Raw genomic sequence first — 288,358 nt, 5'->3', positions numbered from 1 at the left:
CCACCCCAACTGGGACCCTGGATCGGAGAAGAGCAGAAGGGACTGCCAGCCGGCGTGGGATGGCGGCCCTGCAAGCAGAACCGGCATATGATCCGAGCAGCCTTAGCCCTCAGGATCGCTCCAGAGATTCCTCGCCGGCAAAAAATGAGGACAGCCTTCTGTGAGAGAGCCGGCACAGAGGGCACCCTCGGAAGAAACCAAACCAGCTCCGAGTAGGGTGAGTGACCAGGGGAAAATGCTGCTGCTGCCTATTGTGTTGCAGAACCCCCACGGAGGGGAACCTGTGGCTGTCGTTGCTATCCTGGACTCCGGGTGTTCCCGGACCTTGATTGATCAGGCTGTAGTGGAACGCCTGAAGGTCGGGACTCGAGAACTGGACCAGCCCTTGCATTTCCATCAAATGGATGGGAGTGATCTGCAGGGGGGCCCGGTCCACTTGCGCTCTCGCAAGGTGTTGTTGGGGGTGGGAGACCACTGGGAACAGATCCACTTCACGGTAGTGCCTAAGATCTCCTACCCGGTGGTTTTCGGTAGCAACTGGCTGGTGGGACACAACCCGAGCATCGACTGGGAACAGAAGCGGGTTGTGTTTGGGACTCCCCAATGTGAGAGACACGGCCGGGATTACATGCCCGGAGGCGAAGGGGGGGATGCCACTACGATTGAGGCGCACACGCTGCCCCCAGAGTATAGTGACTTTGCAGAAGTGTTTGAGGGGACGGACTGTGACTTGTTACCTCCTCACCGCACGACGGACTGTGCTATATAACTGCTTAAGGACATCAAGCCATCCAAAGCCCGAGTTTATCCCATGAGCCCCCAAGAGAAAGCGGTGCTGCGAGAATTCCTTGACAAGAACTTGGCGCGGGGGTTCATACGGCCGTCCAAAGCTGCATTCTCTTCTCCCTGCTTCTTTGTGAAGAAAAAGGGGACCTCTGATCTCAGACTGTGTGTAGACTATAGGGGGCTTAACGCAATTACTGAGACTAATGCCTATCCCATTCCCTTAATCCTGGATCTCCTGAGTGCTCTCCAGGAGGGCTGTGTGTTCTCGAAACTTGACCTGGCGGAAGCTTACTAACGGGTCCGGATTAAGGAGGGGGATGAAGCAAAGACGGCCTTTTCTTGTTGTTATGGGTTATTTGAATTTATGATCATGCCGTTCAGTCTATCTGGGGCACCGTCATGCTTCATGCAACTAATTAATGAGATCCTACATGATCTACTGTTTAAAGGGGTGATCGTTTATCTGGACAATATTCTGATCTACTCCAGGGACCCCAAGGATTTGGTGCGGGAGGTTTTGCGTCATTTAAGGGACAACCAATTGTATGCCAAGCTGTCAAAATGTGCATTCAACCAGAGCCAGTTGTCCTTTCTCGGATATGTTGTATCCCCCCACGGTTTGATTATGGACCCCAAGAAGGTTCAGGTGGTCTAGGAGTGGGAACCCCCCAGAACTCGCAAGCAGGTTCAGCAGTTCTTGGGGTTCACAAATTTTTATAGAGGTTTTATCCAGGACTTTGCTAAAATAGCCTTTCCAATCACCGATCTGCTTAAAACCAAGGGGAAGGGGCAGGAGGCTACCTTTGTGCAATACCGAATACCTTGGACTGACCGGTGTCAGGCGGCATTTGAGACTCTGAAGAGGCGCTTTACCTCCAAGCCTGTTCTGGCTCACCCAGATTGTTCTAAGCCATTCACCCTCCAAGTAGATGCCTCGGAGAAGGCAATGGGAGGTGCGCTCCTTCAGAGGGATGACTAAGGGGTGCTTAGACCCTGTGCCTATTTTTCTAAGAAATTCTCCGGCCCGGAGCTAAACTGGCCAATTGGGGAAAAGGAAACCATGGCTATTAAGCATGCCCTTACGGTCTGGTGGCAGTTCCTGGAGGGGGCGGCTGAACCTTTTGAGGTCTGGACTGACCACCGGAATCTTGAGGCTATATTGGGTCAGCGGAAGCTATCGGCTAAACAGCTGCACTGGGCAGATTTTTTTTCCAAGTTCCGTTTCAACATTAAACACATGCCCAGGAAGGAAAACTGCCTGGCTGACAGGCTGTCCTGGATGCCACAATATGAATGTAGAGTCGAACGGCTGGTGGGATCCCTCTTTACCCGGGAACACCTGGGCGTAACTCCAGAGGGGAGTAGCACAGGAGTTCTAACCAGAGCCCAAACCAGCGCAGTGGTGAGAGAGTTAGTCCCAGACTCCTCTCAGGTGAGGGCTGCCCCTGCCCCCCATCCCCAGCGGTCCCAGGGGATTCTCTGGGCGCAGTCACAGTGGAGGGGAGGGAGTCCTCTCAAGCGAGAGCAGGGAGATAGGGCGGAGGAGCCGGTCCCAATCTCCCCTCAGGAGTCGGTTGCCTCTACTTCCCGATCCGTGGCAGTCCCAGAGGACCTCCCAGAGGACGGCAAACAAAGGTGGGGGGAGGCTCTTCAGCAGGAGCGGGGTGATAAGTCTCTCCCATCCCAGATAATGGATGGGAATGGTGCCCACAAGGATAAACACTACGTCCCCCTGGAGCTGCGGCGGGAGGTGTTGGAACGGAGCCACAGTTCCAAAATGGGGGGGGGGGCATTTCAGATTCGTGAAGACCTTGCACCTAGCAAGAAGGCGGTGGCCGGGAATGCGCCAGGACATCGATGTGTTCATTAAATCTTGTCCCGTGTGTGCAACGAGCAAGCGCTTAATGGGGAAGTCTCCTGGATTGTTAAAGCCCCTAGAGACCACAGAAGCACCCTGGTGGGTAATCGGGATGGATTTCATAACTGACCTCCCATCTAGCCAGGGGAAGACAGTTCTGTGGGTGATCACGGATCTCTTCTCGAAACAAGTTCATCTCGTTCCTTGCGAAGGAATGCCCTCTGCACACAAACTGGCTCGCTTGTTTGTGCACCAGGTCTTCAGATTACATGGCTTCCCATGGAAGATTGTGAGTGACAGGGGGTCCGTTTTCGTGTCAAAGTTTTGGAAAGCATTTTTAGGACTTGTAGGTGTGCAACAAGGCTTGTCTTCGGTCTATCACCCGCAGACAGATGGGCAGACCGAAAGGGTTAACGCTGTAGTCAAATGTTACATGCGCTGTTTTGTGAATTACCACCAGGACAATTGGGTCGACCTGCTGCCTTTGGCGGAATATGCCTATAATAACTCAGTACACTCTGCTACTGGTATAAGCCCTTTCAAAGCGGTCTACGGAATGGAATTTGGGCCCTTGGGGGCCGTACCCCTCCCGCTGGGCGGTGACCCCCCCCCCCAAGGTGTCAGTGTGGGCAATACAGTGAGGAACACTTGGCCCTGGCTTATAAAAAATTTGGAGCAGGCAAAGGAGAGATAGAAGGCGCAGGCAGACAAACACAGGGTGCCCCAATGGGAATTAAAGATAGGAGGGAAGGTTTACCTCGCCACCAAGAATCTCAGGTCTTTACGTCCGTGCAAGAAATTGAGTCAAAAATTTGTGGGGCCATTCCCAATCTCCCGGGTCATCAATGAGGTTACGGTGGAGTTGGAACTGCCGAAAACCTTACAGGGGGTGCACCCGGTATTCCATGTGAGTCTGTTAAAACCCTTTATACTGGCACCTGAATGGCACCCTGAACCCGCAGCTGCGACCCCAATTATGGTGCAAGGGGAACAGCACTTTGAGATCTCCAAGGTGTTAGATTCTCGGGTGCAGATGGGCCAGCTGGAGTATCTCGTGCATTGGAGACACCTGAACTCCAGCCACGATGAGTGGGTGGCTGCTGTGCACGTACAGGCCCCCACCCTGGTAGCGGAATTTCATCGGCACTACCCCGCCAAACCGAGAAAACCCAGGGAGGGGTCTTTGGGGAGGCGGAGTGTCAGCGAGGGCACCCAGTCGGGCCCCGGATAAGCAAGCTCCGTGTTCTTCCCTCCCTTCCCGGTCTCGTGGGAAAGTCTCTTCAGTTTGCGAGGATGGTGCAAATGCCAGAAGCACTAATACTTCCAAAGCACGGCTTCCTACTGTAATTCAACTATCTGTTCTCAAGGTGTCAATTCTGCCAGAGACCTGGCACCTCTAGTAGCTTGAAAGAACCCTGATGTTTTGCATTTCAAAGATTACGTGTAATCAATTCTAGTGTGTGTCCCCTATAAAGATAGCCTGTATTTTCCCCATCTGTATTCTGACCTTAAGTTTGTATAGACCCACTGAACCCGTTTGCTTTCTTAATAAATCTTTAAACTCTCTGCAATGTCTGGAGTGAAGTTTACTATTGCTGAGATGCAACGAGGTACTGAAGTCTGACACATATGCATATATGCATATGTCTGCCTCTTTGCTCCAATCCATCAGGTCAGGCAGAATGTTCAGACAACTCTGCATAACTCATGTGGCTGTGTGGTTGTCTGATTATAAATATATCTTGGGTCGGTTTAAGAACCATGGCTGTTCTCTGAGATATCCTGCTAAGAATAAGTAGAATCACTGGAGAGTGGTACTGTAGGCATTTGCTGGCCCTACAGTCTTGTCAGCATATTGTTGTTGTTGTTAATTGAAATTATACCCCACCCTCTCCAGCATTGCTGGGCTCAGAGTGGCTTCCAACTAGATAAAACATATTTTTGGAAGAGGCATTCACCCTTCTCTCACACATAGGAAGGGATGCCTCTTTTGAAGGGATTCCTTCTTGAAACAGCATTCCCTTCTCTTGCATAAAGGAGGGAATACCTGTTTGAAAGTAGTACCTTCTTGGAAGAACCGTTTACCCTTCTCTTGTACACAAGAAGGAATGTCTCTTCTGAGAAGATGTCTTCTCGGAACAGGCATCCCTCTTCTCTCCCCTTCTCTCCCCTTCTCTATCATGGTCAATGGAGTTAAACTCTGCTGAAAGATCAGATAAGATTAACAGGACATTTACACCAGTTGCAAGATACTGGTTGCAAACTAGGGCTGTAAGAATAATCTCAGTTCCTTACCCATCATATTTGAAAGTATATTTACATGGCTTCATGCAGACTTGTGAGCTGACCACCCATTCTTCATTCTTTCAGTAGATTAATTGCTTTGAGATATACAGGGACTATAAAACTGCAAATTTAAGTTTTAAGGCACCATGCCTTACCAATTAGCTGAGGACCAATTAGCTGTGTGCTTCATCTGATCTTCATCAGCTAGCATGGGCATGGGTTACAGTTAGAAATAGCCTGCCATGTTTTCTAAAGCCAACTCACTACACTGTCAGCCTCATTTCTGGAAAAGGAAACTCCTAGATGTCCCACGTAATTTTTTACACTTTGCCACCAAACAACTGGGATCTGAATCATACAAAATAGAAACCATAATAAAATTGTTGTGGAAGACAGATTAGTATTCAGTGGTCCATCAAGGACCATGTTTCAATTTTCTACTCTTTTGCAGCAGGCTCACAGAGGTGCTCTTGAAATAAAAGTTTTTAATCCCCCCCCCCATATTAAAAGATCAAATCAAGCCTGAACTGACCCTAGAAGCTAAAATGACTAAACTGAGGCTGTCGTATTTTGGTCACGTCATGAGACGACAAGAGTCACTGGAAAAGACAGTCATGCTAGGAAAAGTTGAGGGCAGCAGGAAAAGAGGAAGACCCAACAAGAGATGGATTGACTCAATAAAGGAAGCCACAGCCTTCAATTTGCAAGATCTGAGCAAGGCTGTCAAAGATAGGACATTTTGGAGGACGTTGATTCATAGGGTCGCCATGAGTCGGAAGCGACTTGACGGCACTTAACACACACACACACATATTAAAACATCATCTGACTCCTTCCCCCCTTAGCATTGTGAAACAGAGTTCACAGCATTGCTCTGTTTAATTCCCATGGAACCCTGCCCTTTATTTTAGGGGTGAATAATTAGATCATTATGTTTAGTGTTATTATGCAACCTGACAGTGATGAGGACATTATCACTTACAAAAAGGTCACCCTACTAAGACTAGTGCAACACTGAGTCCTTATTTTCTCTTGGGAATAGCTGAAAGGGTGGTGTCACTTAAGTGTGTGACTTTTCTTTCAGCATTTAACAAGACTCACAGTAGACAACAGGTTGTATTGTAAAACCAGGCTTTGATTTTGCAAAGTCATGCACACACGAACAAGCACACACATACACAGGCTTTAAGAATAAGTCCACTCCTTTTTGCTTCAGGATAAACTGTTGACAAAGCAAAATCAACATTGCCCTGAAGGAATTTCCCACTACAATAAAATCAGATTTTAAAAATATGAACCCAAACAACTTTTACGCCTAGAGATTAATTTTGCAATCCTAAGCATACTTATTATACCATTCTAAACCCATTTACTTCAGTGGACTTGGAAGGATATAACTCTGTTTAGGATTGCACTGTTAATGACTCTAGTTGCTGCAACGCATCACAGAAACATTTCACAGTTCACAAATCCAGAGAAATGTTTTTATTAGCTTAGTGCATTCAGGTGGCTTTTTCTTCAAACATCTTAACACTGCCTTAAATTGTATCTGTCCGTTCATCTTTCTAGCTCAGTACTGGATTCTCTGATTGGAAGCAGTGTTTCAAGGCCTCAGGCAAAGATTCTTTGGAGAAACCAGGGGTGAAACCTGGGGCCGTATGTATGCAAAACATGTTATAACCTTTCTCAATGAAGTTAATGGGAATGTGATCTTTAAGCCACTTCTGGGGATCCATACAAAATGGATGGGAGGTAATTTTATTAAAACCAATTTTATGTGCCCTGTTCAAATATACTGCACCAGAGGCATATACAGTAAAGCAAAGATATACTTTCCCTGAGATGGTTTGCTTAAAGTTTTCAGTTGAGGAGTTTGGTAAGCCCCAGTTTCTTGGTATCTACACTTTGAATCCAAGTCAGTTCATAAAGGTTATTGGTGCTTGTTGTGTTTTCAGATATGAATGTATCAAGGTTTTTATTCAATATGCACATATGCATCGGTAAATTACTGGGACCAAAAGAACCTTGATGAATAGTATGTACAATCACATCAAGACTACTGTTTTGTAGTGCTATGTGAGTGCATATTTATATATTGGTAATGAGGAAGAATGAGAAAGAGAGAACCAAAAAATATAATGAACAGGGTGTGCACAGTGTTCTACAGAAAATTTGGAAATAAAAAGGAAATAAATGAGGGTCCCTAATTAGTTCTAGGGCAGAAATGAGACTAGGTTGTCACAAATCTAAAACCTTGTGAAAAGATTAGATAGGTGGGAACATCCCTATCTCAAATAACAATAAGTCTTCCATTTTTAAAGATTGTAAGAGATATATTCAGTTTGTCTAATGTGATTTATCTCAATTATGCATATTTTTATAGTTGTTACCTCCCCATCTACCATGTTCAGCTGCTGGACACTTTCTAGATTTATCAAAGTATAGAAGGCATTTGAAACCTCTTCTTTGGGAAAAATTTTTTTTTTGGGGGGAGGGAGGTCGTGTGTGGGTGTTTCTATCACACTTTGTGAAGAACTTACTGTTCTAGCAATTGGGTTCTCATCAGTTCAGTTCAGACTTCAGAGTGGTCAGGAATTTATTTAATAGATCAGTTTGAGTAGCTGTTGTAGAATGGGTGTTGCTTCCCTAGTATGATGTACTGAAGGAGATAACTATGGTTTAATGACTATGTAAAAACATGCCATGCAAGAGTTTATTTTTGCTGTGGTCATGCTGATAGGGAAGGCACCATTCAAGGTAAGGTGATGCACCTGCCTTTTCCTGTGTGTGTGTTAAGTGCCGTCAAGTCGCTTCCGATTCACGGCAACCCTATGAATCAATGTCCTCCAAAATATCCTGTCTTTGACAGCCTTGCTCAATAAAGGGCCAGGGCTTCCTTTATTGAGTCAATCCATCTCATATTGGGTCTTCCTCTTTTCCTGCTGCCCTCAACTTTTCCTAGCATGACTGTCTTTTCTAGTGACTCTTTTTCCTACATAGAGATTATTTATATACTGTAAAAATGTCAGCGATAAAGCAACACTAGGTTTTTAAGGACTAGAGTCTTTCTTGGGCACTGCATTACAGTTTCCTGTTTCTGAACTTGACATGGGAGAGGGTTGATATGCTGTACATACATCTTAATGTGCATCCAGAACTTTATCCAGTGCTTTAATAGCACTTTTTACATTAAAAAAATCACAGCTGAAACACTTCTGCTCAATTTAAAAAGCAGGATGTCTTTTTGGCAGAGGAAAATAATGAATGGCTTTTTTGATATATATTTCTGTGTATAATTTCCCCTGACGTGCACCTCACATGATGACACAGATTAACTGTAGGAATGCTTATGAGTGTTCTATGTACATCCAGTTACAAATTTAGCAGTGGCTATGCTGTCTCAACCTAATATTGTCACTGTTAAGTAGATAAGATGCTAATATCACAATAGGCATGGAGCAGGATAATGGTGAAAATTTGCATTGGGTTTGCTGCTCTGCAGATGCAGTTTTCTGATCCAAATTCTCAAAACTCTATGCATGGGGGCTTTTTGCCTCGAAGCAATTCCAGGAGTACTCATGATCAATTATGCATCCCCACTGAAATTTGGAGCTTCTGAGTCCCTCCCCCTGTGGTGTATTTTTTGAAATATGTCACCAGCCCCTGCCAGCCCAGCAGCAGGATTATTTCATTTGTAATTAACCAAGTGGCTCTGATGTCTGAAAACTCCCGCTGTGTAACTGAAGGGGGGGGGGAAATGCTTGCTCCCGGGCACATTTACTCAAGTCCCACTAAATCCCACAGGGCTTACTCCCAAGTAAGCATGCACAGGATTCCAGCCTTAACCCGGTTAGGTTAGATTGGTGGGACTGGTTGGCACTCGCCCCACTTGCTGGCTGGCGAGCGCCTTCCAGGCCAGTCCACTCTCGGGCCCTGCGGTGGCACCAGATGGTGGACAAATCTTGCAATCTGGCTTGACTTGCCGATGGCAGAGTCTCCAGGTCAGATCACTCCCCACATCGCCACATCGTGTCTGAATAAAATAGAAATTTTATTATAGTCAATGACCAGTACAACATCATGTCTGAAAGCACCTCCCCTGAGGTTTTGTTTTCCAATGGAATTTTAGCGATAAAACTCTAAAATAGTAAATATAAATGAAGAGTAGCAGAGAAAAAGATTTGGTGCTCCCTCCCCTACTTGGGCAATTTACCACTGAATTGCCCTAAACTGCATCAATTTGCAGTGATTTGGGCTCAGAGCAGACTTTAAATTCATGTAAAAATGCATCCTGAAACCCGGGGAAAGCACGAGGCAGGAAGAAGGTGACTTCTGAAGGTTGGAACAATCATGCATAACTCCAGCAAAGCCCTGAAGCAGTCCAGTGGAGAAGCGAGGCAAAGTGCTCATGTATAAATGGCCTTTGTTAAGCAGAATAATGATCTACAACTACATAAACATTGTGGCACCCATGGAGATATGCTTCTAAAATCCAAATTAGGGCTGGAATCCTAGGCACATTCAACTCAGTTCGACGTGCTCTATTGGAATAGGATTGGGCTTCCAGTATTGCTTCTTGTCTACATGTGCATTCAAAGGATTGATATGTATGTGGGGATAAATGATCGGAAAGGTGTAGCTTATTATAGAATTCATTTAATTAGACTTTTGATTGTTCAGCTGGAAAAAAAATCCCTGCCTACTCAATAGTTTAACTTGAGGCAAGAAAGAAGTGATGCCCTTGTATCCTTCATGTTTCTGCTAACTGACCCCCCATTCCATACGCTGTTAACCTCAAAAAGGGTAAAAATGTGAATCTCTTCACTTTGCCTATCTTTCCCTTCTTTATAAAACCAATAACAGTGTTTAAAACTGGGGGACGGGGTACAAAGGTTATACTCCCTCTCCCATATACCATGGCCCAATATAAACAAGGGCTTCTTGGAGCAGCTATTAGCTTTAAAAAATGTTGGGAAGATCCAGTCACAGACAGTTTTGGCCCTCTGTGTAATAAACTTGCCCACAAAGTACAGATGGGTAATCATTCTTGATAGCTGCTCTCTTTTATGGAGCTGTCTTTTCACCAGAGCCAAGCCTGGAAGCACAGTAAGAACTTTGTGGGCAAACATATGCTGGGTGGCTACAATTATGGGTAAGTTTATTCAAATGCATTGGGTTTTTTAAAAAATTAACGTTCTGTTTCCACTGTAGGGTGTGACATAAGCCTGAGTATGAATTGGCAAACAATTGGATTGTGAAACTCCTAATAAAATTATTGCACTGATGCTTTCAATGGCTGTTGGTAGCTCATTTTTTTGTATTACTTTTGTAAATTTGTTTTTGCTTATTTTGGCATTATTTTGGCATTTGAAAATGCCTTGCTTATTTTGGCATTATGGAAAAATGAATGGTAGATAGCACACACCCCTCCCCTCTGCCCAGGACTCAGTAGTGGCCTGCAGAACTTTTCCCAAAAGGATGGTAAAAGTCCCTGCGTTATAAGCCAGGTTGTAGAAGCTAGAAGAGCTATATTAGGTAAATAGGAGTTGAAAAATCATGCTTTAACTGTTGAAGTGTGTCTAACGGTTAAGAAACTGGGCCATATAGAGCTGAGGGTGTAACTTGAGAGATTCAAATGGAGTTTGAAAAGAATTGGACTCTCTCTCTGTGTGTGTGTGTGTACGAGAATTGACGTAAACTTCCTATAAGAACTCTGTGTTCAGTGGCCAGGCTTTGCTGAGTAACAGAGAAAGGAGTCAGAGCTGTGATTATTTGCACTGACCAGAGCTTGTCTGGCCTGGCTGCGCTGTCTCCGCACAGTTGGACTAGATCACGCTTGACACAGTTAGAGAGGGAGAGAGTAACTTGTGGCTCCAGCATGTCGGGCCCACTAGGCAGGTTGATGAATGGTCTGAGCTTTAAGAGCTTGCCACCCAGGCCAGGCCAACCCATCCACAATGAGTTACAGTTTCCCAGTTCCCCTCCTCGGCCTCCTCCCCCTTCTTCCCCTCTCCACCACGACTGCTCTCCACATAAACACTGCTACTCTATCTTCAAAGCCCAGCCATCATGTCACTGTGTCAGTTCGGAGCAGTCTGGGATCACCCTGCTGGAAAGCATGTCTGCTGTTGGCTGAGCTTCTTCAAATAAACATAATTAGACAAGAGAGGGTTCTTTCTGTTTTCTAGAGTACAGATGCTGTTTTTTTTTTTTTAAGGGGGGAAATAATGCAGGACAATGCAGATTTGCTGTGAAAGGCTTTGCTTGAGATTGTTACACCCCCCTTATGTTTCTTCCCAGAGGTTATGTCCCACCTCATCCTGAGAACCTTTCCATGGGGGAGAGGTCTGTTTGTGGGAAGCTTTGAGGAATTACACAAGGCTGTCATCTCCTAGAGAAAATGTGCTTCAGTTCAGCATTGTTCCCACCAGCATCTTTTGCATTCCGTGCATCTGTTTTCATTTTCTTCACAAGTACAGTTTAAAGATATTTTCTTGTCTCTTCATGTCTTCCCTTGACCCCTCCTGCAACCCCTCCAAAAAAAGATGAATTTCATCTGTGCCTTAAAACAGGGAAAAAAACACAATAAAAATTATAGGTGCCAAGGGAAAACTTTACTGTGAGCCACTACTAATTCTGTAAATCTCTTCTGCAAATAATTAACTTTTAAAATTTACTCTTTTTAAAACATTCTAACACATGAAAACTCTGTATCACACTAAAATAATGGATTAACCTAGGATATAGCTTTTAAATTGTGAGAGACAAAGGTTGTATTTTTTTACTTGTGTATTCATTTAGTTTAGTAGATTATCTTCATTATATATTTAGTGATACTAGTGACCATATGAGTGATTTGTAGGGTTGTCAGAGGGAGGGATGGTGGCATGGTATAGTCCAATCTCATCAGATCTCAGAAGCTACACAGGGTCAGTACTTGGAAGGGAGACCATCAAGGAAGGGTCTACAGAGGAAGGCAATGGCAAACCACCTCTGCTTCTCACTTGCTTTGAAAGCCCCTTGCTGGGGTCGCCATAAGTCGGCTGCGACTTGTCAGCATTTCACACACACACAGGGTTGCCAGATCCAGGCTGAGAAACTCCTGGAGATTTGGGGATGGAGCTTTGCGGGGGGACAGGGACCTCAGTGGGGTAAAATGCCATAGAATCTAATCTCCAAAGCATCCATTTTCTCCAGGGGAACAGATCTATGTAGTCTGGAGATGAACTGTAATTCTGGGGGATCCCCAGGTCCCACCTGGAAGCTGATATCTCTGGTGATTTGTGATTAGTGATTCCTGGTAATATATTTACCAGAAGATTAAACATATTGTGCATAATACCCTTGATCGAAGAGCGGTACAGTCCTTCTATCTGGGATGGTCATCCTCTTCCACCGAGCGTGCAGCTTTGGGAGGGACCCACATGGAGGGGTGAGGGAGGTAACGGACACCTGCCTAGCCAGCCAGATCAGCTGAATCAACCCTGGCGATCAATGGGGTGACAGATGTTGCAGCCAGATTGCCCTCACATAATTTGATTGTAACAGCCTTTGGCTATATACAGTAAATCTGTACCTGTACCTATATTGTGCATAATATGCCATGTGACAGTATTTTTAGTATGAAAATGAAAATTAGTATATCTGTTTACGTGCCAAGTAAGAATACAAAAGCCTGTGTGACCACAGAATTGTCCTGCTGGTATTAGATCTGACCTAAGGCTAAAATTTACTTTCCAGCAGGTCTCCTTAGTGATTAGTTTTATTGTCCCTACTGGGGTTCCTTTCTTTACTAAGTAATGAACAGGGATAGTTGCTCTGGGTAAAACCAGCCATAAAAAACTACTATCTAATTAACCCCTGTTTTTTCCCCTTGGAGTGGGTGGGGAGAAAGAGAACATTGTAAAAGATGTGAGAGCATTAGCTGGCCAGGAAAATAAAAAAAAAGATTATATTCAACCAATAGGACGTTCTTTTGTGTTTCGGTGCTGCTTTGAAGATGTTTTTATGTCACCCCAATAAACTGCTGGATATTTTAGGCACCAGGAATTATTTATTTAAGCTTAAAATGGCCAGCATTGTCGGGAAGGATACAGCTGTGGTTTGAAAACACCTGCTCACACTGACATGCAAAGACAAGTTGCTTTCCATCATGTCCACGTCTGTTTTCCAGCAGCTGCAACAGGTAAAAACTGGCATAATTCCTTGGCATGACTTACAAGTTGAATCGTTCTTCTGGCTGATACCTATTCTGAAGTGATTCCAAATAGGTTTCTTCTAAACCCTGGAATAATCAGCTAGACTACAAACAGTTTTTGGCTGTTTGCGAGCCTGACTGTGTCCAAATGACTCAGTGTGTTGAGGCTCTACAGCATTGTGCTGTCTGAACCATAACAGGTGTATTTGGAGGCTGTTCTCACCACCTGGAAAGAATGCCCTGGGGGGAATTAAGGCTAGTTTAAGCAATCTGGTTTGCATGAGCAGTGCTGGTTGGAAGGGCAATTGATGGGGATTTCCAAAAGGTGTCTGAAGGTCTATATTCTTGCTCAAGCGATTGCACCCAAACATCTGAATCTGTAAAAGTTCATTTTTATCAGGTACATTTTAGTTAAGTTAAATACCGTAGAAGTCACATTGATTGCAGAGTGAGAGAGCTTAAACATGTGCTCAACCTTCCTTTTCAAATAAGAATCACGTTAAAGTGCCTCACTTTGATTACTCAAGAACAGATAAATCTGTCTCTCCATGCTCAACAATTTAGGCCTCTGGTTGTATAGCAGTTAACAAGGATACATCATTATCTTTTATTTTAATCTAGCTGTACGTTTATTGAAAAGAGCTTTCAGGCCAGCAGTTGAGTGATGGCGAATCTTTTGAGGTCAAGGACTAGATAGTGCCACACCCTTAGTGACTGCAAAGGAGTAGCCATGTTAGGCTGTTTCAGCAAACTAAAAGTCCAGTGGGTCCTTACAACATTTATTTCTATATGAGTTTTCATGAGTCAGTACTCTGTTCTTCAGATATGTATGGAAATAAAATTGAAAATCCTTCTTATGGGGCAGGTTACAAGGAGGGGAGGAGTTAAGGTAGAGGGTTGATTCCTTCATGAGTCTTTCACATGAACACATGAAGCTGCCTTATACTGAATCAGGCCTTTAGTCCATCAAAGTCAGTTTTATCTACTCAGACTGACAGCATCTCTCCAGGGTCTCAGGCAGAGGTCTTTTAACATCATCTACTGCCTGATCCTTTAACTGGAGATATCAGGGATTGAACCTGGGACCTTCTGCATGCCCAGCAGATGCTCTACCATTGAGCCCCAGCCCCTCCCCTAGATGTAGAGGCACTATGTGGGGAAAGAGGAGAGGTATGGCTTCCATCATAAAATTTCAAAGTGTGACCTCTCTGCATGACTGAAACAAAATTAGCAACTACATATAATGGTTGATGAGAAAAATCAGAGGATTGAACAGATAAGTAAAGCCATAAATTTAAGTGAAAATTAATTGATACTGATATACGGTTATAGTCTGTAAAACATGCCAAGAGCAGCCAATCAAAACTTCTGTAAGGTGGGTCATACAGAGTTGTTAGAGACTCAGTGAGTAAGAAAATTCAAGTCTCTGTTTAAGCCAGGATAACATGTAGTGTTTAATTCTTTGATGATTTCTAATTCGGCACTTTCACATTGTATATTCCCTCGTAGAACAGTGACTTTAACATCTGTAATAGTATGTCCAGGGAGATTAAAATGTTCCTCCACTAGTTTATGGATGTTGTGATTTGTAATATCTGATTTGGGCTTTTAGTGCCTTGCTGTTGTTTTCAGTAGCCCAGTTTTCTAAATCTGTCTGACAATTCAAGATGTCAGTTTCATGCTAATCAGTCATGCAAATCTTTCGCTGCTGCTTTCACTGTTGTGCATATATAAGAAGAACCTTTTTGTGAAAGGGAAAAATTTAAAGGATGCCCATAATGTGTTTTGATGACTTTTCAACAAGGAAAACCCTACACTGAGTTTTTCACTTGTGAATCTCAAATATAAACTGTGCACTATCAACCATACCATACTAGCACCCACAGAGATACAGCAATGACAATGAATGTTTTGATTTAAAGCCTCCCTCTTCCTCTCTGTCAGCAAATTCCTGCTATTTGTTTGCTGCAGTTAAACTTCATAAAAGTACAATTCTTAGCAGAGATCACATTGTTTATTTTTAAAAAATACATGAAGTATCCCACGTTTCCTCTAAGGAGCTCACATGTGGATGTCCCAGGATATCTTCACAGTAACCTTATAAGGAGGTTTGGCTGATAGATCGTGACTATCATTTAACCTTCCTTCTCACTGTGTTTTTCTGCTCTTTGTATAAATATATAGAAATTAGTGAAACCAACCAGTGTCTTACTGCACTTAGGAAGCTGCTTTATGGCAGTTTTGCAGCAGTTTGCAATACTGTAATAGCCCATTCCTGAAAATTTGGGCTGAAAGTCTTTAGGGTGCGGCGTGACCCCACCGCCAGTGTAAGTGCGTGTAAAACCATGATTACACGCACTTACACTGGCAGCTGAAGAAAATATACCACTAAGTTTCCAGTTCTTCTCTACAACCTTGATCATTAATGCCTTGTTCTTATTTAAAAAAAAAAAAAGAGAAGGAGGAGGAAACTGAAATGTTCAAGATTGAGCAATCTGCTCAATCTGAGTTTTGCTCATGGTTGTACAGATTTCTCAGCTGCCTGCCCTAAAGCCTACTGTTGATCCATGTGAGGGAATGTTGAAGGAAATGTTGAGTAATTGTCCTCTATGAAGTCCTGAAAAGGCAGTTAAAAAACAAGTCCAAATGAAAGGCATGTTTTTAGTTTAGATTCTTGCTGCCTCAGGCATTCCTGGAAATCCTGTTTCTGATAGCCTTTAGTAGGGATATGAAAAAGCCACCTCTACTTTTGTGCAGAGTTGCACGTTAAAACCACATGAATTCCTTACCTCACAGTAGACATGGTTTGTAACCTCAGAAACTATAGCTGCTTTTTGCATGAATTACTCCCCCCCTCACTCATTTCCCACTCTCTTTGCAACAATAATTGCAGAATTGTTATTATATTTGGCCTAACAAACACTGTTGGAAATGCAACTCCAAGAGGAAGTGTTTCCAGTTCCACATCTCTTTCAAGACTTATTTTCCCATGTAGTTTCTGGAAACTTTTCAGGAAACCACATTCCCTTTCTTGTCCCTGTCCAGCAGTCTGATTTTTCCCCACTCTGAGTAATTCCCAGACCTCATCATCACAAGAAATGACTGGGAAAGGGAAGGAAAACCGAAATGAAGGGATTATTTCTTTGCAGGTGATATTTAAGAAAAAAAATCTGAATTGAAGTTAATGGTCTAGTTTTTTCATTGTTGGGTGACGTTTACTTGTTCTGTTAAGTTTTTAGTACTTTTACTCACGTCCTTGAACAAATGTTTCTTGTAGCTCAAGTCAAGTTGACCATAGGCAAAGAATGAGCATAAGTTACTTTTTCATTCCTTTTGAATCCATCTATTTCCAATAATACAACTGGCCAGTATTCTTGTTAGTTTTATGAAGTTCTTCAATGTTTAAGGTGTGTGTTTTACCCATACAGCCATCTGTTTTTCAGATATTTTATATGTAGTTCGCTTGATAGTTGGTTGTGATAATGTACATAATATTTAACATTTAGAATGTTTGTCTTTGTTTATGTATTTTGTAATGCATATCTATTACATAACTTCCCTGCGGCTGTCTGTACTGTTTCGTAGTAATGATGAGTAGTTTGGTGAATACCATATTATTAATCCCTCAGTGCGCATGCATCTGTGTGGGCATTTTATCTGTTCAACAAAACGGAATAACATTGGCCTGTGTATTATTGTGGGCAAGCATTCATGCCTCTGACTACATATTGTTATTCCAAGTACTATCCAAGAGGAGATCCCACTTGTTCTTTTACTATTCCTATTGATTTATCGACACAAAACAGGACACACAATATAGGATCTGGCACATGCATCTATGAATGCATGATTCATTTATTCATTTATTGTTTCAATTTAATACCCCACTCTCCCCGGCCGAGACCGGGCTCAATAAATGGTGGGGGAGTGAAATCGACATACAGTACTAAATCAGTTCTGACTCTATTGGAAATCAGTAATGGGGAAACCCTCCTCAGTTTGATTTGGAAATGGACTGGGCAAACTAAGCTATATTCCCCCACCCCACATGGGAAAATAGCTCCCCTCCCCAAGTTCAGTTCTGAAATCTGGAGATGTCATCATGAACTCGATGGGATCTGAATGCATCCCCCAACCCACAAACAACCCCTGCCCTGCCTTTCATAAACAGTGCCTCCCTCAATTGCCCCAGAAACCCCCAGTGAAGACACAAGACAACAGCATTGGGTTTAACTAGGGCTAACCATGGCTACTGGTCAAAATGAATACTAGAAGAAGAAGAGTTGGTTTTTGTATGCCAACTTTCTCTACCACTTAAGGAAGAATCAAACCAGTTTACAATCATCTTCCCTTCCCCTCTCCACAACAAACACCCTGTGAGGTAGGTGGGGCTGAGAGAGCTCTAAGAGAGCTGTGACTAGCCCAAGGTCACCCAGCTGGCCTTATGTGTAGGAGTGGGGAAACCAACCCAGTTCACCAGATTAACCTCTGCCGCTCATGTTGAGGAGTGGGGAATCAAACCTGGTTCTCCAGATTAGAGTCCACCACTCCAAACCACTGCTCTTAATCACTACACTATACTGGCTCTCCACTAATCATGATGCATACCTGTTGTCTACAGTATCAGAGAAGCATGGTCATTATATTAGGTGCTGTGAAGCACAGGCAGGATGCTGCAGTCATCTTGTTTGTAGCCTTCCTAGAGGCACCTGGTTGGCCACTGTGTGAACAATCTGTTGGACTTGATGGGCTTTGGTTTTTCTTATGTTCTTATGTTCAGATCTATGTCATAACATTAAATATGCTAACATAGTTAAATAGGTGGACTGTGCTAGGCAGCCAGGCAATGGCTGCCTTTGTTGGGCAGACCCACCTTGACTCCAAACTTGGCCTGCATCTTCCCACTGGCCTTGTGTCATCACTTGCACACAAGGTGCTGAAAGGCGCCCAGTACCAATTCCTTTCCCTGATGCACCGCACAGCCACTACCAGGTTCAGAAAGATGTTACTCAGCACTGAGGGTACTCCTTCCCAGTCGCACCTTGCCACACTGCAAGTGATGTGCTGTTCCGGACATGTCCTCCATCACTGCTGATGCCTCAGGGTGCTTGCCGATCACCCCTACCTATAGTGATCAGTCCTGCCCTATCCCTAAGGTTGTGAGCTCTGGGTTGGGAAATACCTGGAGATTTTGGGGGTGGGTTCTGAGGTGGGCAGGGTTTGGAGAGGGGAGGGACTTCAATGCCATAGAATCCAATTACCAGAGTGGCCATTTTCTCCAAGGGAACTGATTTCTATTGCCTGGAGATCAATTGTAATAGCATGAGATCTCCAGCCACCACCTGGAGATTGGCAACCCGACCTATCCTTGCCACACTAAGGGGTTTGGCCAGCTTAACACCCCTTGCACCACCTGCTGGTTACAACATTTTGCAGGCCCTGGTGTAGCTCTGCCAAACAGATGGTGTACCTTTCTGGAGAAAGATTGTGGAACTCCCTGCCCAGGATGTGGTGATGGCTGCCTTCTGATTGACTATTGGAGAATTGCAGAGCTTGAGAACGTGCATAAAAGGGCAACCCAAATGATCAGGGAACTAGAGCAACTGCCATATGAGGAGCGGTTAAAACACTTAGGGCTGTTTAGCTTGGAAGGCGGTTAAGGGGAGACATGATAGAGGTCTATAAAATTATGCATGGTGTGGACAGGAAGAAGCCTTTTTCCCTCTCTCATAATACTAGAACGCGGGGTCATCTGCTGAAACTTGTGGGTGAGATAATTAAAACAGGTAAAAGGAAGTATTTCTTCACACAACGCATAGTTAAATTGTAGAACTCCCTGCCCCAGGATGTGGTGATGGCTGCCAACTTGGAAGGCTTTAAGAGGGGAGTGGACATGTTCATGGAGGAGAGGGCTATTCATGGCTATTAGTAAAAATGGATGTTAGTCATGATGCATACCTATTCTCTCCAAGATCTACTTACTGGAGACCTAGGGTTGCCAAGTGCCCGGTTGTGGTGGGTAAAATCCCACCAATCCATCGGGCTGCCCACCGACCAGCTGAGGGCTGGCAGGCAGTGTGGGCTTCCCGGAAGCGACACGGATGCTCTGGCAACCTCGGCTAAAACACTATGGAAACCATAGTGTTTTGGCTGAGATCACTAGAGCTTCCACGTCGCTTCTGGGTAAACCTGGAAGTGACATAGGCGCATCGTGCGGGGTGTGTGTGCGTGCTGCGCCAGGCACGTGCACACATCGTGGACCCACAAAGCTCCTGTCGGTGGAGCTACGGGGCCTGGCAAGCCTATGGAGACCTCTCTTCCTGACACCTTGTATACTGCTACAGAAATGTCTTAAGGACCAGGGGGCCTGGGAAAAGTAGTTTTCCAGGGGGTCTGTCAGTTTGTCTTATCAGGTACCAAGGAAACTACATGTCATAGGGCTCATCACACCTACCATGCTGCATCTGAAGACTAGGCAAACCTGGATCTTGTAGGTTCCAGGCTGCTTAGCATCCATGCTATTAGGCATCCTGAGAAACTACTGTTGTAGGATCCTTGGGACACCTGTAGAGTTCATGGTGCAAGGAGGAATGGAGGCCTCATACGGAAACCTCCAGTGAAACCTTCCTATCACTGTTGCAGCCAAGTAAATGGAAGGGAAAGGAGAGGCTGAATTTGCGATGGGGAGTGATGACAACAGAGGAGTTTCTCATTAATTGGGACAAGACCTTAAATTATATATTGAGAGGTTGGATATCCTGTGTCACATATAGTTTGGTCTTTAGATAAGGTACACTGATGACTGTATGGAACTTCAGAGATCAGGTAATGGATTGTTATTAGGATGGTTTCTGGATTGAATTCCTCCCTAGTTTAGGAGACCAGATATTTTGTGTCCTTTGACTTACTGCATGAATAAGCAGAAGCTGCTTGGGACTTATGCACCTTCTTGGTTTGGCTTCCATGTCTGAATATTTAAAACACTTACGTGCTACCTTGGCACTTGAAAGTCTTCCAAGACTTTGGGGCAAAGAATTGTAAATCACGATCTCCAGCCTAATAATTCAAAAATTCGAACCACAGATTAATGGAACTTTCTGTAAGAAGGAAATACATGGTTTATGTTGTAACATACAACGATAACACCAAAAGCAAAATAAGTGAAGCAAAGAGGGTACACATGAATAGCCAAGAGGATGACATGATGTAACAGGCTCAGAAAATTGAACTTTTAAAACTTACTATGTGAGAGTCTCTAGGGAAACATATTGTCATTTTAATGAAAACTATTCTGATCAGTGCTTCTGGGACTGCACCAGCCCGTCTAGTTCTGGGAAAGAGCCAGTTGCTTTCCATTAAATGAGAAAACAGGATGTTTCAGCCAAGTATGTTAATTTGTGCAGAGTTTGGTTATTGGGCAACACTTGCTATAACAAAGAACTGTTGCTTGACAGCTTCTGTGCCATAGGGACAGTTAAGCTTTTCAAGATGAGTTTGCAGCTACAGCTATTGCTCTTGGGATGATTCTGGCTCTTTGGATTGGGTTTTCATTGTGCTGGGCATGGGAGATGAGAATTACATGAGTAAATCCTTCCACCGCAGCTTCCTCATGGCAAATCCAGTCAGAGTTTATGGGCCGTAAAATGTCAGTATTATTAATTGCCTCAGATGAAAGAGAAATGGGTGTACAAGATATCCATGGATATAGGTTAGTAGGCTTTTGTTTGTTTAAAATTTAAATTGTAAGGCATGTTTCCTTCTGCCTCTAAAATTATATCAGGAATATGAAGACTGAGAATCTTCCCAGTCTGCCAGTACATTATTAAAACCATATTTGCCATGTAAATATGTCACCTATAAAAATGTGAGTGCCAGGATTCCCAGCCATGTCGAATTGCTGGGCATTTCAGGAATTTTGTAAATAAGTAGCAGTTGCCTTTGGTGGCGCTCACTATGGGGATGGCATGGCTACCATGGGGCTGAGGCAAATCATAAAATGTTGAATGGATCGAAGACAAGCATCCCCTTATGATGGTGGCAGCTGTTTTTTTTTTTTTTGAATGGGTGCCCTGGAAAGACACAAAAGTAATATCTGCTAGGCTCTTCAGAGCACTTCTAGATCCAGTGAGACAGAGGAAAGTCTGAGTTGGCTTTTTGCTTTGTGGGAGAGATGCTGTGGGGAAGAGGCACCTGGGCACCGGGAAGCAGATTGTGCCATGTTGTGCTCACTGTGCTAGGTTCATCGAATTCAGCCACAGAAACATATACCACAGCATTTGACAGTAGGGTTTGCACGTCCTTTTTTCACATGCAAGGTATTAAAGGGAAGTTTTTTTTAAAAAACCAGGGCCCACCATTCCATGAAACATTATGGCTAGGGTTGCCAGGTCCCTCTTTGCCATCAGAAGGAGGTTTTGGGGGTGGAGCCTGAGGAGGGTGGGGTTTGGGGAGGGGAGGGACGTCAATGCCATAGAGTCCAATTGCCAAAGCAGCCATTTTCTCCAGGGGAACTGATCTCTATTGGCTGGAGTTTAATTGTAATAGCAGGAGATCTCCAGCTAGTACCTGGAGGTTGGAACTCAAAGTAAAGACTAGTTCCAAACCCTATTTTTTGGCGTCCGTGAAAGGATCTTCTTACACTCGGAGAACCTTGAGTTTTAAGAAATGATGAGCCAATCCGGCATTGTATAATTTGTACAATTTGCTGTTGTTATAAGCTGTATTCAGAGAGTGTTATAATTGCTGTTATTACAAACTGTACCTAGAAAGTACTATATTCAGATGTTACATGATTGTTGCAGTCTGATAACATATGTTCAAGTAATGATTAACTAAAAATTGATTATGCATCAGTATATGCCATAAGTGCTGTTTATTTCCATAAGCAGTACCTGGAGGTTGGCAACCCTAATTATGGCTGCAATCCTAAGAACACTTTCCTGAGAGTAAGTCCTATTGAATAAAATGGGACTTACTTCTGGGTAGAGCAGTTTAGGATTGCTCTCTATGAAACTATGATTCTAGTTATTGGGATGTTTTTTCACTTTATAATGGGGTTTAGCAAAAGATTGGGCTGGAAGGGCAATGCTCACAGCAAGGTTCAAAGACCCGAATTTAGATACATGCACATCGAGGTCTTTATGCCAGGAGCACCCCATGACCTGACATTATTAGGCTACTGAGCCTGCCAAAAGCAGCCAATGATGTGCAGTGAAATGGGGGAAATTGGGGAGAGAGGAACTTGACATGGGATACCTTTCCCCCCCAGCAGCCCATGTTACTTATGACATATAGTTGCCATTATTTTTTTTGGCTGGGTTTTAAATGGAATATGAGCATGCCACCTGGTACCCATTTGGCTCATTAGCTGGCATGGGACTCCCAGTTTTCTTTCTTTTCTGTCTTTTTTAAACAAGTCTTTAGGTCTTCTAGATCCTGAGATAGAAGGCAAAATGTGCAAATAGTTTTCTGCCTGATTTATACACAGGAAACGGGCCCATTCCACCTCCTTTTTGTTCTCATCAGTGCAGGGAAGTCACACAGCTATGACTGCCAGGCTTTGCTTCCCTGTTTCCATGATCTGCTTCTCCGTGCCTTAGGCCAGCAACTGGCAAGTTCTGTTTCTGTTTTTGGCTTCTTAGCCTTTAACAGACTTCTAAAAGCAAGTAATTTTAAGGGAAAGTATCTCATGCCTTCTTGTGATTTCCCCAGTTATTTGAAAAGAAAATAATATAATAAAAATTGATTTTCTCTTTCCAAAATATAAAAGGGCAGTATTTATTAATTTATTAATTCCCTAAAATTATCTGTAAGGATGAGAGCAACAGAAGGCAAACTGATCTTTATATTTTCAAAACTGGAACATAATTTTAGATGGTACAATAGAAAATCAAAACGTGTCACATTGGATGACAATACCTAGTGCAGGGGTCGGCAAACTCATTAGTCAAAAGAGCCAAATATCAACAGTACAACTATTGAGATTTCTTTTGAGAGCCAAATTTCTTAAACTTAAACTATATAGGTAGGTACACAGTTTATTAACTTAATAAACTTTAATTAAAGTTTTAAGTCTTAATTAAACTATAGATACACTGAATAAAACTTGATATCATACTTAATAGTGATCATATTTATTGATAAAAATTAAATTGTAAGTCCCTGCCATTTCCCCTTCCCCGTCTGGTGTCCTCGTCTGGAGGCCTGGTCTACCGCCATAAAAGCCTATTGGTAGACCTGGCCTCCGGCTGAGTCCCATTGGGTGGCCAGGTCTACCCACTGGCTTTCTTGGCAGTAGACCTGGCCTCCGGAGGCCCATAGAAGCCAATTGGTAGACCTGGCCTCTGAAGGGGGACTTTTCCCCTCCTCGGAGTCCAGGTCTACCACCAAGAAAGCCAGTGGGTAGACATGGCCTCCCAATGGGACTCCGCCGGAGGCCAGGTCTACCAAAGGAAGCCCGCCCGCACAACAGCTGATAGGCGGGCAGGGGGGAAGGCACCGCCGAGCCACCCGCCCAGCAATCGTGCGGCTAGAGGGCAGGGGAGGCTTTAGCCTCCCAACCATTGAGGGCAAGGGAAAGGGGGACCTGGCCATTCTCCACGGTGGGGGGGGGAAGAGACAGCGCGCCCGCTCACCTGCTCTCTCTCTCTCTCTCACTCTCTCTCAGGCGCGCCGGCTCCGCAGCCCGGCTGCCAGCGCGAGCGGGCGCGAGAGCAGGGGCTCCGAACCAAGTTCGGAGAGCCGCACTCAATGGGCCAAAGAGCCGCATGCGGCTCGGGAGCCGCAGTTTGCAGACCCCTGACCTAGTGGATGGAGGGCATGTTATTAGCAGTCTTTCACGTGCCTGAGGCCATACCTCCCCCCTTATGGAAAAATATCCTTTTGTGACTTGCAAGGCTTCTTTGTGAGTGTATATTTTTACCTTTGTGGTGTTGGTTAGCTCTATTCAACAATTGTGAAATCAAAATGAGTAGTATTTTTTTGGCGTTGAGTCCCAAGACAAACACACACTGTGTAAAAAGGGCCAAGGCTGAAATGCACTAGAAATCCTGATTCCTAATCCCAAGATTGTAGATAAGTTTGCCAATTCCAGTTTGGGAAATTCCTGGAGATTTTGGGGATGGAGACTGGGAAATGAGGAGTTTGAGGAGGGGATGGACCTCAGCAGGATATAATGACATAGAGTCCACCTTCCAAAGCAGCCATTTTCTTCAGAGGAACATTTTCACTAGTTGGAAACACTATTTTTTGGGATAACACATATTTGGAGAATCTATTTCTTACAATCATTTGTCCCCAACTTTTCCTCTGATGGTGATGCCAAGCAACTAGTAAAAGCACAAAAATTAATGTGATGGATTACCTCCTTCCTGTAATTTCCTATTTACACAGTATGCATAGTAGGTCACCCATATTTGGGAAATTGGAATATGGTAACCCTACATATAGGTCATTTCATAAGACAAAGAGCCACTTTCCATTCCTTCTCAGAATGGTGTCCTTATTGCTTCCTGCAACTTTCCCATATTGGCTGCTTTCATGTGTGTGTTTGCATGTGTGCCATCCAGTCACAGCTGACTTAGGCGACCCACAGGGTTTTCAAGGCAAGAGACACTTGGAGGTGGCTTGCCATTGCAAGCCTCCGTGTGGGCTGAGAGAGTTCTGAGAGAACTGTGACTGGCTCAAGGTCCCCCAGCAGGCTTCATGTGGAGTGTGGGGAATCAAACTAGTTCTCCAGATTAGAGTCTGCCGCTCTTATCCAGTACACCAGGACCCAAAAATGTGCCCCACTAATACAGCAACGGCAGGTTACATCAAAGTGGACAGAAACGGCATCCACATGGCCCATCCTCACTATACTCAATGCTGCTGCTGTCCCTTGCTCTTCTCTTTCCCCCTCTGTTGTGAATGAGGATCGTGCCAGCCTAGAAAACTTCCCTTCCTTCTCAACTGAGCTGTGGTGCAAAGCTGCACCTTGACTAAGCTGTGAAAAAAATGTTAAATGGCTAAAAGGTGGAGGGGGGAGGAAATGTGGAGCTTAGCACCGCCATTTTGACCCCACTGCATGGATGCTTCACCTGCAGCCACTCTGGATCAAAGGAGATTTCCCTTTGACCTGGTTCAACAGAGAAAGCCCTTGGCGGCCCATGAGTCATGCTTAGAAGGAGCACAATGTGTGTGGATGCTCCCTTTAAAAGCACAACCTATTGCTGTCCATTCAGGGAAAAAATCTTCGTGTGGAATCACCCATTGTTATCCACACTTGTAATGAAAGAGGTGGTGCAATAACTTTTTTACATTTCAGCCTGTGTGCCCATAAATTGGGTTTAAAGGTAGGATACCAATCCAATGCCCAGTTGGACTTGATTCATTTACACAGTTACAAATTATAGCATGCCGCAGCCTAGAACTGAGGCTGAATACCATAGAAAATTCCAGATAGCTAGAAAAGGTCAGACTATTTTATTGACTAATATTAATTAACACAGTAGTTGAGTGATTAATGATTGTCCTGGAATACTTTTGTCTTGTTATACATCCCAGTCTGTGTGTTTAACATAGTGTTGACTGAAGGCAAAGGAGCACAAGAAACAGATTATAACACGAGCAAGGTATTATTTTCCTTGTTAATTTGACACTATGTTTTGTTATGAAATTATGGCTGGAATTTTATATGCAATAATTTGGACATCCACTCAATTGATTTCAAAGGCAGTTCTGCATGGGTCACTGAGCACAGGATTTCAGTCTGTGTTATTACATATAGCCACTGGGCAGAAGCATAATATCAGTTCACAAGCGGGGACCTACGAGACTCGTGTGTGTGTGTGAGGAATCATTCTCCTTCCTGCTGGGCTGCTAACTGGCTGGCTAGCCTACTCACCAGCCTGCCCTGCTGTGTAGTGGCTGCTGCTTGGCTCATGCAGCCCAGTGGGGAGGCTACAGCTCCTTCACCTGCAGTGCTGCTGTATCCATCTGCCTGGTTCACGTGGCAATGGCAGCTCTGGCTCTCTCTCTCGCCAACCCAATTGAAGTGGCAGTGGTGCCTCCTGCTCCCGACACCCCATTATGTTGTCTGTATAAACATAGACTAATGTTCCACTCTTGGGAGGTGATTTAAATCCATTTGGAGGGGGTCAACCAGGTCTGCAGAAAAATACCTCCTATCTAATCCTGGTTCTATTCTGTGGAATTATTGATCCTCCTGGAGGCCAGGTTCAGCATTAGATCCAGGATAGTTCATCTGTTTATCTGTGGTAAGTATCAACACACCGCAGCAATCACACTTTTGAAGTTTTAAGGAAAGAAAATGTGCACCGAACAGGTGAAGGATGAGATTTGTGGTAAAGCCATTCCTATTCTTTTCGTCCCCATTAGAGCCAGCCAAATAAGATTAAGACATTCAATAGAAAAATAAATGCATTTTTATGATATCCAAATCGACTTCCTGGGACTGTACTCACAGTGCCTGGGAATTTGGCTGTTAAATGGCTTTATTTATTCCTTCTTGAACTGGTTAAACTGATTACACAGCACTTTCCTTTAATACTCTGCTTGTGAACAAAGAGATATGCAGACCTCACTGTCAGATGTTCCACATTAAACAGAACCATATTTCTTAAGAACTCAGGATTAATTCATGAAAGGTACATATCTTTGGCTCCCTCAAGAATTCCTGCCTGAAAACTCACTGTATTTTGGAGCGGACTGAAAGAAGATAATAGTTGAGAACAAGGGAACCTAGGACAGGATTTACCAAAAATTTCACTTATTAGCCCCAATGAAAGGAATGTCATGCCTTTTTACAATGAACTGTCCTTCACTCCAGCAGCTAATTAGAGATATGCTTAGCATTAGAACACAAATGGTTCTTTGACCTTTATTCTTCTGGCTGAATTGCAATTGTACAAAAGTTATTAAATATGAGATCCATCAACAATATCTTAATTATGAAAAAGTTAAGCCAAATATGTTGCTAGTTGCTTGAGATAAATATAAATATGCCTTTCCTCCTGATTCCTTGACTTTCCTACCCTCTTGGCTGATTAATCCACAGTGTCTGTGCTTCCCTAATGGAAAAACCCATTCACTGTGGGTACTGTTAAAAAAAAATCACTGAATTTATTAATATTGGCAATAAGGGCCAGTATGCACATATAACAATAATATTGACAGTATGCATTAATTCATAGTAGAAAACATGCAAATATCATACCAATTTATGTAATCCATTAATAGGTCCAACTTGTTACTTATATCCAATTCAAAATCTCTTGACTTTTTTCTCTAGGCTCTCTCTTATTCCAGTAAGAAAGAAAAAGAGACCATATGCACATAACGTTTTCCAGAGGCCAAACCTCCCCTCCTAAACCATTTTAAAGTTGTAATTTTATGCACTAGCATGGTGGTGGTGGTTTAAAATGCCATCAAGTTGCAGCCAACTTATGGAGACCTTCATAGGGTTTTCAAGGCAAGAGATATTCAGAGGTGCTTTGCCATTGCTTGCATCTGTGTATCTACCCTGGATTTCCTCAGTTGTCTCCCATACAAATATTAACCAGGACCAATGCTGCTTAGCTTCTGAGATATGATGAGACTGGGCTAGCATATAATTCTATAATTTTCTTTTTCTAGACAGATGCCGATGGAATTGGTACCTGCTTCCAAAATGTAGCTAGGATCATTCTTGCAGAAGTTAATATTATCCTAACTAAAACCTAATATTCTTATTTTTGTTGTTCTTCATTTCAGATACCTCAAGAAGAAAGTATCAAGAATTTTCTTACATTTCCAGCTGACATTAATAACATTTTTGTTTATTTCTGCCTACTGTTTGGCATATGATACCATCTATAGATTATTTACAAAGAATTTTCTCTTAGTCTAAGTTCTATACAAATTAAATCCTATTGCTTTCCTAGGATATCCATTGAAGGTCCATTCTCCATTTTATTTGATAGATAAATAAAATCCCTAAGCTCTAAAGTTATCAACCTTTTATTATATTAGCTACTAAGCTTATTCTAACATGTTCCTTTCATTACAGTTTGTCCGGGGCTCTTTGGGAGCCCCGACTCCCCTGCACCCCCCACTGCCCACTCCCACGCAGTAGAATGGACCAGAGACAAAGAGGTAAGGCAGAGAAGATGATGAAGGCAGTCAACCCCTCAGCAGAGGAAAGGAAGAGCCAAGGGATAGGCCACCCCCCTGACCCAGGCGGCCGGAGGAAACAGTGCCCCAAGCACCATGCAATGTGATGCCTGGTTTGGTTCCAGAGCAGCAGGCTTGATGTGGTGGGCTAATGCTGTGACGACAGGCTAGAGTTGCCAACCTCCAGGTACTAGCTGGAGATATCCTGCTATTACAACTTATCTCCAGCCGATAGAGAACAGTTCACCTGGAGAAAATGGCCACTTTGGCAATTGGACTCTATGGCGTTGAACTCCCGCCCCTCCCTGAACCCCACCCTCTTTAGGCTCCACCCCAAAAACCTCCCACCCGTGGCAAAGAGGGACCTGGCAACCCTAGGACAGGCCTACCAGCAGCCCAAAACAGTGACTGGACCCTCCTGGGAGGAACTACAAAGACAGCAGATTGGCCTTATTTTTAAATTTATACCCTGCTGTTCTCTTTGATCAGTGATACAAAGTGGCTTTTTGCATAGTTCACCCCTCCTCCACAATCCCCACGACAACAACCATGCGATGGTAGGTTGTTGGCCAATGCACCAAGGCCAGGCTGACACTGCAGGGGGTGGTGTGCAGTGTGGCAGGACAGGCGCATCTAGGTCAGAGGGAGGGTGGTGCGTAGGTGAGATCCCTTCCCCTCCCGCACCAACTGACAGGCCAGATGGAGGAACGCATGAGATGCGGAGGGAAGGTTGGGGCAACCCAGGCACACTGATAGGGGATTGGCACAAGGGTAACTGGAAGGAGGGGGAAGGACCCTTTAAAAGGGATGCACCCAGCTTGGCTGAGGAGGAGGACTGCTGCAGGGCTCCTGGTGGTCAACAAAGCCGGCCAGCCAGGGCAGAGAAGGATACCACTGTGGTTAATCTCATTCCCTGACCAAATCCGAGGTCTAAGAGTGTGACAGGTGGCAAGGGAGCACAACTGCAGAAGGGCAATGCACAGGACCTGGCAAGGTGGTGCCTCATTTAGTTTCTCAAAATCTGTGAGCTCCCCTAGGTTGAAAATCCATACATTCTGGTAACACACAGCTCCTCAATTGGGATATTGGGAAAAGGGGGAAATTCCCTCTTGTTTTACCTGGCATCCTCCCACTGCCCAGTTCAGTGGCAGTGGGCAGAGGTGGTGGGGGGGGGGGCAGGAGGTCTTTCCCCAAAGTAGAAATGTGATTACCCTGCACATAATTAGCTACCACATGACTTTGGTAACCTGGCTAGACTTTTCCCAAGGAGAGGCTGCCAGGGGGAGGGAAGGAGGGAAGGTCTGAGAGCCACTGTGGTGTAGTGCCTTGAGAGTCAGACTTGGATCTGGGAAACCCAGGTTCAAATCCCAACTCTGCCATAGAAGCGTGCTGGGTAACCTTGGGCCAGTCACAGTCTCAGCCTACCCTACCCCACAGGGGTGTTGTAAAGATAAAGCAAAGGGGAGGAAAATGATGTAAGCTGCTTTTTGTTTTTATAAATATTATTATAAATAATAAAGCTGAAGGCTGTGGGGGTGCAGATAATATAACGGTTGATTGATGAGTGGAAAGGAGAAAAGGAAGTAGTGAAAGGAGAGGGGATAAAGGCTGCCAGGAGGAGAGAGAGATGAAACAGTGTGGGGAATAGGGTACAGGGGACATGAAGTATCCTCCTGCATGTCCTTGGGGGTCCTTATTTGCCATCAATATATCTAATTCTCAACATGGCCAAATCTGTGGATACATGCAGCCATACATTGAAGCCATGAACAGACAAGACAGATCTTTCCATACCCCTGAAAAAAACCCAGGTTTGCAGTAAAGGGAAAAAAATTGTGGTTAACCCTGCCAATAATAGAAGCAGGGCCTGTAACTTTAAGAAACAAATGCCTTCTCAGTGGTCATTGTAGGGGCTCTTGGAAACTACAGCAGTATTGCCAAACTTCAAGCTTTGCTTTCTGTCAGTAAAAGACATGGGAGGGAGCAGAGATCCCCTTAGATAGGGATCCAGGATTGTTTTGGCCCTTGAAGAAGGACTCATTGGAACAAGGCCCAGCAGCAACCACTAGGCGCCTTGATACTACGTGACTTGCATGACACACCCAGGATGGCTACTTGTTACTGTTCAACAGTAGCCACCCCATAAAAGTCAGGGTGGTGTGGTGGTTAGAGTTTCAGACTAGGATCTGGGAGACCCAGGTTTGAACCCAGAATCTGATATGGAAGTTTGCTGGGTGATCTTGGGCCAGTCAAATGCTTTCAGCTTAAGGCACCTCTCAGGGTTGTTGCTGGGAGGATAAAATGGAGAACAATGTGAGCCACTTTGGATCCCCATCATGAAGAAAGGCAAGGTATAAATGATAAACATAGCCAAAGATTATGTTGGGAGGAGGTAAAAGGTAGGTTGGTTGGTGAGTGGGAAGGGGAAAAGGAAGTAGTGAGAGGTGAAGAAATGGGGAAGTAGTATGAAGAACGGGATACAGGGAAAAGGGAGGTGCCCCTGCCTGTGGCAGATCTACTATGAAACTAATGAAACAAGCTTCAGGGCCCCTAATCCCAGAGGGGCCTTGAAGCAACTTTTTTTTTAATGAGTGAATTTTTCACCAAAATTGATGGAGTTTTTAAAAGTGTTTATTAAATAAGGCTATTTTAGTGATAGAATCATGAGCCAATGGGTTGAAGTACTTAATATTGACCTTAGAATATGCTCTAATACCCATTTCATATGGTTTTAAAATGTCCCTGTAATTGGTCAAATTTTAAAGTCTTCTCGGGGGCTTGCAGCGCCCGAACCCCCAGGTGTATGGACTCACTGAGCTCACCAGAATCTATTCATAGCCTATATTTTGATAGCTGGATCCTCGAATCCATTGTTGGATTTAGCACGCTAAATAGTTCTATAGCTCAGCCCTTATGCTAGAGCCAATAAGAACCATAAAAAGACATCTGAATTCTCAATGCAAGCTACACTCATCTTGCTTATGCATTTTAACACAAAAAATCAGATTTTCACCTCTTTATCCTAACGAGCCCCCTCTGATGACCTTCTACCTCTCTATTAGAGATTGAACGAATACATCTGCCATAGAACAACCCCACTGAAGAAGATAACAGCTGTTACCCAGACCTCGTTGCTGGTGGGAAGGGGCTCACTGTATGGCCCATTTTCAAGGATTCCACCCCACCACCCTGTTATCCGCCATTTGGGCCTTGAGGTCCTTGCAAGGGCAGCAAGGCCCTGTGGACCTCGTTGGATATTGCTCTATTGTTGCTGGTTGCAAAGGGGCCCCCATAACAGTTCAAGCTTCAGAGTCCCAAAAATGTAAGTCCGCCACTGCCCCCTGCAAATCCTTGCAGTTTCCCACCATGCAGCAGGACCTGGCAGCCAGTGTCATGCAAGTGAGCCATGCCCGGCAGCCAGCACTGCATAACTTGGCCATAGTTTTCTGGGAAGAGGATGTCAAGGGGAGTGAGGGAGGGAAAACTGAAGATGGGGGAGGGCAGATAAAGGTGGGTTGGCTGATGTATGGGAAGGAGAGAAGGAAGTAGGAAAAGGGGAGAAGCTGTGGGGATTTTCAGGGAAGACAGGGAAGAAATACTGAGGGAGGGGAAATGAGATGCCCCGCACAAGTCCTTGTGGGTCCCGTACTTTTAAGGACCTAGTAATCATTTTATGCAAGTTTTTTTGATAGGTATAAAATTTCAGAACTGTACTCATGGCAATCACCTAGCGTGTTTTAAATTGAAAACTCTACATGTCTCACTAGGTCTTTTTGATGTTTCTGCTTATAAAATAAGACAAAGGTAACAGTGTGGGGCATTTTAACATACTCAGTAATGTAGACTATAGGGCATTACTCTGTAGTCCTCCAGAAGAGCAGACTGCACTCGTGATTGCCTTTTAAAGGAAGAAATCTTTTCAGTCTGTCAAAGGGACTGCTTTGTATTGTCTTTACAGAGGGGTCACATTGCTGGTCAGCCTCCCTCTGTGCTGAAGGAATTCCTCTACAGATCCTCTCAACAATACTCACATGATATATCAGGCCTCAGTGTGAAGGGTCATGGTATTTACAAGATCTCCTGTGGTTTCAGAGAGGTGACCAAAATGCAGAGTCTCGGCCCTTGGGCAGAACAAAAGCATAGGTCTGGCTGTCTGTGGAAAATACAATCCAGAAGGCACATCTAATTGATGGAGAGGGCTTCAATTGCTCTATGTAAACAGTGTTTTCTATAGAAGAGTTCTTTAGCTAATTAAGTATCTTGTGGAATAAGTTAATCAGCAAACAAGTGCAGAATTCCATCAATCTTTGCTGATCAATGCAAGCTGAAACTACCAAGAACTACAGAGTTGTGCGCAATAGGAAGACATTAGGCATAAATTTTGGGTTCCAGAATCCACATTAAGTTTTAAAAATTAATGACCTGATTTTTCAAAAGTATTTCACACAGTGAAACTCTTATGGAATTACTGCTCAGTACTGATAATATTGCCTAAGTTAGAAATTCTGAGTCTGTCCTAGGAAACATACAAATATCCATTTACAGTCACCAAAGTGGAGGCTGACCTCCCCCTGTATGAATAATTCTAATAATTAAATGGATTGTCTAGTTTTCCACTGTGACCTAACATTGTAAAGGCCATCTGGTGACATTATATATAAATATAGTACTGAATGCTCCATTGCTGAAATCAGTTGGGCTTGGAACCTATTTATGATTTTCCTATTGAATGCCCTAATTCCACAACCATCTAATTTCATGCTAGTCATTAAAATTATCCCAAAATGTGCATCTGCACCTATGGCTGTGATGCTGCTGCTGTGAAAAATCATCTTATGGCAACATGCTTCTATTTAAAGAACAATGACATAGGATAGTACTACTACCAGTGATTGTGACACAGAGCAAAGCTAGTAAAAAAAAATGCAGCACAGTATAGGTTGTTTGTATATAACCACTCATGTGCATGGTGCACATGGAGATGGATATTAACAGTCTGGAGCTCAACAGTTTTTGGAGTTCAACAGTTTTTGGAGCTCAACAGGTGCTCCTAGGGGAGCACCTCTCCTGTTACAACCCCCCCCCCCACACTTTCTTTAATCATCCTCTAGGGGCCTCTTGCAGGTGCCTGGCCCCTAGAGGATGGCTTGGATAGCTGTCAGCAGGAGAAGGGCCTTCTCAGTTGTGGCCCCTACACTGTGGAATGCACTCACAGATGACAGCTGTGCCCTGATGAACCTTTTTAATTTCAGCAGGGCCAAATTGTTTAGGTTGACTTTTGGAGTGTAATCCACAAGTTTAGGTGTTTTATTAGTGGAATGGTGCAAGATACATATTTTAATATTTTAATGTTAACATTTTATATTCATTAGCTGTTTTAAAGTTGTTTTTAACTAATTTATACTATTTTAATGTTGTAAGTCATCGTGAGACCCTTTGGGTGAGTGGCAACTAAAAAATATATCAAATAAATAAATAAATATTAGTATCTTTCTGATATGTAACCAACTTTTTAAGATACTTTTCCTTAGGTATGTTGTTGTTTGCATTGTCTTTAATTCTGTACTACTGCATTGTTCATTATGCTGTATAAGTACATATCGCTCCGGTCTCAGCCCAACTAAACCGGCTTCTAATCTGTTTCTGGGCCGAATTCAAGGTTCCGGTGTTGACCTTTACATCCCATCATGGCTTGAGACCAGCATCCTTGAAGAACCACCTACTCCCTTATGAATCTACCCAGACGCTGCAGTCATTTTCTGAGGTCTTACTTCGGGTGTCCCCACCACCTGAGATTAGGGAGGTAGCAGTCCAGAAAAGGGCTTTCTTGGATGTGGCAACAAAACTCTAGAGCTCCCTACCTAGAGACTCATTCTGTCACATTCTGTTTCTGTCTTCTGCCAGTGGGTGAGGACTTTCTGTTTTGTCTAGTGTTCTTTCAGTGATCCCTCCTTCCTGCCCTATGTTTTAATTGTTAGTTTTAATTGTTATATTTCTGTATGAATTGGATTGTTTTTATTTATCTGTATTTTATTGTATTGTATGTGTACTGGAAGCTGGTTTTAATCGTTTTTAAGCCATGTCTTTAATCTGTTAGCCACCTTGGTGGCCCTGATGAGGGCAGAAAGGTGGGGTATACATTTTCTAAACCAATAAGTAAAAATAAACCACATACCTTTATTATGTAACCTGCCTTGAGTCTCAGTGAGAAAGGCATGCTGTAAGCTAAAGAGATAAATATAACCAGTACATGGAGTAATGCCTGCAATAACACAGCATACACTTCAATTAGTTTAAAACCCACCTTCAGTTTTTTTAAATTGCCATCTATATATTAATAGGTCATGGGATTTTGAACATTTTATTTAAAACACACCTGTGACATATTGAGCAGCTCTACTCAGAATCTCACCAAAGTCTACTCAATGGGGTTTCTTCTCAGGAAAGTGCTTTTGGGACTCCACTGTAAATCTGTCCTAGTAATTAATTTTCTTGTCAGGAAGAAATTGTCAGCATTTCAGTAAATAGACTTAAATATTTTGTTTCCAAAACTGAATTTATAGTGATGGGTGTACAATACTCTCCTTGTCAAAAACATGCTTGCAGCAAAGCAGCCTGAAAACTGGAGATCGCTAAATGGACCCACCCATGCCTGGCACATCGTCAGCAACTCCTAATATTTTTAACTTCTTTTGTGTAAGATCACAAAGAGCTAGGCTGAACCAGCCGGATGTTTTGTAACTCGCTGTATTACTGAATACATTTGATACAGATTTCATTCCCTTAACTGCAGGTGTTGAGAGGATGTCACTGGATACTAGATAGCTATTAAGAATGGTCTGATTTGTGTATTCAGAGGAGACTTAGTAACAATGATTTAAGTTAGGTAATGCCTTGACTGGATGGCCCAGGCTAGCCTGATCTCATCAGATCTCAGAAGCTAAGCAGCGTCAGCCCTGCTCAGTATCTGGATGGGAGACCACCAAGGAAATCCGGGGTCACTATGGAGAGGTAGGCAGTGGCAAACCACCTCTGAATGTCTCTTGCCTTGAAAACACTACGGGGTCATCATAAATAAGCTGTGACTTGACCACACTTTCTACCACCACCACTAATTTAATTTTTTTTAATTTAAAATATTTATTTAAAATATTCTGGGATACAGAAAAGAAAGAAGGAAAGGGGGAGAAAAGTAAAAAGATTAACATCGCATCTTGATCCTTGTCTGGCACAACCACCACCCTCTGCCATATCCTAAAAAGTATATTGATCCTTAATTCCCCAGTGTTATTGGTTATAGTCTTAACATCACTTCCACATCATTTTAACTTATAGTTGTCTTGTTATCATATTCTGTCTTACATATCATATGTTTGTCTTGCTATTATATTCTACTACTTTTATCATCAATCTTAGTGGTTATTATCTCATCTAAATAATTAAAATCAGTTCATTGTCTATTTAAGCTACCTCTACCTGTTCAGTCTGCCATTAATACTTTTATTTTATACATTATATCACGCATATCTATCATAAAAAGTTGCCATCTTTGTTTATGTTCATCAGTCGACTTATTCTGTAACAAAGTTGATAGTCTTGACATAGATGCATACTCATGCATTTTTGTAATCCACGCTATTAATTGAGGTGTTACCAATTTAAATTTTGACCTCTAAATATCCTTGCAAATAAATCAGCAAAACAGTCACTTTTGCCTCATTTTTTTTCATTTGTGTGTACCTTGAACATATTCTTAGATGAAGAAAGAATGCTTGTGCTCCTTATTCAAACACCTCTTCAGATGTATTCACCAATATAGTGTGCTAGTTGCACAGTGGAAGAGACCTAATACAATCCATTTGGCCTAGGTGAAGGGAGTCAATAACAAGTGGTGTAGTGGTTAAAGTATCAAACTAGGATCTGGGAGATCTGGGTTCAAATCCTTATTCTGTCATGAGGTGGTTCACATGAAGCTGCCTTATACTCAATCAGACCCTTGGTCCATCTAAGTCAGTAATCTCTACTCAGACCGGCAGCGGCTCTCCAGGGTCTCAAGCAGGGGTCATTCACATCACCTACTTGCCTGGTCCCTTTAACTGGAGATGCTGGGGATTGAACCTGGGACCTTCTACTTGTCAAGCAGATGCTCTACCACTGAGCCACGGCTCCCTGTGTGACCTTGGCCCAGTTATTCTCTTTCAGCATATCCAACATCTCTGTGTTGCCGTGAGGATAAAATGGGGAAGGGAGAATTATATGCACTTCCCCGAGCTAAGAGACTAAGAAAAAAGCAGACAGATACCCCCCTGGGTCCACTGAAGCATCCTGGAGTACAAGATCTCTATTCCTCTCTGGGGATCTGATGTGGGTTAGAAAATCTGCTGCTTTATGTGGAACCCTCTTTGCCTCCATCTGTCCTCTGTACATTTGTAAATAAATCAAATATCACAAAAAAGCCATAAAATTGCAGTAAAACCTCCTCCATGGGAACTAAATCTGTAAGTGCTACTTAATGTCACTAGGAATGGAGGGAATAATATAACAATATTCTAGATATTTTACGGAGTTGTTTCTTCCTTCTTCCCTCCCCCCCAAACTTACCTGCAGTGAGAGGAGCTAGAATCCAGGTGTTTTAAAAATGATTTGTTGACAAAAAAGAACTGCTTCCCAAGGTACCTTTAAAGAATGGTGCAAAAGTGCATAAAGTACCATATACGGCTCTCATAATCTGATAAGTAAATTGTTGCTAATGAAATCTTATGCCACAAACATTTAAATGATTGCAGGGTTGCACCCTGACAGGTACACGGTAAGTTATTAAAAAAAAAAAACAGGAAAATAACGCGACTCTGTTCTTTAGGATGCCTATTGCTGCTTTGTTATAAAAGGCAAAAATGTACTAAATATAAATAAATAAAGAGGTCAAAATGACCATGGAAAAATGAAACTATGATAATCAAACCTTCCCCGACATAAGGAGTAATGGTAACTTTCTGGTTTCTAGGAATTATCACAGTTTCCCATATGTGTCCCTGCTAACTGTGTAACAAGGTATAGGTTTGATTTCTGTACATCTCCTTTTAGTGTAAAAAAAGATGAAAAGAAGAAATGGGTGGCTGGGGGGAAAACATTTGCACTTAGTTAAGCACATACTAGTGGGAAGAGGTCCTGTGATTTCCTAAACAGGCTCGATTCTAGCCACATCAAGCAGGAAACCCGTCGCTCCTGGGCTCATCCCCCAATGACTGCTTTTCAACACCACCTTCCCACTTCACACACTGACGCTGCCCCCTAGCTCTTAGATATGTTATTTGAGGTCATACAGATTTGGCTCCTGTCACCTCAGCATCTTGCCCAGCTCTCCTAAGACAGTTCATTATCAGTTTTGTGCTTCCTTGCTCTCCTTTGGCCTTTTTTTTTTTGGATAGGAAAGAACAAGCAGTTCCCTGTCTATGAATCGAAACTGGGTGGGAAATATCCTAACTTATCAAAGCAAAATAATTCATTAAATGTTTGACTTGTTCTCCTTGCATTCAGTATGCCAAACTTGACAGCTTTAGGTTTACATAATCTTCCCCACCATGCTTGCAATTGGCTATTACCTTCTTTTTTCTAAGTTCTGATTAATTGCAAATTGTCCAGAGCTCAGAACATTGTGTCTGTTCATATGAAAGCTAAAACTGGCTGTGGTGATATCTATATATCAATCATTATTTTTATCCCATTCGTCCTCTAAGGAGCCAGCATGATGTAGTGGTTAAGTGCAACAGACTCTAATCTGGAGAACTGGGTTTGATTCCCCACTCCTATACATGAACAACGGACTCTAATCTAGGGTTGCCAACCTCCAAGTACTAGCTGGAAATCTCCTGCTATTACCACTGATCTCCAGCCGCTAGAGATCAGCTCACCTGGAGAAAATGGCTACTTTGGCAATTGGACTCTATGGCACTGAAGTCCCTGCCCTCCTCAGGCTCCACCCTAAAAATCTCCCGCTGGTGCTGGGAGTTTCAGTACAATAAAGTGTCTTTATCAGCACCTTATCTCAGTCAGAGCTTTTGGCAGCGTAATTGTTTTTAAAATGCTCCGAGTAACTCCCCACAGAAGCTAGCAGGATGAAGGTAATTCTTTACAAGCTACTCCAATTAAGAATTTTTAAAATATCCCAGTCAATAGCATTTCTTTAGAGTGAATTAAGAAAAAAAACAGGAGCTTATCTGGAGCGTGCTTCCACCTTCCCCTGGCCGGAACCGGAACCCCCACTGGTGGTAAAGAGGGACCTGGCAACCCTACTCTAATCTGGTGAACTGGGTTTGTTTGCCCACTCCTACACATAAAGCCTTGGGTGACCTTGGGCCAGTCACAGTTCTCTCAGAACTCTCTCAGCCCCACCTACCTCACAAGGTTCCTGTTGTGGGGGGGGAGGTAATTGTAAGCTGCTCTGAGACTCCTTAAAGGTAGAGAAATGCACGGTATGAAAACCAACTCTTCTTCTTCGGGCAGTATGCATGTTTCCCCCTTCTAAAAATAACCCTGCCCTGGCCTGGATGGCCCAAGCTAGCCTGATTTCATCAGATCTCAAAAGCTAAGCAGGGTCGGCCTTGACTAGTACTTGGTTGGGAGAACCCCAAGGAATGCCAGAGTCGCTATGCAGAGGAAGGCAATGGGGAGGGGCTGTGGCTCAGTGGTAGAGCCTCTGCTTGGCATGCAGAAGGTCCCAGGTTCAATCCCCGGCATCTCCATGTAAAGGGACCAGGCGAGTAGGTGATGTGAAAGACCCCTGCCTGAGACCCTGGAGATTTGCAGCCGGTCTGAGTAGACAATACTGACTTTGATGGACCAAGGGTCTGATTCAGTACAAGGCAGCTTCATGTGTTCACCTCTGTTAATCTCTTGCCTTGAAAACCCTATGGGGTTGCCATAAGCCGGGTGCAACTTGACGGCGCTTTACACATTCACAAAAATAACCTCATAAGGTAGGTTAGACTGAGAGTGACGGGTCCAGTGAGCTTTATGGCTGAGTAGAGGTTTGAACCTATGTATCCTCAGTTCTAAACTGACACACTAACCATTGCATCATGCTGCTTCTTATGAAAATTATCATAAGTAGAGAAATGCCCAGGTGTAAGTATCAAAGCAGGCAAAATTCTTCCCATAATTTTTTTAAAAGCTAATTTGCAATCTTACATGTTTCTGATTCAGGTCAGATCATGGTGAGGGAAAAGGGGATTTAATTCTTCTAATCACACATGGTTTTGTTTATCAAACCTCCCTTCCCATGACGCTATTTAGTTGTTGGAGGTACACGTCTTTTTCTCTCCCATGACTAAAACCAGTTTGCAGAGCGTGGTTTTGACAGGTGAAACTGTGCAGGGTGGTAGGATTAAATGCTGTTCCCTCTCTGGTCTGAATCACATGCAATTACACATCTGCAATGTAAGTTTAAAAATCATTTGGAATATTCAGTCATGGATCTCCCATCATCTTATTCAGTTCAGTCCTTATTTTTGTGGAACAGAAAGAAAAGTGCTTGAATAAGTGCAGAGACAAAGGCAAGCAAAGCATAGTGTGGGAGCCCAGTTATTTTAATAAGGAATGGTTCAGGCTGCAATCCCGCAATCATTTAAATGTTTGTTTGTTATAATACTTTTGAGTAATTCAAAATTAAGTCTGTTTAAGGCTAATTAAGGCTTCCTTATAGCTCACGGGTTGATCATATTTGCTTGTTTTGAAGTAGAGGCTTTAGCAATTTACAGACTCAGTATTTGCATCCCTTGTGCATGTCCTTTTCACTTGTTGCTTTTATGCTTGTAGCCGATCCCAGTTCATTGACCCACTGTTCGTAAACAGGGAATGGCTCTCTGGTGAAATAAGGACATCCTATGTTATGACCACAAAAAAACAAAAAATAATTAAATCAGTTGCACGGTTCTTACAGCTAGCAATCAGGTATTGTGAATGGTGTGTATCTTTCCTTAATGGCTGATTTGGGATGGCTTTATCCAATTTTGTTTTATTTGTACTCAGTTTTACCCAAATGTATGTTCTTCCTTTTATATGCTAATAAAGGCTTGTGTTGTATTGTATCTAGACCGGTCTGAATTGCTATTTAAGCAGGTGTACACATGCAACAGAATAAAACAGGACAATTCTAAGGTCGCAGAACAGACTTCACAACTCTTCCCATAAAATCTCCCTGAAAATGGACATCAGGAAGCAAGGTTAGTTCAGCACATTGCTTGCTATATTGGTTTTCTTTTGGAGGGAGTTCTATCTTAAGGAGATATTAAAAATGTGACCCACAGCCTGTTGTCTGAAGTGATGCAGTTCTTCTTACCATGTGAGCATTCTACCTCCTCAATCAGATCAATTTGGTACTATAGTGTGGCTGCCTGGACTAAAATCTTCCAGGCTGCAGGTGAGGGAACACATGATGGATTGCTCCTCAGAAAAATAACATTCAGACAGAAAATTAGCATGTCAGAGAGAAAGATAATTAGCACACATCCCTGATTTTTAGTTTTTAAAGGCTTGACTATTTGTTTCATTGTCCTTGTAGCTCTCCCTTGTCCACTCAAGGGTTAGAGGGGGGAGGGAAGTTCATGTCTCGTTAATGTATGTGTGTAAAGTGCTGTCAAGTTGCAGCTGACTTGAGGTGACCCCTTATGGGGTTTTCAAGGCAAGAGTTTAACAGGTGGTTTGCCAGTGCCTTCTTCTGCATAGCAACTCTGGTATTCCTTGGTGTTCTCCCATCCAAATACTAACCAGGGCTGACCCTGCTTACCTTCCAAGATCTGATGAGATCGGGCTCTACAATACTGCCTTCCCTCCCATGACTCTTTAATAGAGGTAGCTAAATAGTGTGTTATTTACTAGGAGATGCTATTAAATGGACAGACATTGTTCTCCTGGTAGGGTTGCCAACCTCCAGGTACTAGCTGGAGATCTCCTGCTATTACAACTGATCTCCAGCCAATAGAGATTAGTTCACCTGGAGAAACTGGCCGCTTTGGCAATTGGACTCTAAGTCCCTCCCCTCTCCAAACCCCACCCTCCTCAGGCTCTGCCCCAAAAACCTCTTGCCAATGGCGAAGAGGGACCTGGCCTGTTGGCAATCCTAGTCTACCCCAGCTTCATTGACCAGACATGCATTGGGAGTTCTATGCTTAAGACTTAATTCCCAGGTGCATGTGGGCCCATTTCAGATTAGAACAACCCAATGTGGGAAGAGGATTAAGCCATTTTCTCAGCCTGAAACAAACCTGGGTGTTGCTGTTTGCCCCACTAGAGAAACGTGTGTCCTGAGGAGTTACTGCTAATAGGGCAAACAGCACTTCCTTGGGGCTATATCAGATAAGGGATCATACATTAGGCCACCCCACCCTGACATACGCTCAATATGCTTTGTGGCCAGATTCTTCATGTGTACAAACATCCATAATATTGTGAACTTTGACTGGTGAGTGCACAGAGCATATGTTTGTACATTAAGCTCTCAAAGTATAGAGGAAGTGCTTGGCTGTTGGTGGGGCCTATTGCTGTCATCCTGCTAGATGCAAGCATTCATTGCCCTTGTCATTTGAAACATACTCCAGGGGTGCGTGTGTATTTGCAGGTAAGTAAGGCATCCTCCTATGTCAATAAGCACAATCTAGCCCTGTGTCCAAGTCACATTAAATATACTTTTTCCCACTTAGCTATTATTTATCTTCATAATTAAATTGAAATATTAGTATAACATTAACATTAAGACCCATTTTCAGTAAACAGAGCTAATTTTACTTTAAAGATGATAGTTGTAAGTTTTTTAAAGTAAATTTTGTTACAGTGTAGACAAAGGAGAGTCAGAAACCAAGTATATCTTGGATGCTCACAGATTCGGATTTGGCTCCAAAGAGAATGACCATGTGTTGGAATATCAGAAGAATGTTTTGAAGGACATAGAAACATAAAGCTGGAAAGGACCTCAAGGACCATCTAGTACAACCCCCTGCACAACATAGGTAATTCACAACTGCCCCCACCCCCCCAGTGACCCCTGCTTTATGTCCAGAGGAAGGCAAAAAACCTCCAGGATCCCTGGGCTAATCTAACCTGGAGGAAAAATTCTTCCTGGCCCCAAAGTGGTGATCAGCATTACCCTGGGCATGTAAGAAACTGAACAAGGTACTCAAACTAAGGTCTAACCAGAGCAGAGCAAAGTGATACCATCTCTTAGCATCATCTGGACGCTATACTTCTGTTAACGCAGCCCAAAATCACATTTAACTTTTTAGCTACCACATCACATTGCTGACTCATGTTAAGTGTATGATCTACTAAAATTCCTAGATCATTTTTGCATGTACTACTGCCAATACTCTCCCATCCTATAATTATACATTTGATTTTTCCCACCTAAATGCAGAACTTTACATTTATCTCTGTTGAAATTCCTTTTGTTACTTGTAGTCCAATTTCCCATCCTGTCAAGATCATCCTGTATCTTGTTTCTGTCTTCTTCTCTATTTGCTACCCCTCCCAATTTAGTATCATCTGCAAATTTAATGAGCATTCACGGTATTCCTTCATCTAAGTCATTTTTATAAAGACGTTGAACAACACAGGGCCCAGGATAGATCCCTGAGACACTCCAGTTGTCACTCCTCTCCAAGAGGATGAGGAACCATTAACAAGCACTCTTTGGGTGCCATCTGGCAACCAGTTACAAATCCACCTAGCAGTAATAGGATCCAAAGCACATTTTACCAACTAGTCAACAAGAATATCATGTGGGACCTTATCAAAAGCTTTACTGGAGTCAATCCACAGCTGACTTCGACAGCACACTGTAATGAGTACAGAGCACCTTGCTTTTGCTGCTTAAACCGGTGACGCTAATGAAAGAGATTCATGTTAAACACACACATATACTTCAAACCTTGCCCTCTCATAGTTTTACATTCTAGATGTAATGACTAATTGGCTGCCTTTCCTGAGCTATTTTCTGTTCCTCTTGCTCTGATTACAAGTCACACTAAACCAGCCTCTCCGCAGAGACCTATAGACAGCCAACATTTCCAAATGCTATATAGCATTCCCTTTGCTGTCACCGTGTAAAACATTTACAAGTGAAATTGCAAATGTACCAAGAAGGATCACTTCCCAGGAGTGTTCTCCCCTCTCCTGTTGGGAACCAACCCCTCACCTTTCCCATATTGCCAGCTCTCCAGCCGCCCCCTCATCCACCCCCTCCTGCTTCGCTGCCTCCCTCTCCTTCACCAGTTAGCAACACAAATTTCTGTTTGTGCCAGTGGGACGGCCTGGCGAGACCACAATCGCTCTACTCCACAGATTGACGAGCCCTCAGATGCCGATTTACTGTACATGGCAGCCACGCTGGAGCCGAGGCACATCTGGAGTGGAGTAAGCTTACTGAGAAACAGGGGCCAGCTTTAACTGGAGCCAGTGGAACTGAGAGCAGCCGATGAAAGGCAGCTTTCCCGCCTTCCCCTTCCCCTCAATCCCTGGGTAGGTTTTCTAATGTAAACAGAGCTGATGGGGGAAGAACACAGTAACTCTTTGCAGAATGTTTGTTGCTTAATGTTCTTTATCTGCTTGGGGTCAAAATCGTGCCTTAGAAAAACAGGAACTTTGCTTTTCATCTAAACAGCTAAAAGCCTACATATTACTGTTTTTATTTTTTAAAAAAATACAAAGCGTGGGGAGGAGTTCCACTTTTGTATTTATTTGTTTCTTGTTATAATCACTTAGTGGCTAATTTAATTATCAGAAGCCCAATGAGAAACAAACTCTTGTCTGTGCCAAAGACCCCGACACTTTTGCAAATGCACAGAAGTATACTTTAAATCTCAAGCAGAGTGCGTTTCTGTTTACAGCTCTGTCATTTAATGCGACGACAAACGGGTTTTGAAATGTGACCTTTTCCTTTTCATATATATATAAAAATGAAAATGATCATGTCTAGATGCACTGTTTTGCTGAATAACAAATAGCTTGCTCATACTGGTGCCAACTGAAGCTCAGAGAATTCGTAACTTTATGTAGAAAAGAGGGAGGACAGGCTTATTTTAATCTAGATGGACTGATTTCTCAATGAAATTTATCTGAACCTTTGAGTCATATTATTTGCAAATGGATATGAATTATTTTATTGGTAGGTTTATGGGGAATGAGGAGTCGAGGTCTTATTTCATAGGTAAATAAAATGGAAGGCAGATAAGTAAAATGGAAGAGCTATGGCTAGAAGGGGGTGGGGAGAGAATGGTGGCAGGGGGTATCATATTACATTAGTAATCACCAAAATTAAAAGGATGGGTTTTTTAAAGCTTGCAGCGGACTTTTCCGATTTATGATAAACATAAGTTTTGTCAGAACAACATTCTGCTAGTCTTAGGAGCTAAATATGAAGTCTCAGACAAATGAACAAACTGCCACAAATGATATATGTGGCCTTTAGGTAAAGGTAAGGGTGCAAGCACCGGGTCATTCCTGACCCATGGGGTGACGTCACATCCCGACGTTTACTAGGCAGACTTTGTTTACGGGGTGGTTTGCCAGTGCCTTCCCCAGTCATCTTCCCTTTACCCCCAGCAAGCTGGGTACTCATTTCACCGACCTCGGAAGGATGGAAGGCTGAGTCAACCTTGAGCCCGCTACCTGAAACCAACTTCCGTTGGGATTGAACTCAGGTAGTGAGCAGAGTACTTGGACTGCAGTACTGCAGCTTACCACTCTGCGCCACGACCTTTACCTCACATTTTTAATATGGGGCTAAAAATATTGGCCTAGCTTGCAGGGCTGTGATGCCAAGAAGACTTATTTGTTTTATTTGACATCCCTTCGCTAACTCTTATTAGCCTTCTTTGTGTGTACTTTTATGCACGTATGGACTTATATCTTCTATTTAATTGTTTTAAATATATATGTCTTTTAAGTGTTTTTATTGTTTGAAATTTTATAATGTTTAAAATATATTAGCGTTTTAATGTTTGTTGCCTTGGAGACTCTGAATTGGTTGCAAAGGAGGTATATAATTTTTTAAAAATAAATAAAATAAAGAAGATTGTGTATGTGAAGCTTGTTGAACTCTGAAAGTATTATAAATATGTTAATTATTATTACAGTATAGATCTGCAGTGGGGTATGGTTGGGTGCCACAGCACTTGGTTCTGGGCCCAGTATTTTCAGTGTTTTTATAAATTATCTGGATGAGGGGGTGAAAAGATTATTCATAAAATTTGCAGATGACACCAAATTGGGAGGAGCAGCGAAAACATCAGAATTCAACGAGATCTGAACACACTGGAAAAGTGGGAGGACGTGAACAAGATGCAATTCAACAAGGATAAGTGCAGAATTCTACATCTGGGTAACAAAAATGAGAAACGATTACTGGATGGGTAGCAGTGTGTGTGAACAAGATCTTGGGTTATGGGTGGACTGTAAGCTAAATATGAGCAGCCAGTGTGATGTAGTGGCAAAAAAGGCTAATGCAATCTTAGGGTGTATTAACAGAAGCATAACATCCAAATCACAAGATGTCATAGTCCTGGTGTACAATGCATTGGTCAGGCCGCACCTGGAGTACTGTGTGCAGTTCTGGAGGCCTCACTTCAAAAAGGATGTGGACGGAATGGAGCGGGTGCAGAGGAGATTGAAGAAGGTGATCGGGGCCTGGAGACCTATCCTTATGATGAAAGGGAATGTTCCAAGACTTGGGAATGTTCAGTATGGAGAAGAGGAGGTTGAAGGGGGACATGATTGCTTTCTTTAACTATTTGAAGGTCTGGGAACTGTTCCTGTTGGCAGCAGAGGATAGGACTCACAATAATGGGTTTAAATTACAGATGGACCGGTACTGGCTAGATATTCGGATTTTTTCCCACCCAGTAAGAATAGTTCAGCAGTGGAATCACCTGCCTAGGGAGGTGGTGAGATCCCCCTCACTGGCTGTCTTCAAGCAGTGGTTGGACGAACAATTGTCAGGGATGCTTTAGGCCAGGGGTTGGGAACCTTTTTTCCTCCAAGAGCCATTTGGATATTTATAACATCATTCACGGGCCATACAAAATTATCAACTTAAAAATTAGCTGACCAAGCCCCAAGCAGGCAGCTGCCCCAGATGACCCCCTCGCGTGTGGGCAGGCAGGCATCCAACCGGTGGTGCACTTGCTCACCTGGTGTCACAGGATGGTCTGTTGCACCAGCCGGGCATAGCTGTCCACCCGCATGCCGGAGTTGCTCCTGCTCCACATGGTCGGAGCTGGATTCTACAGCCGTCTCCTGCTACCTCCACCTGCAGGGATGAAATGAGGACACACTGGCTAAAACTACCCCCCAGTGCATTCTTCCCCTGCCCCCTTTAACCCCTCCATTGTCGCCACTTCTGCCCCCAGCCCTCTTGTAGTACAGAGGGAATATGTTTCTCCATGGCCTGGGTGGGAAAGGGTCAATACAGTTTCTTGGGCAGTTCTAGCAGCTCCATAGCTAACGACTCTTCTGCAAGGGGGAAAAAGGTTCATTTTCTCGGCAAAACAAACTCACATCTGCTTTGAATATAGGCTATTCCTGTCTGCAGGAGGGTGCAGATCACCAGTCTTAGATCCTTCTGAGCTAGAGATCTGCCAGGACCCACAAAGGGCCAGACCAAATGATTCCATGGGCCTTAAACAGCCCCCGGGCCTGAGGTTTCCCACCGCTTCTTTAGGCTGATCCTACATTGAACAGGGGGTTGGACTAGATGGCCTGTATGGTCCCTCCAACTCTATGATTTCAGGGAACACAACAAGCTGCAGTGGTACAGGCATATAGAATCCCTTTTATTTTATGGCTATATTAGTAATGATGGTTTGGTAGACAGTTCTGTTTTACAGTAAAACATTGCAAAAATATATCTCATTTTTACCTATTTTTAAATAGCTTTCTCTCAATAAGTTGAAGTTCCATTAAAACCACCATTACTTGTAATCATAAGCACAGACTTTTTAGACTGCGCTAACATCTTTCCATACATATCTGCTTGCAGAAAAACTGTCAAACTACAGCTCTCTATAAAATATTCGCCCTTGCCAAATATTTTGTCTATACTCTATGAAAGATTGAAAAAGGAAGCAAGATTGAAAAGGAAGCAAGGATGAAAAGAGAATGAAAGGATCAAAAAAGGAAAAAAGGGGCTGAACAACAAGAAGTGAAGCAGGTAGGAGCAGAAATAATTGTACATTCTTTATTGTATTCCAGTTGAGGTTATTTGCAATAACAACTGTTTTTTATTGGTTATCACACAAACAGCAAGTTTGTATGACAATACATTTTGGAAAGGTCCTAGAATGAGTTACCATATTTTTCGCTCCATAAGACACAGCTGACCATAAGACGCACCAAGTTTTTAGCAGAAACTGTGCAGAGAAGGAAGGGGAGGGACGGAGGGAAAGAAGGAAGGAAGGAAAGAGAGAGAGGGAGAGAAAGAGAGAGAGGGGTTCCCAGCTTCTCCCTCTCACACACATGTGCAAACCTCCCCAGCTTCTGCCCCCCCCCCACACACTCATGCAAGCACAATGGGGAGAAACCTCCGTAGCTTCTCCCCTGCCCCTCCTAGCAACAAGCAAGCACCTGGCTGCACTAGCAACTGGGAGCGATTGGGAAGTCACCTCCGCAGCTTCTCCCCCACCCCACCCCCACCAAGCAAGGAAGCAAGGAAGCACCCGGCTGCACAAGCAGCCGGGCGCGATTGGGAAGTCTCCTCCGCGGCTTCCCCTCCCCCCCCAGCACACAAGGAAGCAAGCAGGGAAGGAAGCAAGCAAGCACCCAGCTGCACGAGCAGCCGGGCGCGATTGGGAAGTCACCTCTGCAGCTTCTCTCCCCCCCCCCCAGCAAGCAAGGAAGCAAGCAAGCACCCGGCTGCACTAGCAACCAGGCGCAATTGGAGTACCTCTCTGCAGCAGGGGGAAGCAGTGCTCTGCCGGACAGATCGCCGGACAGACACAGGAACCCCAGCACTTTCCTCTCGGCGATTTGGCTCCAGTTACAGTAACACACACACATTCACTCCATAAGACGCACAGACATTTCCCCTCACTTTTGAGGAGGAAAAAAGTGCGTCTTATGGAGCGCAAAATACAGTAATTAATTTCAAGGAAAAATATATAGTTTGTAAAAATAGATTATATAAGCATCTCAGTTTGATTTCTAATCAGAACAAATCTTTCCCTGGGTTCAGCTTTGCAACTGTCATTGCTACTTTCCATCCAAGATATTATTCTAACGTAGAATACATACTTCTGAAGTGGAAATAAATTTAATTATTTGGCTCCTGCTCTATGTGTGGAACTGAAACTTCATGGTATTGATTGATTTGCAGATGTCATGGTCTTTTTTTTTTTTAAATCACTTGAAAAGGCTTCCTCTTTCTAAAGCCCACACAGTATAGGGGGTCTAAATCTAGAGGACAAATATGTTTTTGTTCATAAATTACAGCCCATTTATTTCTTTGCTCTCTTGAGTTATATTAATAACATATTTCCAAACTTCAGCAGGAGTTTTATGCAAAGCCATGCTTCATCCACAAATACTTGTGTTACCTGCGTTTTCCTTGCCAGAAGATGACCTCTCCATATGAATGATGCTCGCGAAAGTTCTGGGGAATAGTTGCTGGAGTTGTGCCATTTGCATTCCCTTTTCTTGGGCAGGTATGCAGTTTTGAATTGATATAATGCATGTAACATAAAATACTGAGCAGGAAAACTGTAATACTAGTATAATGGAGTCAGACTACAGTAACAATTCCACAAAGGCCTGTAGAAGAGAAGTAGTCCTGAGAAGTTTGTGTTGGCCATTTGAGAACAGAGACAATATGGAAATACTGTGTTACTGCACACACCATTGGAGCTATAGTTTTGACAACGTACAAAAACTACTCTCTGAATCTGGTTTAAGGCTTAAAATCAGTGAAATGTGTAAACATGGTTTATGCCCTGCAAAGTATACAGAAACTCTGTACTTACTACTAAGTATAGATCTGACCCAAATATTAATGATATAAGCAAATTAATTATAGATCTGGAAAACTTTGAACATGGTTTTTTTTCCGGCACACGCGTACACATACTTTGTAAATACTACCTTCTATAAAAATAGATTCAGAATGTTACCATATGCTGAGATGAAGATGATTTTACATTTATAGCATCTTGATTGTATGGCTTCCTAGACTGCAGTGGTATAGATACACATGCACTGTGGTAGCTAGTATCTACTCCTCTGATTGTGAAGTGGGACCAAAGCAACTGGTTATATCTTATTCTACAGAACCTCTCATTTTCTCCTTTGTTGGCAGATGCATATTCATTCTGGCCTCAAAATGGAAAGTAGGCTCCCCTACTCCTAAAAGTTGTGTGAAGCCAACAGTATAGCACAGGGGTAAAAACCCCCCTCTAAATATGCTCTGCAGGGAGATCTCTAGACCATGAGGGGAGAGGCTGTGGCCCAGTGGTAGAGCACATACTTTCCATGCTGAAATCACACAGCAGGTGTGGTGTACTGGACAGTGTTGGACTGAAGGCCAAACTAGACATTTGTCTTTTTTTAAAAGAGTTTGGCCAGGTTTCCTGGCCCCAACTTAAGTTCACAGTGCCTGTTTGGGCCCAAAACACAGCTGCAGGAGGAGGAAGCATTCCTGCCTCCCTCCCAAGTCATCTTCCCATGCTGAAACAAATGGGGGAGTTATTTTCCCATTTTTTCTGTTTCATATGGACCTCCCCCATCACTGTTTTGGGGCAGGAAAATAGCTGGGGGGGGGGAGAGGAGCCCTTACTCATCCTGTGGCAGCATTCTGAGCCCAAACAAGCTCTGTTTATTTTTAAATAGATCTTTCCTACAGCTGCTGTGGCCCTGACCTGGATGGCCCAGGCTAGCCTGATCTCGTCAGATCTCAGAAGCTAAGCAGGGTCAGCCCTGGTTAGTATTTGGATGGGAGACCACCAAGGAATACCAGGGTTGCTGTGCAGAGGAAGGCACTGGCAAACCAGCTCTGTTAGTCTCTTGCCATGAAAACCCCAAAAAGGGATTGCCATAAGTCGGCTGTGACTCGAAGGCACTTTACACACACACACACACACACACACACACACACACACACACACACACACACACAGTTGCTGTGTGGCTACAGGGAACCTGATTTGGGTCTGTGGAACCCAGACCCAACTCTTTAAAAAAGCATACACCTAGTTTGGTGCTAAGATCCTGGGAGACGAGATTCAAACGCCTACTTTGCCATAGAAGCTGGCAGGGTGTCTTCGGGCCAGTCACACTCTCTCAGCCTTACCTACCTCACAGAGTTGTGAGAAAATGAAGAAGGCTAGAATGGCATTGTAAGTCTCTTTGGCTCTCCAGTGCCTGGATGTAGTTTTGGAGTGGATGTGACCAAACAACCTGAAGCTTAATTCTGAATAGACAGACGTGCTACTGGTGAGCGGAAGGTCTGGCCCAGGACTTAAGGTGTCACCTTTTCTGTATGGGGTTGCATTCCTCTTGAAGGAGAAGTTTCACAGTCTGGGGGTGCTCTTGGACCCAGGCCTACTGCTGGATAAGCAGGTGGCAGCTGTGGCCAGCAGTATCTTTTACCAGCTTTAGCTGGTTAGCCAGTGATGACCTTTCCCGGACAGAAAAGATCTAGCCACTGTGGCGCACTGTGTGGTGCAGTGTGTTGCATCCTCTGGTTGCATCTAGATTAGATGGCTGCAGTGCACTGTGTGTGGGGCTGCTTTGATAAGTGTTTGGAATCTTCAATTTGTGCAGAATTCTACAGTCAGTATGTTGACTGGAGTGGGTCATGGTGACCATACCATGGTAGTCTTGGCCCATCTACACTGGCTCCCAATCTGTTTCGGGGCACAATTCAAGGTTTGTTTACTGACCTTTAAAGCCCCATGTTGCTTAGGACCAGCATACCTGAAGGAGCACATACTCACTTACAGCCCTACCTAGGGTTGCCAACTGCCAGGTAGTGGAGATAAGCAGCACTTATGGCATATACTGACTCATAATCAATATTCCTTAAACATTTTTTATCAGACTGTAACATGCATGTAACATCTGAATAACATTCCTGCAATGCAACTCATGGCAAAAACAAGTTACACTTCAACTGTATAAATTGCCGGGTGGGCTCACAAATTTTTCATGTTTCAAAAGTTCTCCAAGTGTATGAAGATTCTTCCACAGGTGCCCAAAAATAGGTTTCCAAAAGGTAGTCCTATTTCGCAAGGCTTTTTCAATTTCGGCTGTCCCGCGATGTTAAGCTTGAAGCTTGAGCCGTTTGAAACATTTGTTCTAAAATTACATGATTTAAAGTAAAATAAACAATCACCCAGTTCATAATTCAAAGTGGCATGATTAATTCAAACATTTTACATAGCAGAAGGAAAAATTATACATACCAAAAACCGGCGGCATGTAGCCTCATTTTACAAACGGATGGCGATGCTGCATCATCTACCAAGCGCTCCTTCCTTGCTACATTTAAGGTCGAACTAACTTAATAATTAACACCTGTCATTGATGGTGAAATGGAAAGCCATACTATCAAAGGAAACGTACAGAAAACTAGACAATTCAAAGCTGGTGTTTAATCCATTTGGATGCAAAGAATCAAACAAAAATATAAAATGTGCCTCTTGATGTGCTAAGAGTCTATCCATGTTCTGAGTTTCATAAGGTTTACCCCTGTATTGCCAAACCACGAAAAAATGCATTTCGTGGGCCTCGTGTTTCATTTCTTTGTAATGCGCTGTTAAAGGCGCTTCTAAATTATTATTCCTAATTCTCGAACTGTGTTCACCAATTCTTAATTTGACTGGAAGTTTCATCTTCCCGACATAAATTAATCCACAGGGGCATCAAATTAAATAAATAACCCCCTTGCTGTTACAATTAGTGAATTGGGTAAGCTTAAATTTAAATCCGGTTCTGGTGTCCTGAAATTCTTTAACTGGTAATCATTGAGCACATGCTATGCAATCTCCGCATCGAAAATGGCCTGCTAGGTGGTTTTTGGACGGAGTTGATAATGCATCAGTATGAACAAGTTGATCCTTCAAAGAGCATGTGCGTCTTAATCCAATTAATGGTGGTCTTGTACAGCCAGGTAAGTTGGTCACCAGGTGCCAATGTTTGAAGATTATTTTCTGTATTTACCTGGAAAAAGGTGAGTGTTGCAAAGCTACTGTTAATGTATCTTGTTTGTTCATATTTTGTTTGTCCTGTAATAAATTTTCTCTTTGTGTAAGATCTGCTCTTCTGTGTGATGCATTAATAATTTCACTTGGGAAAACTCTAGCTCTTAAGGTCTTATGTAGAACAGCAGATTCTCGTTGGAAATCCTCCTCCCTAGCGGAGTTCCGTTTAAGACGTAAGAATTGTCCGTAAGGGAGATTTCTCTTAAGGTGGACTGGGTGGAATTATTGGAAATGCAGCAATGCACCTTTATCAGTAGGTTTTCTAAAGGGTTTAAAGGCAAATTGATTTTTGGAATTCACATATATGGTTACATCAAGAAAATTAATGGTGTTCATGTCCTGTGCGCTAGTGAATTTTATATGCTCATCTCGTGTGTTAATCCAAGTAAGGAAATCCTGAAATTTATCAGCTGGATGAAAAATAAGAAGGACATCATCTATAAAACGCTTCCAAAAAATAAGTTGGTGAGAAAAGGAGTTGCTGTTATTGTATATATAAAGATCTTCAAAATATGACATATAAATATTTGCTATAGAGGGCGCACAGGCGCTGCCCATTGCTACTCCGTGCTGCTGCAAATAAAGCTGATCCAGAAACCGGAAAAAAATTATTTTCACATATTAAGTCATACAGATCCAAAAGGAAATGAGTTGGTGGCTTGTGTTCATCTCGTGATTGTAAATGATCTTCTATTATAGTGTGTGTTATTTCTAGGGGCACATTGGTGTACAACGCTGTTACATCCAAAGTCACTAATAAAGCATTGTCTGGAATGGTTTTCCCTTCTAGGGTTTGGATGTTTGGTATCCCATATATAAACAAACTAAAACAAAGAACTTGAAAGAACCACTAGAAAAAGAATAAAAACAGAGGAGAGGAAACCACAAAAATGAAAAAAAAAATTACAGGCATTAAAAATATGCTGAGTAATCAGAGAAGGCAGTAAAGTACAAATAGGTGAGGAGAATGGAAGGAAACTACCACAGTGTTACTGTAAAATCCGAAAGTTATAATCTTTCTCAGCTGAGACAGATTTGGCTTGATAGTTCCATTGAGTGAGGTCAAGTATGAAGCAATAAAAATGTTGCTATGGTAAAGCAGGACTATCATTTAGGGGCAATAATGGAAAAATTAATTAATTGCATGAATGTGATCTGGATGAAGATTCTTACACATTTGACAAGCGGCCAAATCATGGCCATTTTGCTATGTTGTGACTGTCTCCAATGCACTTTTAAAATTCTTAACTAAGATTTAAAGCATGAGGAAAAGCAACATATAGTCTGAGGAAGGCATTGAAATGTCTATTCATTGTAATAAACTGTGAGGAACAGAGAGAGCCATTTTGATAGACATCTGCTAGCTTTTCATCTGAGAATCCACTTGTGAGAATTTTCTGAGTTATGGATTTTAAACCTTTACAAAACATACCATCTGGGATCTAAAGGACATACCCAAGTATTGGCACATATGTAGAAAGATTATAGATTTGTACCCTTTGCCTGCCAATAGCTCAACACTCTTTATACTGTTTTTATAACGAAAAAGTCCCCTAAATTTTTATGCAGACCTTTGACATTATTTTGCAAGAAACAATAGTGCATATCCCTGATGGAGATGCAATCCTAGTAGTAACGTTCTACAATTTTTTTAAAGCAGAAAAAGGAAGGGCATTTTTCAGAGTAAGAAGTTTATCTACCACAGAAAGTTGAAATTAAATATTATAGGCAACATGGAGCTGGTACTGATAATGGCACCCGAGGACTCAAGTTTTCTGTCTCTCCCCTGTAACTGAGTTGCCCCCCCTCCATTAGTTACAGCAAATGATAGGGATGGCAGTGGAAAACTTATATTCTGATGCTGGGGGGCGGGGATGTGGAGTGGGAAAAGCTAATGTGGAGATGCCTTTCTGGCAACAAATCTCTCATGTGTAACATGTAATTCCAGCTTGTGGTATATTATTGAATGAATCATGTCTACAGTTGGTTTCATAGCAAGAAGTTGTTAGCAGCTGTGAAGGTCCCAAAGTAAAATAAAAGAGACACAATCCACGTAATGCCTTTTATTTGGACCAACTAAATGACACATAACAGTCTCGAGTTCACTCGAACTTTAACCAGGCAGGATGTCACAAAAAGGAAGAAAGAAATGTGAAAAGCCATTACACAGGTATTTTTTTTCTAATCATTGTTGTTAAACAATACCATAAATGTTGATGCATGAAGAGAAGATACTTCTAGGTGCCTTGTTGTTGTAGCAGACTGCTCCAGACATTATGCTTGTGTATTACATTAATACGGTGTTGCTTCGTATGGGTAGCAACATCTTTCTTCCATGTCTCTGCAGCTCTAAATGTGTTTTCTCTACAGTGCAATAGGAAACAAACCATTGGGTGATTACTGAAAGTAGTCAGTAATTGTCTATAGATCTACCAGTTGCTGAGACTTATCAGATTGACAGAAACCAAAATTTGTGAAATATTCAGGTGTTCTGGAAGGTCTAAAATGCTATGTTTGTATTTTGTATTTATCAATCTCATTATGTTTACATATATAGAGTATTAAGGCACAGTGAACAGATACAAAGTTGTTGCTACTACACATGGAAAACAAACAATCAAACCTTGGTATTTGCTGCTGAATTTAAAAACTGTGGTAACATCTTCTTTTGCTCAGAGATGTGCACATAAATTTATTTACATTGCTTTGGGTTAGTTTAGTTCTTTAATATGTTGTAATCATTTACTTTATTGTATGAATTAAGCTGTTAAAATTACTTTATTCTGTTTGAAACATGTTTCTGATTGAAGCTGATGTAAAGAATCCAAACAGACTTCATTTTCTCAGTGTGTCATTTCTTTTAAAATTTACGACAGTATGATAGTAGAAAAAAAAGTTCCACTTTATTTCTATGGGTATGAAATATCAAGAAGGTAAAAATCAATACTGGAATACTGAATGGGGACCAAATCCATATTTCCATAATATTTTCATATTTTCATAATTATAATATTATATATTATAAGCACTCTTTCTGCAGTACAGAGCATTCACATACACCTGTGGGGATTGTGATGTTCCAACATCAGATGAGTTGGCTTTCTAATACAGATTGGAAAACAATATATCAGTCAGAACTAATCTCTTTGAACATCACTTACAATAGCTTGTGTAGAGAAATAACACACAATATTCCACCTTTTGGTATATGTCATAGTTTGTGGATATTAATGGCTAGTGAAATATTTTTCTTATGTTTTAAATTAAATTAAGATATGCCAGTTACAAAAATGAGAATAGTGATGACATCCAGCTCTGTATCTCTCTTTATCCATACCTCCAGGTGATGCAGTAGAGGTCTTGAGCCTCTGCCTGATTGCTGTGGTTAAATGGCTAAGAGAGAAGTAACTGAAACTGAATCCTGACAAGATTGAAGTAATGCTGGTTGAGAAGGAAGAGGACTTGAAGGATATGGTACTTCCGACTTCTGATGGGATTCAGCTAACCCTTGTTGACTCAGTTAAAAGCCTAGGGGGTTATCCTGGACCCAGCGCTACTGCTGAAGAAGCAAGTTAATGCAGTAGCAAAAACACTTTCTTCCAACTTCATCAGGCCTGAAAGATGCCCCCCTACCTTGACTTGGTCAATCTAGCCACCTGGATCCATACCACAGTAACATCAAAACTAGACTATTGTAATGGGTCTGACCTTGAAGTCAACTCAGAGATTCCAGCTGCTGCGTGGTTATTATCAGGAGCTAGACAGAGTATGCACATTACACTCATTATGCAGTCACTCCATTGGCTGCTCATCAGTTCAATATCAAAACCTTTAAGGTCATAAAATAAATATATACACATTTAGGTAAAAAAAGGTTTTAAAACTAAAGTGGGACTATTACTTAAAATCATAAATGTGGATGAGAGTAATTTAAAATAAGTCCCAGGAAACTGGAAACCCCTGCAGTAACCTGAGAGTGACTATAACTGAAGAGAAATCTGACTAGCTCCTTGTCAGTGCCGCCGGGGCTGTCTTTCAAGAGGGGTTCAATGATCTGTTTGCGAAAGGGTGCGCCATGCTCACAGTGTAGCAAAACATGGGCCACTGTTTCGGCTTGGCCATGAGCACAAGAACATAGTCTTTTTGCATGGGGGATCTTTGCATATCTGCCCCTGGTCCAGGTCGTGGGAAGGATATTTAAGCGGGTCTGCATAAAAAGGCGTCTGAGGGAGGGGGAGGTCAGAGTGTGGAAGTAACCAGGTAGAGAGCTCGGGGTCATGGATATACCATAGAGTAGAGACGAGCAAGAGCTTACGGCACTAGCAAGCAGAGACTGTTTCCCGATGTCTGTTATCCTTTGTTTTAGGATTCTAAAGGCTTGCGCCTCGGTTAAGGGAAGTAACGCCTCAAAGGAGATCCCTATGGATGTAATTTTATCCATGATGGTCCTGCTCCAGAGGGAGATTGAGCGGTCGGAAAGCATATGCCACGTCAGACACGATGGGGTGGCTCTATAGAGGAACCTCAACCAGAATTTAAAAATAATCAGCCAGACCGTGGTTTCTAAAAGGTCTATGCCTGTCTCTAAACAAAGAGGGGGTACAGGACACAATTGGGAATTCCAAGTAGTCGTCGTAAAAAGGAAGACTGGGCTGACTAGCTTTTGGTTGAGGGTAACCCCCCAGATGGGGATTCCTTAAAGTAGGATGGGAAGCAGCTTTGCTTTATATATTTTGAGAGCGGCTGGCATATGTTGACCACCTTTGGAGTAGAAAAATTTAGTGACAGCCCCAGACCGAAGTCTCATGGCATTGAATGCCAGGTTGGCCTGGTTATTCCAATTCAAGTTGCTCTGGAAATGAACACCTAGGTATTTGAACACCCAAACCTGCTCAATGTTATTTCCTTTCAGCACCCAAGACCACGTCTTGTGAGACTTTGAGAACACCAAGATTTTGGATTTATCAAAATTAATAAGCAAGGAGTTTTCATCGCAGAAGTCGGCGAAAGCCTGCAAGAGGCGGTTCAAGCCGACTCTCGTGCGGGATAAAAGGGCTGCATCATCAGCGTAGAGAAGCAGGGAGACAGCCTGGGCATTTAAAATGGGGGGATGACCATCAACCTTCCCCAAATAAGAGGCAAGGTCAGCAAGATATAAGTTAAAAAGGTGGGGAGCCAAAATACAACCCTGCTTGACTCCCTTATTAGAGTTTATGTGGGGAGTAAGTTGGCCAGATCTATTGTACCGAATTTGGCAGCTGTTGGAGGAGTATAGTTGTTGAATCAAAATGAGTAAACGAGGATCCATTCCCATATCGGCCAATTTGCGCCACAGGCGCTCTCTGGGAATGGAGTCAAACGCGCTCCTCAGGTCTAAGAAGGCCGCGTACAGTTACTAGGTTAAGTTCAGGGTATTGGCTTTAGACACTCATATCTGTAGGATCACCACTCTCCCACATTTTACTATGTCAGCTTCACTCATCTGTTCAGGGCCTTCTGCAGGTTCCACCCTGCAAATGGGAAAGATTACTAAATGCCTGTACATGTGTCTTCTCTGTTATGCCTCCCACCTTATGGAAGGTCTGTCTGAGTCAGTAAGGAAGGCTCCCACTCTTCTGACACTCTGCAATCTATTTAAAACAGAATTGTTCAGAATGAAATTCATATGAAAGTAACAGGGTTATACTGTAACAGAATGGTTCAGGAAGGGGCTTTATAAAGTGAAGTCGGTTTCAGGTAGCCGGCTCAAGGTTGACTCAGCCTTCCATCCCTCTGAAGTTGGTAAAATTAGTACCCAGCTTGCTGGGTGTAAAGTGTAGATGGCCGGGGAAGGCAATGGCAAACCATTCTCTAAACATTGTCTAGTAAACGTCATGATATGACATCACCCCATGGGTCATTAAGGGAACCATTTTTAATAGGGCTATACCGTAACAGCCCCTACTGATCTTACCACAAAGAATTGTTGCCTTTATTGTTCAACGAGGACACAACTGCTGAGAATTTAACTAAAAAATTAAAGCTATGTATTGGAATATTTTAATCAGTCACCTAGCATAATCTACCGTGTCTTTGAACAGCAATGAATTTGAATGAGTGTGGTAAATAATCCTACTGTTGCTGAATTTGGGTCGTTACTACAAGACAGTTTACTTGTCTTTTTCAGCATTTGGAAATGGTATTTCTCACCTCCTCCACACTAGCTTTTTCACCCTCTTGCCAAGTTTTTGAAAAGGAAAAATAACTTCATTTTGGTTTGAGGTGTTTCAAAAGTTATTTGAGGAGAAGCATAGCTGGCTCCTTGCAGGAACATTAGAAGTCAGCTATGTGGCTCACTTTTAAACACAGTTTGGGGCTAATTTGTATGAGCTCAGGGAATGATGGACTATGTACCGGCCACATTAGAAACTTGTTTTTCTTTAATTTAAAACAACTGATCTCCACACTACAGAGATCAGTTCCCTTGGGGGAAATGGCTGCCTTGGAGGGCGGACTCTGTGGCATTATACATTTCTGAGGTACCTCACCTCCCCAAACCTCCCCAAACCTCACCCTCTCCATGCTCCACCCCCAAAATCTCCAGGAATTTCCCAATTCCTGAAGTTGGCAACCCTAGGTTGGGAAGGTCAGGAAATGATGCTATTTATTAGTATCACATCAAGTGCCTAGGTGGTCAGAAACACTAGAGAATATGTCACAAACTGGTCAGACCATCTATCATGGGATGCTTATCTCTCTCTCTACATGGAAGAATAAAATCTGGAAATGTAAAGAGCTAGCCAGTAATTCTTTACATAAAGGTTTGTGAGGGTGGAAGCTACTGCCAAAATATTAACAGGGGAAGTATGTGTTCCTAGAGCAAGAATCCATGTACATGGAAGATGTTGTTAAGTCAGGTTGGTTTTTTTTAAAATGCACACTTACTTGTTCTTTGCACACATTACCTTTAAGAGCCCTCCCCGCCATAAATCACCACAGGCAACTTTAATTAACAGCAGGAGTAAGTAGCCAGTGGCAGTAAAATAAAGCAGACTTCACCTCATGCCCCTCTTTTTTTCTTGAAATGAGGAAGTCACTTGTTTTCCTCCAGTGCATTCCACTCCTTCCCTGGCTGGAATACATCGGGGTCTGCCGGTGAGTCTGGTAGTCACGGCGGTGGCTGCTGAATGGGAAGGGCGGGGGGGGGGGGGAAGAGAAGAAGGAGTAAAATAAGTGTCAAGGAATTCATTGTCTGTCCTCCACCTGTTGTTATTCTGGTCCCAATCAACCTGCTAGCCAGGCTGGAGCCAGTGGCCATCTGGAAACACTGCTCTGTTTATAAACTTGGCATGAAGCAGCACTCCCGGGCCCTGACCTCCCACACAAATCTGGAAACAATTAGAGCAAGATGATAGGCAGGCAGGGAGAGAGCGCAAGCCAGCCAGTGGGGCTGAGAGGAGGCTGCAGGGGAGAGAAGCTCTTCGGCTCCCAGACTGAGAAAGGATTGTGGCTGTTTCTGAGATCGAAATATTTATCCCCATCTTTGCTGCCAAAAGGTTCTCTGTGATTTAAAGATAACGACGGTTCTTCCTCTACTTTAAGCGTTCGCCCCTCCAGAATTTTTTGTTAAAAATGTATAAATTCTGGAGTTTTCATTGTAGCTGAGGAATAAGAGAGAAGTGGATTCAGACCGCAACCGCAGCTCAAGGCAATCCTCAAGCCCAGATCATATGATACAGTTCCCACTTGTTTTTTAGCGGCAGTAAAATCTGCCACCCAGCTAGCTCATATTTGTGTGCTTTCCGTAGGGGGGAAGGCTTCCTCATTCTGGCTTCTAGTAAAATGTAGGAGGTTTTGGGGTTCCCTGTAGCAAGACCAACTTGTAGCTTCAAGCCGTTCACTCTAAAGTCTGTGTTTTCTCACAATAAATCCAGGCCTTCATTCTTAGACCCAGCCCGGCTTCTGCCTGATGCTGAATCAATAGTCAGGGAGGCAGCTCGCCAGCCATGGATTGGATCCAGTGGAGCCTTGGAGGGAAGGAGGGAGGAGGAAGCCTTAAAAAGAACAAATCAGGCACTTCCCTTTCTAGAATAAATTGAACAAGCAGCTCTGTTCTTCCTAAGTCTGAGTAATTTTACCATGGCAAGGACAGATGCCAGCGTGTTATTTCATTTCTCACAGTTTGTCCATTTAGTGGAACTAAAAAAGGCTGCCAGATGAGATGAGTTTACAGTAATTCCTCTTGTATGATTGAAAGGAAATTACCCTTTGCTCACTTAGGAGGACTGTTGCCTCTCTGCCACTTTAGGAAGTGCCTGCCACTCATCTAACATTTAGGGGTATTGTTTGTCAACAGCATGCACTATTGCAGTAAATTCAATTTACTCTACAAATTAGAGGTGACCATACTATAGAGGCACACAGTCCAACTTCGTAGGGAAAGTTGAAACTGAAACATGGAACCAGAAGCAATTCCAGATGGCTCTGATGGGAGGAACAGGGAGTGCAATTTCAATTTGCCTGTTCCCTGGGATCTAAGCCTGCAGTGAATGTGCACGCTTGACTCTATGCTAGTCTGCATGTCTGTAAAGGATGTACTTGACACTTGTCAAGCTGAGCTCTGTTGTCTGCATGTCTGAGCGCACATGGTCAGCCTGCGAATGACACTGGTAAAAAGATATCTGCCTTTCCCAGAGGCGCTGCATTGTGCACACCAGAGAACAGGATGTCGCTTCCTAGATGTTTACTGAGAAACAGCTCCTATACCAGTATTTTCACTGTGATTGTGAGTTAATCTGCATATTCATGAAAAGCACAGGCATAACCCTTCGAGGACTGTTTCATTTCAGAATATGAATTTCTACTGAATTTCTACACATAGAAAACTAAGTAGTTGGGGGAAAGGCTTGACATTCTTCCTGGCATGGTGGCTTCCTGTCGGTTGGAATTTCAGATGTGATGGAATATTAAATCATGTTACTTCTTCAGTTGCAATCTGAAAGGATACAGTGTGTGTGTGGGTGATAAGGAGGACTGCACTGCATGCTTTTTTCTGAACGTGTAGTTTTGCCTTCAGTCACAAACAAGTGATTTTCAGAAACTCTTGCAGAAAATCCCAATGATACCAAACACAGTGAAATAATTGTTCAATGTAAGCTGCAGTTAAACTGATTGTACTACTAGTATGTGACATACATGCAATGCCACTCTGGACACATGAACGAGATAGTACCTGAAGATACAATGTTCTGCCTTTTTAAACGCAAAAGAACTGTTCATATGTTTGCAGTCACATTTATTAAGGGTTGGAGTATGTTTTGTTGTTAATAAGATATTTTAGTTTGAACTTATCCGCTCCCATTGTATTGTATAATGCTATTTCTTATTATGTAATTCAGTTTAACGTCTGAATTCATGCATCTGTCTTTACGTTTGAGAATAAAAGAGACAAACTAGGTGAAGTGGTATCTTACTGTGATTTCTTCAGTGGAGAAAGTGTGAATTTCAAACTTTTTTTGCAAATAGCACGAGTTTGGAAAAAAGTGCAAAAGAGCGAAGAATTTCATTGGAATTCTTTGAAATAGCTTTATGACTAGAACATTTCTTTGGGAATGTAAGTTTCACAGGGCTGTGAGATAAATGCAGGTTTTGCCAAAAAGAAAGAGGATTAGAGGAAGCTTGATAACTGAGAACCGGAACCTGTGAAGTGCCGAGTACAATATTTGAATCGTGAAAGCATGTAATTTTAAGGAATGTGTATGGAGCTCAGTGGGACTACTTCCAAGGTACCAGGGAAACATGTGCTCTCTTCAACTAGATTACATTACAAAATGTAGTGTGAAGTGCTGAAATGTATGTTGTTGTAGCCAAATAAAAAACAGGAGGCTCCACTGCTGTTAAAAGTTTGTTTGTGTGTGTGTGTATGTGTTAGGGTTGCCAGGTCCCCCTTCACCACTGGCGAGAGGTTTTTGGGGAGAAGCCTGAGGAGGGTGGGGTTTGGGGAAGGGATGGCCATCTAGCGTCTTCTTAAAAACCTCCAGGGAAGGAGAGCTTACCACCTCCCGAGGATGCCTGTTCCACTGAGGAACTGCTCTAATTGTTAGAAAATTCTTCCTAATGTCTAGATGGAAATTCTTTTGATTTAATTTCAACCCATTGGTTCTGGTCCGACCTTCTGGAGTAACGGTAAACAACTTGGCACTATCCTCTATATGACAGCCCTTCAAGTACTTGAAGATGGTTATCATATCCCCTCTGAGTCTTCTCTTCAGGCTAAACATACCCAGCTCCTTCAACCTTTCCTCATAGGACTTGGTCTCCAGACCCCTCACCATCTTTGTTGCCCTCCTCTGGACCCTTTCCAGCTTGCCTACATCTTTCTTAAATTGCGGTGCCCCAAACTGAACACAGTACTCTAGGTGAGGTCTAACCAGAACAGAGTAAAGCGATACCATCACTTCGTGTGATCTGAACACTATACTTCTGTTGATACAGCCCAAGATCGCATTTGCTTTTTTAGCTACCACATCACACAGCTGACTCATGTTCAGTATTTGGTCTACTAAAATCCCAAGATCCTTTTCGCACACACTACTGCTGAGACAAGTCTCCCCCATCCTATACTTATGCATTTGATTTTTCCTACCTAAATGCAGAACTTTACATTTGTCTTTGTTGAAGTGCATTTCATTAGTTTTAGCCCAATTCTCCAGCCTGTCAAGATCATCCTGTATCCTGGCTCTGGTCACAGCTGACTTATGGAGTCACAGCTGACTTATGGAGATCCCATAGGGTCTTCAAGGCAAGAGACATTCAGAAGTGGTTTGCCTTTGCCTGTCTCTGCGTCACACCCCTGGTATTCCTTGGAGGTCTCCCATCCAAATACTTGCCAGGGTTGAGGCTGAGAGTATCTGACTGGCCCAAGATCACCCAGCAAGTTTCCATGGCAGAATGCAGATTTGAACCTTGGTTTCCCAGATCCTAGTCTGACCCCTTAACCATTACACCACACTGGCTCTATAATGGTACTAATATTCTTTATAAATGTTCAATCTGCTAAACCAGTTTTTAGACTCTTAATCCAACTTTGTTGGAATAGGATTCATTTAAAATGCATTATAAAACACTGAATTTACTTAACCATTGTAAACTGATCTCATTTTTCTTTGTGAACGTGAGGGGCAGTTAAGTACCAACATTCCTTCCACAGTTAATAAAACGTCATATTTTTCTCTGTATTCTTAAATTTTAATTAAAAGACTTTAAAGAAACCTTTTGATTTAAAAACAAATAAATACCAAGCTTATGTTTTTCAACTAGTTGGTAATAGTCTGCTTACATACATTGCTCCATAACATAACCTAGGCATGAACTGACCAGCATCTGTTGCAAAATGCACTTTAAATCATTTTGGAGTTGTAGGCTGGGATCCAAAGAACTCAGCACACAACCAAAGCCTCAAGAGCAACATGCTGGGGCATAAGTGTTTTAAAGCAAATAAATAAAAGATCAATTATGGAAGGTACAGTATTTCAAGCAAACTCCATTTTGTGACGGACAGCACAAGAGCCCTAATTATTTCCCTGATAATCTGTCATTTGGTCATGACCCTAAAGAGGCAATCCATTTCTGTATTTTTTTTGTCAAGCACTTACCTAAGTAAATTTTACTTTTCTGCCAAAGGTTTTAAAAAGTAAGTTGTCCATTTGTTCCTGGATAAAGTTTTTCCCTCAAGAGATTTTGAGGAAGTATTCAAATCTGTATTGGGAAATGGGGAGAGAGCAATTAATCTGTTTTCTTTTACTCTGCTTTAAAAGTCAAAGTAGGGTTGCCAGGTCCCTCTTCGCCACCAGCGGGAGGTTTTTGGGGTGGAGCCTGAGAAGGGTGGGGTTTGGGGAGGAGAAAGACTTCAATGCCATAGAGTCCAATTGCCAAAGTGGCCATTTTCTCCAGTTGAGCTGATCTCTATCAGCTGGAGATCAGTTGTAATAGCAGGAGATCTCCAGCTAGTACCTGGAGGTTGGCAACCCTAAGTCAGAGATATGTGCCATTCCAATAATAAGACACTTTGGTTGGAATATTCCTTAATGAGAAGCTTTTACCAAAAACAAACAAACAAACTTTGATTTGAAAAGCAAACGATATGCCTTGATTTTTAATCCCCCAGTTGTCGTATTACTGAAAGCCTTTGACCACTGTACAAGGATTATTCTTAGCAACCACTATTATTCAATCACAGTTCTTTCCTTCTATTTTTCAGCTGTATAATATGAGACAAAGGCCAAGAGTTAATGTCAATCTGTGTGCAGCAGTTCTTGAATGAAGCCTGTTAGTTGATATTTTTGAAGTGGCAGAAAGGAAGCATCAGGGGCAGAGTCCTTCCCGGCTCTGGCTGGCTTCCTGTATGCTTCCGTGATGGAATGTTAGTCAGCAGGCGAGTGACAATTCAGAGTCAGTCTCTCCTGCCGTCATACTCCGGGCTTTGATCTTTTTCACTGCATGCTATCTGCTGGCCAGTCAGTTCTACTCTCTGACTAATGCATGAGAGTACAGGTGATAGAGGAAGGTAGTGATGGAAAATACCAAAGTGATTCAGATTATAATTTTGTTATTTCTAGCTCCTGCTAGAAATACACCTGTTTAGTAATGCTGTAGCAGACATGATTGCAGACTGCAGTCTTGCTACACTATTCAAAGGATCTTAGATATACCCATCGTGTTAACGGTTCACAAGCCTTACTTGGTGACTGGGCATGTTGCCAGGAACATCTCTCATATCCTTCATGAGGTCTTTCTAGACTTTTGGAATTCCCATGAACTTTATATTTAGGCTCTTTGGTTTCTCAACCTAAGTTCTGCATCATGCAGTAAACCAAAACCTACTGTAACATCTCTGTAACTTCTGCCCATGAATGGGGCAATTCTTTTTTTTTTTTTAATATAAATTTTATTGGGTTTTATGATAGAAATTTTCCATTGCATTAAACAACATCTATAACAATATCGAATTTCAATTCTAACCTAAAGTTGTTATAATTCCATATCATATAATAAAAAAGAGAAAAGAAAAAAGAAAAAAAGAAATGGAAAATTTTTTGACTTCCCCATCACCTCTATCTGCCTCTTAATAAAAAGTTCCTCCCGTCATAGGTAATCTAATCTTGATAAAATATCAATACCATATATAAAAACCCATAATCTGTTAGTAAATATAATTATGCTTATTCAATATAAAAAAAAAATCAAAAATAATCCTCTGGATCAGATTAGAAAATATTCTTCCATTCTTCCCAATTTTAACTCATATTCACAATAATGCATCCACACACCCCATTCCCCCAAAAACCGAGCGTCATTTTCTTCATTTAGAATAGCTGTGAGTTTTGCCATTTCTGCCACTTCAAACATTTTAACAATCCAGTCTTTTTTCTCTGGAGTTTCTAGCCCTTTCCATTTCGCTGCATAAAGCAGTCTCGCAGCTGTTGTGGCATATATCAGAAAAGTTCTTTGTGTTGCTAAGTCGTCTGGAATCATACTCAATAACATCATTTCTGGTGTTTTGGATATATTCTTTTGTAGTATTAATCTCAGTTCGTTATAAATCATGTCCCAGAAGTCTTTGGCTTTGTCACAGGTCCACCACATGTGATAAAAGGAACCAATTTCTTTGTTACATTTCCAACAAGTAGGGGACATCGTTTTATAAATCTTTGCAATTTTCTTGGGTGTTAGATACCATCTATACATCATTTTATAGATGTTTTCTCGCACTGACTGTGCTTTTATTCCTTTTAAATCTTTAGACCATAATCTTTCCCATTTATTTAAAACAATATCATGTCCCACATTTTGAGCCCAATCGATCATAGTTGGTTTAATCGTGTCCTGCTCACAGTATATTGTTAAAAGGAGATTATACATTTTAGAAATCAGCTTTGTATTATTGTCTAGTAGAATCCTTTGAAAAGGAGATTTTTCTTTAGAGAAACCTTTTTTTGCATCTTGTACAAAAACTGATTTGATTTGGTAGTATTGAAGCCATTGTAAATCATCCTTGAGCAGTTGAAAGTCTTTTAGTGAGCATTTCTTTCCTTCCCAATTAGTTAGATCTTGATAAGTAATAAATTTGTCTGGTCTAAGTGGGCGCAAAGTTAGCATTTCTTGGGGCGATATCCACATCGGTGTTTCTGGTTCCAAAATGTGTTTATATCTCATCCAAATACGAAGTAGAGAGGACCTGATTATATGATTACGGAATGTTGCTTGTAATTTAATTTTATCATACCACAAATAACCATGCCATCCACTTAAGTTATTATAACCTTCCAAGTCTAGCAAACGTACATTTGACAAATTCATCCAGTCTTTTAGCCATACTAAAGCTACCGCTTCAGCATAGAGTTGAAAGTTAGGCAGTGCTAAACCTCCTCTAGTTTTTAGATCCACCAAGTATTTATAAGCAGTCCTTGGTTTTTTTCCTTGCCAGATGAAGTTTGAAATGTCTTTCCTCCAAGTTTCAAAATATTTTGTTTGTGATATTATTGGTAAATTTTGGAATAAGAAGAGCATCCTCGGTAAGACATTCATTTGGATCGTTGAGATACGTCCCATTAATGACAATTTTTTGTTTGACCATATAATCATATCAGTTTTAATCTTACCCCATAACTTGAGGTAATTGTTGGTTAACAGATCTTTATTCTTTGCAGTGATCCAAATTCCCAGGTATTTAACTTTGTTAGCTTTCTCCCAGCCAGTATATGATATAAATTCCTGTTGTTGTATTTCCGATAAATTTTTAAATATTATCTTTGTTTTTTCTTGATTCACTTTAAAGCCAGATACTTTTCCAAAATCATCCAAAGTCTCCTGAAGTATATTCATTGACTGTGTTGGGTTTTCCAAAATTAGCAGTAGGTCATCCGCGAATGCTCTCAACTTAAATTCATGTTTTTTAATTCTTAGCCCGCGGATGTCCTCCATACTTCTTAGTTTCACACATAGCGGTTCCAACACCAACAAAAATAAAAGTGGAGACAAGGGACATCCCTGTCTGGTCCCTTTCGTGATTTGGCAGTTATCTGACATTGATTCATTAACCAAAATTTTAGCTTGTTGGGAGGTATAAATAGCCGATATACCTTTCTGAAAACGAACTCCAAAATTCAATTTATCCAAAATCCGTTTCAAAAAGTTCCAAGAGACCATATCAAAGGCTTTTTCTGCATCCAAAAATACAAAAGCCGCAGTTTGTTGAATATTATGGTCATAATATTCCAGTGAATCTAGTAAAATTCTTACATTGTCTTTTATTTGCCTTCCTGGTATAAAACCTGCTTGGTCCTCATGTATAAGATCCTTAATAAATTGCTTTATCCTACATGCCAAAACCGAAGCAAAAATTTTGTAATCCACATTTAAGAGCGATATAGGTCTGTAATTAGATGTTTTTTCTGGATCTCTTCCTTCTTTGGGTATCAGTGATATAAATGCGTGTGACCAAGTCTCCGGGGATGTTCCCTCGTCCAAAATTGCATTGTAAAGTGAACCAAAAAATCCAACTAAATTGTCACTAAACGTTCTATAAAATAGTGCAGTAATTCCATCTGGTCCAGGTGTTTTATCCGTTTTTTGTCTCAATATTGCTTCTTGTATTTCTTCCCTTGTTACTGGAGCTTCAATACATTCTCTCTGGGTCATTGACAAAGCTTTCATCTGTATTGAGTTTAGAAATTTGTCTATTTTCTGTTTTGGAGTATTTTCTTTCTGATATAACTTAGAGTAAAATGAAACAAATTCTTTCTGAATTTCTGAAGTTGAATAAACTGGTCCTTTAGCAGTTTGGATTTTTGTTATAATCTTCTTTTGAAATGAGTCCTTCAGTTGTGTTGCTAAAAAATTTTCCTGGTTTATTTGCATATTCAAAATACTTTTGTTTAGCAAGTTTCAGATTTTTATTCATTTCCTCCATTATTACCAAATTTAATTGGTGTTTAGATGCAGAAATCTGTATTTGAATTTCTCTTCTCTCCTCTTCCTGTGTTACCATTACCAATTTCTGCTCCAAATTTTGTAAATTCCAAAGTATGTTGTTTGTAAATTGCAATTGAGTCTTCTTCCAGGCCGAGTGTTTCTGTATCATAAAACCTCTCAGAACAGCTTTGAATGCGTCCCAAACTGTATTTAAAGAAGTTTCCCCATTAAGGTTAATTTCAAAAAAGACTTTCATTAAAACCTGTAATTCCTTTTGTATCTTGTTGTCTTTTAAAAGTTTATCGTTCATTCGCCATCTAAATGCTTGTTTATTGTTCCAATCAAAGGTAACAGGATTGTGATCAGAAAAAGTTCTAGGTAATATATGAATTTTACGTAGTTGCGTGAAAATTGATTTACTGGCCCATATCATATCGATTCTGGAGTGTGAATCGTGTCTTGCTGAATAAAAGGTGTATTCTTTAGCTGTTGTATTCATTGTTCTCCAAATGTCTTGTAATTCTAATTCTGAAGCCATGGCAAAGAAAGTTTTAGGCAAGCATCCATCATTGATATCTTTTGCTTTTGATTTTTTGTCCAGAGATGGGAGAACAATTCCATTGAATGGGGCAATTCTTTACCCACATAAATTCCATTGAATGGAAACTAGGGTTACTATGCAAAAGGACTAATGCATACATGAAAGACGTTTTGAAGTATGAGAGAAAAATGGAAAGTAACAAGAGTAATTTCAGAAAATTATTCCTATGCTGATCATAATTTAACACTAGATATTTGTATGTATATTTGCTCATAACTCAGTCCAGTTAGGGCACAAAGGTCCTTCTCCATAGAAAGAACGGCTTCAACTAAGCTGTACTGTTATCCCTTTATCATGTAACCATGTCTCTGCTGACCAGATGTTCCTTTCTTCCCTTGCTTACTATGCTGTCAGGTGTGCTTTAGTTCCTTAAGGTGATGGAGCAGTGCAGGGCCTCAGCTATATTAATGCCCCCCGTTGTGAACCGAATCCTTCATATGAATGCTCAACCACATAGAAGCCCAGTTTGTTCATACCATTTCCCTTCAGAGCATGTGTAAATCCTGTGACTCAGGCGCTTAAGTAGAGAGTACAGTTCATGCTAGAGGCTCTCTGCATGGTGGAAGCAAGGGACTCATGTCACTCCTTCATCATTCTATTTCAGTGCCACCCCAACTGAATCTATGAACTAAACTATGAGCCAGTAGAGAGAGTGGATTGTGTCATATTGCATTTGCAAAAAAAACCCCATAGGATAATATTGGTGGGAAAAGCTTGTTAGGTTTGACCCAGTTCTCATGGCTAGACGTGAGGTGAAGGAGAAAATGCATTGATTAGTTTTTTCCACCAATGTTATCCAATGGGCATTTTTTTTGCAAAGCTCCTGGGGGGCATTTTTGCAGTAGAGGTTCCAAATTTTCAAGGCAGCTTGAAGGGACTCTCCTTGCAAGAACCCCCAAGTTTGGTGAAGATTGGGTGAGGGGTTATGATTTTATGGGGCCTTGCATTGCTTTTCAATGGAGGAAGGGGGTGACCTCTTCCAGACCCCATAACTTTGGAACCCCTCACCCAATCTTAACCAAACCTGGGGATTCTTGCAAGGAGAGTCCCTTGCAGCTACGCTGCAAATTTGGGGGCTCTACCTGAAAAAAATGCCCTCCCAGGAGCTGCGAAAATCCATGAAAAGCTCCCATAGGGTTTAAATGGCCGAATTTTTCAGGAAACCCAAATTTAAAGCTGAATTCTTATGTTTACCGGTACAAGGAAATTCGGCATTCAGGTTTTCCCAAAAAAAGCCCAATAAACACGAACCTGAATTTTCCCGATCCCCCAACAGCCCTACTGCCGCGTATCTATCCCAACTAGAGATTTTCAGAAATAGGAAAGCATTTACCCTTGCTAGATGCCAAGTTCTTCCTTGGAGGTTCTGGACAGGAGATACAGAAAGGTTCCCTTGGTGGATAGGGTATGTCCCTGTGTTTTAAGGGAGAAACAACAGAGCACGTTCTACTGCACTGTCCATTATACCAAGAGGTTCGTTTTAAGCTTATCTCCCCTTGGTTTAGCAGCATCCCAACCATTCAGGTCCGGGGTATACTAAAATGTTGCTCATAGATGAAAACCCACAAGTTACAGCAGGAATGGCAAAGTTCTGTGCAGCAGCCTGTAGAATCTGTCAGACTCTGTTGAGAACGCCGGTATGCCAACAATTTTAATGTGTAGTATAACTAATTTACAATAACTGTGCAAATAACTAATTTATGTACCTGTGGTTAGAGTGTAAGACTAAGGGTTTCTGGTAGAAAATTAGAGCTGTGCTGGTCTACGACTTTTAAAAATAAAAATAAAGATTGATTGATACCCTCACTGCAGGAACATCTTATGTTCAAGTCATAATAACATAACTTTGAAAACATAAAGAACACAGGCTAAACAAACATAGAGTACTTTGCACATACAACAATTCAGCCCTGTAAGTTCAGCCACTATTATTCTCCCCATATTTCAGACAGGAAGTTGAAAACTCGTGGCTTGCCTAAGGTTGTTAAGAAGTTTGTAGATAAACTAAGGTTTGATCTAGGTAGGGTTGCCAGCTCTGGGATGAGAAATAACTGGAGATTTTGAAGGTGGAGCTTGAGGAGGGTGGGGTTTGGTGAGGGGAGGGACTTCAATGGGGTTTAATGCCATAGAGTTTAACTTGCAAAGTGGTCATTTTCTCCAGGGAAACTGATCTCTGTCGGCTGGAGATCAGTTTTAATAGTGGGAGATCTCCAGCCACCACCTGGAGACTGGCAACCATAGATCTATGTCATAAATACTTCCAACTCCTGGATCAGAAACAATTCTCTTATTGGTAGGGCTTTGTAACAGAACCTGTTTTAAGTGGAAAAAAATCTGGACGTTGTAAGCTTTTATTTTGTATTGTTTTGTTTGCAGTGGCATTACCAGCTTTTGACACCAGATATGATACGTGGATCGGGTTAGGGTAGAGATTGTGATGCATCAGGGAGTGAAGCTAACAGCAAAAGCTTTCTACTAGCTGCTGTGGGTGGTGTTAACAGTCATGGGATGCTGAGCTTGCAACTGGGTGCTAGTAAGGAAAGTGGATATGAGAGCAATCACTGCTGTCGCCATGCCACCAATTGACTGCTGCCAGTTCTTTCTTCTGGTCTTGGTTGCCAGAAGTTAGGATTTGAGGATAATGTGCTGGAGTTGGCAAAAATCCTTCCCATTTGGTAGCAGCTTAGATCTAGTCTGTTCCTGATATATATTATGCACTGGGAGTCAGCAATAAATGAGCAGTTGCCAAAGCAGGTCAAGCTTGGCCTGTATTAAACTGTTTATGTTCCATTTAGCCAGCACAGATGCAAATTATATGATAGTTGCTGTTTTAAAACTTTATTCATTTTTGTTTATGGATGTGTCTCCATAATTAAATCATATGTCCTGGTATTAATGGGACAGTCTTTGCCCATTGTACCCAATTTTGTGTTCTTGGAAGTTCTTTCAGGATGCATGCAACTGTTTCAGATTTCATTATACTAATAAAAACTTTTTAATGCTTGTCGAATATCCCAGAAATTTTGTTGGGTTTTAAGTGGAGTTTTGAGTCTAAACAGTATTTGAAGGGAAGAAAGAGTTGTTGGATGCGATTCTTAACAAAGACTGTGGACAGTTGTTCTTGTTCAGTGACTAATCAAAAACCATCAGAGTTAAATTGGCATAAGTTACTGTTTCCTTTTTTTAAAATAAGTACCAGAAGCTTCAGAAGCTGGTAGTAATAAGTTCTTCACACTCTTCCCCCCCCCAACATCACAAATATCTTTCTGTGATTCTTTCATCTTATGAAAAAAGCATTCTGCTTTTGCACACTCCCCCCAACACTCTAGGACTGCAGCTCCCCAGAATGATCTGGCCATCAGGAATCACTGCACACCTAGCCATTTAATTTCTTGCTGGCTGGCAGCTATGGGGTTAGGGAGGAGAAGCCTTCAGGTATTTGAAGGACTAAGGAGAAATCTCCACTCCAGATATGTAGATGGGGCCTCCTGAGGTTTTGGGCTTCGAGAATTTTCCAGGTCTTCCTCACTTTTAACAGGATGTAGTTATAGATGTTAATTTTCATTTCCCTTACCATTGTATTAAGCAGCAAATCAACAAGGCAACAAATCAACAAACAGCCACAACCAATTGCTCATAATTGTTTACAGTTATAGAAAGACATTTTATCTACACTTTTGATCCATTAGGCAGTGTCTAGTTCCCAAATGTCCTGAATGTTACCCATCCTTCAATATATAATATTTATTTTCTCACACACACACACACACACACACACACACACACACACACACACACACACACACACACACACGTATGTATGTATGTAACTGGAAATTTGCCCAGAGAGCCAACAAAACTAAACTTATCAAAATTGAAAGATTTGTTAAAAGAAAGGTTGAAAGGAAGGTCAGATTATTTGAATCTCCAAGACACTTGGAGATTATTTGAAACCCTGACAATAAATGCTCAGATAGAAAGCATACCCTATATTAAGAAAGGTACAAACATGTCTGAGAGGATATCATAGTTGGTTAAAATACAAAAAAGCTTCCATTAAAAGTACAAGTGCTGCCCTGACTCTGGCAAATGAATGTAACTTGATGATAAAGTAAGCAAAATTAGAGTTTGAGGAGCATATTACGAATACATAAAGACCAAAACTGCAGCTGAAACAGCTGGACAATTAGATGACAAAGTTGTGAAGGAAAGACCCCTGCAACTCTTCATAGAAATCTAAAACTGTTTGTTTGATACAACAAACTATTTCTTACATTCTTGGCTAGGAATGATAGCAAGGAATTAATACTTCATGATTATCTCTGATTAGTAGATGCAGGGGATTATACTGACTATAGTAAAGAATAATAAAGAAGACATGTTAATCAGAAATCTAGTTTTTATACTGAAATTTAATTAATTGATTATGTTTGAAATTCTGAAAATCATTAGAAATCAGGAGAATAAAATAAAAACTAATAAATTAAAACAAACCATTGATTTACAAGATCTTAGTTGACTTTATGGTGATGATTCTCCAGGGTTTTCTTGTTGCCACCACTGTTGGCATCTAAGTGCAGCAGCAGTAGAGGGGTGGGTTTCTCCACAGTGGGCTGGGTTTCTCCACCATGGGTGGTGTCCCCACATTTTCCCTATCCTGGTCCCCTGTGGTGGCCATCTTCTTCCCATGTCTGGGGGAGGCGCTTCCGGTTTTTAAAATCAGTAATTGACAAAGTACTATAATGTTATGCTGTAGTAATATATCAGTTACTGACTTAAAAAAAACCCCCCCAAAAAATGCCCTCTGGGGGACCACTCCAGAGGACTGGGAGAGAGGGAGAATGGCACTGATGTGGGTAGGACCAGGAAAACTCTAGACTTTCCTGTCTACAGGGCAGCCACCCCTTTCCAAAGCAGCAGCACTGCAAGTTTAAGAAAGATTGCAGGGAAACCACAGAAAAGCCAGAAGATACATGAGCACCACAATGCTCTGCAGAAGTGAGGAGGAAAAGAAAACTTTCCCATCAGCACCAAAGCTGAACAAACACCTGATGTGAAAGGGACTTTAGTCAATTAATATTTTGAGTTTAGTTGATTAACCGAGTGGCATTCTTTTTCAGTCTATGATGTGGCTCAGTTGGAATGCAAGGAGAAATACTACTGATCTTGTACTCTTTTTGGAAAATCACTGTAAGATTCCTCAAAAGAAGCCTCTTGGTGAAATGCGTAGGGAATTTTATCTGCACAATAAATTATATTTTTAACTTATTTTGCACCATCAGTTTTGGCCTTTAAAAAAAAAAAATCTCATTTGGAATGCTCAATCCAGTTCTGGATGCCTGTAGAACTTCTAAAGGTTCAGAAAAAGACAACCATAAATATCAATACAAAGAATATGATTGAGGTTTATAAAATACGATTGAGGCTTATAAAATAGATTCCCCCCTCCCACTTTTCTCTATATGCTACTGCCTGCCAGTGCTGACAACTGGAAGATATTTTCCACAAAATCTATCAGACATGTACTGCGGTCTCCTGCATATTAGTAGTCCTGTGGCAATATATTGGCAATTGTTTTCATGACAAAAAACCAAAATGTCAGATGCCATATGAGGGGAAAAAAGTAAACCATAAAGCTTTTTTGTGGGCCTTTTTGTTCATTAATGTTGCATTTCCAGTTCAGGAGGCAGAACATGTTTCCTGACCACTAAAGCCGGTTTTCCGCTTCATGTAAGTCAACACTTCCTCTTTGTGTGCAACACCAGAAAGAGTGAAATCAGACTAACACGGCTACCCACTGTGAATCAGCTCTACAAACACTGAGTTTTTGAACTTCACTGAGTCCCTAGTGCATAGATAATCAATGCATCATCAAGTTACATAGGACTTTGTGTTCAATATCACCCAGTTTCTTAAACCCTTAAAATAAAAGCTTTCTTTTTAATGGCGCACCTTTCTTTCTGTGTTACAGAGGTAGCTTGTTTGAAAATGCCCCCATGTTAAAACTGTGCCCCATGTCAGAGGGAGAGCTTGAAGAAAATATATATAAATGTATATAATCATATCACCTATATTACTGCTGAATATATTAGTTTTTTAACAAGAGTTTTCTCTTTAAAAACCCAGCTTCTCCTTGCTTGATATTATAATGAAGTCCTATAGTATTTATGATGCAGAAATCTCTTGCCAGCAAAAAAAGGTTGATATCACAAATCCACTAGGAGCAGAGGAAAGTGTTTCAGTAAAACAGACACTATGAACTTCAACCTAAATTGTAAACTTTAAAATAAATAAAAACACTATGATGTGTTTTAGATGCATATTGTCTTTCATGTTGTTTTAGGAGTTGCGAAGTTCTATTATGATTTTGCTCAGACTCTTTTCAGTCTTATTTTCTACACAGGTTGTAAGATGAATTACGTATTGAAGTTCCTTTGGTACCAAAAGCAACCCAGAATTGACAATGGGTAGCTCTAGGAATCACTGGGAACTCTATGGTAAAACTGGAAGTGACATATAGGCACAGAGGCCAGCACAGTTTTTATTTTTATTTTCCTCCCGCTACCACTCTGAATGGACAACAGCACCAATCAGTGGAAGGCCTCCCACCATAGCAACCTTATCTGGCTGCGAAATCCACATTTTAATCACTCATTGAGTAAAGTTGTATTTCCTTTATTTTCCTGAGAGCCAGTGTGGGGTAGTGGTTAAGAGCAATGGACTCTAATCTGGAGAACTGGGTTTGATTCCCCGCTTCTCCACATAAGTAGGGGACCCGGTGAACCGGGTTGGTTTCCCCACTCCTACACATGAAACCAGCTGGGTGACATTGGGCTAGTCACAGTTCTCTCTGAACTCTCTCAGCCTCACCTACCTCACAAGGTGTCTGTTGTGAGAAGGGGAAGGGAAGGTGATTGTAAGCCGGTTTGATTCTCCTTAAAAAACATAGAGAAAATCGGCATATACAAACTCTTCTTCTATTGTCCATCCTGAATCTACTGCTCATCAAATTCATAGGATGTCCTCAAGGTCTAGTATTTTTGAAGAGGTAGAAAAATTCTCTCTGTTCACTGTGCATAGTTTTATAAACCTTTATCATGTCCCACTTTAGTAATGTCTAGACTGAAAAATCCCAGACTTTTTGGTCTTCCCTCATAGAAAATGTGCTCCAGCCCCTAAATCATATTGGTTTCCCTCTTCTGGTTGCCCTCTTCTATATGTTCTCCAGTTTTGCAGTGTCCTTTTTGAGATACAGCAATCAGATCTGCACACAGTTTCCCATAGATCTATACAGGGCATTATATTATTAACTTTTAATTTCAATCCCTTTCCTAATAATCCCCAGCATAAATCCCCTTGCTACTTTAACCCTCAGTATAGTGTCTGTGCTTTTTCTCTGCTGGGGCATAAAACATCTCAAAGAAGACATTTGCAGTTGTGCAAACCCCCTTCCCAGTCAGGGCCCTGATCCATGTTACCCTGCCCATGAGGAATAAATAATATGTCTGGTGTTCTGGTCATGTTGTCAGAATTCGGCAATATTTATGTGAAGGAAGAAAGTGTGATTTATCAAGAAGTGAGATTATTTACATCCTAAATCTCCACCTTTTTCTCCAGATGAGGGTGGCCAGCACTCAAAACCAGTTAGACATTTCTGCAATAACAGACACATATAACATGCCCTATAAGGCTGCCAAGCTCCGCCCAAGGTCCTGTTGCCTGCCACCACCTTCTGGTGATTCCTAAAGCTACTGTTTCTCACTTCCAGGTAGCTCTAGGAATCACCAGGAACTCTATGGTAAGAACTACCTGAAAGTAGATGCGCCATATTCTTTTTAATTTTCCCAGGGATGCTGACCCTCCCCCACAACCCACCCACTGGTCACCAGATACTGTCTGGCAAACCTACCTATAATACTTTGTAAAATGTCCACATCCAAAACAATTTAGATTCTAAAATGTAAAACCTTTGGTTTTAAGAGAGAGCTAAGTCAAGTGATGGCTTGCATAATAAATAATTTTAGTTTGGTATTAGTCACAAACTGTGTCACTAGTTCATAATGTTTATGAGAATAAAATCAGGCCAGCATTTGGGAATTTAAGGGTAATAATTCTTGTGAGCATGGACATTTCTTTGTGAGCATTGTGTACGTATCAGTGTAGGCATCCAGAAAACGTTTTACTGAATCTGCCCTCTAAGGAGAATCACTTGAGAGAAAATCATGGTTCCAACATGAGAAAATAAAATTTTATTCAAACACTCATTAAATCTATTTTTCCCTCTATATATTTTAGCTTTGATGGTATATTCATGGTTTTAGAAGCTTAGCTTATTGGCTGCAGTGTTCACTTTCATCAAACTATCACATGCAACAATGCTACTGGCTCTGGTCTGTATCCCATGTTGAGAATTTTGCAGCATGATAAATTTTTGGTCCTCAGAAGTTATACTTGTTCTGTCTGCTTTCCCCATCCCACTGGTACTTAATTGTACTTTCAACACAAAGAAATAAATCTGTTCCATATACAAAATAGGATATATTTAATTACATTGATCTCTTATTTTAAAAGGCCACAGCCAGAAAATGTGTACAGTCCAAACTTCAAAATGGTTGCCCTTGCAAATAATGAGCTAAGTTATATCTGTGTTTTTGTAAGAGGAAGTGCAGTTTCAATGGGCTTGGCTTCCCCTTTCCCATTATATACTATTTCCCATTTATACTGTTGCAGAAAACGGGGGTTTGGGGTGGGGGGTGGGAAAGAGACCCAGAGATCGTTAGCAAGAAAAACAATTCTATTCCTGCTGGTCACCCAGTTGCTCTAGCAAGCAAAATAACTGAGCCCCGATTATACAGGGGCGAGAACTTTTATTCCATTTCCATGCTCTGACAGGACATGTCAACATTCCACGCCTATCTGGTTGTTTTACATTGTCTGGAGCCTTTAGAGCTCTAGCGGTTTCATCCAGTTCCCGTTATCATTCACCGTTCACCATGACTCTCCATGACTTTTCCCCTACTAACACACGCACACACACACGCACACACACACACACACACACACACACAGAGAGAGAGAGAGAGAGAGAGAGAGAGAGAGAGAGAGTTGTCCTGCCCAGCAACAAGCTATTCCCTTGCTATCTTAATACATTTCAATACATTTACAGAAAGGAAAAGAGGTTATCACAAACTATTAAATCAGAATACTTAAGTGGATCCTCCACATTCAGAGGAAGTCTACCTTGCTGTCTCAATACCATTCTTAAGTTGATATTGTGCAAATTGTTAAATAATATTAATGCTCCCAGTCTGGATTTTGGGGCAGGCATCCTGCTCTACGGTGTTACTCTTGGGAGCGACTGTCATAGGCTATCTGCTCAACTGTCCACTTAACAGCAGAAACAAACAGTATGAACAATTCCTCTCCACTGTGGTATTAATATTCTTTTAAAATTATTTGTGGAAAATTTTATATCTTTGTCCAATAAATGAATGGTGTGTGGGGGAGCGATTGTGATAATCTCAATACAATACAAATGAGCACCATTTGATTAGCAAGTGTGAAACACTGCTGGTGGGTGGGGTGGGGGTACTTGTGAGCCTCAAAAATGAAATTCTGTGTGCCACACTGTCTTTCTGGACTGAGCAGAGTTTCTGTGTGCTGGTCATGTCTGGCTCGTTGGCCATTTATGTAGTGGTATTTAGCTCGCGTTCCCTGTGGGACTGCTTTGAGGCTTCCTTTGCATTATTCATTATTTTACCAACCTTCAGAAGTGACTTTGCTCACACCTCACCCTTCCCCGCAGTTCTAGGATGCTGTTTTATATTTAATTTAAGCTCTACTTTGAGGCAAGAGTGATGCTCTTCCATGCATAGCCCTAACTTCAGGTTTCTCTCCCCATGCCCATTCTGGATTCTCCCTCCCACATGTCTGTCCCTCCTATCCAACTGCTTCTCTCAAAGCACAAAAGAGGGAGTGAAACTTTCATAAAATGTGCAGGAAGACACCAACCAAAGAGAGGCTGCAAAGGCTGGAAGGCAACTATTGGCAGCGAACCGTTGAAGAAAGGTGGAGAGGAATACCCAGCTTTGCAAAAGAACATGCACAGACAGGGAGCAGTCCCTTTAAGAGCTGACCCCCCCTCCAAGTAAAATGCATAAAAAACATAGGAAGCTGCCTTACTGATCCATCTTGCTCAGTATCATCTGTGGGTGGCAGTGGCTCTTCAGGGTCTCCAGCATAGAGTGGTCTTTCCCAACACCTACATTCCAAGAACCTTTAACTGGAGATACTGCAGACTTAATCTAGGACCTTCTGTATACAGAACATGTTGGCCACATGCAAGGATTTCCTTCGCTTTATCGAAGGAGATATAAATTCTGCACTGTCAGCTTGGAGGTGAACAGATGGATATTGTTAAGCATGTTTTAGATCCTTTATCTTCAGTTAAGATATAGCATTCATTGTTTCTTGTGGGACATGGGGAAATGTTGGGAACTCCTTTTGTCCAGCATAGCATCTGGGTGATCTGCCCATTAACATCTGTTTGGTCAAGGAGGTCAGAGCAGCTATACTAAGGATCTGACTCATACTTTCTGAAATGATTATGAGGGAAGATAAAAAATGTAACTGAGATTATTGTGATGCCATTATACAGTTAGATGCAGATACTCTAGCATCCATTACTGCTATAATAAACAGCTTATAAAAGGCTGAAAAAGGAGAAACATCCTTCCAACTTTATGAATGAAATGTGACCGTGGGAGCCCAGTAAGTTGGAATCTGTGGTGCACTTTATTTTTCTGTTTTGCATGCTCTGCTATTATGGAGATGTTCTTGCGAAGTTTCAATTACTTCCACATTGTTTGGATGGAAACCAATGATACTCTCCCTCCTCCTTGCAGCCTTCTGTCACTCTATATTCTTTTCACATCCTGTTCTCTCTGGGGTACATGATCTAGTGCAGATATTTGTTCTTTAATTTTATCTTGATGATCATGCTTTCCATTAGTTAGGCTTATATACTTGGGTGATAACAAGTATAGATGACAAAAGTTTTCCATTGAGTTCTACTGTTCCTACACCTAGTAATACATTAATATGCATATTTGCTCAATGTAATTACTGGAACTGCATGAGCTAGTTCAGAGATTTCTAACCTTACTAATGTGAGCCACTTTTTACTCCAGAGTAAATTGATTTCAAATGTTTGTATATAATTATGTAAGTAGCATTGTATTATTCTATAACTGCTTTGCTATAGATCTACTGTCAATCACCCAGTAATTCTCATTTTAACCAAACCAGGGGGAGGGAGTTATTCTTTTTAAGATTTCTTGATCAATTTGAGTCATCATGTTCCAGCAATGTTAACTTTGGATGTGAATTTAGAACACCAGATATAAACTTCCAGCTGAGTTTTTGACTAATCATGGGCAAATCCCCATCATGTTCTTGGAACATAAATTGATCTTCCTCTGATCTTTCTCAATAAACCTATTAATTAAATTCTGATTCTACATATGTTGTCACAGTAGGAATGGAAATAATAACTTTCCTCACAAGACAGCTCTAACAGGGATGAAATTTTTAAAGAACATTGTGTGTTTTTACTTCATTGTGCCTACTTGTTATTCATGTTCATAACTTTAAAAAGCTTATATCCACCACATATTGCAAACACTTAGGCAGATTTATAAAGCTGGACAATTTCATAGAGAAGGCACCAGTTTGGCTCTCCTTCTGTTTGTGGGTTGTTTTTTTTTGCCAAATGGGGACCAGAGCATTTCCCCCCAAAGAAAGAAATCCAACATCTTTTTGAACCATTCTCTGATCTTACTAACATGATGTTCAATTCCCATTATTTAGTAAAGTTCAAACCACATGTGATACTCAGTTGTGTGATTCTTTCCCATAACAATTTGGTTTTTTAAATGCAAAGCAAGCTTGGAGCCGAAATCAAGAAAGGACAGAAAGAGACTGAGGAGCTGCTAAACTCTTTATTTTCCTGCTCTTCGGGAGCAATCCTAAACAAGTCTACTGAGATATAAATCCTCTTTTATTGGGAGGGGCTTGCTCCCAGCAAAGTGGTCCTAAGATTGCAGCTTTTCTTTGCTCCTAATCACTCCTTCTCCAAGCTGTGTTCTCACTTATGGAGAAAAGGGTATTGGAATTCTTTCCTCATCGAGGTGCCAAGAATCACACAACTGAGTATCACATGTAATTCAGTTGTTAAATAATTCCCAGGAGCTCAGCCTGCTCTACAGCAGAATGAGGTGGTAACTTGGATCTTACCACTTCAGACTGAGGTGGAAATAATGTTTTTCATGCTCCACTATGTAAAAACTCCCTGCAAAATACAACAGGAAAAGAGTTTGAATAAAACCTTCTCTGTTAATCAACATGGAAAGCATTCAAAAGTGGTATCCCACAGCTGTAATCTGTAGTGGTACAATCCATTTTACCACCTCCTCTTTGTTCTATATGTATAGACCCAGCATTAGTTATGGGTGACAAACACTTTGTGTGGCATATTGAACTTGGTGGCAGACTGATTTTTAAACGGCTATTTTTCTAGGCTTTCTACTTGAACTAATAGTACAGGTTGAGTATCCCTTATCCAGACATCGGATATCCGTACTGATCCCAAAACAGAACCTTTTGAGCTGGCACACATGAGTTACTCAAAGCCCTCATATAAAAACCTCCTCCTCCTCCAGGAAGGCTGGAGGCCATCCTGCTTGTTGCATCAGATTTGCTGGTCTGGAGGGTGCATTGCCTGTCGGATCCCCAGGTTCTGTTATGATGTTGCGCTCATAAAGAGATGGAGCTGGTAAATGTTAGTGCAATGATGGAATGCGAGGTGGAGGGAGTTCCTCTGGATCCAAGTGTGGAACTGGTTCTGATGGTCTCTGCCTGAACTGACCGGTGTCTTTTTTTGTGTTGAGTTTGGCCTTTTTTGGGGGGGGGGGTTCCAAAGAAGACTTCAGTCGTAGTTCGGGTGATCTTGATCATCTACAGATCAAATACAATATCAGAACCGATGGAACCAAGATGATAGATGGTGGACACGATGGGCAATCTGTCTGAGGCATTGACTTTGGAACTAATGTTTGACCTTGTTTTGCCGGGGCAGGTTTCTTTGCTGCTGGGCATTCGGAACTGGAAAGTGCCCTCTCCTAAAGGGCAGCTTTCAAGCAGGATGCACGGTCACTGCAGGCTTTGGGTGTAAACTGCGGGCAAAGTTTATAGGCTGCAACATTGTGCCCTTTGCCAAGGCAAATGAGACATAGGCCATGTTCATCTGTCCTTGTCATCTTGGTCCCACAAGAGGAGCATTTTTAAGCATAGATTTCTGAGACCAAATATAAGAAACAAAGGTTATTGGAGGAAAACAGACGAAAAACTGGCCAAAACGCTGAAGAGAGGAAAAAACGCTAGAGAATGATCTTCCCAATGCAGTGGCAACTAATGAACTGAGGGAGGAGGGTGTGCCTCATTGGAAGAACATGACCATTTGAGCAGGAAAACGGTTGTTGGCATGCTCTTCAGTGTCTACAGGCATAGAAATTGCTAAAAAAATTCTTCTGATCGGCTGGCCTGTGCCTGCACAGTCCCAAAGTCCCACAGGCATAGAAGACCAAAGATGGACATTGCTAGTAGCATAGACTTGGAGGCAGACTCTTATATCGGGTGCTATTACATTTATAATATAAAGGTAATATTTGCAATTTAAACTAACATGTGACACAACACAAGTAAAAGCCAAATAGATAAAAGGGTTTGCAATGTTTCCTTTCTAGACAGCAGAAAAATGAGACACCCCTCCTGCTGGCTTGTCAAGAAACAGTGGAGTCAACACTCTAGTTGGCTAGTGTTTGTCAGGTTTTCAAATCAGTGTCAGGATTTGATGCTAAAAGGGAAAAAGGCATATGATTTCAAGAAACTGTCATTTTGTTTCATAGGGTTCAGAGAAGTTTTATTTCTTATGCTGACTTGATTACCATCAGTTTTTTGAGGTTTTCTCAGCATGTCTTTGAAACCACTTAATGTATTTCCGTGTCAAAAAGGATGATAAATGATCTAAGTTGTAGAGTATTGTGTTCTGGATACCATCTCTCAACTGACTCTGATGCTAGGGAGAAAATGGCACAGTAATAATTATAGATGTACAAATTCAACAGTTGCTAGTGATAATGGAAAAAGCTTTAGCAGTATGGTGGTTTTCCACAGCTGGAAAAAGAAACTCTGTTATAACTTACAAGATGAATCACAAGAAGGGCTATACAATATCCTGAAGACAAGATATTCTTTCTTTCTGTGGATACATTTATTAAATGCATATAAATTGCGTCCAAGACATTTTGATCATAAAGTAAGATATGGTAATAGATCTAGGATGGAATTACACATAAGATATAAGAACAGGACTGCTAACACATATTGTTTTTACATGAAAAGCCACTGATCTTCCAACAATACAATCCTAAAAGCAGTGACACCCTTCTAAGCCCACTGACTTCACCGGGGTGTAACTCTGTTTAGGATTGCACTTTAAATCATGTAGGTCTGTTCTAGTGATTTACAATAACGGCTATAGTGGGACATACTGGAGCCCACTTCCTAGAGAATTGCAAAAAGGAAAAAAGGAATCATTTGGTAAAAAGTCATGCTTTGCTGATATTTTAAGACTACAGATGTGAAGATTAGTTCCAGTTCCAGTGCAAAAAAGAGTGCCTGTATGCAAATGAACATTTAGGCGTAACTTGATTATAACTTTATCTTCAAAGCAGCCGTTAAATAATAAATTACAGTTAGAGTAACAACCTTATCTTTAGCAGACAGCAGATAGATTAAGTGGCAGTCCTGGGAGCATACAGGAAAGTGTGAAATAATCAACGGAGTATTAGAAAAAGATCTTATAGAAGAATATAAATCACAACTGAATAATAATGAGCAAGTGTTTTTGTCTTTGCCTTTCCACACAGGCAAACCCTGTTTGATTGGGGGTATTTAAGAATCTGCCAAATAATTAATTGAGGGGTAAGGCATTATGTCTGCCCAAGAAGAAAAGTCTTTGAAAGATTGGAATGGTTAAGAATTCAAGGTAATCTGGGAGCGCTGAAAAAAATGCAGTGCTCTGCTCCCAGAAGGAGGGTGCACATTTCCTTTTGGAATCCCCACATAGTTCAAGATGGTCCCTTAGTGGTGTCTGAAAGAAAAACGATGTCTTGGATCCAGAGAATTCAGAGTGGAACTCTGCTCATGTAATGCATCTCTGTCACCTCCTGTAGTGGCTATGGGGAAGAGAGGGAAGGAAGACTCTGAGGCAACTGCCCACTGGACTGAAGAATATTCAGTCCCCCACTCTAGCCTCTCCTAAAGATTCTTTAAACCCGAACTGCACACAATCAAAGGGAGACACAAGCTTTGATCAGAGGATTGATAGTGCAACAGCTATATTCTCCGTAACGGTCTCTGTGACGGACAGCTGCATTCTAAGGAGATGTCCCAGTCATATAGCTTTCAAATGGGGGTCTCTGGGTCCCACAGTCCTCTGCAGCACGGATGTCATCTGATAAGCCATGCAGCTTGGTGGTGTCAGCACAGGGGATCCTGGGTGGAGCTGCTGTCATGGGTGCAGCATAAAGGAATCATGGAGTGGCAAGCCTGCCTAAATAATGGCTCTCCAGGGTGGCCCATTGGCTGGGCCATCCTGCCTCCCTTTTATGGTTTGCAGGGGCATCAGCACTGAGGCTTTTACTTGCCTCTTGCCCTGAGCCATGCCATCGCAGTGACTTTCCCCTGAGCCATGCTGTTCTGCAGTGGTCTCTGCCTGGCCTCATGTGGCTGGTGGTGAAGTCAGGGCTGCAGTGGACTGCCTAACGCCTGGCATACCTTCTTTGAACCTACCCTCTTGGCCCCGTGGTTAGGATGCTGGCCTTGGGTCTGGGGGCTGTGGGTTCACTCCTGGCCTTGCTCTTTTCTTGTCTTGCTACTTTTACTCAGAGCAGGGATGGCTGCATGTGGGCAGCATTTTTGCTGCCAGTCAGGCCCTTGCTGGGGAAGAGGTGGGCTTCCTGTTTGCTGCACGCGTGACCTTCCTCTATGGGCTGGGGATGGTGCTTAAGCCACGTGCCTCTGTTGGGGTTGCACTGTTTATGGGTTTTCCCTCCCTGACTGCTGGCCATCTGTGATTGGCTGCACGTGCATGTACCACTCACAGGGGCATCATTGGCTGCTGTTGTCTGATTGGTGGATGTTGCCAGGGTTTCTATGGACTATTTTTTGGATTCCAGTTCAGCTAGGAGAATTTCTACTATAGTCTTTCTGTACCAGCACAAGTTGTTCAATGCCCTCTTCTTTACTGCCCACTTTTTTCTCTATTTCTTCATGCTACAGATCACTTGGCATTCTTATCTCTTTTACACCTTATTTTACCTTTTGCTAGGGTGGCCAACCTCCAGGTGGTGACTGGAGATCTCCCGCTATTAAAACTGATCTCCAGGCAATAGCAATCCGTTCCCCTGAAGAAAATGGCCACTCTGGAAATTGGACTCTGTGGCATTGAAGACCCTCCCCTCTCCAAATACAGAACCAAAAAAAGGGAAAGGAATATGGGTTGTAGAGAAATCTATAGTTGGAGAAGCGGAGAAGAAGGAAGATAGAAAACAGAATGCAGATAGAGAGAGAACCTGTGTGAGAGATGGAAGTAGTGAGAGGATTGGATATCGGCAGTAGTGCAAAGAGAATGCGCACTGTGGGACACTTAGAGAAACAGAAGTCAAGAGAGAGTAAACAAAAACGAAAACACAGATAAAATCATAACAAAAATGTTTCCCTGCTATTTAGGGTTGACAGCCTCCAGGTAATGGAAGAGATCCACAACAGCACACACAACTATAATAATAAAGTAAGAATTTATAAAGTGAAAAAGGTGCAAAAAAGTGAATATATATACATGAATACAATAAGGTACAATAAGATACAAATTATCAAAGGAATCCAGCACAAATGGAAATTCAATTGAAGGATGTAAGCATCCTGTAAGCCAGGTATCCTATCCTTTGAGAGACCTACACAAGGAAGACTTTGGTCCTGTTTGAGACTTTACTTATCATGACTATTATGAATTCTCTTAGATACATGTAGCTGATGAAGTCAAGTGCGAAACGTGCTTTTGATCTAGACGACACGTCCTGATATTTCCTCCTTGTGGCTTCGCCATCGCTGTTTACCGTCCAGCTTGTTATATACAGAGAAGAAATAACAACATATTGTGGTCAATATACATTGACTTACCTGGCTTACAGGATGCTTATATCCTTCAATTGAATTTCCATTTGTGCTGGATTCCTTTGATAATTTGTATCTTATTGTACCTTATTGTATTCATGTTTATATATTCACTTTTTTGCACCTTTTTCACTTTATAAATTCTTACTTTATTATTATAGTTGTGTGTGCTGTTGTGGATCTCTTCCATTACCATTGCAGCACTGAGCCTCGTTTGTCTCCAGCCTCCAGGTAATAGCAGAAGATCTTCTGCCACTACAACTGATCTCTAGCCGATAGTGGTCAGTTCACCTGGACAAAATGGCTGCTTTGCCAATTGGACTCTATGGCATTGAATCCCCTCCCCAAACCCCGCCATCCTCAGGCTCCGCTCAAAAAACTCCTGCCGAGTGCAAACAAGGACCTGGCAACCCTACCACTATTTAATGTAATAGTGAGGCCTATTGAGTTTAGTAAAAATGTAAATGTGGTCTTTGGAATGATTGGGGTTGTACTCACTTGACAGAATGAGTGAGAGCCATCCTTTACCCATTTCACTTTGGCAGTACAGATTTTGTAATTCATCAGAAGGGACTGGCTAAGTGCAGTAGGATTCATCTGAGCAAGGAAATATTTACTCTTATTTTAGCACAATTGCAATTAGTACTTGACAGTTGGGAACCCACAAGGACTTGGTGTATGTGTGGGGTGGTTCATGGCTACAATCACTGGATTTAAGAAACCTCACATTTGGTGGACTTGCTATTAGAATATACAAGCAGGAACCTGCAAGGACTTGTGGGAGGCATCTCATTTTCCCTCCCCCACTATTTCCTCTTTCCGTTTTCTGAAAGCCCCCGTAGACTTTCCCTTTTTCTTGTTTTCTTCTCTCCTTAGGGTTGCCATCTCCAGCTTGGGAAATTGCTGGAGATTTGGGGTGGAGCCTTGGGAGACAAGGTTTGGGTAGAGGAATGACTTCAGCAAGGTATAATGCCATAGACTTCACCCTCCAAAGCTAACCCCCCAACATAATGTTCACAACTTTTAGGATTTTTCTGCAAGGAGAAAAATCTCCTTTCTCTCAGTGAGGACCCAATCTGTGGATTTAGATTTCTGCAGATCTGCCCATACTTGAGGAACAGATATATAGATGATGATTATGATGATTATAATCTATCCTATTTAAGGATAGATTAGGCTGAGTAAAGAGGGGCGAGGAGTTAGACTGTGCCCTTAAATGCTCCTAAAACAAATACGATCTTGGAGGAAGTCAACAAGGGAACAAAAATTATTTGACATTTTCATTGAAAAACAACCGAAATATTAACAACTAGGAACATATTTACTGAGAACCAGATGTATTGTGAAATCTTCCCAACTCTCAGTCCATTTCAGGTATTTTTGCTGGACGAAACTATTAGACTCATATGCCATTTTTAGAGGTCCCCACGGTAGTGATGTTAATTGGGTTTTATAGTGCTACTTCTCATTTAATTTGTTCTGGACTTTATTAACCTCCCTTTAACACATAAACTGTATTACTCTCCACTTATAAATGACACTCAGACATTTATAACTGACATTCTTGGAGACTAAGTAAAGGGTACTGGGAGCAGAATGACACATAAAGCAAATACTGAAATTCTTTTTCTCCCAAACTATGATTATTTTTCCAAAAACAAAAGTTCTAGCTACTATATCACACATTATTACAGTTCTTGAATACCATTGGGTAACAATAAACCTGGATAATGGATGTCATTAGATGTTTCAATGACAGTTTAGAAAACTCGGAACCTATCCTGTGGTATTGCCCAGATTCCCCAAACATAGGGAATCAGATACTGCGGAACAAAATTGACTGGCTTGAATGTTGCATCAATTCCTTATTGAATTTGTACATAGCCTATTTGCTCCTGATATTCAGTCATTGAGTGATGATTCATTTTGGTAATAGTAGAGGTAATATTTTCTTCAGCTGTCCTTGACTAACCTTCTGCATGAGGGTACAGAATAAAATCGTACACAGTGTTGTTGTGTCTTCTGCTATCAGCTTCTGGAACATAAGCATACCTGGACCCAGGTGTGCCCATTGTCGGTGCTTTTCACCATCTGTGACATTTTAAAAAATGCCTCATTCAGAGAAAATCTTAGACATATGTCACTTATTCAGGTAATGGATATATGATCCACGCTGTTGATTGATCCACTAAAGCTGTGCATCCCTGGCCTGCATTGTGCACTTGCTGAATAATAGAAAACAGTGGCTTCTTCTTAACAAAAGATGGACTCCTTTGGCTCTATAGAGTGTCTGTGTTCTGTCCCTACCCACTCAGCACTCAGCTGCTTAAAGTCCGGGGTGCAAATACTTTCACTGAATGATTTTTCCTTTCTTCCCCAAACCCCATCTGAAGCTACTAGGTGGGTTAGAGAATTCAACCTTATTTTAATAGGTTAAAAAAACTTTGGTAAACTGATTTAAACCCAGTCATTAAAAACCACATGAAGGTCTTGCTTTATGAAAAGGATCAGGCTCTTGCAAATATCCAAAGGGAACGTGGTCTACAGTAGTGGTCTTTGTTGTACAGTCTTGGTGTGTGGCTAAGACAGACAAGAGAGCTTCTTGGTTAATAGGAAAGAGCCCAATAAAATATAGCGGAGGAGCAGTCTTCTAGGTTTCACAGGGAGCCTGTGTGGTATAGTGGTTAGCATGTGGGGCTAGGAAGACCCAGTTTCAAATCCTTCGTCAGCTGTGAAACTGGGGCCAGTTAATGTTTCTCAGCCTAACCTACTTCACAGGATTGTTGTATGAATAAAACAGAAGGGGAAAACATGGACACTGCAGTGAGTTCCTAGGACAAATGCAACAGTTAGATATGGCACAATATATATTTGCTATAAATTGGTTTACTGAATCACTTAGCTCTTTCTGAGCTAATGCAGACATTGTTTCTAATGTAACTACACTACCTTTTTTCCCTTTAAAAATGAGTGGCAAGGTGCATTGCACAATATGCCCAGGGGAAAAAATTACGATCAGTTTTACCATGTCTGCCCTCGCCCTATCATATGTGACATGTGAGATTAATTTTCTTCTTCTTAATTTTTTTTAATCTCCATGTTGTGGTTCCAGACCATTAAATGAAAAGTTCATGCTTCATAGAAATTCAAAAGAAAGAGTGAAAGAAAATTGCTGGGGAGGTAATTTCCGGTATCCTTTGTTGTCCATAAAAAAGCCCTCACACAGGGAAGTGTTCTGCTGTATACTCCAATGTATTCTGTAACCACTTCTTTACAGAACAGTTTTTATACAAAAGAAAACTTAAAGAAAATGCTTATTAGGCTGGCGAGGTTGTGCAGTTTATTGAAAGCAATACCAAAAATAACACAGAACCATTTCACAGTAAGGTAATGGTATCCAATTGAAACTGTTACTTTTGGCATTTCATTTAATCACTTATGCATAAGTCTGATGCCAATGTTTCTGGAATTTTTGATTTTCTTTTATTTTAAAGACATTGAAAAAAGAGCAGTAATTCTGTACTGTTTTATCCTTATTTCTTCTAATGTTCCTTAAAGAGTAGGCCTCTTACAATGCAATCTTAAACAGAGTTGCATCCTTTTAAGCCCTTTGATTTCAATGGAATTAGAAAGGAGTAACTCTGTTTAAGATATGCACTGTTAATCATGCAAACACAAACAGAATTCTGTTTGAGCTAGACATACAGGTGCATGCACGTTTTATGAACAAAAAGGTGGTGCAGAGTGGTAAGCTGCAGTACTGCAGTCCAAAGCTCTGCTCACGACCTGAGTTCGATCCTGACGGAAGTCAGTTTCAGGTAGCCGGCTCAAGGCCTTCCACCCTTCCGAGGTCGGTCAAATGAGTACCCAGCTTGCAGGGGGTAAAGGGAAGATGACTGGGGAAGGCACTGGCAAACCACCCCGTAAACAAAGTCTGCCTAGTAAACGTTGGGATGTGATGTCACCCCATGGGTCAGGAATGACCCGGTGCTTGCACAGGGGACCTTTACCTTTACCTTAACTCTGTTTAAGATATGTACTGTTAAAGACTTCCAGTAGAGACGCTGATCCCAGCGCCATGTCCCTCGAGATCGCTCGGGGGAACCAAGAGGCATTTTGAACCGGGGCTCCACCAAAAAGCCCCATCTCCAATCCTAAATAGTGGTAGAAGAGCTGCCGTAGAAGAGCGGTCTGACTCCCAACCCCCTCCCGTGAGAGCTCTCGCCAAGGAGGAGGGTTGATCGAAGTCCCACCGGCTGAGGAGGATATCCATCGTCGCCAATGCCTCGAGGATACAAGCTGCTATCTCCTCTATCTTACACCGAATATTGAACAAGTAAACAACAGAGAACCCCGTCCTCCAATCTCCGTGTAAGTTACATGAACTCCCTTTGCTTACCAAATTTGACTATGGATGACTGAAATTTTTTAAAATATGTTTAAGACTTTGTACCCCATTACCCAGGATTTTAAATGATCCTCCGACTAAAAAAGACTGTTTAATTAGCAAAAATCGAATCAGCAGGCAAATGAAAACAACCTGAAAGAATTGAGTGGCATCGATAGCTTCCAATCGGCGGCCACGGTGTGAAGGGGAGGAGGAGTACTCTTTAGCTTTCGATTCCCAGTTTGGTTATTTTAGAAGAGTCCTCCAGGCACGTTCTTTATTCAGGAAGTGACCCCTCTAGGATTTGGAAATCAAAGAGGACGGCTGAGCCGGATGTGCCTCACTCAGTGCAGCAGCAACATAAGTCTTACCTTCTTCAATTAGGGTGAGAGTCACAGAAAGCTCACAACCTCGTATCTTCCTGTTCTGCCTAGCAACAGCACCAAAGCCAACAGACTCTTTTCATAACTCAGTAGCTTTCTAACACTGGACTGCCTGCTTATAGAAGAAGAAAAAGCCACAGAGAATCATGGAAATTAACTATCAAAAGATACAGGAAATGTTGGCCAAGCAAAATTAATTAATAAATGAACTTGTAAAGAAGAAGTTTGAACAGGTTTCCAAGCAACAAGAACAATCAGCTACACAAATGACTTTAATTATTACCCAGAAATTTCATGGCATCATGAATGAGATCAAGGAAATAAAAGATCAAATTATAGCAATGAAAGATGGCATGAACAAGATGGAACTTTCAATTAAAAATAATACGGAAGATTTGAAAGGAGTTAAAAAAGATATGAAATCCCAAGCACAACAAATTGAAGCAATACAACTCCAGGAACAAAGAATGAAAGATCAATTAGCCATTCTGGATTTACAACAAAGAGAATTTAACTTACACATACGCAATTTACCGGAAAGACTTGGGGGCACCAGAGAGGCTATCATTAGATCACTGGCTGAAATATTTCATTTAAATGTACAAGAATTGAATGATGCAATAAACAAGATATATAGAATTCCTTTATCAAAACGGGTACAGAAAACAAAAGCCAGAGAGATCTTGATTTCTTTCTTTGATATCAGGATGAAAAATATCATCATGAAATTCCAACTGGAGAATCAACTGAGTGTCGACAATACACAGCTGATAATTCTTAAAGACATCCCTCGTCACCTGATTGAAAAGAGAGCCATATATAAAGATTTTGCTGAGTTGCTAAGAAACAAAGGAATAAAATATAGCTGGCTGTTACCACAAGGCCTTACCTTTACCTACAAACAAATTAAGCATGCTATCAATTCCCTGGAAGACGTTGAATTTTTTTTGACAAGAAATAGTGAGCTGTTAGCTCAACCTGTTGGAATACAAGAAGAAGATTCAACAGCCCAAGGAGCTCAGGGTATGGACTGCTCCAGACAGGAGACCACTTCAAGAAAGCAAGTGAATGGCGATAGCAATTCCCGACAGAAGAAAAAGTATAAGAAGAAAGGTTGAGAAAGTTGGCAGAACACTAATTTGACTTTTAATATGGGAAAGGTGGAGGGTAGAGGAAAAATAATATTAATATGATTTTTTATTTGAGATATATAAGGTTCTTTTTTTCCTTTTTTAAAGATTTATAGAGATGTACGACTGGAGGAAATTATGCAAAATGAGATTTGTATCTCTTTATTTTTTAAATGTTTTTATTTTTCGTTCCTACTTATTATCAATAATATATGTCCATTGTTTAGTGAAAGTGGAAAGTATAATATGAATATGATGATCTAGAAGAAATAGAATGTAAGAATGCAAAGGAGATTTTAGATATTTTAGAGAGGGAGGAAGACGGTGGGGAAGTCAAATATTATTAACCATATATAAATATAGAAGACATACACCTAATAATTTTTTAAATTTTTTATTACTCTTTTATTGATATAGAGGATGTATGGTCAAATGATATGTAAGTAATTATTGAATATATATAGATAGATAGATAGATAGATAGATAGATATAAAAGATATGCACTGTTAATCATGCAAACACAAACAGGATTCTGTTTGAGCTAGACATACAGGTGCACGCACGTTTTATGAACAAAAAGGTTTAGTGTCCCTCAGTTTCTCAAAGTGTTGCATCTGAGGTAATGGAAGAGAGAGGCAGAGAAAATATTTGGAGTCCCTGGATCTGGGTAAGGTCTGTTTGCCTATGAAGATATAACATTTAGGGTCACCTGGTCAGTAGACTTCATGGGTCAGCAGGGATTTGAATCAGAGCCTCTTTCCTCAGAGCCTCTTCAGCCTATCTATCTCTCTAACATAGGCTTACTGTTCAACCTCCTCACCGGCTGGCTTGTCCCGCCTTTTATTCCCCTTTCCATCTGTGACTCCACCCCCTTCATCTTCCTTCTTCATCTTTCCCAAGCCCCACCCCCTTCACCTTCAGTGTTGATCCTCCTCCCGAGTAGCAACCCCAGTCGTTCCCTTGGCCGAGGTCTAGCCCTACCTGTGTTACTCCATTTACTCGTGAAGCAGAGTGTAGGTTGGGTAGCCACACCCAGCTCCCTCTGCAAGTGCAGTCTTTCTGCATCTGATGTGCTGTTCCATTGCCAGCTGGTTTCCCCTCCAGTCAGCCTGTCCCTTACCTGGGCTGTTGGAGAGTGGGAGCTTGAGTTGGCCTGCATCATCTGAAAGGCAGAGGGCTGGGATCTGCCCTCTCTGACGGGGACTTCTGACTGCAACTTCGTTGCCCCAGGTAAGTTGCCAGCTGGTGTGGGGCCACTGGGGCTGGGAAGGTCTGGGGCCAAAGCTGCGCCAAGTGGCTTCTGCCGGCTTCGGCCCTGGACAATTTGGAAACATCAACTGTTTCAGAATATGAAAGCCAGATTACCAATTGGGACATGCGAGGCTGAACATATTTTGCCACTGCCGAAAGATCCGTATCAGTTTATTTCTGCAAGCATGGGCAATGCTTTTTTATTTCGGGGTGGGGGTGGGGATTTTAACCCCCAATATATTTTTTAATGTTTCAGGGGTTGTTGTTGTTTTTGCAAACCTGGGGGTTCCCCCAAGTTTGCAGAACTATCTGCTTTCTGTCAGTGTGGCCCCAATCTGTGGGTACAAGTATCTGCAGATCAGCCTACACTTGACTATTAGAATGTAAGATTAATGATGGGTGGTTAGTGGTGACCGGAGAGAGCTCTTTTCCTGTGTGGCCCCCAAAGTAATTGAATAATATTGTCTAGACAAATTCACAAGGCACTGATATTGTGTTTTAGGAAGCCGGTTAAAGCATTTTGTTCCTCTGAGATTTTAAAAGTTAATTTTATTTTTATTTTGGTTTTTTTTGTTGTTTTTGAGAGCTCTGTTTTTTTATCTGCATTTATTATTACCATTTAAAATTTCATTTTGTGTAATTTTTAATGTTTTAAACTGGGCTTTATAGTTTAATTTTTATTTATGAGCTTGTTAAAAAAGTTGGCTGTAAATAAAATAAACAATGCAATATAAACAAAATGGATTATTTAATCAACTCCATGGTTAATGTTTTGGTAGGTAGAAATAGCTGTTTGTTGCAAATATCCATTGCAAAACCAGTAAGCATACAACCATATAGGAAAAGAAACTTACTGACATCTAAAAGTTGAGTGTTTGTCTCAAATTGTTATTTCATGTACACTGTCTTCCTGTGCATACAACAGCAGTAACCCCTTCTCCCTGATTCCGGTTGCTGAGAAGACACAGGCTGAGTACTAGAGGACATGCAGCCAGCTGCAAACCTAATTCCCAAAGAAGTCCAAACAGGTGGTTTGAATTTTACTGACAGGTGTTACTCGTTCCTGTGTCAAGGACAGCCCACTCTCTACCTCTTGTACAAATTCTGGATCTGAAAGAAGCATTTCAAAGCCAAACAAATTTGTTTCTGTCACAGCCTGCATTCTTGTTCCCACTGTGGTGCTTGTTATGGCTGTAATTACACCATTTTTTAAAATGTGCTAGCTCGGCGGCTCACATTGTGCTCATGGAATAATTAGATTTGTTTTGGCTTCTATGCTCTTGCTTGCTCAATGGTCCAAATGTTGGCGCTGAAAATGGAGTCTGAGTTTAAACACATATGGGTTGGAGTTCAGAATGCAAGTACACATGGAAGGTTTGCATCTGTGTGATATTTGTGATGTTGTTATTAAAGAATGTTGTTAAAGTAGCCCTGGAAGATTAGAGCTAGAAATAGTTTTGCTTTTAATTTTAACTTTGTTATAATGGGGCTGAAGAAAAATGCCTAATGAATTGTAAAGTATATTGAGCTCTCTAGAAAAGATTACTAATTGTTGCATGTAGTTCATTTTTTATTTTTCTTATGTATAAATGCATATAAAAGATATTTTATTCCTTTGAAAATAGCAACTCAGTCCATTATTATGATGTACACTACATGTTATGTGTATACGTGTGCAGAACCTTCCTGGTAGGTGGACCTGAAAATTGTGTGATACTTCATTAGTATTTCCCTCCTGCTTTCTGTTTCATTGGCTTCTACATATGAGGGCCTGGGAAATGATAATACTTATGCTACACTTTTTCCAGTATGTGTCAAGTGAGACAGCAGCTTTCCTGCATAGAATCAGGGCAAAACTACATGTTATCAGTCACTCAGAGCTGCTGCTGAAAATGGCAACCCCATGTTAAGCTTCCCCCTTCCTCCTGTAAAATAACCCCTACAACACTGCTTTGCATAATCCCCCCACAACACACATACCATGGAGTTTGGTATGTGTACCATTTACCATGGTAAATGTGTGAACATGAAATTAGTATTCCTACATGTTATAATTCAACCCATGTTGTCCCCAGTAAGTTTATGTTTTTTGGAACAAAAAAACTTCAGAACAAAGGCCCTAAGGGAATGTTTCAATTTCCCTGAAGAGGGACTAATGCATAAGGTATTTTTTAATCATACGTCCTTACAATAAATGGTGATACCGCATTGATGGCTAGACAAACACAGTTGATAAGAATGAACTCAATGAAAGAATTTAAGATAAAAGGGCAACCTTTATATGATTATTACTCATGTGCCTGAAATACTATCTAGAGAACAATCTCTAGATTGTTAACTTAGAAATTATTCAGAGAAATTTAAATAATCATTTTAATGTTTTTATTGCTTAGATCAACTGATGAAAGGATGAGAATGTAAATTATTTAAAAGCTCGGATATTGACATACTTTGGATATATCTTGTTTTCCTTTTTTATTTTTCCCTCCTCTCTTTCTTCTTTCTGTACTCTATAATATAAAAATAAAAATATATTTTAAAAAATGGTGATATTGGTCGTGACTAAAGAGTTTAAAAGTGAAAGTAAAGTAGTTTTCAGCAGCCATATTGAAATAGTCCTTGGCCTTCTCTCTCATCTTGATCTGGAAACAATAAGGCTTTTTCCTTGCCCCCCCCCCCCGGTGCAGATCTCCAACCCCCACCTGGAGGTCAGCTACACAAATTGCTCCCCCCAGAGAGCTTCATGGTGAGTAGGGGTTTGAGCCTGGCTCTCTCAATTCCCACCATACCACACTGCGATTCAGAAATGAGGGAGTCCAAAAACCATTTTTTAAATGAACATTTCTCATCTAGGCTAACACAATGTGAGTTGCTATGTTCAGCAACATCATGAATACAGGGCCACTAGTCCCACACAACAATGTATCGCTAGACCAGAGTTTGCATAATTTAAAAATGGACTAAAAGTATATTTGAAGAAAATGACATCTTACTATCATTTGGCTCCTTAATTAAGAATTTAAGAAGTGTCTGTGCTGGATTAGCTCAAGGATCCATCTTGCTCTGAAATCCATCTCCAGCCAGATAGCCTTCGGAAACTCACAAGTGCAGCAGACATTGTTTAGAGTAATACATTGCCCCCCTATTGGCCCTGAGAATGTGGAATAAAACTAACGTATGTACATTGTGTATTATATCACACATATGATATCATTCATCTATTGAACGGCTGACTATTCTTAATAAATATTGGCCATGTTAATATTACTATTTTGGATCCAGTTAACATTAGAGATGGGAAGGCCTGGAAAAAAATGGAAAAAATGGGGGAAAAACAGGGTTTTCCCCGTTTTCCCCCCAAAGTTGTTTCCCCCCCAAAAAACCGCCTTTGGAAAAAAAGGGAAAAAATTGAAAAAAACCTGTTTTTCCCCCATTTTGTTCTGGTTTTTTTCCAGGCCTTCCCATCTCTAGTTAACACTGAGCAGCTTCATAGCCAAGTTGAAAATGTGCCATAATATATGATGATCTTACACTTAAAACAAAGTTTGTCACACTTTCCATCTCAAATGGGATTATATGACTGAAATCCTGTCCTGCATTTCCTCTTTCAGACTTTAGATATTGTGCCGATAAGTCTGAGTCGCCTTTATCTCATTTTTTAAAATTTTAAAATATCTGAAGGAAATAAAGATGCTGTCTTAAACTTTCCCCTGGTGGCCCGTTTTCCAATGGAAAGTTCTTTCTCTAATTCTGGAAATTGAAGTGAAAATGATGAGGAAAAGTAATACATCTGAGGGACACAATTCCTATAGGAACAAGTGCAGATTGTAACATAGACATTATTACACCAACAGTCAGTCAATAAGAGTTCAAGTAAATCTCATAGGTGTCAAGCATAATGTTGCACACATAACTTCCTTTTCTTTTTATACAGTTGTCTCCGTATGTCAATGTTTGAATGTGTGCTGGCAGCAAACACTGGCTTCTGATATTCCTGGTTAATCCTGAATATTTCTGGGATTTTTCAGGACCTATCCTAAACAGGTCTACTCAGAATCCTAATCAGTCTATTAACTGAGGCTTACTCCCAGGAAAGTGTCCTTATGATTGCACTATAAATCTTTTAAATCCTTGCAATGTCTATACATTGGTCTAAGATGAAATCATGGGTCTACATAACTTTTGCCTCTGTGGTTTCCCATAAATACATTTTATAAATAGATAACCTTCCTGAACCAGTTTCTTCAATTCTTTTTTGTTACCGTTTCTCTTAAAATTGTGCTACTATTAAATAATCTAGAAATCACAGACATAAAGCTCCATTTAAATAATGTAACACTGACAAAACCTGACACACAGCCTGGAAATTCAGAGCAGTGGCTGGCATCATTTTCTGAACTCAAGCCATTATTCCTTTTATTTTCCACAGAAGCATTATTGTAGCTTTAAGTGTAGATTTCCTAGTTGTTTTTCTGTCTTCCCTCAAAAGAGATTTGCCTTGAAATCTCAAGCTTCTCTGTTAACATGAGTATTGACAAGCCAGGTTATACAAAACTCAAATCAAGCCACATGGTGGTACAAAACCGCCAACTCTTTCCAGAAAAAAGCAAAACAAGATAATGAGATGTGCAACTTACAACTCATGCTCTGGCAAGACCCTGAAGACTACATTCTGAAAACACTCAAGGACAGCTTTCTTCACATCTTTACTTGAGGTCCATTTTGACCAATGTAGACAGTTTGGAAAATTCAATTTGTCAGCCAAGAACATAGACATACCTTGAGTTCTATTCCAATATTTTTGTAACACTACATTCTACAATGACATTACCACTGAATACTGGTAAATGCAAAGTAAAAACAAAATAAACCCAAGTGTGGGTGCTGCCAGTTCACCTCCTCAAATTAGGCTGCATTAAAAAAGGGCAACATCTGATTCTCATAGCCAACAATTAGACCTTTTTAATAGTCATATTGTGTGAAACTTTTCATTTAGCAACATTCATTGGTAATGCTATTTCACTGACAAATTGAGTGCTACAAAAATATTAAATGTGTTTAAATCGATCTCAATGTAAGCCTATGTTCTTGGCTGCCAAACTGAACTTTACAACCTCTTTACTTATATTCATGGGGATTTGCTTGCCATGGACTCCATAATTAAGGTATAAAGAGCTGATAAAGTTACACAACAGCTTGTTGGGAAGCAACTAATTCTTAGGTATAGTACAGTTGGAGCATCTGCAAGGACTTGCAGGGGGTATCTTATTTTCTTCTCTATCCCCCTGTCCCATGCTATTTCCTCTTCCCTCCTGGCAGCCCCTTAGTTTCCTCTCCTGCTTCCTTCTCTCCTTCCCTCTCCCAACCAATCTACTGTTATCTGCCTCCCAGTCTTCAGCTTTCTCTCCTTCCCTGCCCCTCACAGTCTATCCACTGGAAAAGTCTGGACAAGTTGCAAAAGCTGTGCAGTAATTAATTATTGGTTTGTTTGTTTATTAGATTTTTTTCATTGCCACTCACACAAAGGGTCTTGCAGCAATGCACAACATTCAAATGAGATTAAAAACAACATAAAAACCAGATCACAGATATAAAATATTAACATTAAAATATTAAACTATTGAAATATGTAGCTAGCACCATCCCACTAACAAAACGCCCTAAACCTGTGGATTATACTCCAAAAGCTAACCTAAACAATTTGGCCTTGCATGCCTTGCAGAAACTAAAGAAATCCGATAAGACACAAGTGTTATCTGAGAGTGCATTCCACAGTGTAGGGGCCACAACTGAGAAGGCCTTCCCCTGGTGACTGTTAATCGAGCCGTCTTGGGCCCAGGCACATGCAACAGGCCCTTAAAGGATGACCAAAGGGAGATTGTAACAGGAATCGTTCAGGTGACTTGTGTGGTAGGCCCCTCCAAGCCTGGCCAAGTCATGCAAGATAAGCAATGGCAAGTCAGCCAGGAGAGTTGTATGGTGGCCTTGTCCATGCCAACCTCCAGGTACTAGCTGTAGATCTCCTGCTATTACAACTGATCTCCAGCCGATAGAGATCAGTTCACCTGGAGAAAATGACCACTTTGGCAATTGGCCTCTATGGCACTGAGGTACCTCCCCTCCCCAAACTCTGCCCTCCTCAGGCTCCACCCCCAAAACCTCCCGCCGGTTGTGAAGAGGGACCTGGCAACCCTACAAGTCAAGTTGCGCAGTAGTTAGTCACCCAGATCAGTTGTGCATTGATAGCTGCTAGGCCTGGATGTGTTGTGTGGCAGTGAGTAGCTCAGTGGCTGCCAACAGGCCCACAAAAGTTGTGTTCTAGTGAGTTACCTGAATTAGTCATATGCTGGCCACTGCTGGGCCCAGATGAGTTGCGGGGGGTGATTCTTGTAAGTTGAAATTTTAATAATTTTTTCCTTTTTGGAAAATGTATCCATAGGAAATATGATTGTACTGGATTATCAGAATTTCCCACTGCCATATATCCTGAACTTCACAGAAATATGGTCACTGTTTTCAACATTTACATCTTGCATATGATCATGGGTACCTGTTAAACTCACAACAAGGTCCATGTGAGGTTGTTAATGGCACAATCATACCGGCACATGTGACTTGGTCTTGAAGCAGAGTTTTGGCCTTTTAGGCTCGTTCTCTGTGCCCGTTTTGGGTTTCTGATTGCATCTACTAGATGCATAGGTTGCATAGGATACAATATTCTTGACTGCTCTGATCCAGCTCTTCTAATGTCCCTCTGTCATCAGCTATTCTTTTTTCTTTAGTTGCTATATATATAATAACTTTGGATGTAGAAAGTCTGAACACATTGTGTCTGATGGTTGTATCTGTATCTTGATTTTATATTTGTGCATCCATGTATCACTGTATTTATTTATGGCAAGACTTCAATTTGCCATTCTCCCTTCAAGAAGTTTGTGTCAGGTTCAGTAATACAATAAGATATCTACTTTACTAGACTTGGGTGATGACAGTAAAATAAACTTTTGAATTTGGAGTGTGGTGTATCCTGTCTGCTGAAACCTTCTTCCTGTCTGTAGGAAGGCATTGTCTATCCCAAGGGGCAAGTGTTCCTTGCCAGACAATGCAAAGCAGCCTCTCACCTTCCCTTAGAACTAGGGAAAGGAAACAGAAGAACTGCCAGCCAGAGATGAAACGGAAAAACATGCCACAAAATTTGGTGCTATTAATTCCCAGAACTCCTTGATAGCTGCAATATATTTGTGATATTTTCCATTTTAAAAGAAAAAGGTGGATTCTGCTGTCAGAAGACTGCAAGTTTTAAAAATCTGTCTGTTCAGACTAGCTTAATAGAGATGATAAAAATAATTAAGGAAAGTTAAGAAAAGTAATCCATCCATTTCCCAAAGATGAAATTTAATCAATCTAAAATCTTAGAATTGCTTGAAACTGATCTGACGAACATATACTATTCCCCATCATGTACCCTCCTCCCATAAAATACAAGTTTCATCATTATCCAGTACTTACTTCTCTAGTGTGATGCTGTGACTTCAGTTTTACAAATGGCAGCATTCTTACTTGTGTTGGCACCAACCCATGTGGTAAGAATCCTAATGGGAAAGGAGGAACCATACAGTAATGACCATAGGAATGTACTAGAGGGGTATCTGTGTTAGCCTTAGTTGTTACAAAATGAAACAGAAATCTAGTAGCACCTTAAAGGCGAGCTACATTTATTCCAGCCTGAGCTTTCATGAGTCAGAGCTCACTTCTTCAGATGCTATGAAGTGGGAATCATATTCTGTATACAGGAATGAGGCCAATACATTCAAAAGAAACTAGGAGCTGAGCAAGATAGCTTCAGTATCAAGCTCTGCTGAGCTCACCAGGGTCAGCGATATTTTCAGACAAAGATTCAAAAATCCAACCCCAGAGGTGAGGTTTGAGGTATAGAAGGCAAACTCAAAATTCTGGTTCTAGACAGAGAACTAAAGAACAAAATTGAAAATGTTGGGACCAAAACTGTTATTTGACTTGTGAGGCTTTTAAACCCTGCCATAAGCAACAGGACATCAAATATAGGATGTCCAGAGCTGAATGAAATAGCACAATGAATCAGACTGCTTTTGCTGGCTGGAGACCATCCATTTATGCATGGGAGGTTTTGTCTTGGATTTGCTGCTCTCTAGATGCACATTTTCCCCATGTGAATTCTCAAAACTCTGCATGGGGGCTTATTTTTCAGTTTTGAGAATTTGGATGGGAAAAATGTGCATTTAGAGAGCAGCAACTCCAAGGCAAAACTTCCCATGAATAAATGGCCCATGCTGCAAGATCAGAGTTTAAAATGTTGCCTGTTGAATAAGGGGACCAGGTGCCAGATAAACCTTTAATGAAGACGAGTCTCACGTTCATGGTGATCCTTGTTTCACATCTGGGTAGGCCCCAGATGTTAATCTCTAAAATCTCTGCATCACATTTTTTCCTCATTTTCTACAGACCTTCTCTAGCTTCTCGCCTTTTTATTGGTTATGGCAATGGCATGTCCTTCTGTCTGTGGCCTGATGGGCCTCTGTTGGCAGCTGCTGACATAATTCATCATGGTGGATGGCCTTGCCAACAGATGGAAAGGACATTCAATATTGTGTACCAATGAATGGGGAATAGTTAACAGTATTCAGTGGTGTGCTAACCAGTTCATTGACTGATACCCCAACCTAAATAAATACTCTTTTATTTTTCTTTGTCTTTTCTTTGGCTAACAGCTATACAGAATTAGGATATGGTTGGAAAAAGTAGTCTCTGCTAGGGCTTTCTGATTGGTTTTTCTTAGTGTCGTAACCATGCCAGTGAAGTCCGGTAAATCCATGGGCCTCACTGTTTTCCTTATTATGTAGAAATTCCATTTCATGACAGAAATAATACATTCCAGACAGAGCATTTCAGGGTGATAATTATACTTCTTGGGTGGTTAAAGTAGCTCCACCTTAGCTGAGTGAGTAGATTTGCCTGCTGGCAAAAATGGCAAACTTTTCTTGGTTTCAGCTGATATTTTAAAGGGGAACAGAGAAGAAGGGGAGAAGTGGCATTTTGTCTGTACTTCAGTATTGGCTAAGTAAGAACAAGGTGAGATTAGAAATTAATATATAGGGTGTATTTTTTCCTAATGATCAAATAAATTATCATCCTGCCTTATACTTATGCAAGTTATAGTTTCATCATTGTGGAACCATGGCTGTGACCATTCTTCAACAAAAGAAACTATAAAGGGAGACTCCAGCATGGGACAACTAAATTAGAATCCATTAAGAAATGTAGTGGCATTTCTTGAAGTTTAAATAAGGAACTGAGATTCCTTTACTATTACAGGTGTTATTCAGTTTAGCAAAACCAGGGAGATTCCTGGTGTCGTGAATGGTTTATGTACTTCTGGCTGCATTTGAATTTTATACAATTATGTCTTATTCAGTTTTTCCTGCTTACATGGTTCTTTGACCCTGCTGTTTGCAACCTTTGTCTTCATAATCTTATACATCTGGGGATCCACCTCATGCATCTAACAAAGTCCATGACAGATCATGTTAAAATAGAAAAAAATGCTAGTTTTTAGGGCACACCAAGATTCCTTTTCTAATCTTTCTTTTATAACAGACTAACATAACTATCCCTCTGGAACTGATGCTGTGATGCAGACTACAGTAGGAGACAACATCTTGGATTAGGGATGCTGAGAACTTTGCCTCAAACATGTTCATCAGATAAGCATACTATTTTCGATAGCCATGATCACATGATCTGAGCCTCAGATCACTTTGTCTTGCTGCCATATGGCACAAACACTGCATTGAACAGCTTTGCAGCTGCACAGTAGGTAAAGGTCGTCCCCTGTGCAAGCACTGGGTCATTCCTGACCCACGGGGTGACATCCCATCCCAACATTTACTAGGCAGACTTTGTTTATGGGGTGGTTTGCCAGTGCCTTCCCCAGTCATTTTCCCTTTACCCCCAGCAAGCTGCACAGTAGTGCAGTTTTATTTATTTCTGCCTTGCAGATGCTTTTGCACCTGTGCAGTAGATGAAATAGGGATGCCAGCCTATAGGTGGGACTGGGGATTCCCTGGAATTAGTACTCTTGGAGAAAATTGATGCTTTGGAGGGTGAACTCTACGGCATCATATCCCACTGAGGTCCCTCTCTTCCCCAGGCTCCATCCCCAAATCTCCTGGACTTTCCCAACCTGGATCTGGCAACCCTACCCCCCCATCTCCTCCCACTGGTGGCCATGGGCAACCTGGCAACCTTAAGATGAAATCAGTTCTCCTCCAGGAGAACTGTTATATATGACAACATCCACAAAGCTTTACAAAAATGAACATGTGAAGTAACATCATTAAGACGGGCTTAGACGAACAACTAAATATGACTGTTTAAACAAACCGTGTTTATAAACAACACTCTGGCTGAGTTGCTCATTTTTTATTTAAACATTTGACAGTGGATTGGTACACAGTGATGACAGGTCTGTGTGGGAGGGAGCAAGCACTCCCATCTGGCTGTGTGAGACAATGCGCATGAGGGAAATGCTGCCAATTGCACTGCACTGAATTGTCTGCATAGGTGAAAGGTAATCCACCAAACAGGCTAGAGAAGCTCATAATCGGGGAACTGCTGCTGCTGAAAAATGGTCTCCCTGCTCATGACTGCTGAACAGAATGGGAACTGAACTAGTACATACTCGAGCATCTCTGTTTTAGATGTGTCCTAGCTTAGTCTCCTTGCACTGCTGTTAGTCAGCTGCTGCAAACAAATAAAGGCTTGGATCCAGACAAGACGTTTCCACAGGAGCAAGGATTTCTGCCCATGGAGTGTGATTTTCCTGTCTCCCTCTTTTCTCCTGTGGCAGCCTGAAATGCTCCCTGAATGCTGTTCCTGTGGGAGAGTGGACCCCTAAGAAAAGGATTGGAGGATTTCAGGCTGCTGGGTGTGTGTGGAATTGTGCTTTATGGGCGGGAATCCTTGTGCCTGCAGAATTGTTAGTCTGGTTCCAACCCCATAACTGTGAACAATGTAAAAAAGGATCCAGTTATTATAAATATAGAACATATTCATGTCTCATTTAATTCTTACACATAATAACGGGCATTAATCAATGTCAAAAATCAGAAGATTAAGAAAGAAGAGTGTGAAATATATGAGGTTTAGGCCAGCATTTCTGATTCGTTTTCTCAACTCTTGTCATTAATATAAAAATTTCCTGTTTAGATTATGGCAAGGCCTGAAGCACCGAAAGTACTTTCTGAGCATACATGAATGAATGAATGGTTTTATTTGCATTTAGCCATGGGCCATTAAAAACAAACATATCAAGGATACCACAGATAAACAATAAAAGAAAATATTAGGTTAATAAAATTCTGGATTAATAATGAATATACATAATAAAACTATGCTAAATCGATGCATACAAAAACAGCAACAACAAAAAAAAAACTAAAAATTGTGGTGGTGTCCCAATCAGCCAATGGGACCTAGCGACCATTAAAACCAGCATGAAGGATCTGCTCCCTTAGCAGCCATATTGGCCCTTATTTTCTTTGGCTAAGCATACATAAAAAGGGGAACTGAGAAAAACCTTTTGAAAAGATTAATTTTAATTAGTGACAAATAGGCCACATAGGAATAAACATTAACTATACTACTTGTAGCTTTTTGAAAGGCAAACCACTTTTCTGTGTGATTTCAGAGAACTCCTGGCCAACACTGCTTTCAATAGCATACACGTAACACAATTTCACAGCTTTTAAATTATGCCACTTGTGTCTTGGTAGCATTAATTTACAACTCAATCTTAAACAGAGTTCCATGCTTTGAAGCCCAAAAAGTTCAATGAAATCAGAAGAGGTATAACTTTTCTTAGGACGGATCTGTAAACTGTAAAGGCATCACTTCTGAGAGTCATTCAGGAGAGATTGGGTCACTGAGTGGCTCTGCAGTACATTTTGATTTACATGCTATGTATGTATTTATACCTGGTTATCTTTTTGTGGAAAATACTATTTTCACCAAATCTGTATGCTTTAATTGGATACCTCACTTATATCTCCATGACAACAATGAGCTTTCTTAAATAGCTTCTCCTGAGAAATCTGACTTTGTTATTAACATATAGAAAGCGCTTAAGCGGGTATCTGCTGTTGTCTTTATGTAGAAGCATGAGAGACAGGGAGTTAACATTGAGCAAAGCCTTACCTTGACATGCAAAATAGTGTTCACTCTTCCCTTTTCAGTATTATAGTGCAACTGCCATAGAGTTCAATAGATTAAAATTACATCCAGAGTTTTATAATTTGGGCCTAATTTAGAATATTGAGTCAATTTAGAATGTTCACTTATGGAGAAAGCTGAACCTCTGGCAGCTTCTAGCTTCTTCAACCCATATTGAGTTCATTATGTGCATGTACCACTACAGGGTCATTTCATCCCCAGCTGGGCTTGTGGTAGCCCCACTGGTATCCCATACTTCAAGAAGATGTCCAGCTCACTAAGTGGAGTGATGTGATGTGATAACAATAATTAGTACCAGTCCATGAGATTCTTGTGGAGTAAGGAGTGTAGTGGCTTCATTTCATTCCCATCTTACATATTAGCACATATTTACTTCAGCACAGCTTAGTACACGTCTCTAGATCCAAAGAGGTCTGGATGAAAGTGCATGTCTGATTTTGTCATTGAAGGACATGGGGCAATACACATGCTACTCCCAGCGTACGTAGCCACAGGTGGCCATGGTCCAATTGCTCCATTGAGCTGAAGAACATTGTATATCTTGTTATGAGGTGTTATTACCCTGGCCATATGATGGAGCAATCTCCATCTGAACTGCTCTGGTGAGTAGCCAGCTGTGATGTGCACTGAGTTTACACCATAGTCTTTACCGATTCTGGTTTTCTGAATTGCTCCTTCATTTGCATTGGGTGGAAAAATAAGATTTCATCCCATTTCAGAATTCTTTTAATCAAGAGTATTTTTTCTTGTCCACAACCACTCTTGGCTGTCTCCCTCCTTTTCTTTGTTATCCTCTTTAGGCTTTTAAGTTAAACACTGTGTGTGATTAATGAGGGCAAAGATTACCGGGAGCATGAAGTTCAAGAGCAGGGATGCTTGTTTGTTTAAGAAAGTTGTTTTCCCTGTTGTTTCTCTACATATTCAGACACTTGATTAGACTGAAATACCACAGCACAGTCACCGGGCAATATGAAAACTATTTTGACAGGAAAGAATGCTTGTAAACAGCAGAGCAAACTCATCAAAATATCTACATTCTTAAGAGAACTTTCTCATTGAGATAGACTGTTCTCATAAGCTTGCCTTGTGGGGAAATGCCTTCCAAGTGCAACTGGGAAGATGCTGTTTTGTAGCTAGACTCAAATAATAATAGGTAAGAAGCACCAGAAGAATGAACATTTTTAAAAGACCAGTGAGCAAAGTGCAGGAGATGTTCAAGCTCCCCACGTTTCTCAGCCCTGAGGTGTATTTCTCACCATGAAGAAGAAGAATAGTTGGTTTTTATACCCCACTTTTCTCTACCGAAAGGATTCTCAAAGCGGCTTTCGATCACTTTCCCTTTCCCCCACAACAGGCACCATGTGAGATAAGTGAGGCTGAGAGAGTTCTGAGAGAACTGTGACTGGCCCAAGGTCACCCTGCAGGCTGCATTTGGAGGAGTGGGGAAACAAACCCAGTCCTCCAGATTAGAGTCCACCACTCTTAACCACTACATCACACTGGCTCTCACATGAGAAACAGACAAATGTAAAATAAATCCACAATTCATTTCTTTAAAATATTTATAAGCCCATCTTTCTCCTGACAACTCAGGAATAAATGCTCTGTTAATAGAGAAGGAGTAAGCCACAGCCAGGAAGATGAACAGCTCAAGGGCAATCCTATCCATGCTCTTTGGGGTATCCAGTTAACGCAAATTTATGAATAATTATTTCCCCCATAATCTGTGATGAATTACAAAACTCTTCCAATCAAACACACTGGAAAGTCTTACCCAAACGTTATCCCAATTTTTCTTTTAGGCCACAAATTAACAACATAGGTAAGAGTAACCATGCAGGCTAGTAACAATCTGGGCTATGATGTTTTGTGGACTTGCATTTTGTATGAAAACCCTTAGGCTATTTGCATAAATATCAGTACCAAATTTACAAAAAAGTCAATCTAGGTCCTAACACTGATAATAAAGGTAGTTTAATGTACATAGTAAATCTGTATTGGGTCACCTTATATCTGGTAAATAATAAGGGTGGGTGGCTGCTATTAAATCACTACTACATGGGATAATCATCAGATAACTTGAGTGACATGAATAGTCTTGACTAGCCTGATCTCATCAGAGTTTGAAAGCTAAGCAGGGTTGGATACAGTTAGTACTAGACTGGGAGACCACCAAGGAAGACTACAGTTGCTATGCAGAGGAAGGCACTGGCAAACCACCTCTGCTCACTTCTTGCATTGTAAACTCCATGAGGGGTAGCCATGAGTTGGTTGCAACTTGATAGCACTCAATTATTACTAACTTTGCAGATATGCTTTTGAAAATGAAAATAATGTGATTCTAAATCAGTTTATTTTTTTCAAAACAACACCTCAAGGCAGCATAATGGATATATAAACTTTTATGGAAGTATTTACTCATACAAAATGATGTTATTCTGCTCTTCTTCACTGATGGAAAATAAATTCATTTTTATCATTTAAATCTCTTCTTAGACATTGCTCCCCCACTATTTTCTACATTAGCCAGTTTCCTCCCACAGTTCACTTTTAATATAAAACATTAGCTAATCAGGGGTTAGCTAAGGAAAGCTTGTTTGAATGCTTCCAAATATATATCTGTTTTCTTTTGGAATTTTTGTTCTTTAATGGGTTGATTGCCAGATTTCTTTAAAATTATAGCAGTTGCTTCCTGTTTTCAAAGCATGTCCAAAATCAGAAACACAGACAGGGTAACAAAACAAAATGCCTATATTAGGCTAAGCAATAATATTTCTACAGGTGTCACAATAGTTTTATACACACACAACCAAACAGGAGACAGTTTCACTAAACTGAAAAGGGTTCTTTGAGTAGAGTTAATTAATCTAAGCTCATAAAATCAGACTATGATAAAGCAGCTAATGCTGTTTTCTTGAAGGCTCCAAGAGTTTTCCTGTAGTAGCAGATCAATGTATTCCTTGTTCTGTAAATCTGACTTCAGCCAGCAGGACAACAAAATACATTTTAAAAAGTGATTTAGTCTGTCTGTCTGTCTGTCTGTCTATCTGTCTATCTGTCTGTCTGTCTATCTATCTATCTATCTATCTATCTATCTATCTATCTATCTATCTATCTATCTATCTATCTATCTATCTATCTATCTATCTATCTACCCACGCACCCATCCACCCACCTACCTACCTACCTACAACAAACACTGCCTCTAATTATCCCAGAAATAATTCAAGACCATTGAATGTCATTCATTAAAACAGGGGTGCTTATAAATTGCTCTCATATTGTATTATACCTCATGTTATGAGAAACATAGGGCTACTGTCAAAAATGGAAACTGTCCTCTCTTCCTGCCCTTTCTATATAGTACAACTATAGCACAACTTACCCCTTGTCTTGATACCATTGTTTTTCATGCCTTCACCAGCTGCTGCTAATGGTGTAGACAAGAGACAAAGGTTTGCGCATTTCTGGGTAAGTCCTGGCAGCCTGGGGTAACTTTGCTAGAAGTTACAGCAGGGAAACTGAGAAATGAACATTGTTTGGCAACAGCCTTTTATTTTTATTGTAATGTGTATTTATGTCCTGGATTAGGTAGTTCCTTCTCAGAGTATTTTACAGTACCATCCTAAACAAAGTTATACCATTTTAAGTCCACTGTAGTCAATGGTGTAAATTTGCTTAGGATGGCACCATTAACATACATATTGTGTTTGTGATCAGCTTTTAAAAAACATTTAGCTCCACAAAATCCAATTTTGAGCTATTGAACTTATTTTTGACTCTCAGTGTTTTATTGTAAACCTAATTCAGAAGCATGGGTAGATAATGCCTACATGTAACATTAAACTGCATGCCGCTTCAGATTGGCTATTACATTAAATTGGTGTGAAGAAGGGGGGTGAGGCACCCAGCAGGCAAGTTTATAGTATAGTTATATGAGATTTGCCCACACATTGAATTGGCAAGATAATATCTGTTCACATCAGGATAATCTCACTAGCCATTTATGCACGGGAGGTTTTGCCTTGGATTTGCCGCTCTCTAGATGCACATTTTCCCCATCCAAATTTGCAAAACTCAAAAATAAGCCCCCATGCAGAGTTCTGAGAATTCAGATGGGGAAAATGTGCATCTAGAGAGTGGCAAATCCAAGGCAAAACCTCCCAAGCATAAATGGCCACTGTCACAAGTATTATTCTCTAGAAGTCTCTGCTAACTGTGATACATATATTTCGCAATTGAAATTAGGTTGCAAAAACCACTGCAAAAATGCTAGCCATCTATGCAGTTGAAAACCTAAAGTTTCTCCCTAGTCTATAACAAAATATGATAACTTGTACATTCTTCATGTTTTAACACATCTTAATAGTATGGAGGGAATGTGGGTGAATGTTTCTGAAAGTAGAAGGATCAACCAAATTATATTTATAATAATCAATTGTAGCAGAGCATTTGGAAGATCCATTGATTCATCAATACATGACAGCTATTTTATCTTTTCATTTTTCTGTGGAGTATTTCAATGTGTCAATTTATTTTGAATTTCTGGGCTTCAACGCAGCTTAAGTGAGCACATTATAAGTATTCCAGACAGCAGACCATTGTATGACAAGGCCATCTTCATTGGATAAAACAAACGAAGTCTGCCTAGGAAACGTCGGGATGTGACGTCACCCCATGGGTCAGGAATGACCTGGTGTTTACACAGGGGACCTTTACCTTTTTACTTAAGAGGGGTCTGTGTGGACTACAGGGGGGGAAAGGTGCTCTTTTGGATTTTCCCTGCAGGCCGTATCTGTTGAACTGACCTGCGGTAGTGCCAAGCACTTCTGTGCCCATACAGATATCTGTTTTGAAACTTTCATTAACAGCTAGGAAATCCCTATCATTGCTCATTACACTTAGTCAATCACCTTTCTTGGGAACCTTCCTCATCAGGTTGACCCAAGCTGTTGGCCTAGTAACTGGTCTTTTTGTTTTCAATCGTGCTTTCTTTCCCTCTGTTTATTTAGAGGGGACTCAGTTGTCAAATCCTGCAGGGGTGGCTGCACAGGTTGCCTTTAAGCCATTGCTTGCCTTCCTTAAGGTGGCATTTTAAAAAAAAAATGTATTAAAAAAACAAGATGGACAAAGCGTTACTAATTTAAAGAAGCAGAAAAGGAAGTTATGTACTGTAACGAACTCTGGTTGGATAAAGTGAAGTGAAGGAATATTATGTTGGCTTTTTTTTGACACTGTTTTAACAGATAAGGAAATGGAGTAATTAGACTGGCTAAGCATAAGCAAACTTATCTGCTTTCAGTGTACATAATGTTCTCTAGATGAGAGAAAGACACACAAGCAACAATCATTTATATTTAGAAAGAGCACAATATACTTGGAAACATTATCAGGATATCATTACAGTTAAGAATCTTATGAAAACTTGAGTGTAAAACTATATGGTCAGGAATTTGTAGTAAAGATTCCTTGCTGCAACTTGGCATAAAAACACTGACTCCAGAAACAATGGATATTTCTCCCCATCTCCGTTTCTTCATTCCAATGGGCAAACATTTTTGTTTTGGAAAATGAAAGAAAACAACCTTCCCCCACTAAACTATACTAACAAGCACTGAAGATCTGTTAGATCATTGATATAAACTAAGCTTTGTGAATAGCATTTTATGCTTGAGTATGTCTTCTGAATCGTAGGGTTGAAAGCTATGACTGGAGATTTTAGGGGCAGAGCTTAGCAAGGATGTGATGTCATATTGTGGAGTGACATCTTGTACTGTCACATCCAGGGCTAGACACACACTCTCCCAGTGTAACCTATCTCCAGAGGGTTATTGTAAGGTTAAAACGGAGGCTAACTAAGTATGCTACCCTTAGCTTCATGGAGAAAGCCTATTGAAGTCAATTGGTTCAGAAGGGTGTTGTGCTGTTTAGGATGACATGGTCAGTGAGTTTTATGAGCTTTAAAAATCAGTACAGAACCCAAATTATACCTTTTATTAAGACCAACCAAGCCTTTGAGTTCTCTAGAACTCATCTTCAGGCTTGATTGCCCCCCCGCCCCCAAAGCTGATACATGATAGTCCTGGTGTAGTCTGCCTTGTATTTAGATGATAGATGCAGATCTAATGCTGGAGGGCAGGTGATATATGTTTTGCTTTTTAAAACACTTGCTCAGGAGAGTATTCTGCTGGCAGGTGCCAGGGGAAGGCATATGCACCTCTTCAGGGGTACTGCCTGCTCTACCCAGGTCATCAAGGCAGGCCCTCCCAGCCTAGAGCTGCCAGGGGTGTGTTGAAATGGGTGGGAGTGGTAGGCCCTAAGAGGGAGGCAAGCAGCATCAGGGGTGGTGGTTGTGGTGGTGGTGGTGAAAAACTTGGCTACACCATCCACTGCCAGTGACCAGCTTGGCACAGCCGAGGGTGACATATGGGACTCGCTGCCTGGATTCAGCCCATCAGAAAAAGAAGGGAAGGGATGAGGCACCCAACAGCATTGCAATCTTACTTTAGGGTTGCCAGGTCCCTCTTCACCACCGGCGGGAGGTTTTTGGGGAGGAGCCTGAGGAGGGCGGGGTTTGGGGAAGGGAGGGACTTCAATGCCATAGAGTCCAATGGCCAAAGCGGCCATTTTTTCCAGGCGAACTGATCTCTATCAGCTGGAGATCAGTTGTAATAGCAGGAGATCTCCAGCTACTACCTGGAGGTTGGCAACCCTAATTATCCAAGGCTTCAGCTCAGTCCACCTCCTCCCCATTTGCTTGCAAATTTCTGGCAGAGGCTTGATACCTTTCACAAGACCCCTCTCTCCCCAAACCTATTTCAGCTTGTCCTCCCTTTTTATGCATTGCTTCCAAAGCTTCCAGGCATCCTCCACAGCTCCCAAGAGATAAACCCCAAATATGAGCAAGCTGAGCCTGGGCTTGGAGTAGGTTTTCAGCCCCTGGTTGGGAAATACTTGGAGATTTTGCAGGTGGAGCCTGAGGGGGGAGGGGTTTGAGGAAGAAAGGGGCTTCAATGGGGTATGATTTCATAGACTTCACCCTCCAACGTGGCCATTTTCTCTGTTGCCTGGAGATCTATTGTAATCCCAGGACATCTCCAGCCACCACCTGGAGGTTGGTAACCCTAGCTTAGAATCCTCCACTGCCTTTCCTCTTCATTGCTGCTTCCTTACTTTCTCCCTCATTTTGCACTCCCCACCCCTGCAGGGATGTTTTTGTGCTTTCTGCTTGGTGATAGACCCTAGCACAGAAAACATCCACAGCCAGCCACCTGCTTGGCAATAGCTGGCAGCTCTTTGGCCTGCAGTAAACCCTGGAGTTAGGGTTGCCAGGTCCCTCTTGACCACCGGCGGGAGATTTTTGGGGTGGAGTCTCAGGAAGGCGGGGTTTGGGGAGGGGAGGGACTTCAATGCCATAGAGTTCAATTGCCAAAGCAGCCATTTTTCTCCAGGTGATCTAATCTCTATCGGCTGGAGATCAGTTGAATTAGCAGGAGATCTCCTGCTACTACCTGACAGTTGGCAACCCTACCTGGAGTCCAGAAGCAGAAAAGGTAATGAGCCTGTTCGGTGGGGTGGGGGGAGTGCAGGAGGTAGGGATTGCCAGGTCCCCCTGGCCACTGGCAGGGGATGGGTTGCCAGATCCAGGTTGGGAAACTCCTGGAGATTTGGGGGTGGAGCCTAGGGAGAACAGGGACCTCAGTGGGGTATAATGCCACAGAGTCCACCCTCCAAAGCATGCATTTTCTCCAGAAAAACTGCTCTCTGTAGTCTGAAGATGAGCTGTAATTCCAGGGGATTCCCAGGTCCCATCTGGAGGCTGACAACCCTAGCAAGAGACCAAGTCTTCTTCCCCACACCTCACCCATCTTCCCAGTGGTTGCTGGTGGTGCAAATGAATCGTGCCTACATTAGACACTTTCCTTGGGCAGGCAGCCTCAGTGCAGGCAAATGCCTTGCAACTTTGGGTAGCTACCAGCCCACTTGAGCCCAGGAGCCTGGCATGGCAGTGGCACCTGGAGAAGCAGCAAGAGAAGCAGCAGCAGCCTAGCTGGCCAGGTAAGCTGGCTGGCAGTGAGATGGGGCAGGGAAGGAAGGAGGCATGTGCACACACAGAGCAGGGAGCCAGATGTAGTGTTTAGTCAGGAAGAATCTACCGCCTACTAATATCCTAGCACACCAGCTCTGAGTGGAGGGGGGTGGAGCACAGCCGCTTTTAAGGTGGCTGACTTGGCCTCTATAGTCTCTATGGTCTTACCATAGAGACTATGGAGACAAAATTATAGAGCATCACCATTTTTTTCTCCCACCAGCCAATTTCAATTAGCTGACAGATGGAATTAATGGTGGGAGTTTGCCTACCAGTAATATTAACATGGGAACCCTAACCCTGCTCCATCGCTAGCGTTACAATGAAAAGTAACAAACACAAGAACTTGAATATCACAATATCAGTGATGTCACCAAGTGGAAGTGGTACCATGTCTTGAATTAACTGCTATGACAGGAGATAAAACACATTTGTGACGAACAGTAAAAAGTGATTTAAAAAATTCAGTTTGTCGTTCACTGTGATTCTATTACTATTACAACAAACTCATAGCATTATTTAATGATAATCATGTACTAGACCCTTTGGTAAGGATTTTGTGCAAACTCTCCTCTAGTGTTTCTACATGAAGGGTTTTAAAAATAACTTGTCTTACAAAATTAACCATCATTTTGTAATTACTTTTCAAAACATCCCAATGGATAGGTGTTTGTTCTATATTTTGTGAGCAGTTTTCTATTGCACAATTTTATAGACCCATAATCTTTATATTGTTTTAAGAATACTTTCTCGATAAAAAACAAATTGGGCATTGAAAGGTTTTGCAATCAGTGTTGCAGTCCTATGTGCTGCTGGCCTGGCCTGGAGATCGATCGATCGATCGATCGATCGATCGATCGATCGATCTTTCCTTCCTTCCTTCCTTCCTTCCTTCCTTCCTCTGTCTGTCTGTCTGTCTGTCTCTTTCTGTCTTTCTCTCTCTCTCTCCCCATTTATGACCCAAAAATATTTCCAGATGAATGGATACTGTCCAAATGTTTGCTTTATGACAATTAGCACCGAAAACAACAACAGAAATTCTCTCTCATGGTCAGTTTCCAGCTCCTTGCACTACAGTGTTTCAGTACTATTTGTTGTTCAAAATAGCATCTTTGTAATAACCAGTGGTGAGTACAGATTTAGGTGTGACCGGTTCAAAACCCATGCTCCTCCGTGAAGTTTGCTGAGTGAGTCTTGTGAAAATAAGTCATATAAAATTATATCGTTTCATACATTGCAAAAAGCGATAGAAATGATAAATATTTACAACAGAAATGAGTGTTTTACTACAGGAAGGGATAAAGTTCAGTACCTTCACTGGTAGTTTTAAAACTCCAGATGGCCATTCTCCAATTACCTGTTGATAGGATAGGAAGCAAAGCTCACTTCCTTCCACTGGCATTGTTTGCAGCAAAAATAGATCTGATGTATGCCCATGCAAAAGCTCCTGCAATGTCTGGCATTGAAGTCTAAATAGGATATAGGTCAAATTTTGGAATGCCTGTTGATTTTTATAGTGTCCAATACTTTCGGAGTAGTAATTTTTACCAATAAAAGTAAGTCTAATTAAACCAATAAAATCAGTGTGGGCTATGTGGTCTGTATGGATAGGTCCCAGGTGCTGGTGGGGAGAAAGGTACTTAGGACCAGAGGTACTTAGGGACAGCGTGATGTAGTGGTTAAGAGCAGTGGTTTGGAGCGGTGGAGTCTGATCTAGAGAACGGGGTTTGATTCCCCACTCCTCCACATGAGCGGTAGAGGCTAATCTGGTGAACTGGGATGGTTTCCCCACTCCTACACACAAAGCCAGCTGGTTGACCTTAGGCAAATCACACTCTCTCAGCCTCACCCACCGCACAGGGTGTCTGTTGTGGGGAGGGGAAGGGAAGGTGATTGTAAGCCGGTTTGAATCTCCCTTAAGTGGCAGAGAAAGTCGGCATATAAAAACCAACTCTTCTGTGATCCCTGCTTGGCCTGTAATATTTGCAAGTATTTAGCATATGATTGTATTGATATTGTATGGGTTGTGGATGAATTCTAGGGAGATGCCAGACTGTGTCTCTCTGGATACGTACAAGATGATATGGCACATTCCTTACTTTCTGAACTTCTCAAACTTTACAATACTCTATAGCTCAGCGGTCCCCAGTGAGGCACCATGGCACCCACCAAAATCTTTCCTGGTGCCTACCAATTATTTTTAGAAATTGGGTGGGGTAAGGTGAGGCTTTAGAATAAGAAGAGTAGAAAAATTGGTTTTTATACCCTGCTTTTCCCTACCTTAAGGAGTCTCAAAGCGGCTTATAGTCGCCTTCCCTTCTTTTCCCCACAACAGTCAACTTGTAAGGTAGGTGGGGCTGAGAGAGTTCTGAGAGAACTGTGACTAGCCCATGGTCACCCAGCAGACTTCATGTGGAGGAATAGGGAATCGAACTCAGTTCTCCAGATCAGAGTCCACCGCTCTTAACCACTACATCATGCTGGTGCCCTTTAGCCCAACAGGGCTTCTGATTGGCCATTGGAAAGCTGATTGTTTATGCAGATTTTTAAAAGCAGTTTTTTAGCAGCAGCTGCTGCCACAACATAAAGCTCTTCTGTATGACTGGAAGATACGTTGTTTGTAAGCAAGAAAATTATTTTAAACAATATGTTCATTTAAAAAGACATTCTGTTAAGCCAAGCTTCTGCCAGAATTGAAGCAAGGTAGGCGTCATTTCAGTTTCTCACTAGTTTCTCACTGACTTATTTAATGACTGAGAGCAGGAAAGTGGTTGTGAAATTCTGAATTGCATTAAATCCAAGGTAGGACTTAGGGAGGAAAATTCAGCTTCTTGTGGCTGCTTTATTCCCTTGTACACAAGTACAAACAACAGCTTGGTGCATGTTATCCATCTTTCTCTCCATGTATCCCTGTTGAGACTGGCTGCTGAACCATTTTTTTTTTTAATTGACCTTCCAAAGGCTAGATTTTGGGGTTGTCAGGTTTCCTCCTGGGGCAGAAGGCTTCCCGCCAGCAACCTCTTGCCCACTGCCACTAGTTTCTTCTGTGTGTAACCTCTTCTGTGTGTACTTTGAGCAGTACTATCTTTACAAGATCCTCATCACATCATTGTCTTTTGGCCATGTTTAATGGGTAGGTTTAGTTTGCATTTCTAGATTAGCTGGGATGGGTTCAGAAGTCACTCAACTCCATATGGTAAGCACTCTTGAAAATATGATATTCCCTATGAACACTGAATTCTGTTAAGAAGATGGGAGTTGTTGACATTTTCTAATGTTTTCAATGAACTTCTCCCTGGAGCATCTGTATGCTGTTTTAATGGAACTTGTATAAAGAGTGGGCTGCCCCAAATTTAATAAGTAACACATACCTACTAAAGAACTGGAAGCAGATGGCCAAAAATCACAATAAAAAAGAAATTAAGATAGTTGTCAAAACACAGTGCTCTTGTAAGCACAAATGAGTGATCTTTTCTGGGCAAGCATACAAGAGGAAAATCTATTTAGACAGGTAGTGCTTCTTAATAATACGTATACAATAAGGAGCCTAAAAGCCATTTTATAGACCTTCCAATTTTGCACCTCTTTTCTTCTCTCATGATATTTCTCATATTATTTACATTTCAGCTGAATACATAAATCAGTTTAGTGAAGCAATTCTATAGATATAAGCAACCAAAAAAAAAAAGCCACAATGATAACAGATCTCTCTATTTTAGTGGGAGTAGATGCAGGTCAATGTGGAATTTTTTGTGCCAGGCATAGGGTTGCCAGGTCCCTCTCCTCCACTGGCAAAAGGTTTTTGGGGCGGAGCCTGAGAAGGGCAGGGTTTGGGGAGGGGAGGGACCTTAATGCCATAGAGTCCAATTGCCAAACAGCCATTTTCTCCAGGTGAACTGATATCTGTCAGCTGGAGATCAGTGGTAATAGCAGGAGATCTCTAGCTAGTACCTGAAGGTTGGCAACCCTAGTTGGGCAACACCTTTCAGACATCACATTTAAGGGTCATCAACCTAATTAGCACCTAATGTTTTACTTATAGGTTGTGCATATAGATGTTTAACATGCTTACAACTTGTTTTCTTAGAAATAATGTCCTCGGAGTCCTAAATAAGCGTGCATAGGACAGGAGCCTCATGCCTGATTTAAACATGTCACTGGGTATGTATGGAAAGTTTAAAGGTAAAGGTCCCCTGTGCAAGCACCGGGTCATTCCTGACCCATGGGGTGACGTCACATCCCGACGTTTACTAGGCAGACTTTGTTTACGGGGTGGTTTGCCAGTGCCTTCCCCAGTCATCTTCCCTTGACCCCCAGCAAGCTGGGTACTAATTTTACCGACCTCGGAAGGATGGAAGGCTGAGTCGACCTTGAGCCGGCTACCTGAAACCAACTTCCGTTGGGATCGAACTCAGGTCGTGAACAGCGCTTGGACTGCAGTACTGCAGCTTACCACTCTGCGCCATGGGGCGCAGGTACCATGTGACAAACCATCTGCCGAGGATCTCAATTAAACTAGGATGCCTCAGCTGCATTGTGCAGTGTTGCCATGCAAGAGGTAAATGAAATGGTAGGATTTGCTTTGAAATATTGGATGCCATTAGACAAAACCAATCTCACAAGTTAGGGAACAGCTTGTCCTCTATGCAATGTCTGTGTTTTACTTTTAGACATTAGTGCACATCTTTGAGGAAGTGCCAAATATTCCGGAAGTGGAGGAGTGATAGACATTTCTGAAATGTTGTGGGGGAAATGGGGGAAAAGGGATCTGCTGGCTTGGATGAACATAGAAAAACACAATTTTGTGGCAGGTCACTCTAGCTCTCATTGACCTTGGCACTGTTACAAGAGTCATATTTTAGATACATTCACTGTCCCTGAACAATTTCTCCAGTGTCTTAGGGCACAAACATGCATTTCTTCCACATGAAATATGCTGGCCTGTTTCTCTTTTCCTTTTCTCCCTCTCTGTCCTCTGCCAAGATAATCCAGATAATCATTCATGTTCCTTGAGTTTTATTTCTGAGGATTTGAGAGACCTAAGAAAAGACAAGGTTTTAACAAATTGTGTAGGGAAGACAGCAAACCAAGCACAAAGCAATTAATTGATTTTGGAAGTTCTCCCCTGCACATATGAGGTGTGTGTCCATCATTCAGATATAGTACATTGGGAAGGAAACTCTCCTTGTTGCACAAAATACACCAGGGACACTTTGAAAATGTTCTAAATGAGTTTTAGGGTTTATTTAGATAAAATCTAGAATGTTACTATATTTTGCTTTTGTCTGATATAATCCAAGGTGCAGTGGCATACAATACAGTGCATACATGAGGGATAGTGGAACAGCTTTGCTGAGATGGGGAATGGAAGTGAATGGAAAGTCATGTTCGCTTAAGAAATATTTATCTTTTTTGCTTTGCAGTGCAATCCTATGCAGAGTTATACCCTTCTAAGTCCCATTGAAGTTAATGCACTTAGAAGGGTATAACTCTGCTCAGGATTGGGCTGCAAATGCTGCAAAAAAAGGGTATATAAAGAGTAGGTACAAGACAAAAAGAGAAATATAATATAATCATGTTGTATGCGGGTTGGGGAGAATGTAGACTTGCTTTTGTTTGCAATTTTAAAAATTAATTTACAATTCAAATTTATTTGATTTTATGAACTGTAACAGAAGAAAAGTTCTGTACAAAGTGAAATTTCTCATTTCCACCAATTTGGAAAGTAAGCGTGAAAGGTGATGTTTTAATGTATTGAGTAATACATTACAAAATGTAATACAAAAGCCAACTCAATGGCTTTTGAGTGCCATTTTTACATGGCAAATGTTCATGTGTACAGAAACAAACTATGTAATGAGATACATGTCAAGCAACACACACACACATGCACATACTGATGGAGGGAGGAAAAGAAAATACATATTTAAAATCTTTGGGATTGGATTGCCTTATGGAAATTTAACTGCAGAATTCTAATCTGTGTCCAGTAGCTAATTGTATCCTCTCTGAATTTAGCAACTTTGACCCTCCCCCATCTAAAATACCAAAAGGTATTAAACTATAACATGGATTAAGCACTTGTCAAGTATAATTTTGTTAATTTTGTTAAATGCAACTGTATGTACGAGGAATGGATGGCTCAGTGCTCTGGTGATGGGATAGTTTTCTAGGTCAGTGGTTCACAAATATCCTACTCTGGCTGAAAATCAAGTTAATCAGTATACCCAAACCCCCTTTTTTCTGCAATGTGTGTCTTAAATGCAACAGAGCACTCAATAAACTTCCTAGCAGAATTCCTATCACAAAAATATATCGAGAAAGGGAAGTTGAATATCTAATCTTATCTAAATCCTGATGTGCAGTATCATATTTGCTGTATGGAACCTGATGCAATTATTATATGCTGGGAATAACCTCTTGATGATTTAAAATACTTGTGCTACATTCTGGATTCATGGGGCTTTGCCAGCCAAAGCAGTTTCCCATTCATTTAAATGGAAATGGAGACTGGCTAGTCTCTAGGGTTGGATACACTAATGGTGGTGCTTTCCTTCAGCACAAAGAGCTTTCCCTGAAGCAAGATGAAGAGCCTGTTACATCAAGGGAAGACTCCTTGCACCAAATCCATCCCAATATGTGTATTCCTTTGCCTATGTGAATTGGCTCTCTCTGTTGAAATGAATGGGGCTTTGTGTACATACAATAGTTAGAACTGTGTAGACATGTGTATACATTGTATTTGGATTGGGGCTTTCATTTTGACAACAAAAAAGAAATGTTCTCTTCAACTGAGCAAAATAAAGGCAACATAGCTGATTAGTTGCAACAATCAAGTCAACTGAAAATTACACAACTTGGCTCAACCCCTCCTTCAGACCACTTTCTTCTAATATAACAGAAATTGGAACACCCGGCCTGTTTTCTTGAAGAAGGTTTCTCAGTTCTGGGTCAGACAGATATTTGACAGGAAGAATTTTATCAGTGCCTTTTCCTGTCACATGGCTACTATAATGAAAGCAGCTATGCCTAGTGAATTTCTTCCCGAAGGATGCTATAAAAAGGATCTAGCTTTCTGTTTTCTGCAGTTGTAATTGGTTTTGGTTGCTGTGGTGGGTTTTGTTTCAATCTATTTCAATTCACTGCTGTGGGATTTGTCTATTCTGGCTGTTTTAGTGATGCTGTATGTTCTTTATTTGCTGTTTCTTTACGTTTTTAGGGTGTGACAGGCTGTATAGTTTCTTTGTGTGTGAGATGACTATTACCTTGTAAATACCTCAAGTGCTTCGGTGGAGAGGTAGTGTAAATTTAAGAAAATACAAATAAACCTCACAGTTGCAGTCGATCAGGGTCAAGAAGTGTGCTTAGGGAGCAGGTGTGTTCACATTTAGTAGCCACCTGCCCTACTTCAGGTAGTTTGTATTATTTAAAATTTTTGCTGTTAAAATGTTTGCTGACTTATGGCAACCCATGGGGTTTTCAAGGCAAGAATAGTTTAGAGGTGATTTGCCACTGTCTGGCTCCATGTCAGGACCTTGATATTCTTTGGTGGTCTCCTTTCCAGATACTGACTAGGGCCGACCCTCCTTAGCTGCAAAGATCTGACAGGATCAGGCTAGCTTGAGCTATCCAGGTCAGGACAGTTTGTACTACCACTGTCAAATTAGATCTCTTCTGGCATGGCTCCTAAAGGCGTTCATGAAAGTGGAGGATAAAGGCATATTTTGAAGGGGCTGAGTCCAGAAAACCTTAGTTCCTTGGCAGGGAGAAGCTCTTCAGATCTGGCTTCAATTCCCATCAGGCAGCATTGTGGTAATAGAAGAAGCCACGCCTCCTGAATTTTTCCTGACTTGGCATTAAGGCAGAGGATCACTCTCAAAGGCCAGATGTAGGCAGCACTAGTCTGGAAGGGAGGATTTGCTAGGCGTAATACATTTTTTGACAATGGGACTTATAACAATTTGCAACCTCAATTGAACTTAAACTAAGCAAAGAGAAGCCACTTTAATTCAGGGATTGTCATTTTACATGTGAAGCTCTCATACCTCAAAGCTCTACCTAGACAATACTAACAATAAACAACCTGTAATGAATTGCTGACTCCGAACTCAGCTTTTAATAGCATTGTTAAATCTTCCATCTCAGTCACTGTGAAGAGGTGCACTGCTTCGTTCCCATGCTTTTAGGTGGATTTCCAGATTTACTTTACCAAGAGTGATTCCAGCACAGCTTACTTTGATTGCTTTGCATGTATGGTACGGTAAGTCTACTTTGCTGTGAAACCTGATGCCTCTTACAGAAGCAGGTTGCTTTTTTGTTCAACAAGTGTCTACTTTTTTCTCCCTCAGAAAGCCCAGTACCACAGGGGGGCACTCTTATTAACACATACAGCCTTCCGACAGAGATGCGGGGCATCTCACAGGTATAATATGTGTCTGCACACCCATCACTTTGCACTTGAATGCAGTACGGGTAGAAAAAGAAGTTATAGTCTACAGCATGTCAGCCTTGATTTTTTGATCAGAGATTGAGGAACTGTTTAGGTTTCCCTGAGCTTTCATTTATTATTAAATCAAATCAGAAAACCATTTAAGAAAAGAAGGATCACATGAATCACAAGATTAGGGATTGGCAACTCTGTTTTGTAATTTCTTTTCTGTCTGTTCTTCTTTGAGAGAGATCTGAGCTGTCCTGGGTGTATGAGTCTGCATAGGAGGTCCGCAGCAAGGCTGAACAACTAGTGCTGTGCGAAAGCTTATCTGTCACGTGATTCCAAAGAAGCCTTGAGTCCTGATGGCTAATTGCAGGAAATGCTTTTTGGCAAACCTTTGTATTTCTCAGAATAACCAAGGCCCCAGATCAAATTTTTCCTACTGTTTCTTTCACCTGCTGGATCAAAGGTGGTGCGTAGTATGGGGGAATCAATAATGAGTTGGAGTAATACCTGCAGCCAAATTCTAATCAAATGGATTTCACATATGAGTACAGCAGAAATTTTTTGAATCTGAGCATATGCTCTACAGCCTGATCTTATGGTCTGCATTGAACAGCAGTAGTGCAAAGTAGTGACTTGTGCCAGTGCAGCTGAAGTGAAACATAGTGCTTGGGGTATAAGTAAAGCCAGTTTGATCATCCTGGTTTCATTAGAAACTTATCATGCTTGTAGTGGCAGCTTTACGATGGTGGCCTGATTTGCCCCATGTCATATTTATTTAGAAAATGTAGACTTTTTTATGCCACTTCTCCAGGAACCTGCTTCAGGAACTGTTTACTAGGACTAGGCAGGCACAAGACATTGGCTTGCCTGTTTTGATGCCACACTAGGGTTGCCCACCTCCAGGTACTTAAGAATCAAAAACAGCACCACAGCTCAAACTGTATAAATATAAGATTTAAATCAAGTACTAAATCAAACAACTTCAAATACAAGTAGGCAATGCAGATATCAATATATCACAAACAGATAAGTAGCAATGAGCCTTTGCAAAAACTTAGCAAGCAACTAAAGTAATCAACAGAAAGTCCAAGAACCGGTTGCTTTCACCGTGCACCTCCGTTAAAGAAATTCCGATGCGTGATCCAGTTGCTCAAAGTTGCAACTGAAAGTTCTGCTGTCTACTTTCCTTTAGAAAAGAAAAATCCAAGGACTCCGGTAGCTCCACCGTATGTGTCCAAATTAGGAAAAACGAAATAATAAGCGACAAAACGACACTTCCGGATTCTGTGTTCATTTTGCAATAGATTCATCAGTTGTACATTAGTTTTAAGGCACAAATTTTCCTGAGCGGGTACAAAGACTTCAATGAATGACCAGCTGACCCAAAGGGCGTCTTTCTATCTCTGCTATTTCAATTGATCTCCAGCCGATAGAGATCAGTTCCCCTGGAGAAAATGGCCGGTTTGGCAATTGGACTCTATGGCATTGAACTCCCTCCCCTCTCCAAACCCCGCTCTCCTCAGGCTCTGCTCCAAAAATCTCCAGGTATTTCCCAACCCGGAGCTGGCCACCCTATGTCACACGGAGGCTGGGCAGCTGAGTAAAAAGAAGAGAACTTAGAATTTGAATATCTTTTCTTTTTAAAAAGAAGAAGTATATGTATTGTGTGCATGCCATCTGCAAGCTTTTGAACGGTTCCTTGTGAGCACTGCTACTGCAGTGTTGGACCAGAACAAGGAGGCTTGGGTTCAAATCCCCCATCTGGCGTGAATTTTGTGGGTGGGCTATTCACTCTCTCTAATCTATCTCACAGGGTTGCTTGAAAGACAAATGGAGAAATGGAATGCCACATAAACTTCCCTGAGGTCCTGGGAGGAAGGGTGAGTGATTGAAATAAATGAAATTAGTTGAACGGTTCTGTAGCCTTGTTGTAAACAGTCATTGATAATTTGCCAACAGATTGTTTGCTGCTAATGGAATCTGATGGTCAGTTTGTGTTTGTGGTGGGTCTGTGTGATTTGAAACACTTGGAGTCTTGGAGAACACAGTTCTGTCATACTGGGGAAAGAGGAGTCATACTAGTGTTTAAGAAGGGCTCTCACCAGGCAGCCACCAGCATGGTGTAGTGGTTAAGAGCGGGGGACTCTAATCTGGAGAACTGGGTTTGATTACCCACTCCTCAACATGAGCAGAGGACTCTAATCTGGTGAACCAGGTTGGTTTCCCCAATGCTACACTTGAAGCCTGTGGGGTGACCTTGAGCTAGTCACAGTTCTCTCCAAACTCTCTCAGCCCCACCTACCTCACAAAGTATGTGTTGTGGGGAGGGGAAGGCAAGGCAATTGTAAGATGGTTTGAGTCTTCTTAAAAAAGGTAGAGCAAATCAGGGTATAAAAACCAACTCTTCTTCTTAACTTCCCATATGTTCCCTTTGAGCAAAGGAGCATTAAGCATAAGCTTGTTGCTCTGCTGATGGAATTCTGGACCACAGTGTTGGGCTGTAAAAGACCAGATACTTAGATTTGATTTGCAGAATTGAAAGGCAATAATTCTTTTAGCTTTATAAAACATGAGATGATGTACATTGTCCATTCTTGGCAGTATTTTTTCCTATTCCCACATGTGGTGTGTCACATGACGCAGGTAACAGGTATAGAGAGTATGATAACATCTGACAACTGAGAAATGAATGACAAGGAGAAAGAGTTAGCAGGGCCTCCTCTGAATACGATAAATTTTTAATTCAACACCATAGTTGAACTACAGTTTCTTTTGTGAGTATCACATGATCAAATGAATATAGCGGCAATCCAGTTTCCTCCATTGCTAAGATAAATGTAACACAGAGCAAACGTGTTGTTGACTTTGGGGGATAAGTGTTCCATTGCAAGCATTTTAAGTAGAGTTTTGAAAAGTGGGACACCTGGTTCCTATGTGGAGGCACGACTGCCCATTGGAGGCACGACTGCCCATCGTGTGGAGGCATGCATGACTGCCCATTGTCACACTTTAAACTTCTGTTAGAGGAACAGGATGTTTTCTTCCAGGCCTGCTGGCAACTCTTTTTGCTGGGGTTTTAACTTTCTTCAGTTTGGGACCTTGTATAATTTCACTCGAAAGCCATTGTGTTTGCTTAGTCACTTCACTTGTCGAGGTGTGTGAGTGCGGGTGCATGTTCCTGACTCCTTTGGAGATCACTTTGTCTGTCTCTCTGATTACTGGAGTCAGTCGCAACAGGATGGGACTTGCTTGTTTACATAGCTTGGAGGGTTATGACAACATATCAGAATGTACAGGTGCCATGTACTCATGCAGTATCCAATTATCATCTGCCGAACAGACAGTTTAATAAGGAATTTCTTCGCTTTCAACCATTCATATCTTATTATGCTTAACATAATAATCTGCTTAGTAGCTTTTGTCTCCTCCAGTTGAAGTATTTTTTTCAAGCTAGAGTTAAGAAACAGCAAATGCAAAACAGTTGTGTTAATTGAAGGGGGGGAGAACAAACCTTATAAAATGTGTGGTTAAGTGCAATTTCCTCATAATTGCAACAAATGTGCTGCCAAGGTAATTGCAAAACGCTTTTGTTATGCTTTGGCCCTTTCTGTGGCATTTTGGCCCAGCCTTGTCAAACCATTAGTGGGTCTGGAAGGTATTGTTCTAATTGATACAAGGTTACAGGACCATGTTCCAAGCTCGCTTTCAAGGGCAAGAAAACTTGCTTTGTCAAGGGGTCTAAAAATGTGGAAACCATTCTCTTTGGTTGCAAGCACCACTTGTAGGGAATCTCATGACATAAACTTACCTGTTAAGCTGTTTATCACTTTTCATTTTTAAAATCTCAAAAGGATCAGTGTTTCTTCTCATTATGGGTTACATTTGCTTATAGGTGTTGAACAGATTGCTTCCTATTTTTCCTCTATACCAAAACACAATCCTTTCTTTGACCAGCCAAATCTATTTCTCAGTAGCCCTGTGCAGATGATCTGTCAGTGCACTGACTCACTACACAGGGAGTGGGAGTGGGCAGGAGTGTGTTGGCCCCCGCCCTGCCTCTGCACTAGGGTTGCCAACCTCCAGGTGCTAGCTGGAGATCTCCTGCTATCACAACTGATCTCCAGCCGATAGAGATCAGTTCAACTGGAGAAAATGGCAGCTTTGGCAATTGGACTCTATGGCCTTGAAGTCCCTCCCTTCCCCAAACCCTGCCCTCCTCAGGCTCCGCCTCCAAAATCTCCCGCTGGTGGCGAAGAGGGACCTGGCAACCCTACTCTGCACAATTGCCAAGTCATTCACAGGGTGCAACTGCACAGAGAAAGTGCATACGCACACACACACACACACACACAACTACCTGTGATTAGGATTCCTTGGAAAGCAGTGTCATTGATAACAGGGATAGGGCTGCCAACCTCCAGGTTGCTGACATACTTGCTGCCATGATTGACTCCCGATGAAGACGTGGGTCGAAACAGGGCGTTACCCGGACCCCTGTATTAATTTGTTTTCAATTTTTGTATGTTGTTGTGGATATTTTCCAATTGACTTACTTGTAAGCGTTGGTATATGACTATTGGAATGTATTAGGTGGTGTACTATACACCTTTTTACATCTGATATTACACTTTGTTCCTTAAAAGCTGGGCAAATCTCTGCTGGTACTTTATTTGAACCTCCAGGTGGTGGCTGGAGACCTTCCACTATTACAACTGATCTCCAGCCGATAGAGATCACCTGGAGAAAATGGCCGCTTTGGCAATTAAACTGTATGGCATTGAAGTCCCGCCCCTCTCCAAACCTCCTCAGGCTCCTCCCCCAAAATCTCCAGGTATTTCCCAACCCTAAACAGGGAGGAGGTTCATGCGCTGGCATTTCCTCTCCACATTCACATGGTGCAGATGACTCAGTGACTGCTGTGAAGTGGAGGGCAAGGCCAATGCACTTGTGACCACTGCCTTTCCTGTGCACGGACGCGTCCTCTGCACAGGGCTAGTATTGTGTGGCACTTTTTCATCTTATTTTCTATTGGCTACTGACTTTAAAGGGCATTTTTGTATACAGAGTTTCCTTTCAATCTTCTGAATATTTCTTAGCTGATATGGCTTACTTATTCTATGTATATTCCTATAAATATTCCTTATTCTACATATATTTCTAGACCACCCATGCCCATCTGTTGTCAATTATGCCAGGGGAATATATCTAAAGAATGCTGGATGTGATACCTGCTGTACATAGATAGAAGTGTTGCAGATCTGAAGTTGCCTTATACGGGGTCAGCTAGAGATAGTCAGCTTCAAATCTGTACATCAGTCTCTTCTAGGAGCAGCTCTCTAGAGTCTAAAGCAGAGAAAGCTCTTTCCAAATACCTGTATCCTTTAGAAAATATTCAGTAGTCGTTAGTGCGCCCTCAGGTTCTTTATATCTTTAGCCTGGGGTACCACTGCATGCTGAACTGGGCCTCAGTTCTCTTGAAGTTCAGATTTGGGCTGCGGCTTTTGGATTCTGGGTTGATTTATTTCTCCACGGAGTCAAATGGATGCTTACATCTTCTTCAAGCTGATTCTTATCAGACTTCATGGAGTAAACTGGTTGAATGTCATATCCAGTCTTTAGGAATCTCTTTTTCTGATCTAAAGGATCGTAGGTCATTGGCAGCTCTTTCTTCAATCCTGAGCTGCTTGCAAAAACTGGATTGCACAAGTACTACAGTAAGAGCATGTAGAACATGTTCTCCTCTATACCTAGGTCTAAACCCTCCCGATGTATTTTGATTTTCTGACAATCCTGCGATACAGACGATTATTTATGTTGGCTAGACTGAATGCCATTCCATCAGGGGAGTTAATGGGTCATTTAAATAGGGTACCGTATTGCGAGAGAGTATGTTGGTGTGGTTCTGGCCAAACAGACACTCTTCAGCATTCCTTGTTTAGCTGTGACCTGCTCAATGAAGCTAGAGGCAGGTGGATAAAATCTTTTATTTGGGAATGTGTTTGTGAATTAGATTATTTGAGGGTTCTTTTAGCAGGGGTGGATTTTAATACTACATTGGCAGTTGCCAAGTGTTTTCCCCAGTCAATCAAGAACAAAAAATACTAATTTTCTTATGGGTGATCTAGATAGTCCCCCCCTTTTCCTTTTCTTTAATTTTTGATAGTGTGACATTGTTCAGGGCCGAATTGGCCATATAAACAGTGTAATTAAATAAAAGTTCTGAGCTGTTGAGCTGAGAACCACGTTCTTTCAGATAAGCTTTTTGATCAGTTCTAGATTGCCAGACTGGTGACCAGAAACAGAGAGTTCTAATAAAATCAATCTTACATTGTAGCTAGATATCCATTGCAGCTAGATATCCATTGCAGCTAGATATAACTTCAATATTTGTCAAACTATGTCTGTGCCAGTGTGGTTAGGGTTGCCAGGCCCCTCTTCGCCATTGGTGGGAGGTTTTTGGACCGGAGCCTGAGGAGGCCAGGGTTTGGGGAGGGGAGGGATTTCAATGCCATAAAGTCCAATGGCCGAAGCGGCCATTTTCTCTAGGTGAGCTGATCTCTATTGGCTGGAGATCAGTTGTAATAGCAGGAGATCGTCTGCTATTACCTGGAGGTTGGCAACCCTAAGCATGGTGTAGTGGTTAAGAATGTGGTGTAGTGGTTAAGAACGGTGGTTTGGAGTGGTGGACTCTGATCTGGAGAACCGGGTATGATTCCCCACTCCTCCACATGAGTGGCGGAGGCTAATCTGGAGAATTGGGTTTGATTCTCCACTCCTCCACATGAAACCAGCTGGGTGACTTTGGGCAAGTTACAGCTCTGTTAGAGCTCTCTCAGCCCCACCTACCTCACAGGGTGCCTGTTGTGGGGAGGGGAAGGGAGGTGATTGTAAGTCGGTTTGAGTCTCCCTTAAGTGGTAGAGAAAATCGGCATATAAAAAACAACTCCTTCTCCTTCTCCTTCTCCTCATATAGCAGGAAAATAATAATAGCAACAACAACAGAAAAAAGTGATTCCAGAAGCACATTAAAGACTAACAAAATTTCTGGTAGGATATAAGCTTTCCTGAGCCACTAACAAAATTTCTGGTAGGGTATAAGCTTTCCACCAGAAATTTTGTTAGTCTTTAAGGTGCTACTGGACTCTTGCTCTTTTCTACTGCTGCAGACAGGCTAACATGGTTACCCATCATGATCTAACAACAACAACAACAGGCATTTATCTAGCACTTTTTGCAAGAGTCACATGGATTCTTAGGACTCTTTATAAACAGGTGTAATATAAGAATCTATACCAGGGGCAAACCATCCCTGTCAGCCATGTGCTGAACAAGAGCATGCCAGATAATTTTTGCTCTGTATGCAGGGCTCGTGTACTGTCTAGGCAACTGAGGTGAGTCCTTGAGGCGCCAGAGGCACTACTGAGGCCAGCAGTTTGGGAGAAAGTGACAGGGAAGGCTTATGTCCATCATTGCCACCTGACCCAAGTCTAGATCCAGCCCTCATCCCACGTTCAAACTTGGTATTCTGACATCTAAACCCAGATTTCTAATTACTGCACCACACATTTCTAGCAGTAGAAAAATTATGAAAAGGAGAGCAAGTCTCACCGCATATCACCTTTGTCCTACCCTCCCCATATGGTGCCTCTGTGAAAATACCTTAGTAATAATTCCTAATCAGTTTATAACAGTTGTAATGAACTAAACACTATTCTAGGAGTTATTAAAAGGCACTGGAATTGAGGGATAGCTTCTGACAACTGCAATGTTTTACTAAAGGTAATGTCTCTCAGGTATGTGCACCATCAGGTTGTGTGGGTGGGTGAGAGAGGGAAACACAAAAATAATACCCTGAGGGGATTTTATTCCAGGAAAGTATATTAAGGAACTGCACTGGATGCACAAGCCTGCGTTTCCTTCAGTTTGCTAAGGTGTCTTATCAGGATATAGACCTCTAAACATTCAGCAGCTTTCCGATAATAATGATTTGGCCGTATATTGACTCCTTTGAACGCTTTTTAAAAGAAGTCTGTTTTCCCGACTGTTACTCATACCATCAAGGGCAGGGAATGAAAAAATGTGTGCAGGTCAGTGCCTGCCTCAAGGTGCTGCTGAGTTTGAGCAATGATACACAACACAAATTTGACTGTTTCAGACTTTTCTAATAGATGGTGGCAAACACTGTTGCTGGGTAAACTAAGTTCCTAACTTAATTTTTTAAAAAATAAAATAGATTTCTATTCCAGAAGCAATCTATTCCCCCCTTTCTCTGTAATGAGAGGGTACCTCTGGAATAATTTTTAGAACTTTTGCTGTGAAATCACATTGGGCAGCTGTTTATAGTGTGTATGTATCTCCTATGAAGCCTCCTATGATGACATGTGAGAGATCTGTCACCACTTTGAGGCAGGTAGCTAGCAGGTAATAGTTAATTCCCTGATTACAGGTGTCATTTATAAAACTGCATCCATAAGTTACACTCAGGCCTGTTCTACACACACAGCAGAATGCGGTGGCAGAATGGAGTATACCACTTCAGACTACAGATTACATTTTACAAAGGGCGAAAACGCATGGTCGCTTTATCCTCCTTTAATCCCTGTTTTAGCCAGGATCGAACGCACATTAGGCGAAACGCATGGGTTCGATCCTGGATGAATCCTGGCTGAAACAGGGATTAAAGGAGGATAAAGCGACCGTGCGTTTTCGCCCAAAGTTTCTCTGTGTTAAAAATTCCCTGTAAGTGGAATACTAGCACAGCACGTGAAAGGCTAGGATAGAGCCCTTCTCCCCAATGTGCATTTTTATATGGCAATGCATTAAAAAATTCTGACCCCCACCTGCAGACTAAAGAAGACGAATTGGTTTTTATACCCCGATTTTCTCTACCTAAAGGAGTCTCAAACTAGTTTACAATCAGCTTTCCTTCATCTCCCCACAAAAGACACCTTGTGAGTTAGGTGGGGCTGAAAGAGTTCTGAGAGAACTGTGACTAGCCCAAGGTCACCCAGCAGGCTTTGTGAGGAATGGGGAAACCAACCCAGTCCACCAGATTAGAGTCCGCTGCTCATGTGGAGGAGTGAGGAAACAAACCCAGCTCGCCAGATTAGACTCCTCCACTTTTAACCACTATACCATGCTGGCTCTCATTCTGCTGCATGTGTGGACCAGGCCTCAAATGGAGTTTTTCAGGTTTTTTAATGCATATTTTCATGCTCTTTAGTGAATTTATACAATAAACTTGCTTCCTGCCAAAGTTTCTACAACCAGACACTGCTGTTACTCTCTCTGCAGAGCAATGATTTTGCTGAACAATACAGTTGTGTAACAATCATCCATCTATTATCTGTCTGTTGCTGTGTGGTTGCCAGGTTCATGTCCAGTGGTAAGTGCATATATTTTAATATACTCTCTGACACCAAATACTAGATGCAACAGCTGTCCCATGATTGTCCTTGCCTCACTTTCCTCCCTCACCTCCTGTGAGGCGAAAGCAGAGGCTGAATGTCACACTATCATAGGAGAACCGGTGACAAGTCTAGTAAAAGACCAGAGAAGAAGCTACAGTGGTTAGATTTTCTCCCATCGCCTCTGAGCATCAGAAATAACAGGCTGTGTCTCTAGGCATGGATTTAACAATCATGTTGTGTGCTGGTTCTGCATACAACTAAATTGTATGAAGGGATCTAATGCATGATTTGTTGTTATCATTTTGAAAGGAGGAGTATTTTAAGATAGCTTAGTCATTCATATGCTCCCACAGTCAAATATGGGGATTTGTAAAACTCGTAGCCTTATATATGTAACCCAATGCCATTGGGTTTTTTTTTTAGTGGCTGTGTATATACTTCTTGAATGAGAGCCAGCATGGTGTAGTGGTTAAGAGGGGAGGATTCTAATCTGAAGAACCAGGTTCAATTCCCTACTCTTCCACATGAAGCCTGCTGGGTGACCTTGGGCTAGTCGCAGTTCTCTCAGAACTCTCTCAGCCCACACAGAGACAGTCCTCGGGTGATACTCCAAAAACCAGTCTTGCATATAAGAAAGGCCTGTAAGACTCTTAAAAACCAATGGCATAATTCAGTCAAAATACTTTTTAAGGTCTAATTGGTTACAGCCAGAAACCACAACCTTAAAAAGTGCAACTTGGGATGGATTATGCTAGGGGTGTGCATTTTGAAAAAAAATTAATAATAATTTTGGATGCATATTTCAGGCATGGCACTGTTCTTATCAGTTGTTACTAGTTCGGGATTTTTTCCAGGTAATTTTTGGGGGGTCTGGAAAATTTGGGACTATTATTATTGTCATCTCCCTATGAGACAGCAGGACTTGGACACATGGGGCAAAAGATGCTTAGCTGTGTTCCATCCAGTCACCATTAATACTGAATGCCCAGTTGGATACAAACACATTAGAATATACATTAATATACCAGAAATGACATCTCTAGAATATATAGAGTTATGGCACACATGGAAATGACATATTTGCAGAGATAAAGCAGCATTTTTCTACTTCCTCCCTTTATGATCCACTCCTCTCAGGCTAATATTTGAAAATGGAGTAAATAAGTTATTAGGAAAATTGTTGCAGGTCCTCTTTAGAACATCAACAGTGCTGATAAACAACAGTTTAAAATGGCTTTTAAAATGAGAATAAAGTTCAACTTGTATGCTCCATTAAACATGTGTAAGATTAGGCAGATGGATTTCCCCAGCTGTAAAAACTCCTTGCCATATCACTGATTTCATTTAAGCAAAATGCTTCTAACTTTATAAAGTTCCTGTATTGTTTACCACCACTGCTGAAACCCTTACAAACCACAGCCTTTGTTGCTGACCCAAAAACAAAAAAAAGTTGAGCTTGGTGGGGGAAGGGGCACAGAGAGCAAGGAATAATTGTTGAAGAGGCTTAGAACATGTCCTGACACTTTCTGCAAGATTTCTCCCCCTTCTCTTGAGGCAATCGGAGCACTGCCTGAATTTTGCACCTGCCATAGGCAAGTGTCTCCGTCTTTCAGTGAAATAACTGGATGAATGCATTTTAGTGCAGGCCCTGGCCTGCACCACATCCTGCTTTACCCAAATGATTATATCTTCTTTACTTCTCAATAGTCTTTGAAAAGAAAAGCTGTCACTTGAATATCTGCCATTTGATATTCAGCAGCGTTTTAGGACAAACAGAAAGGAAAATGCTTCTCCCTCGCTCCATCTCTTGACACAAGTTGGCATGGTTCCACTCCTTCCCCTCTGTGTATGATATACAGAATCGTTTCCATTTTATTGATAGCAACCCTAAGCTACATGCACAAGTGCTAGCCTTGTAGAGATAGAGCCAGAATCCTTAGTGAGCAATGAAAAATCTACTGTTCATGCAGCTATTTATGTCATTTATAGAGCATAACCTCAAACTAGCCATGTAATGAACACAAGCAACAGGAAGGATTAAAAAGATATGTACAACTGCTATTTTTTTTAAAGGAAGAACCTACTACCGTGTTTCCCCGAAAATAAGACACTGTCTTATATTTATTTTTCCTCAAGAAGACACACTATGGCTTATTTTCAGGGGATGTCTTATTCTGAGGGAATCAGAACTGTCCTCCCTCTCGGCTCCCGTTCTCCCCTTACCACCCCCTTCCGGTCCCGCCCCCAGAGGCCCGGGCGCGCTGGTTGCAGAGCCTTTGAAGCGGCTGCGGGAGACCGCCTCTGCTGAGCTGGGCTCCTCCTGGTCTTTTCCACCCCAGCCCCGGGCGCGCTGGTTGCCGGGCCTTTGAAGCAGCCGCGGGAGACTGCATCTGCTCAGCTGGGCTCCTCCTGGTCTTCTCCACACCAGCCCCGGGGTGCCTTATTTTCGGGGTATGGCTTATATTAAGCAAATGCTTAGAAATGCTGCCACGGCTTATTTTATGGGTATGTCTTATTTTCGGGGAAACACGGTATCTACAGAAACATTGATGCATTTGAATTATGGGGCAAAACTAATGTTCGCAAAACTAATGAAATTCCAGGATTTAGATTCTGAAGATAAATTCAAACAGCCCTAACAAATCCATTGTGCAAACTGCTTGAAATTTCAGCAGAACAAGCAAGGTGATTTGATTAGAAGTTGTTCAGCTTGCACGCAAGCAAGGAAGTTTGATTAAGATAAATTCTCACTCACATTTTTTTAAATATTTTTATTTTTCAAACAAGTAAAACAAAACATACAAACATACACATCAAATTCTTACATAATACTGGAACTTTATAACTTCTATTCTAATAGACGTTCTTTGATTTATGATATTTGCGTATCTGACAATATACTTCTTACTTAAATTCTTACATTCTATTATTTTTATTTACTTTTATTTAATTTTTTCCCTGGCGCACACATTTTTGATGATGTTCTTTGTGTCCCTGGCTTTGATAGTACTTAGCTTCCATGCCCCTGTATATTTTATCCAATTTTTATAGGCTTAAGTTCCTTTTTTTAGGAAAAAAGGGGGAAAACATTGTCCAGGAAAAAATAAAGGTGACTCTAGAAATGGAGGTGTGTTTGTCATACTGGATACTTCCACAGTCATTATCCACAATCCTAATATATATGTACCTATGTGATAGAGATTCTGGACAGAGCTTTATACAGTACAGATTTTTTACCAGTTCTATGCTTGTTTAGTTTTAGAATGATGGCAAAACATTTGTAACGGAGTGGCTCATGCATAGAAATCAGAAAACTGACTGTGCCTTTACAAAAAAATCTACATCAAGATCTAGACTGAAGAAGTAGGTATTCTTCACAAAATTAGTATACTTGGAAAGCGAGAACTAAAGTAACTCATGAAACTCTCTTATAACAGCTACTGGTCCATCTAACTCAAGACATCTGAAGACGTGGGCTCTAGACCAGGAATGTTTATGCTGAAATAAGATTTTGTTTTTCTTTTCTGACTGGCAGTGGCTCTCTGGTAATTTAGGCAGAGAAGTGTCTTTCCTAACACCTGCTACCTGAGATCCTTTAACTGGTGATGCCAGGACTGAACCCACAACCTTGCAGACACATGCTTCACTACTAAGACATAACCCCTTTCCAGGGTCATCAAATGAGATGGTAGGGGTAAAATGCTGATGATCAATTAGCTACAAGCTGTTTATTTTTATTTTTTAATGCTCTAGCTCTAAGCCGGTTTTTAAATTACATCTGGGCTTCTAATTTTCAAACTTGCTATGTATACAAAGGCACATGTTGAATAAGTTTGAACTGTTTGTATTCTTGCAAAGTAAGTATCTGTATTTAGTAGTCTATTCAGAATAGAGAGCTAGGTACCTGCCTTTAGGCATCCAATTTTTTTGGCACAACTATTTCTAGGGCACGGAGCATTTCTTTTTCATGGTTCACTGTCAGAACCTGTTTTGCGTTGATGGTAAAAGTTCTCTTTTGGCCTCCCAAATAGTGGCCCTACCTACAGTATAAAACACTCCTAGTTCTATAATCTTGGCATTAATTACCCTAATCTTTTTTCCCCCTAATGTTCAAGCTGTTAATTTAACCATGTTGTCTAAACTTGTATTGGAAATGGGGCTGGATTTGTTTCCTTGCAAGAGCCTGCAAAAACGAGCTGAAGGTTATTTATCAAAGTGAGTTCAAGATAACAAAAGTGCACCTAGGCAAAATTACTAGATATGTATAATGTACTTCCCCAAACTGGTGGATATCTGCCTTTATTTAAGGCAGGTGCAACTGGTACTCTTTTAAGAAGACCTTCAGAGTGAATCTCATTCAGCACATGCTCCTTAGGACAGACTTTTTCCTGACTCTCCTCCTACCCAGTGCAGCCCAACTAGGACTTTGATTTTAAGTGGAAGACTGGCACTCTTTCTCTTTAATGCTAAAAATTGGCACCCTCAAATTTCTTTTATCCCTGCTGGGAAAACATACATTTGTTTCTGTTATTAGTTTATGCTGAACTGGAATTTTAAAACATGATATTTAAAAACAAAGCTGTAGACCAGCTATGGCCTGTACTTATATATATATGTGTTCAAGATTTAGATTTTTCCTTATCTTGAAAGCTCAAGCAATAATTATGTTTAAGCCCCATGGGCTTCGATAGGACTAAGAATGCAGTCCTAGTATATCCCAGAGTAAACTGCCATTATCCCATTATTCACCATGACAAAGAAAATGGAAATTCTGAGGAGAATACTGAGGAAAGTTGCTCTAGCCAGCGCTCCATACACATCTTGTGGGTTGGCCTACAATAAGATTTGATCACAAATTTTACCAGCCTCCTATCAGTATTCTTTAACGATGGTTTTGGTAAGTGCTGTCAAGTCACAGATGACTTATGGTGACCCTGTAGGGTTTTTAAGACAAGAGACATTCAGAGGTGGTTTGCCTGTCACAGTGGGTGAGGAAGGCACTTCATTTAGCTGTGAAGGCATATAAGGCAGTTTTATTCCAGCGACCACTGGTTGGAGGGTGAATGGTTGCAGCAGACTGGACTGTGAATTTGCGGATTCTGTGTGTTTTAATTCTTGTATGTTTTAAATTGGAAGGTTTTTAAATTTGTAATTTGAGTTTGTGTACTTTAATATGTTTTAATTTTGTTATATGAACTATTATGTCTTTTGGCAACTTGGTTGCTGCATTGTTTGCTGCCTTGAGTCCAAAAGGATAAGGTAAGATTGCCAACTCTGGGTTTGGAAATACCTGGAGATTTGAGGATTGAGGCTGAGAAGGTGGAGTTTAGGGAGAGGATAGAACTCAGTAGGATATAATAGTCCACCTTCTAAAACAGCCACTTTCTCCAGGAGCAGTGGAATAAAAGTTTTACATACATAAGTAATAAATAAATAAGTGATTTATGTAGTCTGGAGATCAGTTGTAATTCTGGGAGATTTCCAACCCCACCTGGAGGTTGGAAATCCTAGGATAAAGTGGGACAGAAATGTCTTAAATAAGAAAATAGTTTGCCTAGGCTTCCTTGGGGTGGCCCTGACGATGAATAGAGTTTTATGTTAATCAATGCAGTCAGAAATGGTTGGTCTCTTACTAACCTATCCTCTCTTTTATTAATGCATTTATGTTGATACACAGATTTCCCCAGAAATGGAAGGGATTGCTATCCATCCACGTCTAAAATTATCATATGCGTATCTGTGGGGTAGGCTTGCCAGCAGGCCTGAAAGAAAAAAAAGGTCCTGTCCCTTTAATAGAGACTTAAGGTATGGAGTACCCAGCTTGCTGGGGGTAAAGGGAAGATGACTGGGGAAGGCACTGGCAAATCCCCCCATAGTCTGCCTAGTCTGCCTAGTAAACGTCAGGATGCGACATCACCCCATGGGTCAGGAATGACCCGGTGCTTGCCTTTTTAAGGTATGGAAACCAGTAACTGAAGTTTTCATGGCATAGAAGTCAATAACATCAATAACACGATTAAGCTTCTCTTAAAGGGGCAGGACATTCTTCTCCAGGCCTGCTATGGGGATATGAATTATCCCATCCCTAGTTGACAACATTTCTATACTCCTGATTAGTGTTAATTCTTAAACAAGTTTAAGATCCTGTTGTTTGGCTCCCTTCGGCATCCTGTTTCAAGAAGTTGTTGAGTTGGTGGCAAAAGTTGAGCGGTTATTTGCCCTCGATGATCAGTCGGTTGCAGGGATTTTGGTGTGAGGATCTCCATGCTGCTGCCATGATCTTGCACACACCAGCCTGTGTTTCTGCTGTCGGTGTTGGTGTTGGCTGGTTTTCCATCTGCCTGGAAAAGGAGTGAGTACAAATTAAAGAAAGAATGTGGTTCTTTAACGCCTACACCCAGGAGCTTTCAAAACAGAAGGCTGCTACACCTGTGGGGATAGAACAAGTGTATCAGTGTCCTGGGCTTTGCCTCAGCTCGTCTGCCTTTGTTAGCTGGAATGTGCCGATGAGACAATCAGGTGCAGCAGGCGCGTGGCAGCCTGCTTTGAGACTGCTTCTTCAGAGACAGGGAGAGGCCAGTGACTCATGGAGCTGTGTAAGCTCATGATAACCATTTTCAAGTCTGCCGATTAGGGCATAATGGAAAGTATTGTGTTGTTTGGTATGATTTGTCCGCCACTGTGCTGTTGCTTGCCAGAACGCCACATACTGAACACAAATTATCAGGCAGTAAATATGCAAGATATAGTATTTGGTGGGCAGGCATACAAATGAATAGCCAAAGGTGAAAGGCTATGGGTATATATAAGAACATAAGAAAGGCCCTGCTGGATCAGACCAAGGCCCATCAAGTCCAGCAGTCTGTTCACACAGTGGCCAACCAGGTGCCTCTAGGAAGCCACAAACAAGACGACTGCAGCAGCACCATCCTGCCTGTTGTGGGATGCTGCTGGTTGCTCTCTACAGACACTTTCCTGGCCTAAAGTTGCCAACCTCCATGTAGTAGCTGGAGATCTCCTGCTATTACAACTGATCTCCAGCCAATAGAGATCAGTTCACCTGGAGAAAATGGCCGCTTTGGCAATTGGACTCTATGGCATTGAAGTCCCCTCCCCAAAACCCGCCCTCCTCAGGCTCCAACCCAAAAACCTCCTGCTGGTGGCAAAGAGACACCTGGCAACCTTATCCTAGACTGATGCCCCATACATTTCACTGGAAAATTCTCCTGTATAAACCTGTTTAAAATAAATAGGATCTTGTGGAAGGGCATTTTTGTTTTGCAGATCCCATTAATTTCACAAAATAATGTTCTGAATTATTTTATTCCATGTGCTTGGTGCAAAACCCAGAAGTGACATCATCGCACTGTCCCCAGCCCTGCCTCCACAAAGCTTCCACTGGTGGCGAGGGAGGACCTGGCAACCCTAGTTTGACCATCTCCATTTGGGAGATTTTCTCCTTAGCTAATGTGCAAAAGGCCCCAAAATGTGGCTTCTGGGGGCAAATTGAGGTTCCCTAAACACTGGTCTAATAACTCAAATTATCTTGGTTAATATGAAAAGGATGAATGGAATAGATTTCTGTTTACACGTATGGGAAAACACTCATAGTGCAATGGTAGAACATGTTTTGCATGTAGAAAGCTCCCCATTTAGTCTCTGCATCTTCAGATGAAAGGATAATTTAAGATTTATAAAGCAGCTTAATAAGTGAACCTAATTCTAGTGCTGGAAATATACAGACCCAAACCTCAAAGTCTGTGACTTCTTTAGACAATGACATTGGACTACGTGCTGGCATCACATCTGGGCAAAAAAGTAGCCCACATCTTTTCTGCCCTCACTGTTTCTCCCATCAAGAGGAGAAAACAGGTGGGAGGGTGGGAGATTGCCCACCCGAAGCAGGCAGTTGGCATGCCTAATTTCTGAATTGTTCCTTATTAGACTTTGGCATTGACCAGCATTTCCCCATTGTCACGTTAGTTCACATGGAAGCACCCTAATATACACATGGCACAATGGCAGAATCACCTTGAAAGTACAAATGACCAGTCCTAAAAAAGGCACTGGACTCAAAACAAAACTACTGGAAATGTTTGATGCAATTTAAATCCTCATTTTACTTAAGGGAGCGGAAAATATCCTATTTGTTAAAAAAACAGGCAGCTGTTGCTGCAGGTAGAAAACCCTTCCAGGCTCCACCTGCCTTGCTCGTGCCAATTTTTCTTAAGTACCACCTTCTGTAGCCTGCTGAGTACACATTACTGCCAAGCCCTAGTATTAGGAGGATAGGAATGCAAGCCTGCACTAGCAGTTAGAATTAGCCGCATATTTACAGGAAGAATCAACAGCTATGAGCAAGAATGGCACATAGGTGTCCCGATTTACGTTTGCTTAGGAGCAGATGCCTAATATCATGTAACAAGTGGGAACCCGCAAAGACTTGTGGGAGGCATCTCATTTCCTCTCCCCCACTATTTCCTCTTTCCCTTTCCTGAAAGCCCCCATAACCTCTCCCCGTTTCCTGTTTCCTTCTCTTCTTCTAGGGTTGCCAACTTCCAGGAGGGGCCTGGAGATCTCCGGGAATCTCCCAACTACAGTGATCGCTTCCCCTTAAGGGTTGCTGCTAGCTCCAAGCTGGGAAATTACAGGAGACTTGGAGGTGGAGCATGAGGATGGTGAGGTTTGTGGAGGGAAACAGCCTCAGCAGGGTATAATGCCATAGAGTTCACCCTCCAAAGCAGCCATTTTCTCCAGGGGAACTGATCTCTGCCATCTGAAAAGCAGTTTTGACTCCAAGTAATCACCAGCCCCCACCTGGAGGTTGGCAACCCTAGTTCCCCTGGAGCAAGTGGCTCCTTTGGAGGGTGGAGTCTATGACATTATACTCGGGTTGCCAGGTGCCCGCTGGTGGTGGGCAAACCCCCGGCAATTGCCCCCTCTGCCCGCGGGCAAGCGTGCAGGCGTGCGTGCATACCGCTTGTGGCACTTCCGGTTTAGAACCAGAAGTTCTGCCTCATGAGGGGCCTTTACCTCTTAGTTTGAGTAATAAAGGGTCGCTTTACCACTCAGACTAAGAGGTAAAGACCCTTTTGCGAGGCGGCACTTCCGGTTCTAAACTGGAAGTGCTGCGCGTGCGTAGGGGCGCGCACACGCACACACTTAAACACGAAAGCCTCCCGCCGGAGGAAAAGAGGGACCTGGCAACCCTACATTATACCCCTCTGAGGTCCCTCCCCTCTTCAAACCCCACCCTCGTGAGGCTCTACCCCCCAAATCTCTAGGAATCTTCTAACCTGGAATTGGCAACCCTATCTTCTTCCCACCCAACAGCCGACCTATCTTTATCTTTCCCTCTGTCTTAAACTTTCCCTCCCCCCTTGTCAACCTCTACCTAGGAAAACTGTTATCCAGTTGTGTGGTGCTGGCCACTGGGCCAGGCCCACTTGCATGGTAAGGATCCCTCAAGCACTTGTGGGATGGCACCCCACTTTACCTTTTACCCCCTCCTCACTCTAGTGCCTCTTTCCCTCCCCTTGGCAACCTCCACATCCTCTTCCCTTACCCTAATTCTTTCTCTGTTCTCAGTTATTTACCAACCTACCTTTTAATCACCTCCCATCTTCAGCTATATGTATTATTTATTTGCCAATGAGTCCTCCCTCAGAAGCCAAAATAGTCCTGGAAAGGGCCCTGCCCCCTCCCCTGCATTTTACTCATTAAAGCCTGGAACAGCTAGTAACAGCCACTGAAGGAATCCGTTGCTTAAAGCTACAGGCCTCCTCCTTTTATCATTTTTTGAGTTTTTACCCCCCCCTCCAATGACTACCCTATCCCCCCTTCAAGGAAGTGATGGGAGGGGCAGGTTTTGGCTGTCAGTGGCGGGAACAGAGAGCCAGTCTCCATTCATCCTTGGCCTTGACATAGGAAAAGACACTGGCCCAAGGGAAAGGGTATATACTGTAGGTGCTGGGTCAGGCAGTTCCTCCATCTTTGGAAGCGAATGGAGTAGACACACAGCATCGACATGGTGTAGTGGTTAAGAGCAGTAGACTGTAATCTGGAGAACTGGGTTTGATTTCCTACTCCTCCCCTTGAGCGGCGGACTCTAATCTGATGAACTGGGTTTGTTTCTCCACTCCTACACATGAAGCCTGCTGGGTGACCCTGGGCTAGTCAGATTTCTCTCAGAACTCTCTCAGCCCCACTTACCTCACAAGGTGCCTGTTGTGGGGGGTGGGGAGGTGATTGTAAGCCACTTTGAGACTCCTTTCGGTAGAGAAAAGCAGGGTATAAAAACAACTCTTTTTTTTTTTTTTTCAAATTTCACGTTTTTCTGCAAACCTGGGGCCCTTTTCCGGTTTGTAGAAAGATGTGTTCACAACTTCAGTCACTGGATTTTAGTATCCTCAGATTTGGCTGACTTTGCTAGTAGAATATAAAATGTGCTCTTACTTACAAGCTGAATTGTGAGGACTAAACTTTCCCCCAAAGAAATAAAAAATTATTATATAGGTGGGAGATACCAGACAAGTTGTACAAAAATCTGTTATGAATTCATCCATTATGTAATTTGTCAGGGTTGAAAGCCACTGAAATTGCTTTGATAACAGCATTTTATGACATTTTTATTTCTCCTAGACAAAATTATCAAAGCACTATTGATCTTCCTTCTCCTATCTCTTTTACAATTTAACTGACTCTAATCAGAATTATAAATTGATCAAAAGTCTTGTTAATTTCTGCAAATTAACATAAATATGGTCAAAGATATTAATTCTGTGCTTTTTTCTTAGGGACATGAACACTAACCATGCATTCCTGAGATGCCAGCAAGCGGGGACGGCTGGGAAGAGGCGCAGCTACGCCTCCTCCTAAGCTGTTTCCCGCACACCGCCAGGTTGAAAAAAGCCTTTAAAAGGCTTTTTTCATTTTCAACGAGGCTAAAAAGCAGGCGTAGCAACGTTGTCCTGGCCGCTGGTGTCCGGAGCCGAAAGGGCATAGGGAACTGCCTAACGGCAACTCCGCACCCCGCCCCACCCCAGGAATGCCCTGGGAACGCCCCCCCCCATGCCAGTGCAGCAATTCTCCACTGTGGCCTGCACCACGGAGAGACCACACCGGTAGAGGGGCAAGGCGCAGCTCTGCGGCGCTCGAGCACTGACGGAACTGCCCTTGCCACCAGCGTAAGTACGTCTTGTTGCATGATTAGACACACTTACGCTGGTGGCGAGGTCACGCCACCACCTAAGAGGACTCACCCCCCCCTCAGGAATGCACTGTAACAGTGCTGTGTGGATCCCATATCCTGTCAACCAAAGGGAATTCCAGGTAAATAAACAGGAAGCTGTTATAGGAACACCATATGAGCACCAGAAATCTTGAGCCTAGGTGACAATGCTGGATTGGGGCCTTTAAGTCTATTGATATAGTAGCCAGTGTGTTTATTGATTTTGTTAAGTAAAAGGACATGACACCCTTAATGGGTGCATGTTTCACAAAGCAAATGTGTCACTCTTGGCATGCTGAACAACAGATGCTACTGTTAATTCTAAAATGCACAGATAAAGCTATATCTCTTGATGCCACTTTTTAGAATGTACATCTGAAAAAGTAAAGAGAAAATGTTTTCATCAAGTGACATATGACATCAAAATAATGGGGTTTTTTTTTTCAGAAAGAGAATTAATTTCATTTAGAAATCAAGGAGTTCCTTTTCTTTTTAATGTGTGTTGCAATTAGACTGAAAATTGGTGGGTTCTGCTGTTATGGTGTGGGACTCTTGTAAATGAATTCACATAAAGATCAATAGCAATCTGTGCCAGGACATTATTTGAATCTTTTGAAGCATTTCTCTGCATCAGAGGCAAAGGTCACTTGTTTGACTTTATTACCCAAATACAGGGAGAATAATAGGGATTTTCTGTTGAATCACCCTTGATGCAGCCACCAAACCCCTTCATTTGGGATGCAGCGTAATTATTTCTGAATCATGTATCAGGTGGGTTCACTTGGTCTCAGCAGAATAAAAAAGAAATGGAGTAAAGGTGAGTTGAATTTTAATTTTGAACAAGAAGCAGATCAGATGGAGGTATTTTGTATGTAATCCTCTAATAAGTGTTTTTAGGATTGCAGCCTTCATTTGTTAAAGTAACACTAAGAGTACTCTGGTCTGTATGATCTGATTGGCACAAAGAGACCCCTGCCTTCGTAAGGTTGTAATGCATGAGGTGGAGGTAGGTTTTCCAGGAATGGGCTGGCAACTGGTGGGAGATGGGGGAGGTGGGACTTCAGAACAGACAAAAGGCAATGCTTCTCTATTCAATTTAATAAATTGTGGAATTCTCTGCCAGTGGATGTAGTGATGGCCAGAAGTGTATATGGCTTTAAAAGGGGACTAGACGGATTCAAGGAGGGTAGATCCATCAGAGGCTACTATCCCTGGTGACCAATGGCAACTGCTGCCAGTGCTAGGAAGCAGTATCAGGGGATGTCCTTGGCCTCTATGCCCCTCTAGGCATCATTAGACTTCCAGCACAACTGTGTGAAACAGGATGTTGGCCTAGATGGCTACAAATTAATAGATCAATCTTTTGTGGAACTCCCTGCTCCAGGATGTGGTATTAGCTGCCAACTTGGCAGGCTTTAAGAGGGGAGTGGACATGTTCATAGAGGAGAGGGGTATTCATGGTTACTAGTAAAAATGGATATGAGTCATGATGCATACTTAATCTCTCCAGGATCAGAGGAGCATGCCTAATATATTAGGTGGAACACAGGCAGGATAATGCTGCTGCAGTCGTCTTGTTTGTGGGCTTCCTAGAGGCACCTGGTTGGCCATTGTGTGAACAGACTGTTGGACTTGATGGGCCTTGGTCTGATCCAGCATGACTTTTCTTATCTTCTTACGTTGGTTTATTCATCTGTGAACTAACTGATTTGAATTCTACTTTAAAATGGCTTGACAGGCTGTAAGACGATGCTGTTGAGCAGTCGTTTTCAAACGGCACCCTTAGAAAATCATTTCCACATTGACGTGTCCGTTGTGGGGTCCTCTGTGTGTTGTTGGACTCTGGAGCTTGTTCCGGGTGCATAATCAGTTCATACGAAATGCTGGCAAAGACAACTGGCCTCCATCATTGCCCTAGAGAACTGAGAGTGGATCCAAGAACACTCTCAGTACTTTGGTTCTTGTAGGTTATCCGGGCTGTGTAACCGTGGTCTTGGAATTTTCTTTCCTGACGTTTCGCCAGCAACTGTGGCAGCCATCTTCAGAGTAGTAACACTGAAGGACAGTGTCTCTCAGTGTCAAGGGTGTAGGAAGAGTAATATATAGTCAGAAAGGGGTTGGGTTTGAGCTGAGTATTGTCCTGCAAAAGTATTGTCCTGTAAGTATCAAGATAATGTGCTAATGAGGGTATGGTATGTTAATATGGAACCATTGTATCCTGAAGTGATCTGTTAATGTGTGTAATCCAAAACTAATCTGTATGGCTATTGTTGAATGTTGTCTTTGTCTGGAGGTTTTTCAGGGCAGGAAGCCAAGCCTTATCCATTCTTAAACTCTCCTCTTTTCTGTTAAAGTTGTGCTGATGTTTATGAATTTCAATGGCTTCTCTGTGCAATCTGACAAAATAGTTGGTAGAATTGTCCAGTCTTTCAGTGTCTTGGAATAAGACCCTGTGTCCTGTTTGTGTCAGTCCATGTTCAGCCACTGCTGATTTCTCAGGTTGGCCAAGTCTGCAGTATCTTTCATGTTCTTTTATCCTTGTTTGTATGCACAGAGAAGCCATTGAAATTCATAAACATCAGCACAACTTTAACAGAAAAGAGGAGAGTTTAAGAATGAATAAGGCTTGGCTTCCTGCCCTGAAAAACCTCCAGACAATGACAACATTCAACAATAGCCATACAGATTAGTTTTGGATTACACACATTAACAGATCACTTCAGGATACAATGGTTCCATATTAACATACCATACCCTCATTAGCACATTATCTTGATACTTACAGGACAATACTTTTGCAGGACAATACTCAGCTCAAACCCAACCCCTTTCTGACTATATATTACTCTTCCTACACCCTTGACACTGAGAGACACTGTCCTTCAGTGTTACTACTCTGAAGATGCCTGCCACAGTTGCTGGCAAAACGTCAGGAAAGAAAATTCCAAGACCACGGTTACACAGCCCGGATAACCTACAAGAACCAATGAACTCTGACCGTGAAAGCCTTCGACAATACTCTCAGTACTGTTTTCTGGTTGTACATTGCGGATGACCGGTAGTAGAAATGAAGCTGCTGTTCTGGACAGTTTGTCTGCTGTTACTGTGGATAACTCTGTAATAAGCTTCTAAATACTTTCTCAGTGAACCCAGAGCTGTTTGTTCATGTTCTTTTTCACTTTAGCTAATTTTAATAGATATGGCAATAAAGTGGCAACTACTGCAAAGCTGCTCTTTTTAGGCTTCTAAATATATTTTCTTTGTTTCTTGTTCCATTTTGTTCTACTTTGGTGTGCTTCTAATCAAGGTCTCAAGTAGAACTCTCCCTGGGTTTGCCATTTCCCAAATGTAGCACCATGAGGAAATATTATGCGTAGCCATTAAAACATCATCCATAAAATACTGTATATGTGCAACCTACTTTCATTAAAATGAATAATGCTCAGCTGCTGAAAGTACAGAATGTCTTTGCTCTAACAATGTATTAAGTTCGTTCATATCTGAGACAGACAACCCAATCCTATACATGTTTATTCAGAATGAAATCCCACTGTGTTCAATAGTTCTATGAATAAGTGTAGAGAGGAAAGTGCCCCCCATCCTAAATTTCCTGGTATAAAAGGTGCAAACAGTCAGGTGATCTGCAGTTACAATTAACAGACCTCCTCCTAGCACTTTCCCCCCTGCAGATGCCTTTGGCTTACTTCTAGGTAAGTGCCTCGGTATTTTTTGGGAAGTGCACAGAATTCAGTAGAAATTAGATAAAAGCTTATGCATAGTTATTTATCAGAAGCTACATAAGAAACACTCAGCACTGTATAAACTGTATAACTTACATAAAAGAGATGCCGTGTAGAATAATGGGAAAAGCTGCCATGGATTTTGGAAACCTTTGAGCTGCTTCTGCATCATCTGACATGTCTGGCATTAGTCTGAATCTGTGAACAATTTTATTGTACACATTTTCCAGCTATTCATCATTGTTCTTGTTAAAGTATCCTGTGAGTCAACGAAGAAGCAGATATGTCAGCCCATGAAAGTACATATGTCCAACTTCATTACATCTTGTTGTTACAGAATGTAAGAAGTAAGGACTGCACCAAATGTGGTAAATTTGCACTTGATTCAGATCAAGGTTTTATGGTGGCACAATCATGACGTCTATTTTGTTGTGTGTTTACTTATGTGGTATACAAAAGACATAACCACCTGCAGCCTTTCACCACATGCACGTACAGTGAAATAGAGCTATGTGTGATTATCACGAGACTGCCTGTGTCATCCTACACAAAGATACTATCCATTAGGAGTGTGCATATCGATAAACCTGAACCAAAAAATACTGGGAAAAAGCCATTCTGGTAAATTTCTGGTTCGGGTTACTGAATGGCAAAGCCTGGGGAGAAAAGCAAAGCCGAATTTTCCTTTTTCAGCTTTCTGCAACTCCTAGGAGGAGCATTTTTGCAGGTAGAGCCCCCAAATTTTCAGCGTAGCTGCAAGGGACTCTCCTTGCAAGAACCCCCAGGTTTGGTGAAGATTGGGTTAGGGGGTCCGATTTTATGGGGTCTGGAAGGGGTCACCCCCATCCTCCTCCATAGAAAATAGTGAAGTGGCTGACTATATTCAGATTTTTTAGAGGGAACTTCACTATGTATATCAATGGAGGAGCAGGGCTTTAAAGGGATACATTGTATCTCTACAGAGGAGTTCCCTCTAAAGAATCTGAATACAGTCAGCCACTTCACTATTTTCTATGGGGGAGGATGGGCGTGACCCCTTCCAGACCCCATATAATCAGACCCTCTGACCCAATCTTCACCAAACTTGGAGGTTTTGAAAGGAGAGTCCCTTTCAGCTATGCTGCAAATTGGGGGGTCTACCTGCAAAAATAACCCCCCAGGAACTGTGGAAAGCACCAAAGGCTTTATTGGACCCAATTTTTTTTCGAGAAACCTGGAAAAAACCAAATTCCTATATTTACTAGTATGGGAATATTTACAGGTTTCCTGAAAAAAATCAGGTCCAATAAACCCAAATCCGAAATTTACCAGATTTTTTTTTTTTTTTTGCACAGCCCTACTATCCATGTTTGATGTACCTCTAAATGCCATACATAGCGACACAGTTGACTTGCACAGATAGGTTAAGCTATTGGTTAGAAAGTTAGGTGACCATTGTAGAATCCAAATACAACTGTAAATGTTTACAGTTGTGAGGTACTTGGTATATAAGCAAGGTTAAGCCACCAAAGTAAATTCAATATCTTACTGAAACTGAGCCTTCAGCCCCTACGTATGCAGTCATAGCACACCAGCATGGCACCTGTATGGGCCATGGATCTCTGGCATTCTACAGCTGTGTGCACAGGTGAAGTGACCTTGTTTAAACAAGACATTAGGCATCTGGAATAAGCTGTGTAGGTAAGTTTTCCTTATACTCTGAGTATCAAGTTTAAATTGAGACTGGGTCTATGAGCTTATCTTTAGAACTGATACAATTCTAATAGAGCAAAGTGCAGTCAAGACTAATTTGCTGTAGCTAAAAATATTAAGACAATAGACAGGCACATTATTTTTCTGTGTCTTTAGAAGCTTCAGTGTTCAGAGCAGCATCGGTTTCAAAAATAGCCTTTTTGTGCAAGAACATAAGCCAAGAGTCAGATCCAATTCAATGGCAAATTTCCCACAGAGTATAATGGCTCTGGATCACAGCTTTAGGTTTTTTAAAGCCTGCTTTATATAATTGTAACCAGATAAAGATTTATTTGCTTGAATGAAAATTATTTGTCTTCAGATAGAAATATTTCATATATTTTTGGTTCTTGGAGAGATGGGATAATATACTTCACTGCATTGCTCTGGAGAAGTGACAAACACAGCATGGACAGGAAGTGATTTTTCTTTTCTTTTTTAAAGCCTTAAAAACACACCCCTAACTGTTACAGCACCACCAATTGTTCTTTTTTGGATGATCTTCGGCACTATGTAAAAAAATAAAGTCCTCTCTGAAAATCATAAACAGGAATATTTCATGCTAAACGAAAATACAAAGCAAAGGAATTGTCACTTGATTGTACATTCTGACAATATATTTAATTCTCAACATGGCCAATCTGTGGATACTTAAATCCAAAGATTGGAGCCATTGACAGACAAGACAGATCTTTCCACAACATAATTACGTAAACTGTTTTGGGTCCCCATTGTGGAGAAAGGTGGGCAGACATGGAGCTGGGGGAAGGAGCACCTGGGCAGGGGAGAGGGAAGGAGGGTTATTAAACGGACTCGGAGGTAGGGAGCAGATAAAAGGTAAGTTGGTAGTATGTAGGAAGAAGAGAAAGAAGGGAAAGGTGAGGATATGGAAGCTGCCAGGAGAAGGGAAAGTGGAAATAGTGTGGAGAGGGAGCTACAGGGGAAAGTGAGATGCCCTCTGGAAGTCCTTGTGACTTAGGTTCCTCATTGTGCAACTGAGCCTGGCCACTGGCATCACACAATTTGGCCACGGTTTTCCTGGGTAGAGGCTGCCAGCTGGAGGGAAGAAAGAAAAGCTGAAGATAGGGGGTAGATAAAGGTAGGTTGGCTAATGGGTGGGACAAAGAGAAGAAAACAGGAGCAGAGGACAGTCTACAGTAGCTTTCAGGGAAGGAAAAGAGGAAATAGTGGGGAAGAGGAGAAGAGATGCCCCCTGCAAGTCTTGCAAGTCCCCCACTTATTATTTAATAAGGAAGGTCTCCAAAGAAAATTTAAACCACAGTTTTTCCCCTCAAAAATAATTAGTTGTACCATTTTTCTGTGGCATCTGCAGTTACACCCCTCCCCAAATGTGAATACAATGCAGTGTTTTAATTTCAACAGGCAGCAATCGGCATACTTATTTGTGGTATCTTTTTCTTCCTTTTGGTATGAACGTGTTGTTCTTCACTTCATTTCTACAGTCTCTGTACGAGATCTGGCTGACTCTATGAAGAAATACCATCCTTCATCCAGGCCAAAAAAAGAAAGAAAAGAGGATAGGTCATAAGTCACTCACACAATAATCTGAGTGTTCAAAAAGGTTAGTGACAACACTTAATCATTTCAAGTGGAAATGGCAGCTATTTGTACTCCCCCAACAATCGCCCTCACCCAATTACTTGAGCTTAAATTAGGGTCAATGGACTAGCCTCAGCATAGTGTCATTCAGGAAGAGGAACCTGTCACTCACTGATGGGGAAATTTGACAAGGGCCTTTAGGCATGTAGATAGCTTTGTTTCCTATACAAAATAAATAAATAAATCCCTTTTAGGCACGGTTATATTTGAGCCAAAGTAAAACAGAAATGGTTTATCACGGTGAAGTTTGCTTTTTCTAAAACAATACTGTTAGAAATAATGTCTTCATTAGAATGAGGATAATGGACATTGTTTTGGGGGAATGTGAGATGTCCATACTTGCATTAGCTGAGTGTTTATTAAAAACAAAACCAAAGAGCTTCAAATAACCAGAGCTTTTCTCCCACTAGACGTGGTGCCTCTGAGAAAGTAGGCTTTTCCTATGTACATACCACAATCAATTGGGCAGTCTCTAAGGTACTAGAAATAAAGCTTTAGTTTGTACAGTGTGGTATTTCAGCATTTGTACAGGGGAGTATTTCTGGAAACATGAAGCATAATCAGGGGAATCCAAGAGGAAAACCTGAGGAGGGTGGGGTTTGGGGAGGGAAGGGACTTCAATGCCATAGAGTCCAATTGCCAAAGTGGCCATTTTCTCCAGGTGAACTTATCTCTATCAGCTGGAGATCAATTGTAACAGCAGAAGATCTCCAGCTAGTACCTGGACGTTGACAACCCTAGTAATCATACATGTTTGTAATCTTCTGTAACAATTAGGCCAAGATGTGTATTCTAAAGTGTGAGAAGAGCAAAGCTGTCCTGCTTCAGAAGAGATTGACCAATATCAAAGATTTTCTTTAAAGACTGATTTTACTTTCAGACAGATAACTTTAAATAGTATTTCATGGGCAGTCTGAATATGTTTGCATCATTTAGTTCTCTAAGATTAAGTGTGTCTGGCATTGCACTGTCCTTGTGGCAGCATTTGGGGGTGGGATTTGGAGAACACTTGAGCAAAAATGAAGCATTGCAATGGAGAAGCTGCTGCTTCTGTGAAAATTGCAGCCTGCTAGAGCTTGAAGTGGAAGGAAAGGAAATGGTATGATTTCTCATGCCTAGTCACTGTATGTTTTTAGCAGACCTGCACGTGCCATAATCTGGGCATATTGGTCCAAGTGAAAACTGCTTTCAGTTCCCACCAGGCTCATAGAACTGCATTCCTGGATTACACTGGCAGACTCCAGTCAGTCAGAGGGGTGTGGGAAAAATTGATGTCAGCTACCAAAGTGAATGCAGTACTTGTAAATGCAGCAGTCTAATGAAACATTATCATTCCATCTATCTCATTTGGGTAGCTGGAAATGTGATTTTTAACTCCCCGTGTGTAGAGCACTGTGCATCAAACCCTCCTCTAGCTTTTAAACGGAAGTCAAAATACACTGAAAAAGGTCACCTCTTGATGAGTAATGAGTCTATCCCATACTTTCCACTTAGAATGCAATCGTGAGCTCATCCCATAAACTTTTAAAACAGATGATGGGTAAAACACCACATTTCAATTTGCTGTGAGCTCAGGGGAACATAAGAAGAACGCTGTATCCACTTTCTTCATCCCTTGCATAATTTTGTACATTCTCATGTATAATCTTCCCCCCCACATTTATTGCTATGCATAGGATTGTCAGGCCCCTCTTCGCCACCAGCAGGAGGTTTTTGGGGGCAGAGCCTGAGGAGGGCAGGGTTTGGGGAGGGGAGGGACTTCAATGCCATAAAGTCCAATTGCCAAAGTGGCCATTTTCTCCAGGTGAACTGATCTCTATCGGCTGGAGATTGGTTGTAATAGCAGGAGATCTCCACCTAATACCTGGAGGTTGGCAACCCTACTGATAGGTGAAGAGTTCTGTGCCACTTCAGAAGCTTTCATATGTCATCAGAAGTTACAGGGCTGTCATTGTATGTATGTCTATTTCACTCCCAGCAGCAACATATCCTCTGCAGCGGAAGGGGAGAACACAATTGACAGGCATTTCTTAGCAGCAAAAGACTGGGCGGCGGGGGTGGGGGGTGGGGACACAATACAAAGAAAACTCAAATTTTGATTCCCAGGTATGGCTGATAGATATTTGAAAAAATATTCAAAAATATCAATTATAAATTGTTGATCTCCTCTGATGAGGTTTCGCTTGCCTGGCTGTGGATTTCAAATATGTAAAAATTAAGATATTTTCTAATTCTTCAATATGTTTGGTGATATTGTCTTGATCTTCATTAATTTTTACTGCACACACATATGCACACATTCATACACACACCCTTCAAAGAAAAAAGATTCTTGTGTATTCTAGGAAAAGAAGTACTGTTGAAATTTTCAGTTCTCTCCCCCCCATCGTGTTTTGTGTATGTGTGTCTATGTTGTGTAAATTTTCCTTAGTGGCAATGAATAAAGTCCTCTTCTGTGGAGGTTGCTCTCCTGCCTCCTCCAGCAGACTCACTGTCTGTACAGGGAATTCCTGTTCCTGGCCCAAACCCACAGGCCCTCGGCACTGAAGGATGAGGTCAGCCATCTCACACACTCTTTCTCTCTCTGTTGATAATTGATCTGTGCTCTGGAGAAAACATGGTATCAAAACATACCCGTGCAACTGTACACGTACAAACACATAGTGCCATGAAGCAAAAAATTCTTGATTGTAAAAACCAACTTTTGAATCAGTTTGTTTATAGCAAGGTTTCCTTTGCCCAGGTTGTGCAAAGGCCTATATGACTGTATCATATTGCGCTTAGGTAAATAAATCTGTCTGAGGAAACCTTGCATTATCCTGACAGCGGCCAAGTGACAAAACTAAATTCAAGATCTAATACTGCCCCTTTCACTGTTTTGCATTTTATCATTTCTTCTTGACAGAACCCCAGTGGCAATCATTGTGATGATGTTGGCTGTGAGCGTTGCTTGTGCAGACTTCAGTCAAAGGGCCCAAGCAGCAACTTTCAGGGCTATTTATTTATGCTGTTGGAGGTACGCAAGTACTTTCATAACGAGTAGTTCTGTCCTTAAATGCACTCCAGTTAGACAGGAGTGCAGTAAATGTTTACAGGGCTTTGAGGCTTTTGTGTGGTTTTGAGACAGCCCTGATCTCCCCCCTTTTTTTTGCACTAGTTGTCCAGAGCAAAGGATAAAATTTAGGGCCAATGTCCAAAAAGAATGGAGCAGAACCAATCCCGAGTAAGGATGTGTACAAAGCTAACTGTGAGGGTCTGGTATTCTTTGCTTCCCTTCCCCACTTTGTTCTTTGCCTATCTCTTTGAACTCGTAAAAGCAGTTCACACCTCCCCGCAACCCGGCGCCTCTGCTGTCTTTCCCAGGTGCCCTCCCCTGCCGCGCTTCCTGTGAGCACTCCCTCAGGCCGAGTCCGGCCTTGAAGATCTGATAGCCCTAGCAGCCTCGCTGGGACCCGTTTGATGTTTTGTATTGCACCAATCTATCTTGTAACTTCCCATAACATCAGTGTGAACCCTAGTGCCCTGGAATAGATATATTTTGTAACCCGGCTATGCCAATTCACTTGCAACTTTGAATCCGTGTCTGTCTCATCTGTCTGAAGCCTTCAATAAATCTATTGTTTCTGCTATCAAGCCTGAGCAGTGATTTTGCGAAGTTAGCCCAGGGAGTTGGGAACTCTCACATTAAGTTGCAAGTCCCTGCCTTTTCGCTCTGCGTCTGTACCTTAAGGGACTGTAATGCCAGGCGACGAGGATCCCTCTTCTCCCCCGGTTTCACCGGGGAAACCTGAGGTTCCGGAGAAACCGGACCCAAAGGAGGAGGATGCCAGGCGGAAGGTACCCGGTGCCCCACACCCGGGACCGGGCTTGGGTACGAAGCCCAAGAACACCTTTAACTCCTGGCTGGACTCTCCGAAGGGCTGGTCGCTTTCCTGGACCGAGGCGAAGCATCGCCGTTTGGGGTTGTCCGGTACGGGGCTCGTGGACGACCCCGCGCGTAGAGAGGTCTTGATAGACGAGGAACGGAGGCTCTGGCAGGAGGAACGCCAAGCCATGCTGGAGCGGATGGATGCCATGCAAGCCGTGATGGGTGAGATGGCAGCCGCCATGGACGCGCTGAAGGTACAGCCTCCCCCCGGCAACCCTCCGGATGGAACGCCGGCGACTCCTCCCGCTCCTCTTAGCGCTCCGGCCCGCCGTGACCTGAAAATCACGTACGATGGGTCGGGGGATCAGTTAACCTTCTTTATGGTCCAAGTGGATATTTTTATGAGGGAATAGGCCAGGACCTTCACTAAACTGGATTTGGTAGAAGCCTACCACCGCATCCGCATTAAGGAGGGGGACGAACCCAAAACGGCCTTTTCCAGCTGTTTTGGAATGTTTGAGTACCTTGTTATGCCTTTCGGACTTTCAGGGGCCCCGAGTGTTTTTATGCAATTGATCAATGAGGTTTTACATGATTTGTTGTTTCGGGAGGTGGTGGTATTTCTGGATGACATTCTCATTTATTCTGAAACCATGGAGGAACACGTTAAGTTGGTTAGCGAGGTCCTCCAACGCTTGCGTGAGCACAAGCTGTATGCCAAAGTGTCCAAATGCGAATTTCACCAGCCCTCCATCACCTTCCTGGGTTATGTCATTTCCCACCAGGGCTTGGAAATGGACCCCGAAAAGGTTCAAGCCGTGCGGGATTGGGAACCCCCCACCACACGCCGCCACCTACAACAGTTTTTGGGGTTCGCCAATTTCTACCGCAACTTCATCCCCAATTTCGCGCAGGTAGCCCTCCCCCTCACTTCCCTCTTGCGTACCAAGGGGAAGGGAGCGAGCGCCGCTCTGCCCTCGGCCCGTTTGCAGTGGTCTCTTCCCTGTCAACAGGCGTTTGACGAGCTTAAATTGCTTTTTTCGTCTGAACCAGTTTTGGCCCACCCGGACTGCACTAAGCCTTTCGTGGTTCAGGTGGATGCCTCCGATGTGGCCATGGGGGGGGCCTACTGCAAAGGGACGAGGACGGGAAATTGCGGCCATGCGCCTACTTCTCCAAAAAATTCTCCCAATCAGAAATCAATTGGGCTATTTGGGAGAAGGAGGCGGCAGCGGTGAAACATGCCCTCACCATCTGGAGGCATTTCTTGGAGGGGGCCGAGTTTCCGTTCGAGGTGTGTACCGATCACAAGAATTTGGAGGCTCTCAAAGGGGCTAGGAAGCTCAACGCCAAACAAATTAGGTGGGCCCAGTTTTTCGCCAAATTCCGCTTCACTCTCAAACATGTCCCCGGAAAGGAAAATGCCCTGGCAGATGCCCTGTCCCGACTTCCCCAGTACCGCAATGATTTTGACCGCCCTGTGGACTCCCTTTTCACCCCAGAACAACGAGGGGAAGTCCCGGGGCTCGCTGTCACTACCCGGTCACAAGCCCGACTTGTGCCAGAGAATCCCATGCTCAAGGGTATCCCGGAGGCCTTTCAGCAAAGGCTCCGGGACGCATCCCGGCAGGAAATGGAGCAGCAGATTCTCCCTACGGGCATGGAGCAATGGGACTCCTGGTGGGTACAGGGGGGAAAACTCTACGTCCCAACTTCTCTCCGCAGGGAAGTTCTGGGACTGGTCCACGGGGCCAAACTGGCAGGTCATTTTGGTTTTGTCAAAACACTGCACCTGGTGAGAAGACAATTTTGGTGGCCAGGTATGAGAGCCGATGTAGAATTGTACGTGCGCAGCTGCCCCACCTGCGCTACGGCCAAGAAAAGAATGGGAAAACCCCCTGGACTATTAAAACCCCTGGAGAGTCCCACTCGACCCTGGGAGGTGATCGCCATGGACTTTATCACCGACCTACCTCCCAGCCGGGGTAAAACGGTTCTATGGGTGATCACGGACCTTTTCTCCAAACAGGTCCACTTCGTTCCCTGCGCCGGACTTCCCTCGGCCCAGGGATTGGCTAAGTTATTTGTCACTCATGTCCTCAGACTACACTCGGTCCCTAGGAAGGTCCTCTCCGACAGGGGGGTCCAGTTCGTCGCCAAATTCTGGCGAGCCTTCCTAAAATTAATGGGGGTGGAAGAACAGGGTCTCTCCTCAGCTTACCACCCTCAGACCGATGGTCAAACGGAACGGGTAAATGCAGTGGTCGAATGTTACCTCCGTTGTTATGTCAATTACCACCAAGACGATTGGGTGGATCTGCTGCCGTTTGCTGAATACGCCTATAACAATGCCCCCCACTCCTCCACAGGTTTCAGTCCTTTCCACGTAGTGTACGGAACGGAATTTGGTCCTTTCGGTTCCGCTCCCGTCACACCTGAGCTCGAAACAGTCCCCGAGGTTCAGGAGTGGGCACGAGTAGTCCAGTCTACCTGGCCCTGGTTGCTCAAAAATCTCGAACGTGCCAAAAGCAAGTACAAGGAACAAGCCGACAAACATCGGTCCCCGGGCTGGGAACTCAAGGTGGGGGGGCAGGTCTATCTCTCCACTAAGAACCTGCGCTCCCTCCGACCCTGCAAAAAGCTCAACGATCGTTATGTGGGCCCTTTTCCCATTACCCGGGTGATCAATGAAGTCACTGTGGAACTCGAACTCCCAAAGACCCTTAAGGGCGTCCATCCCGTCTTTCATATAAGCCTCCTCAAACCGTACGTTGCGGCCCCCCAATTCCACCCTCCTCCAAAACCGGAGGTTCCTACGGTTGTGGGAGGGGACACCCATCTGGAAGTGTCTAAAGTGTTGGATTCCAAATGGAAAAAGGGGAAATTGTTCTATTTTGTCCGGTGGAAACATCTGGGACCTGCACACGATGAATGGGTGGCAGCCCCACACATGGCGGCCCCCCGCCTGGTACAAGATTTCCACACCGCCTATCCCGATAAGCCCCGTCCGCCTGACCTTATGGGAGGGGGGCCTTAAGGGGGGCAGAATGTGAGGGTCTGGTATTCTTTGCTTCCCTTCCCCACTTTGTTCTTTGCCTATCTCTTTGAACTCGTAAAAGCAGTTCACACCTCCCCGCAACCCGGCGCCTCTGCTGTCTTTCCCAGGTGCCCTCCCCTGCCGCGCTTCCTGTGAGCACTCCCTCAGGCCGAGTCCGGCCTTGAAGATAGCCCTAGCAGCCTCGCTGGGACCCGTTTGATGTTTTGTATTGCACCAATCTATCTTGTAACTTCCCATAACATCAGTGTGAACCCTAGTGCCCTGGAATAGATATATTTTGTAACCCGGCTATGCCAATTCACTTGCAACTTTGAATCCGTGTCTGTCTCATCTGTCTGAAGCCTTCAATAAATCTATTGTTTCTGCTATCAAGCCTGAGCAGTGATTTTGCGAAGTTAGCCCAGGGAGTTGGGAACTCTCACACTAACTTCACCCCAAAACATAGTGATAGATCAACCTTAAACTATTTCCTTTCAATTTCTCTTTTCAGGTTCAATTATACAAATGCTGGAAAGTAATTAAAAACAGGATGAAAACTACTGGTGTGAAGTGTCCAGAGTGATTTTTGATTTCTTTTGTTTTTAAGGCATTTGTGCTACAATTCTTAATAATGACTCTGCCATCTTTCAGTGTGATCTCGATTGTCAAGGAGAGGCAATGAGGGAGATGAAGCATCAGTGACTTGATGCTCTACTCACTTTGCTTCCAGTTCCTCTATGGCGGAAGGAAATGTCCATTTCCTCCATAAGCAGATGCTGAAATAGAATACAAATGACCTTCTATAGATGAGTACCAGAACAGGCAATACAAGCCACTTGTGCTTCCTCTCTCACTGCTTCCTTTGAATGTGCAAAATGGCCCTGTTTTATGGTTGCCAGCTCTGGGTTGGGAAATACCTGGCCCGTTGACGCACTAGCAACTTACCTCGCAAATTACTTGCATCCAGTACACAAGAATCCAGACCGCTTTTAAATTCCTGTTCCCACTCGCCTCCTTTCCCCGCTGCACTTGAAAATCCCCAGACCGGCAAGCTTCCAGGCATGCGCAGTCGGTGCTCCAAGCAAGGGTTGCGATTGGTTCAGCTTTAGTAAGGGAGGCGGGGCGAGTGCAAGGATTGGGGCTGGCAGCAGGATTGAGGACGCAATGCATGTTCCCACTTCAAGGCACCGAGTGTGGAGGACACTTTATTTTTTTAACTCGCCTTATCAGCGGATCCTCTTACTGCGGAGAAACTGTGCTCTGGAGACGTCCTGGGAATCCTTCGGGTGAGTTGCAGTGGGAACATGCAAGGAAAGCCCGCGGAAGCCGGCGCCGCAAATGGTAAGTGCGGACACGGCCCTGGAGAGGTATTTCCTAACCTAAAGCTAGCAACCATAAAACAGACTGGGCAGAGCCTGGGGAGAGTGGGGTTTGAGGAAGGGAGGGACCTCAGTGGGGGTATAATGCCATTGAGTCTACAATCCGAAAACAGCCATTTTCTCCAGGGGAACTGACCTCTGTAACCTGGAGACCAGTTGTAATTCTGGGAGATTTCTCGCCACCACTTGGAGACTGGCAACCCTACCCTGTATACAAAATACTTTACAGTTCTCATTTGTGATCACAACTTTCTGATGAAGTTAGGCTATGAAATTACATAGTATCTCAGCAAATACATGTTTGGAGTGGTCAATGGAAATTCTCCGCCACAACCCTGCCCCTATAATCCAAATGCAGAGAAGTTTGTTTTTCTTTGTACACATTAGATTTTCTGCAGAAGCCTGTCCCCATAGATGCCAAATGGGTCATCCTTGACCAATTTCCTCTCTCTTTTGAAGCTGTGTTAATATCTCAGGTGATGAGCTTGAATCAGTTTTTATCCTAAATTGAAAGCAATACTTGTGGTGTAAATGCAATAGTGGTGTAAATGCAATTACTAAATAAATGTGAATTTGTGAATGTGAAATATACTGTACAGCAGCTTCTGGGGCCCTTCAGTTGTTACCCACAAGAATATTTAAAAGGTGATAATCTGCAGGATGGATAGAGAGGAAGCTGGGACAAGAGCTAGGATAAAGGCACTTGGCCTGGTGTAAAGTTTACACACACACAAAAATGGGTGATAGATTCTATTATCTGGGCTCTACACAAGGACCATCTCTGCTCCCAAGGAACTCCCACAAATCTTCCATGAAGCACCGCCATAGGGAGCACATTAAAGTGTGCCAATGAGAATAGCCGACTCTAAATTGGAACCATGAGACGGAATCAGTACTTGCTAGAATAAAAGGAGAAGACGACAAAAATTGCCAAAATGTTGGGGAGCAGACTCACTCGGCATCTAATAAAAGGTAAAGGTCCCCTGTGCAAGCGCCAGGTCATTCCTGACCCATGGAGAGATGTCACATCCCAACGTTTTCTAGGCAGACTTTGTTTGCGGGGTGGTTTGCCAGTGCCTTCTCCAGCTGGGAACTCATTTCACCAACGTCGGAAGGATGGAAGGCTGAGTCAACCTTGAGCCAGCTACCTGAAACTGACTTCTGTTGGGATTGAACTCAGGTCGTGAGCAGAGCTTTTGACTGCAGTACTGCTGCTTAACACTCTGCGCCACAGGGCTCCTTCATCTAATAAAAGCTGCCAGTTAAGTCCTTCAAGTTTCCCAGTCACAGAGGAGCAGGCTGCTAGGTCAGTAAAGGAGAGCCTGTTATTCACCACCGCCAGGGGCCCCTGCTCCCCCACTCCCTTAATGTAGTGGGAAGGTCCACCACAGATAATTGTGACTTATCCAAGGCCACCCAGTGAGCTGCATGGCTCACCAAGGACGTGAACCTCACACATTCCTGCCTAAAACTTCATCCATTGAACCAAACTGACCATAAGGCTGCAAATAATCCGAGAGCTGTGCTGTGGGCCCTTGTTGCTATGTCCTGAGTCTCAATGCTTTCATGGACTGCTCTGCTAGTATCAAAGCAAGGCTTTCTTTAATTTCTTCCCTTTTAGTTTTGCAATGAATTCTGAAAACTAACTAAATTAAGAAAAACCTGGAATTAGCGTATTGTTTTCTGCCACGTGAAAAGCATCTGGTGACTGATTTTATGTGTATTTAAGGTATTTATTTGGCTTTGAGTGTTTCTAGGGTAATAGCTAAATAACTTGTCATTTTGAAATATAATACAGATGTTTACCACCAGTTTGTGAGGTATAAATGTGCCCTTTGCACTCAGATAGCTTTGGTGATAATCAAAATTGCCCAATCCCTCTGTGTTACTGATGGTGAGGATGATGATGAGGATGTTGAAATGCTCATGGTGTTCTAAAAGCAAAGACTAAACATCCCTTTCAAATGTGTCTTGTGCTCTGTGGCCTTGAGCAAGCCTCGCTCTGTTCTCAGTCTAAGATGGAGCATCTAAAACAGTGGGCAGATGGAAAGCTGCCACTACTCTAAGGTCTGCATACCTGTAGGGAGGGGACAAAGTTGGGCTATTTTGCACAGCAACATTTCTCCTCCATAAGGCACAATTCTTTCGCAGTCTTTTATGCTGTGAGGGACAAAGGAGGGGAAAGTGCAGGGCGAGTCTAACCAGGGACAGCGATGTCGGGGAAGCTCAGCCGTGGTCATGGGTGCCGCTGTTGAAAACTTGGCCTTAGTGACACTTTCTCTTCATTATCAGTTTACGATACCAGATACATCTGGCCCTTTGGCAGCTGAAGGAACTGTTCTGCTCTTTTGTTTGTTATGCTAATGTTGTTAGGAATATTTTCTGCTATAATAGAATGCTAAACCTTTTGATGAGTTATCACTCCACAAAATATTGATTGCAATCAGATGGCTTGCTGAAGGGCCTTGGCTATGTATGTGCATGCGTGTGTGTCATTGTGTGTATATGGATATTCAGGGTGGTAATTTCTTGTACTTGGCTCTTCAGCACTCTGCATGTAGTAAATATCTGTATTCATCAGATGTACGTTGTCTACTGCTTGCATATAGTATAATCAGCAAAGCCGAAGTAGTTACTATTGCCATATATTTGGACTGCAATCCTGCTTCATTGCTCTTGATTTCAATAGGAGCAGAACAGCACCTTTTCCCAACATGTGCTGTGTATTGCAAAGGCTTTTGGTTGGATACAGAATAGTCATTTATTTTGCAGCCACCCCTATTCAAAATACTCATGATTGGCTATTTGTTCATCTAAAAGGCAGATCCTGCTTTGGGAGTCAGAATAAGTGGCAAGACATTCACTAAAAAAGGAGGTAATGACACATGAGCATATGAAGCAACCATACAATTAGTCTAGCTAGCCCAGTACCTCTAACGGACAAAGTTTTCCAGGGGCTCGGACAAGGGCTTCCTGAGATCCTTTTGACCAATTGTGTAATAAATAACTCCTGTCAGAACCTATGGGTCTCACTTATGGGTCTGTCAGGCTCACCTTAGAATGCTGCTGCGAGGAAGAAAGGTGAGATTGGCTCCTCCCCTCTTGCCACAGCCCCCTGACCTGCATGGATCTTGTGACCTTGGGAATCAACTTTCTGAAGGTCTGAAAGTGTTGCTAGGGCATGGAGGTCAAAACAAAAGATCTCCAGTCATTGCCCCCACAGAATATTGGGTCTAGCCCAGTATGTTTTAAGTGGTGGCATAGTCTAAACAATGAAGCACCAACAATTTGGCATTTCTGCATTCCCACTAATTCTTCCCTGTATCTAGACTGATCCCTGTTCTTAGTTCCATTCTTGATTCATATTCCTACGGGCTGTCTGCTTTGAACTTGAACATGTGACAGGGTTTCTAGGGCTGCAATCATAAGAACACTTTCCTGGGAATAAGCCTTTTGGGATACCTCAGAGTAGACCAGATTAGGATTGCTCCCTAGTTCACGACTGTTGCCTGCTCCTAGTATCGAGCCCTTTTGATGCTCCGTAATCCTTTCTTCTTTAAAGTAGAACCCTGCATCACCTGATCCTGAGCTGAAAGTTTGATGCTAGCTTGACAGAATTCTTTCTGCCAAGTCTTCTATCTGGCTTTGACTCTGCAAAAGCTGATCTTAGGCATTGGTGCTCTTTCCGCCATTCCATAAAGCACATCTGACATATTACACATAGTAGACATTCTTTTGTATATGGTCTTATTTTCTTTAGCAACTGTCATACAGGAACCTAAATTTAAGGATTTTAAATGTGTAATGTGGTTTCAAGTGCTTGATGTTGATCAAAGGTTTTGTGCAAATGAATACAGCACAGTAGTATGAATGGACTCAGGAGTCATTATGAGTCAGAGACACACCTCTAAGGAGTCACAATTCCTTACCTGTCTCTATTGTTCTGGAAAGGACTGTAATTTATTTTAGGAAATTACCATGCCTCTACCTCCTTCACGGAGCATTACCAAAGGAGTAGGCGTGTGAATAGGCATGGCACTGTGTCTACCTTCCCATAATCTGTGGTTTTCGATACAGATCTTCTGTCTATGAAAGAAGTCTATCTTTCTTGTCTCCTTTGAAGCTCCCTTGGTTTTTTTTTGAGGTTGGACCACAGATATAACAACCTAAAATATTCTTTGAATGCACCCTAGAGCAATTCATATGATAAGAAAAAAGAGCTATGTACTGGTTAGCTATCTACTGGGAAGTTTCCAATTAAAATCTCAGCTCAGTCATGGACTCGGTGGCATAGTTCGAACATAAAGACTAACGGTAGCTTACCACTATGAGAATCCTTGTCCTTGTGTGCTTTATTCTCCTCCACCCATCCCTCCGCCTCCTCATATATATGGCTAGTTATTGTGTTACTCCTGCTGCAAACCATAGTTGCTGTTATGTCTCAACCGAACAGCTTTTGTTGTGAGTTTTCATCCAACTAAGATTTCAAACGCTGGTTTATTAGTCCTGGTTTAGAAACCTGGTTTGCAGGGTAATCACAAGCAATAGCTTTCTGGTTAGATAGCAAACTATGGGTTTGCTGCAAAGGTGGAACTAATTATTCAGATTGTCCTCTGCAAAGGGAGAAGTGGAGGGAAGAGAAAGGGATTGCATGAGTTTCCGGATTTCCTAGGCTTGTTCATTTAACAATCATGATTTGCCATTGGCAAAAGGAATTCTTGGGAACTAGTTTGGTGGAAGGGAGTCATTGGACCAGGTCATTTTCCCCACCATTTTCACCTTGGTGCCTCAGCAGCTTGCAGTATTGTGGTCATAACAGATTTTCAGCATCCTGTCTACATGCAGAACTGTTGGCTTCCAGTTGCTATTGAGCTTGTTAAATGATGAACCAGATTTCCCTGCTCTTAGTATCACTGCTTTGTGGATACCACCACTGACAAAAAGAACAGTATCCAGCAAAATCAGAATAAGTGGTTCCTATTCCTTTTTTTATATATTTTTTTATTTTTATAACATAAACTCATGAAACAAAACAAACAAATACAACAATAAAAAGAAAATACAAAAGAATATCAATTATATAATCTACTTAATACAATCAAAATTAAAAATTACAAGAATTCAAAATATCCTTTTGACCCACCACCCACCAAGAAAGTGACCCATCACCAGACTTCCAGAAAAGTGTCTAAACAGTTTAAAAATTACACTATTGACAATAAGATAAAAAAAGTTAAACTTATTTCTATAACTCATTAACTAAAATAGTAAAATCAATTTTTGCCAATTTATCCCAATATGTGACGGCCTTCGCCCATGTTTCTTTAAATTCTTCCATATCATTTCCATGTAGAAATTCTGTTAATTTGGCCATCCTCATATACATCCATAATTTCTCTCCAGTCACTAATTGAAGGTTTACTTATTTCCAAACTTTAGCTATTATAATTCTTGCAGCAGCAAAACTATATTGGCAAATGACCATGTCTTTTTTATCCATTTTTTCTTGAGGAATCCCCAATAAACAAAATGCTGGATTTCTTTTTACTCTCGTATTAATCAAATTATTAGTTTCTCTTATTACTTTTTCCCATTTTTTTTATTTTTTTACATATCCACCATGCATGCATAAAAGTTCCTCTTTCTTTTCCACATTTCCAACATAAATCCATATCTCCTTTTTTAATTTTGCTTATCATCACAGGAGTTATATACCATCTATAAAACATTTTATATAAGTTCTCTCTAATTTCATTAGTTATTGTGAATTTGAATTCTTTTTGCAAAAGTTTTCCCATATTTCCAAATCAATATTATATCATTGATTTGAGTGGTTCCTATTCCTGTGTCTTAGCCACAGCATTTGTGTTTTGAAAAATGTTTATTCCAATGAGCTCAATCAGTTGCTAAATAAAGGGTCCTGACATGGAAGGAAATATCAACACATATATTCAAATCTTGGCATGCTCTTTGGCAATAATTAGATTTAATCTACAAGTAATTTTTTTTGTTGGAATGCAGAAGGTCCCAGGTTCAGTCCCTGGCATCTCCTGTTGAAAAGACCACATAGGAGGTAAAGTAAAAGTCCCTTGCCTGAGACCCTGGAGAGGCACTACCAGTCTGAGTAGTCAATACTGACTGTGATAGACCAGTGGTCTGATTCAGTATAAGGCAGCTTCATGTGTTCATGTGTTCAGTATCCTTCAAAAGATCTGTTCTTCTACATGACTTTTATTTGCTGAAGTTAAGCTGATTAGAGTTACTTAGTTATGCCACTGATTTGCATTCATTGGCCAAATTTTGGTCAACATTTGCAGGTGTAGCTAGACTATATTGTAATCGATATTGATGTTGACACATCTGTGCATTTGATTTATCCAGGAAGTATTTATGTGTTTTGCTGCAATAAGTACTCTGAGTTTTTGCATATTTGAATTGCTGTGGCAAATAGCATTCCATAATTTCATTTTGTAACTAGGCCTCATTTTAAGCCTAGTAAGTAGGGTTGCCAGGTCCCTTTTCACAACCGGCGGTCTGTTTTTGGGGTGAAGCCTGAGGAGGGTGGGATTTGGGGAGGGGAGGGACTTCAATGCCTTAGAGTCCAATTGCCAAAGCAACCATTTTCTCCAGGTGAACTGATCTCTATCAGCTGGAGATCAGTTGTAATAGCAGGAGATCTCCAGCTAGTACCTGGAGGTTGGCAACCCTACTGGTAAGACCCTCCTCCTTCACCAGGTGCCAGGAGGTTCCTGGCAACCCTATGCCTTGTTGGCTGTTGTGGGAGTGCAAAAGTTTGAATTTTCCTGGCCCTGCCGACGGAGGAGCCATTTCACCCATGGGAGCCATTTCCTCTCCCTACTGCAGAGGGTTTTTCTTTTCTTTTTTTTAAATTTGTGACTGCATATTGTTATATTAATACACCATTACACCAAAATGAGCAGCAGTTTTTCCAAATTCCCAGCTTTCATTTTTTTTAAAAAGTAAATCACTAGCCCCTTTCTTGTGATGGTATATGGGGGAAAGTATGTCTCCGCAACAAAATGGGCTAGAGACTTACTTTGCAAAAAATGAAAGATGGGAACTCAGAGAACCTGGCACATATTTTAGTATAATGGTATATTGACATAACATGATTAAATTGCTGATTAAAAAAACTACTGGGAAAATCTCCTGTGTGGAAGCCCAGCTGCCATTAAGCTGCATTAGTAGCTGCAACAGTGGCAGGGAAACTACACAAGCCAGTCCCCATGTGGGAAATGCTAGTATTAGTAGTAAATTAATAAGGGTATGTTGAAAATCATCATCAAATTACATTTAGCTATAGAGGTAAACACTATAGAAATGATTGTGGTGGTGGGAAGGGGATGATGGTGTCTTCATGCTTCTCCACACTTCTAATAATCAAATTCTGGCAGATTTCTTTGTGTAAATTATTTCTCCAAGTATTATAATAAAATAACACTGGTAATAGGACTTGCGCTACCTCAACAGTAGTCTCTTTCTGAAAAGACTTTACATACGGAAACACTGTTTGCGTTTAAGCCATGTTGCTGAGCAACTGATTTGTTTTAACTTTTTTTTTAACATATCATAGCTCATGGGATTTTAGGCATTAGGGCTAATTTATAAGAAGGCTCCACTGTAGTTTTCTGAAGTTTACTTTACTCAAAGAACATTTCCAAATAAATTGTGTAATCTCTATGATATGCATATTATTTGTAGGCTTCTTGGCTAGTAGTATTACTGAAGTTTCAATGGCTAGATTTCTTCGTGAAAAACCTAAACAGATCTTTTTTTTTTTTTTTAAAAAAAAATCGAGCTTGTCTCTTTCTCATTTCCACTCTGTCCCTCCCGAGAGATATCTCCAGACCTTTTACTCTTTTGGTTAATTAATTATCTTTATATATTTTGTACAGAACAACTAATGTGCTGGCTGGAAAAGTACACAGTTAAATGAACTCTTTGTGGATCTATTAGAAAAACACAGACACAAATATTCAACATTACTAAAGAAGCAGAATGCTCCCCTTTTAGTTAAATAAATACACTTTGCTCTATATTTTATACATGATCCGAAGCTAACAGAATTTAAGATTTGTATGTGTCTCTCACAGTGTAGCCTCCAGGATTTTGAGGGCCTTTTGGCAATGCATCCTTAATAGTCTGTTTTAACTTGGAAGAGGTTGCATGTGTGTGCTGAGATTTATTCCATGCAAAGTAAAAATGGTGATACTGCTGGGGCAGTAGGCCCTTTGCTGGTCAAGGGATCCCAGCCCAAATTTACTATCAACTGAAGGTGGCCCTGGTGTGTCATAACGGGCACATGCCTTCCATCCTTTGAACACTATTAGCATTGTTAGTGGCATTTCTGGAGTGCAAGTTGGCACAGCTGCAGTTTGGGCTAAGAATATCAGAACTGATTCTACCTATACTTTTCCTTCCTTATCCTTCTGGAAATCTTCCTAAATTCTCTGGCCCAGTTTCTGACATTACCCACTATCTTCACTACTTTTTCCCATTTGCTAAGCAAATACTGCCAACAAAAAAAAAAAAAGTGTTCATAAACATTTGCTCAAATAAACACCACCATTTGCTTACATAGTACCCACAGACCCTTTTATTCCCTTCTGGCAAATACCAGACAAGAAAACGTTTGTTCACAAAATCTTGCTTAAAAGGAAAGTGTCTTGAATACTTGATGAAACCTAAGGCACTGTGAAGGAGTTTGTACAGCCACCTTGAAAGCTCTTTGAGAGTTATCCTCTCAAGGAACAGCACTTTGAGACTGCTACACTATGATGAAGACTGAAGTAGTTATCATGTTTTTCAATGTGAAATATTATTTTTAACACATATCCAACAAAGTCATTATCTTAAAATTAACCGACAATGATGAATATATGTTTAACTGCATAAAGGATATCAAATTAAAAATCATACGTGAAAAAAGAAAAAACAACTTAATTGAAATATTTCAGAACAGTACTTGACACTCAAAAGAAAGGTAGATAGTCTTGGGGACTATGTTGGGAAAGCTGGTATGATGCAGCAGGAGGATATGAGAGGGAAAGTTAATGTGGTATATGGATGAAAAGTGTGACTTGGATCATGGAAACAAACAAATCACCATGAGGGAAAATGGGTGCTCTTCAGTCACTACATTCATCCTAACCTATGGGAATAATGGGGTAGTTAACCCCGTGTATATGAGTGAGTGAGTGAGAGAGAGACAGAGAGAGACAGAGAGAACAAGTGCTGTCCAGGAAAAATGAACACTTGTGGAAGGGTGTATTAACAGAATGAATTTGTTGTAATCTATGTATCTATTTCCCAAGTGTGCCCCCTATCTGTGGAGATCTAAATCCGTGAATTGGGGCCACACTTATACAAAAGAGATTTTTAGTGTGTTGAAGAAAATGCTTAATTTTGTAGACTAATAGATATAGATATACTTTCCCAAGTAAGAGCCTTCTTTATGTGGTGCATGAAGCAAATGGTGAACTTTGGCATCCAGTCCATTCATCTGGTGAAATGGGCTCTTTTCTATATGTAGGCTTTATGGGTTATTATTTATTTATTGTGTGACCTGCCTTGAGATCTTTTGGAAGAAGGGCAGATTGTGATAAAAATATCTGTACCTGTGATAATAAATGACTTTGCAGAGTAAGTCTCACTTGGTTAGAATTTTGCTGTAAATATAAATTGCCACCATAATCACATGGTCATTGTTAACATATCCTTATCAGACTTTGTTGGTTTGGCATGATTTCATTTTAGAAAGCATGCTAGCAATCACTTCATTTTCTTACGAAATGCTTAACACACAGTTTAGTATCATCCTTGTACAGCTGTCAAACTAGTAAGATTATATTTGCTTGTTCCCACTTGCATGGGACCACACAACTTTCTCACAATTTCTTATATATGCTAGCAGGTGGTTCATAGATTCAAGATCCTTAGACGTCAGGTCCAAGTGGCTTGCATTAGGGCTATTGATTCAATTCCATCTGAACTGAAAAACCACCCAATTTCCCCCGATTCGGCGGTTTCTAGTTCAGATAGAACCTGTCAAAAAAGGCGGGAAAACGACGAGCCAAACGAGTTCGGGTGGACGCCAGACGAATTCGGCTACCCCGAATCAGCATTCTCCCACAGCCAATAGGTGGCCAAGCTGGGTCTTCTTCTGGACAATCAGTCGCGGATGAGTGCGTGAGCCCAGCTGCTGTGCGGCTTGGGGAGAGAAAGAGAGAGTGTCTGTGTGTGTGAGAGAGAGATCCCCGTGGGGGTGTGCGTGCGTGTGCATGGTCTCGGGTTGCTGCGCTGCCAGGGGGGGGAGAGTGTGTCTGTGTGTATGAAAGAGAGATCCCTGTGTGTGGGGGGGGTGCGTGTGCGTGGTCCTGGGTTGCTGTGCAGCCCGGGGGTGGAGAGGGAGGCCCATCCAAATTCTCAAAACTTGAGAATTTGGCTGGGGGAAATGTGCATCTAGAAAGCAGCAAATCCAAGGCAAAACCTCCCGTGCATAAATGGCCAGAGTGTCTTTGTGTGAGTCTGTATTCCTTCCATTGCTGCTGCTCCTGTGCTGCTCCTGTGCTGATAGCGAGAGATCCTGAGCTGAGCTGACCTGCTGCTGCTTGCTGGAATCAGATTGGATTACTCCTCCTGACCCCTGCTTCTGCTGGAAGAGAAGACATCCACAGTTTGACCCATTTTGGGGCTTTTCTCTATAACTTTTTTCCTGTGTGTGTGTATGTGTGTGTGTGTGTGTGTGTGTGTGAGAGAGAGAGAGAGAGAGAGAGATTCTGTGTGTGTGTGGGGGGGGAAGCCAAAGGGGGGCTGTTCTGCTGGGGGGGGTTGATTGGCTCTGTGCTAGTGTTTTTTGCTGTTTTCCCTGGTTGCCACCTTCACCTGGAGGTCAGTGTGGGTTGGTGAGTCTCTCTCTGGCTGCCCCGTTGTTCTCCTTCATTTGGAATTTGTATCTTCTTGTCATGGGCGGGGGCTGTTCTGCTTGGGGGGGGTTGATTGTCTCTGTGGGCCGTGTCCGTAGAATCCGAGCTTTTGCCTTCTTTTGCACGATGGGTGGAGGGAATGGTGTGTAGTGGGCATGCATGTGTGTATGTGCCAGTGGTGTTGTGTGCCATACAATGCAGCATCCTGCTTATTCCCCCCCCTCCACGGCTCCCTGTGGGTGCCCCTGCTCAGGATTTCTCTTTTCCCCTGACAGTGACAGCTCAGCCATGTTGTCTTCTCCCTCAACTCCCCCCCCAGTCTTCGTTGTTTTTGGGTGCCCCGGGGCTGAGGAAGCAGTGACAGGAGGAAGCAAAATGTAGAGGAAAGGGCGGGCAGTCCTGATCCTCCGGCCTGCTTACTCGGAAGTAAGAGCCACGGTGGGGCTTTGCTCCCAAGGTAAAGCGGAGCGAATTGTAAACAACGCCGCCTTTTATCAGTCCGCAACAATGGGAGGTTTTGCCTTGAATTTGTCGCTCTCTAGATGCACATTTTCCCCATCCAAATTCTCAAATCTCAACAATAAGTCCCCCTGCAGAGTTTTGAGAATTCAGATTGGGGAAATGTGCATCTAGAGAGCAGCAAATCCAAAGCAAAACCTTCCATGCATAAATAGCCAACAAGAAACAATGGGAGGTTTTGCCTTGGATTTGCCACTCTCTAGATGTACATTAAGGATTGCCTGCTCCCATTCATTCCAATGGGCAGATGGGTGTCCCCTTCCAGACCCCATAACTCGGGACCCCCTGACCCAATCTTCACCAAACTTGGGGGTTCTTTCAAGTAGGGTCCCTCCAAGCTACCCTGAAAGTTTGGGACCTCTATCTCCAAAAATGCCCCCCCCGGAGCTGCAGAAAGCCGTGAATGTGCTTTAAATGGCTTTATTCGGCCGAATTTATTCGGGAATGCTGAATTTCATGCCGAATTCCACGAATCCGAATAGGGGGAGTTCGGACTTCAGCATTTCCCGAATAAAAACAGGTTGAATTTTGCCGAATCCAAATTTTACTGAATTTTTTTTCAACAGCCCTAGCTTGCATTCTCCAGACTAAGCAAGTATTTTTGGATATGTAGATTGTCTACGGTAATCCCAAATGCAGCTGCTTTGCAGTTAGATAAAGCATTTAACTTTGGCTGATTTGTGTATGTGTGTGATGATGATGTTAATTTCTATTGGAATTCATAAAACTTGTATCCCTGAAGATTTTCTATTCTTTCTTCTGCATGGAAGAATTTTTCTCCTCAGGACTATGCAACAAACTTCCTGCTTCAAGTATGAGAATCATTTTAGTTTTAATAGCTGCATTAGTGCCAAACTGGATGAGTAGCAAATAATCTGTGATTAGGATCCTGGATGCTAACTTTGTCCTCAGGCAACATGATCATGGTACCTAGCAACGTCAGCTATACCATCTCAAGCTCATTCACTTGCTCATCCCCTAGTGTGATATATGCCATCATGTGTCAACAATGCCTGTCTACTCTGGACAAACAGCTCATTCCTACACAAAATAATAAATGGACAAAAATCTGACATATAGCAAAATTCTGTGGGTCGACATTTTAATTTTCCAGGGCATTATGTTGCTGATCTAAAAGACACTGTTCAAAAGAACTTAACATGGAGAATCAAGTGCAAAACCACCAAATTAGAATTAACTAAGAAGTTCGAGGCTATTTAGCTCATTTCTCATGTCTTAATGAGGACCTGGGATTCCAAAATGTGACAAGCTTATTTTTTCCTGCTGATGGCACACACACAGTCTCCTAAAATATTCTGGATCTGGGTTTGTTTTACACTATAAGCCGTCCCCTCAGTTACCAGGTGTTCTAATGGTAGTGAGTGTATAGGCTTTGGGTTTGATGCTGTGAGGTAAATATTGTAGTGCACGAGTGTTTTAAGTAGATCACTGAGGTGGGATTAGAACAGAAAAAACAACGAAAATTTATTTATTTACAAGATAGTTTCAAGGAATAGAACAGCAACACAGGTTTACTCCAGGCTGACAAAGGAGAAACATGGCTGAGGTTTACACTATACTGTAGTCTATAAGTGTGCAATAGCACTATGTCTAAAAAAATGTACTGTACTAATAATGAAAAAAAGTTTATAATATTGTGAGAATTACCAAAATGCGACACAGAGACACAAAGTGAGCATATATGCTGTTGGAAAAATGGCGCCGATAGACTTGCTCGAAAACACAATATCTGCAAAGCACAATAAAGCAAGGTATGCATGTATTGTTGTATTTATTTTTGTGCTGGTTTTGTTTGGTTTCATTGCTGTGCCTGGTTTCTTAGAGATTTCAGTTTTTAAACTTATGTATCTTTTTTAGCACTGGCTTTATTTTATTGTTAAATCTTTTCCCTTGCCAGCTACTAAAGTGGAAGCCATTGGCTATGTGTATATGTCTTTTCAAGAAACAAATAAAGGTAAATGATTTATATATAAATATATATATATATAAATATTTGCAGAAAGAAAACCAATATTGACACTGCAAAGGTTACATCTAAGGTAATAATCCTAACGCACACTTATCAGAAAATTAGTTCCAATGAAAATAGTAGGATTTCTCTTCTCCCTTCAAGTAAATATGTTTAGAATCAAGGTGGAAGAGTATAAATCAAGCATGCTCAATGAGATCTTTTACTTGAAGACCTCAGTATGCAATCTGGCCCAAAAAACATAATTTCTTTGTGTTCGGTACAAATTTGTAATGTAGTTGCTGAAAAGACATAAATAAACCACAGCATGGTAATAAACTTGCAGACTGTGCCAGGATTTTCTGGGCTTTGAGACCTGGTAACATTTACCTATTCATCTACCCCATGCTTCTATACATCATTTGATACATTAACATTTGGAGAAATTCTTGAATTTGTTGGTGAAGGAGTCATTTCAAACCACCTAAACCTTGCTGTCATGATAGTAACTGATGATCTTTTGGCAATGTTCTCTATTCATGTGACAGTAACAATTTTCTAAAATTTCCTGAAAACCTATAGACTACTTTCTTCCATGTCACTGCACAAGATGTGCACAAATTGCCTTCAAAGAATTACCTGTTGCAGAGAAAATATTATTTCCTTTCAGTAATGTAATAAGCATATTCCATGGTCTCTGTGCTTCTCAGTGTTATCTTTCTCATTTTTATAAACAATGCAAAAAACAACAATGCTGTTTCGGTACTAAGAAACCCTGGGTTAAATAATGAGTTTCTTCTTTGTAGAATGCATTCTGCTGTGCTAAGTAAATTTCTTCTTGCTATTAATTTACTGTGGCATGGCATGAAGATTGCATCACAATTACAGGATACAGTTACAGGAATATTTTGCCTATACTTTGGTCTGGAATAACAACTTGGCTTAGACTTCAGTCTGATCTCAAAATAATTCTCAGTTCATACTCTGAGTACACCCACAGATTTAAAACAGACGACCGTACAACATAATCCTCAGTTTGGAGGCTGGGGACAAATGGCAGATACAAACCAGCTTCTGTTTAGTCACTGGATGTGGAGGCATATAATAATGGCTGTGTGCAGCGTCTCCTCTCCTGGGCCACTGCTTAATAACCAGAGAAAATCTTCTTATGGAGTAAAAACCCCACATCCAGGTCTGTACTGTTCCCCGAGGAAAAGAAATCTTTAGATTTATGTTAAGACATAACATCTACAAAGCATGGGATGCAGAAGGAATCCCCAACCTGGATCTCACTGACTGTCTTATAGTAATAGGCAATAAGTCAGTGGTAAAAGAAACTGTAAAATCAATCCATGTCTTCCCTAGCTGTTCACCATGTCAGTGCCCATTTCAGCATGGATTCAGATGAGTTATGGCCACATCGTAACTGCTTACAATCTTAACAGAGGACATTGTAACTATATGGGGAGGCAAATTCCCACTAAATATAGCTGAAATATTCTGTACTTGAGTCATACATGACCTCATGATTAGTTCTGTGGTAAATTTTCATGAGGTTTAGTTTCTACTGCGGAAATTGCCATTTCTAGGGGAGGGGAAAGGTTTTCATGGAATCCCCTCTTCTACCATTTCTTGCATTTTTCCAGCATTTTTTTGCAGCCATTTTTCTTCATCAACTGCTACTTGGGCATCATTTCTTTGTCCTTCAAAGGGCTTCTTTATTGTGCAATCGTAGCCACTCAGGGATCACACAGTGAAAGTTATATCCTGAAACCATGTAGCCAGTCAAGGTTTGGCTTTGTAACGACACTGTTGGGGCAAACAAACAACACCATTCCACTATGCTCATGTAGCTAAGCCAACCTTCCCTGCCTTGACATAGTGGGCTGGCAGTTTGTCTACCAAAAGTGTGCACCGAGACTTTCAGCCTAATCCAGCTTTAGTCACTTGCAGATACCCATGGATGGGAATGCATATACACATTGGGATGCATGCCACAAAAGTAATGGCAATGTGAATGGATGACTTCCACATTCCAATGAACATACAGATGTGAATCCACCTGTGTTACATTAGTTTTGATGGGATGTACCTTTGGCTGGGCATCTAAGCGGGCCACCTAGGGTTGCCAACCTCCAGTTACTAGATGGAGATCTGCTATTACAACTGATATCCAGCCAATAGAGATCAGTTCACTTGGAGAAAATGGCTGCTTTGGCAATTGGACTCTATGGCATTGAAGTCCCTCCCCTTCCCAAACCCTGCCCTCCTCAGGATCCACCCCAAAAACCTCCCACTGGTAGCAAAGAGGGACCTAGCAACCCTAGGGTCACCCCATTCTGGTTAAGAGAGTCAATAGAGTGTAAATGGTTAGCGTAAGGGACCACTGGTTTTATTGTCTTGGCAATAGAGCTACATTTCCTCTTCCTCTTCTCCCCTATAAATTTTTCTTGTAATGTTTTTTAAAAGATGTAAAATGCCACCAGAAAGGAAGGGAAAAAGTCTTTGTCCGCTAGCATGAGTGTAGTGACACCTCCAAGGAACTTGGCATGACCTGTAATATTGTCCTTCCTTGTCTCTTGACGGCAGAATGTGTTACACCTTGTGCTGCCTTTTGTAAGCAGGATGTGTGACATTCATATACTTAGAGAGACCACACTGTGCACAAAGGTCTTTTGCTGGTTCCTGTCAGCCATACTGAGGACTATCATAGGCAATGAAGCCCATGACATAACTCCTAAATAAGAGCCACCTATAAGCAACCTGAGCCCTGACCTGGATGGCCCAGGCTAGCCTGATCTCGTCAGATCTCAGAAGCTAAGCAGGGTCAGCCCTGGTTAGTATTTGGATGGGAGACCACCAAGTTTCTTGCCATGAAAACCCCCCCAAAGGGGTCGCCATAAGTCGACTGTGACTTGACGGCACTTTACACGCACACACATAAGCAACCTGAACAATTTTGGTGTTGGAGTTCTAGAGACAGGAGTCAGTAATATGATGTGAAATTTACTAGATGTCAAAGCTATTTTGAGAACATAACCAGGCTGTGTATTTATTTTCAGGTAAATGCTGTAGAAGGGACTCATATACACACAGAGAAAGGGGAAATACAGGTCATCATGAGTTTCCCCCTCTTAGTGACATAGTCGTGCTACTTGCATATTCTCAGTATGTGCCTTCTGAGGTGATTTCAGCCAATATGACCCATAAAGCAGTGTTTTGTTCCATGTTTGGGTTGTGTATAAGCTGAGGTGTTAGTACACACCATAACAAGTTCTCAGCTGTGACTGAATCTAAATTTCTCCCTAATTAGCAATATAATGGAATTTATGGAAATGTACCTATTTACACACATCTGTGAAAATAACTAGCATTGCAGATGTTTCAAGTCCTTAAATTATGAGCATAGTTGTGTGTGTGTGTGTAAAGGGCCATCAAGTCACAGCTGACTTATGGTGACCCCACAGGGTTTTCAAGGTAAAAGACATACAGAGGTGGTTTGCCATTGCCTTCCTCTGCATAGAGACCCTGGAATTCCTTCTTGGTCTCCCATCCAAATACTTACCAGGTCCTGCTTAACTTCTGAAAAGAAGACATTGAAGATAAAACTCCTGAACACATTCAGCTTCACATCCTCCAAATGGTGAATACAATTAAGTTAATTGCATAGGTTTTAGTTGACTAACATAGCCCTTCTTCATTCACATGCATCATAGTAGGCAGGCTGGTGACTTGTCTTAATTTTGGTGAGGTTTCAGTTCCTTGTCACACCCTGCAGAATCTGTTCAGAGAACTGGTGTTCTACACTCTTGAACAGCACAGGTCTCTGCTGTAAGTGATGCCTGGATTTCACTGGCCTTAGTCCTGTGATTGTCCAAATAGCCAAAATTGTCCTGTGATTGTCCAAATAGCCAAGATTTCTAAGTTCCGGAGTTTTAATTTCTAAGGGCACTTTCACACATGCCAAATAATGCACTTCCAATCTACTTTCAGTGCACTTTAATGATCGTTTGCAAGTGGATTTTGCCAGTTCACACAGTAAAATCCAGCTTCAAAGTGAATTGTAAGTTGATTGAAAGTGCATTAGACGGCATGTGTGAAAGTGCCCTAAGTGTCTGAGTGTGGTGACGAGGCTGGAGCGACCACCGCTCCACCCAGCTAAAGCCACTTCAGGGACCCCTCACTGGATTTCATCCCCCAGAAGTTGTGTTCATGGCTTTGAGTCTCTGACATAGGAATGTGCTAGAAGAGTAATTTCTTGACATGGACTAATCAATGGTCATCTAATTGGTTAAATTAACAGCAGTGCTAGTTGACTTGCCCAAAGACACAGAACCCTCTCATAAACCCCAAGAGAGTGGGGCTGTCATTTGAGCATTACCAGATGTAATGGTGTTTGTTTACACTTAGCAGAGGAACTCTGGCCTTTAAAATAACTAATAGATGCTACTCAACTGGCCGTGTGCTGCAGAAGGCAAACGGGATGAACTGCAGGCAGGAATTAATCATGCTTGTTAAGGATGTGTATTTGAGCCTCTCACTATTAGATCAAAGTTAAGATGGAGAGATCCAGATGCAGTGGAGTTAAACTGAGAATCTTAGAATTTGTGTTATTATTTTTGTTGTTGCTGCTGGCTGCTTTAAAGCCCCAAGGAACACTTATGATGCCAAATAAAATGTCATCTGGTACTCTTGTGGTATTTTTGAGATTTGAAATCCCACGAGGAGGCCAAATGTCACATTATATCAATCCCATAAATGCTGGAATGCAGCAAGCATTGAGTAGGGAAAGGAACCCCAAATCATGGGACTGGCAAGATTTTCATGCTTACCATTATCTTCACTTCTCTTGCTGAGGCATATGTTGCCCGAGATTTTGTAAATGCCTCCCAAGGCTTGTGCAGTAACCATGCACAGTCTTGCAACTCCATACTCATGTTATTTATTTAAAAAATGTTTTGGGGACACACACATATACTTTCTGGTGAATTCTTTTGACCGGGGAGCCTGTCCAAATATTAAAAACGAGGACTGTTCAAACTGTAAATGAATTTTCAAAAATTTCACAAAATGTCAATTCTATAGAAATATCCACTTACTTTTTTTTTACCCAGCTGTCTTGAAGGGGAGGGGGCAAAGCACTCTAGGAGCCAGCGTGACCCTATCCGTGCTACTTTGCACTGTGATTAGTGGCACCCTGGGGAATAGTTGCCTGTGCTAGTGGGCGGCCTGATCCCAGCCACCCACCTCTCTCTCGGGCTCAGTACCTTCTAAGCTAGGAGCACCCACTTCCCTGTCATTGAAGCTTGGAGAGCTACCAGGAGTGGCTCATGGTGACAGCCACTGGGCACCTTGGGGCTCTGCTCGGGATGGCATGGGGTGTTGTGAGGGGGGCAGACGTGAGTAGAGGGGGTCCTGGGCAACCTGTCCCACTCTCCGAGACCCCTGCACTGGTTGTGGCTGCCTCCCCACTGCCCCAGCTCTCTCCTGCCCCTCCCCCAGCCTCTGCTGCACTCCTTCTGGGCTGGGTGGGGCAGGGCCAACCTCCATCCTGCTTTGCCTAGTCCCACCCCACCCCTCCCTCCGGTCCCTGGTGGCCACCTGCCACCCTGACTGCCGGGTCCCTGGCTCTGCCTCCTCCTCCCTGGCACAGCAGCACCCACACCCAGCTTCCGATATTTTTGTGTTTTTTTATGTTGCTTTTCTGGAGCTAGCTGCAGCGCAGCAAACTGCTTAGGAGGCAGCTCAGCTACATGGTTGCTGCACCGTCCCCGGCCGCTGTGCAACTACTCTCCCCAGGATTGGGCTGCCCATGTTTTCAACATTTGCATCACGATCCTTACTTGCATGTTTACTTACTGGCAGCTCTGAGGACCATGGAACTTAGAGTGCAGCCTTCATTATAAAATTGTCATTGGGAGCCGGATATTGGTGTTAAGCTCCAGACACTAAAGAACCAGCCTGCGGCTATGGGAGTTAGCCTTGCCTCCTGCCCCGGTGCCCCCATGGTGAGGAAAAAGCTGCTTCATAGCACGTTGTGACACACAAAGTTCTGTAATGCTCACCCTGGAGACCCAGGGTGACAAGGAGTTGTAACATTTCCTTTTGTTTAGAAGTAGTGTGAGCAAAGATCTTGACAGGGTACACTGCGATGGGTACAACAAAGATTATACACAGGTCGTCTATTTAACTAGTACTAGATTTTAACCTACTTTCACAATGCAGCCATCCTGGTCGTTCTGCCCTCCTCTTCCCTGCTCTCCGAAGTTTTTACTATAAAGAGATTTTGATATACAAGCTGAGAGAGTCTGTGTCAGTTTTGTAGACGTGGAACTGAGGCACAAATGACCCGATTCTCTGGGATGCTGTTACTGATACACAAATGTTTACAATGGGAATACCAACATGGTATCATTATTTGTAAACCAGCATACCCTGCTCATGGGGTTGCCAGGTCCCTCTTCACCACCGGTGGGAGGTTTTTGGGGTGGAGCCTGAGGAGGGTTGGGTTTGGGGAGGGGAGGGGAGGGACTTCAATGCCATAGAATCCAGTTGCCAAAGCGGCCATTTTCACCAGGTGAACTGATCTCTATCGGCTGGAGATCTCCAGCTAGTACCTGGAGGTTACAATACAAAATAGGCACCTCCGTGCCAATACCAATGGTTAGAAAATCTGCAACGGTGTCTCCAGTACAAAAGTAGCAAAAAAATCTTATTGGTGCTTACACATATGACATCAACAATACAAGAGTGAAAGATACATATAAGAACAATCAAATTTATATACAGTATGTACAATCTCAGTGCACCAATTGCCATGTTCTTTAACAACCCTTTAACATATTACAAGAATTGCAGATCAGAGCCTGTAGTCTTAAGGTAACATATGACATATTTCATGCACATATTATGTTGCTCACAGTTACAATGCATCATAAGGTTTGTAGTTTAGAGCTAATTATGATAAAAGCAGTGGAGATTCTAGTAAATCTGTCATGAGCTTTGCAGCAGTGTCCTGCCTTATTGTAATTCTTTCAACTTTGCTTTAAGGGGAAATTTCACAACCTCAGGTCTTCTGTCTCCAAACTGATTGATCTAGTATCAGAGGAGCATGCCTATTATGTTGGGTGCTGTGGAACACAGCAGGATGGTGCTGCTGCAGTCATCTTGTTGTGGCTTCCTGGAGGCACCTGGTTGGCCGCTGTGTGGGCAGACTGCTGGACTTGATGGACCTTGGTCTGATCCAGTAGGGCCTTTCTTATGTTAAGTTCTTATGTTGACCCACAGCTTCCGCAATATAAAAAGATGCTATAAAAAGCAGCAGCAAACAGCAGCATGCCAGAAAAATCTCTCAGGCCAGGTGACTTCTATCAAATGATTTAGTTATGAAATAAATTGAGTATATAAATTAAACTAATACATTCACTACAGTTTCACTGAATATTCTCATTTTGATGTCATTCTGGTTTGGTAGAAATGTCCCCCAAAACACTTAGATTGAGCTAGGTGTTAGCCAAAATGCCCGGTTATGAATTGTTATATGGGGAAATTAGCGAATTAATAACCGGCAATGGGCATAACTTGAGCTGAGATGCAACCTTTGTCTACCAGAGTCCATACCATGACCAGTAAAGAGGCAGAAGCAATGGAATTAGGTTAAAAGTAATTTACTCAGATTATATGTTCACACGCACATACAAAACTACACATACACATCACACAATCATACAGAGTCTAGGAATCAAAGAGAGGAATAAAGGGACTTTTGCCATGTGGCAGGCAGAGGAGAAAATATACTGTACCTCTCTTCAGATTAGTTGTCCGTCCTGAATTCCATGCAGTTTTGGGGGATAAAAAGGGGACAGGGGGGGGGCTAGGTGTCCAAGCATGAACACCCACTCTGGCAGAGTGCCAGGCAGTATGTAGGGGAAGGCCCAAGGAGGAGAGAGTGGGCTGGGAGCATTGCAGTTATACTGTTTTTCTGGGGGCGGGGAGAGGGGTTGCACCCCTCCTAGGTGCCCAGGTGACAAAAGGGGACAAAAGGATTAAGCTGTGGCTACCGGGGTAGGGCAATGAGAATTTGGAAATCTATTATAATTCCAATGGCTTTTGCAATCCCAGGAGAAGTCAGGAGTCTCACTGATTGGCTTAATGGCTTGAAACAAAAGGTGCGATCACTGCTAATGTCTGGAGATCGTTGCTGAAGAGCGAGTCATTGTTATCTTAATGTCTGCTGAATGGCTTTGCTGAACTAGTCCGATGTTGCAAGGGGGGGGGGGTGCTGGTGCAGGCTACATGCCTGGACATTTTCCCTACAATATGGCTTTCACTAGAGCAGGATACACAGGAACATGGTTGCCCTCTGGTTTGCTGGAGGGACTGCTTTGGCTGCTGCTCTTTGACTGCTGGTTTCGAGGGATGAAGAGAAGTCCTTTCCATGGCGGCACAGGCTTGCCACTTGGTCTGGAGAGGCTTCTGCACACATCTGCCAGGGTTGCCATGACCAGTCCAGGAGATTGGCAACCCGTTAGGCTACAGTTCCCCCCCTTGTTGACGTCGACACTTCTAGTGGAGATGTCAACACAACTGGAGAAGACGACCTGGATACTTGCTTGAAGACCTTGATTGAAGATGCATAAACCTGAGATGCACAAGCCAAAGGGGTCTGGGAACCATTTGACTAATCTAAAACCAGGCCAGGTTAAAAAGGGGATTGTCTCTGGAACTCAGTACACTTTAGAGAGGAATATGAATTCTTGAATTTGCAAGCCTATTTAAAACAACTACATTGGATGGCTCAATGCAGCAGGTTCAATTTTCAATACATTCAATACTGATAAACAGCAAATAAAGCAATGCTCTTACTAAGCTCAAATTACATTTCTAAACTATGAAACTAAAATAGTGAGATAGACAGCTCGTGATTTGCTGAAGGTGCCTTGGAAAAGGAAAGAACAAACCAAAACATCACCCCCCCTGGAGTCCAAAAAGAGCTCAAAGTTCTACAGTCAGGGAAGGGTTAAACAAAATCTTAATGGTTGCTTTCAGCCAGCTGGAATTGGTTCTTCTTCTCGAGGCAGATTGGCTCAGGCACTGCACATCTCATTTTCATTCGTGATCATATGCCTTGCAAGAAAACGATTTTTTTTTGGAAAAAATAAAGACTTAAACCTCAAAGAAAATTCACACGGAAAGTGCATGTCTCTAGTTGTAGGGGACTAGGGTCTTATGCTTGAAAGATTACTAAAAACATATGGGAGATTCACAGACTTAAACTAGGCAAAACAAACATAGTGGCTCCAAGGGGCAGTCCCTTGCAGCCTATATTGTACACATTGAAGAATACACATATGAAATCACCCCTCTCCCTCCTTGGTGGGAGCAATCAAAGCAGTGGCTGCTGGATCTTGGACGTTTTCCTTGGGGCATATCCAGGTCTGTCCAGGAGGTTGGCACAAGAGGGAGCCCTGGATATAAATATCAGCACAGGGTCCCACTTGAACCCGTTACGGCAATACATAAATACGAGGGTTACACAGAAACTGACTGCTATATGGGAGGGGGAGACACTTGGTTTTAAAGCAGAGATCCCGTTTTTAATCATGCCCTGTTAGCAAGGAAAGTTTTCTTAGTTGTTCCCTTCCCTGTGCATTCTCGCAAGCCCATTGTTGACTATCCTCCCTCCTTTGGCGACCTTTGGGGCACCTTGCCCGCAGGCTGGCTGCAGCAGGATTGTTGCTAACCAGGAGTCTCCTGCCTGGAGGAGGCATAGAGGAACAAAGGAGGAGCATACAGCAGGGAGTTCCAGCAGTAGTTTCTGGTGCTCGGGAGCAGAGGCTTGCATACTTAACAATATTACTTAGACACATTGATGGCTTGGGAGGTGCTTTGCGCTAGCATTGCACCTTACAGCAAGGCAAACAATTAAAAAAAAATCATTGGGGTGGAGAGAGCTGAATGCAGTCAGCTCTTCCGGTAGGAGGGGCCCTTGCAGGGAGAAATCTAGTCAAAAGGGGCTAGCAGGCATCCATACAGTATCCAGCAGCTGCTGCTGAGAGGAGTGTTGCAAAGCTAAAATAGAGCATGAAGACATTTTGTTCCTCTTTCCCTTGTTTCCCAGGGGAGGGAGTACCTGGTTGCTATTAGGTTTCTTACAAAGCAGGCAGGTATTCATATGATAGAGACAAGTGGCGTTTGAGCAAGTTAGAAAATATCAGGGAGCAGCCTTCTGTAGGCTGCCATTAATAACCAAAGACAGTACACACATTGTAGTATGCATAGAACATTGAGGTTTCTTAAAGGAAAGTTGAACACTGTAAACAGAACAAAATTGGTGGGGGGTACTTTTCTTCCCGGTTCTCCTGGTTGGTTGGCATGGATCAGAAAACTGTTAATGAATACCATGCAATGTGTAGGAAGAGACCCTTCCATTGGCGGTTTGCTTCTCCACCCCCCCTTCATATCCCAGATAGCCTTGTTAGCATGCCAGGGAATGAAGAAGCTAGGTTGAAACAAACAAAAATCAGGGCTTTTCAAAATTCTCAAAAATAAATTCAAAAACAGAAAAAAGATCAAAATCATACAACAATTCAAAAGAAAATGAACCCAGCTCAAAATCTGATATTTCTCTCTTAAAAAAAAAAAGTCCAAATTCTAAAACTTCAAATCAACTTCAAATCGAGTAAAAACTTCAACTCAACTTCAAATCAGGCATAAAAACTTCAAAGATTTCTCAACTTTATAATAAAAAATTGATTATCCTTTAAAGAGTTCCAAATTCAAAAATAATAACAGTGGTTAAAAAATAAAAAGTATATTGGATATCTTCTAAAGTAGATTGGATATATCTTCTCCCCCCCTCCTTTCCTCTGAATGCATGAGGAGGAAAGGATTGTTTCAGTGAGGTGCACCCCGTGCCAGAAGGCTTGACGGCACCACTGGGCACGTGCAGAGTGCACTTTGGAAGCCGGGGTGGGTTCCAGTTTATCTAAAGAGCGAGGGGAGGGAGAGCAATGCGGCTTCCCCTGTTCATAATGAGATTTTGGTGAGTCTTGATACTCAGGGGTTATCCACATAAAAAATCAAATTCAAAACTGTTTACCAAATTAAAGCAAAAATCCATCTTTTAAAAATAGAGCACCTGGGTTTTACGTTTAGTGAGGTCCTGGTGTGAGTTTGCTAAAACTGAGCAAATCACAAGGTTCCTGCAGGGGGAGGAATCCAAAAAAAGGACACAAGGCGATGGTGCCTTGGTGCTTGTGCAGAGCGCACTATGTACATTGAGCTGCATTAATGGGATCTGCCATGACAGGCAAGAACCAAAACGTGCAACTAAAATTAGAGCTTGGGGTTGCTTCAGGGGGCTAGAGAGCCCGGGTTGCTGTTTTCCTGGAAACAACCCTAACATTTTGGAGGAACAGAAAATTAAAATGAGGGGGGGGGGAATCCTATTGCTTGGATTACATATTATTACCATGTTGGATGAATTCATTCAGTTGCTGCATCACTTAGGATTGCAGCCCCAACTTATTTTTAGTCACCACTCTCGAGACCATCTTATTCATGTACACTTCAAAACTTTTCACTGACCTTCTTATAACAATACAATCCTTATGGGCTGCAGTCCCAAAGCATTAGCCATCCTTTTATCTATTATATGCTAAACACCTTCTTTCCTCACACCAGGTCAACATACTTTCACCTTCATGTTTCTCCAACACAGTAATAAAAGCTATAAAACTGAGTGAAGAGGGGCCGGGAGCTTTGGGGGGAGGGGCAGAGCACGCGGGCCTCTCCCCTTCATTATTCACTTTTCACATATTTACAAAAGGCAGAATCTAGGTTTACAAATATACTACCATTTACTAAACAGATTTTTACTGCGCAGTAAAATTAACCTTATATTTATAACTTATCCTATGTGTACACTGAAATGGTTTCCTTGCCTTTTCCCAGGTACCGTGGGAAGGGGCATTGACACACACACATACTAGTTTCACTTGCAAACATACAGGCACTTGGGGGAGCGCACTCCCTTGCATATTTCCATTTGGTGCCCCATGCCAATTTTGCGCAAACCGCATTGTACTTTTGGGGAACCAAGGCAGATGTTTCTGTGAGATTGGCCGGATCTTCACAAAAGCATGTACCCTAAATATCGATTTATCATATTTACCACACACGCAACTCTATTTCCTGTAGGAGAAAAACACGTTACATAATTATTCCTTTCCTGTGCCAGATAGACTTCTCTGACCCAGGGAGGTTTCATTACAACTGCACATCATGACATACAAGAAAACTGCAAAATCTTCAAATAGAAAAATCATTAAACTAAAGGTGATCACCATGGGTTACCTGATTATAAGAAATATAGCTGCAGATTGCTAGCAATAACACAAACTAGATCAATTAGGTCAAAATAACACAGTCACACTTTCAAGAAAGGTACACACTTAAGAAAGAAACACAAACTTAGAGAAACCAAGAAGCTGTTCCACTAGGGTGCTTGTTTAGAACAGCTCTATAAATTTGTTTGCTGCAAAACAAAGTTGAAAACATTTGAACTATCAACAATAACTTAGAATGAATTTAAAACGTTAGACTCAAAGTAAAAGGATTAAAGCAAAATACAACACATGAGGTATTCGCTTCTTTCAGAACACCTATAAAATAAAAATCATGGCACACGAAATATATTCCTAATGAGGTTGCATCTCTGTGCCTACACAGAGTTCCTTTTAGAAGACAGGCAGAGGAGTCTGTGTATATCCAAGTGAATTCTGTAAAGCAAGGGTTAAATAAAACACAAATTCAAGACTTTGCCATGTTTGTGGTGGCTTCTTCCACCAGGGCTGTGGTCCTTTCCATGTATTGAGTGGGTCCAGTAAGAAAAAAGGTGTGTTCTGGACCTGTGCTTTCCAGCCTTTCTCTTGCACTAAGGGTGAATAGCTCTCCCAAATATGCTGCTTCAGTCCTGGGAGGCTCTGAGGCATAGTTTTTGTGTTGGTCCTTGAAGGTTCCACTTTGCATCCTCTCCCATTTAGGGTTGTAAGGTTGGGAAGAGGAAGAGGCTGACTTGAGTCAGAATTCTGGTCTGACTGAATGGCTGGTTTGAGCTGGGTTTTTTTTAATGCATTTGGAAACAGAGAGCCTGCCTGAGATTTGCCAGGCTGTCCTATTTCTTGCACGACTACCCCTGCCACTGGAAATCCTGCTTTTGCTTTGCCACCTTGTAACATTTTTGATTCCATTTCCAAGTAGGATTTCTCTAGAGTTTTTAATTTGACTTCTGTGGTTCTATGACACTTCAGCACACTTTGCAGTTGTGATTTTAAATTTTCAGTTTCCACTCTGTTCCTTTCTAGTTGGAGGTTCATTTTGCCAAAGTCAGTCTGGAGTTGCTTGGTTTTAAGAGCAGCTTCTGATTCTTGATTCTTCTTGGGGAGACTCTCAGTCTCCAAATCTCGTTCCTTGTTAAACTTTGTCAATTCCTGTATTCTATTTTCCCTATGGGCTAGTTCCAATTTCAGAGCCTTGTTCACTTCCATTAAGGTTTTTAGCTGGTTCTGGGTTTGAATTAGTCTTTTTATTCTGTCCATTCCCTTAAGGGGAAGACCTTTAGTGGTAGGGTCAGTAGTTGGAGCGGGGCTGCCTAGATCAGCAAGAGCACGGAGTAAGACTGCTGTGGGCTGCATGCAAAAGCTCTCCATGTTTGCCCCTCTGCTTTGCAAGCGATCCCATGCCATTGATCGAAGGGGATCCTGACCTGCAGCGGAGGAGGGCTTATACACAGAAGACCTGCGTTGCTGTGGGAATTCTGCTTTGTGCCCTGTCTCTGCAGGCAAGGGGGGAGCGTTTGGAAGGGAGTTGGCTGAGCAAGAGTCACCTGTGGGGTAGGGTTTCCGAGAATGGAAGGAAGAAGGCTGTTTAAAACGCGAGCCTCTTTCTCTCCAGCCTTGGCTTGCCTCTTTTTCCTGAACTTGGTTCCAACCTCTCCTTCGTGAACTCTGCGGAGCCCGATCTGGGCTGGCTTGAGAGTGGGGGCTGTCATTGGAATACGTGATAGCCTGGATTGGCTCTGGGGGGTGCCTTTCTCTCTCAGCGCTTCGGGCTTGTTTTATTCTCAGAAGTCTAGCAGCCTCCCAAATTTTCCGTTTTACTCCTTCCCAGGGCGTGTCACCCACAGATATCAGGCCGGCAATAATTCTGGTGTCGGGGTCCAAATTGTTTACTAATGGCACTGTGAAGTTTTTATCATTGTAGTCCGGCTCCCCATGTTGATTGTTAATGACAATTTTAGCTAAGCGTGCCAGGAGCTGTTTGCGCATTACATATGCCTCAGGTTCCTCTCCTGGTTTTTGATAGTCCGCCCAAAAAACGGCTGGGGCTAGTTCACCTATCCGGATGAACTCTAACATTTCTCGCATCCAGGGCATTATTTCCATATGTCTCAGGTCCCGAGACGATATGAAAGCATGCATCCGAGCTTGCTCATGATGCGGGGTGCAGTTTATGGCCAAGGTGGTTAGGTCTTCCGCATCAGCGGTAGGGTACGAGGTAGAGGCAGTAGTCAACCATGTGACCACGGTTTCCCAGTTAAGGGGTCCCACATGTGCAACTGCTGCCTTTAACTCTTCTCCAGACCAAGGTCTGGCTTCGGTGACCTGTTTAGTCACCACCGCCTGCCTTCCCTGTTGTGTGGTGACATTCTTTGTCACCACTGGCTTTAGAGGGGCAGGCTCCTGGGGTTCTTTTTCCCATCCCGGGGTGGCCAGAGAGCTGCGCTCCTCTATCGGGGGTAAAACGTAATGGAGGGGGAAGGAGTCCCCCAGGTGCTGTCGCACTGTGCTTACAAGGGAGTGTTGGAGTTCCAACTTTTGTTTTAAAGCTTGGATCTCCTGTGCACAGGCTTCGTGTGAGGCAGCCTCGTGCCTTTTCTTTGACTGCTCTACCATGTAACTGGCGGCTTGGGCAGCCCGGGCCGATTTCTCTTGTGCATCTTGCAACTGCATCCTGAGATCTCTATTTTGGAGGGTTAGGCAGTCCCTTTCTTTAGTTGTCTCTACGAGAGAGGCTGTGGCCATCTGCTTTTCTAGCTTCAGGCTTTGAATTTCAGCGGCTTGTTGTTGGACTATGGCAGCAAGCTGTTCTACCTCGTCAAATGCTCCCTTACTCTCATTTAGCAGTTCCATACAGTCATGGAGGGCAGTGTACAGTCCCCATGCCATGAACTTGTCTTTCTTGGAGGAGGAGGGTTTCTCCTTCTCGCAGAAGGTTTGCAATGCTTCCTTTAAAGTTTTCAAGGGGTTTTCAGTTTTAAAACTTCCTTCCTCCCAAGGGCTATCACCCCGTTTTGCCATCCACCTCTCCAGACGTGGGAGACTCTGCTGCTTTTTGTACATGGTTCTTTCGGTTAGTTCCAATGTACTGGGGCGAGTAATCTTTTTGCCTCTACACTACTACGTTCCTGGTTTCCAATCCCCGGGCGGAATGGCGTAAAAAGCCTAAGTCTCTCCTGGCTTTACCCTTAAGGAGCTCTACTCCAGGCGGAGAGTTTCAGGCAGTTTAATCCTTTCCTCCTAACCCTTGGCGGGGCTTAATTTCAAATGCGCCCTCTGGAAAGCTGAGCCCTCGCTCGCCAGCTATACCCGTCACTTTCCAAAAAGAGGGGGGGGGAGGAATCAGGTGACTCGCTTCTCCTGTCCTCGGCCGCAGTCAGGACTCTCCTGTCCATCTGCTATTTAATTTCCCTTTCTGAGTCAGTGAGCGCAGGCAGTCTAGGTCGCCTGACCCCTCACGTCTTTGGGGAAGTTGGGGCGGTGAGCGCAGGCAGTCTAGGTCGCCTGACCCCTCACGTTTCTGGGGAAGTTGGGACGGTGAGCGCAGGCAGTCTAGGTCGCCTGACCCCTCACTTCTTCGGAAGTTTGCTTTACTCACTCTCTGGAAAATCAGGCAACTCCCTAAAAGGTCTCGGCAGAGAGACGGGCACTTGCACCTCCTCTGGCAAGATCACTAACTTGTGCTGCTGTCTCAGTTGGCACACAGGAAAGTTCACCTCCCTGGTTTCCAGTAAGACTTTATTCTCTCTCTGGGGAGCCTCACCAAGACTGCTAGGATTGTTTTACCTGCGCTCTGGCAAGACTGTTTCAGTCTGCAAAGTCTCTGTACCAAGTGGGGAATTTTTCCTTCCCACTTTTGAAAAGACTGGCCACTCTGGCACTGAAGTCTCGGCAGGGCTTGGGTTATTTACTCTGCCCAGTCCTGAAAAGATTAACTGCACTCTCTGGGAAGTCTTGCCACCCACCAGGATTCCTACCTGTGTCGGGCAAGGCTATTTTACTTTTGGGGGGGGCATAAGCTATGTCCTTTGCTTAGCCTTTTCTGCAAAGTCTCTGCAAAGGGGTTCTGAGTTATATCCTGGGCTCAGCCTAGAGACTATTTCCTTGGCATATGGCCAGCACAAAACGGAACTACTACTACTACTCAGGCTCTCTGGCAGTTTAAAAGGGGTAGCCTTGCCTATCTCCTTCAGCTAAGGGTCCCTGACAATTCAAACTGCTCTCCTGGCTCTCCTGGCCAGTTTGAAATGGACTCCTGCTTTATTTACTAAGCAGGCTTCCACTGGGCAGATTCTGTGCTGTTTAGAATCTGGGCTCTCCTGTCCTCTTAAAAGAAACTGGGGGCGGGTATTTTAACCCTAGCAAAATGGGGGGGGGGAGGTTTTTCCTATCGAGCAATCTTCCAGGAAGGGGATATTATATTTGCCTACGTGTAGGTGCAGGATGTCTACGTGCAAAACCTACTCTGCAGTAACCCATCCCAGATAGCCATTCAAAATGGGGAATCTCAAGAAAGAGATGCGGTTCCCAGGGCGACACACACCCGTCTCCCTGGCATTGCCGGGAAGGTGGCCCGGCGGGCGGCTGAGACGAGTGGTGGGCAGAGATGAAGGGGGGGAAAAGCCAACCCACAAAATAGTGCTCTCTAGAGCCACACACACATACACACACACGCTTCCTTGCCAAATTTACAAGGTCATGGACTTTCTCCTACGTCTGTGTGCCTGAAATGCTCACAGGGTTGCCCCGCTTTCTCCACCAATAATCTGTTAGCCAAAATGCCCGGTTATGAATTGTTATATGGGGAAATTAGCGAATCAATAACCGGCAATGGGCATAACTTGAGCTGAGATGCAACCTTTGTCTACCAGAGTCCATACCATGACCAGTAAAGAGGCAGAAGCAATGGAATTAGGTTAAAAGTAATTTACTCAGATTATATGTTCACACGCACATACAAAACTACACATACACATCACACAATCATACAGAGTCTAGGAATCAAAGAGAGGAATAAAGGGACTTTTGCCATGTGGCAGGCAGAGGAGAAAATATACTGTACCTCTCTTCAGATTAGTTGTCCGTCCTGAATTCCATGCAGTTTTGGGGGATAAAAAGGGGACAGGGGGGGGGCTAGGTGTCCAAGCATGAACACCCACTCTGGCAGAGTGCCAGGCAGTATGTAGGGGAAGGCCCAAGGAGGAGAGAGTGGGCTGGGAGCATTGCAGTTATACTGTTTTTCTGGGGGCGGGGAGAGGGGTTGCACCCCTCCTAGGTGCCCAGGTGACAAAAGGGGACAAAAGGATTAAGCTGTGGCTACCGGGGTAGGGCAATGAGAATTTGGAAATCTATTATAATTCCAATGGCTTTTGCAATCCCAGGAGAAGTCAGGAGTCTCACTGATTGGCTTAATGGCTTGAAACAAAAGGTGCGATCACTGCTAATGTCTGGAGATCGTTGCTGAAGAGCGAGTCATTGTTATCTTAATGTCTGCTGAATGGCTTTGCTGAACTAGTCCGATGTTGCAAGGGGGGGGGGGTGCTGGTGCAGGCTACATGCCTGGACATTTTCCCTACAATATGGCTTTCACTAGAGCAGGATACACAGGAACATGGTTGCCCTCTGGTTTGCTGGAGGGACTGCTTTGGCTGCTGCTCTTTGACTGCTGGTTTCGAGGGATGAAGAGAAGTCCTTTCCATGGCGGCACAGGCTTGCCACTTGGTCTGGAGAGGCTTCTGCACACATCTGCCAGGGTTGCCATGACCAGTCCAGGAGATTGGCAACCCGTTAGGCTACATAGGATTCATTCCCCCCCCCCCATCTCTCTGTGGTACTGTTTTTGCTGGCTGCTGCTTCTCCCTTCCTTCTGGATTAGTCATATAGACGATTCCATCCAATGATCAGGAGGATGTCAAAATGCTACAGATTTGGCTACATTATGACACCACTAGGGGACAATCGAAGGACATTAGTATGAGGATAGTGTAATGAAAAAAACACCAAATATTTATGTAAGGAGTCCTGAAAAATGATTGAAAAGGGAAGGCCTCTTTCAGCGCTCCCATGGAACATTGTGAGTAGTTTCAGCTTGCTGTTGTTAAAATTCTCATGAGAGGAAACTGAGGCAGAGAGGTAAGGAAACTGGCACAAAGGAAACCCCACATCTGGAAAGAGAATTAGGGGTTGCCTGAATTCCTACAGGTTTGCTCCGTTTCCTGTTAGAGGTTTAGGGTTACAACAGACCTGGCTGCCCCAATAGTCACATCCTTCTGTCAAAAGCAAACTTCATTTATTTTGGATGACTCATTAATACTTCAAGGAATATCAAGAGGCAACTGGGGGTTTTTTAAGCATGTTTTTTATTTTGCTGTCTTGGTATTTTCTTCTCTTCAAAATTTGCCCCGAATTACTTCAGTTCATTTTTCAAGTGTCTTGATGTAGTTGGCATTGCACCGAAAGAATTTGGGAGTTGTCAGCGGTGAAAAAGCGTAGTAAAAGAACAAACATCTCTTAGTCCCTTTGTAGTGGTTTATAGCTGAAGTGTGCCTGGCGTGTTTACTTGTCTGATTTCCAAGAAATGGCAGAGTAGGGAACGATGAGCAGTCATGGTCACAACAGGTAGTACTGAACACTGTCATCACAAATCATGCCATTTCCTCCTTGATTCATTTCTCAGTTGAGTGACTCACAACTTCCCACTCTTCAGTTTTAATCCCATCACATACATTGCATAATTAGGATAAAAATTACAGAAAAGGTAAATAATGTATCTTATACTGTCTGATCCCAAGTATGTGTACTCAGAAGTAACTCCTACTAAGTGTATTTATTTTAAAATGTGTATATGCCACATTTCCAGAGAGCTGCTTGATGTGGCATAAATTCAACGGGACTTCAGTGCCTAGGTAGTAAGCATTTGACTACAGCCTTGATTATTCTGAGGTTCTTGAAAATGGCTGTAATGAGATGATCTGTAACCCCATACATTTGTTCTTCTGTGGCTGCTAGGGTTGCCAGGTCCCCCCTCTTGGTCGGCGGGAGGTTTTAGGGGATGGGACTGGGGTGGCCGTGTGCATGCACGGCTGCGCACACGTGATGACATCACTTCCAGTTTTACTTCCAGAAGTGATGTCATTGTGTGCTTGCGGTCGCATGTGCACATGGTTGCTGCTCCGGAGCAGCTGGCTGGATTGGCTGGCAATTGCCTGCCAAAACCACCCACCTGGCAACGCTAGCATCTCCATTCAGACATAATGACAAATTTCATTCTGTCAAACACTGTACTTTCTCATCATTAGCTTGGAGAGGTTTTTCTCATATACAATTTATATAAGCAACGGGCCTTGTTTGCTTGCTATCCTGTTCTATGTTCTGGTGCTGCAGTTGGCACTGTAGGAGTGAAATGTTTTCCTTTGAGGTGCTGACAACTCTGCAGTGAGCATGTTTGACAGGTAAACCTACCATTTTGACAGCTGAAATCACTTGGGACCTGAGTCTTGGATTTCCTGACCTCACTGCCATCCGACTTGAGTAGCTGCACAGTAGTTGTTGTGATGTAGATTCAGTTTATTCTGTAGATACTTTTATGTTTGCAATTTGGCCCCAGGGTCAGGTAATTCAGTGATGTGGGGACTATAACTGGGGCTGCCAGCCCTGCACCTGTGAACCCAGGAGCTTGGGAGGGGGGCACAGCAGGGGAGTGTAATGAATGCTGTGATGTCCCTTCTGGGAGTAAACCAGAGGTGACATCACAACCCCCACAATGCTGTAGGGATTCCCCCACTCTCTGTGGTGAAGACCATAGAGAGAGGGGGAATTCTTAGAGTGTTGCAGATGTCAGAGCATCTGCAATGTCCCCCTCCCCCCCAATTTTTCTCCTGCTGCTCAGTCGATCAAGTCCAGAGGATTGAGGTTGGGGGCAGGAGTTTGCCAGCCAAGGACACATGGTAAGCCTAACTACAACTAATTTATTACATTTAGTTTTCAGCTAGATTAGCTTCCAAAGCAGTTTACATTTCAAATATATATTTTAAATTACAAGTATAAAGAAAGTTATAGAACTGTAAGGCAATAGCAGAGTTTTGATTTTAGAGAGAAGAAACGTCTGTTGAAAAAGTGGCATTCTTTTGTCTTTCACGGGTTGAAAATGGGAATACATCTATATCTTGTGAACTACAGAAGGAATGAACAATGAATTTTTCACCGCAGAGAGAGTGAACCATTACTTCATGTTGTTGTTATGCTCTTTGGATTCAGTTCTACAGGTTATTCCCTTCACACCCCCAAGCCTGCTGAAGTCACCATATTGGATATTTGCCATCACTGTTAAGAAATACTGGGCCAAGCCTAATGTGTCTCCAGATTACAGATACTTATAAATTTTATATATTATTGAGTTTTTGATTGATGAGGAAATTGGCCACCTTGCAGGGATTACGGAGACTTTGCAGTAGTGACCTCTCAGTGGAAAAATCTCTCCACCTAATTGCAACAAGGTCCATCCAAAAGTTTACGAATCAATACTAGTATTTTTTTTCATGTACTTGCAGTTTAACAGCTATTAGAATTTCTCTTCAGGATTATCCAATAATATTGTAACGATCAAAATCTACTCAGTCAGTCTAACTGTTGCCCTCCCCATTTTGCTCTTACCCTGTATCTGAGCAATTTATCCATGCTTGCTACCATGTTGAATATATCAAGAACATTATCCCAGGAACAGACAGACCCTTAGGTAAACAAAACCCAGCCAGAGATCAAAGCGTAAACCTAAACCGATAAGGCCTTTATTTATTTTCAAGCCTGAAAAAGAGAGGTGTGTATTTGGATTGGAAGGTGTAAATGTGGAACAGGGGAGCACCTGCTGCTTGTGAGCTGAGTATGCCATGTGGCTTAAAAGGCTCCAGGAGATATCAGAGGGGATCCATTTGGAGTTTGAAAACCAGCAGGGGAGACGCTGAGGAACAAAGGGGCTCCGCAGGCACACTGAGGACTGCTTTTTGTCAGCCTGGTATCACATTCCCTGCCACAACATGGCAGACAAATGTGAGGCCAGATGATGGAATGGGGATCAGCTTTATTCTGATGGGGCCTGTGCATGTATTGTATTATTGCAACAGATGCTGATTCAATTGGGATGCAAATGTTTTTTTAAAAAACACAACTGGTCAGGGGTCTTTTAGCATATGCACTGTTTCTGCATAAAGCCCGGTGAAAGGTGAGTCAGTTTTGAAGCATTCAATCAGCATCCAGTCAGTGCACAACTCCCATTGATATTTCTCACTTGATGCTTCAGTCGAAGAGGAGTCCTCCTTACAATAGTAGCCCAAAGCTACACAACTGGTTCCATATGCTGAGGAGGCTTTGAACAAGGGTCTCCTGAACACTAGCTCTGCTGTGCCATATGGCAAATGACTTATGAAATATATCTGACTTTTAAAGGCAGCTGGTAATATGACAGGAGGGCCAGTTAAAAATCCTACTAGGTGAGCCCAAGCCTAGGTGTGTCTGAAGTTGCTTTTCAGATCCCAGACAAAGTATCTACTTTTGGGTCTTTCATTTGGCTATTTATTTTCATCCCACCTTTCCTCCAAGGTGCTTCGGGTGCCAGATACAATCTTCCTCATAATCTTATTCTCAACCCTGTGAGGTAGAGGAGGCTGGGAGATAGGGATTGGCCTATGGTAAGCCTAATCACTGTGTGTGTGGGGATTTGAATAGGGTTGCCAGGTCCCTCTTTGCCACTGGTGGGAGGTTTTTGGGGCAGAGCCTGAGGAGGGCGGGGACTTCAATGCCATAGAGTTCAATTGCCAATGTGGCCATTTTCTCCAGGTGAACTGATCTCTATTGGCTGGAGATCAGTTGTAATAGGAGGAGATCTCCAGTTATTACCAGAGGTTGGCAACCCTAGATTTGAACCAGGTCTCGCTGTCTCACACTATAGTAACTTATCTCACCAGACAGTTCAGATGAGTTTTCATAGTATTCAGATACACCAATATTTGGCTTGTTCCAATGGATCAGCTCATGATACACAGAGGCTGATTTTTCTTCTTGCCAAAACTTCACTGGTTCGTCTTATAGGCCCTTACCAAATGAAAGGACTGAACCCTTCATAGCAAATTCTCATATGATCAAGTCCTATGATGTCATGCCACTGCTTGGCAGGAAATGTATCATGAGAAGTGACATAAATGAATAAAGGTCAGAGAATTCTCATAAGTCATCTACAAATATAAAATTTTTAAAAGGTGTCACAAACATGCACTTATTAACTCGCAGGAGGAAAAAGCCTCTGGCTTATGATACATTACATATTGTGCACCAAAGACCATTCTTATCTACGGAAGATTGCTCACTTTTTCACCTTGCCTTTCACAAAATCTCTTAATTTTCAGATGTTCTTGGGAATCTCTGGCTTAATTTCCATTACATATCAAGGTTAAATTTTATAGCATATACTCCTGATCAGGAAAACATATTCAAAATACCTATGCCATAGTTTCAAGATGGGTAAAATCCATCTATGCAGGATCAGGAGTATATGCTATAAAATTTAATGTTGTGGAAGCATCTTATCATTTTAACACTTCTTATCATTAGCCTTGAAATTAGTGTCTTTAAAGTATCATGATTTTAAGCTGGTCATAATGTCCTCCTTCCTAACTCATGTTGTCTTAATAGTGAAATGATCAGTCTGACATGTGCAATAACACCTTATTCATCTTCATCCTTAAAGTTAAGATTCAAATGCAGAAAAGTCTACTGGCAAGAGGACGGCAAGTTCTTCTGACTCCTTAAATTTTTTTATTTTTATTTTTACAAAGTAACAACACTTCTAAATGATTTAGATGCATGCTGGACACAAATCCACCAAGTGCAAGCTGCCATGTTTCCTCCAATCATTAAAATGGGGTTCTCTGCTGAAGTGCATAGTTTTGCAGTACCAATGCTTGCATGGATTGCACACTGCTTCTCAGTTTGTGGGAGGTACTAGCTTGTATCCTACCCCTCTGCTCAGCCAATTTTGAAGCTTTCATGTGTCCCAGGGAGCCTTCCTCCCTAGGCCAGAGGAAGACAAATTTGGCAGGGTAGAGTGGAAGGACATGAGCCAATAATTTTCAAGCAGTGCAGTCTTTCTGTGATAAATTAGATCGACATTAATGGGCATTTCATCTGCATGGATGGAAAGCTGCATCTGTGATAGCTGTTGCAAACAAGTTGCCATGTCATGGTGGTAATTACTAAGTGACAAAATGAATCAAGTCAGTTTAGTTGCATGTAAACCATAATACAGATCAGTTATGTTGCTTCATGGTAGATGTTTGCTAAAGAAAAAAGCTGCACTCCCTAGGAATGTTGTTAGGGTCCAGGAGCCAGCTTTTAATAGCAGCAATGTATCCTTGGTGATTGCTATCTGTGGAATTGTGATGTAGCCAGAATGTTCTTCATTGTTGGAAAAGAGGACTCATGATTTTGCTGGACATGGGATTTACATTTACCGTGCTACATCCAGAAATAAACTACAGTTGCCAAATAATTTGCTTGTTTAGAATGCAAAGCATATATACATATGTCTTCATTCAGCAAATGAGATAGGATGTAATTCAGATATAATTCAGATGTTGGTACTTGCATTTTGATTGCTTCAAATAGAATATGGGCAAGGGGATAGAGCTAGCATCTCATAAAGGTCTTTCTAATCAACAAACCTATTTTTATAAAATAACCAGCATGATTTATCATATGCATTGAGGTTCAGGTTTATGTCCTTACAGAGGGGGCTGGTCCTTGGGCTTCATAAGAAATTATTGAAGGGGAAGAACTCCTCAGAGAGAACAAAGACAAGTCCTTATTTGCCACAGTTTAGGCAGGAAAGATGGCATCTGCACATCCATAGGGATGTTAATCCATAGGGCTTGAGGCAGCAAGTAGGGAATGGTATATGGATGTGTGGGGCCACAATGGCTCCTGATATTAAGGGGCTTGGTTTGGTAGGCCAGAATCTCATCTGTGCTATTTCAAATGTCAGTTTGGTTACACTTAACCAAAACGGAGCTCAGTTCTGTTAAATCATGTTAAATGTTTCTTAAGAGGAAAAACATCTGACTTAGAGATCCCCACAAACATTACTAGGACTACCTTTAATAGCAGTGATGTATCCTTAAGAAATAATAAACAATTGTTGCTCACAACTGTCCATCAGGGGCATGAGTGCTGCTTTTTTCTTCAGCTTGTGACAACTCCCTGCTCAGAAAGGCTTGTATCCTACCACTCTACTCTGGAAGACTTCAAACTCTGCTGAGCAGAGTGGGAAGATACATGCCATAGAGTGAGTTATGTGATCCTCTTGACCTGAGCAAAAGTGTCCAGGTTTGGTATCACTTTCATATTGAGACAATTGGTGGTGACAGATGAATCAGACATCTTGTGCTCATAGTTATTTGTCCAAGAAAGCCCTCCCATGAATTAAAAGGGAAAAAATGGTTTGCCACAAGTCCAACAATCATGTGAATGAGCCTTAAATCAAAATGAGAGAGGGGTATTTATATTCACCAGCTACTTGTGTCAGCACTGACTGTTATATCCTAGTCCTTTGAACTGTAAATTTATAGGTCCTGAGCATACTAAATTCAAGTGGTTTGAATGAGATTTACTTTCAATTAAATGTGTAGAGTTCTGGGACATTAGTAAACTATTAACTTGATCCTATTCTTAAATGAAACTTCTGATTGACTATTGGAGAATTGCAGAGCTTGAGAACGTGCATAAAAGGGCAACCAAAATGGTCAGGGAGCTAGAGCAACTGCCCTATGAGGAGCGGTTAAAACACTTACGGCTGTTTAGCTTGGAAGGCGGTTAAGGGGTAGAGGGTCCCGAGTTATGGTGCCCGGAAGGGGTCCCCCACTCCGCCCATTGGAATGAATAGAAATAAATAGACCGTTTGGACTCGGCGTTTGCAAAGCCATGCAAAGCAACACGTGACATGACCTTGGGAGTTTGCAAGCCATGGAAAGGGACAGAGGCGCACTAGCTATGCATAAGGAGCAGGTGGGGTGGAATTTCCCCTTTTGCATCGGACTCGGGAGTGGGCAAATGCATTCTTTAAGTCACAATTTGAAAACCAGTTTTGAGCGAGCATCAAAATAGACAACCGATCTTATGAACGAGGGAAAACCTGAGGACACACAACTGAAGCCCCCCCTCAAACCAGGGAGAGAGAGAAGCAAGTGGGCACACACACACCCCAGGCAGAACGGGCAAAAAAAAACCCTCTCAAACCAGTACGGCTCGGCCCCAAACAGGGAAAAAACCAAGGAGGCGTGGGTGCCGAGTGGCGCCAGGGAGAGACTCACGCAAGCTGCACCTTCGCACTCAACCCAGGCTAGAGGCAAAAAACAAAAGCACAGCACAGCACACACTCCCGCAGAGGCGAGCGGGCACACACCCTCTGCAGAATGGGCGAAGCCCTCCCTCAAACCAGTATGGCTCGGCTCAACCCCAAATGGGGAAAAAACCAAGGAGGAGGAGGCGCGGCCCAGGTGCCGACTGCTGAGCGGAGAGACTCGCTAGCTGCCGCACAGACTTTAAACTTTAAAACTTTAAAAGCAGAACACACACTCCCGCAGAGGCGAGCGGGCACACCCCCCTCGGCAGAATGGGCGAAAGCCCCCTTTGGCTTCCTCCCCACCCACAGAAACTGCTCCCCCCCACACACAGATAGATTGATAGATAGATAGATAGATAGATAGATAGATAGATAGATAGATAGATAGATAGAATCACTAAGCTTATCATATGTTTTTTTGGTTCTTTCATTGCAATAATTTATTGAATATTATTGAACATTCAAGAAGTGCAAATTTTATGTTTAGGCTGTAAAAAAGTGAACAGCCTCTGCAGTTAGTTTATTGTGCTTGATCTATATTGTGTTGCCACTTGAGAACCAAATTTTTATTTTTATTTCTCTATGCATGCTTTAAGTTGGTTTATTCTTAAGATGGGGTCCACAGGAATTTATTGCAAAAAAAAAAAAAAAAAAAAAAGGAAAAACATTTCCATGATATAATTATTCATATTAAAACAATCTCAAACCTACCCTTTAGGAAACTTTTAGCAGCTTAACCTGCCTCATAGGGCTGAAGACATCAAGAATCCGTGGAAATCTTTTGATTCTTATCAGCATTTGGGCTGTCTTCCAGAGAAATGTTTTACAAATAGTAGACGTAAAAGAAACAAAAAAAATAAAACTAATAACTTATATGCTTTAAATCAGTGTCTCTTCCAAACTTATCCAAGCAAACCATCAATCGCCTCTTTCCTGACACAGAAACTCCATCCTTGGCACTTTATTTCTCACTGGCCACTGCAGGGGATGGATGAGCGGGTCAGGTAGACGAAGAAAAATTCTGTCAATTCAAGATTTGGTTTGCTCATTTCATAGTCTCTTGGATACATCAGTCTCTTCTGCCATGTTGCCTTTGGGTAAATGTGTAAGCTCATTGCAAAATAAATAAATAAATCTAAACTGTTACCAAAAATGTGATGCAGTAATGTTTATTGCCTACCAGTGATTTGTGAACTCTGCCCGGACTGATTCAGAATGGAAACGAAAATGATGAACAACTGTCTCATGGTTGCCAGCTCCAATCCATGATCAGCCCCACCCCCCAGCCTTCTATTCCTTCAGCCTCTTTCACTCTGGCTTTCTCCCTTTCCCCCCCTCCTTTGTGATGCTGGCCGTGGCTGCTCCAGTACTCCCCCTTGTTCATCCTCCTCTATGGCTGTTGCAGCAATAGAGAAGGAGGTTGATATCTCTGTGACACTCTTCTCACTCTTCTACCATTCTCTCCTCCCCTCTGTATCTAAAGCACTGCTGTGTTTGTGCTCCAACTGCTAGGATTGCTGGGGCATATAATTCTCCCAGGATGCCTGACTAATGTCAGAGACTAATGTCTTTGCAACAGCTTCAGCAGTAGCCAGATAAGTGGTTAGACTAAGGTTGCCAACCTCCAGGTACTAGCTGGAGAACTCTTGCTATTACAACTGACAGAGATAAGTTCATCTGGAGAAAATGGCCACTTTGGCAATTGAACTGTATGGCACTGAAGTCCCCCCCTCCCCAAGCCCAGCCTTCCTCAGGCTGTGCCCCAAAAACCTCCTGCCAGTTGCGAAGAGCGACCTGGCAACTCTAGGGTAGATGGAAGGCAGACGTTCTTCTCCCATATTAGATTAAATAAGAGCTAGAGAAGAATTCAAGGCTATAAGGCTCAAATAGGGTTGCCAACCTCCAGGTGGTGGCCGAACATCTCCCACAATTACAACTGATCTCCAGATGATAGAAATCAGTTCCCCTGCAGAAAATGGCCGCTTTGGCAATTGGACTCTATAACATTGAAGTTCCTCCCCTCTCCAAATCCCACCCTCCTCAGACTCCACCTCCGAAATCTCCAGGTATTTCCCAACCTGGAACTGGCAAACCTAGGCTCAAACCTGTATTGAAAGTGAAAATGAAAGGCTGCTGAGGTTTGTGTTATGGACCTTGGAAGTATGAACTTGGGTGCCATCACTGTTCTTACCTGAAATTGTTTGTTCTACCTGAAATTGTTTGTTCTGTGTGTACCTGAAATTGTTTGTAGTCAGGATGACAGTCTGGGCAGATATAACTAAAAACTTACAGTAGGCCAAAATGATGCCAAGCATATACTACAGCATGATTTTTGGTTATCCCAGTTAAAGCCCATTCAAAGAACTAGAGACTGTGGATTCTGCGCTTGCATGGCGAACTTGTAGACAGGCATGTCCCTTTCTGAAGTCTCTGGTGGCAGAGTTGGATTTGCAGTGTTAAATAGTACAGTTAACTAATTGCAAGCATGCAGAATACGTTGTGGCCTGTTCTGGGACCTTCAGGGTGGTAGTGATGCATGCCCTACAAAGTACCATCTAGACATGCCTGTGCAATTGCTATATTACTTGGTTCAGATCTTTTGCTTGTACTTTGCTTGTATATCTGTCCACGATTAATGTGCTCCTGGCATATATATCCAGCTGGCTTTTCAACTTACTTAATTATTATCCCTCCATATTACACCCTCGTTGAACATACCCTTTGTCCATGCAGGTCCCATGATCCCCATCATTGTCTTTTTAATGGTCAAAGGGGACCCTCTCTTCCCATTTCCATGAGGGGAAAAACTGGATGCAACCCATAATGTGGAATTAAGTAAATCTGATCGTGGCTGCACTGGAGTTATCTCTGCATGACGTTCTCTTGTTTGAGAAATCAAATGTTGTATCATTTATACGAATATAAGAATTATATAAGAATTTGCAATATATGACCTTCTCTTGAGTTAATAAGAGTACTTGGCTGCTATTGATATTTAGTTTGTTTTTTCAAGGATAAATAAGTTTGAGTTGGGTTACTCTAGGGGATTCTCATATCATTCCCTTTCAAAACCCTGTTAACCAATCATAACTGTAGGCACTCCAAAAACAAATTAGATTATGCTTTCCAAACTAATTTATTAACTCGCTGGAGTTTTATTTCCATTATTTTATTTTGTCTTGTACACCAGTACTATAGAAGGAAACTGAGATCCAAAATTCCATCCCCTGTAGGCTGAACGCTCTTCTTCATCTGACATGCCAAGAGAAGAGAAGCCCAGAGAAAATGTTAAAAGTAGGCAATTGGGTAGTATGGTATGGTATAGAAGAGTTTAGCACAAGAATCGGATTGCAAAAAACTTAGTTTGAATAGCGTCCTATGACGTTTGTTTCCTCTCTGTGGGTCAAACTGATTACTGAGTGTTCTTTTCCCCAGAGTGGCTCCACACTGCTTTGTGGTATCACTAGCTGGTTGTGCTTTTTTGGCTGCACAAGTCTTGGCACAGACTGCAGCTTGCAGTATTTACAAATGGTTTCATTGACCTACTTAAACAGACTAAGGGGTTGCTTCTTCTCTCCACTTTACATTTTTAGACCCGTGTATTTCCATTGCCCAAAGCAAAGGGTCCTGGTAATTTTCACAATAGTGCAAGGGGAACACAATACTGGGGAAAGGATAGGAAAAATACTGCAACCATCAGGCTACTAATAAAAAACTTAGATCAGATCCCGACTCTTGAACTAGCCTGATTACCTTCACTTCTACATTTTTGCCTAGATAAATATAACTTCTGGCAATTCACTTCAGTCCCAAATGCTGCTGGTAGATAGAGTAACGATCCTTTCAGGAGAGTTGAGTACTAGTTTTGGCCCAGACAAATAGAACTGCACACACATGAATGTTGTCCATCATATATGCTGAACGTAATTTTTTGTGACCTTTGACTCACCAAGCATTGTTTCAAGTAACAACATACAGATGGTTCTTAGCACGTAACACACAGTTTCTGGCAGTGTTCCCCCCATAACTATAATCAGCCTGCCAGAAGGTACGGGTATTTTTGTGTATGTGTGTATGCCTGGCTTCTAGCCATAAACAGGATGGACTTCTTTTTCAAGTGTCTCATTATCCTATCTCCGAAATTCAAACGACTCGTATAGAAAATCATCTTTGAAATTTGCTTAACTTTACATCAATGTGCATCTTGACAGATCAAGAAAATATATGCGGAAACTGAAAGAAACAAAAAACTTTGAGTTCAACAGTGGAGTCCTATGCAGAGTTACTCTATCCTAAGCACATTAAAACCAATGGGATTAGGCTGGAGTAACTCTACATAGGGTTGTTGCACTGTTAATGTACTGTTTAGTTAGTCCCTGAGCATGAGCAAAAATACTCATCTACTGAACATTCTCACAAGCATTTTAACTAGATCCTGTGCAATAGGTGGAGGCCACCTCCCCTCCCGGTGCACCAGGAATCTTCTTTTAAAATTTGACAAATTGGTATAGCATTATAATAATGTAGTGATTTGTCAATTACTATTTAAAAATAAACCCCTGGGAATCCCCTTTGGCACAGCAGGGGACTGTGGATGGGAAAATGCAGGGGAGCCCACCATGTGGAATCCCTGTTGCCGCTGTGCTTAACTGGCAGCTGCAGCAGCAACGCGTAACTTCCCAATACCATTGCCATATGGCGATCACCTTGAAAAATTGTACTGAGTGTGAAGAATGCCTTGTGTAGCCTAGGCAGCTCTGAGAACTGATTAGAGAAATGTAGTTGGACCACAGGTTCAGTAAAGTAAAATAGCTGTTGGATCTAATAGCAAACAAACAACTCCCCCAAAACAAAAACCCTAGTATTTTCACCACTGTTTTCTAAAATGTTGGAATAGTTGCACACATTTTGCCCAACAATTTTGCTCTATATAGCCATATACTCTGCTAATTTTTATAGCTGTAAAATGTCAATAGCATATTAATTTATAAAAGCTTTCTTCCATAAAAGCCATCTTCAAATAAAACTTCCATATTTTTGTCCTTGTATTTAATAAACCAAACTGCCCCCCATTCCACCATACATCCTATAACATTTAGAGTTTCCAGTCTCCCGGTGGTGGCTGGAAATCTCCAGAATTACAACTGATCTCCAGGTTAAAGAGATCAGTTCCTCTGAAGAAAATGGCTGTTTTTGGAAGGTGAATCTATGACATTGTACCCCACTGAGGTCCCTCCCCTCTCCAAACCTCGCCCTCTCCAAGCTCCACCCCCAAATCTCCAACTCAGAGTTGGTGACCCTACATACAGTAGACCCTTGCCACTCATGGATTTCTAACTTGCAATTTCCTTTATTAGTGGTCCACAGTCAGATCACATGATATGGTCTCCAGCCTCTTATTTCTACGGAGCCATCAATATAATCATTACATCATTAAATTTTTTGCAGGAAAATTGTTTCTTTTGCTAGTGGGAGGCTGCAGACCCCTTCCTCCCAGTATTTGCAGATTCCACTATTCAGGGTGATCCCTTGGCCAGATCCCCTCTGGATGGTGAGGGTCTGCTGGCTATGGATTTAAATGAGATATTGCTTTATAGAATATCTACATTTAGCATCCTCATTCTTCTGTAATGCATCAAATGCCAATAACAATATTAATAGATGCCTTCTCTCTTAAACAATTTTAATTGAGACTCCAAATAAGATAGGGAAGATTATAGGTAGAGTGAATCTGTGTTGCTGAGGAAAGTAAAATACTCGATTTTCTGTTTGTATATTTTATGGTTTGGCAGCAACTGATGTTTTTTCACAATTTATTTCTCTTATAATTTGTTTATGTCAATGTGCCTAATGGTTACCCCAAAGTCCAGGGGATACATCAGCAAACAAGGCAGTGTTTCATATAAAGCTTAAATTAGTACTTTAATCCAATGTAAATATAATACAAACCAGTGCCTCACATCTAAAAATCTTTGTGTGTGTGTGGGAGGGGGATACAGCTTGTGGAAAAGATTTGTGTGGCATTAATGAACACAGTCAGTGCAATATAGGGAGGGGTATGTGAAAGCACACAGCCACTATTCTGGTGTATCTTGGAGATACACCAATACAACCTGAAGATATGCCAGTGGAGCGCCACTGCGCTGTAACTGAGTGTTAGCCCAGCAACACTGCTGATCACTGCCTGAGCATTACCAGAGTAACCCTCTGTACTGGTGGGGTAAGGGGAGGCCTAGGCCTACAGCAAGATTCAGTCAGATCCCTAAGCTGCGCCAGCCTGAGAATGTCCCCAGGTAACAGCACAGAGCTCTGCTGGCATAGCCCATAGGTGCCCATTGAGAAAGGGAAAGACAACCCCCCAACAGCTTCTACACACCAGGGCCCCTGAAGACCACAGGAGGTCAATGGGTTGCATGGGACACACTGGTTGTCTTCTGTGTATCCAGCTAGTGTATCCAGGCACCCTGGACAGCAGAGGTGAGATCAGGTGATTTCTGAGATCCCTATAAAATTCACAGTTCAGTAAATTATGAACAATTGACTCGAGCTATTTTATTGACCTGTTGTTATCCCACTTCACTCCTTCTAGTTGCTGTTGATACAGGGCTGGTTGCAGTAAAGCCACATTCCCTTGTGAGGGTTATTCTGTGGCTGATCTGGAGGAAATATGGCAGTTCGGAAATATTTACTTATTGGGGACTCTTAAATCCCTTCCAATTCTAAGTCTGAATAATTTTCCACATTAGTCCTCTGTGATTGTATTTGATCAAGGGGAAAAAATCCTTACATAATGTTTGCCTAGTGCACGCACTAGTATTTCAGACCTTGTGTGATTATTCTTCTAGATTTTTTTGCAACAAATATTTGGAAAGTGGTTAAAGTTCCTCCCAGTTTAATTTCAAATGTATCCAAGAACAGGTCTATGAAACTTGCAAATCTCCCTCCCGTCCATGCACTGAATCCTGAAATGGTGTTCCTCCTTTCACTATGATAATGAAGACCAATAGCCTTGCAAGATAGTATAGGTTTCTGAGCTGCCACTACAACATCCTTGAACAACTCACATCCCTGAAACATTGATGCAAGGTAGTCCTTCATAATAATGGCAATCTTTGCACCAGATTCTACAAACTACTTTGCCAATTTAGCTGCTCATAGGATCTGGTCACAAGAACAAAAAGACTGAAACATTTCTGGAGGAATGCAGTTAGTGTCTGAATAAATTTTAAATGGCATTTCCCTCTCACTTCCTAAAATGTGTTAGTCCTTGAACCTGGTTCATTCTGTGAATGTGGTTATACTTAGAGCCTTATAGAGCCTTTGATCCTACACTTTAATCATGGAAATTAGAGATGGAAAAGGCCTGTTTAGCCCTCTAGTCAGTTTCCTGCTGGTACTCATATTTCTCACTGAGATCAAGAGGAGTTCTTTCCCCAGATCAAGGGCTGTGCAGGGATTGTAACTTGTAAAATACTACACTGAATTGTATTTTGAATGATGTTATGTGCTCTGAATGATTTTTTAAAAGCCCTAAACTGTTCTCATATTGTCCAACTCAAAGCAAATAATAGCAGTTTTAGATATGATTGTGTAGACTTTAGAGGTAAAAGGCAGAATAGAATTCCTTTATGTGTACAGTTTTGATGGGTTTTTGTGTACCTTTTAAGTACAATGATGCCACGTGCATATCTGCAGCGTGACGTACTGGTTAAGAGTGGTGGACTCTAATCTGGAGAACTGGGTTTGATTCCCCACTGAAGCCTGCTGGGTGACCTTGGGCTAGTCACAGTTCTCTTAGAACTCTCTCAGCCCAGCCTACCTCACAAGGTGTCTGTTGTGGGAGGGGAAGAGAAGGCGATTGTAAGCCTTGTATGCCCTGTTGTTGGCTCTCCAGAGAAACTGATTGGCCACTGTGTAAAACAGGATGCTGGACTAGATGGACCACTGGTCTGATTCAGCAGGGTTCTTCTTATGTTCTGCATTTTGTGTTTGTGAGGCATCTTTACTGATGTTGTCGAGTAAAAATATGTTACTATATGTTTTTTTTTAAAAAATGTATTGTTCCTCAATTTGAAATACTTCTCAAATATGTCTCCTGCCTATTCTTTTCTGTGTATTACAGAACTGCTGACTGTTCCAGGGATCCTTTACTGGATTTCCTGGTGCCATCAATGCAGCCCTTACTTTCCTGTATGGAGCTTTTCTGTTGAATTAGTTCAGTTACAACATGATGGAGCCTGAATTCAACTGTCAGGCATACTGTGGCATGGGTCTGGGCATAAACTCTTGAAATCATTTGCCGCCACAGGGCTTGCAGAGTGGAAGCCTGCCAAGCCATTTTTAATATCCTCCTTAGTCATTTTAATTCATATAATTTTAACACAGGGGCATGAATGACTAAATTCGAAATGAGTCAAACTGCCAAGGGGGGTACAAATTCTCTGCTGAGTTGCAAAATCAAATGGGAGCCTGACTGTCAATTTGTAGCTAGAGTTTGTTGGCCCACAACGAAAGGTACCAGCTACTCTCCCTTCATCTTGTAGAATACCGCTGAAAGGAAAGCTACAGAATGAGGATGACCCATATGATCAAAGACTTGGAGAATCTCCTTTTGAGAAAATACTATATTGTTATTAGTGGCTTTTTTACTTCAAAAAAAAAAAAAAAAAAACAAGCAAGGGGGCCATGTTATAGAAAAAGTGGATAAAGTGATGTTTTCCGTGTCTCCCATAATACATCTAGTGGAGTCAGTGTGGTGTAGTGGTTAAGAATGGTGGTTTGGAGCGGTGGATTCTAATCTGGAGACGGGTTTGATTCCCCACTCCTCCACATGAGCGGCGGAGGCTAATCTGGTGAACTGGATTTGTTTCCCCCACTCCTACCCACGAAGCCAGCTGGGTGACCTTGGGCAGGTTACAGCTCTGTTAGAGCTCTCTCAGCCCCACCTACCTCATAGGGTGTCTGTGGTGGGGAGGGGAAGGTGACTGTAAGTCAGTTTGAGTCTCCCTTAAGTGGTAGAGAAAGTCGCCATATAAAAACCAATTCTTCTTCTTCTTCTTCTAGTGATATGCAACCCCCCACCCCACTAGCTTTGGAGTTGGGCTTGGATAAACAAAACTATTTGCTGATCACTGCTAAATAGCATAGATTGTCTTGAACTCACTTCCAATCTTTTGGAATGCTTAGAATCCTATGGCACTCCTGAAGACACCACTTACAGTACCATGGGGTTCCTGAAGTTCTCAACTCACCTGTTGCAGGGAGACTTTTCCCTGTGCTTGTCTGCACCACAGCAGGACTAGGTCAGTTGTACTGGGGAGAAAACTTTCTGAATGCACAATCTGAGCTGGAGAAGAATTAGGGGACACTTTTGCCTTTCATTGAAGGCAAGCATTACAAGCTGCTGAAGTTTATAGTCCAAGCCAAGGGAGTACAAACTTCAGGAAGACCTTTAAAGAACATGTAGTTGACTTATGGAATTTACTGCCACAAAATATAGTGAGTCCACTGGTATGGGGATGTGATGATAAAATGGAGGAGAGGAGAATGATGTAATCCATTTTGGATCCCCATTGTGGGAAAAGGCAGGGTATATAGGAAGTAAATAAATAAATATTCCCAAGCTATGCATTGGTACTGAACAGGCTAGCTGAAGAGAACTAAGATCATCCAAAAGACCCATGAGACTGTCCATTGACTGCCAAGTTACTCCTGGAAACTTATTTGTTGACTGGCTGGTCTGCTATTTTCTCCCTTGATGGTTCTTGCTATTCTGACATAACATAAAGCAAATGTTATCCCTAAGAATTCATTAAAGACATCAGCTCATCAATCATGCCTTAAAAAAATGTACCAATAACAAGACACATTGTGCTTGCTGAGTGGTCACAACACTGGCCTGCATACCATTTGCTTAGAACAAACCTCTTTTATTCAATTTTGCATCCCGTGGTTCTCATAAATAGCCATTTTTGGCGCCACTCCCAACATGCCAAGCCTAAATGGAGTCAAAGTGTTTAATTAGATTAGCCATTGCTAAAAGAGAGAAGTCTTCTTTCACCATGGCCCTTAACTAAGAAGATGATGTACCAGTAAACAGAGAATTGGCTTGATGGCATTCTAGCCATAAGGATATGTCTGAGCTTCTCTCAGCTACGTTGTATCTCTGTGGGCAGGTTCATATTTTGTATCTCCCAGTCCCACAAGTAGTCTTACTTGCTCATATTTATGCGAACAAAGTAATGCAGTTGACTGTGGTTATTAGCAGCAGAAACCTCTATGAACTTAAAAAACTAGGAAAGGGCATTTCAGATTATAGAAGAGGTTGCTGTGCCATTCCAATGTTCTAGTTCATACAGTACATTTACTCACACTAGTGTTCACCTGGGATTTTCAGAACTACTCATGTTACTATGACAGTTAATGTCCATCCAAGACTGGCTCAACATACTGAAAAAATGGTAGACAACAAGGCTTCTTAGTGGCTGTGGCTGTCTCCCTGCAGCCTATTATTTTTCTGCCATCCTGCATGTCTAAGAGAACTAAAACTCTTGTACGTTATAATGTAGACGTGGTTTTTAGAAGTTCAAAAAGAAGACTTTAAATACAATATCAAATTCAGAAATGAGAGAAACAAGCTGGGTGTTCACCAGGAACTGTGGGTTGGGAAAATATTTAGAAATCTCCCCTAAATTCCCCCTCCAGAATTCCATAATCTCTTTGGGCTTGAGAAGTATTTCCCTTCCTTCCTATCCTTTAATAGACATTCAGCTGTTCTCAGTATTCCACATGTCCTAGTATATCAGGCTGTTCTTTCTCTTTTGCTTTTTGGTGAATCTACAAAATCTTATGTGACATGGTTTTTCACTCACTTAGAGTCCCTGCCACACTCCACACCTTCTGTCATACAGGTTCAGAGTTACAAATTAGTCAGGCAGTCACCGTTTGCTACCCGTCCTGCTTCTTTTAGAACATGTAGAAAGCCACAGCCATTCACACCCCAGGTTCTTTCATTCACAGAAACATGACCAGACAGAGTAGCCCAGTCCCTTTTAATAATCACCCCTCACTCAGACACTGCACAGAGCTATTGTAGCTGGGGACTCAAACATTGTTTCATCCACAGGCTGCCACCATTTATTCATATTATATATTTTTATATAGGCTGAGATCTTAGCTTGTGTGTATGTGCTTCTTTCCTTGAAGCCATACAAATTCAGCTCACAGGGTTAAACAAACAAGTGTATTGCCTGGCAACCAGTGGAAGGATGAGGGGGAGGGACATAGTGTGAGGGGCATCACTGTGAGTGCAATGGTGTCACCTCTGGGGGGGGGGGGAACACCCTCCCACTGGTTGCCAGGACAATACCCTTGCAAGAGATGGTTCAGTCATAGTGTTGCCAAATTCCTGGAGAAAAAAAATGTTCTGTCCCTTTAATAGAGGCTTAATGGGGTGTTATTTACCAGGTTATATAATTTGTCCCCATTACATGAAAAGCTTCAGTTGGCCATTTCCACACAATAAGCCTCTGTTAAAGAGAACTGACATTTTCTCCAGGACTTCTGGCAACCCTGGTTAGTCACCTTTAAAGTAGTGGTGGTATGCTTAGGAAGGAATTTCTTTCAGGCAATGTTGTAAAAATCCTTTTCCTAAAGAGAATCTTCCTTCTAGCAAAATATTCAAGGGGCACCTGTGACAGTTTAATTTAAAGACTGCATTTGTGTTTGTAATTATGCAAGGCATTCATACTACGTATACCGTGACGTAATATATCAAACAATGGATTGCATGAGTTAATAGGGAATTTTTAGGCATTCATGCAGTACTAGAGGCTTTGCAGAGATGTAAATTGTGTGGATTTTGGGGGAAGTATTCTGCTATCAGAACTTGCAGGCTGCTGGTCCAGCACTATATGGAAAAAGGCCATAGTGACAATGACATGGTATTTTTTGTTATTTGGAGAATGGAAAAACAGAGGTTTCATAATATAGATATTGATAGACTTCTGTTACAACAGGAAGCAAATTTTACATACATGTTTAATACCGTTCAGCCTCATGGTCTCAACACCTCGCTTGATCTTGCTTGTTACATTTAGAATATATGGGAGATGGTTCCTTTAATGTAGAAATGTGTTGTCATTCCTGTCACTTTAGAGACAGTGTTAATGCACAGGAGCAGGCAATTAGGGCAGCTTTATTGTTCCTGAGAGAACGCGTTAGTGTATGGAGAACCTTCGTGTTCCACTCAACAAGTGAACTTGCTACAGTGCAGTCCTTGTGTAAGAAGGCATTTGATATACGTATGTCTCTCCTTATATGTCTCTCCTTGTGTATGTGCCTTTAGAATATTGTGCTGTATAGTATTATTTATGAGTTATTGTATTAATGTATTATATGAGTGGTATGGATATTTATATTTCATAGTGAATCCTGATGAAGAACCTATTGAAACAGGCGAATACCGGATCCCTGTACTGGGGAAGGGTTCACAGGAACCACGTTTATCCATTGGAGGTTCATTGAACCAGGTTTGAAGGTCCAGCTATTACGCAATGCAGCTCTGGGGAAATTTTGGATTTTATTATCCCCAGGAGGATATACTGGTGTTTTCTGAACTCTTCAAGGTACTCTGAATGATTTTTTGGATGCACTGTAGACCTTTGTACACATTGTTGCCTATGTATTATATTTCCCTTTACACAATAGAAATGTTTTGATATGCATAAGAAGTGGCCTTTAATTGTTTTTATATAGCTTCACTTGTTAGCACATCAGAGTCAGAACTGCTGGTCTTTGGTTTGACTTCTCTTCACAGCAGGCTAATACGGTTTGTGTAACTTATAAGCAGGACAATGGCACTGTATGAACAGAGCAGTTGGGTGGATCAGCCATAAATTCCAGACAAGGGAAGAGGTTCACTGGTTGTGATCTACATGGTAGTGAGAAAGCTGAATTGTCGATACTTCCCAGAGACCTAGAATTCTATAGTTGTCATAAGAACATAGAACGGCCCTGCTGGATCAGACCCATGGTCCATCGACTCCAGCATCTTGTTTCACACAATGGCCAACCAGTTTCCCTGAAAGGCCAACAAACAGCATAGTGAGCACGGCTCTCCCATGATGTTGCCTCCTGGCTCTGCTATTCAGAGGTTTGCTTCCTCTGAATATGGAGGCTCCTTTTTGTCACCATAGTTAGTAGTTATTGATTTACCTATCCTCCATGAATATGTCTAATATCTTTTTAAAGCCTCTGCTCATGGCCACCACTACATCCACTGGTTTGTGAACTGTCAGAAAACTGCCATTATTTAAAATAATGAAAAATTTCTAGGGGAGTAATATATTGGCTTCATCAGTAATTCCAAACATTTGTGCTTCTTAAGCAACAGTTACATAATGTGACACAAATGTATACCAATTTGGTAATAAATTATCTACAATGAAATGGCAAGAATATTAATCAACATAACAATCTTTTGTTATGCATTGTATCCTGACTTCTGAGTAGAAAGGCACAAACCTGTGGGGGATTTGTTAATTATTTCACCAAAATTTACAAATGGCACACCTTGTTAAAATTATAACACAATGCAATTTTGAAGCCTGGGTAGGACCCAAATATCCTACTAGTTCATAAATCTGAACTGGAGTTTGTTCATGTTAGCCCCAAATCTCATTAATTGCTAAATTTCCACCCACCAACCCCCACAGCATGCTGAGATTGAAGAACAGAATTCAATTAATCCAATTTCTCAAAATGTCAAATTCAGGTATCTGTACCAAGTGGAGTTTGTTTCTGTCCTAGTAGCAGTGGCTTGTATCCTACCACTCCAATTCAGCAAAGTTTGAAGCCTTCCTCTACTCTCAAGAATCCTCCTCCAGCAGCAGTGGTTTTCCTACTGGATTTTTAACTAGTTTAATCCTGATGAAGTATTCCAGTTACTTGGGAACAAATGAATGTAAAGTGCTGCATTTGGATACATAACAAATTGGGGCTGAAGTTTTCCATCTTCTTTCTTGGTGGGTTGTGCAAGGGATGTAGGGAGAGTGACCCTGAGTCCATTGATGAACCAGGCATGTGGCTATCATGAAAAAAAAACAACAACTCTGGTTTGCTTGTGGCATCTGAATGCAGGGATGGATTGGCTTTCCTGAGGACAAAATAGTCAGGAACCAATCAGTGTCCACTAGAATAGACTACCGTGCCTTAAGCAAACACTCATAGCTCTCCATGGCAGATAGAAAATAGTAGGATTGAGCAACTCAGTATTGCCATGAAAGTGGGTCTCTGAAATTGGATCAAAGTGCTTGAGCTGTCACTCCCTTCCTTTTAAAAAGTGGTTACAGTTCTTACTGTGTTTTGTGAAATACTCAGTTTTAGTTGTACAAGCTAAATGGTTTGGTTTTATCTGAATTAAATCCCTGCTTGTTGAGAATTACCATCTTAAAGGAAACAAAACTTTATTTTCTCATTTAACCTTCCGATTATCTGCTGTCAGTAGTTAAGAGGGTGGCAGAAAGTTTTTGTCTTGCTTTTCAAAGGATTTGAGTTTGCCAAGAAAAATAGCACTTGACATTTTCACCAGCATAATGGTTTGCTCAAGCAGTAATTGAGGACGAAAATGACAAAAATAAGGTAAAGTTAAGTTCATATAGAGGCTATTTTGACAGGCAAAGGGAAATAAAAAAAATGTTTAGCTATGAGAACTTAAGAGTGCATCACACAGAACAGGCCCTTGGACCTGCCAGAATAAGATGAAAAAGATGGTCTCAGAGGTAACTGAAAAATGGCTGAGGGACATTACCACCTTTGTTCTCATAAACTTTAGATCTTCAGTAATCTCACCTGTGACTGTCATAGCATATTACCACCTTCAAATGAATGTATGAATTTATTGTGAATTAATTCAAATGACCAATTTACTTCCTGGGCAGAGCCTATAAGGTCCATGAAGTAGAATTTGTGTGGTACTAGATGTTCTGGAGAAGTCTTCACTGTTGATTCCACAAGCACGGTTCCTTACCATGTCCTGTCCTGCTTTTCCACTTTGAAAAAGTGTCATGGTTCTGGATGACCCACTTAAGATCACTCAGTTCTGTGTGAATTCCTGTAACTCAAAACCAGTGAAATGTTGAACCAAGATCACAGTCTTCATGTATGCATGGATGAAATATATTGGAACGAACAGTGAGCAGTCTTATGATACATAGCTGTCTAAGCGATTGTTTTAATTTGTTTGTCATTGGAAAATCTCCTTCCCCAAAAAATGCTAGTTAATACAGCAAGTTATGCTATACTGCCAAGATGAATACTGTTAACTTCCCAAGGTAATTAAGCTTTATATGAAATGTAAATTATTTCTGTTTTGATGACATGAAGCAACATAATCATGATGATGTGGCATATGTTAACTTTTACTTGCTTGTACCATCTGGTATGCTCTGGTTCTAGAAAAGAGATGCATTTGGAACTGACATCCAGTTGCCTGTTTATGACACTCTTAAAATAATGTAAAAATTTGCCCTATCCTTCTCTGATGCTTGATTTTTCAGAGCTGTTTCTTGCAGCTACCCTTCTTTTGTACTGGTGTAAGCTAGATCCATGAACATTTAAGGTAGAAGAATATGTGGCAAGGAGATTGTGGGTTTGCTTTACCACAAATCCCAAATCTGATTTTCCTCTGCACTGCCCCATTTCATTATGACAATTATCTATGCAGAGCTGTGTTTCTTGGGGTGGTAGTGGATAACTCGATGAAGATGTCAGCCCAGTGTGCAGCTGCTGTGAAAAAGGCAAATTCCATGCTGGCCATAATTAGACAAGGAATAGAGAATAAAACTGCTGCTATCATACTGCCTTTGTATAAATCTATGGTGAGACCACACTTGAAATAATGAGTACAGTTCTGGTCACCACACCTAAAAAAGGATATTGAGAAGGTGCAGAATAGAGCAACCAAAATGATCAGGGGGAGTGGTTGAAATGCTTAGGGCTGTTTAGCTTAGAAAGAAAGCGGTTAAGGGGAGATAGGAGAGAGGTCTATAAAATTATGCATGGTGTGGAGAGAGTGGACAGGGAGAAGCTTTTCTCCCTCTCTCATAATACCAGAATGCAGGGTCATCTGCTGAAGCTGGAGGGTTAGAGATTCAAAACAGATAAAAGGAAGTATTTCATCACACAATGCATAGTTAAATTGTGGAACTTCCTTCCCCAGGATGTGGTGATGGCTGCCAACATGGGAGGCTTTAAGAGGGGAGCGTACATGTCCATGGGTAATAGTCGAAATGGATGCTAGTCCTGATGCAAACCTATTCTCTACAGTATCAGAGGAGCATGCCCATTATATTAGGTGCTGTGAAACACAGGCAGGATGTGTTCTTATTTGTGGGCTTCCTAGAGGCATCTGGTTGACCACTGTGTGAACTGCTGGACTGCTGGACTTGATGGGTCTTGTCCATCATGGCTCATCCAGCATAGCTTTTCTTATGTTCTTTCAAAGAAGTGATGTTTGGTATCTACTACCTAGGTAGCCTACACATGAATGTACAAGGTTTTCCTCTATTGAGTTAGAAATCTGATTTGTTAAAGCTCAGCCCTCTAACTGGTACCAGCCATCTGCAGTCTCAAGAAACTGATGACCTTTTTTTTAACCAGGTCTTGAATCTCATTCTTCCTATACCCAAAACTTGTGCTATTTCACTGAAGCACGACCTTCCCTCAATTTTTGCGTCAGCTCTTCAAAGTTGCAAATTAGGGGCTTAACTGAAGCAGTAACATATTCAGTTCCTCATTTTTAGCAAGTAGGGTTGCCAGCGTCCAGGTACTAGCTGGTGATCTCCTACTATTGATCTCCAGCCAATAGAGATCAGTTCACCTGGAGAAAACTGCCACTTTGGCAATTGGACTCTATGGCATTGAAGTCCCTCCCCTCCCCAAACCAAACCCTCCTCATGCTCTGCCCAAAAACCTCCCACCGGTGGCAAAGAGGGACCCGGCAACCCTAACAGCAAGCAACGCATGGAGGAGGAACATGAGCAAAAGCCTACCTGTTTGGGCCCATATCATACTACATCAAAATGCTTATGTGACTAAAAGTGACCACACCATCAGACTCTTGTGATGTCAGAACCACCAGAGATTAATGAGAGGAAAGCCAAAAGGTAAAGTTTGGCAGGGAATGCTATTAGGGCATGGCGTTTGGGGGAACTGCTTGAAGGTAGTAACAGAGTTTAGCTGTGGAGTCTTTCCAAATTCCAGCAATAGGAGGCAGAAAGGAAAAGGGGAAATTGTTAAAATATTGCTGTTTCTTACCACATTTTTTACCAAAGTGTTTTATGGCAGCTTTACAGTTGTTTTGCAGCTGCTTCTCTCTCTCTCAAGGTATAAGCTAGGTCCAAAGACAAAGACCAGCTCTGGTTATTTGATTCCACCAGTCTAGGTTTCACTGTGGATCTTCCACATAGGGTATGTTTGGGTAAATCAAGTCTAGTTAAATGTAGATGTTTCCTGCTGTTTCCATTTTCCACAACACAATAGTAAGTCTAGGCTTAACTAGAAGCTTTGAAATTCCAGCTGGTCCAGAATGCCATGGCTTGGCTATTAGTGGGAACTAGACAGAGCATACATATCACCCCCATTCTGCAGACATTCCATTGGATGCCAGTTTGTTAACATGGCTCAGTTTAAGGTAGAGGCTATCACATACAAAGCCCGTCATGGCCTTGGTCCCTCTTATTTTCAGGACCGCCTCTCCCCCTATGCTCAACCACGACAAATTCACTCAGGTCAGCAGGGGCTGCTGAGGGTGCCAACCTGCAAATGGGCAAACTCAACAACAGCCCATCCATGTGCTTCTCCATTGTGGCTCCCACTGAATGGAATGGCCTGCCCGAGGAGGCAGGAAAGCTCCAATATGCCTGCCTTTCCACAAACTATGCAAAACCACATTATTCAAGAGGGTTTTTTTCTGCACAAGTAATAGGGTTGCACTGTACAAAATGGTCCACAAACTTACTTGGATAAATGATTAGGACTCTGACGTATACAGTTGTAAATAGTTTATTGTAAGTAGGATCCTATTAATTTTTGAATTGCTAAATGTGTCATGTTAATATTTATGCTGTGCTTCATTTCTTTCTGGTTGGTTCTAAACTGTTAAAATCCAAAAGCATTGGTTATTGCACATCCCATTTTGATGATTGTACTGGCTCTCTCTCTATAATCCGCCTTGTGTCCCTGTGAGAAGGGCAGGCTATAAATAATGTAAACAAATAATATAAACAAATAAAATAAGGCCAATAGCAAAAGAGAAAGCAATAAGAAGGAAGAAGGATAGAAAAGCATATCACCAGAAGGAAAGATAACCTAACTGGATAGAAGAGTGAGGAAATGTGGTTCTGCACTCTGTCTAGTGAATGTGGCTTCTTTCTACTTTTCTACTTTTTGCCTTCCACAAAGAATTAATGGTTCCAAAGCATATCTAACTGAAACAGTAATCCTAAAGTACAGTAAGAAAGCAGTATTCCATTAGTTGACTACTATAGTTTTGTTGGTGCTAGAAGTGACCATCTTTTTGTTAGGATTTATGATAAAAAAAATTATGGGCTGGATCCAATTAATCTTTCACCCAGTGTCCCCCTCCTTACTACAATGCCCTGTATTTCACTATTTCCCCACCCTATAGGAAAAAATATAATTCCATGTTTTCCTACCATTTCTCCTCTGTGGAAAATTGCATCGATTCTCCATATAAGGGGCAGGACATAGTTTCACCCTAAATGCAGTGTCCGCTCCTATACTGGAGTCCTGTTCCCCATCCTTTCTATAGCATGGGTGGCTTGCCTTATGCAAAGAGGAAGGGTGAGAGGGATGCATGCCTGTATTCCTTTACTGCTGTACTGAGCATTGGATCTCTTTGGATATTCTGTGCTTGGATGAACTGTGACGTCAGTGGGGTAAACTTTCCCTGATATTTTGTTTAATAATTTGTTCTAGTGAAATGCATGGGGTAATATATGGTAATTTTCCAGCTCATGTGGTAATTTTTATCAAATTGGAAATCTCTAAACTTTTGCTAAAGCAAGGTAGTGAAGAAAGGCTGTTGAAAACTCACTTCAGTTTCTCTGCATTGAAGCAATTCTTTGGAACATGCCAACATTCTGTCTAACGAAATGGAAACCAAATAGGAGCAGAGTTCATGGACAGCAATTCTTGCTTTGAGTTGGAGACATCTCCCTAGACATGTTTATTATCATTTTGTACTGACTTCAGGTTTAAGAGCAAAGTATAAAAGCTGTTCCATTTAAAGGAAGATGTAACTCATTTCATGACCAGCCATCTAACCCCAAGCAGCTGCTTCCATATGGTGCTACTATCAGGACCAAAGCTTTGTACAATGGTATCTTTTAAGACTAAAACAAGCAGTGTAAAATAAACACAACACAAAAGTGAGATAATTAAACACAGAGATCCTCTCCAGCGGAAGACGAATTTCTTTTTGCAAAGGGATATGATGAGGCTACATGACCAAGATGGAGCGTGCTAATGTTGGCTAACATTAATTTGTGTGATATTCTGAGATCCTGTGGTAGATCATAACCCTTTGTAAAAAGTAATTAAAGCCACTTTGGCTGTATGGTTTTAAAGTTGAATATGAATAGTCAGGATTCATTAGGTCTTTATCTTGCTTTTAGAAGTCAACAAATGCGTAGGATTGTATGGCTGTCAGGGATCAGAGATGCACCTAGTGCAGTTCCTTAAAACAAGGGAGAATCAAACGAATGCAGCCTGTCTACTAATATTGTGCAGAGGGCAGTGCCATGCCAGGTGCATCAAAGATGGCCCAGGAAAAAGCATCCCTCAACACTGTAGTCAAGTAAGTCTTTCCACACCGTACAGGAAGTGACACCTCTTTCCTTCTCCGTGTTAATTACATCTGAGTGATTATTCCTTTTCAAACCATTCCCAAAGGTGATATCCAGACCACAAAAGAGAAATTTAGTTGTTTGCTTAAATGTGACTGCCTTGTGTTGGCGGGTCAGTATGAACAATTAAAAAGTTTAAGCAAATGAAGATGCTCCACAGAGTGATCTAAGAGCATCTGAAGCTCTCAACACACAAAGCTAAGCAAAAATCTGCCTAGTTGGTGCCTCAATGGGACATTGGCCACACATTCTGTGTAAGCCACTCTTTCAAGGGAAAAATTAATGAATTTCAATTTCATACTGTAATTGAAATTAATTAATTAATTGAAATTCAGTTGGCTAAACATTTGGCTCATTCAGGTTGTTCCTCAAGACAACTTTTGCAAAACCAGTCAAACTAGGAAAGGGCTTACTTCGCTTCTGAAGGATGTTCAAGATCTGGCTTTCATAAGTAGGGTTGTGCTTAAAACATTTTTTTCGGTAAATTTCAGGTTTGGGTTTATCGGGCCTGATTTTTTTCAGTAAACCCGGAATAAGTTGACTACCCAAATCGGTAAATTTCAGTATTTGGCTTATTTCCAGGTTTACTGAAAAAATCGGGCCTATTGTAGTCCATGGGGATTTTTTCGAAGCTCCTGTGGGAGCATTTTTGAAGGTAGAGTTCCCAAATTTTCAGGGTAGCTTGAAGGAATTCTCCTTGCATGAACCCCAAAGTTTGGTGAAGATTGGGCCAGGGGGTCCAATTTTATGTGGTCTGGAAAAAGTGCCCCCCCTCCATAGAGAAGTATGGTACAGTTTACAATGCTTCTCTATAGAGGAGGGGGTTGACCCCTTCTGGACCCCATAAAATTGGACCCTCTGACTCAATCTTAATCAAACTTTAGGGTTCATGCAAGGAGAGTCCATTCAAGCTACCCTGAAAATTTGGGAACCCTACCTCCAAAAATGCCTCCACAGGAGCTTCGAATTTTTTCCCCTAACAGTTCCTAACAGGCCCTTATTAAAACTAGCAGTGTCATGTCTGGCTAAACAGCAAACCTTCCAAGAGAGGGTACTAGGCTCAATAAATCCACCAAAACCTTATGCAACTTAATTGTATTGTATACTCCATAGGGGCCCTGGTTTGTTCATCAGGGATTTGTGTGATCAGTTTTCGATCGTGAGAATCTGTATGACCTGTCTTTTGTACTATGCCTATTAAAGATTATTGAATTGAATTGAACCTTATGCAGACCAGAACAATAGAAGACGCCAAACTGTCACACAAAAAAACTCTCTCTAAAGGCAACAATGAGAAAATAATGACAACAACAACAAAGCAGGTGCTCCCCCCAAACAATCAATCAAATCACCCCTTCCTTTCAGTTGAAAGCCTGCAATGAGGCAGAGAAACCCCCCAAAATCTAAACAGTGGAACTGTGAAAGAGCAAGCAGTGGAGAAATGGAAGCAGTGCCCCCCAAACAATCAACCCCTCAAACTAGCAAACCTGCCTCCCCAACAAACAACAGGCCAATGGCCAAGGCCTGCTGGCTTCTTGCAAAATTTAGAAAATAAGCCCCAAATACAACAACTTGTTTAAAAGGAAAACGATGATATCTCAAACCCTCTGATGTCTTCTCCTCCAGGCAGCAGGCAGGAAGGAATCCAATCCAAGCAGCTGGTTGTAATCCAGGAGGTGAGGATAAGGCACTAGGACACACAGAGAGAATCAGGCAGCAGATCAAAAGCCAAGCTTTGCCACCAGAATTTCTCAAACCTCTGTGAGGAATGGCCTGGTCTGGGAACCAGACCTGCTTTTATAGTTTTTGGCCAAGCACAGAAAAGTTTGGAAATAATTCCAGCTAAAAAACACCTTCTGTGATTGATGAGAGAACACTGTTCTTCCTTACCTGGGTTCCTACTGGCCACAGAATTCCTGGCCTTCCTCCTCCCTTCCCCTCTCTTGGTTGTCCTCTCTTGCAATCCAGGTAGATTGCACCAGCTGGCTTTGCAGCAATGCAAAATGCATTGTGCTATTGGCCAGATGGGAAGCTCCAGTGAGCCTTCCTATTGGCCACTCCAAGATGCCTGCTCCCTCCTGCCCTGGACACCAGCCAGGGGGTAGGATTACGAAGAAAGGAGATAGCTCTCCTTTACACAGAACAAGGGCCACAACATGGAGACTCCGCAGCCGGCAAATAGGAAAAACCTGAAAAGCCAAATATCTATTCGGCTTTTTTGGGGGAACACATATTCGGCTTCAGGCAGACCACCTGGTTTTGGCATTCGGTAACCCCGAAGCCTGAGCATTACCGAAACGGCTAATTTTGGGTTTATTTTCAGTTCAGGTTTATCAATACGCAAAATCCTATTCGTAAGACACTGGGGGAAAGTGTGAACATAACTGTGGAGCAGCCAAAATACCTCTTCTGGTGTCTTTAATGTCTAAATATGTCACACGTATGATACTGCTAAAAGTGAAGCTAGACCTCTATAAGATGATAGAACTTCTCTGAACAATTTACTTTATTACCTGAACCTAAACATTTATGCCAGGGTATCTATTTGTAATGTTATATTAGCATTATTACAATGCTGGCATGATACCTTGTTATGATGCTGTTCTAGTTTGAGGACTTTGCTGATGCAATCCATTTGCAAACCATTAATGCCTTCAGAACAAAACTTTTCTCTACCTCCTGCCAAAGCAGGTTTCCAATGCAGAGATCCTGAGAGAGAAGGGGAGGCACCCCCAGGAACATTCAATTTCAGCAGCATCCACACTGGACATTGTACTATATTGCACTATACCAATGATTCATAATTGGATTTTTGGACATGGGCAAGACAATCCAGTTGCAAATGATTCACATAGTATTAACAATAGTGAAATATCCAATGATGTATGGATGCAGCCCTGGAACAGCTTAGAATTTTCCTTTTTTCTTTTGTGTTCTATTGATGTTGAAGAGTCCATTCAGATTCCACATGCAGAAGCTGAAAAAGACCTGAATCAGATCTTTTCAAAAGCAGCGTAGTTCTGTACATAGATGTAATGCTCTATAGACTAGAGAAAATGTTTGGCTAAGGCATGAATCCTTTTTAAAAAAAATATTTTTTTTATTATTTTTCTATAATAAATCAGAGTATTTGTTGTGTCTATCCACAGATCAATTTGATTAAGATCCTGTCGGCTTATCGAATGTTTTTAAATGTCAAAGAGTCAACCAATTCTCAGATGGGAGGATTCGGATTCTATAGATATTTTTTCCACTCCTTCAAAGCTTCCAATTCCAGGTGAAACAAGAGTTCTTGTTACTTACTCAGATTTTAGAAGAGCAGGTATTCTTGCTTAAATATCGTTGCTTAGATGGTAATAGATAGGGGAGAGCTGAGCCTAAATTCCAAAGAAAACGTTCATGGCAATGGTTCCCCCTCAGCCAGACGGGACCTCGTCCAGGATTCCAAGAGTCACACGATGGCTCTTTCTGCAAAACTGGGGGTCAAACCATACTTCGTGGGCAGCAGGAGAGGTCCTGTTTCCCAATCCACTGTTTAGGATTAGGTAGGGGTGCAGGATTACACCCCAGGTTTGAACGAATCTTGGTTCTCTTGAGAGCCCTCAAGAGACGTGGCACTCAGTTCAACACCCTAGCGGAAGTTCGCTAAGGCATGAATCCTGTGGAATACAAGTTCCAGAAAGTCCACATTGTTCTTTATTATTTTACTTGTACTCATCCTTATGGAGGGGAGGAGAATCTCACCATTTCCTTCAGGAGAGAGCTACCCTCTTTGCATGATTCACAGAAGCATGAAAAGAGGACTGTACATCATTCATACATCTTCTGCTGATGTTTCATCATAAGCCACAAAGCAGCCATTGCATGTAATGTGAGTTCATGGGGTTTTTTAAATGGCTTTCAACCATGCATGTGTGTGTGTGTGTGTGTGTGTGTGTGTAATGAGGGAATTTTTATGTTGCCTCTCCAGAATCCTAGCTGAAACCTTTATAAGTAAAAGCAACACAAAATCACTATAAGTTATCAACAGAAAACAAACTAGCCATTAAAAACAAGCCAGGGACATAAAAACAGCATAAAGATGTCCATAAAAGCAAACCTCGTACCAAAAGCAGACCATAAAACAGCTTAAAAGATTTTAAAACCCTCCTATTTAATATTTTGGGTAAAAGGATATGCTTTGACCTGACCCCTGAAGGCTCTAGACAAGCCTCAGTGGGGAGACCATTTCAGACTTGAGATGTTACCCCATAAAATGCCCCATGTCTTTGTGCCATCCTCCCGATAGCAAAGAAAGCAGGGTTTGGAAGGTAGGTCTTCGTTGGCAGGCTGGCTGTGTGGAATATCACTGGACTAAAGTGTGCAGAGGTCACGTTTCCTGGCGTGCAGCCCCAATCCTAGGCATGTTTTACTTCCAAATCAGCAGGGCAGAGGATTGCAGCCTTTACTTCCTGTGGTCAAATGCAGTTTGTGTTAAGGCTGATTTCCTAAAACACTTTGAAGACCTTCGTTTATTAACTAGCCTGATGCAGAAAAGGAAAGTATATATAAGTCCTCATTTCATTCTCCATTAGCTTGCATACAAAGATCTTTATTTTGCTTTGTTTAAAGCTTTGGGAATGTTACTGTTACTAGAAGAACCTAAATGCATGTCACAAATCCCTTGGCAAAAACAGTTCTGTGTAAACACATTGGGACTGTAGTCTAGAACATCTTTCCTTGAGCTTTTTAGTCTTGTCCCCCTTTCCGCTTCCGCTCTACCTCCCAAGTTTCATCCTAGCTGACAGCACCCTCCTCTAAAGATGAACCCCCACCCCCAAGCAGGAGGGTATGTGACTTATCATCTCTGTGCCTCATTTACAATGAGCCTTAGCAGCTGCTTCACAGCCATGTGATACATTGAGCTTTGTATAACAGTTCACTCGAAGGTCTTTGCACAGTTCAGGCATGTCAGCTGAGTAACTTCAAGCAGTGTGGGGACTTGTAATTAGACGGCCCTGAGGCTGCTGTCTTTTCTGAGGAGGCTTTGTTTCCTGCTGGTTATTCCAATTGGCATCCTGTTTCCCCAGAACCTCTATCAGAATGCTGTAATATAGGGCTGGGGAGGTGGGGGAACCAAAAGTATGTGAGGAACTGAAAACAGGTATGAATATTCAAGCCTAGACAAGAGGGCTTGTTAGTCACTTCAACACTGAACGTGCAGCACCTTGTCTCTTCATTACAGAGAGCAGCAGATAAGCAGTTAGTCCAACTGCTTCAACCCAGAGACTCATTCCCCCCAAAAATAAATCCACCAGGTCTGCCATTCATGATTTTCCAAGTGCCAAAGCTCTTGGGCAGGAGGTCTGTAGACTGTTGATGCCACTGTTGCAGAAGAAGTGGTTGTGTTCTTTGTCTAGTAATATTCTGCCATGAAATGAAAAAAAATTAAAATAAAGGAGAGATCAGTAAATGAATGGCAACACAGCCCTTAACGAAGAACTCCCAGAAGAAAGCACTGATTATTAAATAATCAAAATGTAACTGAAATAGTGGCCTGACCTGGATGGCCCAGGCTAGCCTGATCTCGTCAGATCTCAGAAGCTAAGCAGGGTCAGCCCTGGTTAGTATTTGGATGGGAGACCACCAAGGAATACCAGGGTTGCTGTGCAGAGGAAGGCACTAGCAAACCACCTCTGTAGGTCTCTTGCCATGAAAACCCCAAAAGGGGTCGCCATAAGTCGGCTGCGACTTGACAGCGACTTTACACACACACACAACTGAAATAGTAACAACATTTTAAACTCTTGCTTGCTAGGCACAAAGAGCGTTAGGAAACATTTAAATAAGATGTTCCTTGATTTGGCAGTCCCATAATTATGCTCAAGAGTTGTGCATGTAAGGAATGGGGGTGCCATCAGGGCTTTCCTCGTAGCCTTCCATGAGAAGGGATGCAAAGAGATAAGATCTATCACACAGTATTGCCTGCTTATGAAAGCTGATCAACTACTTTCAGCTGCCAAAAGAGTTAGCAATTGTAAGGTATGTATTTTGGACCTTCGAAATCACAATCTATGGAAACCACCAGACCGAGTTTTTTTCTGTGCTTATGTCCCTGGCATCAGAATGCTGCAAATACCATGTAGGTAGAATTGCACTGTCTTCGTGGGCTGTATAGTACAACATTCTTGATTCACTCATGATGTTGCTTGTACTGCATAACAGTGCATGGGTTCATGCTTAGTGATTTATAAGGAGTATAGCCCATGGTTGCCAAGAGTTGCCACAGGCCTTCACTGGTCCCCAAACAAAGATGTCCACTGGGCCCTGCCTAACAACACCACCTGGAGCCAAGCCAAACTTAATGAAAAAAACAAATCACGTGATTTGCTTTTGGCATGAACTTACATATTCTTTCTAAGAGCAAATCATGTTACTTGTTTTCATATAGTCATTGGTCATCTCTATATGCACTATACATTCTCCCCATTCCATTCCTCATATGTGTATCCCACTCTTCCTCCAAGGAGCACAGGACGACCAAGTCATAAGAAAAGCCATGCTGGATTAGACCAAAGCCAATCTGGTCCAGCAGCCTGTTCACACAGTGGCCAACCAGGTGCCTCTAGAAAACCCACATTGTCCTGCCTGTGTTCCAAAGTACCTAATATAATAGGCATGCTCCTCTGATAGTGTAGAGAATATGCATCATGACTAGTATCCATTTTGACTAGTAGCCATGGATGGCCCTATCCTCCATGAACATGTCCACTCGCCTCTTAAAGGTAAAGGTCTCCTGTGCAAGCACCGGGTCATTCCTGACCCATGGGGTGACATCACATCCCAACGTTTTCTAGGCAGACTTTGTTTACAGGGTGGTTTGCCAGTGCCTTCCCCAGTCATGTTCCCTTTACCCCCAGCAAGCTGGGTACTAATTTTACCGACCTCGGAAGGATGGAAGCCTGAGTCAACCTTGAGCCCGCTACCTGAAACCAACTTCCGTTGGGATCGAACTCAGGTTGTGAGCAGAGCTTGGACTGCAGTACTGCAGCTTACCACTCTGTGCCACAGGGCTCTTACAGCCTTCAAAATTGGCAGCCATTGCCACATCCTGGGGCAGGGAGTATCACAATTTAACTGTGTGTTGTGTGAAGAAGTACTTCCTTTTGTCTGTTTTGAATCTGTCACCCTCCAGCTTGAGCAGATGACCCCACATTCTAGTACTATGAGAGAGGGAGAAAAGCTTCTCCCTGTCCACTCTCTCCACACCATGCACAATTTTATAGACCTCTATCATGCCTTACCTGCCTTTTTTCTAAGCTAAACAGCTTTTTAACCGTTCCTCATAGGGCAGTTGCTCTAGCCCTCTGATCATTTTGGTTGCTTTTTTCTGCACCTTCTCAAGCTCTGCAATATCCTTTTATAGGTGTGGTGACCAGAACTGTACACAGTATTCCAAGGGTTGTCTCATCATAGATTTATACAGGAGCAGTGTGATAGCAGCAGCTTTATTCTCTATTCCTTGTCTAATTATGGCCAGCATGGAATTTGCCTTTTTTACAGCAGCTGCACACTGGGTTGACATCTTCATCGAGCTATTCACTATCATCCCAAGATCCCTTTCTTGGTCTGTCGCTGCCAGCACAGATCCCATCAGTGTATATGTGAAGTTGGGATTTTTTGCCCCAATACGCATCACTTTACACTTGCTCACATTGAGTCTCATTTGCCATTTTAATCCTTCCAGTTTGTAGAGATCCTTTTGGAGCAATTCAAGGCTAGGAGCTCTTCACAATCTGTTTTTGTTTTAACCACCCTAAATAATTTGGTGTCATCTGCAAACTTGGCCATCTCGCTGTTTACCCCCAGCTCCAGGACACTGATGAACAGATTATAAAGCAGCAGTCCCAACACATATCCCTGAGGGACCCCACTGCTCACTCCCCTCCATTGTGAGAACTGACCACTTATTCCTACTTTCTGCTTCCTATTTTTTAGCCAGCTCTCAATCCATAAGAGGACTTGTCCTCTTATCCCATGACTGTGAAGTTTGCTTAGCAGTCTTTGGTGGGGGACTTTGTCAAAAGCCTTTTGGAAATCCAAATCACAATGTCTGCAGGCTCATTCCTGTCCACATGCTTATTGACACTATCAAAAAACTATAAAGTAAGACAGCACATACCTTTGCAGAAGCTATGTTGGTTTTTGCTCAGAAGGGCTTGCCCTTCTATATACTTGACAATTCAATCTTTAATAATGCTTTCCATCAATTTACATGGAACAGATGGAATTGGCTTTCCTGGTACCATGAATCTCATGGAATAAAGCAATAGACATTTGTGTGTATGAACTAGCCTGCAGGAAGGCATTTTCAGTGATCCCCCCAATGGAATTTACTTATCCTGGATACATTCCAGACTGAAGTATTTGGGAATCTTTTTGGTGACTAAGGTTAAGCTGGCCATAATGGGGTTGACCCTCATTATGTTTTACTTTAGTCTAGTGTTGATTGCTCATTCTTTGCAAATTCAGTCTTTTGGCTGTTGTTAAAATATGGCTAATAGCTGTATAGTAACAGATCATGGAAAATGGCTTTGGAAATCTATGGGTGAAATCCTCATTCATCCATGGACAGGTACAAATAGGAAATTATTTTTCCTCACTTCTCTTGTATTCAAGAAGGATAATATTGATCTTTTTGCTATGGAGAAAAGGATAAGCAATGAAAGTAACAGAAACAACCAAATTTTTTTTCATTCTATTAGCTCAAGGAGGGATTCTAGGGCTGAACTGCAGTTTGCTGCCAAAAGAGTACAGAAACAAAAAAGAAAGGAAAGGGGAAAAATCACTTTCACCCTCTCTATTTATTTGTCTCTGAATTTGTGACTAATTACACTACAATTCTAACACTACTATAATATTATTCACATGACACAAGATGATGACACTCTCCTAGTCCTGAGAACCATACTTCCCTGTTGTGGAAAAGAAGGGAGGGAGGAAGACACAGTAACATTATTGAAAAACTGTTGCACACTTATACCAATTTCACATTTCTCGTGCATTCCTGAGCTGCGCTGGCGGCCTGCACAAAAGTCTTCAGGAGGCCGGCAAAGGCCCACGCCGGCACAAGGGCCCACAGTGCCGGCGTCTGGGAGGCGCACGCCAGCGTTTGTGGCCCCAGCGCCAGTGTGCAAGGCCAGATGCCGGTCTCTGGCCGCTAGTGCGGCAGCGCTGGGCCCGAACATCGGCGGAGCCTGCTGCCGGTGTCCGGACGCCAGCAAAGGCTACGGCGGCAACCTGGGAGGTGTTCCCAGGGCATAACGGCATCCCGGGAGATGTTCCCAGGGTGTTACAGCACCGGCCAGGGGGCGAGGCTGCCATTAGGCAGCCTCCTGAGCCGTTTTGGCTCGGGAACGCCCCCTTCCCCCCCAGATACGCCACATTTTAGGTGGTGTATCTCCTGTGCAACCCTATGAGGGTTGCATTTTTTTGGGTGGCGGTTTCATCCGGCCCGAAACCTCCTTAGGAGGCAACACCGCTGCATTGCCTTCTAAGCCCGGTGCAGGCATTCCAGTCGGGAATGAGCTGTTCATGTTTATCAGTGATTGTCTTTGCTTTTGCATGAGGAATGTGATGCACAATTGTAGAAAATACTATGTAAGCATTACACCTGAGGTCTGCTTTGTAAAAAAAATGAATTTCTGTTTCAGTAGATAAGTGTTCTGAATATGCAAAGCCAACACACAGAAAGGCAAAGATATCTCCCAAAATAAAACAGTATGATTTGCACATCTTTAGCACAAACCTTACAGGAGGTTTCAGTAACACTGAACATGTTATTCTTCTCTCTTGCCTTTCAGACTGGGTAGTAGGAAGCACTGTTTTGCAGTCGTTTGTTTATTTACTTCACTTATATGTCACTTTTCTCCCCACTGGGTACCCAAAGTGACTCACAACATTTCCCCCTTCTCTGTTTTATCCTCACAACATCCCTTTTAGGTAAGTTAGACTGTCTGTGACTGGCCCAAGGCCACCCAGCAAGCTTCCGTGGCAGAGTGGGGATTCAAATGTGGGTAGGTATTTTTCAGAAAGTTGTGCCAGGCGAATGCTGCTTGGCTCTCTGGCCTATGGGGTCCTGATTCCCCATGCTGTTTAACATGTATATAAAACTGCTGGGTGGGGTCATGTGGAAATTTGGGCTGGGTTGCCACCAATATGTAGATGACACTCAGCTCTATCTGTCACTTCTAGCAGATCCCAGGGGAGCTGCAGAGACTCTGAACGAGTGCCTGGAGGCAATTTTGGAAGTAGGCTAGAAACTTAATCACAACAAGATGAAAGTTCCACTGGTGAGCAGAAGGATTGAACCATAATTTGAGGTATCTTGTGTTCTGGATGGGGTTGCACTCCCCTTGAAGCAACAGGTGGGCGCTGGACTTAAGGGACCATATCACTCCAATCTTGGCCCAGGTACACTGGCTCCCAATTTGTTGCTGGGTTAAATTCAAGGTGCTGGTGTTGACATTTAAAGCCTTATACTGTCTGAGACCAGTATACCTTAAGGACACCTACTCACATATGACCCTACCGGACTGCTCTGAAGTTAGATAGGTGGCAACCCAAGAGTGGGCCTTCTCAGTTTTAGCACTAATTCCCTCCCCAGGGATATTTGTCTGTCTCCTATCACTGTCCTCTACCACTGGACAGTGGTAAATTATTATTTTGTAAATAATAAAAATAAATGACAAATAGGTTCAGGGGCAAATCCATGATCCATGCTTCCTTGGAAACCACACACACTGACCTGGAATCTCTCTCTGCCAATGTCTGAGGATGAACTGTGGTTAGGGTGTGATGTTCATTACCTTTAATATCACTCCTTTTGCCTTGGAATGAACACAGTTTCAGGCTATGTGTGGACTTCTCTTTTGCTGTGTTTTTGCTGATCTTTTTGCACCTCCCAGGTCTTCAACTTAGTAATGTGTTGTATTATCATGCTTGAAACACTGTGCACTCTTTTGAGACTGCTGCCACTAGCATCCTGGATCTTAGCTCATTGTGCTGTCATAAGGGCAATTTTGCTTTCATATGTTAGCTTTTAATGACATTCTATACTTGCTTTCCTTGCTTCAGTTGCATCTCGAAATGATGGCTGTGTTAAAAAGCCACCACCTTTCCAAATGTATTTCGTATAAATTATACATCATTTTAGCAAGTATAAATGACTGACATTGCTGCCTTTGACATTAATAATAAATGGAATAAGGACTGGAACCCTTGTCATTTTTATTGCATTTCTCTATGAGCAACAATCAAATCGTACAACACAGTGCTATTTAACTTTAGTTTTTTTTTAAGGCTCAACATTGCCTCATGTTTCAATGCTTGAAGTTTACTTGAATCCTTTCCCCCTCTCATCAACAAAGCATTACACTGAATTATGGCTTTGTTACTTAAGGGGAGTTTTGTGATTGAGGTATATTTTTCACTGGGCCTGCTGGCTAAGTGGATGAGGTATTAATATGAGAAAGTATAAACAAAACTTGCTTTTCTAAACTGCAACAGAGTGATGGGCTCAATTTGTTTCTCTACTGCCATCTTGAAAACTAAACTCAAGCATCCAAATTAAACAGGAGATGTAAATATTAGCCAGATGTTCCCTGGTGTTTGAACCTGGTCTACTGTGTGAGTTCTATTAAATGGGTACATTTTGCAGGCAACATAATGCATTCTGTTTTGCTTTCCAGTTCTGTGCTAATGGCTTCTAGCATATGATTATGATCTCATCCAATCATGTAAGTGTCATGAGATGCTTTTCAGCTTAGCTGGAGAGCCAGATGTCAGGCAGTTAGGTGAGGGTGGGCTGCTTGTCCAACTCTCAAAGTGGGCACTAGTCATGCTGTTTCTATTGGAAATGCTTAACTAAGGCTCAGACTTATTGTATCAAACTAAACATAACACTAACCACATACTTCAGTATGTTAAAAGTGCCCTGATTAGTGCTGACAAATACGTAACACATTTTATTCTAGTGATGATGTAGCCGTTATCTACTGCATGAAGAAGCTACTGAGGAATGATGGGACATATGTGAGCTTGCCTGGGACAGTATGGTCTTGAGCTTAAATAATACCTTGTGTAGAATTGCAGCCCTCCTGTGCATTATTGCGGTTGTTCTGGTAACTCACACAGCAGAGAGAGAGAGAGAGAAAGAGAGAGAGAGAGTCTTGAGCCCTTTTTAGTCCTGGTGTGGAAGGGGGAGAGGTCTTGTGCACAGTGTTCACTTCTGAGATTACCATGAGTTCAGTTGAAGGTCGGAACGTAGCCTACACAGATACACCTGTACATATGGCAAGCTTTCTTTGCATGACTAGGAACTTTGTGCAGCAGAGAAAGCCCCTCGCGCATTATATGGTAGATTAGCTGGACCTTCCAACTGAAGTATATGGAGAATGTTGTTCATTTTGCTGGGGGAATCCAGTAAGGATGATAACAGATACTCAAGGCTCTTGTTTTCTAAACCAGTCTTGCAAAATAAGAATGCTTCCATGCTGGATTGGGTGTCTCTGTGTGTGGCTGAAATTCACTTAATCCATGCTTCCTAACATCCTTAAACCACATGCCATAAGTGTATTAATCCCTATATTTATTCCCACTAATCCAAATAGAAGACCATGAATTTAATGAATAGGGTCCCAATGAGAGAACTATATAATAGAAACTATGCAGCATATTAATTGTGATTTATGGGTATTACTTCCCATATTTTTAAACTCATGATAAAGCATTGAACTACAATGCTTTTTCATGTGGTTGTAAGTTCAGAATAGTCATAATAAAATATTGCATGTAATAGAGCTGTTTCTCTTTCTCATCTATATCAATACTATGAGAGTTCTACTTCCCAAAAGATGCTATCCTTTGTCACAAAAATGTCTAGGGAAACAACACAATTCTGATTTGTCTCAGATGGGCTAATACAACAAAACACAATTTGAAAATTAGGGGATAAATATAGGCACCAGTATAAATAAAGTTCATACAATGAATTCTTATGCTCATGTAAGGAGCCTACTGAGAGATCTGAGAATTGATGTAACTTTTACAGTATTATCATTTTTCTTATATATCCTTTTTTTTCTTTTAAAACTTCAGTGTATGAAAGACTTATAATTACACATGTGATGCAGTTCAGAAAAAGTACCTAATTAAATGCCTTGCTGAAGCAGTTGATGGAGGTTTACAACAAGCAATGCATTCATTAGAGGAAAGCCTAATTTATTGCCTAGTAACTCAGTGTGTCAAAAGTTGTGTGAAACATGGAAAGTATCTGCCCCCTCCCAATAAATGAATGCTTGGCCTACAGTCATGTGTTTTGCTTTGAATTACCGAAATGTGTGTTAAAACCAGCTCTCTTTAGCTCTATTGAAGTTACTCTGTTATAGCCTATATAGTTTCCTATATAGAGGAAAACAGGTACTCTTGATTTATGTTAAATTAACATGATGATCAGAATATTTGTTTTATTAAATGGTGGCTTACATAATAGTGAACAAGTCCAATGAGCTTACTGCTTCCATGGGTTTGTGTTGTTATGTGGCCCCAAGAATATTAAATATTAAGTTGAAAATATACATTTACTTACAACCAGGAAAGCAAATCTTTGAATATAGATGTCATAAATTCATGGGTTTTGATAGTCTAAATTTTAGTGTCAAGTTCAAAATTCCATCCATAATGGTATTAATTTTGAAATCTAGATCCCAAGTAAGTTGGACAGAATTGTGCCAATGGAATAGGTACAGCTGGCAGATAAACTACAATACTGGGGAAAATATGGTAAACACTGGAAACCTATGCTTGTGAGGAAAAAATATGTACTAGTTAATGCTACTGTTGAAGGGTATTATTTAGGGCCAAACCAAATGATTACTAAGAGTTCTGTGTCTGAAGCTTCTAGCTTTTAGCAGGCACATAGAGTCCCAGTTTGAATTGGGACCCTAGCAAACACATGGGCAAACTTCCTTTGCACTATCTTCCCCATTGGAAAAAATACATAAAACTTCATTTTTAAAAACTCTGGGAGCTCTGGATATGGAACTCCCAGCATTTTTTCCTGTTTTTGCTGTATCAGGACAAATGGCAGAGCTAGGGAAGCTTCTCTCCAAGAACCCTCGTTTCCTCACTATGTGGAGCAGCACAATGCAGATCCAAAGGCAAATATCCAGTGGCATCTTAATTTCTTCACTTCCCCGCCCCCTTATGTAGTTTGGTTACAGCAAAGTGTTTGGTTAAAACCTTTGCATGATAATGTAGTTCTGAGTTTAGAAGAATGAACTATTTTGTGTTATAACGTAGCATTGTTCCTACCATTGGCATTGTCCGATGCATATCAAAAATAGTGGTCAGTATAATCAACACAGCCTGGAACTTTTAGTATTTTCCCTACAGGAGCTGGAAATGAAGCCCTGAAAACAACTAGCTTATTATGAGATGGTCAGTTCCTCTAGGGGACTCATGAAGTCATGCAGTGGGACAGAACAATCACAGCACTGAAATAGTGGGTAATTTTATTTGTTGCGCTAGTTGGTCACAGTGGCATCATGCTGGCCAATTATTCTTAAGTCAGCAGGTTTCAGAAGACCTTTGCATGGATTGCAACACTTCAGGCAAAGCAGCCAGGCCTGACTAAAATGCTTTCAAGACAGGAGATGCCATAGTTTTCTTCCATAGAGACCTCCTGATATTCAAAAGCATCTCTTTTATATATGGCATGGGGAAAAATACTAACAGTAGATATGATAGAACATCAAGTAGGGAGGTAGACATGGAGGAAGGGAAGTAGACATTTTGTACATGTTAAGCTGAACATCAAAGTGATCAGACCATCCCCCTTGACAAGGCACCAACTAATTCATGAGAACGGCAAAAGCTTTTGCAAACTCCTCATATTTTTGAGAGAAGCAAGCATTCTGAACTGCTTCTTAGTAAGCCCTGGTTCCCACCTCAACGGGAGCCATGTTTGCTGCCCGTGTTGGGAGAGGGAGGCCAGAGCGCTGGGAGCCGGGAGAGAAAATGGCCGGATGACATGTGCGTTTGCGCGCACTTGTTGGCTCGTGTCGGTCCTGCTCTCCCCAGCAACTGCCTCCCATTGGCTAGAACCTGGGGCTCCTAGCCAATGGGGGCCATGGGCGGGAGCTAGGAGGGGCGGGGCTAGCCCCACCAGAGTATATAACAGGAGGTGCGCTCGCCTCCAGCTCACTCCGTCTTTGTTTTTGAGACTGAAGGGAGCGGAGACGGAGACAGAGCGAAAGCAGAGAGAAAGAGAGCGGACAAGCGAGAGAGAGAGTGAATACGAGCAGACAAGCAAGAGAGAGGTACAGTTGCGGAGCAGACAAGCACAGATAGAAGAAAAATCAGAGCGGACAAGCACAGATAGAAACGGCAAGCAGTGAGTGGGCAGCAAAGGGGGGGCGCATTATGGGCCGCAAGTCGGGTCGGCTAGGCGGTTTTGCTGGCCGTGTCCTCAACGGGGGCAACACTAGCAGCTGCCACTGCTGATATTAACACCTGGGTTTCTGGGGCTAAGGGCCAAACAGGCCAATACACCCCCCCTTCTCCCATACAAGTTTTTCTGCATTGGGTTTACCACTCCTCCTATTGGAGGTAGGATTACTTTCATCACTTCTCCTGATGGAGGTGATACATTCAGTCTCTAGTCTCTGCCTGGCCAGCTCTGGTTTATCTGTTACTCAGCTGCTTGCAAAACACTGTGCGGAAATGTACTGTGGGTACTGGAGGTCTGCGGGCAGAACAGACTAAGCTACACTGCATATTAAAAAAATTAAAAAAAATAAGCCCAGTTGGCGCAGGCAGAATTTACCGAGCGGTCAAGCATAGACCGAGAGACATTTCATACTGAAAGAAAGCAGACATTTTTGGCAAACAGGGTATACCAAGTGATACAAGCATTCTAAGGGAAAGCAAGCGGGCACACTGAACCTTAGCAAGTGGGCATTCGGGGCCATAACAAGCAGGGCACGGCCATGCCTCCAAAGCAAAAAAGTCTCCCCAATAGCGGGGGGCCTACTCCTCATACTAGGGGGAGGGCCGGAGCAACCAGGCGGTCTTGGACAAGTCTCGCTCCTGCTGGTCGCTCGGCTGGGCAGGCCAGGGTAAGGGCCGCCACCAGGTCCTCTGTTTTGGGTGCCGCCCGCACTGCTGGAAGCCATCACACAACTCCTGTTGTAACTGATGATACTGCAACAGCTAGATCTGGTCGATCAGCCCGCTCTGGCAGAACTGGTTGTCCAGCCCGCTCTGGCGGTACGTCAACGATAGCCTCAGCCACCACAGCACCCGGAATTGGTCATGCAACTCGCTCTGGTGGGAGGTTAATGATAGCCTCATCCACGGCCCAAGCTACCGTGGCTGGGCACAGGGACAAGCCATGTGCGGCCACCCTTCGGGACCTCTCTTATGCAGTAGAGCAGCTTTCTGATACAGTCAGCAGGCTTAATGCACAACAGCCTGAGGCTGAGGATGCCCCTGGCCCTAGTGGCCTGGGAGCATCAAGAGTCCGTCCAGCCACTCCCAGAAGGAGAAAGAGGGGACCCTCTTCTTCCAGCTCACCAGATTCCAGTGAGGGTCCGCGCCGGGCTCGGCGCAGGAGCCAACCTTCCAAAAAGAGGGGCAGGAAGAGGGCGGCCAGAAGGACCAGGACAGCTGAGTTTGATTCTTTGACCTCTATTGGTAAGACATCTTCCTCTAGTGATTCCTCCAAAAGCAATGGGGATGACTACTGGCTGGCAGCAGCCTCGGTACCAGGTTTACCAGCTTGGGCCCTCAGGCGTAGGCGTCGCCAGGCAAAAAACTGTGGGGAGGGGGAGGCCACGGATGTCTGGGACCCCCCCCACTTGACAGGGGCTTATTCCTCCCGCCCACATTCCAGGATGAGGAAGATCCCCCCGGGATCCACCTTCCTAGGAGGCTAAGGGAGGACATCCTCAACGGGTACTATATAGATGTACTCAGACTGAGCAAACCTGAAGTCGAGGAGGGGCACAGATCTAGGGCCACATCTCGGGATAAGAAGAAAGAAAAGCCTGGGGGGGGGGTGGACAGGTCTTTCGACAAATGGCTGGCTGATTACAACATTTTTGTAGGGGTGGTAGCCTCGGCCTACCACGAGCGCGGGTGGCATCTTCTCAACCATTTGGGCAACGTTTTAAGAGTCAGAGCTTTGGCCAGCGACTCAGCCACCATTGATTATGATGAGTCCTTTAGAAAATGGGCCACCTGGCCAAATAAACCCCGTCGGGACGCCAACCGGTGCATATGCTGGGACTACGGCCTAGGCAAATGCCAACGCAAGGCATGCAGGTTTGAACACTGCTGTGAGACCTGTTCCGGCCCCCACCACCGCTATACATGCCCGTATGGTAATTCAAATCAGCACCACTTTCGAGGGGGCAGGTCAGGCACTGCCAATAACAAAAAAGAGGGCAGCCCTTCCACCAACACTACCACTTCCAACAAATGAAGCGGAGGCGTTAAGGGGCCTGGCCTGCACTCCTATTAGGCATGACGCCTTACGACCATTACTGATCAACTACCCTAACAAGGCCTCTGTGCAATATTTAATGAATGGCTTCACGGCCGGTTTTTGTATCCCCTTTTTTAATGCCTGAGTTCCCATAGAGGCAGGTAACCTCAAATCTGCCAAAGAAATGCCGGATGTCGTGGCCAAGAAAATCATGAAGGAGCTGGAGTTAGGCAGAATAGCGGGTCCTTTCTCTTCATCACCTATTCCCAACCTGAGGATTTCTCCGTTGGGGGTGGTGCCAAAAAAGGCACCAGGGGAATACAGGTTAATACATCACCTGTCATATCCAAAAGGGGCTTCTGTCAATGACGGGATTCCGGCTGAGCTCACTTCTGTGCGATATGCTTCCTTTGACCACGTCTTAAGTTTAGTTCATGCCTGTGGCCGCGGTGCCCTGCTGGCAAAATGTGATATACAGTCTGCCTTCAGATTACTGCCGGTGCACCTGGATGATTTCTGTTTATTAGGTTTTCAGTTTCAAGGGTCCTCATATATAGACAAAGCGATGCCAATGGAGTGCTCGATGTCATGTTCCACATTTGAGGTGTTCAGCACTTTTCTGGAATGGGCACTATGCCACAGAATGAAGGCCCACACTGTCACCCACTACCTGGATGACTTTCTGTTCGTAGGGCCCTGGAACAGCCCACTTTGTGCCAATCTATTAACCTCTTTCAAGGAGTTGGCTGAGGAGCTAGGTGTGCCATTGGCCTCTGAGAAAACGGAGGGTCCCACCCCAATTTTAACATTTTTGGGTATCGAGCTGGACACAATTGCAGGCATGTTTAGGTTACCAGAAGAAAAACTTCTGGCGCTGTGGGCCTTACTTACGTTGGTGGTCAGTAGGACAAAATGCACTTTAAGGGAAATGCAATCCGTCATTGGCCACTTGAACTTCGCCTGCAGGGTGGTTGCCCCGGGCAGAGCATTTTGTGCCCGCTTGAACAGGGCCACCCGAGGGGTCTACGCTCCACACCATCGTATTAGGGTATCCAGAGGCATAAGGGAGGATGTTAAAATTTGGTTACAGTTCTTGGAAAAATACAATGGTACCTCTCTCTGGCAAAACCACTTTGAGACTGGCCGAGATTTGCAAGTCCAATCTGATGCAGCCAGCAGCATTGGTTTTGGATTATATTTCAACGGGCAGTGGTGTGCCCAGCGTTGGCCTGACAGGTGGCGGGGTGCTGACATTTGTCGGGATTTGACCTTCCTGGAGCTATTCCCGCTGGTAGTAGCCGTGTCCATTTGGACTGAGCTTTTCAAGAATAAAAGGGTCCATTTCTGGTGCGACAATCAGGCTGTTGTGAGGGTCATTAACAGGCAAACATCAAGGTCTGACAGAGTTATGCGACTAGTTTGGCACCTGGTTTTAACATGTTTGTCAAATAATATCACCTTTATAGCAAAAGTCAAAGTCAAAAACCTTTAATGGCATAAAAAGAGCATAATAGCACATGTACCTGGTTTAGACAACTGCTTAGCTGATGCGTTGTCTCGCTTGCAGCTGGACAAATTCCGTCGTTTGGCACCGGAGGCAGACCAGCTCTCACTACCCTGTCCGGAGGAGTTGTGGGCTCTTGGGGACATGTTATTATGAGCGGCATTCGTAACTCAATTTCCCCTGCCATGGTCCGAGCATATGACAGAGCCTCAGCACAATTCCAGGGTTTTCTGCAACGTGCAAGGGGACCCAACACATGGTCAATCACAGAAACAATGGCACTTCAATATTTAGCACAACTAAAAGACTCGGGGTATGCTGCCAGGACAATTGGAGTTCACATGGCACCTATATCATTCTTTTCCAAAGCCCACGGGTTTCCTGACCCATGCGGGTCATTCCGGGCGAGGAGGGCCGTGAAGGGCTGGCAGCAAAACACACGGGCCACCACTGATGGTAGGAGGCCTGTTACTTTAGCCATGCTGGCCGGGATTAACTCATACCTCCCCAAGATATGCAGGTCACCTTATGAGGCCATTTTGTTTGAGGCGGCATTCTCCATCGCCTTCTTCGGGGCTCTCAGGGTGGGAGAACTAGTAGCCCGATCATGCCACGATGGGTCTGGAAGGGCACTCAGACTGGGGGATGCTCGCATTTTCTGTACGGCATTAATGCTGGTGATAAGAAGGTCCAAAACGGACCAGGGCGGAAAAGGGGCATCGCTTCAGCTATATGCCACAGGCAACACACAGGGCATTGGGGCAGTTTCTAAAAGTGCACCCAAAAGGCAATGGGTATTTGTTTATCCATGCAAACAGTACTCCATTGACAAGATACCAGTTTGTCAGTGTGTTCCAAGCCACAATCAACAAGATGGGGTTCCCTGCAGTGGAATATGGGGGGCACTCCTTCCGCATAGGAGTGGCCATGCTGGCAGCCAGGGCCGGTCTGGCAACGGAACGGATACAGGCCATTGGTCGATGGCGTTCAGCAACGTATAAAAATTATGTACGACCTGACCGGGTTTACCTTCAATTGCGCTTATGAGTTTCAGGACACTATCGAACGGTGTGGATCGTGGGCCACAGCATCGTTTTTTGGAACGGAAGGTATGCCACGGTGGCTGGATGGGGACGGCATTTGGGCCTGGAGCGAGCTGTCTGGATTTATTGGCTTGGCCAATGGGGTATGCGATGGCCTTTGTTGATGCCGGTGATGTTACAGTTGTTGAAAGAACACGAGGCCCCTCACGCTTTGGTTCTCCAATTGGGGGAGAACGACCTGTGCAGCACGCAGGGAAAAGACCTGGAAAAGGAAGCCTGCCGGGACTTGGCAGCTTTGTCAGCGGTATGTCCGGGCATGGTAATCTGCTGGTTGGATCTACTAGAAAGGAGCTCTTGGAGAGGTGCCCGCAACGTCAGGCGTACAGATGTGGCAAGGAGAAAGGTCACCAACGCAATTGGCAGAGCGGTGATCAGATTGGGCGGAACGGTAACACATCAATGGGACATTTCTTTCCACATGTCGGCATTATACCACTGGGACGGCATGCACCTCACCAGCTGGGGCATGGATCTTTGGCTCCAGAAAATTCGAGGGGGCCTGATGAATTGGCTTCAGCTGTGAGTAGTGGCGGAAGCTGCACTGGCCTGTGAGTAAAGTGGGCCCAGCGCAGCTTTTTGGCGGATAGGCATGGAGATGTGTCAGTTTGGTAGGAAAAGCGAACTGGAGGGGTCGCTTTCCTAACTTTGGGAATCCCAATACGGGGTTTGTGGAGAGGCTTAAAGGATACGCCCTGGCTGAAGGGCAGGCGGTTTGCCTCTTCCCAAGCGGCGGGCGATCGTCCTGGTGTCTTCTGGGCCCGCCGTTCCAGTTGCTCACAGCGGGACTGCTGTGGGCGGGTTGGCATACTACCAGGCCGCATTGGGGTTGGCCTGGCCACCTGACACATCATACATGCTGCGCCACGGGGGTCGCAGCTGTTGCCAATTCCAAGTTGTGGCCGATTACATTCCAATTTACATTTCTTTCCTTAACTGTTATGAAATTGTTGTTGAATAAAGTTATGTTGTAATAAATTGCCAATCAAGAAGTTTATTATTTGAAACTGTAGCGCCGCCACATTCCCTCCCATTTAGCCCTGGGTCTGCAATCTGTGATTCTCAGAGGAACAGGCAAACAGCAGACGAGTGTTGGCTTTAGCACCACATTTGCCCACAAAGCGATTGAGCAGAGGAGGATATGAAATCCAAACTTCCAGAAACTGAAACTGAGGAGGAGTGTAGAGATTGTTGAAATTGTTCCTTCAGGTTTTGCCACCGATGAAACTTAAGAGACAGTCTTGTATTCCATCAGGAAAGAGCACAGGCAGGAAGGGGGAAAGTGCCGTTGTAATTACTTGCTGTAGTAATTTTGGGAACAGAGGAAGTTGTTCTCAGCCTATCTTTTAAAATTTATTGTGTATGTGACTTTCTAACCCAGTGACATTACAGTACATACTTCCTTTCAAAAACTGCAGTGTACGAGTTTTTCATTATCTGGAATATGCAAAGGAGAGGGAGGTCCAAGGCCCATATTATAAAGTTTCTGACCAATATTATCCCAGTTTGTGGTTTCTGGATAACGTTCACAGAGATTTAGAACCAGGATATAAATAGACTGTAGAAATGAACAGCTATTAAATCCAGATAGATTCATGGGAACACAGATATCATCAGTATTAATGTGTGACCTTGTAACACTGAGAATTTTCAAAGCTGTGTCACAGAGGACCCTTGCGTGGGATGCTTATGTCAGGATTAATGCTAACATAGTAATTGTGTTAGTCTTGCAAGGTTATCCCAGCAGATGAAGAGAAGCATCGGTCTGCTGCAACAAAAGAACAAAGGGCACAATTCCCCAGGAAGTTCTCCTGCACAAGCCTCACTGAAACTGAATGGGAGTTGCAAAAGAGCTTGTATCCATTACGCAACAATAAGATCCATTGTAAAGATTCCAAGTATATTAATAGAAATACAGCTACAATTAATGATCATAGCAGTCTTCAGGCTGAGCAATGGTTTGTGCAGTCATAAGATGAAATTTTCAGTGTATTTGCCAAATGAAACAAAAACATAAACCCTAAGGCCAGCTCACTCCCCCAAGACCACCAACAGCCCTGGGCATATTGTTGAGAATTTGTTTTGTTTGTGCTAGGACTGTTTTCCTTGGCAAATGTAAACTTCCCCTACAGAAGCACAGAAGGTGCTAGTAGAGCTACCCCTTATTCTTTCGAGGGATCTTTTGGATTCGGAACATCCATAGAAAGATTATTAGCCACTCCTAGAGAGGCAGAGATGCTCTAGCAATCTAGCATATCCAGAAGAAGAAGAAGAGTTGGTTTTTATATGCCAATTTTCTCTACCTTTTAAGGAGAATCAAACCAGCTTACAATCTCCTTCCCTTCCTCTCCTCACAACAGACACTGTGTGAGGTAGGTGGGGCTGAGAGAGCTCTAAGAAAACTGTGACTAGCCCAATGTCACCCAGCTGACTTCATGTGTAGGAGTGGGGAAACCAACCCGGTTCACCAGATTACAGTCCACCACCGCTCTTAACCACTACACCACACTGGCTTTCCGATCAAGGATCAAGCGACCAAGGAGCCCCTCTTGTTCTGTCATCAAAAGTGAGGCAGTGTAGATCCTATGGTGCATGTAGTTTGCAGCTAAGAAATCTTATAGCCCCCTTCCCCATTCATGTATCCTGGAGTGGAGCAGATGCTGCTTGTAACATTTGCAATGTTTGCCCACAAGGTAGGGGCACATTACATGGTTAGGTATAACACTAGTAGCGCTCATCCTATAAGGGGATGTATTACTGACATAATACATAATCACATGGAGAGTGGGAAAGGGAGGCACTGATTCCTTCTGCAGATGTAAAAGTGAAAAGATGTATGGGTGGATTATTTGTGTTAGCTGTTTTGGTTCTGTAGCAGAATCAGCTCAGCGGATGTTTTGTTGTTTTGAGGACTCATGTGCAACACACTTAAACTGGATACTTGCTGAGTTGTAATAGTTTCTTTTGGAAGTTGCTGGAGCTCTGTCGTTCAGGTGGATTTAGAAATTTCCCTTATGAACATATGAAACTGCCTTCTACTGAATGAGACCCTGGGTCCATCAAAGTGACTCTTGTCTACTCAGACCATCAGCAGCTCTCCAGTATCTCAGGCAGGGGTCTTTCACATCACCTACCTGCCTGGTCCCTTTAACTGGAGATGCCGGGGACTGAACCAGGGATTTTCTGCATGCCAAGCAGATTCTCTACCACTGAGCCACAGTCCCTCCCCTTGGGATCCTCTTGATGGATTTTCCTTGACACTGATTGCTGTGGGTCTTTTTCTGCATCTGGTTGCTGTTCTATGAGTTTGTGATGCCCCTGCGTCCAGGGACTACATCTCCCCTGGGATGTACCATGGTGTACCTGCATTGTTAAAGATGAGTCAACACTCAAGAAATGATGAAGTTGCCCTTTATATTGTGTAGCTCAGTTCCAATCACCAGTTCCCAAGGTTACAGTCGCCCTACCGCCTGGCTGGTTTGTCCCTTAGTACTTGCACCTGCTTGCACCCAAGTTCGTGGGCCTGTTTCCCTGCTGAGAACCTTCGCTCAGTCTTGGTAACTCCTAGCTGTGTTCATCTTGACTTCTGGTACATTTAATACCCGCAGTAGCTAGGCCACTCAGATGCCAGTGCCATACAGAAAGGGCACTGTGTGATAGCCAATGGCATGCATGGTATTTGACAGCATTCTAAGCTATTTCACACTTTACACAGATATGCTATCAAGTGGACACTCAGTAAGAAACCACAGCCAGTCACAGAACCCTTATAAGTGTACCTGTATGAGACACATCTTTATCTCATTCATACTTTCATTTTCAGGTTTACGCATATTCCAGTTTATACTGAAAACCCTTTAGATGTATACCTAAATATAATATGCGTGAAGTAAAAGTTTTTATATGACTCCTTGCAAGAATGATACCAGTGGGCTGAAACTCAGAGCACACTGTGGCTATCAAACTAGCAGCAGAGGTAGTTGTGAGAACTGGCCGTTATGCAGAAGCATAACTATACCTTCTGATAATATTATCATCTCAAGTGTTGTAGCCCTCATTTTGCAATAACCTGTTAGGGGGCAATGATGCCCCTGCCAATTTAAGTAGACACCACAATGCATTAGTGGCATCTCCTGGGGAGATTTTGGGGGAGGAGGATTTGGAGCTCAGACAGGTTTGCTAACTTCCAGGTATTAGCTGGAGATCAGTTCCCCTGGAGAAACTGGCCGCTTTGGCAATTAGATTCTTCTGTGGCATTGAAGTCCCTCCCCTCCCCAAACCCTCCCCTCCTCAGGCTCCACCGGTGGCAGAGAGGAACCTGGAAACCCTAAGCTCAGAGATAGTAACAGGTACAGTAGCCCCTGGCCTCTTATGTGAAACTGGGTGATCCCTTAGGGCTGAGGCAGCACGGAGGGAAGAGCTGGAGACCTCCTTCCTACATTACTCTTGGAACTCTACATGACTAGTGCCAGAAGACAATTAAGTACACAAAAAGATAACCAAGTTCAGGATGAGCATTCCTTTCAACGTTCCTCTCCATGATGTGTATAAAAAGCAACTTACACAAAGCATGCTTCTTAATATAAAAACAAATGAGTGGGACACAGGCCATTGCTTCTTGCATTGTGAGGCAGTATTTTTGTGTAGGTAATAATTACATCGCCATGACCTGGTTGGCCGAGGCTAGCCTGATCTCGTCAGATCTCAGAAGCTAAGTAGGGGCGGTCCTGGATAGTACTTGGATGGGAGATCACCAAGGAATACCAGGGTCACTATGCAGAGGAAAGCAATGACAAAACACTTCTGTTAGTCTCTTGCCTTGAAAACCCTACTGGGTTGCTGTAAATCAGCTGTGAGCACTTTACACGCACAATAATCCCATCTGACCTTCCTCACTATCTAAATCCATCATTGGTGACCTTCTCTGACGGTTCCTGTATTTTTGGAGATAGGTTGGTGATTATTAGAGGTACAGCCATATCTGTCGCTGTGTCCATCTTGTTTATCTATTTCTTTTGGAAGTTTCTATGTTGCCTCTTAGAAACTTTAAAGGTTTAGAATTGAACATATGGAATCTACACCAAAAATACATCAGACATATATCATGCTCCTTCCCCCTATCAGTAGCAAGCATGTACTGTTCTATAAAACTGATTGCTTTCCTTTACACTTCAATGTGTTGTGTTCATATTCTGGAGTTCTTCCTTGCATCCAGTCCTTAAACAATAAACTTCAAGAATCCATCAAGGTAACTGTTGAGGCTGAGGTTATAGGAAGAAGGCATGCAAATAAACGGAAATAATAAAGTTAGCGATAAGTCTGAATTTCACTTCTAAGATGGAATGCCTAAGCTAAAATAATTTTAAGCATTCCTTACAGGTTGGTAAAAAACCAAGCCCAGTAATTATTTAATCACCTCCTTCTCCTCCTTCCTCTTTCAGATCATTGCAGTACCACTTACTGACTGATGAATGGGACAGCTTTTCTTTAAACTATAGAAGGGAACTTTACCTTAAAAAATAGCTAGGAAAGTTTACTGGGCTTTTATGGTTGGTTTGTTTTTTTAATCTGAAAGGTTATTTCAAAATGATATTTTAATTTTCCATTATTGCATCAGCCTCTGCCCCATAAAAAAGGGAGCACAAAAGATCCTTGTACAATTTTCGTTTCTTTTTTAAAATAAAAGAAGTAGAATCATAGGGGCTGACATGTCAACTGAGATTAGGACAGAGAAATCTGCAGCTAATCAGCCTGACTGAAGCAGCAAAGGTCACAGTAGTCAGTCTGACTTATTGCAGAGGTGTTACGACACATGGGCTGTTATCCTCACTAAAAAGCAGTCATGAGGAAAATAAAATTGCAGACGGATAAAATCCATCATTTTTGCTTTCGTCATTTAGAGAATTATTCTTCCACCACAAGTTGATTCTCCCCACAGTCCTACGTCAGGTCACTTTCCTATTTGTTATTTTGTGTTGCAGTGTGAAAACAAAGTTAAGAATAGCATCTAAGGCCTAGTCCTGAACGAGGGCTTGTATCCCAGCAGTCTGCTCTGCTAATGGTGGCACATTTCTCTGGTGGCAGGAGCCTCCTTCCAATGCAGGAGCTGAGGAACCTCTTGTTCTGGACAAAAGTTCTTGTGCCACAGAGGACCCATCCACATTAGCTGTGCTGACTGCAGGACTACAACCAGTAAAACCCAATCATAAATATGCTGTTCCATTCCCAGAGGACTGCAACTTGGCTTTCTATGGCCAAAATATTTTTCAGATTTTCAGCTGTGAAGAAAGATGGAAATGGTAATTTGTTATCACTATCTGTCCTAGAGAGTTGGTATTAATACTACCTACAACAGGAAACACGTGGTGGTATAGGTTTGTAAGAGAGGGCTGGACATTGGTAGATTTTCCTATTCATATTATGATCATAGGGTTGCATTGAAACTTCACTGGGTTTGGTGGGTGGTAACCTGGGGTTTTGGCCTTTTTACCTTCTATTTTTCTGTAAGCCACACTACTGGCTTGCTTGAATCATTGATGAATTAATTACATTCTTTTCCCTGCAGGCATCTCTGGTGCATTTCTATGAGCTCACAAAACTAATCAATACCACATGCATGCTTTAGTACCACCTGTTTATTCATGACACATTGCTTTATCTATTCAACTCATGACCTTTCCCCCTTCACTTACGTTCAGACTTCCAGCTGCCTCTCTGATATTTTTGCCTGAGTGACTCACCAAAATCTGACTTTCAACATGCCCAAATTGGATCTTTACTCCTGGGCCCTGCTCAGTTGTTGTCTCCAGCACTGTATGACAGGCATTAGCCGGAGCAGTCCTGGTCTATCCATAAAGGTAAAAGTAGTCCCATGAGCAAGCACTGGGTCATTACTGATCCATGGAGTGATGTCACATCATGATGTTTACTAGGGAGACTATGTTTACGGGGTGGTTTGCCAGTGCCTTCCCCAGTCGTCTACACTTTACCCCCAGCAAGCTGGGTACTCATTTTACTGACCTTGGAAGGATGGAAGGCTGAGTTAATCTTGAGCCGGCTACCTGAAATCGGCTTCTGTCGGGATCAAACTCAGGTTGTGAGCTTTGACTGCAGTACTGCAGCTTACCACTCTGTGCCATGGGGGTTCCTATGGTCAATCCATAGCCACACGAAAACTACGCTTCATCTGTCCTCTACTGTTTGGCTGTACACTGAGCCAAAAGACCCCATCAGTGCCTCTTGGAGTGGACTGTTCTAGCAGCGCTAGCAAACAACTGAACCCACATTGCTGCCTTCCTCGACTCATGGAGACCCTATGAATCAATGTCCTCCAAAATGTCCTATCGTTGACAGCCTTGCTCAGATCTTGCAAACTGAGGGCTGTGGCTTCCTTTATTGAGTCAATCCATCTCTTGTTGGGTCTTCCTCTTTTCCTACTGGCCTCAACTTTTCCTAGCATAACTGTCTTTTCCAGTGACTTGTCTTCTCATAATGTGACCAAAATACGATAGCCCCAGTTTAGTCATTTTAGCTTCTAGGGTCAGTTTAGGCTTGATTTGATCTATAACCCACTGATTTGTTTTTTTTTTTGGCAGTCCACGGTATCCGTAACACACTCCTCCAACACCACATTTCAAAGGAATCTACTTTCTTCCTATCAGCTTTCTTCAATGTCCAGCTTTCATACCCATACATAGCAATAGGGAATACGATGGCATGAATTAACTTAATCTTAATTAACTTAATACCAAGACCACGGTCACACAGCCCGGATAACCTACAAGAACCAACTAACTTAATCTTAGTGGCCAGTGACACATCCTTTCACTTCAGAATCTTTTCTAGCTCCTTCATGCCTGCCCTTCCCAGTCTCAATCTCCTTTTGATTTCTTAAGCTGTTTAGCAATTTTGTATAGCAGATTTTATCAGCTAGAGTTCACATGGGCAAACATGCTTTTGTTATACTGCTACATGTTTGCACCTTTGTGCTAAGTAGAAAAGTATATATGTAATGGTTATGAATATGTTAATGATCACTACACTTGAATAAGCAGATTGCAATGGTGGCCAGGAATGCCCATTAATCAACATAGGCTGATTGATCCAGAAGGAATGTTCTTGGAGGTCACTTTTCCCTTAGGGACAATCAGAGTGGACAACTATACTGTAGTTGGAAGGATCTGTAAACTTCATCTAATGCTCTCAATTGCTGCTTTTCAATGGATTGTTTCAGATTGCTGCTGCTGTGCTTTTAGTCTGCTTTATAACATGTTGGCTTTTTAAATGTTGATTTGGTTTAATATTTTATATAGCATTGATTTTAAGTGTATTGTAGAATTAGTGGTTGTGTTTAATTGTGAGCCACCCTGCATGCTCTGAGGAGCAGAAAGGCAGGGTATAAGTCATCAAATCAGTATTATTGATAATAATAACAAGGATTTTAGAAAGCTCTTAGTGGCTCATGTTAAATAAATATGGTCTAGTTGTCATAAAAATGGTCAAGAATAGAATCAAATGTAATGGAGAGACCTCCCCCCAAGTTCAGGTTTTCCTGTTTTCTGTGGCATAAGAAACTTGGAGTTCATGCAAATTACAGCTGGAAATTCCCTTGGCAAGGACATGTGAACTGCAGTAAACCAAAATGTCCCCAAAGCAGATAGAAAGAAAACAATGCTACACGGGTGAGTATCTGTCAGAACATTTTCTTTTACACCAATAACTGCTCAAATTTTACCAAGGAAAGAGAAAACTGATGCAACCAGCACATAGTTGGTAACCTCAGAACTTCAAAGTGACTAGCACCAATAGGATAAATCTGATAAGCTTCAAGAATGTTAATTTGTTACACACAATGACTTTTAAGTTATCCAAAATTGATATTAAAATGTGAAGTTGAGTTAATAATGTTTTTATTAGGCTTTTGCCTACCTAAAGTAACTGATGTTGAGTGAAACCAGCCATACTGTCTTTGTACTTGAGAATTATCTTTCTATTCTTTCTGGTGAAGAGTTCTGTACAATCGGAAACATTGTTGCTTTCACTTTCCTCTGCATCTTCCCAGTATATGTGTTTAACTTACCATTCTTTCAGTGAATAAAAACATTACTGTGTAAAATCTGTACACTAGACAATTGAACTATTACAGTCCTTTTGAAATAAATGGGAATAAATTTGTTGGCAGGCATTAAATTGGTTAACAGGCAGGCATGTACGGTAGCCTGTGAACTGCAGCCACTGTTAGTCTGAGATCTCTTAGAAGAGAGGTTTTTGTTGTAGAATAGCATCACAGTTTAAATATACTACTGTGGATGCGAGCTCTCTTTTGTGGATATCCGCTAGTGTAACAGCAGACAGCGATGTTCTGAGCCTGTTGCAGAGTTCTGTTATAAAGACTGTCTGATCCGAAAGGTGATTGTAATGAAATGACACTTCATTGCGTAAGCCTTGCCCTGCTTGCGTTCAGTCTTACCTGCTTTCTTCCCCGCCCTGCTTTTTCACTGTTCTCAATCCTGTAGTGCAGATGTTGTTGTGGTCCTGACTCACGGCTATGTAATTTGATCCAGGATGCATAATGGTGTTATTTCACACCTGATATAGGATTGGTTAATTTTATTCATTGCACCACAATGACTAAGTCAACTCCTGGAAAACAGTGAAGTCACAGGAGTTTGAAAACACAGTGTTTTCAAACACAGTGTTTGCTCAGGGAACCCCTTGCCCCCCCCAAGCCCCCCTTTCTACACCAAAGGGATAGTACTGGTAACCACTGGGACCAATGGCAAGGGTTATTCCCTTGTGTTCTTGGCCATTGAGGCACCTTTGCCCTTATTTTCACACCGGGTGCTGTAGCACCTGTTTCAATACAAACATTTACAGGTATTCACAATGGGTACAGGTGCTGATGGGGCTGTGCTGTCAGTTCTGTTATTACCATCAGATATTATAGCAGTGGTAAATCATTAAAGGAGCCCCGTGGCGCAGAGTGTAAAGCTGCAGTACTGCAGTCAAAGCTCTGCTCACGACCTGAGTTCGATCCCGACAGAAGTCGGTTTCAGGTAGCCGGCTCAAGGTTGACTCAGCCTTCCATCCTTCCGAGGTCAGTCAAATGAGTACCCAGCTTGCTGGGAGTAAAGGGAAGATGACTGGGGAAGGCACTGGCAAACCACCCCGCAAACAAAGTCTGCCTAGAAAACGTCAGGATGTGACGTCTCCCCATGGGTCAGGAATGACCTGGTGCTTGCACAGGGGACCTTTACCTTTTACCTTAAATAATTATCTCCACCGGATAATGAGATTTAAATATGGAAAACTATGGCTAAATCAGATTATTCTGGTAATTTCATCAGGAACAATCTTGCAGTGGAAGTTATTAGTATGCACATTGCATTTTGTTCTTCATGGCCATGGCATTTCTTATTTCAAGTATGAAATATACAAGTTGCAACTCATTGCTGCATTAACAGTTTCTGAATGTAAATTAATCAAATTACCCAGCCTCCAGAGATGAGGATACAAAAGGAGCTCAAAGCTCTGTCTGTTGATACAAGTGCAGCCTCAGTGGGAAAGTCATCCTCCTAATTACCTAGCGCAATCCCATTGCAACTGCTTGCTGGTCATATCTCAGGCAAGCAGGGTTGCCCGAATGCTGCTTCTTTAACGAGGATTATGAGCAAACCAATGTTACAGGAAATGTGCATACTGGATTTAATCATTCTACTTACTGATCAGAAAGCAGGGCATTTGTAATTATATGGCATTATATTTTAAAGAGTTGGAGAGATTGCTTATTAACATCAAACCAATGATTTATATACAAATATAAATTTTGGCTTCTATCCAACAAATCAGTTCTGAAGATGGATGGGCGTTTGTCTGGAAGAGGTTGGAACAATTTTCACTGATTTCCTCCTCCTCCTGTAAAACCCCGCTTTGCTCCCCGTGCTGTTCCTGAGGGTCCACTGACCCCCAGGAACAAAATTTCAGGGTGTTCACTTGATGGCAGCAGGAGGGGGAAGCAGAAAATGTTTGCTGTGGGAGTCCCACTCCATGCATAGATCTTGTTGGATGCAAGCTTTCATGGTCATGTTGCTTCTGCAAGGGAGATCCACGTGCAGAATCAGATTCACGTTGATACAGTCAGTGAAGGTGCACATCTGGACCTGCTCAATTGCATCTTCCTCACAGTTCTCAATTGGACCCACTGAAATTATGAATGGACCCACTGAAATTATGAATGAATCGTTGACTTCTTGTTGAGATCAGAGCCTATCCCCTCCCCCCAATACTTCAATACACACTGACAGGTTCAAAGTTGTAAGTTGCTTTCCTCAGAGCAGTGGTGAAAATTAATTTGCACAGTGTAATGTTTCAAGACTTACTGGATACCATTATAACTGTGTCTCATCTTTTCTTAAAGGAAGGACCTAGAAGAACACATTCCAATAGATTCCCCTGTCTAGTGGGTGGAGCAGCCCAGATTGGTTAGTTTCACACATGAAATTTTTTATCAGGCTCTTTCAGAGTATTCACAGGTCCTGTTACAATTTACTCAGAAACAAATCCTGTTGAATCCAATGGAGTGTAGTCCATAATAAGTGTCCTCAATGTTTCAGTCTAACACTGCCATCCTAAGATTTCCGCCCTTCTAACTCCATTGAAGTCAGTTGGCTTAGAAGGGTGTAACTCTCCTTAGGATAGCACTGCCAGGCTTCAATCTTACACACACTTACCTAAGAGCAAAACCTACTGAGTAAAGTGGGGCTTACTTCTGAGTAGGATTGGGCTGCAGAACCCACAGAAGTTATGGAATCTCCAGCCTGTACACAAAGGCTTCCCACCCACATAAGTTTCCCCACTGAGGTTCATAACATCCACGTGTGCCGTGAGGCTCTGAAACACCTCTGGATCAGAACAGTCATCCAGAACCTACTATAGGATGAATTACACAGCTATTACTCCAAAACGTTTATTGTACAAAAATTATTTCTAGAAAACAATAGAAGACATTTTGCTTCATACTTTCTTCAAGGTGCCTATAGGCGTTGCTATAGGTAATAGTTCATTTTAATTCAGGACACGTCCAGTCATATAAAAATAAAACTATTTACATTATGTCCACATACTTAAAAGAAAAGCTATCTATTTTTTTTAAAGGCACTTGGAGGGTATTGCTCAAGATATTGCATTTCCTTTGTGCATTTAGGAAAAAAAGCTTTTAAGAATTCCATTGTCAAACTCCCATCAACCCTCACTCTTGCACTTATTCCCGTTTTTTTAAAAAAAGAAAACAAGTTAACCACAAAACAACAGCAACAACGAAAAAGGAAATACGAATCAAGCAGGCACCAGGAATGGCTGCAGTGAGTTTTACAAAGGCACATATTGTTAAAACATGGCAATTGGACGTACATTCTTTTCTTCCTCTATGAATGATGGAGTGTTTGAAGACATTTCAGGTCACCAGCCAACAGGCATGCAATTCTAGAACAACTGTCCCATTAGACACCATCTGACTTATTTTGGAATACTCAGAAAGGCACCTATGGATATTTGGTATCTGGCAAACACACGTAACATTGGACTGCATTTTCCACTGCAAAATGTTTCTTGGGGTGGCTTCATCTGGTGGGAATGTAATATTAGCAGTGCGGTGCTTTCTTAGCAAAAAACAAAACAAAAACAAAGCAAGAGTTTGTGTTCATTTGGCATTTGCTTCTTCCTGCGTTTAAGATGTCTGCACTTCCTTCGTATCACAGTGTCACACTTAAGCAACTGACTTTGGCTTTTTGTATCTTCTGCGGGGAACTGGGAAGCTGGAGATGAAATGCATCCAGGGCGGCCTCTTTATCTTGCTGGAAAGGTGTGGAGCAACGCATGGAGCCAGGTACACTCAGTGTGCTACACAGCAGCCAGATTCCTCGTGCTTGTGCAGAAGAGACATGCGGGAGAAAGTTTTGGAACAATTTTTGCACTGGTATTTCTTCACATCTGAATGGGTCTGCAGATGGGCTCTCAAGTTAGAGCGGTCTGCAAATGCTCTGTTGCAATGAGGGCATGAAAAGGGCTTCTCTCCTGTAAAAACATAAGGGATTGAATCATTCAAAAGCTAAAATAAAGAACTACACGTACAGAGAGGGCAAGTATTCACACAGAAGATGGGGGGAAAGGGTCTCTGAGAAGGGCCAATCAGTTCTAAATAGTCTTTAACTCACTACAGTGCTGCCCATCATTCATTGTTTCATACTTGCCAGAGTTCCGCAGGAGTCATGGTATATTGAATGACAAGCTGCAATACAATCTGTTTCAGCAGGTGCAGCCAGTGCCTGTAGGTGGAGCTCCACCCAGTATTCCCACATGCAGTATTCCCTCTTTATCCTGTGGATCACCTACTGCTGCCCAAGGCTGCAGTTTACACACCATTGACGTGAATGGCAGAACTCCCCTCGGATGGAACGCGTCAGGCATTTACACCCTTCCTTTGGGGGACAGGAGCAGGTCTAGAATCAGCAAACAGGATCTAGAACCAAGTCTCCCCCCCTAAAAATGCTCAACACAAACCTTTGGTCCAATAAAGTCAGTATTGTCTACTCAGGCTGGCAGCAGCTCTCCAGGGTCTCAGGCAGAGGTTTTTTTCACATCACCTACGTGATCCTTTTAGCTGGAGATGCCAGAGACTGAACCTGGGACCTTCTGCATGCCAAGCAGATGCTCTACCACTGAGCTACGCCCCTTCCCAAATATGCTCAATATCAGGTTGCAACTAATGCACCAGCTGCTGGCTTGCATCTTGACCCTATACACCTTAAACGAAAGTAAATTCCAGTGAATCCAAAGGAAGAGCTGTGAGGTCCTATGCAAGAAATATGTCCAGCTGTGTTCAATGGAGCTTGCTCCCAAAGTAAGCAGGAACAGGATTTCAGCTTTTTGGTACTGAGTACTAGATCAGAATCAGTGTACTCTAACCAAAGCCTGGCTTAACAGTCTTGCAGCTCACACTGACAGTATTTTTTTTAAATAAAGTTCATTGGGATATTCCAGACAAGCACATACCAACTTGCAGTTTTAGCTACTACACCCTTAAATTCAGCTGTGATTCCTGAACGCATTTGCGGTGCACCTGGCTTCTAAGAAACGGGACTTGCATCTAATTAAGGCTTTCACCCTAGGCATACTTACTTTAGAGTAACTGCCATTATGCTAGGACTTCCAGACACTTTGCATTTAGGACTGAGATGTTAGTTCTAACGGAGATCATGTTTGGGAGTCAGTTCTAACTGAGCCTCTGCATATTTCTTGGAGAGAAGTCTGACTGATTTCAGTGGAACTTGTATCCAAATAATAACTTGTTTGATTGAGCCACCTAAAATGGCTTGGTGTTATATACTGCCTGGGCACAGACTTGGCTGAGCAGATTACTGTTGGGAACCCTCTGTTTCCTCATTATTCCTTCCTTCCATTTCATCGTTCTCTATCACACTCCTGCATTCTTCCCAGCTGCATGCTAGAGTGTGCAAGCTGCAAAACGAAGAAATTCCTAAGGCCAGCTGGATCATTTGTGACAGCTTGCTGAAGCAAACTTTTAACTTCAGGGCAACCACTAAGCATTAGATACATTTTCTGGCCCACTTATATACACTTAACAAGAAAAGAAGTCTGGTGAACATTGCAGAGGGCACGCTGAACAACTGTGTTAATGTCAGTAATTGAAAATGAAGTTTGCTTTAAGGCACAATGGAAAACTCAAAAAGAACTGAATTGTTGTGGCAATACATGGTGCATAGAAACAGATGTTTCCCCTTACCAGTGTGAGTTCTGATGTGTCCTTGAAGTAACCAGGGTCTGGAGAAGGCCTTGCCACAGATCTTGCAAACACAAGGTAGCGTGTGGGTCCTGATGTGCATCTTAAGAGCTCCCAGGCTCACATATTCCTTGTCACAGTACTTACAGCTGAAAGACTTCCTAGACTGGGCATCACAGTGCAACTGCTTATGCTTGGCCAGTCCAGAGAAGGTCGAATAGGTCTTGTTGCATAAACCACACTGGAATTTTTCAGCCTCGATGGCATGGGGATCCGAGAGCTTGGACTGGATCCTCTCTTCTTCGTCACTAATGGGACTCTCGGAGCCACTGTGATCCTTGGATGAAGTGTCAGAGTGAGGAGGTGGGCTGACTCTTCCCAACGACGAAGGGTATCCAGAGAGAGGTGAGAGGTCGCTGGGTAAGGGGGAAGGCAGCAGCCCAGTTGTAGTCCATACAGTGATGGGGTTGTAAGCGACTGAACTCAGGACTTCTGGTTGTGGAATTACAGGCATTGGGTAGCTCTCATAAAGGTATGGGGAAATTATCACTGGAGGAGAGGAAAAAAGAGAATAAATGAGAAGAGAGTTGCTTTGCATAAGAGCAGTACAGCTAGCGCTGCCACAAACGGGAAATGCTGAAAGCATATTGAAATTAGTGTGTGAAACATACAGAGGAGTCTTTAACACTGCATGCATAGCTTTACAACGGGCTTGGTCAGTTTGGTCAGTTTTCCTCCATGAATCTCAGCAGCCAAATGCATTCAAGGGTCAAAATCCACAGCATCTTCCCACAAGGGTCAAAAAAAGCGAGCGTTTCAAACAGAGCAAAGAGAGCGAAGGCTCAATTCTCTTCCAAACCCTCATTCCCCACACTTAAAACACAATTCGAAAGTTGGAAGCTTTGAATTTGGCTGTCACCGACAAATCACTGCGGGGGGGGGGAGGGAATTTGCACCAATGTGTGAAAACGAGCAAGCGAGCGCTACTTTGAGAAGAGCGGGAGCAAAAAAAAAAAAAAGAGAGAGAAAGAGAGAGAAGAGAAGGAGGCGTTTCCATCAAGCTCTCCGTTACCTGCGTGAGTATCCAGCTCACTGTAATTGGGCTTTTTGGAAGAGTTGAAATGCTTCTTGACCAAAAAGGAGCGTGGCATTTTGAGCTGCCGCTTGCAGACCCTCCTCCCAGGAGCAGGATAACGGTCCCTCGGCCGGCGCGCAGCACAGAGCCTCGCCGCTAGCGCATCGGCCCGCTAGAGCATGGTCTGGTCTGCCCCGCGCAGCAGCAGCAGCAGCAATTATGTCGCGCCGCGGCTGCCTTGGAAAGGGCTGTAAATACCCGGGGGTCAGGTGCGGGAGGGGCGGGCCGGGCTCGCCTTTCCCTCCAATCGCCGCAGAAGGCGCCGAAGCGCTGGGGCGAGCGCCGGCTGTTCGGCCCAGGGAGCGGCGAGTCCAGCCCCTCGCCCGAGCTCAAGGCGCGGGTCGGGTTTCGGCTCCTCCCACCGGGATCGCCCAGGAGAACAGGGGAAGGAGCTGGCGTCGGGGGGGGGGGTTTGACGCGGGAGCGCGGCGGAGCTCTCCGGATCCCTGCCCGCTCGTTAAAAGTAGGCTAACGGGGGAAGAAGCCTTGAGATTGAACCGGTCTGCCCTCTTCCACCCCCCCCCCCGGAGCTGGAGGCGCCCCAGCAAAGGGTGGATATTTCTTTGCGAGAAGCCTCGGGCGAAGACGCACGGGAGGTTTTGCAACTCTCTCAATGCACATTCCCCCCCCAGCCAGATTATCAAAGCTCAACAATAAGACCCCATGCAGAGTTTTCAGAATTCAGATGGGGGGGGGGGGGAAACGTGCGTCCAGAGAGCGGCAAAACCCGCTCGTTTTGGCCCCTCGTTTCCAAATGGCTTGATAACGCGCGGTTCGGTGGGGCAAAAAGCGGGGAGAGGAGCGAGCAGCAGCGGCGCCAGGCTGGGAAACCGTCCGGCCGAAGAAGCTAATGAGAGCCTCAGGCTGGTCACGTGGGGGGCGGGCTATTTTGGGAAGGGCAGAGGGTTGCAGATGCGAAGTGTACTCCGGGCGACGTTTATTAGAGTCGCCTTTGGGGGAGCGGGCGGTAAGGAGCTGTAGAGGCTGATGCTCGGTGCCTGGGATATTCCGCCGCTCTCTGGAGGCCCGTTTCCCCCACCCCAATTCTCGGAACTCTGCACCGGGGCTTATTTTTGAGTTTGGAGATGGGGCAAATGCGCATCTAGCAAGTGGCGAACCCAAGGGCAAATCTGCCGGGCACAAATGGCCTGCGGCCCCGACCCGGCGGAAGTCAGGGGCGCTTAAGTCCCGCTGGAATCCGCGGGGTGGAAATACCCGTGCAACTGCCCGTCGTTGGGTCGGGGTCGTTTTTGACTCAGGGCTTCGGGATCTCTGTGCTGTGCTCAGGAGGGCAGCGACTGTATGCGTCCTTGCACCGGAGCAAAAGCCTCCTCGAGCACAGATGCATTTACTTCTGAGTAAACACGCGGAGGTTCAAGCTGCACAAGCCCTTTCTGCCTTCAAGCTAACCGATGCCGAAATAATAATAATATTGCATTTCCCTCCTTGATACTTCGGAACAATAGTAAAGATTTGGGGCCAGTGCTTCTGATTTTCTGTGAGGGCTTGGTCCCAGCGCTGTCAAGATCCTCTTCCCAAATAAAAAGAAAGAAAATATCATTTCTGTTCCCTTAAAGTCAGCGCAAGGAATTGTTCGGTTGCCCCAGTTGGGAATAGCTCTCTCTCCCTCTCATTTGGTATGGGTGCATGTAAAGTGCCTTCAAGTCACAGGCAACTTAAGGCGCATCCCCAAAGGGTTTTCAAGGGAAGTGATTAAGCAGAGGTGGGGCACTTTCACACGTGCCAAATAATGCACTTTCAATCCGCTTTCAGTACACTTTAATGATCATTTGCAAGTGGATTTGCCAGTTCATAGGGTCAAATCCAGCCTCAAAGTGCATTGAAAGTGGACTGAAAGTGCATTATTGGGCACCTGTGAACGTGCCCATAGTTTGCCATTGTTTCTTTGGTGGTCACACAATACCAATGTCAGTGGCATCCTTTTGCTGACAGTTTCAAACAAATCCATGGATATTAAACTCACAACCAATACAAGCTCGGGCCCATACTGTTTAACATTTGTAATTACTTTCAAGATGAAATACTTCCAAGTACACTTCAAAACTACACAGGCACCCCAGTTTAAAGGATGTACCAGTGGATTGTTGGATATCAAATGGGTTTATAGAAAGAAGGCAAGGTGGAAGAAAATTGCAGTGAGACCACCCTAGCCTTCCCTGCAACAGGTGTTGGAATGGAGACATGACATAAAAATCCTTGTGGTTCTGTTAAGACTTGTAAGAGCAAAGTGCTTTGTCAGACTGCATAACTTCTTTATCTGGGAGATGCCAAAACAAGTGCAGAGGCAAAGTTGTCTGCTTTCATGTACTGAGATTCAACTCTTAACAGGCTCCAAGCCTAGTATTGTTTATCTGTGAGAGGTTTTACACTGATTTTCCCCCCCGCCCCCCAAAATTCTCCCCCCCCAAAGAACCTTTGCTGAAAAAAGAAGGAATAATAGCATACAACAGTTTTAATGTTTTCCTAATGACAAATGGCAGGGTGGCAGTGGCCTATTCAGAATAGTTTTCAGCTTGGCAGAATCAACACGGTGCAAATATGGACAGGTAGCCCATCCTAGCCATATTTTCTTCTGAGTAAATGTGTACTTAGGATTAGTCTACTTTTGGGTGTTCCCGAATTCCTCCTTAACATTGTTAGCATCTTCCGTCTTGGATCAGCACCCTTTTATCTTTTTTGCCCTTTCGACTCCCCTGTAGGGTTGCCAACAACCAGGAGAAAAAAGATCCTATCCCTTTACTAAAGACTTAATGGAATGTCTTTTATCTCCATGCCATGAAAAACTTCAGCTGCCCAGTTCTGCTTATTAAAGGGACAGGACCTTTTCCCTCTAGGCCCGTTGGCAATTCTAGCTCCCATATAATTCTCCATCCCCAGTCTTTCTTGATCAAGGTGCCTTCCTTTCCTTTAGCAATGTCTACTCCGACTGCTTTCTCAGAGTCAATGTCTTTGAAATAAAATGGCCCTACTTCAGAATAAGTAGCTTCAGCCTTAGATCATTGGCGGCAATCATGATATTTCTGTGTTGGGCACAGCTCTTGCCTTGTGGCTGGTGCTAAATACACATTAAGAAGTAGGCTTAGTACAGAACACAACAACACAGTCACTTATTCCTTCCTTGGCAGAAATTGTGACATTCCTCACTAAACTCTCTATAATTTCAAGATCTATTAAGAAAACTTTTCTGCTGCATAGGGTGCTGGAGATATTTGCCCTTTGCTAAATTTCCACAAATATGTGTTCTCCAGAAACCCTGGTATATCTTTTCGACACACTCACTCACACAGTTCTGAGTTTAGGCTACTCTGATTCTTTACCATGTGGATATAGGTCCAGAAAAGTGACAGTAGATTCCCACATTCCAGCTGATGATCTGATTAGCTTAATGTGTGTGACACAAGACCTCAGTATTCTCGTTTTGTCTCCTATCGGACAAACAGTTACACCAGCACAGCAGTGTAGCAATACCAGGGTGAATTAGGCCCTTAGGATCTTTTAGTCAGACTTGTGCCTGAAAGCTTAAAGTCCTGACATGTCAGCCAAGTGGCTGGCCTAAATGAATAACGTCAAATACTGAGTGCAAGACATGTTATTACATGGCTTTGGAAGGGTATTGGCAGAATGTTGTTACCCAAGTGAGGTTTTCTGTCAAAAACTGGGTGCGTCTGCATGAAGCCTACTTGAGTCAGAGTAAACAGGTGATTGAAGTGAATGCTTGGGAGGAAGCTGCTTGCCAGAGGATGGCCAGAGATATCATAGTGCAGTAGGGGGAGGGGGGAAAGTTGCCTGAAGGAAACGTCTAATCTGAACCAAACTTTACAACAGGCCTCTTTTATCTGAAAACTAGAGAAGTGTTTTGTATGGATCACATAGGCTGTTCTTGCATTCCAAAAATTAAGCACTGCACTGATTTGCTTATGATCTGAGTTTTTTTAAACCTTCAGTTTTCATACCGACAGCTTGATCCTAGGGCGAAAACGCATGGTCGCTTTAGCCTCCTTTATACCCTGTTTCAGCCAGGATTCAGCCAGGATTGAACGCATGTGTTTCGCCGAACGTGCGTTCGATCCTGGCTGAATCCTGGCTGAAATGGAATAAAGGAGGCTAAAGCGGCCATGCGTTTTTGCCCTTAGATAGTGGTAGACAATGCCCAGAAAGGGTAGGCGTGAACTTTTTTGAGTCCAGCAGCAAATCCAGCTGTTGTTAGATTGCAGGTACAACGGACTTTCTGTGAACTAGTATTGTTCAGCTCCAGTCAATGAAAAAAAAATCAGATCTCAAGACTTACTTTTAGTTCCCAGTAGGTTTGGTGGGGGCAGAGGAAACTGCAAACCTAGCCCCCTCCCTTAAATTTCCACCTTTTGCATGGCATAGAAGTGCCTGATGCTTGACTGGGCTGGTTAGAAAATTTAAGAGGTACATATAAAAGAAGAAGAGTCGGTTTTTATATGTTGACTTTCTCTACCTTTAAGTAGTCTCAAACCAGCTTACAATCACCTTCCCTTCCCCAATACAGACATCTCGTGAGGTAGGTGGGGCTGTGAGAGTTTGGAGCGAACTATGACTAGCCCAAGATCACCCAGCTGGCTTCATGTGTAGGAGTGGGGAAACTAACCCCTTTCCCCAAATTAGAGTCCACCACTCGTGTAGGAGTGTGGAATCAAACCCGGATTAGAGTCCACCACCCTTAACCACTACACCACGCTGGCTATCTAGAACTAGGGAAGATTAAAAATGAGACCATACTTCTGCATGCAGAGAACAGGTTGCCTCTCCATTTTCATCTTTTTTTCAGACCACCACACTGATTAAGAGGAAAATTAGCACAACCAGAAAAGCAGGCACCAGTGAGAACCAGAGTGCCCAGCTCTGCATTCTTCTTATGCTTAGCTTTGAAGAGTAGCTTGTCCCAGCCCAATAGTGTTTTTGTTGGTGAAGCCGTCACTGTTGAGCCTCTCTTGGATATGCAGCTCTTAAAGGCCCGGAGTATCAGAAGCTGACAGCCATTCTCTGACATTTGGGTGCCAAATGATAAAAAGCATCATTTATATACTACTGAGACACCAATGCATAAATTTGATTCATAACAGCGGCTATTGCTATACAAAATGAAACAGAAAGCATTTCAACCGTCTGGTGACTGCATGCATATTCCTTGCACAAACGAAAGAGTCAAATTTTTGAAAAATCACAAACCGCTATTTGCCTCTTAAATAATCAGGTATCTCTTTTAGGCGAAATGTCAATTAACTTAAATATAGATGGAGCAAATAGAGAAAGGAACATTTGAAAAAGACAGTTGGCTATTGTTCTTATATGTGTGAAAGTGTTAAAGATAATAGTGTGACACATCTTGAGTCACAAGGTGATGAAGACATCACTAATTTTTCTTAGAAGTATCACATTTCAGATTGTTACCTTTTGGAAGGGGCCAGTGCCAGAACTCAGTGAAAGAGTATATGGAGAAGGGGATGCACACACAACACAATGCCTGAGCAACTCCACAGAATAGCTTATCTTCTCCCTGTTTCCTGAATGTTAGTGGCGTCATTCACTGATCATCATTAGCAGATACTGGAAAATATGAATTGACAAAGGTGTGAAGTCAGATATAGCCCTAAAACATCCTGTTGTTTATTCTGTATTAAAATGTTCTGTGATACCCAACAATGCTTATAGGACAAAGTGAACATCCAATAATATCAGTCCAGACACAGCCCCACTAAAATCTCCTTAACTTGTTCCAGGCATGGAGCTGGGGGAAGGAGTGCCCGGGACAGAGGGGAGGGTGGGTGTGCTGCACGCTGGAGCCAGGCAATGGGGCAGAGACAAATACTCTGGGCGGGCCAGCAGGGCACGTGGCAGCCATCCCCCCAGGAACAAAAAGAGAAGGAGAGCACTGGCCGGGTGGGCAGCGTGCTCACCAGCTGGTCCGCGGGTGGGCAGCTGGGCCCATGCCTGCACTGCCCATGCCTGCGCTGGTGCCCTTCCTCTCCTTGCACTGGGGGCAAGTGATCCTTCCAGACCCGCTCCCCAAGATCCAGCCCTGACTTGTCCTATTGATTTAAATAGGGTTGAAGCATGACTTTCTCTGATTTGACTTTAGTGATGTCACTAGAGACTTGCTTAATAGTTAAAGCAAGCTATCATGGACCAAAAAGGGGCAGGGGCTGCCATGTTAACTATGTTACCTTTTAATTATTCTTCCCCAATGTTCCAAGACATAGTACAAATGTTAAGGAACTGGGATGGGAGGACTACCCCTGGAACTTAAACAATCTGCCCCCAAAATCATTTTTTGTAGAAACGTTATGATTTTCTCCTATCCACTGATATAGAGTCTTTGGGTTTCAGCCAAGTCAGTCCTTTTCAGTCACTATTACAATGATAGATGGAATCCAAGACTGGGTTGCCAGTCAGACTGGTTTGAGGCAAAACTTTGGATTTACCAGAAGCTCGAATCCTCCTGCCAAATGCCCCCCCCCTTTTTTTGAAGAGTCATCCTTTATTAGAAAGGCTTGTTCCTTATTCTTCACCATAGATATACAAACTTGTTTCTTATTCTGGCACAATTTCATAGAATTCTTCTTTTCTGTGCTTCCAAGTGTTATTGGTTTGTAGAGTTTATTTTTAATAGACTAAACCCCGATACAATATTACTCCCTTTTGAACACAGCTGTTTTAGCCAGAATGCCCCTATCTTACTACTCTTCTCAATAAAGTTTGAAACCTTCCTCCATCTTTAAAGAGCCTTCTTCCAATTTATGTGGCATTTCTGCCAGAAGAACCATATGCCAGTCTCCCCAAATTTGGTATAGGTGTGAACCTGAGTGCTGGTTCATCCTTGGCTTATACATGTGGCTCCACAGCATGTGAGATACTGTGAGTTACCCACATGCCCACTCTTTTTTGGGGTGGATAGATGGCCAGAAATCTAGTTGCTTGACTGCTGTGCACTCTTCCTTTCTAACCCTCCTTTTCACCAATGCAGTGTACATACATATGACCTGATTTGAAAAAAGAAATGCAGTTGCACATTACTATGATTTGCAGCAAGACTACCTCACTATTCACAATGTGGAGTAGGATATTGAACCTTTGGCACTACTAGGGTAAATGTCTCATTAAGAGGAAAATCTGGAAGCTTCAGTTATTCATAAAGGCTGCAGACATACACTGTGCATGTCTTAAATCCCATAAAGTTCCCAGAAACTGGATTTGATTCCCCATCCCTCCCAGTTGTCAGGTTTTACTCCAGCCAGTTTTTCCACCAAATTTCTCCTAATTCCCCTTCTTATTACAGTCTGCATCGCATGTGCCTTTTGTCTATGAAGTACTCATGGTCCCCAGCATCCCCTGCTCCCTTTAGGCTGCAGAAAAGCTGGTTGGATCCAGCCATTAGAAACAGCAAATGTTACTCCTCAGAACTGATTTTCCTGATTTGTGTTTGCCATATTTAATCTTTTTTTGACAAATGTCAATCAGTTGGGCATTCAGTTATCTGTGTTTGCTCTCTGTATTTGCAGGTGTACAGAGTTAGGTCTTTTCGGTTATGGCAGCAACACGGTTTCCCCAGTGCAGTCCATTATTGCAATGCTTTTGCGACAAATCCATCATGTATTTAGCGGCTGATCTGTTATGCTGTTATACTGGTTTTCAGTGGACTGTATATTTTATAATTTTAAATTAGTATTTTGTATCTTAATTTTTAATATCCACTACAGTAAGGAACTCTTGGGACAGAAAATAAAGTTATACTTTAAAAAACAACAACCACCAATATTTATTTAAATCCTCATATTTTATTTCAAAGGCTAAAAGTAGGTAGTAACATTTAAACTAAAAAGAAAGAATACAGACAAAACTACAAATGCTAATTATATTTCATATATTCTAATAGCGAAGGTAGCCAAATCTTTGGATACTTAAATACGGTGACTGGAGCTGTGAATGGGCAAAACAGATATTTCTACAAACCTTAAAAGGGCCTCAGGTTTGCAGAAAAATCTGAAATCTAAAAAAACCCCAAAACATGGTTTTTTATAAAAAAATCCAAACATGATAAAATTCTATGTGCTTATAGCTTCAAGCCCCTGACCTGGATGGCCCAGGCTAGCCTGATCTGGTCAGATCTCAGAAGCTAAGCAGGGTCAGCCCTGGTTAGTATTTGGATTAGTATTAGTATTAGTCACCAAGGAAGACCAGGGTTGCTGTGCAGAGGAAGGCAATGGCAAACCACCTCTGTGAGTCTCTCGCCATGAAAACCCCAAAAAGGGGTCGCCATAAGTTGGCTGCGACTTGAAGGCACTTTACACGTACACACACGCGCGCGCGCACACACACACACACACACACACACACAGCATTCCAAGGTTTGTTTCTGTCAGTAAAAGCAAGGGAGAGGGGGCAGAGTCCTTTCCAGGCCCATTTTAGCCTTTGAGGGAGGGCACCTTGAGGCCAGCCTGGCTAGGGTAGTCAGTCCCAGGTTGGGAAATTCCTGGAGATTTTGTGATAGAGTCTGAGAAGGGCAGGGTTTGGGGAAGGGAGAGGCCTCAGCAGGGTATAATGCCATAAAGTCCACCCTCCAAAGTAGCCATTGTTGTCCAGGGGGACAGATCTCTGTTGCCTAAAGTTCAATAGTAATTCTGGGGGATCTCCAGGTCCCACCTGGAGGTTGGCAACCCTAGGCCTAGAAGAACCTCTAGATGACTCTATACCACCTCAGATAAAAGGAGAAGAGCTGCTTTGTAAGCTGCTTTGGTCCCCACTGTGGAGAAAGACCATAGTTTTCCAAGGCAGAGGTAGGGGCGGAGGAGACAGAAAGCTTAAGACAGAGGGCCAGATAAAGGTAGGTAGGCTGTTGGGTGGAAAGGAGATAGGGTTGCCAACTCCAGCTTGGAAAATTCCTGGAGATTTGAGGGGTGAAGCCTGGGGAGGGTGGGTTATCACTATATTAACTGTGCTTAATCTCCAGCTGTCCTAAATAAAATTACACTTGAATTGTAGTGCAACTCCAGTTGAAGGATGGGATTCCATATCTGTAGAACAGCTACTGAAAGAGCCTATCAGTATCCATTGAGCAAGAGCTTTGGCGCATCCCATATGATGTAGCTTATATTCTCTTCTTGCTCCCATTTATGTAACAGCCAACTTCAAGATCTCTCTTTCTAGATTTGCAGTTCTGATCATGTATTACAGTAGCTGTTTATTCATAAGCAGTAGGCCAAATGCCTTTTCTAATTTTCGCAAGACTAGTATGATACAAGGCTATTGAATCTGCCGAACTCTTCAGTATTATTACATAGCCGGGAGGAAAATAAAGTGAAATTGCTGAAAATTTACTGTGGAACGATTGAATCAGCTGGATTGTATTTTCTGTATCATATTGACTTTAACAAATCTTCTCATGTCAAAGCAATTTTTCTTCCAACTGCAAACAAAGATCTGTAAAAGGCTAATTCAGCACTGTACAGAACGAAACAGGCATTTCAAGCCTTATTACATGGTTTGGAAGAGACACCTGCTGGACATATTAACAGTCACCAAATGCAGGAGTTTAGAGACCAAGGCCATCAGGCAAAGAAGTGATCAGTTACGCCACCAGGTGGGCAATACCTGCATTTCACATAAAAGGGCCTTAAAAGTACTGACAATTTCCTACCTACTGAAATAGTGGAGTACACTAATGAAATTGTAGGGCTGAAAGCTGTAGAAAAGTGCCTCAGAATACTCTGTCCGGATTTATCTCAAAAAACTCTACCTGGAAATATTGTCGAAGGCTTTCACTCTACCTGGATTTAATCAACCAAGTAAGCAAATTTTGAGCCACTAAATTTTTTACTAAGATCTTGATACAACTGTTTAGGATTACAACTTTAAGCTCATGCCTTCAATTCCCTATTACTTGATGATCAAAGTAAAGCCATGCAAACTAGGATGAGATATTTAGAAAAAGAAGAGTTGGTTTTTATACCCTGCTTTTCTCTACCTTTCAAAGCAGCTTGCAGTCGCCTTCCCCGCCCCACACCAGGTGTCTGTGAGGTGTCTGCGTTCATTGTGCACAGTCTGTCGAGATATTCTCTTGTACAGTCCTCATTAGGGATGCTGAGAACATTGACATAAATACAATCACCAGTCAAATGTACTGTGATAGAAACAGATCTTCTTTTATTGGTCTAAAAGTTTCAAAAACTATTTTTAACCCTGCATCAGCATGCTTTAAAGAACAACCTGCTTCAGAAGTCTGAGGAGAGGCAAGAGATTATAGTTATTGACTGGTGTGGGAAAAGCACTCTGTGCATGCTCCATGATCATTTTCATCCTGTATTCCAGGACACATTCCCGGTATTGCAAACATACTCTTGGGCTAAATCTGGACCTTAAAAGAGCTGGGGGAAAAACAATCTGATTTTGCAAAATGATTCTGGAAGATGGAGAGATGATTAACGATGGGATGCCAGCTTCCAGGTGGGACCTAGGGATCCCCTGGAATTACAGCCCATCTCCAGACTACAGAGGTCAGTTCCCCTGGAGAAAATGGATGATTTGGAGGTTGGTCTCTATGGCACTGTACCCCTCTGAGATCCCTGTCCTCCCCAGGCTCCATCTCGAAATCTCAAGGAGTTTCCCAACCTGGATCTGGCAACACTAGCTCCCCATCCCCCGCCTGTGGCCAGGGGGGACCTAGCAACCCTAAATGAAAGAGTAGATTGGATTGTTTTCTGGAAAGCAACAGTCAATATGCTTGTTCTTTCTTTCTCTTTTTTTTGTGGAAATTTGCTGGCAATGGAAGTAGGGTCAGTGTTGAGAGAAGTGCTGGGTTTTTAATTTGTGTTGGAAATATTGTTATCACTCCATAAACCTGCTTCTTAACTTTAAGTGTGTGTAGAGAAGGGAGGTTGCAGTTGCTCAGTTATGAAAAAAAAACACTATGTACATGCTAATTCTGTACCATGGGCACACTGACTGACGTTGGACTAATTGTTTATTGTTGTGCCTCTGTGTTTCTTAGTCATAGAAGAAGAGTTGATTTTTATAGGCTGACTTTCTCTACCTTTTAAGGAGAATCAAACTGACTTACAATCTTCTTCCCTTCCTCTCCCCACAGCAGTCACTTTGTGAGGTAGGTGAGGCTGAGAGAGCTCTAAGAGAACTGTGACTAGGCCCAAGGTCACCAGCTGGCTTCATGTGGAGGAGTGGGGAAACCACCCCCTTTCTCCAGATTAGAGTCCACTGCTCTTAACCACTACACCATGTTGGCTCATACACTGGGTGAATCAAATGGTATAAGTGCAATAGAGTGCACAGATATGAATGTCATTTGTATCTGATGTTCCTCAAGGTCATCTGGAGCCATCTGCTTGCATGCAGTTTTACTTCCTGCTTCCCATTTGGGACAAATTTGAATATGGCTTGTTTTGGCTTTATCATTGTCTCCCAGACTGTGCCACCAGATTTGGACCATAGCCCACTCACTCCTGCACAGTAGGGTGTCTCTGTTTTCATATAGGACATGTTGAAGGGTAGAAGATGGATCATGCAATGCAGCCTTCACAGAAGATAATCAATGGAAGCCAAAAGTAGGATACAGAGATAAATGTGAAGAGCGTTCAGAGTCTTGTTTGGGAAGTAAGAACATTATTCCCCCTTTATTAGATTCCAGACGGTTTGAACAATATAGAAGAACTGCTTCTTCCTTTTCTACTCAGCAATATGTGGTATCATTTTAAGTCACCAAGCTAGACAATGTGATTGAAGCACCTGAGAAGTGCCTGAGAAGATTTACCCATGGTGTTCAATGTTGAAAGGGGTTCAGAGACTAATGTTCTGTGTAGATCTTACACAATTATCAGGGTTCAAGGGGCTGTGAATAAGTGACGAATAGTAATGTCAATTATGGGTAAGTCTGATTGTTCCCCTGGGAGTTTGGGAATTGGTGTCGGCCATTAAACCTGAGCACAGGGCATTCTCTTTCAGACTAAAGGGGAATCAAGCCTCTCATTAGCGCAGTCAGTAAGGTAAAAGGGAAAAAATGCTAGTTTTAAAAGAAAGCCAGAGCTGGGTTAAAATATTAAAGTGTGAAAGATCCTTGGATTGTGGGGATGTTAGAGCATGTATAGAATATATAGTCCTGCAATTCTATACACTGTTTTCCATGGAAGTATACTGATATAACTGAAAATATATATATCATTCATTCTATACCTGATTGGGTGGAAAGGCAGCATAAAAAATGTTTGAAATAAATAAAAATATTACTGTTTTCAAATTAAACTTTAAAAAAAAAAGAAACAAGAATTTGATCTGCAGGCATTATGGGGCAAATTTTCATGGGCTGGGCAAGACAAATGCTAGTCATTACTTTGTTAAATGAACATTTTATTTCTTCATTTGTGTTTAATAAATGTGTGTGTCCTTCTTCCTCTATCTGTTCCTTAACAGTTTATCTTAACAGTTGGTACTGGAGTTGACGGCATTTTTCCTTGCTTTGATTGTCTCTTTTGACACCAGCCTGAGATATTTGTAGTGTAACCCTAAGGACATTTTGCTGGGAGTAAGCCTCATTGAACAGACCCAAACAGAATTTTGAGTTAGACCCTCTGAGGATTCTTTTGTTAGCAAGGTATTATTATTATTTTCCTGGCTTGCGGCAAATGCAACAGGGAAAACTTCAGTCGCTTAATTTCCCCATTTGCTTTTAGACACCAGAGGAAGACTAGTGAATAGAAGGTAATCCTTTGTTTTCTCGATGATGCAATAACTGTTGCACCCCATTTCAAAATGATCTTTTTACTGGAATGGCAAGATTTATTCCTTGCCAAGCATTTTTGCCTTTAAAAACATTTTACACACAGAAAGCACATCTGACAGGAAATTCAGTGAGATAAGCATGCCATAACTACAGTATTTTAACTCACGAAACAATGCGACAAGAATATAAATAATTGGATTAATAATCACTATCTTTTAATAGTTCACCTAAACCAAAATTAATTGTCTGTGTGAGTTACCATTTGTCTCAAAGTATCAATATTTTTAGGGTTGCCAGGTCCCCCCTGACCACCAGCAGGGGATTGGGGGTAGGGTTGCCAGCTCCAGGTTGGGAAACTCCTAGAGATTTGGGGATGGAGCCTGGGGTACAAAGTCCACCCTCTAAAGCATCCATTTTCTCCAGGTGAACTGATCCCTGTCATTAGAGATGGGCCGTAATAATCCCCAGGTCCCACCTGGAGGCTGGCATTCCTAATATTTTTTAGAGATTTTCTTTTTAAACAAACCACCAGCTTGATGATACAAAACATGCCGTTTAATTTCTCTAACCACTCAAGTTTTTGCCTTCTTGTGTAATAATTCCCCCCCAATTAAAATAAGAAAGACCACTTTGCACTGATTGCTTCACAGGAATGAGATTACCCTTTCAGGTATAAGAGTGTTGTGCTATGTTTCTATGCCCGTCTTGAAATGCTATAAAGCTGAATTTCTATGAAGTTGAGGTGATCAAAATCCATAAACACTTGGGTGGCCCAGGACTAACTTAGTTGACCAAAGTTTCTTTTAAATATGTGTGTACCGTCAAGTCACAGCTTTCAAGGCAAGAGACGTACAGAAGAGGTTTGCCATTTCCTGCCTCCGCATCACAACTCTGGTAGTCTAGTCCTTGGAGGTCGCCCATCCAAATTCTAACCAGGGCCAAACCTGCTTAGCTTCTGAGATCAGGCTAGACTCAGGCTATCCAGGTCAGGGCTTCTTTTAAATATGGGAAACTGCAAATGTCGCATTTGAAGGAAAAGAATGTTTATGCCTTATTTGTTGGCTGTTGGGGCAGAAGTTCTTGGGCCCCAGTTCTGTGCAAAATTAGGCACACTTAAACCAACTGAAATTAACGGAGTTAAGAGTAATTCAGTATATTGGGGAATGGTGTTCGTGTTTTTCTGAAAGGGTGAGACTCCATGATGGCTTTTAACTAGACTAGGAGATTCTGCTCAGGATGAGTGAGTTTGTGCAGGTGGCAAAGAGACATATCTGGGCCATGGTCAATTAGAGCGCCTGGTTTCTACTAGCAGGGAAGTGGTAGCAGAGGAGAGCGTTGGATCTGAGAGATTGTTTAATAATATTAACAAGTCATGCAGGAACTATCAAGGTTATGAGATTCAGAGAAGTGTCTGTCATATTAATTGAATCATATGATTCCCTTGAAGGAAATAGGGAATCATATGAACTTGAAATACCTTATTCAATTAGGCATGGTTTGGGAGGAAGGCTGTCAAAGACAGGACATTTTGGAGGACTTTCATTCATAGAGTCGCCATGAGTCAGAAGCAACTTGTCAGCACTTAACACACACACACAAAGGCTGCCTTTCAGACCTGGCTGGCACTTCTTATGAATGGAGTGTGCCTGAGACTACCCTCCAGAAGTCTTTGTTAAAGTACACGATAGTAGATATGTTTACCTATGTATTATACTCATTCAGATGGCAGCACTTGTCATGTTGCCACTTGCTCAGACCTGCTAGATCACATTACAGTTTCCAAGTGATAGGTTCAAGAATGCACAAAGGATATGAGATTCCATTTAGAATAGATGACGAAAACTGCACACAGTATTCCAAATGAGAATGCACCATAGATCTATATGGGGCATGATAATATTGGTCATTTTATTTTCAGTCCCTTTCCATTCTCCTTCAGGGTCATGGATGGTTTGGTCTTCTAAACGCCGTGTGAAAATGTACAACTTTAAAAATATAGTGTTTATTTATAATCGCTGTGTAACTGATTAATTTGCTCACTACTTATTTGTATGATTGACTGTCAAGTGGTGAGCCACTGTGACAGATCTGTGAGGAGAGGGGAACTAGGACTTCCATTAGACTGGGTGACCATGCTCAGAGGTGTTGTACTATACTGTCCAGATTTTAATGCAGCTGTTTGTGAACGTCCGGACAGACTGTCCAAAAAGAGGCACTCTGCTTGCAACTAGTGAGCAGAATATGAGCCAAACCAGTGATGCTCCAGCATCCTTAGTGATTGCCAATGCTTAGGTATTTGTATGGTTGCAAAACATTCCTTCTCTACAGTGCTATTGTTGTGTTTGTGGGAATTCATCTACCAATGGGGAAAAATGCGTCTTGAACAGGAGTGGGCTTTTATTTTTCTCATCTGGGCTGTACTTAACAATTCTCATTTTGATTTTATTTCTCACTTGTATCAATCCAATCCAAGGGTCTTTATTTTTGTACCATCTTCTCCATAAAATGTACACATTTTTCTATTGTAATTTTGTGCCAGTAAATTAATGAGCTGAGCCTTAGATCTGTTGCCACCATCCATCTACACAGTAGGTAAAATCAGTTCTCCTTCAGGGGCATGGATGGTTGGGTCGGGTAATTCAATAACACGAGGGCTTCCAATTCTTAGCAGTTGGAGTCTATGACGTATATGGCAAAGTGTGTATACATTTTTGAGCTGGTGCTAAATATGGGCTCCACAGATTCCCGCTTATATTCATACTGTTTCTTTCAGGAGAAAATGGTGATATGCACCATGTCTATTATTCCATTTCTACTGTTTCTGCCATCTTTCTCCTTCAGCTTTCTCTTCTTATCCCATGTAGCTGAGGTAGCATAAGCTAGCCTTGTGAAGAGAACTGGTAAATCCTGATCAGATATTTTGTATAGTATTATCTCCATTTTCTAGGGGTTGAGTTGGCCATGGAATTTGGTTCTTCTCTGTTCCCAGCAGGGATAACAAGGGATGTGTGTCCATATGTTGAAAGTCTTGCACAGCTGCGTAGAATTATTGCTTCTCTGAAACTGTGGGCAAAGACTTCAGAATTTCCTTATTCTTTCAAATGATTGATCAGACTGAGGGAAAGACAGTCTGTACTTAAAAAAAATGAACTAACCTTGCACAGAGAGCAGTGCAGTCAGAAGGAACCAAGCACAGCTCGGATTCCCCAGTGTTCTTCAACCTGGGAAAAATGATTCACCAGGAAATATATGAATGTCAAGTAACTCAGTATAAGTCTGTCTTTGAGAGCTAAGAAGGCAACTACATATGTTTTTCAATTGACCCTGTGCTCTTCCAATGCCTATCAAAAAGCATTTTTTAGCTGGAGAATGAGAAAAATCCCCTAACATTAGCTGTTTACATGGAGAGGAAAATGAATATATTTTTAACCTTGTGAACATAATTTCAGTGGCTACATAGTTATATGTTCCCTTTCTATATATTTGCACCTTGATGTTGATATAAATTTTGCATTTCTCCCAGAGGACAAATAAAATGGTCCATAAATACTTTCTGGTTTTAAATATTACAATTTTAAGAGAAATTTACTCTCTCAAGAGATGTAAGTCAAATAACTCAATTCAACATGGGTTTGACAGTGAAATTCTATGCAGGGTTACTCCAGATCAAGCCCAGTGAAATCAATGGGCTTTGACTGAACTTTTCATAGGATTGCACTGTGAAGCATGCTTCATATCACATCCAAAGGCTGTGGCCAATCCTTCCAGTTTATTGCCTGGAAACACTGATGACAATACTCAGAAATATTGTTGATATCTATTGCCCATCTATTTATGCATTTATTTGGATACTTTTACCACACTTTTCTCCACAGAGTGTGGACTCAAAGCAGTTTACAGTGTAAGAACCCAACAGCCCATAAGCAAATATTTAAATAATAAGTACACACACAAATACAAGTCTACCTCATAGCTTAAAACTAATTCACAGGAAAGGGAATGGAGCAGTTGGTGAAAGCTCTGTCCCTGATGGCCACAGTTTCTCTGTGGGCACATCTTTCCTTCCAGGAGCCAGATCCTTTTAAGCCTGCAAAGCAAAAGAGGAGGAGCGAAGCGAGTAGTACATGCTCTGTCCTTAGGGTTGCCAACCTCCAGGTGAGGCCTGGCGATCCCCGGATTTACAACTGCTCCCCAGACTATAGAGATCAGTTTGCCTTGAGGAAATGGCTGCTCCGGAGGGTGGTCTCTATGGTTTTGTACCTTGCTGAGGTTCCTCCCCTCCCCAAACCCCACTCTCCCCAGGCTCCACTGCCAAAATTTCCAGCTATTTCCCAGCCAGAAGTTAGGAACCCTATTTGCCTTAATGGTAACCGTCTCTCTCCAGGCATTTACATCCATTGTTTGTTTGCTTGCTTTTTATGTACAGACTGCCTTTTCCTCAGCCTGAGCAATCATTTAAAGCAAAAAGGGAAACCCAAAGTTTTCATAGTTGGTAATCTCTTGGGGGTGTCACCAAATTCTATCTCAGTGGGCATCTAGGCCAGAAACATGGATGCCTGCTAAGGCAGAAGCATTTTCGGAATGGTGCCTGCCTTGTTACCGCAGGTTCTGGTCCAATTCTGAAAATAACTGGATGTCACCAGCATGGTTAAAAGTCACTCTCATCCTTTTGTAGCAGAACCAAGCAGTTCTGCTCATTCCTAGTCATAACTTGTTTGCGACTGAACTACATTATCAGTGGAATTATGTGGGACAGAATTTGCTCGACTGTACTATTTCAAACTCCAGGCAGAGAAACTATGTATTATTCCCTCATGTTAAATAAGAGTTATTGCATGTTCAAACATGCTTGAATGAATAAAGTGCAAGGTCAGCTCTCTGTACAATGACTGTTTTACAGGGATTATGTTATTGTTCTTTTCTCACCATATCCTTACCATATTATGATTGTTGTCTTGGTTGTCCTCATGGGAAACATGGGGTTACCAGCCATGGACCAGCAAATGCTGGAAGGTTTTGAGGCTGGTGTCTGGAAAGGGTTCAGGGAATGTGATGTTACTTCTGGGTGATGCTCTAGGACAGGGGTGGGGAACGTCAGGCCCGGGGGCCTTTTAAGGCCCGCAAAATCATTTGGTCTGGCCCTTCATGGGTCCTGGCAGATCTCTAGCTCAGAAGGATCTAAGATTGGTGATCTGCACTCTGTTGTGGACAGAAATAGCCTCTATTCAAGGCAGATGTGTGTTTGTTTTGCCGAGAAAAGGAATCTTTCCCCCCCTTGCAGAAGAGTCATTAGCTATGGAGCTGCTAGGACCGCCCAAGAAACTGTGTTAACCCTTTCCCACCTGGGCAGTGGACAAATGTATTGGTCTGCTAATTTTTAAGTTGATAATTTTGTATGGCCCATGAATAATGCTATAAATATCCAAATGGCCCATGGCAGAAAAAAGGTTCCCCATCCCTGCTCTAGGATTTCCTCCAATCTCTATGGTCTTGAGTTTGGGGGAAATTCCTAGGGCATCACCATTGTCATCCCCCACATTTTTCTCCCACTCCTCAAATTATCGAAGACAAGGGGACTGAGAGCAGGGCTGGGAGATTACCCACTGCTAGAGTTGCCAGGTCCTTTTCGCCACCGGTGGGTGGTTTTTGGGCGAAGCCTGAAGAGGGTTAGGTTTGGGGAGGGGAGAGACTTCAATGCCATAGAGTCCAATTGCCAAAGTGTCCATTTTCTCCAGGTGAACTGATCTCTAGCGGCTGGAGATCAGTTATAATAGCAGGAGATCTCCAGCTAGTACCTGGACGTTGTGCAACCGAAACAAGAGCTAGTGCCCCAAATGTGACTACTGGAATTCTCAAGCACTTATGGCAAAACAGACAAAAATATGCTGATAAGGCAAACGTTATATTGTGCATACAAACCGCAAAATGCAAAACAGTGATATACACAAATAATTTCAAAGAAGAAATTACAACAGCCCATGTAATTAAAGGTCCTTGCAGGACTTACATGGGCTGTTGTAATTTCTTCTTTGAAATTATTTGTGTATATCACTGTTTTGCATTTTGCGGTTTGTATGCACAATATAACGTTTGCCTTATCAGCATATTTTTGTCTGTTTTGCCATAAGTGCTTGAGAATTCCAGTAGTACCTAGAGGTTGGCAACCCTACTCACTGTCACTGGCCAAATGGTAAGCTTAAAAACATACTATCTGAAAAAGAAACTTGGTGTCAAGCCAAAACTGGCCAAGTTTACTTAGGGAGCAAGTTACATTCACAGCAGTGATACTTTCCTATGCTGCATGGTACCCCCGGATGAACCAAGGTGTAACTATGTGTGTGTGTGTGGTAGCGGGTGGACTATGTTTCCCATCTTGAAGTGATTTGGGGGGATAATCTAGTCTTGAAAAATTGCATATAGGAACAGCATTTTGCCAGCAGAATTGGTGCTTCATAGATCTCACAGAAATTTGTACTAATCTTAGAATGTATTTTAAACAACAGAGCAAATATAGTCTGTGTGATGAATGCAAAGAGCAAATTGAAAATAAATGGGAGCACTTTAATCTAGAGATGAAACCATGCCCACAGACTTTTAACATTTTTATTCAGCAGATTGTGACTTGGCAAGCATGATACATAGGGAAGATCCTTATTCTCAGTTCTCTCTTTTTCCAAGTGGGACTGATGAAGCATAGGATCCTGCGGCTACCTGGCTGTCACTGCATAAATATTTCATGGTGTGTGGTTTGCATCTTACTGGATTTAAATGAAGGCCTCCAGAGAACAACCATTCCAATAAACCCTGTGTAACTCATCTCTCCAAATGTCATTACCATTAGAGGCTTGTGCAAAATAACCATTGGCATTATCTGAAACTATTCTGGAACTACGCCATTTATTCGAGCCTGGTATTATCATTAAGGAACCTGAAATTATATGTCTCTTTGATATTTGGTGGCCCCATTCTGTTCTTTTATTTCAATTTAGCATGCTTGCAACTACTCTAGCATCTGGAATACAGCCATTGATCAACGTGGCTGCACTTAAGGTCGAAACCTGGTCTCAGTACAATATAGGTCTAATTCTACTGAAGTAGTAAATAGGGTTGTCAGCTAATGGCTAGCACCTGATGGGAGATGGGGGGCTGAGGAAATGGGGGCTCCGGCATCTCACACAGCAAGACGTCACTTCTAGGGAAAACCAGAAATGATGCCTCCTTACTCTTAAGAATTGCCAGAAATGCTGGCGATTCCTAGAGTGAAATCACACCGCTTACAATGCTGGTGCTGTTTTTTTCTTCTCCTGCTGCCCAAAAGAGTGTCAGAGAGAAGAGAGGGTTGCCAGTGGGAGACATGGCAATCCTAGTAAATCTGTGTCTGGCTATACCACTTCACACTGCAGGTGGAGAAATACATGATTTAATAATGCTCCAATTCTGTCCATATAGAAAATTAGATGGAGTTTAGCCTAGCTAGGTTTTCTTTCTTTCTTTTTTTCTTTCTTTCTTTCTTTCTTTCTTTCTTTCTTTCTTTCTTTCTTTCTTTCTTTCTTTCTTTCTTTCTTTCTTCCAAATCATCTCTCATGCATGCAGAATTCCATTTGAAGCAGAATTTGTTGGCATTGTTTATTACAGTCTTAATAACGATGAAGATTGGCTAATGGAATAATATCTGCTCACAGCTCTATGCATTCAGGAGAAGGCCCAGCGGTAGGGTTGCTAACCTCCTGGTACTAGCTGGAGTACTCCTGCTATTACAACTGATCTCCAGCTGATAGAGATCAGTTTACCTGGAGAAAATGGCTGCTTTGGCAATTGGACTCTATGGCATTGAAGTCCCTCCCCTCCCCAAACCCCACCCTCTTCAGGCTCCACCCCAAAAATCTCCTGGTATTTCCCAACCCAGAACTGGCAACCCTACCTGGTGGGGAAGCTGGACTGCCGGTATGGAAATCCACTTGTGGAAAGAACTGAACCACCCCCAATGAGAAGAAAAGTTTGGAATACATTTGCCAAGCTGTTAATGCACCTATTTTTTTTTAACAACTACTTAACACTGCAATAAACTTGTGATTGTAATGATCTTTGAATTTCAGATACTTTATTTCCACTTTTTGCTCAGCTGAAGTTTGCAAAGCGCCTTTGGGCAAGTCACAATCTCTAGCTGACCTCTAACTTTGAATATCTGTTTTGTATTCACAAAGTGTTTTCTGATCCATAACGAGATTTTCAGTTACCAAGAATCAGCAGTTTAGAATATGGAACACAGTGGAAAATCCTGCCCAAACTAAGCATATTTTCTGGACTGTATACCAAATAAGAACTTTGCAATAGTGAGAAAAGCTCATGTGCATGTAATTTGTACATGCACTGGTAATCACCCTGTATATATACCAGCATACAGTGCAATGCATATGAGGGGGAGCAAGATGGGGGGAAGCAAGACTGAACATGTTGGCCCTCCCTTATCTCATAATAAAGCATGCTAGCCCTGCCTTCCCATACATGTTTGTCCTGGCATGGGCATAACGCTTACAAATGTGCATTCTGTCTGTGACTGGAAACATTAGAAAAGCAGTGCTTCTGAACGTGAAACAGCATACATGCATACCGTTTATATACACATGGGTGCTGTGTCTTGGTTGGAATGAACACACACAGGCCAGGCTTGATCCCATTCTCCCATATGTACGTTGCCCGGGATACTAATATGCCAAGATTAGTGAATTCATACCATTTGGGGGTCGGGCTTTCTGCCATAGTTCCACTCCTTGACCCCTTGTATGCTCTCTCTAAAACTTAACTCAGCTAGAAAAAGCAACTGGGAAAAAATAAATACCTGAAACACTTGTCCATGCTTGAAATCATCAGTATTAAGGAGAATGGGTAGTGTGTAACATTATCTTCGTTCCACAAGAGGGTGTTAGTAACCCAAAGAAAATGACAAGCAAGCCACAAGATCCTCACAGCATTACTTCAACACTGATAAAAATCACACTTCTTTAAAAGTGGAGAATTTGAGAGTAGTTATTATCATTAATACACAAACCAGTTTACAACAATGAAGTGTTGAAGGAGTGAAGCTGGAAAGATTCATCATTATTACAAAAAGAGCTCTTTGAAAAAAAATGTGAATGAGGTCACTGAACTTAAATCTGAAAAACTAACACTTGTGATTTACAACACCAACATAATTATTTCACCTGACCTCCCACTTTCTCTCCTAGTGTAGTGGTGCTCACAGAAAATTGCCTAGCAACTGTGAACCTAAATATATTTCACTGGGTAAATGCAAATCAAGGCACTAGAAATGTTGTGAGACTGTTCTCTGTCTTCAAAGATGGGGAAATAAATGAAAAGAAAGATCATAATAAGATGGGAGTTATAATGCTGGTCTCTTTGGCAAGGTTGTTTAACAAAGGGGTGGGTGAAATTGTAATAAAAAATGGGAACCCCTGCATTGAGAGTCCAAGAAGCCTCATCACAGAACAAAGATAAAACCTGGGTAAGGAATGCTCAGAGGCTATAGCTGAGAAAAAGGAAGATTTTCAGTTGTAAAAGGAATCCTACGGGCTGAGACAGTTTGCTAAATTGTGGTTAAACTGGACAGAGCCAGTTACTGGAAGACGCTCTGGTAGTATCTGGAAGCAAGAGATAGGTCAAGCAATTTGTAGTTAAACTGACCAGAATTCAGAAGTTCATTCTTGGAGGTCCCTCTGCCTGAATGCCTGGAAAACTGAGGAGCAGCTTGCATGGTGAGATAACTGGAAGAGAAACTGCTGCTTGAGGCAACATGCAAAGACAATGTGGAGGAGGACAGAATAGGAGAGGTTAGGAACTGCTAACTCTAGTTTTAAGTTCTTGCTTCTACTATTCCTTTGACTGACAAGCTGTGATCAGAACATGCATGGAAAAGCCAGCCACAGAAAAATGGTGTAACTGAACTTTTGACCTGCCCATTGAAGCAACAGGAACGTTTTTCTTTGAAAATGGAAAGCTCCTAGTAATCCACCAAGAGAGAATCCCATAGGGAAAGATACTATCCCAAGAAAGTGCCAGCATGTTCCTACACTCTCCTATGCGGTAGGAGCAAGGCTAGGCAGGACTTTGAGTACTGGCTTCCTCCTTCCATCCCCAAGAAGATTAGACGTGCTGTCTACCTCTTGAAGTGACTGACTGGCCACTTTGGCTGGCCAAGCTTCACTTGGTACCTTTAATTCCCATGGGTGAGGTAATATGGTCTGTTCTGAACTTTTTAACTTTATTATTTGCTGTAGCGTGTTATTGTCTATAAATAAATCAGTTTGATTAGTAAATCTAAAGAGTTGTGGCAATGGTTGCTTTTTGCTCCCACCGGGAGCTTTCCCCGCCGGGCAGTGCCTTCTACCCAGCGGGGAAAGGAGACAAATTTGTTTGTCCCTGTCTAATGTCCTCGTGCATTCAATTTTTTGAACGCGGGGACATAAAACGTTGAGATAGGACAGGGACAAACAAATTCAATTATTGCCATGCATTAATGGCCATTGTTGCTTTTGTATACAATGTGTATTGCTGTAAGCATCCATTGCTAGCTGTTGCCTCTTCATGCATGCATTTGTACGGAGTATTTATTAAAATATTGTATTTCCGAAACAACACTATTTAAAATCTTAGAAGAACATAGGATGACACTATTGTTAATTAGTTATAGGAGATAGCCACTCTGGTGAAATTTCAGAAGCAATCCATGGTTAGACATGTCTGCTACTGATAGTGTCTCTATGTGGGCAATCAAAACTTTGCTCTATTGGCTGTATCTGCTCAATACATTGAACTGGATCCTGCCAAATACCTGCCTCTACTCCCCACTCCTTACGTTAAAAAGATGCTTGAAGACCTGAAAAAAATCTAGATGCTTTAAAGGTATTTTCTATCATTTCCCCCTTCTATGTATCAATACTGTTCCCTTCCACGTTACTTTTAAAATGTCTTTTATTTTAGATAAATCATCTAAATAATTTAGATATTTAATCTAAATTGTCTCCTTGTCAACTGGCACCATGAAAGTATTTTCAGTTTCAAGGATGTATAGTCCATGTTTGGATGCTGTCTTTTTCAGTTATCTCTGATGCATGTTGTTATGAATCTGGGCAAGAAAATGACTGGCCGCAGGGCATGTGGTGAATTAATTCATAAGAAGTTCCAAGCACATCTCTGCCACTAGGCGAGAGAAGGATTATTGTGAGTTGCTGGATCATTGCTACACATGGTGCAATCATATACATGAATTAAATTGTGAAGTTAACGAGGTTATTTTGTTTATTGATTTTCCACGTAATTGGCGTGCTCCAAAATGGTCCCAAAGTTGACCTTATAAAACCCAGTTTGGTGTCTTTATGAACAGTTTGGGCTGCATTATGGACAATGCTACTTGATTATGCCAAAGCAAATAGTGACATTTACAACCCAACAAGTGGCTGCAGTTGAAATGGGTTTTAATTTACACAGCTGCAGATGTGTAAATCAAATAATAAAAATCAAATGCTCCAGCTCTGTGATTTACTGAGCCATCAAATAATACTACATACAGCCCAGTGTTTTGTTCTTGGAAGTACATCCTACAGGGCTCAGTGGGTCGTATTCCCAAATAAACAATGATAGGATTGTTTCTTCAAGATGAAACATGTCACCCACACTGTTCACCAAATGTGACAGTTCACTAATACTTCAAGCTACTGTTTAAGATCAAGGTATTAACGACTACATTTCAATTAGGTACTCATTATGTGTAGGGTTACCAACCTCCAGGTGGTGGCTGGAGATCTCCTGCTATTACAACTAATCTCCAGGCGACGGAGATCAGTTCTCCTGGAGAAAATGGCTGCTTTGGAAGGTGGACTCTATGACATTATACCCCACTGAAGTCCTTCCCTTCCCCAAACCCCGCCCATCTCAGGCTCCCCAAATCTCCAGGTATTTCCCATCCTGGAGCTGGCAATCCTAATTATGTGCCAGTGAATATTTTCATTTTGCTCATAGACACAGGTTGAGGTTAAATCATTGTTTGTGGCACAGGGTGTTCTTGCAATTAAAAATATGATTTTTTCCCCTTGCTTGTACTGAATGATCATCTACACTGGTATTTAAGTAAATTGGCAAGCTAGCTCCACCCCTTCACTTGCTATCCCAGGGCTAGAACTGTACTGGTACTTCTGGTAGCCTCTCAGTTAAAGAGGCTTGGCAGGCTTTATGTGACTTTTCAGCTCCCTGTTTGGGAAAAAGGATTTATACAATGAGCAGATGGACTGGATTCAATTTCATTATGGTAAAATTTATATCTTCTGAAAGCACTGCTGGAGATGGATCTTCTGGTCTTTGGAGATTTACCTTTGGTGAATCTCCTCTAACTCCAGTTTTATTCCAGCTGAGTTAAAATTAATTACTCTTTAAGAATTCTCTTTGGGATTACTAGATGTAAGTGCACTATAAGACTTCCCATGTAATAAATAGGGTCACAGAATTAATGGGAATCAATGGGTGAACTAGCAGAAACGGTTTGGAGTTAAGTCAAGTGAAGGTCTTCACAAATTGCCAGAAATGGTTTCTCTAAGCAGTGCCATTGGTATGAGCTCTCTTCATCGTGCTAAAGAGGACATGGCAACAAGCTTTATTTTGCTTTGGATTTAAGGAGTCGCTGTCTGGAGCAGAACAAGTGAGCAGGATGAGGGAGCCCCAAAACAGAGAGTCTGAATTTCAGTAGCTGTATATTGGGTTGGATCCAACCAGCTTTTCTGCTGGTGAAGAAAGAAGGCGGTATCCTCTTAGGTAAAGGTCCCCTGTGCAAGCACCGGGTCATTCCTGACTCATGGGGTGACGTCACATCCCGACGTTTACTAGGCAGACTTTTGTTTACTGGGTGGTTTGCCAGTGCCTTCCCCAGTCATCTTTCCTTTACCCCCAGCAAGCTGGGTACTCATTTTACCAACCTTGGAAGGATGGAAGTCTGAGTCAACCTTGAACCGGCTACCTGAAACCAACTTCCGTCGGGATCGAACTCAGGTCGTGAGCAGAGCTTGAACTGCAGTACTGCAGCTTACCACTCTGCGCCACGGGGCTCTTTGGTATCCTCTTGTGTATGTGTGTAAAGTGCCGTCAAGTCGCAGCCGACTTATGGCGACCCCTTTTGGGGTTTTCATGGCAAGAGACTAGCAGAGGTGGTTTGCCAGTGCCTTCCTCTGCACAGCAACCCTGGTATTCCTTGGTGGTCTCCCATCCAAATACTAACCAGGGCTAGCCCTGCTTAGCTTCTGAGATCTGATGAGATCAGGCTAGCCTGGGCTATCCAGGTCAGGGCTTGGTATCCTCTTAGACCACTCTAAATAGCTGTGCTGAGGATCACAGGACTTTTTGTGTACAAAAGTCATTTGGGATGAGAAGTTGTATGGAAGGGAATTGAGTGAGATTGGGAGGGAGAGAGGCTGGTTGGATCCAAGCCATTATTTTTCAGTAGCTACAGTTCCAATAATTTGATAAATTAACAATCTGAGCTAAAGGATGGGCTGCTAAAGAGCATGATTAAGAGAAGCAGGATTCTTAGGGCACACAGGTACATATGGTGGATGTCCCATCTTTATATCAAACCCAACTATTTCTGTTTTAAACAATTATTTCTTATCTCGACAAGGGTACACATTATCTCTGCTAAGTCTTACAGCTGTGTTCCAGCACTTGTCATGTCTTACTATAGATGCTATACTAGGTTAGAACTATTAGCAACACCAGTAATTGGACTCGACATATCTCTCCAAGAGTATAAAAAGCCCCTGGAGATTTATATGGCTTTTTACCAAATCTGATTTAAGTGAGGCTGTCTTTGTTTGAAAGATAGTGGCAGTCGCAGTGCAGTAGTTCTGATGCGTGACATGTCTTCAGCGCCACACATGGGAACACCAGCAAAGACTGTGTTAGAATTCTGCTACAAACTCAGAAAAAAGGATGCTCGACATGCTAATATTTTGTGGGTGCACATTTCTTTAGAAGCAGATTTTGTAGATGATTGTCTGTAGTTCATTGGTTGGTATTCTTCTTTAGAAATAGAATGGCTGCTCTTTTACCCCCAAATCTGAGATCTGAGAGAGATGGATTATGTATAATCACAGCATAGAAGGAAAGCCACAGGGGCCAACCAGATGCCTCTGAGAAGCTCACAAGCAGGGAATGAAGGCAACAGCTTCTGTGGTGAACTACATATTGTGCACATTCATTCTTCAACAGCGAGTTCAGTGAATATTTGCTGGACAGAAAGAGTTCCATAGGATGGTATCTATGTAGAGAAAGCGAGGAATACCTGTGAGGAAGTATGATTTCCAAAGGACAGCAATCAGATATTGAATATGATATTCTTTATTTAGAATTATAAAAATCTAAAAAAGAAAAAAAAAGCCAGATTATCACAATGCAACTAAACATGTGCTTGATAGCCAGTATTATTCATGAACACATTGGATTTGTAACCTTGGAGGGAGTGACTGGGAGAAGCAAAAATGTTGAGTTGGATGGTGAACAATGTTACCAGCATATTTAGATTACAGAAGCACAACCACTAGAGCCCGTAGAGCAGGGGTATCAAACATAAGGCCTGCAGGCTGGATCTGGCCCCTTGAGAGCTCTTATCCAGCCCACAAGCCAGCCAAGGCAGCCACCCCCCCGGTCCCGATCTGGGCTGGCAAGGCCTGGCCCAGCCCAACCAAGTGACATTTGTGTCATATCTGGCCCTCGTAACAAATGAATTTGACACCCCTGCCATATAGTGTGTTCTGCTTTTACTATTGACATTCCCCCTCTGATTAAAATATCGAGATTTTTTTCTGCTGACAATATCTAGGCCTAGAAGGCCATTTATGTGAGCACAGTTGAATGTGCAGCCATCTGCTGCTTTAATGAGAAGATACCAAAGTATAGCATTCTCTGACAGATGACAGGTTATGTACCTGCAGTTCAAATCGAATAGATTCTATTGATCATATAGTTTTAGATTGTCCTGTGTTTTCAGATTTATGATCAAAGCCAACTCTTCCATTACTTGGAGATGGTGCCGAGTCCCTGGATGAGAAAATTTCTTGGTTAGTAATAGATGCAAAAAACCAAGTTACTGAACAGGTGACCAGATATTTGGCAATGGTTAGTGTGTAGCCTATTTAAAGAGCCACCTGCCTGGTTTGTTTTACCGGATTGTGTGCTCCTGTTCATGACAATGGTTGAAGGAACAGTAATTGGATTGGATGTTACTTGCATATAAATGTTTGGTAGAGAGAGGGTGTGGAGAAAGTGAGCTATTGCCCAATCAGAATGCTGGGTGATGTATGAGAGGATGATCGCATAAGGCAGAAGTCAGAAGAGTTTAATCCTGCTGCTCTTTGCTGGCCTCTCCCTGGGAACATGGTTGAGCAATCTGGGATTCTAGAAAAAAGAATCCTTCCCTTCATCGGGTAACTAGTTCTAGACATTAGCGATGCTCTTGTGATAAGTTTGGCAGTTTCCAGGTGAGTGGTTGGGAAAGCTGACCACCAGCCCTGAACCACTCTTAAATAGACCCAGGTAAGCCTGAGAAGCACAGCTGCCTTCTGGGCAGGATTTCCCTTAGCCAGTGACACAATAGGCAGCTGGCCAGTCAGGGGGTAGAATATCTTGGAGAATGTTATGGTCGGACAAGGCATCTTCCTGCATGACTGCCCAGTGCTAAATCAATTCTCCATCTTTCAGGTCATTGCTCAAATTCTAATCCTGCAACCAAGCTATGCTTCTATGTGCAACCACGTTTATTTATAATCTTAGGCCTTTATGCTTGGTAATTAGCAGCACGTTCCAGGCTAAAGTGCCCTGCATATTTTTTTTATTTCTTCACGCTGAACCATCATTCCAGCCATCACTGCAAAGCCGGCGCATACCTGCTTCGCATTTCTTAAGAGCCCCTTTAACGCGACCTTTTGTATTTGCTCTGCTCCCGCATCAAAGCATTTACTGAAGGAACCATGAAAAATCACAGCCGAGGTTTAGCTATGCAAACGACCATTGCTAATGGATTTGCAAACGAAGGAACGAAGGAGCAGGCAAGTGGGAGGTGGAATTTGTTTGACTTTCTCCTCTTGCATCGGGACAGTGAATAGTCATTTTAAAGGGCGGATTTAAAAAACCAGCTTTGAGCGAACATCAAAATCAACCCTGCATAAATGGCCTTATATAACATTTTATGTTACTTCTTTTCCAGTTCCTTTGTTGCTTTGTGCTTTCATGCATTAACAAGAATCTTCCCGTCTCTTCCTTCACCTTTGTAAAGCACCACACTTGGTTAGACAGACAAAATAATGAAGAGTAATAATCAAGACCACCATTACCCAAATACTTCAGGTGTCATGCATTACTGCCTCACCTAGAATATACACTGAATACTTGCTTGTACAAGGGCTCCCCTTTTTGTTAAATGTATAGTAGCATTAATAAAGGATTGATTGTAGCATAGTCACAGAAATAATTACCTCCTTCCCCATTATATGTGAAAAGAAAAACCACAGTAATGGAGGACTTGCTGAGTGAAAAAGAAGGATGGATTTGTGTCAAGGGACAAATAATGATGGCTGTCACTTCAGAACACCAAATTACAGCTTTTATGGATTATAGGTTTATTCATGAAGCAGAATCTGATTTATAATATGTATATAATAACTCACCTTGGAGATACAAGATGTTTGAGTCGAAACTGAAGTTGCCACTACAGCAGGACTTTTTGTGTTGTGCTGGATGTTACTTGTGTTTTAAACAACCAACACCAGGACTTGCATCCTCTTCTTCCTCCTCCTCTCATTCTTTTTTAATGGAATGTACAACAGCTATTTTTTTCCCACTCCCCCAAATTTGAATTATCTCATGTTCCGCTAACTGGAAATACCATTTAATCCAAGCCAGCATTAGACAAGAGCAGTTAATGTTTGCTAAATGCGCCATATTTACATGTAAATTAAGCTTTGTTTATAAGGTTCTCAGAATGCCTTGGGTAACAACAAAAGTGTGAAAATTCCATTTCCTACCTTGTAGATGCTAGACAATGGCCATTTCCACAACAATCACAGCATATTATCCTCCCTTTCTCCAGTGTGGTGTAATGGTTAGGAGTCATAGAATCATAGAATCATAGAGTTGGAAGGGACCACCAGGGCCATCAAGTCCAACCCCCTGCACAATGCAGGAAATTCACAACTACCTCCCCCCTCCACACCCCTAGTGACCAGAAGATGGCCAAGATGGCCTCCCTCTCATCATCTGCCTAAGGTCACAGAATCAGCATTGCTGACAGAAGGCCATCTAACCACTTCTTAAAAACCTCCAGGGAAGGAGAGCTTACCACCTCCCGAGGAAGCCTGTTCTACTGAGGAACTGCTCTAACTGTTAGAAAATTCTTCCTAATATCTAGACAGAAACTCTTTTGATTTACTGTCAACCCTTGAGATTTACTGGTCTGACCTTGAGAAACAGAAAACAACTCTGCCCCCTCCTCTATATGACAGCCCTTCAAGTACTTGAACATGGTTATCATATCCCCTCTCAGTCTTCTCCTCTTCAGGCTAAACATACCCAGCTCCTTCAACCTTTCCTCATAGGACTTGGTCTCCAGACCCCTCACCATCTTTGTTGCCCTTCTTTGGACACGTTCCAGCTTGTCTACATCTTTCTTAAATTGTGGTGCCCAAAACTGAACACAGTGGCTGACTCTAATCTGGAGAACCGGGTTGGTTTCCCCACTCCTACACATGAAGCCTGCTGGGTGACCTTGGGCTAGTCACAGTTCTCTGAACTTTCTCAGCTCCACCTACCTCACAAGGTGTCTGTTGTGGGGAGAGGAAGGGAAGACAATTGTCAGCCGGTTTGAGTCTCCTTTAAAAGGTAGAAAAAATCAGAGTATAAAAACCAACTCTTCTTCTTCTTCCATGGAGTTACCCCACAATCCATCCAACAACTTAAAAATGTCAAACCTACTTTTGTAGATGATGTGGACATAGCTTAGTAGTCTATCCTGCCTTACCTTTGTACCTATCCATGGGGCAAAGTCTGCTTTTGATTATATTGAAATGTGGGCCTTACTTATTTAGCAACCCATGAGATAAAAATATATATTCATACTCGTTTGTGTGTGTATTCACTGACAGTAAATCAGAGTGCTATGAGTCACTTGGCACAAATCAGTGCCAGTCCGTTCCTTTCCCAGAAATAATTACACAAACATTTCCAACTGTACAGGGTTAAAGCACATTATCATGTTCATCATAAGCAAAACACTAGTCTTGATCTCAATGTAAACAAGAAAGAATATAGAAAAGGAATTGTTAGGGCAGACCTTTGCAAATTGCGCAACCTTGAGTCACTGGATAAATAACATCGTCACGCTACAGGTTTAAATAGCAGACAGATCGTCCTTATGCTTTTAACCACATGCAATGTAATGAGCTTATGAAGGAAGGAAACACTGAACAATCAGAGCATAATATTTCTATGCAACCGAGATAACACAGTCTGTAACAGAAGTCACTCCATTATAGATTATAATTATTTTAATGAAATGCATTCATAATAAAAATCTCAGACAATTTATGTTCGTATATTGTGATGAAATGTTTATGAAATCTAATTTTTATCACTTTGGGGATGGCATAACAGAATCCATTAAGCATTTTGGAGAAGTCAAACGGCAAGGCAAATGCTACCTGGGGATCCCTCCCCCCAAAAAACCCCACAGTTTAGGAGACAGGGAAATCAATATATTACTTGGATAATGTGTGATTCTCTTAGGACAGTGCACTACTCCTGTTGAATGCACCAAAATTAATTTTGGCTAAATGATACCATAAGCTGTGAAATTACACTATGCAAATTTACAAAGCAGTGTTTACTTTTCAATACTTCACTGGCCACATTAAGTAGACGCTGCTTAAAATGCAGTGCTGATTAAGACCTTAGAGGTGTAAAGCAGCACAGATCAATATTCTGTGTCGTTGCAGTAAATCCTGTCTGGCCGTGGATAGAATGATGCTTTATCATTATGATGCTTCTGCCCCATGTCTGGAAAAGACAATGTCCGTAACGCAGGAGGAGCTCCGTTTCCCAGAACTGAGTTTGAGCCATCTCTCTCTCTCCTCCATCAGTTTACAGGTTAGAAATGTGCATTTGAGCATTTACGAGTGAAACAACAAAAAGCCATTTCCGTTATTGTCGGTAATGGTATGGTCTGATTGCTAAAATAATGACAACCCTTCAGCTCTATAAATCTTTTGAAATGTTTGGGCTGCTTTTGCTGTCTGTGCCAGTGGGAGAGAGAGGGAGACCATGAGAGCGGGGAAATGGTCAGAGCAGAGGGGGCAGAAGGATTGACACCGAATGCAAATGACAGGTACTTTATCCAACCAGAAGAATCTGCAGACATTTCCACCACTACTAATAAAGCTTGTTATATGGTCTACGGGCCTATAAGATGTAATCATTAAAACAAAACAATTATTAGAATTTGATGAACAGTTATTTTGTTATAAGGAACTATATCTCTGTGGCTACATTTAAACATATTGCCGCTTTCCCAGTGATGTGTACATCATCCTCAGCAAGAAGAAGGCTAACTAGCTGTTCTGTTGAGTGCCCTGGGACCATAGCCAAAGTGGTACAATTACATCCTCTCTAACTTTCTTATAATACTTGCACGACAGCAGCACATGGATTCTGTTTCTAGCACCCCTGCACCTCGAGGACATAATCGTTTATAGGATTGCTGGGATTGCTCCTGGCAAAAGATTACAACGTGCTATGGTATAAACTATATTTTGGGATCTTTTAAGATTTTTTAATATCTTGCACATTTCTTAAGTGCTGGAAAATGTAGGTCCAAGTTTAAAGGTGATCAAAGTCTACATGCCAAAGCATGTTCTGTTAATCTCTGCCATAAAACCTTTGCTTGACTAATGCCCAGGCTTTCTTGAGAATGTAACACAGTAAAGCTGGGGGAGAAAATCCCACACTGTTAATTGCTTGGGTTATAAGTTTCTTCCGTTTGCTCATAAATGCATCTTTCAGTGCTGGAGAGGCAAGACTACAGGATGGATATCTATGGGAAACACTCAACCACATGCTTATGGCTGCAGTCCTCTGAGTAGCAGTTTAATGAATGTATTTCCACCTCAAGGCTCATAACTGCTGTTGCTACACATTTACAGTGCATTCCTGAGCTGCTGGTGACCGGGGATGACAGGGAGGAGGCGCCACCGCAGTGCCTCCTAAGCCATTCCACGGCCACCAGCAGCTCAAAAAAAGCATTTGAAAGGTTTTTTCTCTTAAATTGGGGCTTTTCTCCCCATTGAGAAAAGCGAGGCTGTGCCTGCTAAAAAGCAGGCACACCCTCGCTCTACTCGCCATCGGCGTACTCGGGGCGAAAGGGGACAGGAGGCTGCCTAATGCTACCTCCTCCCCCCGCCCCACCCCAGGAACGCATGCTGGGATGCCTCCCGGAATGCCGGCTTGGGTGCAGGGGGCCCCAATGCCGGCATGGCCCCTTCCTGGCTTCCTAAGGGCTTTTACCCTCGAAGGTCAGGAATGCACTGTTAGAGAGCCCCAGAATACTTCGGAGAAACTGAGCCTGGGCCTTCTCATTTCTACTAAAACATTGCAGTTCACAATAGGTATGTCTGGGTTCAGCATTTTGGCTGCCATTTATGCTGACTTTCTCTACTACTTAAGGAAGAATCAAACCGGCTTACTATCACCTTCCCATCCCCACAACATACACCCTGTGAGGTAGGTGGGGCTGAGAGAGCTCTAAGAGAGCTGTGACTAGCCTAAGGTCACCCAGCTGGTTTCATGTGTAGGAGTGGGGAAACAAATCCAGTTCACCAGATTAGCCTCTGCTGCTCATGTGGAGAAGTGGGGAATCAAACCCACCTCTCCAGATCAGAGTCTGCCATTCCAAACCACCACTCTCAACCACTACACCATGCTGGCTCTCCAGCGTGGGCTCAGGATTATTTAAAATTAGCAGTACAACCCTGTTTTCTTACTCATACAACTACTTTTATGGCAGGGCTTGAGCTTTCGTGAGTCACAGCTCACTTCTTCTGAAAGCTCATACCCTGCCAGAAATTTTGTTAGTCTTTAAGGCGCTCTTGCTCTTTTCTACTGCTGCAGACAAACGGACATGGCTACCCATCATGATCTAACCTCTTTTCTTTCATTGAGACCATACTGTAGCTAGCTTTTCCATTAGCAATTGCTTACTTTTATTCTGAGCTGTGGTTTGTGACAGAGTGTAGGATGTACACTGTATTGTATGTGTGTCTGAGAGAAAATGTGCTGCTATTTAACGATTCACCCCCTTTCCCCTGTAATGTTCTCACCCCCTTTAATTTTTTTCATATAATCTTTACAGTATGTGTGAGTGTTACTATGATTATTTCAAGTGCACAGAAACAGTGAATGGTTGGCTTGCTAAATGGAAGCCTGTGTGCCCAGGGGAGGAAATGGGGAAGGCCTACAAGACGGCTAGCGGCAGCTGTGCAACATCTAGCTGACTTTGTACTCCTCCCACTCCACAGGTATTGAATGCCTGTGCAAAGACATTTATTTTAGATATTTATACCCCCCTTTCCTCTCCAATGGGGATCCAGATGGCTTACAACATTGTTCTTCTCCCCCTCCATTGTGTCTTATCAACAATAAGCCTGTGTAGTAGGCTCGGCTGAAAGAGAGAGAGTAACTGGCCCAAGATAACTCCCGTGAACTTTTATAGCAGAGTGGGAATTTGATCTCAAGTGTCCCAAATCCTAGACCAGTGATGGCGAACCTTTTAGAGACCGAGTGCCCAAACTGCAACCAAAAACCCACTTATTTATTGCCGAGTGCCAATGCGGCAATTTAACCTGAATACCACCCCCAGAGGGAGAGGCTAGGGTTGCCAAGTTCCTCTTCGCCATGAGTGGGAGGTTTTTGGGGTGGCGCCTGAGTAGGGCAGGGTTTGGGGAAGGACTTCAGTGCCATAGAGTCCAATTGCCAAAGTGGCAATTTTTTCCAGGGGAACTGATCTCTATTGGTTGGAGATCACCTGTA

General features: G+C 42.5%; 1 protein-coding gene across 1 annotated transcript; it reads right to left on the bottom strand.

Annotated features, from left to right (window-relative positions):
* Positions 1-75,776: 75,776 nt before the first annotated feature.
* On the bottom strand, positions 75,777-253,490 carry SNAI2 (snail family transcriptional repressor 2). The gene is made up of 4 exons (XM_056854223.1): positions 253,411-253,490; positions 252,342-252,887; positions 250,413-250,612; positions 75,777-75,788 (listed from the first exon to the last, which is right to left on the bottom strand). Exons 1-3 carry the CDS (start codon positions 253,487-253,489, stop codon positions 250,431-250,433), a joined length of 807 nt encoding a protein of 268 aa, XP_056710201.1. The 5' UTR covers position 253,490; the 3' UTR covers positions 75,777-75,788; positions 250,413-250,430.
* Between the last annotated feature and the right edge of the window lie 34,868 nt (positions 253,491-288,358).

This window comes from Euleptes europaea, chromosome 8 (assembly GCF_029931775.1).
Source record: "Euleptes europaea isolate rEulEur1 chromosome 8, rEulEur1.hap1, whole genome shotgun sequence".
Classification (NCBI taxonomy): Eukaryota; Metazoa; Chordata; class Lepidosauria; order Squamata; family Sphaerodactylidae; genus Euleptes; species Euleptes europaea.
This window is presented reverse-complemented; position numbering and strand designations above follow the sequence as displayed.

Coding starts and splice junctions, on each gene's coding strand:
- SNAI2 (XM_056854223.1), bottom strand. CDS start 253,489: ATGCCACGCTCCTTTTTGGTCAAGAAGCATTTCAACTCTTCCAAAAAG. Junction 252,888..253,410: donor TGAGCTGGATACTCACGCAG/GTAACGGAGAGC, acceptor CCTCTCCTCCAG/TGATAATTTCCCCATACCTT. Junction 250,613..252,341: donor ACACATCAGAACTCACACTG/GTAAGGGGAAAC, acceptor ATGTTTTTACAG/GAGAGAAGCCCTTTTCATGC.